General features: G+C 41.6%; 2 protein-coding genes, 1 long non-coding RNA gene, 1 other non-coding gene and 3 pseudogenes across 9 annotated transcripts; 1 reads left to right on the plus strand and 6 right to left on the minus strand.

The window, feature by feature from the left end:
• Window positions 1-369: 369 nt before the first annotated feature.
• Window positions 370-30,500, minus strand: LOC125091413 (uncharacterized). Of its 2 annotated transcripts, XR_007124674.1 has the most exons (5): window positions 30,429-30,483; window positions 27,192-27,343; window positions 26,730-26,884; window positions 5,820-5,896; window positions 370-1,251 (listed from the first exon to the last, which is right to left on the minus strand). It is a non-coding gene; the product is annotated as an uncharacterized LOC125091413 (long non-coding RNA). The 2 variants fall into 2 exon arrangements; XR_007124675.1 differs by lacking the exon at window positions 27,192-27,343 and having other exon boundaries at window positions 30,429-30,500.
• Window positions 30,501-58,027: 27,527 nt separating this feature from the next.
• Window positions 58,028-164,050, minus strand: ZNF81 (zinc finger protein 81). 5 transcript variants are annotated; one of them, XM_047715003.1, is made up of 7 exons: window positions 163,572-163,645; window positions 163,416-163,469; window positions 161,941-161,968; window positions 157,502-157,740; window positions 83,529-83,655; window positions 75,124-75,219; window positions 58,028-63,275 (listed from the first exon to the last, which is right to left on the minus strand). In XM_047715003.1, exons 4-7 carry the CDS (start codon window positions 157,571-157,573, stop codon window positions 61,567-61,569), a joined length of 2,004 nt encoding a protein of 667 aa, XP_047570959.1. In that variant the 5' UTR covers window positions 157,574-157,740; window positions 161,941-161,968; window positions 163,416-163,469; window positions 163,572-163,645; the 3' UTR covers window positions 58,028-61,566. The 5 variants fall into 5 exon arrangements, with proteins under 5 accessions (XP_047570959.1, XP_047570956.1, XP_047570958.1 ...); XM_047715000.1 differs by lacking the exons at window positions 163,416-163,469; window positions 163,572-163,645 and adding an exon at window positions 163,923-164,050; XM_047715002.1 differs by lacking the exon at window positions 163,416-163,469 and having other exon boundaries at window positions 163,552-163,635.
• LOC125092574 (small nucleolar RNA U3) lies at window positions 65,518-65,732 on the minus strand. Its single transcript, XR_007125016.1, has one exon. It is a non-coding gene; the product is annotated as a small nucleolar RNA U3 (small nucleolar RNA).
• Window positions 84,406-85,507, minus strand: LOC125092175 (calponin-1-like; annotated as a pseudogene).
• A 7,469-nt stretch (window positions 164,051-171,519) lies between the features above and the next one.
• Window positions 171,520-172,097, minus strand: LOC125091409 (adenosine 5'-monophosphoramidase HINT1-like; annotated as a pseudogene).
• A 23,209-nt stretch (window positions 172,098-195,306) lies between these two features.
• LOC125091501 (CXXC-type zinc finger protein 1-like) lies at window positions 195,307-199,771 on the minus strand. Its single transcript, XM_047715127.1, has 9 exons — window positions 199,724-199,771; window positions 199,512-199,631; window positions 199,211-199,395; window positions 198,644-198,865; window positions 198,447-198,543; window positions 198,076-198,125; window positions 197,793-197,889; window positions 196,721-196,873; window positions 195,307-196,644 (listed from the first exon to the last, which is right to left on the minus strand). The coding sequence occupies exons 1-9, from the start codon at window positions 199,769-199,771 to the stop codon at window positions 196,498-196,500; spliced, it is 1,119 nt and encodes a 372-aa protein (XP_047571083.1). The 3' UTR covers window positions 195,307-196,497.
• Window positions 199,772-223,449: 23,678 nt separating this feature from the next.
• Window positions 223,450-224,416, plus strand: LOC125091502 (40S ribosomal protein SA-like; annotated as a pseudogene).
• Window positions 224,417-237,098: the final 12,682 nt, after the last annotated feature.

Genomic DNA, 237,098 nt, shown 5'->3' on the forward strand with positions numbered 1-237,098 from the left:
AAGATTTTATTTATTTATTTGACAGACAGAGATCACAAGTAGGCAGAGAGGCAGGCAGAGAGAGGGGGGAAACAGGCTCCCTGCTGAGCAGAGAGCCCAATGGGGGACTCAATCCCAGGACCCTGAGACCATGACCCGAGCTGAAGGCAGAGGCTTAACCCACTGAGCCATCCAGGTGCCCCATACACAACTGTATTTCTACATATCAGCAATAATTAGAAAATAAGTTTAAAATTATGCAATTCACAATTATATCAAGAAATGTAAAAAAAAAAAAAAAACCACAAAACACCCCAAGGAATAAATTTAACAAAATAGGTATGAGATCTCTGTAGAGAAAATTACAAACATTACTGAAAGAATGTCAAGAGCTAAATAAATATATAGCCGTTATTGGAACACTAAACATTGTAAAGGTATCAATTTTCCCCCAACTGATGTTTAGTTTCAATGTACTCCCAGCACACTTTCTGGACAAATTGATAGATTCTAAAATACACGTGGAGATACAAAGGACCTAGAATATCCCCAGATCATTGTGAAAAACCAGATTGGAGGACTCACACTGTCTGGTTTCAGGACTTACTATAAAGCTACAATGATCAAGACCTGAAGAACAGGGACAGACCTGTAAAGAAACAGAACAGATGGAACAACCTAGAAATAGAGGTACAAATCAGTTGAACTGCAACAAATTTGATGAACAACAAACAATGCAACCTAGTAGAGGAATTACAGTCTTTTCAAAGCAAGTGATGCTGGAACAACCTCATCTCTATTTGAAAAAGAACCAATCTTATCATTACCTCACATAAAAGTTCAAGATTGTTACATAAATGAGGCAAGTGTGGCCTGTATCTATGGGCCTTCTCTTTGTTACTTCTTCATAGCGAACCGGGACCATTACTTCAAAGCTCGCCAGTGCCAAACTCAAATCTTAAAAATCCACTTGCTTTTAATATAGCCCAAATCATATTTTCAGCCAGGTAGAGTCTGCCCGCTTCACATACCCTGCAAAACTGGACCCCAAATCCACCAGCCATAGATACGACAAACTGTGGGATCATAAGGGACACCAGGTAGCCATTGCCGCCTTGCTGCTGAGTGATGTTACCCAGCTGTAGTTAGTTTCCCATTCTCCAATTCCCCTCCCCACCGGGAGTTGCACTGTCTTCTCGCCTTTCTGGGAAGGGGCACTGTGCCATTGCCTCTGGAGTTTTCCTGTCATGAGGGACTTCAGTCACATGCCACCTGTCCAAGCACCACCAAAAAAAAAAAAAAAATCCTGCTGAGAAATACTGACATCCTCTTGTGACCCCCATCTCTTCTTTGATTAGCCCCAAATCCTCAAACTCACTACATGGGGTCGTAAGGATGGGGCTTTGGTGACAATCAAGGAATTGGCACATCTGTCTAGTCGCTAGGACACTCAAATGGCGACGTGATTCTGGATGGCTTCAGGTGTTCGGGGCTCAAATCTGGACTGCCTCCATGTCACGGTACTGTTCTTCTCAGTGGCTCCATCTTCTGTGGGCTTCTCTTGGGCCTTGTTAGCCTAGTCAAGCGGTACCCCAGTATGTGCATGAAGCCACATTGTTAGAATGGACTTTTGCCATCAGGGGTGCTGAGCTGCCCAGGGAAGGAGAACAGCTCACCTGCTTGGGTCTTTGATATGAGGCAGGGGCTGGATACCCTAAGGCCCATAGGCCTGATAGAAAAAGAAGAGGACTGCAGGGCCCTGGACTGAGGGAGGGCTACTCCTGACCCCATGTCGGGCCATAGAAGGAGGAGTTCCCCTGTGGCCAGGCCAGGGATTTGGGGAACATGGAAATGAGAGGATGCCTTCTTCCCTGGAGACCACTGTGACAGGCCAAGGCCAGCTGATGAAGCGCAGCTGTGGTTGTGAGGGGACACATGCCTTAGCTGTTGTGACGTTGACCTATCCTGTTGCAGATGTCATCATTCTAGCTTGTCCCTGGAGGGATATCAAGATCCTAACCCTTGGGCTTAGTTGGGTGAAGCATTACTTAAAGTGACCAAGGCAAGAAAGTTTTTATTCTTGACCCTCAACGGGACTCCAAAGGGGGTTGCTGTCTTCCTGGAAAGGGGCCCCCCAAGTCACCGAGAGGCGTGCTGGGCCTTGCTTCCAGGCAGCGTCTCACCAGGACACAGCCTGGAGGGGAGTAAAAGCCCACATTCTGGGGGAAGACAAGATGGAGATGGGGGAAGGGGTGGCAGTACCCTGGGAGGTAAAATGCTAAAGATCTTTTTGTCCTGATTGTTCCCTTGGAGATGATCCCTGTTCTCCTTATTGGAAGGGGCAGTCTCAGTCATCAGTGAGTAACAGCCTAAGGCTTGTGCGATGTTGGTGGGCACCGGTAACCAGTGAATGTTCCCATACTGGTGTGGGTGGTAAACACACCCCAGTAACCATCATGGCAAGGCACCGAAGGGTGACATCCTGTCACAGCAGACGCGAAGTGCCGTCCTGTCATTCCATTCCCTGATAGCCTGTGCTCACAGCCACTACCAGTGAGTGATGGCTACTTACAGATTATAGACGATTAAACAAGGCTTTCCCTACATTAGAGCTCCTCTACCAGATAATCAATCACCCCTTTAGCGAACAACACTCAAAAGAATATGGGCAGGGCGCCTGGGTGGCTCAGTGGGTTAAAGCCTCTGCCTTTGGCTCAGGTCATGATCTCAGGGTCCTGGGATCAAGCCCCACATCGGGCTCTCTGCTCAGCAGGGAGCCTGCTTCTCCATCTCTCTCTGCCTGACTCTCTGCCTACTTGTGATCTCTGTCAAATAAATAAATAAAATTCTTAAAAAAAAAAAAGAATATGGGCAAATGGTCTGGAGTTACAGACTTGGCTAACATGTTCCGTTCAGTGAAAAGTCTCACAGGAGAGTTGACCATAATCTGCCTTCACCGCTGAGTGTCAAAAACAGATCTTTTCCTGGTTGCCTGGGGGCAGGGGGAGGGTGGACTTCAATAGTCTCACCACTGTGCATGGGTTTTTGCTGACAGGACCTAGATGCCTGCCCCTCACTCCCACCAAAATGCCTTTGGCATTATATTAAGGACATCCTTTTCCCTGCACCTGCCAACTCTCCATCTTACAGACCCACAACAATGAGTGAGCACCTTTCTGAGAGGGCACAGGCCACTGCGTCACTTCAGAATGTATAAGGTATAAGGTACCCTAGAAGGTCCTTTTACTCTGTTAAATTTGGGGGCTACATTTGGAACTGAAAAGCGTAAACTATGAGGTGCCTGGGTGGCTCAGTTTGTTAAGCATCTGCCTTCGGCTCAGGTCATAATCCCAGAGTCATGAGATCGAGTCTCAAGTCAAGCTCCCTGCTCAGCGGGGAGCCTGCTTCTCCCTCTCCCTGCCACTCCCTCTGCTTGTGCTCTCTGTAAGATATGTAAATAAAATCTTTTTATTTATTTGATTTATTTATTTGATTATTGATTATTTATTTTTGATTTATTTATTATTATTGATTATTTATTTGATAGAAGACACAGCAAGAGAGGGAACAGAAGTAGGAGGAGTGGGAAAGGGAGAAGCAGACTCCCTGCTGAGCAGGGAGACCGATGCGGGGCTCCATCCCAGGACCCTGGGATCATGACCTGAGCCAAAGGCAGACGCTTAATGACTGAGCCACCCAGGCGCCCAACAAAATCTTAAAAAAAAAAAAAAAGGGTAATCTATTCCCAATCTGGTAAAGGAAAATCTCCTAGCATTCCAACCTTCCACATCCATAAGGAGGCTCGACATTTGCTAGAAGTTCGGATTTTGACACCAACACATTCTTCAGCCATACTATTTGCTAGGCCCTATCTACCGGGTAGTCAGTCCAGAAGTCTTCCATATTCAGTGGGGACCTGAGTGACAAGAGGCTCTAGATAAACTAAGGGAGGTTATTCATTTCAGCTTTCCCCCTACGTGCCCTGAGGGCAGAAGATACAATTAGAAGTCTCTGCCACCAGAATTTGCTTCCTGAGGCCTCTGGACCAAAGGAACAGGCAAACTCCTACCCATGGACTTTTATTGTAATCAGCTTCCGGTCTCAACCCAAATGTGTTTGCCACTGGAGAGGCAACTCCCAGCAGCCTACAGGGCACTTTTGGAAACTGAGGCCCTTTCTGGGGCAGAGCGAGTTACCCCACGGACCAGGATTTCTAGTATGTCCTGCACAATGGAAAAGGCCTGTGAAGTCAGATCAGCAACAGAGACCTCATTATTAAAATGGAAAGGATATGTACAGGGGCAGGTCATACCCAGCCCTCCTGGAGATTTACAAAGTCCATGAGGAAACAGCCTCATATACTGCAACTGAGGTTGACTTGCCCCAAGCCCAGAAATGCCCCTGCCTCCCACTCCCCGCTCACTCAATGGGGACAATGGGGAGGATGGTCAGGACTCTCAAAGCAAGAAAAGCAATGGTCTTCTTTTACCAATGGAGTGAGCATGGAGTATAAGAGGCCAGATAATGGACAGCTGTAGACTGTTACCCCTATTCAAATAGTCCAAAGTCCGTATGGGGTGGAGGAGTCAACCTAGCCCTTCCATGAGAGGTTGGGGCACTGGGGCATCACGGGCTCATGAAAATGGACTATTAACAGAGGAGGTGTCATGGCGGAGAACAAAGCCATTAGGGACTATACCAAATGCCAGCTGTCTCTTCAATAAATGGTCTTGAGGGAACTGTCCAGGTACAGGCAAAATAAGGAGATTAGACTATCTTACATTATGCATAAAAATTAACTCAAAATGGATTAAAGACCTGAATGTAAGACCTGAAACCATAACCTTTCTAGAAGAAAACATAGGCGGGAAGCCTTGTGACATGTCTTGGTGATGATTTTTTTGGATTGGATTCCAAAAACAAAGGCAACCAAAGCAAAAATAAATAAGTGAGACTACATAAAGCTAAAAGCTTCTGGAAAAAAAAAGAGGAAATCATCAACAAAATGAAAAGGCAACTCTTTTCCACATTGTATATTCTTGCTTCCTTTGTCATATAAGTGTGGGTTTATTTCCGGGCTCTCTACTGATCTTTTTTTTTTTTTTTTGCCAAGACCCTACTGTTTTGATTAATATAGGTTTGCCATATACTTTAAAATCTGGAACTGTGATGCCTCCAGCCTTGTTCTTTGTTTCAAGACTGCTTTGGCTGCCTTTCAGAGTCTTTGTGGTTCTACACAAATTTTAGGATTATTTGTTCTCGTTTGGTGAAAAATGCTATTGGTATTTTCATAGGGATTGCATCAAATCTATAGATTGCTTTGGGTAGTATGGACATTTTAACGATATCAGTTCTGCCAATCCATGAGCAAGGTATGTCTTTCCATTTGTATCATTTTCAATTTCTTTCTAAGTACAGGTCTTTTGCCTCTAAATTTATTCCTAGGTATTTTATTCTTTTTGACGCAGAAGCAAAATACAATTGTTTTCTTACTTTTTTAAAAATGCAATTGTTTTCTTCATTTCTCTTTCTGCTGCTTCACTGCCAGTGTACAGGAACAGTATTAATTTCTTGGTATCAATTCTGTATTCTGAAACTTTACCAAATTTCTTACTTCTAGTAATGTTTTGGTGGAGTCTTTGGGTTTTTCTACATGTATGTCATCTGACAATAGTGATAACTTCGTTTCTTCCTAACCAACATGAATGCCTCATTTCTTTTTCTTATCTGACTGACTGCTGTGGCTAGGATTTCCAGTACCATGCTGAATAAAAGTGATGAGAGCAGACATCCTTGTCTTGTTTCTGGTCTTAGAGGAAAAGATCTCAGTTTTTTTTTACCCTTGAGTAGGACGTTAGCTGTGTTGGGAGAACTGGCCAGTAACATGCAAAAGAACTGGACCACTTCCTTACACCCTCTGCAAAAATAAATTCAAAATGGATTAAAGATCTAAATGTGAGACTTGAAACCAGAAAAATACTACAAGAGAACACAGATAGCAGTTTCTCTGACACTGGCTATAGCAACATTTTTTCTAGATATATCTCCTAAGGCAAGGAAAACAAAAGCAAAAGTAAACTATCCAAACTAGACTAAAATGAAAAGATTTAGTACAGTGAATATAAATAAAAAATAAATAAGTAAAACAAAACAAAAAACAAACCATCCACAAAGCGAAAAGGCAACCCGCTGAATGAGAGATGTTTGCAAATGACAGATCTGATAAAGGGTTGGTATGCAAAACATATAAAGAACTCATACAACACAACACCAAAAAAACCCCCATCCTATTAAAACTGAGCAGAGGACAGGAACTGACATTTTCCTAAAGAAGATATACAAGATGGCGAACAGACACATGAAAAGATGCTCAACATCACTGATCATCAGGGAGATGCAAATCAAAACCACAAAGAAATATCAAGTGTTGGTGAGGATGTGGAGAAAAGATAACCCTTGTGCCCTGTTGGTAGGAATGTAGTAAATTGGGGCAGCTACCATGAAAAAGAGTATGGAGGTTTCTCAAAAGAAGTAAAAATAGAGCTACCATATAATCCAGGAATTCCACTTCTTAGTAATTATCCAAAGAAAAACATAAATGTAAAAAGATGTATGCAAATAAATAAAACACACAAACAAAAGGCAGAATCAGATCTATAAATACAGAGAACAAAGTGATGGGTACCAGAGTGATGGGCGGGGGGGGGGGGGGGGCGGGGACGGGCAAAATGGGTGAAGGGGAAGGGGAGATCCAGGCTTCCAGTTATGGCATAAGTCCCAAGAATAAAGGGTACGACATAGGGAATATAGGCGATGGTATCGTAATAGCGCTGTATGGTGAAAGATGGGAGCTACCCTTGTGGGGAGCACAGCATAACGCAAACACTTGTTGACTCACTATGTTGTACACCTGAAAGTAATGTAACTTTGTGTGTCAACTATGCTGAAGTAAAAAAATAAAAATAAAAAGAGTAAAACAAAAATATTAAAGTAGTTTAACCATTAAAAATTTAAAAAAAATATATGCATCCCCATGTTCATTGCAGCACTATTTTTTAAAAGATTTTATTCATTTATTTGAGAGAGAGATAGAATGAGAGAGGGAGAGAGAGAGCATAAGCTGGGGGAGTGGGCAGAGGCAGTGGGAGAAGCAGGCTTCCCGCTGAGCCGGGAACCTGACGCGGGACTCAATCCCAGGACCCTGGGACCATGACCCAAGCCAAAGGCTGACGCTTAACTGACTGAGCCACCCAGGTGCCCCTGTAGCACTATTTTTAATAGATAACATACAGAAACAACCTAAGTGTCTACTGATAAATGAATGGATAAAATAAATATGAAATAAATATAAAATATGGTATATAAAAAAATCCCATTGACATCAAAAGGAATGAAATTTTGCCATTTGCAACAACATGGATGGACCTTCAGAGCATTATCCTGATGTATGTATGTACATATGTATGTGTGTATGTATATGTGTGTGTGTCTGTGTGCATGTACATAAGCAAGCTCTACGCCTAATGTGGGGCTTGAACTCATGACACTGAGATCAAAAGTCGCATGCTCGACTGACTGAGCCAGCCAGGTGCCCACAGAGCATCATTCTAAATGAGATAACTCAGACAGGGAAAGACAGATGCCATATGATCTCACTTATACGTACAATCTAAAAAAAACCCTAAAAACTAAAACCAGACTCACAGACTCAGAGAACAGACCGACGGCTGCCCACGGCAGGGGCTGCATGGTAGGCAAATGGGCGAAAGGAGTCAAAAGGCACAAACTTGCAGTTATAAACTGAGTAGGTTCTAGGGAGGCAGGGTCCGCCACGGTTTCTATAGTTAATAATACTATACTGCATATTTGAAAGTTTCTAGGAGAGTATATCTTGAAAGTCCTTTAGCACAAGGAAAAAAATGGTTTTGTAACAATATATGGTGATGGACATTTGCTAGCCTTCTGTGTTGATCATGCCACAATATATACAAATATTGAATTGTTACATTATATACCTACAGTTAATGTCAATTATACCTCAATAAAAAACTAGCACAGCTTAGATTTTCCACCTATCCTGTCATCCTACAGCAAGAACTATCATAGAAAGAAATAGAGGCATTTTAAAACAAGAACTCCTGAAAGAACAATGGTCCCTCGGGTTCAAAAGTACAGGGGCGCCTGGGTGGTTCAGTCGGTTAGCCATCTGCCTTTGGCTTGGGTCATGATCTCAGGGTCCTGGGATCGAGCCCCACATTGGGCTCCCTGTTCTGCAGGAAACCTGCTTCTCCCTCTGCCTCTATCCCCACTTGTTCTCTGTTGCTCTCGCAAATAAATAAATAAAATCTTTTTTAAAAAGATCAAAAGTACTGCCCACAATCCTGATTCCATTAAATTCGCACCCCCGTGGCATAACTTCATCATACGAAAATTCACAACAAAGAGACCACCAGTAGAGATGCTCTGACTTTGGCTAGCATACGTATCCACACCGGCCACAACTCAGCAGCAGATCTCACGGACTGATTGCTCTCTCCCCGCCCTGACTGCTGCACACAGATGACCCACGACTTTCACCTCTAAACTTTTGCTGTGTCCTCTCCTTACTGGAGAACTTCCTACCTATGCCAGCATCAGCTCCACAGCCCCCAGTGGACCCCCCCCACACACCCTACTGGTGACGAGGTTTGTCTGAAAGCAACAGGCCACACACATGCTACAGGGTGACATGCGACGTGGGTCAGCACGGAGACCCCAAGAACTGTGCCGTTGCCTATTCAGATCGGTCTGTCCTGCTACCACGATCACAGACACCAACACAGAGGCTGGTGCTCCTCGCCCTCCTGTCTCTAAACTAACCAGCAGCTCCCACTCTGGCTAAGCCAGGCTCTACCATGTGGCTGTGACTCACCCAGATCTTCCAACTCTGGGGGCCAATTTTCCTCCAAATCAGATGAAATTGACTATTACCATCCAGTGCTAGCAAATGAACGGAGCAAAGGGCCACCAACCATGAATCTAATTTAAGGCAGGCCCAGAGATGGCATGCACTGGTATTACCACTGGGATGCTCGTGATTGGGGGATTCAAATTAGAAATGCCATAGTCCACAGCCAACACCAATAAACCCTACGAGATCACACTGAGAAAATGAGAGCTCTCACTAGTCCCCCCGACGATGATAAATCAAATCTGGCCAACAACGTATGCCCTTAAAACTACTGGGCTCTTTTCCCATTCATTGTAATGCTCTCTTTTGTCCTTCAAGTACAAGCCACTCTCACTGAGGCAGAAGGAAAACTGTTCTCACCAAGTGACCCAGGGAAACTTACCAAGAAACCTCCTTCCCGGCTGCTAATCTAGTTTACTACATTTCACCCAGGGCAAAGCAAGCCCAAGATATCAGTGTCTACAATCAGCTTGGGAATTCCTCTCTACCATTCCCTCACAAGGCCAAGGGCAAGCTGACACTACACGTGGGGGAAGTGCGCTTTGCAAACATTGCTGCATTCCTTAGCCACCACAGTGAACCAGCAGAGCTCCAAGGTGTCACAGCAAGGACAAGCCCCATGAAAAGCAGATCAGATCCTATGGAGAAATCTATCTGCCCACCTGCATGGGAGTCTTTCCACTCAAACCCACATCTACTTGCTTACAGCTACTGTAACGTCTGCTGAGTCCACCGAAACCATCAAATGCCTTCAGAAATATTTGAGTGAGACGGTCACCGTTCTGGGGGAATTCTTGAAAAAAATGTCCAGGACCCCACAAGGGAGGAAATTGACTGGCGTGGTCACATCACCCCCTCCCAAGGGGCACCCTCTGAGTCTGTCCTAGAAAAATGGCCCCTGGGACAGAAGTGGTAGAGTCAGGATCCCAGCTCCGTGGGGCGTCTGCTTCTCCCTCTACCTCCTCGTGCTCTTTCTCTCAAATAAATAAATAAAATCTTCCAAAAAAGAGACAGAAAATGGCCAAATGTATAAAACAATTAATGTCTCTTTTGGAAATAATTCAGTCCCTCCCTATAAGGATCCCACGAGTACCTCACAGTTCATGACATCATTTGGTGCGTGGCTAAATAACAACTTTTTTTTTCCAAACTGCTTAGAGTGCCTGCACAGTTTATTCCCCACACTGGAATCACACCGATGCTGCTTACTACACGCAGCCAGCAGGAAACCCAGGCACCAGAGCACACTTAACAGAAAAAGGAGGAGGATACAGATTTAGCGACCAAACCACAGCCGTGTCTAGCCACCGCCATCCACAAGATGGCGCACGCTGGCCTTGCTTCTGCCAACCTGATTTTCAGGGGCATAGCGTAAGAACTACGCTCCTCCTAGGCCGAGCTCCTCCATCAACTTCTTTCATCAAGATAAGCCCATTCCTGTACCCCTCAACACCCAGCAACAATAACCAGAGGCTAAGAGTACAGAAATATGTGGCCAATCGTGGGCTGTGCCCATGACCAATTGCAAAGCTATTTGACTGCAACACACTTTTTTTTAAGATTTTATTTTTATTATTTACTATTTCTTTCTTTCTTTATTTGAGAGAGAGAAAATGACAGAGAGGGGGGAGAGAGGATGAGAGAGGTGGGAGGGTCAGAGGGAGAAGGAGACTTCCCACTGAGCAGGGAGCCAGATGCGGGACTCCATCCTGGGACTCCAGGATCATGACCTGAGCTGAAGGCAGTCGCTTAACCAACTGAGCCACCCAGGCACCCTAACACTGTATCTTTCTATTAACACTCCCTGGAACTTCAGTAAAGCCATACAAACTTAACCTTCACAGGAACACGGAGAATGTAGGCAGCAGGAGGAACCTGGGAGTTTGGAAGGGAATCAGATGGTTTCCTCCATCATAAGCTTTCCCTCATCCAACACAGGACAATATTTCACGTACCTGGACATGGCTAAAAATTACAGCAGCTTTAACCCCCCCGCCCAAGGACTTGCTCCCACAACTCATGCTAGCCACCACTCTCCATCACTGCAAATGAGCTTTTCAAACAGCCCCTCTTGTTCTAACCACCCTGCAATCACTAATTTTGGGGGCAAACTGTATACATTTGGGGCTTGGGACACTAAACGAAAAGTAACACAGGTAGCTATGTTCACACAAATTAAACAAATGGCCCAAGGACTGAAACTCTTGGCCAAATCTTACCACAGTTTAGGAGCCACGGCGTTGGATACCCACCTAGCCCTCAATTGCTTATTGGTTGCTTGGTGTGGTGGGGCGAGGGGTTCTGCGTACTTACCAATTCGTCTCTCTGCACGCAGGTAGATAACACTCATCCAGTTTCACTAACACTCGGGGATATGCATTGTAGAGGCCATAAAATCACTCTGTTGACTAAACAGATCGAACAATAAAATCTTTTTCCATTCTCCTGATTTCCCCCCACTAAATCCACTGGCTGTCAAGGAGCTTTGCATTTTCAGTTTGTGCCTTCTTGGAATTCTGGGTCTTAAGAATGCTTTACACGGCCCCCGAAATCCTGTGTTAAGAAATAAATTACAGGGGTACCTGGGTGGCTCAGTCAGTTGAGCGTCTGTCTGCCTTCAGCTCAGGTCATGATCTTGGGGTCCTGGGATTGAGTCTCGCATTGGGCTCCCTGCTCAGCAGGGAGTCTGTTTCTCCCTCTCCCTCTGCCTGCCACTGCCCCTGCTTATGTGCTCTCTCTCTCTCTTTCTCTGTCAAATAAATAAAAATCTTTTTAAAAAAGAGAAATAAGGGGCACCTGGGTGGCTCAGTGCTTAAGCCTCTGCCTTCAGCTCAGGTCATGATCTCAGGGTCCTGGGATCGAGTCCCACATGGGGCTCTCTGCTCTGCAGGGAGCCTGCTTCCTCCTCTCTCTCTCTCTCTGCCTGCCTCTCTGCCCACTTGTGATCTCTCTCTGTCAAATAAATAAAAAAAAAAATCTTTAAAAAAAAAGAGAAATAAATTACAACTTTTGTTATAAGACAATACAGGGGCAGGGGATAGATTGCTATATAAATGAGCCAAAGAGAGGCCTTATATATTGGTCCTATATTGTTTACTTTTTCACAACAGGTCAGTACCATTAGCTCCTTGTGCTAAAGTTTTACATATCCCTGTGTTTTAAATATAGCCCCGAGAAGCAGATTTTTAACCATTTAGAGCCCGTCTGCTTTGTATACCCACAAAACTGCAGGCAAAATTTGCTAGCCATAGAGAAGAAAAATCCTAGATCTATAAGACCGCAGATCACTGCTGCTCTTCAGAACTCTTTAACAAAGAGACTCCCCATCAAGATACGGAAGTCCCCTCTCAGGTACCCCTTGCCTGGGATTTGCCCTGCCCTCCACCCCTTCAGAATGGTGTGGCCCTTTGGAAGGTCTCCCCCTGTGAGCGATGGTCCCCATGTGCGCATCCTTTTAAAGCTGGTTGTCTATTCCTGCCAATCTGTGGCCACATCTTTTTCCTTGATTGGCCCTGAAATCCCTTGGACTCATTATAAACATCCAATAAATCCATCAATGAGAACCACTATACTAATAGAAGACAAAAACCACATGACCATCATCCCCACAGACACAGGAAAAATACTTATTAAATTCCAACACCCTTTCATCTATAAAAGCCTCAATAAACTAGGAATAGAGGAAAATGTCCTCAATCTTATTAAGTGTGACTTTCCAAAAAACTACAGCTGATATTATACTTGCTGGTGAAAGACAGAATGTTTTTGACCTAAGTTTAGAAAAAAGGCAAGAATATCTTCTCTCCCCACTTCTACTCAACATTGCATTGGAGATTTCAACCGATATAATAAGGAAAAGATACTAGAAGGAATATATACTGGAAAAGAAGAAATAAAATTGTTTTTATTCACAGACAACATGATCTTTTTATAGAAAATTCAGAGTTATCTACAATAAGAAAAAATCTACTAGAACTAGTAAGTGAGTCTAGTGGGGTCATAGGATAACAGATCACTATACAAAATCAGTTGCATTCTATATATTAGAAACAGTGTAAGAAGAAAATTAAGAAAGTCATTCCATTTATAATAGAATGACAAAGAAAAAATACTTAGGAATAAAGTTGACACCAGGAATGCAAGACGCATGCACTGAAAAAATACAACACATTACTAATAGAAATGAAATAAGAGCTTTTTTTTTTTTTTTTAAATGGAGAGATATACTATCCTCATGGATTGGAAGACTCAGTATTTTTTTTTTAGAGGGGGGTTGGAAGTGGCGGGGGGAGGGAAAGAGAGACAGAATCCTAAGCAGGCTCCACACCCAGCACAGAGCCTGATGCAGGGATCAGTCTCACAGCCCTGAGATCAAGACCTGAGCTGAAATCAGGAGTTGGACACTTAACCCACTGATCCACCCAGGTACCCTAGAAAGATTCAATATCTTTAAGATGTCAAGTCTTCCCAAATTGATTTATAGGCTCAGTGTAATCCCTATGAAAATCCCTGCAGGGTTTTTGTTTTGTTTCATTTTTAGAAATTGACAAACTGATTCTGAAATTTATATGGAAATGGAAAGAGCATAGAATAGCCAAAATAATTTTGAAAGAGAACAATGTTGGAGGACTCACACTACCTAATTGCAAAGCTTAATATAAAGTTACAATAACCAAGACTTATATTTTTAGAATAAGGATAGATATATAGCTCAACAGAACAGAATAGAGTCCAGAAATAAATCCTCACATTTTTGTCATCTGACTTTTGGCAAAGGTGCCAAGGCAATTCAACAGTAAAAAGATAATCTTTCCAACAAATAATCCTGAAAAACAAAAAGTCCTGAAACAACTTCATATCCATATGCAAAACAAAACACAAAAAATGAAATTAGACTCATATCTCACCATATGTGACTCAAAATGAATGATAATCCTAAGTGTAAAGGCAAAGATGAAAAAAATCTTACAAAGAAAACATAGGAGAAAATCTTTGTGACTGTGGCTTACACAAAGATTTTTTAGATATGACTTTAAGAGTGCAATCCATACAAAATGATGCATTGGACTCCACTGAGATTTTAAAAATATTTCCTGCAAAGACATCATTAAGAAAATGAAAGGACCAGCCACAGACTATGTGGAAATATTTGCAAATCATATATTGCATAAGGAATTATATCCTGAATATACAAAAAAAAAAAAAAACCCTTTTAATGCAGTAAGATGACAAACCGCCCAATAAAAATGGAGGAAATGGGGAAGAGTTAAGATGGTGGAGGAGTAGGGGGGCCCTAGGCTTGCCTCATCCCTCAAACACAGCTAGATAAATATCAAATCAATCTGAACACCCAAGAACGATCTGAGGACTGAGAAAGCAAACTGCATTATCTAGAGGTAGAAAAACAGCCACGTCATGGAAGGTAGGAGCTGCAGAGAGTTGATTTGGAGGAGCAAAGAATTGTGGGTGATGGGGAAGGGAAGAAGCCCTGATCATGGAGAGAGGAGGGAGGGGGAGAGAGAAAGCAGAGAGAGAGAGAGAAAGCAAGAGCAGAGAGAGAGAGAGAAAGCAGCATGCAGGCGATTGCACAAGAAAAACTCTTCCCCCAAACCACTGACTGGGAAAAGGAGAAGGGCTGATTACTGCAAGTTTTTATAAGCAGTGGAGCTCTAAGTCTCAAGTTTTAGAAGTCCGTGCCATCACTGGGGTCATGCTTGGTGGGCTAAGCAGTGCTCTGGTGGGGAAGGAGGGTGGAGGCCCGGAAGGGTGCAGCATGGCCTGAGGATCCCCTGGGTCGCATGGAGAGAAAGGTTTCCCCTTCTTGGAATGCATCGGGGAGAGATGGCACAGCCTTTCTGGGGACCAAAGAGGTGGCGGGCACCAACGTGATATCCTGTTCACTAGCATAGGAACAGAGATTACCTGCTGAGGGCAGCAAATCTCAGTGGTGACTTTCTGCTACACTTTACCATTAACTCTGAATTGCTGTGCAGTCGTGGGACTGCTTTTCGGGGACAAACTGGCACTGGCCACAGTGTGGCAGGACCCTGCCCCAGGACAATCAGTGTGGGTCTGTGCCATGCAGGTCCCTAAAATTTGGAGGTTTTTTTTTAAGATTTTATTTATTTGTCAGAGAGAGAGAGAGAGAGAGAGAGAGAGAGAGAGCACATAAGCAGGGGGAGCAGCAGGCAGAGGGAGAAGCAGGCTGCCTGCTGAGTAAGGAGCCTGATGCAGGGCTTGATCGCAGGACCATGGGATCATGACCTGAGTGGAAGGCAGACACTTAACTGACTGAGCCACCCAGACATCCCTAAAATTTGTTGTTCTGAAACCCAGCGGTTCGCCTGAGACCAAACACAGGCAGGCAGCTTGGACACAGGGTGAAGGCAGGGATCTGATGGAAGCCAGGGACACAACAGGGGAGAGTTTTCCCTTCTGTGATGGCTTCCTGAAGAGTGGTGGGCACGAACTCCCCACTCTGGGGCAAGACAGCAAGGTGATGCCCTTATCCCCCCCACCCCACCCCCTCCATCAGCACTGACCAACTTCAGTGAGCAACACAGTGCCCCCCAGTGGACGCTGGAGCCATCAACACCAAGCCCGGTGCCCTGCAGGTGGAAGTCAGTGGGAGAATGAGCAAGTCCACTGATCACAGAGCGCCGCACAGCTTCCATTCTGGGGGATATAGAATCTAGCTTCTTTTTGCAAGCAGACCCAAACACACCTAGTTAAAACCTGCCAAACAATGAACAAGGTCCAAACACCCCCCACCACAGGCAAGGAGAAACTCCTTGGAGGACTGACCTGAGGGAAAGGGCAGCCAAAACACGACAGCAGGTTGCAGACTCTGAAACATTTCCTGAAGCATCAGGCCCAAGACAGTATAGCACCACTTTCTAATAGAGCCAATACCCTCAGGAGCAGAATTATAACAGGCTTTCCCAACAATCACAGACACACAAAGGGACCCAGACAAAATGACAAGGTGCAGGAATTCACCCCAAAAGAAAGAACAGTAAGAAGTCATGGCCAGGGATTTAATCAATACAGACACAAGGAAGGCGTCTGAACTAGGATTTACAACAATAATCATAAGGAAACTAGGTGAGCTTGAGAAAAGCATGGAAAAAACTAGAGATTCTCTTACTACAGAGATAAAAGAACTAAAAATGAGACTGAAATAAAAAAATGCTATAACCGAGATACAAAACTGATTGGATGTAATGACAACAAGGACGGACAAGGCAGAGGAACAAATCAGTGATAGAGAAGATAAAATTATGGAAAATAATGAAGCTGGAAAGAAAGAGGGAAAGAAAGGTATCAGATCATGAATGTAGATGTAGGAACAAAGTGATTCCCTAAAGCATAATAACATTCATATCATACAAGAGAAAAGAACTGGAGAAGGTTTATTTGAGCAAATTATAGCTGAAAACTTCCCTAATCTGGGGAAGGAAATAGACATTGAAATTTGAGAAGCTCAGAGAACTCCCATTAAATACAACAAAACCCAGCCATCACCAAGACATAGCATAGTCAAATTCATAAAATACACAGACAAGGAACAAATCCTGAAAGGAGCAAGGGGAAAAAAGTCCTTAGCCTACAAGGGAAGACATATCACGTTATGGCAGATCTCACACAGAAATTTGACAAGCCAGCAGAGACTGGCAGGATAGATTCAAAATGCTGAATGGGAAAAATCTACAGACAAGAACATTCAATCCTGGGCAACTGGGTGGCTCAGATGGTTAAGCATCTGCCTTTGGTTCGGGTCATGATCCTGGGATCCTGGGATCGAGTCCCACATCAGTTTCCCTCTCCTTGGGGAGCCTGCTTCTCCCTCTGCCTCTGCTTCTCTCTCTCTCTCTGTCTGTCATGAATAAATAAATAAAATCTTTTAAAAAAGAACACTCAATCCAGCAAGGCTGTCATTCAGAATAGAAGGAGAGAGACTTTCCCAGATAAAGACTAAAGGAGTTCATGACCACTAAACCAGCCTTGCAAGAAATATAAAAGGGGACTCTTTGAATAGGGGAAAAAAGACCAAAAGCAACAAAGATTAGAAAGGAACAGAGAACATCACCAGAAACACCAATTTTACACATAACACAATGGCACTAAATCTACACCTACAATAATTACTCTGAATGTAAACAGACTAAATGCTTGAATCAAAATACATAGAGTATCAGAATGAATAACAATAAAAAAATACAAGACCCATCTATATGCTGGCTACGTTTTAGACCTCAAGACACCTGCAGATCAAAAATGAAGGGATAGAGAACCATCTGTCACTCTAATGGACATCAAAAGAAAACCAAGTAGCCAAACTTACATCTCACAAACTAAATTTTAAAACAAAGATGTAACAAGAGATGAAGAAGGGCACCATATCATAATCAAGGGGTCTATCCACCAAGAAGATCCAATAATTATAAATATTTATGCTCCCAACTTGGGAGCACCCAAATATATAAATCAATTAATAACAAACATAAAGAAACTCATGGATAATAATACAATGATAGTGGGGGACTTTAACACCCCACTCACAGCAATGGACAGATCATTTAAGCAGAAGATCAACAAGGAAACAAGGGCTTTGAATGACACACTGGACCAGATGGACTTAACAGGGATATTCAGGACATTTTATCCTAAAGCAGCAGATAACATTCTTTTTGAATGCACATGGAACATTCTTCAGAACAGATCACATACTGGGTCACAAATCAGCCACTGACAAGTACAAAAAGATGAAAATCTCACCATGCATATTTTCAGACCACACTATGAAACTTGAAGTCAACCACAAGAAAAAATTTGGAAAGAACACAAATACACAGAGGTTAAAGAACATCCTACTAAAGAATAATAAATGGGTTAACCAGGAATTTAAGAAATTTAAAAATACATGGAGGCAAATGAAAATGAAAACATGATAGTCCAAAGCTTTGGAATGCAAAAAAGGTGATCCTAAGAGGGAAGTATATTGCAATCCAGGCCTACCACACAAAGCAAGAAAAAAATAATCTCAAATACACAACCTAACCTTACACCTAAACAAGCTAGAAAATGAACAGCAATAAAGCCTAAATGAGAAGGGAAATAATAAAGATTAGAGCAGAAATAAATGATATAGAAACAAACAAACAAAAACCAGTAAAAAAGATCAACGAAACTAGGAGTGGATTCTTTGAAAGCATTAATAAAATTGATAAACCTGAGCCAGACTTATCAAAAAGAAAAGAGAAAGGACTCAAAATCAAATGAAAGATCCCCATGAAAAAGGAGAATTACAGCTCAATATCCCTGATGAACATGGATACAAAAATTCTCACTAACATACTAGCAAATTGAATCCAACAGTGCATTAAAAGAATCATTCACCACAATCAAGTGGAATTTATTCCTGGGCTGCAGGAATAAATTTATATTCATAAATCAATCAACATGATGTACATTAAAAAAAGAACCAACCAGAATTTCAATAAAGATTTGAGGGAAAAAAAGGAAGAAGAAATGGGGAAAAGACTTGAAGAGACATTTCACCAAGGAAGACATACAAATGATTAAGAAGCATATGAGAAGATGTTTATCATCAAGGAAATGTAAATTAAATGCACAACTGAGATACCATTTTATAACCTACAGTTAAAATGACTGACCATACTGAACATCAGCAAGGATACAGAATGACTGGAACTCTCATAATTGACACTGGGGAAAGTAAAACAGTGTAGCCACTTTGGGAAACAATTTGCTAGTTTCTCAAAAAATTAAACATACACTTTCCATCCAACCAACCAGTTTACTACTAGATATTTACCCTGGAGAAATGGAACATGTGTTCACATAAGCACCTGTATGCAGAAGTTCATAGCGGCATTATTCATAATTTGGAAGCATTCCAAATGTTCACCTCCCGGTCAATGTATAATATGGTACATTCATATAACCAAACACTATTCAAAAATAAAAAGGAAAGAACTACTTATACAGGGGTGTCTCGGTGGCTCAGTGATTAAGTGTCTGCCTTCAGCTCGGGTCATGATCCCAGGGTCCTGGGATCAAGCCCCACATAGGGCTCCCTGCTAGGCAGGAAACCTGATTCTCACTCTCCTTCTGCCACTACCCCTGCTTGTGATCTCTCTCTCTGTGTCAAATAAATAAATATATTTTTTAAAAAGTACTTATACACGTAACAACAGGAACGCATCTCAAAAACACTTTGTTAAGTAAAAGAAGCCAGACTCAAAAGAGTGTGCAAGTGTGTGTGTAGTATGATTCAATTCATGTACAATTCCTAGAAATGGTAGATCTGTGGAGACAGAAAGCAGATTGATCAGCAGGGGGAGGGGGTTGGTTTAGGGGTGGGGACGGACTGCAACCTGGCGTGATGGAAACTCTTGGTGTGAATCGAAGTGTTCTAACTGGCTTGTGTGACAACCATGCAAATTTGCTCAACATCACAAAACTGTCCATTTACAATGTGAGTTGTATGGGGGTATAAATTATAATTTCGAGAAAGCTTTCAACATTTTGAAAAAAATTTTTTTTCAAAATTGCCCTGTGGTCATGCAAGTGATGTCCTCATTCCAAAGAGATTCACAAATAAGTTTTTAAGGGTAAAGAGTCAGAATGTCGGGATGCCTGGGTGGCTCAGTCAGTTAAGCATCTGCCTTCAGCTCGGATCATGACCCCAGGGTCCCAGGATCAAGTCCCGCATTGGGCTCCCTTCTCTCTCTGCCTGCCTGCCATTCTCCCTGCTTGTGCTGTCTCTCTAACAAATAAATAAATAAAAATCTAAAAAAGAGTCAGAATGTCTGCAACTTAACTATCAAATGGTTAAAAAAAAACCAATAATCTGGAGATTGAGAAAAATGAAGGATATGGGGCAAAAGGTAAAAAAATGGATGAATGTGGATAAAGTGATATTGGATTTTTCTGAGCTATTCCTGTAATTTTTCTGTAGGTCTGAAATACTTCTCTTAGAAAGTTAAAGAGATTAATTGAAAAATCATGTATTTTGCATGGAAGGTTTTTATAGGACACAATGTCTCCACCAGTCTGTGCTAAGTCTCCAACTCACCTTATGTTATTCACTGGGACCTGAAAAGCTAGAACAGGCAAGGGGAAATTTTTAGAAAGCTGCTTTGATTAAAAAGCAAGCAAACAAACAAACAAAAAATGTTCTATGAAAGCTCTTGCACATTCCCAGATGGGGTATCAAACCTGGGCAGCTTAGGTGAAAAACGGGACTCCTACCTGCTAGACCAGGGTGGGAACCTGTGGTCTTTGAGCTAAGCAGAGCCTGCCACCTGTTTTTGCATGGCCTAGGAGCTAAGAAAGCTTTCCCATTTTAAAGTGATTGGAGGGCACCTGGGTGGCTCAGTCAGTTAAGTGTCTGCCTTCAGCTCAGGTCAGGATCCCAGGGTCCTGGGATCAAGTCCCACCCCCAGCTCTCTGCTCAGGAGGGAGCCTGCTTCTCCCTCTCCTACTCTCCCTACTTGTTCTCTCTCTCTGTCAAATAAATAAAATCTTTTTTGAAAAGTGGTTGAAAATAGTCACAAGATCTTGGGACATGTGAAAATGTTGTGAAATTCAAATTTTAGTGCCCGTAACTAAAGTTTGAGTATGACACAACCATCCCTGTTTGTTTTCAAATTGTCCAAAACTGCTTTGCCATTACCATGGCAGAGCCGAGTAGTTGTGACAGACACCACACACGGCCCAGAAAGCCCAAAGTAGTTACTACCTAGCCCTTCATAGAAAAAGTTTGCCGACTCCTATGGTAGAGGACATGAAACGTCGTTTCTTCAGATCAGTGGTTCTCGGCTGGGGTCAGTTTTGTCCTCCAGGAGCCATTTGGCAATGCCTAATGGCTTTTTTTCATTGTCACAACTGGAAGGGATGCTACTTCATCCAGTGAGAGGCTAGGGATGCCGGCAAACATCCTTCGATGCACAGGTCAGCCCCCACAACAAAGAATGATCCAGACCCAAATGTCAGTAGTACTAAGGTTGAAGACCCTGGTCCAGAGAACAGAGATGATGACATGTTTAAGACTGGATACCACGGCCTCACCCTGAATAAACTAAGTACTTTATGCCTACCCTTGACTCCACCTCTATGTCTAGCCTCTCCATCCCTACACTACACTCACTACAGCCCGACTCTCCCCAAGGTATGTTCCCAGCAGATCCTGCACACGGCCCTCACAATTCCTCGTCAGCCTCATTAACCTTCCATCCTTGCTGCCATGCTTTGCTGTCCTCTGGGATCTCATCTAATTCCATACAGCATCACCCTTCCAGTCTCAACTGGTCAGGCTGTGTCAGTTCGGGCCCACCCCCCTTCCCTGGCTACCTACCCAGCTGGCTCTCCTGCTTCTCCATCATTCCCCAGGCCTAGGCTGGGAAGGTCTCAATGGCAAGCCCATTTCCAGGGCTGGGAGGGGCAGAAACTACACCTCACACCATCTTGATGGACCCACTCCCAATTTTTGCCCTGGGGAATCTTGTTTGGGGCAGAGCAGAGTCAGAGCTAAGTATTCAGGGATCTGTCCTCTTCCGTTATCGCCCTCCACCCAAAACAATGGTGCTGAAAGTGCAGTGGGAGATTATGTCATCAAGAGAGCGAGCATGCTGCATAGTGGCCTAGCTATTAGGTCCAGCTTTAGGGCTCCAGTCACCCACAGGAATCTCTGAATCCTACTTCAGATGCTTGTGACAAGGGAACACCTCAACACCTTATTGCTAGGCCTTTTTGAGACTCCATTTTCTAATTTTTGAGTAGACAAGGGTGATCACACACACATGATGTGGGATGGCTGTGAGGTTTATAAATACCAAGGATTATCAGGGCACTGATAGTATCACTGGGGTGCCAATAATATTAGTCAGTTGAACGTCTGACTCTTGATCTCAGCTCAGGTCTTGATCTCGTGCCTGTGAGTTAAAGCCCCACAGGGGGCTCCATGCTTTACTTAAAATTAAATAAATACCAGGGATTATGATTATTACTGAAATATGGTAGTAAGCAGAGCATTCAGAATGAGGCTGTAAGCATCCTGAGGAGCCTATGGGGGTTTCCAGGGCAAGAATGGGGCATTCTGATTGGGGGGGGGGCGGATAGGGCTAGGCATGTGGTAATAGAAATAATAATAGCCAAGGCCCACACAGCCTCTACTATGTTTCATGATGTCCTGTGCTAGGGGCTTTCTACCAAGAAGTTTGTTGAATCCTCCGCAAAGTCCTATGAGGTAAATATCCCAACTTCACATGTCAAATGTTTTAGTCACCAGTGCCATCTCCCAGCTCTCAGAACCCAAGAAGCAAAAGCTCTGAATGGAAAACACCAACCTGCACTACCCAGGTGCACAGGGAAGCCAGCCTCACCCATGGACACCAGCATAGGGCTCCTGAGAAACAGCAAGGCTCCTCTAGTCGGAGGGACAGCCACATCCTCAGAGGGCACAATTTGTAACCACACATTCCTGTCCACTCTGGTGATCAACACTGACAGGTGGGGATTTCTCATTGCTTTCCTAGACACACTGCTCTGGGGTGGGGGCGTGGGGGAGTTAGGTAGGGTTCCTACCCTAGAACAAGTCTGTGTTACACCTTGGGGAGAAACAGAAATCAAGAGAGGAAACAATGCCTCTAGATTGGAGGCCCGGAGAAGGACAGGGCCTCACTTCTGTGACATTCCTACCAAAGGTACAGAATCTGAAACCAATCAGGAGAAAACACCACACGGATCCAAACAGAGGGCTGTTCTAAAAGCAGGTAGAACCTTCAAGAGGGTTGAGGTCACGCAAATCAGGGATATTGCTTTGCTTGGGACACCATAATGAAGTACCACGGGCTGAGTGGCTCCAGCAGAGATTGATTTCCTCACAGTTCTGGAGGCCAAGAAGACCAAGAGGTCTGGTTTCATTCTGAGGCCTCGCTCCTTGGCTTATAGATGGCTGCTGTCTCCCGGTGTCTTCCCATGGTCTTCCCTCTGTGTACATCTGTGTCCTAATTTCCTCTCCAAACTCTCAAATGGTTTGAAAAAAATATGTACAAAATACATATGAACGTGTATAGAGAGGGAAGGAGAGAGGGAAGAATCTTAAAGCAAATGTGTCAAAACACTAACAACCATGGAGCATAAAGGAGTTCTCTGTATTGTTTATGGAAATCATCTCAAAGTTTGAAATTACTTGTAAATAAAAGGAAAATTAACTGGTTAGTTCCTTTGGGGTACGGGATCATTAGGAATTAGAGCTGTATTTTCGAGCAATATTTATGGTATCTTTCCAATTCGGCTAGGTTCTCTTTATTGAAGATGATCCCCTTACTTGCCCACAATCTCGGTACCTTGTTCCTACACTTTTAGTGACCCTATCTTACTTCACGCTCTCTGCAGTTCTGTGTCTATAAGATAAGCAGCTTAGCATTATTCTAAAGATGAAGGTGTTGCAGCTGAGTGGGTCACCCAGGTCATCTTCATGAATGACCCCAGCCTGCTAGGACGGCTACTGCCCTGAAATTCACCTAGGCACTACAAAGCATTTCCCTTTTCCCTGCAGGCACTTCGAGACATCTGTGTGTGTGAGACAGCACATGGGTCCCTGACTATGCCCGTCTAGAATATGACAAGGACTCAGGACACTTCCTCTTACCACCTCCCCTCTCCATCTCACCCAAACCAAAAGGCCCTAGAACCCAGTGATGCCACTTTGTGTCTCCTGTCCACAGGAAGGCAGAGCCCAAAGTCTTCCACACCCTGGCCCTGGCCGGGAAGATGGGACATGCTCAGAACCCTTCTGGAAGAACCCAGCTAGCTTCCACCTGGCCTCCAGGTCATGGTCAAGGCTCTCTCTGCTGCTGAGGGTGGAGGAGCACCCTTGTCAGCTCCCTTCACCCAGAGGGCCTCTTGGGGCCCATTCCCTAAGGGTCATCCAGCCCTGCCCTCCCCCCAAGTCTGGGAAACCTCTGCCCACACCCTCTTGGAGGAGTGACCCCTCAGCCCTTCCTGTGTGCAGTGTCTGTCTGTCCGCAACCGTTGCTGCAGCTACTCTGCCCAGCACAGAAAAGACTTAAATTGAGGGGGAAGACTCTTCTGGGCCCCCCTGACCTCCGGCTGGGTGATCCCCCTCACTCCCCCCCTCCCCGCATAGAGAACAGCCATCTCTTTTCAGGGAAAGCTTCAGAGACTTTGACTTGGTGTAAGCCTCAGGCAGAAATTTCCATTTTCCAGCTAAGAAGCAGATGGGCCTAGGTGAGGAAGAGCAGAACGGAGCAAGAAATGCTATTGCTCTGGCCTGGCCTGCGTCAAGATGCCTGGGGCGGGTGAGGAAGAGGAGGCGATGAAAGACCCTGACCCAGCGCAAGGGAATGCGGAACTCACTGTTCAGGACGTGGGTCTATACTTAGCACGAGGCAAAACAGGTGCTGAACAGATGAAAGGCTTCTACTAGTGTACTTTGAACAGTTCTGATGTGTAGTTAATAAAAAAAATCTTGCTCTTGGGGCACCTGCGTGGCTCAGTCGCTTAAGTGTCTGCCTTAAGCTCAGGTCCTGTCCTGGGATGGAGTCCTGCACTGGGCTCCTTTCTCAGCAGGGAATCTGCTTCTCTCTTTTTCTCTCCCTCTGCCTCTCCCCCCACTCATTCTCTCTCTCTCTCATTTGCTCGCTCTCTCAAATAAATAAATAAATAAATAAATAAATAAAACCTTTTTAGAAAAATCTGCCTCTTTTTCTTTTGCTTTTTTTTTTTTGTATGAGTGGGATAGACATTGTTGGGGTCCTTTAGGGGTTCTGACACTGTCCCCTCCAGCCTAATGTTGGCTGCAGAGGGTATATCTGGTACTGATGGCATGCCCTTGGTTTCTGTCTCTGTCAAGCCTATATCATACGAGAAGCATTTTCTGGGGGTATAAACATTTTAAATAAAATAAATTCCATACAGTCCACCCAAGTAACCGTTGCCCTCTAGAACAAACAGAGTAAAATTTGAGCTAGCCATTTGTGAAGAGCAGTTGGTTTCTTTTTTGCAGGCCCTCTGTGACAGGATTTGTGTCCTCACACCCTAGGACCTTCAGGGTTTCACTTTGGAAGAATTCCTTGGTGCGGAGGGGCAGATGAACCCGGGTCCTGACTCTCCTGAACTGTACCTTCCCCCACTGGGGTTTTCCCACTTTGATAATCTCTGGCCCAAACAAAAAAAAAAGTGTTTTTTTTTTTTTTTTTTGCGGGGGGATAAATGAGGGCAGAAGAATCTGATTAACTTTGAACCTGACCCCATTTCCATATCACCAAATGGACTGGAAATCAGTAGGTCTCACAGGTATGCATAGCTCACAAGCAAACAGAACTCAGTGTGACCACTCCCATGCCTGATACCAAAAGACCAGACAACAAAAGCAAAACCAAACAAGCGGGACATCACACTAAAATGCTTCCGCACAGCAAAGGAAACCATCAACAAAATGAAAAGGCAACCTACTGAAGGGGAGAAAATATTTGCAAAGCATGGGTTCATTAAAGGGCTCGTATCCAAAAAACATCAGGAATTCATATTTGAAAGTTGCCAGAAGAGTAGATCTGTAAAGTTTTCATCACGAGAATTTTTTGCAACTATGGATGGAAACAGATGGTAACTAGACTTACTGTGATCATTTTGCAACGTAGGCCAGAGTCAAATCATTACGCCGTACACCTGAGACTGACATAATGTGATGTCAATTACACCTCAAGTAAGAGAAAAGGTCAATCCGCAGCAGAATGGATGAGGTCCTGTGGTATGTCTATAGAATGGCATATTTGAAAGTAATGGATATAAACTACAGGCAGATGCAACAATGTGGGTGAATCTTAGAAAGATAATGCTGGCTGGAAGGCTGAGGGCAAAGAGAATATACCATGTGATACCATTACACAGACACAACTAATCTAACCTAAGAGAACTCAGGGTAATGGTTACCTTTGGGGGTTGCGGTTACTGGCGGTAGACAGGAGGAAAATTCTGGGATGCTGGTGAGAACAGGGCAGCCCCTGAGGCCAGGAAGCTGGCCGGACACAGCTGGGCCTTGGTGTTCACCTGCTGAACCAGAACAATTTCGCAGACAGACCAAGTCCCTCTAGGACTGTGATGGATCAAGACAAAATCTCTCATCATGGCTGACAACAAAGACCTGAATCTTGCCCAAACCCCCAAAATGACCCCCCCCACCTTTGTTACTTCATATGAGTGACTCGTGCTTCTCTACCAATTAGTTGCAGTTTCTCTTCATTCCCTACACCATATAGGTTTCCGATAGCCCTGCTTCCTGCCAGCACCCAATCTAGATCTACATCTGGCTTCTCCAATCCTCCCCCCAAATCACCCCTCAGAGATTTCCCTTCCTGGAGGGGTTTATAGCCAGAGAGTAAGGGAGAGGTGAGGCTAGGTAGGGAGAGACAGGGAGGGGGTTCACAGAAATCCCAGATGTGGAGAAATGTTACAGACAAGATATTAACCAGAGAGAAAGGAGCATAACAAATCCACCAGGTTTGTCTTAAATGTTATAGACAAGGTATGTTACCAAGTTTTCTATAAACTGCCCTCCATAAAAGCCCTCAGTAGCAACCCATTCCGGACCCCTCTCACTCTAGAGAGCTTTTTTTCCTTTCCTTCCTGTTCTCACCTTCACTTAATAAGCTTTCACTTCACTTTACCCTTTTGTCTGCAAGATTCATTCTTGGACTCCATGAGACAAGCACCCCGCAGCCTTGCAATACCAGGAAACCTCGACACTTACATACTGTGCAGCCATGGAAAAGCGGTTTTGAAAGGTGCATCGTGTCCCCCAGGCTGCTTGGGAAAAGGCATTTCCAGGTGGTCACATCAGGAGGGACAGGGTACAGATGCTGGATGAATGTGGTAGGTAACTGCGAACACCTGGGAATGAAGAATCTGGAACAGAGGGTATAAGATAATAGGTGTTTAGTTTCCAGTCTCAAAACCAAAACACCACGAAAAGGAAAAAAGAGTCTACAGACGCCTCAAATTAGATTAAGATAAAATTAAGATGAAAACAAACAGAAGCAGGAACGAGAACAGAAACATAATTAAGATAACTAGAGACTTCTAAAGTATGAGAACACAATATGACTTTTCCAATTAAATATGGCGGACTGACCACAAGCATTTAAACCCGTTTTTTCCGAAGACACAAAAATAACAACTGTAAATGAATGCTCTTTTTAATGTATAAACTCACCATATGGGCAAAAGGAATAGAAGTCTTCAAAGCACAACAGATTTCTGGAAAGCAGCAGGGTGGGCACAGACCCGTTGAGGAGACCAGTGAAAATCTAGCCCAGATGGCTAGCGGAATCCAGGAGGGGCACAGGACATGGCAGACACCAGGTCCTAGGAAGGCAAGGGTAGGGGATGGCTGGCAGCAGGGAACTGACTTTGTTTTTTAGAGGGGAATTGACTTGACTGGACCCCAGATCCCACCCCAAGTTTGGACTTTGGGGCAAGCCCAAAATCAAGTAAAACAAAGTTAGTGAAAAAATTGATTCAATTTTAGGGGGAGTGCTCAGTGGATCCAGTTAGTGGATCCAGTTTCTGGATCCAGGACAGGTCAGAAAAATGAAATAACATGGGTAAATGTTAGAGGTCCACAGAGCACTGTATGGTGTGTGGTGGGTGTGAGTTGGGTCTGGGAGGGGCCGATGTATTGTGGCCTTACTGTATCATGGGAGTACCACCAGGTCCGGTTGACCTTGTAATTCAGGTGGATCTTGTTCTTGTGCGGTCCCCACAGCCCGGCCACTGCCTTCACAGCTGTAGGAACCACCACAGTGTCAAGGCAAGTCCATCCCTTGGGAGAGCATTCCGCCATCCCAAGAGTGCCGGGAGAGCAGAGGATTCACAAGCAAGAGGATGTGACATAGGAGGCTTAAGAGCTCAGCAGAGAGGCCCAGCACCTGGAAGAATGTGTCATGCACTGTCCTCCTTGGACTGATAAAATGGGGATGGATAATGATAGTACTCGGCACCTTCCTGATGAGGGAGCAGGAGGCTGGCTGAGGACAAAGCAAAAGCTGGCACCTTGCACCCCCTCTCCACCCACTCCCCTCGGTAATATGTGTGACATTCTTCAGGCACCTCTGACTGCCCTAAAAGAAAAACAAATAGTTAACTTGCAGAGATCACAATCCTGCAAGGCAGGAGTCTCCCTTGGTTTACAAATGTCCTTGAGATTTACAACAAAGAAGTTACCTTATCAATAGCCCAATTTCCAGAGGCACATAACTCAGTTCCTCAAGCCCTAATGTCACACTCCCCTCCATAAACAAAACTGAAGGAGGCTGAGGTAGAAGGAAAAGCAAATAAAGTTAAATTTCTTCTAAACCTAAATCTCACTAACAAGGACGCTTGATAGCAGGAATGTGACATTCCACCAGGAGACTCCCAATTGTCTTTATGTTAGTGCCTCATTAGAGGGAAAATGGCCTTGGCTTGATAGTAACCAGGCCTTCAATATCCTGACAGTCATCTTTACCCCATAGCCCTTCTGAACACCCCTTTGTCCTCACCTACCCAACTCCTGTGTATATAATCAGCCACTCTTCAAATTCCCGGGGCAGCATCTCTGTCTGCCCACGGGACCTGACCCCGTGCTCTAATAAACCACCTTTTTGCACCAAAGACGTCTTAAGAATTCTTTCTTAGCCGTCAACTCCGAACCTCACCTAGGTTCAAGAACTTCATCATTGGGGCGGCTGGATGGCTCAGTTGGTTGAGCCCCTGCCTTCAGCTCCGGTCATGATCCTAGAGTCCTGGGATCGAGTTCCACATCCAGCTCCCTGTCCTGCGGGGAGCCTGCTTCTCCCTCTGCCTCTCCCCCCGCTTGTGCTCTCTCTGTCAAATAAATAAAAAATCTTAAAAAAAAAAAAACAAACTTCATCATTCCTAGCAGATTAAAAAAGCTGAAGAAAGTAAAGCACTTAGCACAGTGCTAGCACCTAAGGGCTGAATGTTAACTGTATATATTATTTCTGTTAGTACTTGAATATATCCCCCTAATCAGGATGCCCCTTTCTTGCTCTAGAAAACCCATCACGGCCTAGGCTGGAACGCTCTGCACCAGTCAGGAGGTAGCTACAGCTACCATCTTCATTTTAATGTTGTAATTGAAGAAACTGAGGCACGGATAGGAAAAGAAAAAGTGGCCAAGTTTACGCAAACCATGAACTTCAGAGATTCAGTGTGTCCGCAGTTCAAGCTCAAAGGCTAGGTAACGCCGCAGCCACCCCGCAAGTGGGCGCAGCTCTCGCCCCGAAAGAGACCCTCACAATGGCGCCCAAGACCATCCCTTGCTCTGGAAGGCTCCCTCACCCGTCTGGTGGGTTGTGAGAAACCCTAGTGGTAGGGGCATGTGGGGTGCCTCTGAAGGCCCCACCCCCGTTAGAATGCCCCTGGACTCCCCGCCCCTTATGTAGGACTCTCTGAACCAACCTTCTTCCAAATACACCTCCCCTACACGCCCCGCCCTCCACGTAAACGCCAGCCCCTCACGTCCCTCTCACCAAGCAGTGTGCCCATGCCCCGCCTACCCCGTTGGACCGCCCCACTCATCCCGCCCTCACGTAGAGCGCCCCACACTCCAACCTCAACGTAAACGCACAGACCCTGCCCACCACGTAGACCGTGCCACTCGTCCCGCCCACACGTACAACGCCTTCACATGCCCTGCCCACTACGTTAGACCGACCCTCACGCCCCGCCTTCCAGGTAAAATAACGCCCCTCTTGCCCCGCCCTCCATGTAACTCCCGCCCCCTCACCCCGCCCTCCATTTAGAACCACCCACATGCCCCGCCCACCACGTTAGACCGGGGCGCTCGCCCCGCCCTCCACGTAGAACGTCCCTCTGGCCCCGCCCCCGCGTAGAACTCCACGCTCGCTCCGCCCACACGCAGAGGATTTTCCCCCAAACCCCGCCCCCTACGTAGAACCACCCACATGTCCCGCCCACCACGTAGAGCGCGCTACTCGCCCCGCCCACACGTAGAACGACCTCTGCAGCCCTGCCCACTACGTTAGACCGCCCCCACGCCCCCTCCCTGCACGTAGACCGCCACGCTCGCTTCGCCCGCACGTAGACGCCCCCCCACACCCCGCCCTCTACGTAGAACAGCCCACGTGTCCCTCCCACCACGTAGAGCGGTCCACATGCCCCGCCCACACGTGGAACGCCTTCACACGTCCCTCCCACCACGCTGACTGTCCCTCCCTTCACGTAGAACGTCATGTTCGCTCCGCCCCCAACGCGGACCACCCCACACACCCCACCCCTCACGTAACACGTCCCGCTGACCCCGCCCCTCCCGTGTAGAATGACCCACGGGTTTCGCCCACCTTATAGATCGCTTGGAATGCCTCGCTCTGCAAGTAGAAAGATCGCCCAAGTTGTAACCTTACTAGTCCCGAGAATAGACTCGTACCTGAGACTCCCGCTGCTCCAGTACCCCGGAGCACTGCCTTTACCACCCCTCCGTGGAGGGGGCCAACCTGAGTGGAACCAAACTGGCCAATGAGAAGAGAAGGGCTGTGCTCTATAGAATTGGATGGATGAGCGGGATTTAGTGGATTTCAAACGACGGTGGAGAGGCGGGACGCACAGGTGAATTCAAGGCAGGAGTGAAGCTGGAGTATGTGAAGGATGGGGACGTGGGTGCACCCCTATGTATGTAATAGCAGGGGCATCTTAGCAGTTGAAGTAATAGATGAATTAGATGTAACAGATGAAAATAGTAATAGATGTAAATAGTAAAGTGGGTCTAGGGTCACTGGCAAGAAAGCAGTAGTAACGAGAAGATGGTCTCTTTTTGGTATTTTACAGCTGCTGTATGACTTTGGGAGAAACAGTATTTCCTGTTAATTTCACACTTGTCTTTATCTGTGCCCGTCACCTCAGCCCAATTAATAGCAAAGCTGCTTTTTTCTTTCTCACTCTGAGCTGATTTTCACTCTTTTACTCTTCCTTCTAGCCGAGGGCAGGTGAGGTCAACCATAGAACATTATTCTGTGAAATTCAGATCTTAACCATTGTCTGGCTTCCACTCATCTAATGATGGTTTGGAGAACACAGTTCGTGGTTGGATAAATGTACATTCTTCACATTGCTTCAACAGCAGCTTAGTGCTGGGTCCTCAGACAGGATAGTGCTGCATACCAGTATTCAAGACACTGGAGGGCCCACACTTGAACCCTGTAATATAGACAAATACTGTCAGAATGATGATAGAATGTGTAGTCCACTTGTAAGTCAGCAGCCAAGTTTAGCCAAGTTAAACGAAAAGAGCGGATCCTGGGGCACCTGGGTGGCTCAGTGGGTTAAAGCCTCTGCCTTTGGCTCAGGTCATGATCCCAGTCCTGGGATCGAGCCCCACATCGGGCTCTCTGCTCAGCAAGAAGCCTGCTTCCCCCCTCTCTCTGCCTGTCTCTCTGCCTACTTGTGATCTCTGTCTGTCAAATAAATAAATAAAATTTAAAAAAAAAAAAGCGGATCCCATTTTTAATCTGAAGAGCATGCAGAATCAGATGTTGGGGCACTAGCAAAAATACCAAATATATTGATTTGCTTGTTTGTTTCTCTGATTTTTTTTAGTAATGTTAAACATCTCAGAGAATCTGTTGCCTGGGTATTGCCTGGGTAGCTCTCAGTTGGTTAAGCAACTGTCTTCGGCTCAGGTCATTATCCTTGAGTCCCGGGATCTAGTTCTGCATTGGGCTCCCAGGTCCAGGGGCAGTCTGCTTCTCCCTCTGACCTTCTCCCCTCTCATGTTCTCTCTCTCAAATAAATAAAAAATTTTTTAAAAAGATCTCAGAGAGTCTATTGGAACATAGGTACAACATTCCTCCACCCTGATGGTGTGGTTTGGAGTTGTGGGGTCCGGACCCGATGGCCAAGAAAGAATTCTTGAGGCACCTTTGGTGCAAAAAGGTGGTTATATTAAAGCATGGGGACAGGAGCCATGGGCAGAATGGGCTGCACTGGGGTTGTGAGGATCAGCTGATTATATAAGATTTTCTATCCTATGGAGAGGAGGGTGATGATAGGGCTCTGAGAAATTGAGTCTACAGGTTTCTGGAGATTGCTTTTTTTTTCCTTGTAAATCATTAAGACAGTTGCAAACTGATAGAAACTCTTGTCCTCCATGACTGTGCTCTCCATCAGTTAACCATTTGGTTTTCTCTTTCCTTTGTTCTCAGGCAGCCAGGAGTGCCTGAGGAATGTGACACACATCCCACCTGGGGCGGGGCGGGGGAGGGGATTGTTAGCTTAAGCTTTGCCCTCAGCTTGCCTTCTGTTCCTCATAACACAAATAAATGGACCGATGTTCCATGTTCATGGATTGGAAGAATAAATATTGTTAAAATGTCTATACTACCGAAAGCAATCTGCAGATTTAATGTAATCTCTATGAAAATACCAACAGCATTTTCCACAGAATTGTAACAAATAATACTAAAATTTGTAGGATATTTATATTGGATGTAATTATTAATATTTGGATTTATGTCATAACTTATTATTACTTTGCTTTTTTATTAAAGATTTCATTTATTTGAGAGAGAGAGAGTGCACAGAGTGAGAGTGAAAGAGCACAAGCAGGGCCTGGGGCAGAAGCAGACTCCCCGCTGAGCGGGGAGCCCCTTGATCCCAGGACACCGAGATCATGACCTGAGCAGAAGGCAGATGCTTAACCACTGAGCCACCCAGGCACCCCTATTATTACTTTTCTGATTGTTTCTTCTGTTTTTTCTCTCTTTCTCCTGCCTTCTTTTATTTAGATATTTAAATTTTTTCAGCATTATTTAAATATTTAATTTATTTAATTTATTTAAATATTTTCAGCATTAATTTGGTTTAATACATTTTTTGCTATATCCCTTTTAATATATATATTTTAGGGGCATATCTATGATTTAAATATATATTAACTTTTCAGGAACTCATTAGAATTCATATTTTAAAACTGCATTTGAGAGACACCTGGATGGCTCAGTTGGTTAAGTGTCCACCTTCGGCTCAAGTCATGATCCAAGGGTCCTGGGATTGAGCCTTGAATCTGGCTCCCTGCCCAGCGGGGAGTCTGCTTCTCCCTCTGCCTGCTGCTCCCCTGCTTGTGCGCTCTCTCTTTTCTCTCTGGCATATAAATAAATAAAATCTTAAAAAAACAATAAAACTTCATGTGGAATGTAGAAAGCTTTCCCCTTTGTATTATTATCCCTATATGTTTTACATCTGTGTGTCACTTATCAATTTGTTGCATCCCAGCTGTGAACACACTCTTCAATATAGACTTTATGATCAACAGCCAATTTCCTTCAAGCATTACTCCTTTGAAGTGAGCATGTTAAGCTTTCTCCTTGGAGGGCACTCACTCACCGGAGGGACAGGCCAGGAGGAAGCACCTTCCTACAATTTCTGGTGTAGGGGAACCAAGGAATCTTCCCTGTGGGTTTTGAAGACATCCAGTGGACCCTACCTAAGTCACAGGCCCAGAACATCACCTCTCTGTGACCTTGCAGCCTCAGCCTGGCAAAAACCTGCCCACTGCCCTCTCAGCACAGATCTCCTACTCTGCAACCCCCCACCCCCACCACATTCCTTGACCCTGCAAAACCCATATGCTGTACAAGGGACCAGGAAGAGTAGTTCAGTCATATGCAGGTTACTCTTCTGCACATTGCACCTGGGCTCTGAAGGCCGTTTGCCCGGCGTGACTGTTGAGAAAGAATCCTTGAGACATTTTCAGGGCAGAAAGGTGTTTTTATTAAAGCATGGGGGTTGGGGGAGACAGGACGGTGGGCAGGAAGAGCTGCACTGGGATTGTGAGGAGCAATTCATTAAATACTTTTAAGTTGGGGGGAGGGGTGTAGAGCTCAAGGAAGTTTCCAGAAGGATTTTTGGATGTTAAAGAAGACCTACTGGATCCTGGAGGACTGGCTCTTGTCATTCTAAGGTGGCTTTTTGCCTGTAGCAAAGCATTGATGTGAAGGTATTTGGGACCTCCTTGACCATTGTCATACTCTGCCTGTCTCTGGTATTTATCAATGGGATGCAAATTGTAAGGAAAATTTATCTCCATTTCTTTTGCCTTTGTTCTCCTCAGCATCAAGACTCCCACTGCGTGCCCACACAGTAAGCTGCTGATCACTGTACCACCACCTCCGCTCCTATTTGTCTAGGAATCTCAGACCAGCTCAAGTCTGGCTAAACCAGCCAACTCTTCTGCTCTCTGGTGGTAGAAACACACCTTCTCCAACAAGGTCTGAACTCCTTCCAGGTTTGTCCTGGATTGGTGTTTTAGTCAGTTAGATTTTTAAAAAAATTTATGTAATCTTTTCACCCCATGTGGGGCTCAAACTCACAACCCTGAGAACAAGAGTTGCATGCTTTTCCCCCCAGTTCAAGCTTGTTCAACACAAAAACCCAGCACTTGGGCCAGGCCAAGTCAACAAACCAGGGCTTAGTATCTAATCTAATTGCAGTTTAAACTTCCCCCAGAACTGTTAAGTCTTAATCTGTCAACCAGGAATTTTCTGATCAGTACCAATAAGGTAAAGTGACACATGAACCCTCTCCATCCCCCAAAGGAAGATGAGGTAATCCACCTAAAGACCCCTTGTCCTTCCACCTAAGAGAAGGTGAACTTGCTTGGAACAATCCTGTCTTTTCTTTTGCTAATAACTTTCTTGACTCTCCTTCCAAAAACACTTCCATTTTGTACAACTCCTTAGAGCTCCCCTCTACTTGCTAGATGGGATGTTTCCCCATGCATGAATCACTTAATAAAGCTAGTTAGATCTTCAAACTTGGTTAGTTGAATTTTTGTTTTTTAACAGTCTGCTATAACAGAATATCATAGGCTAGATGGCTTATAAAAAAATAAATTTGGGGGTGCCTGGGTGGCAGAGTTGGTTAAGCGACTGCCTTTGGCTCAGGTCATGATCCTGGAGTCCTGGGATCAAGTCCCGCATCCGGCTCCCTGCTTGGCAGGGAGTCAGCTTCTCCCTCTGACCCTCCCCCTTCTCATGCTCTCTCTCTCTCTCTCTCTCATTCTCTCTCTCAAATAAATAAATAAAATCTTTTTTAAAATCCCAGAAATTTATTTCTCATGGTTCTGGTGGCTGCGAAGTCCAAGGTCAAGGTATTCAAGAGATTCTTCGTCAGATGAGAGATTTATTTCCTCATTCATAGAAGGCAGTCTTCTCATGGTGTCCTCACATGGCAGAAGGGGCAAGGGAGCCCTCTGAGGTCACCTTTGTAAGGGAACTAATTCCATTCATGACAGGTTCACCCTTGTGACCTAATTACCTTCCAAAGGCTCCACCACCAAATGAATCATGTTGGGGACTGGTTTCAACATATGCATTTTGAGGGGATACAAACATTTAGTCTGTAGCATTCTGCCCATGGTCCTCTAAAGTTCATATCCTTCTCACATGCAAAGTACATGCATTCCATCCTAATAACCCTTAAAGTCTTAACTCATTCCAGCATCACTCTAACGTCTAAGTTCAAAGTCTCATGTAAATATCATCTAAATCAGATATGGGTGAGACTCAAACTATGATATTTCCCGAGGCAAATTCCTCTCCAGCTGTGAACCTGTGAAACAGAACAAGTTAGGTGCTTCCAAAACACAATGGTGGGGCAGACATACAGTAGACATTCCCATTCCAAAAGGGTGAAATAGGAAAGAAGAAAGGGGTAGTGGTTCCAAGTAGGTCTCAAACGCAACAGGGCAAACAACAGGAAACTCTAAAGCTGGAGAATAATCCTCTGTGGCTCAATGTTCCACCCTGTGGGTCCTTTGAGGGGTAATGTCACCCCTACCGGGTGCTACCCACAATGAAACTCTCTGAGGTGGCCCCACTCATGCAGTCCCATCCTTTGAAACTGCTCTGGGCCACAGGGCACAGCACTCTGGGCCACAGGGCACAGCACTCTGGGCCAATGGTGGCAGTGACAGCCCTGAGGATCTCTGAATCACCTGCAGGGTCATTCTTCCATAGTCTTGAAGAAGAGTGCTTGGCTTCTGTTTAGATGGCTAGTCCATACTAATTTCCTTATCCTTGGCCACACTGTTGGTGTCCTGATAGGATCCAAAATGCAACAACTACATACATAAAAAACCTACCAGACAACGCTTTGATTTTTACTTTCAACCACAATGCACATCTTAAAGAGCTCAAGAGAATAGAATCTGTACCTAGCTATTTCACTAAGTTGTTCTTCCTTCATTCCTGATGTTCCAAGTATCCCTCTGTTACCATTTCCCTTCTATTTGAAATACTTTCCTTTAACTATGTTGGAGGGTGGGAGAATGGGAGAGAAGAGGTAGAGCATAAGCACTCTGGTCTTTTTTTTTTTTTTAATAAAAGCACCAATCCCATTGGGGGACTCCACCTTCATGATCTCATCTAAGCCTAAGCACATCCCAAAGACTCCACCTCTTAATGGTTTCAACATATAAACATTGGAGGGACAGAGTCAGCCCATAGTAGCAACTAGTCTGATTGGGTTCAGGCTGCTCGTTTCCAGCAGCCTTCTGTATAGATTGCAGTTATATATATTTTTAAAGATTATTTATTTATTTATTTATTTATTTATTTATTTATTTATTTGAGAGAGAGAAAGAGAGAGATAGCACAGAAGGAGAATGAGAGGGAGAAGCAGACTCCCGCAGAGCAGGGAGCCTGATGCAGAGCTCTATCCCAGAACACTGGGATCGTGACCTGAGCCGAAGGCAGACGCTTAACCAACTGAGCCACCCAGGTGCCCCAACTGCAGTTCTGTTTTCAAAGCCTTTTCAGAACTGTTTGGATGCGTCCCATGTGTGTATTGGTCTATCTCTTGGCTCACAGAAAGTCTTTCGTATTAATTAGGAACAGATCCATGCATGAGGAAAGCAAAACATCAGTTTTCAAATTTACTGGCTTCACTTGAAAGAGTGTCAAGGAGGGGACTAAAGAGCACATTTATCATCATGAGCACTGGGGAATGTATAGACTTGTGGAATCACTATGTTGTATACCTGAAATGAACAGAAAACTGTGTGTTAACAATACTGGAATTGAAATTTAAAAAAATAATTAAAAAAAAAGAAAAAAGTTTCAGGAAATTGTATTTTTTTGTTTATTTGTTTTTGTGTTTTGCTGTTACCTGTGGTAACTCACAGTACAAAGTCTCAGATGGGAACAGAAAATATGAAGGCCTTTAACAACTTCCAGAAATCCCCGGAAAACCACTGGTAATTGTCCCCCTTTGAATGGGTGTTGATGCATTTAGTCTCACCTTCCCACCCTCACAGACTCTGTAGAAGCTCCCAGCAGAGATTTCCCCATGTCACTATCTTGGACACTGTTGTTAAAATACCACTGAATCTGGGGCGCCTGGGTGACTCAGTTGTTAAGAGTCTGCCTTCGGCTCAGTTCTTGATCCCAGGGTCTGGGTTCGAGCCCCACTTCAGACTCCTTGCTTGGCGGGAAGCCTGCTTCTCCCTCTCTCACTCTCCCTGCTTGTGTTCCCTCTCTTGATTGTGTCTCTGTCAAATAAATAAATAAAAATCTTAAAAAGAATACCACTGAATCTGACTTCAGTTATATGTGGAATCTAAAAAACAACACAAATGAACAAACAACAACAACAACAGAAAAATACTCATAAATATAGAAAACTAGTGGTTGCCAGAGGGGAGAAAGGTAGGGGAGATGGGTGAAATAGGTGAAGGGGATTAGGACGTACAAACTTTCAGTTATAAAATAAGTCAGTCACAGGAATGAAAAGTACAACATAGAATATATAGTCAATTATATTGTAATCACTTTGTGTGGTGATGGACATTTTGTAACCTATATAATTGTCAAAGAACCATGTGGTACACCTGAAAATAATATAATTAGTAAAATAATATGTCAACTATACTTCAATTAAAAACAAAATTTTATATATATATATATATATATATATATATATATAAAGTTGTATATATATTATAAAAATATATAAAATTTCTTTCCCCCTAATATTAAGCCATTCTTACATTTCTTTAAGATTGTATTTATTTGACAGAGAGAGAGGGACAGAGAGAGAAGGAACACAAGGAGGGGGAGTGGGAGAGGGAGAAATGGACTTCCCGCGAGCAAGGAGCCCGATCAATCCCAGGACCCTGGGATCATGACCTGAGCCTAAGGCAGATGCTTAATGACTGAGCCATCCAGGTGCCCCAATTCTTACATTTCTGATAAAAACACTATTTGGTTTTAGTTTATTATTCTTTTGGTATATTACTTTAGTATATTTAGTATATTCTCTATCACTTTTGTATTTATATTGAAAATGAGATTGATACTGGTTTTCCATTTGGAGGTTCTCTGTTAGTTTTTGCTATCATGATTATGTTACCTTTGTAGAGTGAATTTGGAAGAATCCCATCTTTTTCAATGATTTAAAACAATTTAGGGGCACCTGGGTGGCTCAGTGGGTTAAGTCTCAGCCTTTGGCTCAGGTCCTGATCTTGGGGTCCTGGGATCGAGCCCCGCATCAGGCTCTCTGCTCAGCGGGGAGCCTGCTTCCCCTTCTCTCTGCCTGCCTCTCTGTCTACTTGTGATCTCAATCTGTCAAAAAAAGTTTAGAATGGGAATAATCTATTCCTTGAGAATTCGAGAATGTGACCATACAACTATTTAGACATCCTTTGAGGGAATACCTCTTCAAGAATTTTTTGTCTCTCATGACTTAGTGATTTAAATTATTTTTCTTCTTGAGTAGATTTTGGTCCACTGGTATTTACCTTGAAAATTGTCCATTTCAGAGAATTTTCACAAAATTTAAAAATGTACTAGTATATAGCTATCCACATAATATTGTCTTGTAATAAAAAAGTCACAAGCTCAAGAAGTAAAACTGTCACTTTGCAGATGACATGATACTATATATAGAAAGTACTAAAGACTTCATCAGAAAACTATTAGAATGAATAAACAAATTCAGTAAAGTTGCAGGATACAAAATTCATGTACAGGAATCTGTTGCATTTCTATATGCTAATAACAAAGCAGCAGAAAGAGAAAATAGGAAAACAATCCCATTTATAATTGCATCAAAAAGAAGATACTTAAGAATAAATTTAACCAAGGAGGTGAAAGATCTGTACTCTGAAAACTATAAAACACTGATGAAAGAAATTGAAAATGACATGAACAGGGGTGCCTGGGTGGCCCAGTCAGTTATGTGGCCAGGTCTTGATTTCTTCTCAGACCATGATCTCAGGGTCCTGGGATAGAGCCCCGCATCAGGCTCTGTGCTCAGCGGGGAGTCTACTTGAGGATTCTCTCTCTCCCTCTCCCTCTGTCCCTCCCCCTCCTCACTCTCTCTCTTTCTAAAACAAATAAAGAAATCTTAAAAAAAAGAAAATGACATAAATAAATGGAAGGATATACCATGCTCATGTATTGGAAGAAATAATATTGCCAAAATGTTCATACTACCCAAAGCAATCTGCAGATTCAATGCAATCTTGGTCAAAAAGTAATAGTATTTTTTCACAGAATTAGACCAAAGAATCCTAAAACTTGTATGGAACCACAAAATACTCCAAATAGCCAAAGCGTTCTTGAGAAAGAAGAACAAAGCTGGAGGTATTCCAATCCAAGACTTCAAGACATACCACAAAGCTGTAGTAACCAAAACAGTATGATATTGGCACAAAAAGAGGCACACAGATCGATAGAACAGAATAGGGAGCCCAGAAATACACCTGCACTTATATGGTCAATTAATCTACAACAAAGGGGGCAAAAATATACGAGTAAAAGATAATCTTTTCAATATATGGTGTTGGGAAACCTGGACAGCTACATGCAAAATAATGAAACCAGGCTACTTTCTTCCATCATATGCAAAAATAAACTCAAAATGGATTAAAGACCCAAATGTGAGACGTGAAACCACAACATGCCTTTAAAAAACATAGGCAGTATTCTCATGGGCATCAGCCTTAAAAATAATTTTCTAGATTTGTCTCCTTAAGCAAGGAAAACAAAAGCAAAATTAAACTATTGGGACTACACCAAAATAAAAGCTTTTGCATGGGGAAGAACACCATCAAAAAAGGGCAATCACTGAATGGGAAATGATATTTGTAAATAATATATCCAGTAAGGGGTTAATGGCCAAAATATACAAAGAGCATATATAACAACACAAAAAACCCCCCCAAAAACAAAAACAAAAACAAAAACCCACAAAGAATCCAATTGAAAATGGGCAGAGGACCCAAATAGACATTTTCCCAAAGACATACAGGTGGCTAATAGACACATGAAAAGATGCTCAACATCATTAATCATCAGGAAAATGCAAACAAAACCACCATGATAACTTCTCTTAGACTGTCAGAATGGCTAATATCATAGAGAAGAAATAAGAGGATGTGGTTGTGGAGAAAAGGAAAAGCTAGTGCACTGTTGATGAGAATGTAAATTGGTATAACTGCTGTGGAAAACAGTATGGAGAATCCTCAAGAAATACCATATGATCCTGGGTATTTACCCAAAGAAAACAAAAACACTACCTCAAAGAAAAAGATATATGCACACTTCTGTTTATTGCAGCATTTTTTTTTTACAATAGTCAGGATATGGAAGCTACCCAAGGGTCCATCAATAGATGAATGGATAAAAAATATGTGATATATTACTCAGCCATTAAAAAGAATGAAATCTTGGCATTTGGGGCAACATGGGTAAACCTAGAGGGTATTATGCTAAGTGAAAAAAGTCAGACAGGGAAAGACAAATACCATACAATTTTATTTATATGTGGAATCTAAAAAACAAAACAAATGAATAAACATACAAACAAAAACCAGAAACAGACCCATAAATAAAGAGAACAAACTGGTGGTTTCCAGAGGAAGGTGGGAGAATGGGCAAAAGAGGTGAAGGGGATTGGGAGGCACAAAGTTCCAGTTATGAAATAAATGTCATGGGGATGAAAAGCATAGCATAGGGAATACAGTCCATAATATTGTAATAATATTTTATGGTGATTGACGGTAACTACACTTGTCGTGGTGAGCATAACTTAATGTGTAGAATTCTTTTAAAGATTTTATTTATTTGAAAGAAAAGAGAGAAAGCATGAGCAGGGGGAGGGCTAGGGGCAGGGGGAGAGGGAGAACCTGAGCAGGGAACTGATATGGGGCTTGATCCCAGGACCCTGATATCATGATCAGGGAACCTGATATGGGGCTTGATCCCAGGACCCTGATATCATGATCCGAGCTGAAGGCAGACGCTTGACTGACTGAGCCACCCAGGTGCCTCTATTCTACAATTTTAAAAGAAGTGATAACTTCTTCCTTGGAAAAAGAAAACACTTCCTGATCTCTCACCACAACTGTGGGCTATGGTGGAGGGCATGGCCATGACAAGGAGCTACTGGAGCCCCATTCCTCCTCCAGAGTACATAGGATATTGTCCCTTGAAACAATGGGGACCATGGATATAATGGGGCTGGAATGGGGCTTGGGGCATACTGGACACTGTCTCCTGTAGCTTCTTCAGATGTGCAAAGGAAACTGCCCACTTACCCTTACATCAATTTTAAGTATCCAACAACAATTCTCTAACACCACTTCCCCACCTCCACCCCCTGCTGTCAACAGAGGCCAGGTGGAGAACTTGGGACTTCCAACCCTACCTGGAAATAAGGCAATCCTCTTCACTAACCAGAGCACTGTCAGGGATTCCTACTAGAACATAAGATTTAAATAAGATCCAGGGTCTCATAAGATAATACCTCAGATGTCCAGGGTACAGCAAAAATCACTTGTCCTAGCAAGAACCAGAAAAATTTCCACTTGAGGGAGAAAAGACAATTGACAGATGCCAACACTGAAATGACACAGATGCTGGAATTATCTGACAAGACCTTGAAAGCAGCCATCATAAAAAGACATCAGTGGACAAATATAACACATTGGAAACAAATGATTCAGTTGGTCTGGGGCGGGCCTGAGCTTCTGCATTTCTAAGTATATTCCAGGTGATACCCTAGCTGCTGGTCTATAGACCACCACGATGTAGCAAATCCAGTTGTAGGAGGCCTGGTTGACACAGTTCTGAAAGGGGAGAATCTCTGACTCTCTTTGCTAGGTAGGACACTGCTTTTAGATAACTGGGCTCCCAGAAGTGCAGTGGAAATATGTAGACCAGGAAGACCTGACCTTCAGTTTAAGAACTTTCATCAATGTTTATAGTTTCAGGGTATACATCTTTTACCTCTTTGGTTAGGCTTATTCCTAGATATCTTAGTATTTTTGGTGCAATTGTAAATGGGTTTGTCTTCTTAATTTCTCTTTCTGCTGCTTCATTATTGGTGTACAGAAACCCAACAGATGTCTGCACATTGATTTTGTATAACTTTGCTGAATTCATTGATCCATTCTAGCAATTTTTTTGGTGTAGCCTTTGGTTTCTGTAGTATCATGTCATCTGCAAATCATGATAGTTTTACTTCTTCCTTACTGACTTGGAGTCCGTTCATTTCTGTTTTCTGATTGTTGTGCCTAGGACTTCCAGGACTATGTTAAATAAAAGTGGTGAGAATGGATATCTTGGTCTTGTTCCTGACGTTAGGAGAAAAGCTTTCAATTTTTCTCCATTAAAGATGTGAGCTGTTTTTCATATATGGCCTTTATTGAGGTTACACATTTTTTATTGAGTTATAGTCACCATACAGTACAGCATTAGTTTTTGATGTAGTGTTCCATGATTGTTTGTATATAACACCCATTTTTGATAAAACATTACCCTTTGCTACAGAAGTGTAGCAAAAATACTATAGAAGTGCCCTTCTCAGTGCTGTATATTCAGAGACACATAACATCTATGTCATTTTCCTGGTGATATTAACTTTGATCAGCTGGTTAACCCAGGGCTGTCTGCCAGGTTGCTCAACCGTAAAGTTCCTATTTTTCCCTTTGCAGTTAATAAATATCTTGGGAAAGATCTGTTGAGACTATGCAAATACACTGTTTCTCAGAACTCTTTCACCTACTAATTTTAGCACCTATGGATGGATCTTGTCTGCAACAATGATCTCAGTGGTGTTCTAATACTGCTTTTCTAACGTCCTCATTCCTGTCGCATTTATTAATTAGAGTTATTCTGTAAGTAAAAGTCCCTCTCCCCTTATTTATTTATTGTTAGTTATTTATATTAATTTGGACTCATTTATTTTATTCTATGGGTTATAATCTAATAGCGTCATTATTTTCTGTTTCAAATTGTTGGCTATTGCAAGCTCTTTCAGGTCGCTATGGTGCCTGTTTGATATGCTCACATCCTTTTTTTTTTTTTTTTTTTTTTGTACTTCCTTAATTTCTGGGACTACAAGACACTCCAACTCATCTTCTATCTTCCTTGCCCCAGTTCAACTACTTTTTCAAGGAACTCTATTTCCCTATTATTAGAAAATATTTAGAAACTCAGTTCTGGTTACTACAAATGCTCTTTGGTATCCATTGGGCTATTATTGCTTCTAGGCCCTCTTAGGTAACTCGGAGACTTGGAAATATATGAATGTATTATTAACTCATGCCATACACATTTTGCCTGCCTGCCTGCCTTCCCTCCTTCCATCCTCCTTCCCTTCCTTTCTTCCCTCCTTCCTTCCTTTCCTCCCTCCCTCCATTCCTTCCTTCCTTCCTTTCTCTGTCTTCCATCTACCTACCGACCTACCTACTTACCTTTGTACTTACCTACCTATCAGCCTCTGATTCCAACCCAACACCACAGAGCTCATTTCAGCCTTACCACCCTTTCCCTTAATTATAACTTCTTTCACTCGCAGGGAGAAATCTGGCTCTCATTAACTACAGTATATATACTTATTTGTTCCAATACAGTATTTCCATGACGAAGTTTCAAAATTGCCAACCCATACCCCTGGGAGAAACAAATTTATTAATTACCATATAGTATTTATGTTCAGTTCTTTTCACCAATATCCAATGAAAATGCTGTTTTCCAGGTTATGCAGGTTATGTCTTTTCTTCCCCACCCTCTTCAGTGTGCTGTTATTAATTTGTCAAGTGATTAGGTTCATATTTGAAAGTTTGTGTTCCATTTTGGCCCCCCCATCCATTAAAAAAATTTACATATTATACAATTCACACTTTGGGGTAGACAAATTAAGAGTCCTGTAACTACTACCACAGTCATGATACACCAGTTGAAGAACACGAGTTGTTTCCAGCTTTTGGCAGTTATGAATGAAGCTGCTTAAACATGTATATATAGGTTTTAGTGTGAACATAAGTTTATCTTGGGTGAATACCTAAGAGTTAGACTGCTGTTTAATTTTATATGAAGCTAATTTTATATGGGAATATATGTTTAGGGGCGCCTGGGTGGCTCAGTCAGTTAAGCATCTGCCTTCGGCTCAGGTCATGATCTTGGGGTCCTGGGATCAAGCCCCGAGTCGGGCTCTCTGCTCAGCAGGGAGCCTGCTTCTCCCTCTCCCTCTGCCTGCCACTCTGCCTACTTGTGCTATCACTCTGTCAAATTAATAAATAAGATCTTTAAAAAGTATATGTTTAATTTTATATGAAACTGTATAATGTATGAAAGCTCTAGTTGGCCCATATTTTTCGAAGCAGTTGTTATTGTCACCCTCTTGTGTTTCAGTTATTTTAATAGGTGTGTAGGGGTATTTCACTGTGCTTTTAGTTTTCAATTTCCCAATGACAAATAAGGTTGAACATATTTTCATGTGCTTATTTGCCCTTTTATTTGGTGAAGAGTCTGTTCAAGTCTTTTGCCCATTTTTATGTGTTATAAAGTCTTATTATACATTATAAACTTTTGAGAGATTTTTTTTTAACATATTCTGGATACAAGTTAGATATGTGTTTTGAAATTATTTTCTCCTAGTCTTTGGCTTGTTATCTTCTCAAGAAGAACAGTTTCTTTGATGAAGTCTAATTTATCTTTCTTTTTTTAACTGGACTGTGGGTTTCATGTCATATCTAAGAAATCTTTGCTAACCCAAGATCACAAGCTCTTCTTCCATGTTTAGTTCTAGAGGTTTTTTTTTTTTAATTTTTTTTTAAAGATTTTATTTATTTATTTGACAGAGAGAAATCACAAGTAAGCAGAGAGGCAGGCAGAGAGAGAGGAGGAAGCAGGCTCCCTGCTGAGCAGAAAGCCCGATGTGGGGCTCGAACCCAGGACCTGGGATCATGACCTGAGCCGAAGGCAGCGGCTTAACCCACTGAGCCACCCAGGCGCCCCTAGTTCTAGAGGTTTTATATCTTTATGTTTCACATTTAGGTCTATGACCCACTTTTTTGCGTTAAAATATATGTAACATAGGGGCGCCTGAGTGGCTCAGTTGTTAGGCATCTGCCTTCAGCTCGGGTCATGATCCCAGGGTCCTGAGCCCCACATGGGGCTTCTCCCTCTCCCACTCCCTCTGCTTGTGTTCCCTCTCTCGCTGTGTCTCTGTCAAGTAAACAAATAAAATCTTTAAAAAATATACATGTAACATAAAATTAATCATTTTATCCATTTAGAAATGTACCATATGGTGGCATTTAGTGTATTTGGAATGTTGAACAACCATCACCACTATCTAGTTCCAGAATATTTTTATCACCTCACAAGGAAACCCCCTATCCATTAAGCTGTCATCCCTCATCCCCCCAGCCCCTGGCAACAACTACTAATTCCTGTGTCTACAGATTTGCTTATTCTGGATACTTCCTTCAAATGGAACCATATGATACATGGCCTTTTGTAGCTGGCTTCTTTCGTGTAGCATAAAGTTTTCAAAGTGGACATAGTGGCATGTGTCCATGCTTCATTCCTTTTTATGGCTGAATAATATTGCATTGTGTGAATATACCACATTTTGTTTATCCACTCATCAGCTGATAGACACTTGGATTATTTCCACCTCTATGACTATCTATGTATAAGTTTTTATTCGAACACATGTTTTCAACTATTTGGGGTATACATCTATAAGTAGAATTGCTGGATCATATGGTAATTCTGTGTTTAACTGATTAAGGAACTGCCAAACTATTTTCCACAGAGGTTGTTCAATTTTACATTCCCATAAGCAAGGCCTGTAAGTTCCCATTTCCCCATATCCTTACCAACATTTCAGAATACAGAATGTCTTTCAGAAGAAAAGGAGGGAACACTTTCCAACTCATTTTATTAGTCCAGCATTACCAAATACTAAAATCAAAAAAAGCTATGACACAAAAAGAAATCTGAAGACGAGTATCTCTCACAAACATGACACAAAAGTCATTCAAGTATTAGTTATATAGGGGCACGTGGGTGGTGCAGAAGGTTAAGTTTCTGACTCTTGGTCTTGGCTCAGGTCATGATCTCAGGGTCAAGGGATTGAGCCCTGCACTGGGCTCTGTGTTCAGTGCAGAGTCTGCTTTAAGACTCACTCTCCCAATGCCCCTTCCCCCTGCTCTCTCTCACAAATGAATAGATCTTTTTAAAAAAGATTTTTATTTATTTATTTGACAGAGAGAGAGAGAGACAGCAAGAGAGGGAACAGAAGAAGGAGGAGCCGGAGAGGGAGAAGCAGGCTTCCCGCCAAGCAGGGAATCCGACACAGGGCTTGATCCCAGGACCCTGGGATCATGACCTGAGCAGAAGGCAGATGCTTAATGACTGAGCTACCCAGGCACTGCTTAAACAAATAAATCTTTAAAAAATATTAGTTACAGACTTGGTGGCTCAGTTGGTTAAGCTACTGCCTTTGGCTCAGATCATGATTCATTCTGGAGTGTCAGGATCAAGTCCCGCTTTGGGTTCCCAGCTCAGCAGAATGTCTGCTTCTCCCTCTGACCCTCTCCCCTCTCATGTTGTCTCTCTCACACACACTCTCTCTCAAACAAATAAATAAAACCTTAAAAAATATATTAGTTATATATATGTAAATATATCTTATATATTTACATTTATTAAAAGATATAGAAAACATACAGGAGACTTATAAAAGAGATTACACACACAGACACACACACACATATGTATATATCACACATCATAACAATGAGTGTTCATGCCAGGAGTGTAAGGCTGTTTCAACATATGAAAATCATTTTAATTTACCACAGTAACAGACTAAGCCAAGCCATATAATCATCTCAGTACATGCAGAGAAAGCATTTTATGAAGTTAAATATCCACTTATTATAAAAGCTCAAAGCAAACTAGGAATATAATGGAAATTCCTTAACCTAACAAATGGCATCTATATAAAACCTACAAGTTACAGCACACTGAATGGTGAGAAATTGCACACTTTCTTCCTAAGATCAGATAAAAGGCAAGGATGTCCTCTCTGACTACTCCTAGTCAACATTCTTTCTTTTTTAAAAAAGACCTTGTTTATTTATTTGACAGACAGAGATCACAAGTAGGCAGAGAAGCAGGCAGAGAGGGAGGAAGGGAAGCAGGCTCCCTGCTGAGCAGAGAGCCCAATGGGGGGCTTGATCCCAGAACTCAGGGATCATGACCTGAGCTGAAGGCAGAGGCTGTAACCCACTGAGCCACCCAGGCGCCCCCTTGGTCAACATTCTGATGGAAGTCCTAGATAGTGCTGTTAGATAAGAAAAAGAAATAAGAGGCATTCAGATTAGAAAGAAAGAAATGACTTTATTTCCAGATAATCCTTTTCCATGTGTAGGGATAATTTTAAAATCTACAACTAGCACTAGTGAGTTTAGAAAAGTTTCAGGATATACTGTCAATATGTGAAAGTCAATTATAGCCTATATACCAGTTATGAACAATAGGAATTTGAAATTTAAAAATATAACACATACAATATCACCACAAAGATGAACTACTGAGGTAGATACCTAACAAAATATGTATGGGATCTATATACTGAAAAGTAAAAGACATCAATGAAAGAAATCAATCATCATCTAAAAAAATAAATGGTGCAGGGGGGCAGTGCCTGGGTGGCTCAGTTGGTTAAGCCTCTGACTCTTGACTTTGGCTCAGGTCATGATCTGAGATTTGTGAGATCGAGCCCCGTGTCAGACTCTGCACTGGGTGTGGAGCCTGCTTAAGATTCTCTCTCTCCCTCTGCACCCCGCCCCCCTTTCCCTCTCTAAAACATAAATAAATAAATGGGAAGACAGACCACACTCAAGGATTGTAAGACTCAAAAAATTAAGATGCCAATTCTCTCCAATTTGATCTATAGATACAACATAATTCCAGTCTAATTCCCAGAAAAACTTTTTTTTAGATACCAACAAAATAATTCTAAAATTAATATGGTAAAATAAAGGAGCAAGAATAGCCAAAACAATTGTGAAAAATAAAACAAAGTTGGAGTATTTGCATTACTTAATTTCAAGACTCACTGTAGAGCCCCAGTTATCAAGACAGTGTGGTATTGACAAAGTACAAGAAATGCAGATTGATGGAACAGAATAGAGAATGGAGAACAATACAAAGAACTCTAAATTTGGCCCACACAAATGGAGTTAGCTGGTTTTCTTTCCTGTTAGAGAAAGAAGTACAAATAAGCAAGGACAGGGAGAAGGCTAAAGGAACCCTGTGGTACTGGGTTACTTAATACTGAGTATAAACTCATGCTTATTTAAAAATAGATACAGCTAAAGAAGTAAAAATAAATATGTATGTATCCATGGGTTAGAATATATATAGGTATTTCCTCACTCTTTGACACCAGTAGCAACAAACACACCTCATATCGAGAGTTATAATGCCACTTTCCAGCAAAGGAACCAGATCTCATTGGAGAAATTAATAGCTGATTCTAGATGTGGAATAGGGAAAAATGCAAGATGAGCCTGGGCCAGCCTATAGTTGTAGTAAATAAGGAAGTGCCCTCCTTTACAGTAAAAAATGGGGCCATGTCAGAGGGATGCAGGAGCCAACCTCAAAGACCTAACAATGGCCAAACCTATAACAATTTGTGCCACATAATAAAAAATGCAGTACTGGAGTGTAAACAAAGAATAAAATAAATGTCCATTCATTCATACTGATATAAACAAATAATTGATTAAATAAATGGAGGATATGAAGGGCAAATCTTTCTTGCAGAAGAATCCCAATTAATAAATGTAGAAGCAGGGTGCCTGGGTGGCTCAGTCAGTTAGGTGTCTGCCTTCGGCTCAGGTCATGATTCTGGGGTCCTGGAATCGAGCCCCATGTCGGGCTCTCTGGGAAGCGAGGAGTCTGCTTCTCCCTCTCCCTCTGCCCTTCCCCCCACCCCACTTGTGCTCTCTCTCATTGTCAAATAAACAAATAAAATCTTTTTAAAAAGGTAAATGTAGAAGCAATAAGGGAAACAGAAGATCACTATTAGAATAAGACAGCCATATTGCTAATGGGAAGATCCACTGATGAATGCTAAAATTACTGAGTAAAACTTTAAGGAAAAACAGGATGTTTGCATAACCTCAAAGTAATTCGCTTGTGGTGGTTTTAAGATAGGACCATGAACTCTTTGATACCCCCCCATCCAAAATAGTGGAGCTTAATCCCCCTTCTCCTTTAGTACTGAGGACCTTGACTCATTTCTACTGAAGAGTGTGAAAACAGGAAAAATAGTAACTTTATAACAGAGAAACTTGGGAGATAGCAAAGTAACCAAGGTTAATATCACCAGTAATCAGTCATGTTGATATCAGCTGTCCTGGAATAACACAACAAGAAGGGCACATGATCTCATAACCTCATTCTTTGTTTATGATAAAACATTAGACAAACATAAGATAAATGACTACTCTTCAAAAGTGTCAAGCTCATGAAAGACCAAGAAGCTGTCACAGACTGGAGAAGACTAAAGAGACATGACATCTAAAAAGAAAGTGATATCCTGGATTGGATCCTGGAATAGAAATAGCTGAGTAAAGGATTCACCTCGCCCAAAGAAAGGTTTGTCCCTTTGCCCTGGCTCCAAGGGGGTAGCTTCAGCCTTTTGAGTGTCTTGTTTGATAAGAGAATCTGTTTACCTGAAGGCTTAAGCCATGCTGGACAGTTCATGCTAAAAATGTAATTTATGGTATGGGCTTTGAGGGCTGTGTGGTATCAGCTCAGCCTCTGGAGGGCTAGGGACTATATAGATATATATCATGGGAAAATATATACTTGCTAAAATTAATCAAAAGAAAAAATGGGGCACCTATTTTGGCTCAGTCAGTTAAGCGGCTGCCTTCGGCTCAGGTCATGATCCCAGAGTCCTGGGATCGAGTCCCGCCTTGGGCTCCCTACTCAGTGGGGAGCCTGCTTCTCCCTCTCCTCCCTGCTCATGTTCTCTCTCACTATCTGTCACTATCTATGTCTCTCTCTCAAATAATACAATACAAAAAAAAAAAGAAAAAAATGGAGGGGCTATTATAATTTTTTTAACCAGGATAGAGTCATTTCATAATGGAATAAATGGGAAGATATACCCTGTTCATGAATCTGAAAGCCCAATATTGTTAAAATGTCAATTATTTCCAAATAGATCTACAGATTCAATTCAATCCCAATCAAAACCCAAGCAGGCTCTTTTACTACTAGTAACCAACAAAATGATTCTAAAATTCACATGGAATTTCAAAAGACCGGGAATAGCCAAAACAACTGTGGACAAGAAGAGTCAAGTTGGAGGACTTACACTCTCTGAGATCTGACTTACTACGAAGCTATAGTAAGCAGCAAAATGCCATAGTAATATAGAAGCTACCACAATACCAGGAGTGGTACTGGCAGAAAGACAGAAAAACAGAACTGAAATACTTCAAGAAATACTGCCAACTGATTTTTTACAGAGATGGCGATGCAATTCAGTGGAGAAAGAATAATCTTTTTCAACAAATGGCTCTAGAACAATTGAACAGCCATATGGAAAACAAAATGAACTTAAATCTTTTCATAAGACAATATAGAAAGTTTAATCAAAATGGATCATAGAATCAAGAGGCAATAGTATAACATGTCTAGATGAATGCATAAGCTAAAATATTAGTGACCTGGAGTTTTATAAAAATTTCTTGACCATTAGTCAAAAAGCATGACCTATGAAAGAAAGTATAAATGAACTGGAATTATTAAAATTAAAAACTTTTGCTCTTCTGTTATTCAAATGAAAGGGCAAACCCGGGAGAAAATGTTTGCAAAATAAGTATCTAATGGAGGATTTATGTCTAGGATATATAAAGGACTCTTACAACTCAATAACAAGGCAAACAGCCCAATTTAAAAATGGGCAAAATATTTTTTTTAAAAGATTTTATTTATTTCTTTGAAAGACAGACAGTGAGAGAGAGCATGAGAGGGGAGAGGTCAGAGGGAGACACAGACTCCCCTTGGAGCTGGGAGCCTGATGTGGGACTTGATCCCGGGACTCCAGGATCATGACCTGAGCTGAAGGCAGTTGCCCAACCAACTGAGCCACCCACGCACCCAAAATGGGCAAAATATTTTAAGGGAAACATCATCCAAGATGATATAAAGATGGCAAAAAAGTGGAAGATTCTCAGCAGCATTAGTTATTAGGAGAGAGTACATTAAAACTACAGTGTGGGGCACTGGGGAGGCTCAGTCAGTTTAAGCATCTGCCTTTGGCTCAGGTCACGATTCTGGGGTCCTGGGATCGAGCCCCGTGTCAGGCTCTCAGCTCAGCGGGGAGTCGTCTTCTCCTTCCCTGCCTCTCCCCCTGCTTGTGCTCTCTCACTCTCTCTCAAATTAATAAATAAAATATTTAAAAAAATTAAAATAAAACACAGTGAGATACCACTTTACTCCCACTAAAATGGCTAGAATTAATAGGAATAATCATACCCAGTGAGGGCAAAGCTATGAAGCAAATGGAACAATTATAATACCGCCCGTGGGAATATAAAATTGGTATATGACTTCAGAAAACAGTTTAGCATTATTTTTTTCCTTCTATTTTTCATTAACATATAGTGTATTATTAGCCCCAGGGGTACAGGTCTGTGAATCACCAGGATTACACACTTCACAGCACTCACCATATCACATACCCTCCCCAATGTCCATAACCCAACAGCCCTTTCCCTACCCCCTCCTCCCAGCAACCCTCAGTTTGTTTCCTGAGATTAAGAGTCTCTTATGGTTTGTCTCCCTCCCTGATCCCATCTTGTTTCATTTTTTCCTTCCCTACCCCCCAAATTCCCCACTTTCCCTCTCAAATTCCTCATCAGGGAGATCATATGATAACTGTCTTTCTCTGATTGACTTATTTCAGTTTAGCAGTTTCTTAAAAAGTTAAAATATACACTCACCATATGACTAAGCCATTCATTCCTAGATATTTGTACAAGATAAATGAAAGCTATATCCACACAAAGACTTATATATAAACGTTCATATCAGTTTTATTTGTAATATAAACAACACATTTTAATCAACACATGAATGGATAAACAAATTTGGTATATATGTATATATATATACATATATATATATGTTTGTATATAATGAAATTCCACTTAGTAATAAAAAGGAATGAATATAGATGCCTATAGCAACACAAATATATCACAAAAGAATTATGCTAAATGAAAGAAGCCAAACAAAAGTGCCTATTGTATGATTCCATTTATACAAAATTGTAGAAAATGCAACTAATCTATCATGACTGAAAACAGATCAGTGGTTGCCTGTGGATGGGGGAATGGTATAGGGAGGGACAGTTGGATGACAAGGGGGATAAGGAAACTTCTGAGAGTGATGAATCTGTTCATTATTTCTATTGTCATGAAGCTTTTAAAGGTACACATATATGTCAAAACTCATCAAATTCTATTTATTGTGTACTAATTATACCTCAATAAAGCTGTAAAATATACTCTGAGGACAATGGGAGAAATTGGAAAATAGACTGGCTATGAGATATCATAGAATTAGGTTGATAATGATAATCCAGTTATGTGGGAGAATGTCCTCATTTTTAGGAAACGGGTGCTCAAGTATTTATGAGTGTAACGCTATGTCTATAACTTACCATCAAGTTTTCAGGAAAAAATTTACATATACGTTGTTGAATCTAGATGAAACTTAGACACGTGTGTTCATGGTACTGTTTTTTCAATATTTCTACACGGTTAGAAATTTGCATAATTAAAATGTGGGAAAAGTAATATTGCTGTATCATTTTATTGCCCCTCCTCCTCTTTGGAGAGAGAAACATCTTTATCCTACTGGAATGCAGGCAGAACTTTTCTGGGAATTTCTCCAGGGAGAAAAACATTCTCTATGTTTATTGCCCAGGAATATAAATAAATCTGAGCACATTGGCTGTTAATGTCCAGACAATAAGAACCATGAGAGATTCATGGAGAACTATCTTTGAATAGGAGGTGGGGGACAATCACTCACAAGCAAAAATAATATTGATATGAAATGAATGTAGACTGGTATGAAATGGGTGGAGGAGATGACAAAGACATATTATACAGGCAATAACTGACATCCTTGGAGAAGAAATGGATCAGAAAAAAATTCCATAAGGAAAAAATTTTATAAAATACTTCACTGAAATGAAAGGCTTGAATTATGATGGAAACAGCTCATTTTAACTAAAATTACTTCACAAACATCAAGACCTAGGCATATGCTTCTAAAGATTCTTAACTTCGTGCATAAAAAGGATTATGGCAGAGAGGTACCAGAAAAAAAAGGAAGGGGATTAGTCTAAGACTTCTCAATGGCATCACTCAATTTTAAAAGAGCAACATTTACCAGATTCTCAGGAAAAAGAAGTAACTTACCAATCAGGGTTCAATCAGGGAAGTGGATTCTATAATTATTATGGAATAAGGAATTTTTTATATGAATTTGACCAGGCACAACTGTGGGGTTAGCTGGGGAAGTAAAGGTATGGAAAGGGGAGTTGGAGGGTGAGAAGTCACTAAACCACCCTTTAGAAATGCTGGCATGGGTGGTGGGTAAGTCCCAGCTTGTAGGAAAATCTGAGAAGCCAGGCACATCCAACTGCTGAACTGAGAAGGGCAAGGTAGAGCTTCTAGACAAGACTATGAAAAGCTGCCGCCATCATGGGCCTCAGCCAAGCATCTGATGGTGGACCTGGGACCATTGGTGGTCAGCAGTGCTGAGAGACACAAAGAAGGGCTGAATACAGAATGGAAGAGAGTGCGGAAAAATTAAAACGTCCTGGGTACCACTGCATCTGTCCTTCACTGTATCTAATCTTAAACTTGTAGAGTAATGGTTGCTCCTTCACTGTGATCTCCCAAATCTCACACAATCTCTACTTCTGGCCAACTCCAGCCTGGAGTCAAATAGGATTCTTGAAAATGCATTTCTCAGTATAACCCAGACAACAATAGAGTAATACAGCCCAGTGATCTAATATTTTTCTATCGAAAAAGTTTTGTGGTGAAGTAACATTACTTGAGTTCAGAAATTCCTTCAGGTTTGCTCAGTTTTTTTCTTTAGTTAAATTCACTTCTAAAATAACACTCATCAAAGTTAACAGTGACATCCTTATCACAAATTCCTAGAACCAATTTTCTGTTTTCATATGAACTGACCTCCAGTCCGGACAATTCGCCCACTGAAACACTGCTTCCACGGTGTTTCCAACACAGTCTTCTGGGAGCCTCTTGCTCACCTGTTATGTTTTTACCTCTCTGGCTGCTCCTTCCCATTATCCTCTGTAGATGAATCCCTCTTGGCCTGGTCCTCAAATATTGGTAGCACAAACCTTGGTCCTAGGCCTGCTTTTCCAGTTACCCAATACATTTTCTTTAGGTACCTAGATGAGACTAAGATGCCCACAGACAAGCTCTCATATCCTGGCCAAGCATAGAGAATTATAGGGGGACCTGAGCAAGTACAGGAAGTGGGGTACATCTAATACTCACTGAGAACTTCTCTTCATGCATAGTTCTAAGTGCTTTATAAAAACAAGTACATTATCTCCTTGTTATGGGTAATTGTCCCCCCCCCCAAAAAAAGCATGTCTAAGTTCTAACCCACAGTATCTCAGAACATAAAGTTATTTGGGAATTGTTTTTACAGAAGTATTCAAGTTAAAACGAGGCCATTAGGGTGGGCTTAATTTGATATGACTTGTGACCTTACAAGAAGGGGAAAATCAGACACAGAGACAGACATGCAAAGGGAACACAATGTGAAGATACACAGGGAGAAAATGGGCATCTAAAGTCAAGGAATGCCTGAGGCTACCAGAAACTAGGAGAGAGGCACCGAACAGCTCCTTTCTTAGAGCTTTCAGACGGAATATGGCCAGGCTGACTCCTTAATTTCAGAGTTTTGGCCTCCATAACTGTCAGACCAAGCAATTTCTGTTGTTTTGGGCCACTCAAGCTATGTTGCTTAGTTACGGTGGCCCTGAGCAGCCAATACACTTCTCATATCAAATCAAGGAGATGCGTACTAGTGTGAACATCCTTTACAGCTGAAGAAACTAGGACAAAAGGATAGCTAACCCGCTTAAGGTAACATAGCTAGTAACTAGTAGAGCTAGGACTAAAACCTTAGCAGACTGGTTCCTGAGCCCATCTACCCAACCACTGTGCAAACTACCTCTTAATATTTTGTTATTAACATATAATGTATTATTTGCTTCAGGGGTACAGGTCTGTGAATCATCAGTCTTACACAATTCACAGCACTCACCATAGCACATACCCTTCCCAAAGTCCATAACCCAGCCACCTTATCCCTACCCCCACCCAGCAATCCTCAATTTATTTCCTGAGATTAAGAGTCTCTCATGGTTTGTCTCCCTCCCCGATCCCATCTTGTTTCATATTTTCCCTCCCTACCCCGCATGACCCCCTGCCCTCAAATTCCTCATATCAGAGAGATCATATAATAATTATCTTTCTCTGATTGACTTACTTTGCCTAGCATAAAAATATTAAGAGGTTAAAAGGTGAGATACCTCTTAATATTTTTAACAGCATTGCTCCTAGTGACAAAAAAAGTTAAAAAAAAAAGGTGTGTGGATAAATCTTAATAAGAAAAAGATTGAATAAATTATTGCATATCCATTCAAAATAATTGTTGAGTAATAAAGCAAGATGCAGAGATAGTTGTATGACATGATCCCATTATTTGAAAATCAAGGAAGAAAACTATCTTCATATAGCTTCTATCTGATTAAAAGCATGGGAATGTATGTCTACATATAATTAAAAGCACAGATTAAAACACGAAAGTGTTCATAGTAGTTGATTAGTATTGGTTATCTGTTGGAGATGAATAGTGGAGGAGGAAATCTGATAAATAATAAATGTATTAGTTAGCTTTCTTTTGGGTAACAAGCCCCCCAAAACTTAGCACTTAAAACAATCAATACTTAATCCATGACTCTGAGTTGTCTGGGGTGGGTGGGATGAATGGCAGAGCTTTTCTAGTCTGTGCCAGTGTATTACTGATCTATTACTACATAACCAGTTACCCTAAAATTTAGCAGCTTAAAACAACAAGTATTTATTATCTCACGGTTTCCATGGGTCAGGAATTCAGGTGAGGCTCAGAAGGGTATCTCTGGCTGAAGGTCTTCATAAGGTTGCAGCCAAGCTGTCATTTAGGGCTATGGTCTCATCTGAAGGCTAGCCTGGGAAGATATGCTCCCAAACTCACTCCCATGGGTCTCTCCATAGATCTGCCTCATGAGATGGCAGCTGGCTTCCCCTAGGGTGAGCCATCTGAGACAGTACCTGAAAACAGAAGCCACAATTTCTCTGTAACCTAATCTTGGAAGTGACATCCCATTACCTCAGCGTCATTCTGTTTACTAGAACCAAGTCACTAAATCCAGCCCCAGCTCGAGGAGGGGATTCTACAAAGGTGTGGCTACCAGGAAATGGGGATCATGCAGGGTCATCTCAGATGCTACTGACCACAGTGGGCTTGACCAGGGCTGGATGGCTAGTATAGCTTCATTTGTATGTCTGGCAGATGAAAATCTGGTTGGTGTAGGGAACCACAACAGGGATGGTTCACCTCTATGCCATCATGGCTCCATGAAGTCTCTCAGCATCTAACAGCATAACCCAGGCCTTCTCATACTTGTCCTTAGGACAAAGAGGAGCAACAGTAGGCAAACCTCAGTGTGTCGGCACTTCTCAAACATCTACTTGTGTCGTATTTGCTAATGTCCCATTGGCCAAAGAAATGGCTAAGCCCGGTTTTAAGGGTTGGAGAAGTGGACTCTATCTCTTGATGGGTGAAGTGGAAGAGTCACATTGAAAGGGGGGCATACATTCTGATGTTAATGGCCAAAGGAGACCATCCAGACTTCTGTCTTCTGCCTAGGATGTAGACATCTGTAAATAGCATAGCTCCCATTCTTAGAAGAAGAAAAAATATGGGCAATCTACAAAATCATAACTTTTCTTAACTCATCAAAGAACTAAGACTGCAGAGAACCAATTATCTTGATGTATAAGACAAGTGTCTCAGAGGAGATAGGAAGTTGTCACTGGGTCACCTGTGGCAAAGCAAGAAGGAAGATGGGTCCACAGTACCAGCAGTAAGATTTCAGTAAGAAGTTTTAATGAAGTTCTAAAGGCTGAGTGTGGAATAGCACGAGGATATAGAACCTCTGAGAACTGGAGACCTAAGGGTAGTTGGCTTTCACATGCAGGCTCTTTGCTACAGACCTCCACTGGATGCTCACAAGAAATGATGGGGGTAGGGAAGGAGACCAGAGAAGGCCTCTCTCTGTGGTGTAGGCATGCAAGGGGACAGCTGCTGATACAGAAATGGCAAAAACCCCAGTGGGACCTTACTTCCTTACAGAACAAAAGCCTTAAACCACTGGGGAAGTGATGCAAACCCAGTCACCCCCAGGACACAGGTACAGATCCACTGTGGCTAGAGAAAAAGGAAAAGGAAAAAAATCTTCCATTCATGGGGGAAGGGCAGATAATCATCCTGAGCCAAAACACTAAAGGCCGTTTACCAACAGGGAGGAATGGGATCACTGAAAAAAAAAAAAAACAAAACAAACCCACCCTCAAGACCTAGGGATACAAGTCCTGCAAGACCTAGGGATATAAGTCCTGCCTAAAACTGAGGTTGGCCCAGGACAACTCCTGACCCCTACTCATCAGGTTACCAAGACCCAAGTAATAACAGCAGTCTACTACTACGGGAGGGACACGGGCATGGAGAGAGATCTTCCCTGAGATGCAGGCACACAGGAAGGGCCTAAAGGCAAGGGTGGTACAAGAATACTGAGAAAAATTATCTGGAAAACCAGTACCTACCCTAAGCCCAAGGTAATCCTTGAGAAATTTGAAGTCTATAGTTCAATGCAGGTACCACAGCAACAACAAAACCTAAACCCAGTCCAAATTCTGGCTAGATGGACTCCCCCTTCCCCGCCTTAATGATTTATCAGAAGAGCAGTCATGACTATTTCCAGGAATAAATATTATTTACCTCGGTTTCTACTCTCCTACATACAACATCTGACATTCAGCCAATTTTCATCTAATTTTTATTAGATGCAAAACAGCAAGAATAAACAGTCCACTGTCAAGAGACAAAGCAATAAAAAAAATCCAGACTCGGCTGACCCAGTCGTTAGTACTATCAAATAGGGAATTAAAATTAACAATGACTAATGTGTTACAGAGGATGGTGGGAAGTATGAACAACAGGTATGAACAGATGGGGAATTTCAGCAGAAAAGATGAAAACTCTTAAGAATCAAATGGAAATACTAGAAATTAAAAAAAAAAACATCTAACTGAGATGAAGAATGCCTTTAATGAGTTCATCAGCAGACCTAACAGAAGTAGGGGTTAAACAGACCTAACAGGGTAAGGGGTTAAAATCCATGAACCTGAAGATAGGGTAATAGAAATTAGCCCAACTGAAACACAAAGCAAAATGAAGATTGAAAAGGGACACACATATAGGGAGGGTAGAAATTTGTTAACATTTTTCTATCTAACACTATCTTCTGGTCATTAATTATTTATATTACCACACCATGCAAAATATGTTCACCCTCATTCCAAGGCCTCCAAATGTCTCATTCCAAATTAGGGCATCAGGCTCAAATACAGGACTTCAGGTCTTCTGTATCAGGTTCAGATGTGGCTGAAACTCCTTGGGTACAATTTCTCAGTTTCTTGATCCAGAGACCTGTGAGCTAGATGACAAGTTATTTGACTATCACCCCCGCCCATACACACACACACACACAGTGGTGAGCTAGGGACTACTGAACTGCAGTAGATACTCTCATTTAAAAGAAGGGAGGAACATGAGGCACATCTTAGTCACTGTTCCTTAACAACTCTGAAGTCCCACAGAGCAAATGTTGACAAGTCTCCCCGCTCCAGAAGCACATGATTCTTGACTGGGTCACAGTTCTACCTGGGAATGGCTTCCCAGTCCATTTTAATATATTGTTGTCAGGTCTTCTCTCTGAGACATCCTTCTTTTTACCATAAGAAATGGCAGCTGAGTAACTTTCTCTGCTTGCTTCCCATTCATAGAAGTTAGAGAAGGTAGTCCAAGGCTGCTTTTCATTTTGGACTGTTTCAATTCCTTTAAGTCTAACCTGAAGGTAGTAAAACTCTATTAGAAACCTTATAGGTGTTCCACAAATCTCATTTGTATTTACTCCATGCCCCAAATGTCACATTGACAATTCTTTTTAAGACAGGCCCCTCTCTACTTTAGCCATGTGTCGGGCTATTGGATAGATGATGTAATGAAGTTCTTAGAAGCCATTTGGTTTAGCTGAGAGAGTCCCCAAAACACCAACTTAAACATTTCACACATTTTAACAGAGGGTCTTAATAGCCGTTTCCATGATTTGATCTCTACCCTGAGACCATTTTTCATCTTGAGATTATTTTGATGACTGGAGAAACTTGGAGATGTGAGAAATAGTTATTTTCCAACCCAGCAAGTCCTGGATTTTTTTTTTGTTTGTTTCTTCTGAATTCTGCTTATAAATGGAACAGTTATTTCCTTATTCATCTCTCTTTTGCAGCTGAAAAGTAGCAAATTGATATTTCCAACATTCTGATGGAAATCTCCTTAGCCAGATCCACAAGTTCATTTGGTAGATTCTCTATCTTCTCACAGAGCATGGTGACTGTTTTGCTATTCTTTTCCTTAGTAAATTATACGAGCTGCTGTCTTTTCCAGTCTTTCTTAACAGTTTTCCTCATTGTTTCCAGTATCCACCTGCCACCCAGGCCCAGAGCTAATGCTACATGTCTTATGTTTTGTATAATCCCCCCAACGAGTATACACTTTAAGGTATCGCTTAGCGTTTTCCGTGCAACAAACTACCCAAAACTTAGTAGCTTAAAACAAGAAGCATTTTATGTATCTCATAATTCTTTTGGTCGGCTGCAGCAACTGGTATGGCTCTTCTGGCATGGGCCAGTTTGGCTGGGGCTGGAGGTTGAGGAAGGTCTCACTTTCATGACTGGAAGCTGGTCTAAGAGGCCTCCTATCTGTGCTCGCTCATCTCTGTTCCACATGGTTTCTCATACCCCCAGCAGAGTACTCTTGAGTTTCTTCACGTGAAGGTCTCAGAATTCCAGAAAGCAGCAAGAGAAGACTCAAGGCAGACTTTTCTCCAGCCTCTTGAATCTCTTTGCTAATGTACGTTGGCCAAAGCAAATCACATGGCCAAGCTCAGAGTCAAGGAGTAGAGAGCTCTCTACCTCTTAATAAAAGAAAGAAAAAAAAGAGAGAAAGAGTAACATTGCAAAGGGGTAGGCATAAAGGATGGGAGAGGTCTCTGGCTATTTTGCCACTGTACCACAATGAAAGAAGAGAAACAAACGATGTCGTGGAAACCAGTATGAATGCTAAGATTGTATTTATGTGTTCAAGTGAGATTATGTCTGCTGATGTGTATATATATAAAACCATAATGACTTTAAAACTGTGGATTCACATGAGGATTCAATAGGAAAGATATTTGATGGACACAGTTATATTAAATTCTAAAAAGAATTTCAATTCAATAACTCCTCCTGTTGTGTAATGGGTTTTGCCACAAACACCCTATGGAACTGAGAGTAGGTCTACATACCAGATATATGATTTTGTTTTCTTCCTTTCATTTTGTTGCCACTTCACATGGCTTAATAAAACACAGCAAACGTGACTGTCCTTCACATACGTTTGTATGTACACAATACATACAAATGGAGCTCCATCTATAAAGAATTTGGTAACAATTTGCTTTATAATACTTTCTATAGGGAGGCTTTTCTGAACGCATCAAACCGACAGCATTTTTCCCAGTATGAATTCTATTATAGTGTGTGAGGCCCTGCAAACATGGAAAGTCCCCTTTATTCGACACATTCGTAGAGGGTCTCTTTTGAATAATTTTTCTCATCTCAGGTGGGAGAGGCTACATGGATGCTTTGGATCACGCAGCGTATTCATACAGGATCTGTCTTGGATGGATTTTATAACACACACTTGGACCTGACTTCAGTGATAAGGCTTGCTCATTTGAAAGAAAAAGGGTTCCTTTCATGTATGAATATTGCGATGCATGCTCAGGACCGATTTCTGAGTGAAGCCCTTTCCACAGTCACTGCATTTATAGGGTTTATCTCCAGTGTGAATTGTCTGGTGTTTATTGAAATTGGACCGGTCAGTGAATGCCTTCCCACATTCTGCACACATGTACGGTTTCTCTCCTGTGTGAATTCGCTGATGTACTTTGAGATGTGGTTTCTTGGAGAAGGACTTCTCACACTCAGGACATTTATAAGGCTTCTCTGTGGTATGAATTCTCTGATGTGTAATTAACTCTGATTTCTGGATGAAGGCCCTCCCACAATCAGCACAAACATAGGGTTTCTCTCCGGTATGAATGGTCTGGTGCTTATTGAAATTTGACCTGTCCGTGAAGGCTTTTCCACACTCGGCACATATATAAGACTTCTCTCCAGTATGAGATTTCTGGTGAGTATTGAGATTGGACCTGTTGGTAAAGGCCTTCCCACATTCAGTGCATATATACGGTTTCTCTCCTGTGTGAATTCGCTTATGCATCTGGAGTTGTGACTTAGAAGGGAAAGATTTCCCACAGTCACTGCATTCATAGGGCTTCTCTCCAGTGTGGATTCTCTGATGGGCAATCAAGTGTGCCTTCTGGATGAAGGCCTGCCCACATTCAGTACATATGTAAGATCTCTCTCCTGTATGAATTCTCTGATGCATCCTGAGTGTGGATTTTTGGGTAAAGGCTTTCCCACACTCCCCACACTTGTGGTGTCTCTCTCCAGTATGAATTTTCTGATGTACATTGAGGGCTGAGTTCAGGGAGAAGCCTTTCCCACATTCGCTGCATTCATAGAGTTTTTCTCCAGTGTGAGTTGTCTGATGTCTAAGTAGAGAGGACACCTGGAAAAATGATTTTCCACACTCATTGCATTTATAGGGTTTTTCTCTAGTGTGGGTTTTCTTATGCAAAATTAATTCTGAATTCTGGATGAAAGCCTTCCCACACTCAGTACATATATAGAGTTTTTCATCTCTGTGAACTCTCAGATATATACTGAGTAGTGGCTTCTGTGTAAACACATCTACACACTTGCTAAGTTCATGAGGTTTTTCCATAGTGTGGATTCTCTGAGGTGGAAAGAGGTGTGACTTCTGGGTGAAGATCTTCCCAAATTCAGAACACATGTCTGCTTTCTCCCCAGCAGGAAATTTCAGATTGTGACTGAATGCTTGTTTGAGACTGAGGACCTTTCCACACTGATCACTTTCACAGAACTGCACTCCTGTATGAGTGTTTTCATGGTTAGTATAAGAAGAGCTCTGTGTGAAAACCTGACCATGTCCGGTATTTTTATCAAAGTTCTTCGTTGCATTATTTTTACTAGGAATATGTATGTCTAAATTATGCCTAAAACTCTTTCCAAATGAGTCACATTTATGGGGTCTTTTCGGTGAAGGAATATGATTTGGGCTTGGATGAACAAATTTTCCACTGTCTTTATATTCAAAATCCCACTCTGTATTCAGTACTTTCTTATTGATGAAAGCAGCATGACTCAGAGGTTTGCTCTGTTTTTCCTGGTATCTTTTTATCTGCTCAGAATCTTGCCACAGTTCTTCTAAAATGGAATACAGTGAGTCATCTCTTGTATCTTCACCCTCTATTTCACCATGAAAGGAAGCTTTTCCAGAAATTCTTTTTTGTGAGGTCTTAATCCCAAACTTCCCATCTAAAAAGAGAAAGAGAGTAAGATTGACAAAATGAATAGGTAACAGAGGATTAAAAGGTACTCATAAGCTAATATAAATTGAACACGTGGGAAACCAGCAAATATGATGATCATGGCCACAATGATAACAAGAGAGACACATATAGCATTTATGTGCCAAATTCCTGCATAACATTTATGATGTTCCAAGCATTGCTCTAAGAAATACATATACATATATGTATGTGTGTGTGTGTGTGTGTGTGTGTGCGTGTGCACACACAACCCTACTCACTCAATCCTTTCAAAAGCCACTTGAGGTATTTTCGATTATCATCTCCCTATTGTAGATAAGGAAAGTGAAGCTCAGAATGGTTATATAATTTGCCTTAAAACATATAGTTATGGGGCGCCTGGGTGGCTCAGTGGGTTAAGGCCTCTGCCTTCGGCTCAGGTATGATCCCGGGGTCCAGGGATTGAGCCCCACATCAGGCTCTCTGCTCAGCAGGGAGCCTGCTTCCTCCTCTCTTTCTGCCTGCTTCTCTGCCTGCTTGTGATCTCTGTCAAATAAATAAATAAAATCTTAAAAAAAAACAACATATAGTTATTAAGTGTTGAAGACTGGAGTTCAACAGAAGCATTCTAGCTCTATTTTGGTAGGATATAAAGTAGGTGGATAGAGAGATATAAAGTAGGATGGACTGAAGATTAAAAAGACAAAGTTTTTAAGGGAAAATATCTGAGCAGAGACTAGGTCTGGAGGCGGTAATTCGGAGTCCAAGTTCACATTAGCTTTTGATTCTAAATCCTCACGACTCTTGCTCCTTTTTGCTTGTTAGCAATAGTACCAAATCAGTGTGCTCAAAAATCAACTTAATTTGCTAACATAGTAGATTCTAAGAGTTCTCATTACAAGGAAAAAACACTTTTTTCTTTTTTTGGCATCTTTATGAGATGGATTTTAACTAGGCTTATTGTGGTAATCATTTCACAACGGATTTAAGTCAAGTCATTACGCAGTACACCTTAAACATATACAGTGATGTGTGTCGATATCTCAATAGAACCAAGAAAAAACTAATTTATTCATACCTATAGGAGACATACTGTAGCCATAGCCATCCTGTCCTATACAAACAATAATCAGATATCTATACTCCAACTCTCCACCCAGGTCAAATTGTTTCCTTGGCCCTAAAAACATATACATCTAACAAGAAGCTTAGAATCAGAGAGAAGACAAGCTATCTGGGTAGGCTGAAAACTGTCCACTAGAATCTGTTTCATCGTTCTTTTTCAGTAACAGAGTAGAAGCTAGGCATATGACTGCCTAGTCATATAACATTTCTCAGCCTCCTTTGAAACTGGGTATGGCCACGTGACAATGTTCTCATCCGCAGAATGTGAGAGAAAATGATGGGTGCCACTTTCAAGCCAGAGCACTGAAACAGTAGGCATGTTTTCTCTATACCCTCTTCTACCTTCTTGCTTACTAAAATCTGGAGTTGGCAATAACACAGATACAAATGTGCAGGTGCCCCCCAAAAGCCCCAAGAGATGGTGGGGTTATGTGATGGAAGGAACCTGGATTCCGTAATAAACATGAGCAATGAGGTGTTCCAAAGGCCTGTGATATTAGAAAGAGAAGTACAATTCTTTAGCATTTAAGTCACTGTACCTTATAATATCTTTATTGCTACAAAAAAGCTTTAACATAATTCATAAACTAGTTTTACCCAGAGTGGGAATCACAGATGTTTCCATTACCAGAATAATGCATGAGACATATCAGAGTCTCGAAAATCTGCTCCTGCAATAATAAGCTTCTCTATACCTTTCCTGAGCCCACAGATTCAATGAACAGCACATAAATGGAGAGTCAGCAGTCTAGATAGCAGCCGCGTGTGCAAGCCTGCATTCTACTTGCCACTCACAAAACTGCCTCCAAAAGTCCCGTTTACTCGCGAATCAAAAGACACATTCATGCCTTCTCCTTCATTTAGCCTGCTTAGCATTTTCTTTTCTGCCATTTGAACATGTACTTATGCTTCATTAAGCAGTTTAAGCCTTTTGCTTTGAAAAATTAATCTGATCATAGTGCTAGGGAGACTTTTTTTTTCCCTAAAGCTCAATAGCAGACACTTTCTGTGCAATTCATTTTAATGGATTTCTATCATAATAGAAATACAATGCCTAAGCAGGAAACTCTTATTATCTGGTACTGCTGCTTTTACTTTCCAATTACAGTCTGTGTTCTACGGAAACCTCTCAGTAGAGTTTTTAAAAGTCCCTCCAGAAGGGAGAGAAGAACGATCATCATCAACGGCAAATGGCAGTTACAAAAAAGCAACACCAAAAGCCAGCTTCACGCTCAGGAGAGAACACTGTGCCTCCTCCTCGTGGTTTCGGGTACTCTACACATTCAGAGAAACTTCTCTAGTAACAAACTATAGAAATGAGCCCTGAAAGTATAGTCTTTTAAAAGTCCCTCCGAAATATAGCAAAATCCTCTTATATTCTTATCCCCCACAAATTCAATGAGTTAATACTGTTAAGTGTTCCCTTCATGCTTAGTGTTCAAACACTGAAAATAACATACTCTTATTGTTTTCAGGGACTTCCAAAAATTACTAGGAGCAGAAGCATCTGAGGGGCAGGGGAATAGAAACAGAGAGGGCAATAAATTTGCCATTTCATGGAATAGATGATAACCTGAAATGAAACAATAGGAAAGTGTCTATTACCTGGATAGGCAGAACACAAGATAATAAAGATCCTGGATGCAGAGGCGAACTTCATCTATGGTAGGCATTAAAGACCAGGTGAAAATTTGAGGAATGCATGAATTAAGGAACTGTATGGATACAACTTGACCTGGAACTACATGGGCCACACTGGTCATGTGTTATATAATAGGGAATAATTGTAAGTTTACTTCATAAAGCCAGTGACAAAGATAAATGCAATGTTTTAGGTAATGAAATCTATCAGGAGCATTTAGGATGGACTAGATAGAAGAAGCGAATCTGCAAATCTCATTAGGAATAAAAGAAGCCAAGCATAAGAAAATACAGATCTGCTTTTAGGTGATGCCACTAGGAATTAAGATGAGAGTGCATCTGGATAGTATTCTTAAAAAAAAAAAAGGAATTGCAAAGTAATTAGTAAGAGAAGATAACAAAGAGGGAAGAAATAAGAAACAGAATCTGACAAAATTTGTAACGTGAGGATTCCTGATGTGAGCAATGATGATGCCAATTCTTCACATACTAAGGAAGGATAAATAAAGTAAAATAGTCTATGGTAATTGGCTAATATGCACGTAAACGTGGTACTAGAATCCAGTTATAATACAGCAACTAGTGGTGTCAGCATAGAAATCATCAGAATATAAATCAAAAGCTTAAGTGTTCAGAAAGGAAGACTCTTTTGAGTTAATTCCTATAGGAACAAATATTCAGAAGATAGTAAATAACACCCATAACCAGGGGCATCTCAGTGGGGTGAAAGCCTCTGTGGAAAAGAAAATGAGCAGATTAGCTGTAAATCAAGGAGAAAACAACTGTATCATTAGAAAAGATGAAATAATAGGAATAAGCTAATTCACAGAAGGGGAAACCCAAATGGATAACTGATATCAGAAAGAGCAAAAAACAGGGTGCCTGGTTGGCTCAGTCAGTTAAGGGTCTGCCTTCAGGGCAGGCCATGATCTCAGGGGCCGGCTCAAGTCCCACAGTGGGATCCCTGCTTGGTGGGGAGTCTGCTTCTCCCTCTGCCTTCTGCCCCCCACTCGTGTTCTCTCTCTTATGTTCTCTCTCACACTCTCAAATAAATAAATAAAATCTTAAAAAAAAAAGAAAGCGCAAGAAACAATACCACTTTATACTCATTAGATGGGCCACAAAATAAGAAATGCACATAATTCCAAGTGTTGACATAGATGTAATGAAATGGGCATACTTAGCGCACTGCATGTATATCCCAATGATCAAGTAATACCATTTCTTTTCTTTTTTTTTTTTAAAGATTTTATTTATTTATTTGACAGAGAGAAATCACAAGTAGGCAGAGAGGCAGGCAGAAAGAGAGAGGAGGAAGCAGGCTTCCTGCTGAGCAGAAAGCCCGATGTGGGGCTCGAACCCAGGACCTGGGATCATGACCTGAGCCGAAGGCAGCGGCTTAACCCACTGAGCCACCCAGGTGCCCCCAAGTAATACCATTTCTATATAAATATCCCCAAGGCATAATCTCATAGGCTCATAAGATGATGTGTTTAAGAAATTCTTTGTTTTAAAAAATTGAGGTATAATTTCTACATAGTACAATTCAGATCTTAACTGCAGAGCTCAGTGAATTTTTTAAACATATATACCCATGTAACCACCATCTAGATGAAAATATAAAACATACCTCACTTAAACACAGAGCTAAAAATCCTTACCAATTATTGCAAACTGATTCAAGAAATACATAAAAAAGTTAATAATCATGATCAAGTAGGGTTTATCCCAGTAAGGCAATGTCAGTTTAACATCTGAAAATCTGTGAAATTTACCATACCAGCAGAATAAACTGTTCATCCCAAATGCAAAAAAAAGCACCCAGGAAATCTAATATCCATTCATGTTAAAGACCTTCATCAAACTAGGAATAGAAAGAAATTGCCACAAGTTAATAAAGGACATCTAAGGAAAACCACAGCTAATATACTCAATGCTGAAAGACTGAAAACTTTTGCTGTTAAGATAAAATAAAAATAAAGGGCATGCAGACTAAAAAGGGCATGCAGACTAAAAAGTAAATGATAAAAAGACATAGTAATTGATGCAAAAAAATTTTAAGGAATTTACAGAAATACTCACTAGAATTAATACATGAATTTATTAGCAAGGTCTCAGAATATAGGTTCAATGCACAAGAATCAATTGTAAGAGTTCCACCTCTAGTTCCACCTCTAGTATGGGGAAGCAAGCTCCTAAAAAAAATCCTTCTACAGACAATAACTATATTCTCTAGAAAAACAAAACAAAACATGTACTAGTAGAGTAAACAAAAGCAGGCAGATTTTGAAGAGGAGTTAGAAGTTAGAACAAGTCTAAACAGAGATCTAAGCTGCTACCCACCATAGGTGAGACAGCATCTCCAGTTTGAGTCTAACCTAGTTAACAGCCTACTATGATAAAAACTGCCTACTGTAACAGAAAATGGTGTTACTATAACATAACCCTGATAATATTTGGTGTAAAAATCCAAAATTACTCAATATAAGATGACCCAGAAAAATTCCCCTTGGTTACTATCCAGTTCCTTCAGTAGTTTTTCTCCCCCCAGTTTTTATTTAAATTCTAGTTAGTTAAAGTATAGTGTAATATTGGTTTCAGGAGCAGAATTTAGTGATAAATCACTTACATACAATACCCAGTGCTCATCATAACAAGTGCCCTCCTTGATACCTATTACCTATTTACCCACTCCCACCCACCTCCCCCAACAACCCTCAGTTTGTTTTCTAGTCTCTTATGGTTTGCTTCACTCTCTTTCTTCCCCTCTCCATATGTTCATCTGTTTTGTTTCTTAAATTCCACATATTAGTGAAATCATACGGTATTTGTCTTTCAGTAGTTTTTAAAGTGTATTTATCATAGTTAACAGTTTATATCTATTAGATGAGTTGGTCTAACAGAAACAATTTAATCATATTAAACTCAAGTTATTTTTATATATGGTGTGAGGTATGGGTCAAGGGTATTTTTCTTCCAGTACTGATATCCATTTGTCCCAGCACAATTTGTTCAAAAACAAAATTCCCTTCCCCCACTGAATTGTACCTTTGTCAAAACTCAGTTGTCCATATATGTGTGGGTCTATTTTCGGACTCTCTCTTCTATTCCATTTATATGTGTTTGTCCTTACATCAAAACCACACTATCTGGATTATTGTAGCTTTACAATAAATCTTAATTAATACTTTTCCTTCTTTTTCAAGACTGCTATTGGCTATTCTAAGGCCTTTCGATATCCACATAAACTTTAAAATCTGAGTTTTTATCCCCTAAAATGACAAATAATTGATTGAACAAGTAGAATACAGTTCAGTAAAGCAACAGATTTCAACAACATGCAACCACCTTGATTTATACCCTTTAGAACACAATACCCATCAACAGCTGAATATACATTCTTTTCAGACACATGGAAAAAAAGACAGACCAAACACAGAAATCATACAGATTATATTCTCAGACTACAACAGAATTAAATCAGACAACATAAATAGACAAGTTTCTTGAAAAATACAACTTACTATGTCTGACAAAAGATGAAAGAGAAAAATCTGAAAAACCCTGTCTATTACAGAAATCGAATTTGTTATTCAAACTTTCCCGGGGTGCCTGGGTGGCTCAGTCAGTTAAGCATCTGCCTTTGGCTCAGGTCATGATCCCAGAGTCCTGGGATCGAGCCCTGCATCGTCGCATTATCAGGTTCCCTACTCAGCAGGGAGTCTGCTTCTCCGTCTGCCCCTTACCCTGCTTGTGCTCTCTCTGTCTTATTCTCTCTGCCAAACAAAACAAAACAAAAAAACTTTCCCATCAAGAAAATTCCAGGTCCAGATGGTTTCCATTAGTGAATTCCATGAAACAGTAAAAGAAGAAATAATAATTTTACACAAACTATTTCAGAAAAGGGAACACTTCACAACTCATTTATGTGGCCAGCAGAAACCTAATACCAAAGTCTGACAAAAACGTTGCAGAGAAAGAAAACTACAACCAATATCACTCATAAAAAATGCAAATACTTTAAAACAAAACATCAGCAAATATAATCCAATAATATATAGTAAGGGTTATATATCATAATCAACTAATATTTTATCTCAGAAATACAAAGTTAACTTAACATTTGTAAAATCAACAGCGAAGCCTGGGTGGCTCAGTGGGTTGGGCCTCTGCCTTCGGCTCAGGTCATGATCTCAGGGTCCTGGGATCAAGCCCCGCATCAGGCTCTCTGCTCAGCAGGAAGCCTGCTTCCTCCTCTTTCTCTGTCTGCATCTCTGCCTGCTTGTGTTCTCTATGTGTGTGTGTGTGTGTGTGTGTGTGTGTGTCAAATAAATAAATAAATAAAATCTTTAAGAAAAATCAACAAATAAACTCACATATTAACAAAATAAAAGCAACAACTCATATGATTACTTTAATTAGATGAAGAAAAAGGAGTTGACAAAGTTCAACATATAACCATGATTAAAAAAAAAAAAAACTCTTCAACAAGCTAAGATTAAAAAAGAACTTCTATAACCTGATAAAGGGCAGCTTCAAAAAACATCAGACATAATGGTACGCATTTTTTAATCCCTGATATCGGGAACACAGGAGGCATGCCCACACGCAACACTTCTATTTAACATCAAACTGAAGGTGTTAGTGCAATAAGGAAAGGAAAAGAAACAAAAAGCATGAAATTGGAGACGAAAAAGTGTCTCTAAAGTGATAATGACTACTTAAATGAAAAACCTCAAAGAACCTACAAGAAAACTAGTAGGTGGATGTAGGAATGCCTCAGGATACAAAGTCAATGTACAAAAATAAATCATGAGCAATTTTTACTAACAATGAACAATCTGAAATAAATTGGGAAAAAATGTCATTTACAAAACTGTCAAGGTGCATCAAGTATTTAGGGATAAATTCAATGAAGGATGCAGAAAACTTCTACACTGAAAACTATAAAACATTGCTGAAGGAATTCAAACATCTAAATAAATATAGAAAATATGCCATGCTCGTGGATTAGAAGGCCCAATATTGTGAAGATATCAATTCTCCTAACATCGATCTATAGAGTGAACTCTACTCCAAACAAAACCCCGGCAGGGTTTAAAAAATAAAAGTGCAAACTACTTATGAAATTTATATAGAAATGCAAATGATCTAGAAGAGCCAAAGTAATTAAGAAAAAGGCAAAGTTGGAGAACTTATCCTACCTGATTCAAGACTCATTATAAAAGCTACAGTAATAAAGAAAATGTGGGTTTGCCAAAAAGACAGTATATTGGGGCGCCTGGGTGGCTCAGTGGGTTAAAGCCTCTGCCTTCGGCTCGGATCATGATCCCAGGGTCCTGGGATCAAGCCCTGCATTGGGCTCTCTGCTCAGCAGGGAGCCTGCCCTCCTCTCTCTCTGCCTGTCTCTCTGCCTACTTGTGATCTCTCTCTCTCTCTGTCAAATAAGTAAATAAAGTCTTAAAAAAAGTATATTAACTATATTTTCTGTGTTTTTAAAAAGTTTTAAATTTTAATTCTAGTATAATTAACATACAGTGTTATATTAGTTTCAGGTGTACAATATTGTGATTTAACAATTCTATACATCACCCAGTGCTCATCAGGGTAAGCATGCTCTTAATTCCCATCACCTATTTCACCCATCCCCACCCCCCACAACCATCAGTTTGTTCTCTATAGTTAAAAGTCTATTTCTTGGGGCACCTGGGTGGCTCAGTGGGTTAAAGCCTCTGCCTTGGGCTCAGGTCATGATCCCAGGGTCCTGGGATTGAGTCCCGCATCGGGCTCTCTGCTCAGCGGGGAGCCTGCTTCCCCCCCCCCCCCCCCCCCGCCGCCTGCCTCTCTGCCTACTTGTGATCTCTCTCTCTCTGTGTCAAATAAGTAAATAAAATCTTTTTTTAAAAAAGGCTATTTCTTGTTTTGTCTCTCTCTCTCTCTCTCTCTCTCTTTTCCCTTTGTTCATTTGTTATGTTTCTTAAATTCTACATACGAGTGAAATCATGAGGTATCTCTGTCTTTCTCTGACTGACTTATTTCCCTTAGTATGATACTCTCTGGCTCCATCCACGTTGTTGCCAATGGCAAGATTTTGTTCTTTTTTATGGCTGAATAATATGCCATTGTATGTATATCACATGTTTTTGTTTTTAAGATTTTACTTATTTATTTGAGAGAGAGATAGAAAGAATGAGAGAGAGAGAGCATCAGAGGAGAGAAGAGAGGTCAGGGGGAGAAGCAGACTCCCTGCTGAGCTGGGAGCCTGATGTGGGACTGGATCCCAGGACTCCAGGATCATGACCTGAGCTGAAGACAGTTGCTTAACCAACTGAGCCACCCAGGCACCCACATCTTCTTTATCTTATTTTCTGTATTGTTGATGCTTGGGCCATCTGGTGCCTTCCTCCTCCTGGAAAGACCTGCCTCTCTCAGTGCTAGTTAATTCCTAGAGATAACAAATGAATTCCCTGGAAGCACACCTTTTATATGCAAACCAACCAATCCAGAGTCCACTTCCACCAACTCTCCTCCTTTGTTACACTCTCCCAGGTTGAGCCACTATCCTCCTGCTCTAATCCCTCAGTGCCAAGTACCAAGTTACTAGATGCAGTCCCTACAGCCCTGGAGCCCCACTGAAATTACTCAAACTATCCAATCCGAAGCCTCCCCAGCCTGCTTACTCTGTTTCACCCATGCTTCCCCATGCAAATAACAATTAAGGCTCTTATCCATGCTTTCCCCTAAAACTTTGGCCTCCTGACTGATGCTGGTGCTTCCTGATGTGGCCCTGCATGGTATGGCATGTCTCTTCCTCTTGGGAACTGTGAATTACAAACTATCTTTTTAATGGCAGTCATCTCTGGATCTGCTGGTCTCACCTTGCCTGAACGATATTAAAGCCTACTATTATAAAACAGAAAGACATATATAGATCAACTGAGCAGAATAAAGAGTCCAGAAATAGGCTCACATATAAAAAGTCAATTGATTTTGATAAACACGACTAGGAAATGCAATAGGAAAAAAAAAAGCCTCTTCAGCAAATGTTTCTGGAACAAGTGGGTATTGTACTGATAAAAACAAACATTGTGGGCACCTGGGTGGCTCAGTGGGTTAAGCCTCTGCTTTTGGCTCAGTCATGATCTCAGGGTCCTGGGATGGAGTCCTGCATCGGGCTCTCTGCTCAGCAGGGAGCTTGTGTCCTTCTCTCTCTCTCTCTCTGCCTGCCTCTCTGTCTACTTGTGATCTCTCTCTGTGTGTCAAACAAATAAATAAAATCTTTAAAAACAAAAACAAAAATGAACATCGGTCCTTATATCAAACATACAAAGTGAATTGTAGGTCTAAACTGAGAAAGCAAAAGTGCTATAACTTAGGGAACGAAATAGGAAAAAATCTTTGTAGCAGGCTACGATTTCTTAAACAGATCACAGAAAGCACTAGAAAATTTTAAAAGACGATAAATTAGACTCCATCAAAATCAAAACATTTGCTCCTCTGATAGGCACCAGTAAGAAGAGAAAAGTGAAAGCCACGAATTGGAACAAAATACTGGCGATGTATATATCTGGTGTAGGAGTTATATCTAGCAAATATCGACAACTCTGAAAACTCATTAAGCAAGCAAGCAACCCAATTAAAAAACAGGGAAGATATCTGAATAGACACCTGAAACAAAAATGTACAAATGGTCAATAAGCACATGAAATGATACTTATCATTACTTGTCAGAAGAATACACCTTAAAATCATGAGATACCATTACATCCACTATGACAGCAAAAATTAAAGTGATTGATGGTAACAGGTGTTGGCAAGGATGCAGAACAACAGAAATTCTCGTGTACTGCTGCTGGAAGGGTAGACTCACACAGCCACTTTGGAAGATAGCTTGCCAATTTCTTATAAAGGCACGCATACACTTACTTATACAATTATATGACCCACCAACTCCACTCCTAGGTGTTCACCCAAGAGAAATGTAAACGTATGGTCACACAACGACATGCCAGAATGTTCACTACACTGTACTCATAATAACCAAATAACAACCACCTGTCATTAACAGGTATATGGATAAACAAATTACAGTCTGTTCATATCATGGAATAGTCTTTAGCATTTCAAAGCAATAAACCAGCAATATACTCAGTAACATGGATGAATTGCAGAATCATGATGCTGAACAAATGGAGCCAGACCTAAAAGGGTATAGACAGTAGGATTCCACTCACATAAAACCCTAATAAAGACAGATTTAATCTACAGTGACAGAAAGCCTGTCAATGGTTTGCCTGGGGGCCTACTGACTACAAGGGGCATGGAGGCTCATTTTCACAAAACAGAATGTTCTCCATATCATGACTGGGGTGGTGGTTAACAGCAGCGTGGACCTTCATCAAACTGGGCACTTCAAATGGAGACATTTTATTGTATGTAAATTATACCTTAATACAGTTGATTGATTTAAGACAAAAATGCTAAGTGGCAGTGATCCCAAGGTCAGAAGATGGGAGAGAGGCATGGCAGCAGGGGAGACGGGAGAGGATTGAGGAATCTGGAAAGAGAAGAGGAGGGGAGGCTGGTTGTCGATGTGTTTATTGGTATCTTAGAGTTCAGAAGAAGAAAATGAGGAGGATGAAAGTGAAAAGGTACTCAGAAGAAGAGGAGTGTGGCAACCAAGTAGTTTTCAAAGAGGGTAAATCCATTAAAACCTGACCATATGTATTGTTAAGAATCTCAGATCCTGGGGGATGGGACTTAAGGAATGAAGGATAAAAATGTGATGGAAGGAGAAAACATTCAAAGAAGCAAGATCTGTAGGGAGGAAGCCTGGCATATGATTCTGCCTGTAGGAAATGCAGCAATTCTCCTTGGAGGAAAGCCAGGCAAAAAAGACAGCTGCTCACACTAAGGGAAATAAAGGGAGAGAACAGTCTGGTACCTAAAAGGCCAATGTTATCTCTTCTCAAGCAGTTTCCAAAGTTGAGATCCTTCAAGAAGGCAGCAAGAAATAGCATTTTAAAGGCATAGGCTTCTGAGGAAAAGCGTTTCCATGTCCCCCATCTGCCTGGGTCACACTCACTCACCCGTATGGCTCTGATGTGGGGTTTTTCTCTCCAAAATCCATGGCTCCTCTCCTTGTTCCAACTTGAAGATGACCTCTGGTTTGGGAACTTCATACCCTGTTAATAGGACATGACAGAATTGGGTCCAGCTAATTGCTTTCCACTTGGTGGTTTTTTTTTTTTTTTTTGAAAAAGTAACCACTTTTCATTGGGAAAAGAGTAATAATCACAGAGGTCAACGCACTGAAGGATCTCAGGCCCACCGGGGACGCCACCAGCACACACTTCAGGTGGCTCAGGGTACTCAGCAGCTGAGAATGGAAATACTTTCATGGAGGCTCTGTGCTCGGTTCCTCGGGCTGCCGTAACAAAATACTAAAACCTGGGTGGCTCAAAGCAGCAGAAAGTCATTGTCTCATGCTTCTGGGGCCTCAAGTCTGAAATCAGTGTTAGCAGGGTCAGGCTCTCTCTGGCAGATGTGAGGGAGCATCCTTCCTTGTGTCTTCTAGCTTGTTTGCTGGCAATCTTTGATGTTTCTTTAGCTTGTAAATGCATCACTCCAGTCGCATGCCCTTCTCCCCATGTATCTTCACACTGACTTCCCTCTATATGTATCTATTTCTTTTCTTTTTTTAAAAAAGATTTTATTTATTTATTTGAGAGAGAGAGAGAGAGCGAGCGAGCCAGCACAAGCTGGGGAGAGAGGCGGAGGGAGAGGGAGAAGCAGAGCCCCTGCTGAGCAGGAGCCCGACGTGGGGCTTGATCCCAGGACCCTGGGATCAGGACCTGAGCCAAAGGCAGACGCTTAACTGACTGAGCCACCCAGGTGCCCACATATGTGTCTATTTCTTTTTTTTTTAAGATTTTATTTATTTTATTTGACAGATAGAGATCACAAGTAGGCAGAGAGGCAGGCAGAGAGAGAGGGAGGAGAAAGCAGACTCCCCGCCGAGCAGAGAGCCCAATGTGGGGCTCGATCCCAGGACCCTGGGATCATGACCTGAGCCGAAGGCAGGGGTTTAACCCACTGAGCCACCCAGGCACCCCATGTGTCTATTTCTTTGACCAGATTTCCCTTTTTTTTATAAGCACATCAATCATATTAAATTAGGGCCCACTCCCATGAACTCCTTTTAATTTGATTACCTCTATAAAGACACTATGTTCAAATAAGGTCACATTCTGGAGTACTGGAGGTTCAGATTTCCACTTTTTTTTTCAGGGGGACACATGATTCAACCCATTAAAAATCTGCCCTTGGACACTCCCACCACCAAATTCATGTCCTTCCCAGGTGCAAAATATACTAACTCCATGCCAATATCCCCAAAAGTCTTGATCATTCCAGCATCAAGTCTTAAATTCAAAATCTATCTAAACATCAACTCCAAGTGTCAAATCTTATCATCCAGATCACCTAAGTCAGTTATGGGTGTGATATGAGTATGAGTCATCTCAGGGCAGTTTCTCTCCACACAAACCTGTGAAATCAGACAAGTCATCTGCTTCCAAAATGTAACGGTAGGACAGGCATTCCCATTTCAAAAGGGAGGGACTGGAACGAAAAAAAGGGATCACAGATCCCAAGAAAGTCCAAAACCTAGCAAGACAAAGCCCATGAGATTTTAAGGCTTGAGGGTAATTCTTATTGGCTCCCTTTTCTATCCTCCAAGCCTACCAAGGGGGGGATGGCCCCACCCTGTGGGCCCAGGGCCAGGAGTGGCACCATTCACTACTACCTCTACTGGTCCACCAGCAAAATATTTCCTGCCTGTTCCTGTGCCCCTTCCACTCTGCTGTTCTCTGTCTTAGTTCCAAAGGGAGGAATGCGTCTGCCAGGAGACACAGTAGTGATTCCACTGAACTGGAAGTTAAGTCCTTCACGTGGACACTTTGGGCTCCTCAAGTCTCTGAATCAAAAGGCAAAGAAAGGAGTTACTGTGCTGGCTGGAGTGACTGATCCTGACTACTCAGGGGAAATTGGACTGCTACCCCACAGTGGAAATAAGGAAGAGAGTGTCTGGAATACACATAATCCCTTAGGGCATTTCTTGGTACTACTGTGTGCCCTGTGATGAAAGTCAATAGGAACTACAACAATCCAATTCAGGCAGGACTACTAATGGCCCAGATCCTTTAAGAATGAAGTTTTCTTTTTGGTGGGGAGGGCTGGGTGGCTCAGTCATTTAAGCACCTGCCTTTGGGTCAGGTCGAGATCCCAGTGTCCTGGGATCGAGTCCTGGGTCAGGCTCCCTGGTCAGTGGGGAACCTGCTTCTCCCTCTCCCTCTGCTCCGCCCACCCTCTTGCGCACACATGCGCGTGCACACACATGCTCGCTCCCTCTTTCAAATACATAAATCAAATCTTAAAAAAAAAAGAATGAAGTTTTGGGTCACACCACCAGGTAAAGAACCACAATCTGTTGTGTTGGCTGCGGGCAAAGAGAACAAGGAATCATTAGTGCAAGAAGGAATTCTACCTTAAGACTGCAACACAGATATCTTGTCTTGGTTTGCGGTCTACTGGCCTGTCCTGCAGATTTTGAATTTAAGGTTACAGCATCACCTCACTCGAATTTCCAGCTTGTAGGCCTGGCCTTTAAATTTCAAACTTGTCGGTTCCTGTAATCAGGCAAGCCAGTTCCTTAAAACAAATCTCTTCTCTGGAATCTGTGACTGTATTCATTCTGTCTATCTTTCTCTAGGTATGTCTGTATGTATTTATAGTGTGTGTGTGTGTGTGTGTGTACTCTGTATATGTATATACCCATATCATATTGGTTCCATTTCTCTGGAGAACCATAATGCAGATTTTGAGAGTGGTGCTAGAGGAAGAGAATCCTAAGAATGAATTTTCTGAATGGGTTATGGGTTTTCTAGAATTGGTTCCCTACTCTGATCACATTTGAAGGCACTAATGACTCTCTTTCCAGTACTACAGAGCACACTGACAGTCCATGGGATGATGTGGCAAAAGAGATATGCAAAATATCCCCAGTGGATACCTAGATGCTCCTTATCAAATAAATGCTTGTGAGAGGTATGGTTCTTGTGATCTTGTATTTGACACCTTAGAAATTTTTGTCAGACTCACAAGTATAATAAGATTGCCAGATTGCTCCTAATTGTGCTGGACAAAGTAGAGGGGGAAAAGGATGAACTCAGGGATTTGAGTTCCCAGCTCAAGCACTGCATAGATGACCTGAAAATTTCTACGTCTGTCCTGAAAGACACCCCTAACTTCTGTAGCTACAGAACTGATGCTGCTGAAAACGAAACCCAGAGTCTCATCCTGGCAGTGGCCACATTACAACACAAATTGAATTCCCAACCTTATAGGGTGTGGGCTACTAAGGTAAGGGAACTGACTGAAAAGAAATGGGATCCAGAAATTTAGAATGGACATAGATGAGGACACTGAACTTATAAGCTCTGATGCGTATTCTTTTGAGTAGAAGCAGCCCTTCTGCCCTCATCTGAGAAGATTAACCCTACTTTGCCTGAGGACCCTACAACGACCTCCCTTGAGGTACTTGCCTTGAAAGGTACTGCTGATTTCTCTCAAGACCTAGCCCTACCACCCTGATTTGCTTTTAGACCTAGAACTAGACTCAAGTCTCGTCAGGGCCCAAGAGGGGAGGTATAGCATAATCCACGAGGCATAAAAGAACTGCATTATTGGTCCAATTTATACAGACAGAAAACTGGGAAACCTGGGTGCAAATGGATATTTAAGAGTGTGGGATAATGGAAAGGACATAAAGTTGGATCGATCAGGCCAAATGTTTTGGTATGTGCACACTAAGCAGATTGTGAATTTAATGTTGCTGCTTGAGGGGTTAGAGAGGGCTTGAACATTTTGTTTGGTTGGCTGAAACACGGATCAAAATGTGGTTCGTACAAACTGCAACTGAAATGGAGAAGTGTTTTGGAAGAACTCTCTATACTACAGAGAAAGGCATCCAAGGGCTTCGGAGCTTGGCACATTAGACTCCATTTAGCATGTAAGGCATGCTCTCACACACTGGGAGGGTCCAGAGGACATGCCTGGGACACGCAAATTTGTGAGGTTGGGGGGGGGGCAGTATTCTTGAAGAACTCTGTGACTGCCTTTCTCTGCAGGACACAAATTGGGAAACCCCGATGCAATGAGACTAACTGGATTCTGGGGTGACAGGGGCCAAATGGGGGCACTGAATTGCTAAATGCAAGATGGACATGGTTATTACAGTGCACAGCAGGGTTAAAGCAGTAATCAGAACGGTCTGACCTGCAGAGACCCATGGTGTTGGCCAGTTGCTTATGCTGTCCCTAGAAACGAAACAGACGAGCTACTGCATTCTTACTTGATCTGCTTAGAAGAGTTCTAGGGCATCTTACTTGATCTGATTAGAAGAGTTCTAGGGCATCTTACTTGATCTGATTAGAAGAGTTCTAGGGCAAGTGAATGAAGTCTAATGTGAAATGTAAAAAGAATCTCAGCTCCTCAGTCAATTTTCAGGCTTGAGCCAGTTTACAGACCCAGAGCGCTTTGAATGAAGGGGAGCCCGGGTCCCTTGAGGAAGGACCCCGCTACACTGTCAAAATGTATACTGCTAATCTCTCTCTTCCCTAAACAGATTTGCAGCCCTTTGTCAGGGTGACTGTGCAGGGAGGGAAAGGACATAATGAGGCTTTTCCGAGATTACTGGAGACCAGTTCTGAATTGACACAAGTTCCAGGAGACCAAGGATGTCACCGTGGCCCACCAGACGGCATAGGGGCTTATGAGAGTGAAGTCATCAATGGAGTTTCAACTCAGCTCCATCTCACGGGAGGCCCAGCAGGCACCCCAGTCCATCCCGTGGTTATTTCCCAGGTTCAGAATGCAAAATTAGAATACAGATACTCAGCAACCAGCAGAATACCCATACTGGCTCCCTGACCTGTGCAGTGAGGACTATTATGGTGAGAAGGGCCAAGTGAAAGCCACTAGAACTGCCTCTACTAGAAAAAGAGTAAACCCAAAGAAACACTGCATTCCTGTAGGAACTGCAGAGATCAATGCTACCATCAAGAACCTAAAGGATGCAGGGGGAGTGAGTCCCGCCACGTGCCCATTCAACTCGCCTCTCTGGCCTGTGCAGAGGACAAACAGATCTTAGAGAATGACTGTGGACCATCAGGAGCTTAACCAGGTGCTAACTCCAATAGCAGCTGCTGTACCAGATGTGGGTTCATTGCTGAAACCAATTAACACATCCCTTGGTGTCCGGTGAATAGTTATTGATCTGGCAAATGTGTGGGGGTTTTTTGTTTGTTTATTTTTGTTGTTGCATGTTTTTTTTTGCAATACCTGTTATTAAAGGTTACTAGAAGCAGTTTGCTTTCAGTTGGCAAGGCCAACTATATATATATATATATATACACACACACACACACACAGATATAGATAGATACATAGATAGATAGATAGATATAGATATCTATATATATCTTCACCGTCCTACCTCAGAGATATATCAGCCCTCCAGTCCTAATGTCATAATTTATTTATTTATTTATTTATTTATTAAGATTTTATTTATTTATTTGACAGAGAGAGATCACAGTAGACAGAGGCAGGCAGAGAGAGGGAAGCAGGCTCCCTGCTGAGCAGAGAGCCCGATGCGGGACTCGATCCCAGGACCCTGAGATCATGACCTGAGCCGAAGGCAGTGGCTCAACCCACTGAGCCACCCATGCGCCCCCTAATGTCATAATTTAGTCTGTAGGGATTCTGATTGACTTTCCCTCCCACAAGATACCATGTTGGTCCATTACACTGATGACATTATGCTGACTGCACCAGATGAATGAGAAGTAAGAACCACTCTTAACTTACTGGTAAGATAATTTGTATGGCAGAGGGTAGGAAATAAATCTGACCACAATTTAGGGGCCTTCCACCTCAGGGAAATTTCTATGGGTAGAGCAGTATGGACCCAGGGGACCCCTAGAAATTTCTTTTTTTTTAAGATTTTGTCAGAGAGAGAGAGAGGGAGGGAGGGAGGGAGGGAGGGAGCACAAGCTGGGGGGAGCAGCAGGCAGAGGGAGAAGCAGGCTCCCTGCTGAGCAAGGAGCCCAATGTGGGGCTCAATCCCAGGACCCCAGGATCATGATCTGAGCTGAAGGCAGCCGTCTAACCTACTGAGCCACCCAGGCGTCCCCCTACCCTTAGAAATTTCCAAGTGAAGAGTAAGTTTTTGCCTCTGGCTCTTCCTATAAGTAAAAAGAGGGACAATGGCTACTGGGCCTCTGTGGACTTCAGAGGCAATATATTCCACTATCTGCGTGTGTTACTCTGCTCCATTTACCATGTGATCCAAAAAACTGCTAGTTTTGAGCAGCGCCCGGAACAAAAGAAGGCTATGCAACAGGTCCAGAGCGCCATACAAGCTGCTCTCTCACTGGGGCCATAGGATCTGGTGGATCCAGTGGTGCTTGAAATGTCAGTGGCAGTTGGGGATGGAGCCTTGGGTAGGCCCCTAGAGGTGAACCACAGAGCCAACCTTGGGATTTTGGAGCAAAGCCCTATCATCCTCTGAGGATAACTGCTCTCCTGTTGACAAAGAGCTTTTGGCTCGCTACTGGGTCTCAGTTTACTTGCTCGCTGAATTTAAGCTTATTAGTCAGTGGAAGAAAGGAAACTCAGCAAGGACTCCTTCGGTAATGGTCAGCAAACACAGAAGAGCCTGGTGCTGAATCCTCACACCGTGGGGGGACATGAGAACTACAGCAAGCGGTAGAGACCCACTCAGAGGGTGCCCAAGTCCTTCTGATCAGGCCCCAGCTGGTGGATGGTGTGAGGTCAGTAGCAGCTCCTGGAGCACTGAGCCTGAGTCTTTCCAGAGTTGTGCTGCTCTGGCATGCAGGCTGAGATGGGTGACAAGCTTCTTCTAAGGCTAAATAATGGCACAAACTCAATTGTCAACAAATACTGGAAGGGAAGGAACGCTAAAGAGAGCATGATGCTGTTAGCAGGTAAGACTTCAGGTGGGATGTGGCAACTCCACACCCTTGACCTTGACCTTGACCTTGAAGCGGCTCTGCCCCTTCAGGCCTGGAACCAAGTAGGTGGCTTGCCCTGTGGAACTGAGGAGGTGAGGGTCTTTCACATTCCATTTTCCCAGCCTGGGCTCTCTGGGCCTGTGGTGCCAGTAGCAGCCATCCTGGCCTCACAACCATCCTTGGAGTCATTCATTCCTCTTCCAGAAGGCTAACACATGGGCACAGTTGAACAGTTTTATCAGCTTCTCTCCTACCAGCAGAATCCCAGCTACCCCACAGCCTTCCCTCATTGTTTCCTGTCTCTGTCCTCTTCAGTTGAAGCTGATTGACGTAGTTGAAGAAATCCACAAGTCATACAACTGATCTCTTTCACAACTGGTTGTCCACATCTTTGGTTCTTTCCAGAGTCTCATCCCATTTTTTGCATATGGACAGGCTGAGTATTTTCCAAATCTTCAAGCTCTGCTTCTTCTCTTACTAATGATTCCTTTCTAATATCTTTCTTTTCTCCTACATTTTATGGTAAGCAGCAAGGAAAACACAGGCTATGCCTTTAACACTTTTGTTTAGAAACTTCCACAGCTAACTACCCAAGTTTATCACTTACACTTTCTGCTTTTCACCCAACAGAACACAATTCAGTCAGGTTCTCTGCCACTTTGTAACAAGGATCTCCTTTCTTCCAGTTTCTAGTAACACGCTCCTCACTCTAAGACCAAAGCCCCGTTAGCGTCCCTATTTCTACCAGTGAATCTCTTCAAGACAATCTAGGCTTTCTCTGTCAAGCACCTTTCCAGCCTCTACCCACTGTCTGATTCCAAAACCACTTCTGTGTCTTTTTCAGTATTTGCTACGGCAGCATCCCCGCTGCCAAGGACAAAAATCTGTCTTAGTTTCCTAGGGCTGCTTTAACAAAGTGCCACAAGCTGGACAGCTCAAAACAACAGACATGCACTGTATCACAGTTCTGGAGACCAGAAGTCCAAAATCAAGGTGTCAGTAAGGCCAATGCTCTTTTTGAAGGAGAACCTTCGAAACAGGAAGGAACTCTTCCATGCTTCTCTCTCTGACCTCTTGGTGGCCTCGGGCATGTCTCGGCTTACAGATTCATCACTTCAGTGACCTGGCCATCTTCTTTTCCTTCACACTGTCTTTCCTCTGCGTGTGTCTGTCTCTATGTCTAGATTTCCCTTATTTTAAGCATATCAGTCATACTGGATTAGGACCCACCGAAAAGACCCAGTTTGAGCTTGGCTACTTCTGTAAAGACCCCCAATTCTAAAAAAAGATCATATCCCAAGGTGCTTAGTCCTAACAGGCTTTCAACAGTTTCCTTGGAGGAATACAATTTTATGCATAACACGCTCCTTGTAGTTTCTCTGAAGGGCTGTGCTTACCCACTGAGCGCAGGTGGCTGTAATTCTCCAGCGTCACATCCCGGTACAAGCGTCTCTGAGCAGGGTCCAGTTGCTGCCACTCTTCCTTGCTGAAGTCCACAGTCACGTCCTCGAATGACACAGAGACCTGTAACAACACAGTCCCGTTCAGGGCGACAGGGTCAGCAGTGGGTGATAGGATGAGAGGATCATTAAGGAATTATTTTTTAAGGATTTGTTTTTCACCAGAATATGCTATACAGTATGACTATTAAATACCTAGTTATATGTAGTGTTGTGTAGCATACAAATATCTAATCATAAATTTTTGCAATTCATTGTATTCAACATTTAGTCAGTTTGTTTAAAGATCTGATTTATTTATTCATGAGAGAGAGAGGCAGAGGTGGAGGGAGAAGCAGGCTCCCCCGTGGAGCAGGGCTTGATCCCAGGACCCTGGGGTCATGACCTGAACTGAAGGCAGAGGCTTCACTGACCGAGCCACCCAGGCACCCCCAGTCTTTCATTTTTAAAAATAACAATTTTGTACAGGATTTGTCCTTGATCCCATTTTGTTGTTCGTTTTAATGGGAAGTTTGTGTTCTATAATTTTTTTTAATTTTGTTTTACTTTACAGTTATTTATTGTGCTCCAGTGAAAGAGAAAAAGAAAGTGCTTGCATTACAAACACCACGGTCAAGTCCGCATATGCCAGTCGCTGCAAACCAAACCACGTGTGTCTGCCCGGTCTCTGGGCATGCAGTTTGCTTCCACTGTAGGAATGGGGAGGGGGTAGGCCAAGCCTAGGCTCCGGGGGTTTTGCTTGGGGGAGAGAAATTTTTGTCCTGGGGGGCACCCACCTGTAAGGGAGTCAGGAGACAGCTAGGGATAGCTTTGCTCAGCGTGTCCTTTGGATGCTGTTGGGAACACCCAGCTCAATGCTGGATCCTGCAGCACTGAGGAGGAGGGCCCCTTCCCCCACCACAGGCACCTCAGACTGCCCCCCCAATGCTAACCCTGTAAGCAGGTCCAAGGGGGCTAGAGGACACCATGCAGGGTGAGGGGGTTGGTGGGGCCAGCACAACCCTGCCAAGAGCACCAGCCAGCCTCCCTGGAGGGAAGGCAGGGTGAGGGCCCCAGGGCCCCAGGCTGAGTTGTAGCAGTTGTGTGGGTGGTGGTTGTGGGCAGGCTGGCCCAGCTCTGAGTGTTCAAGCGTCAGGCAGTTTTGGGGGTCACAGACCTGGCACAGCGGCCCATACATGGTCATGCCCTGCCGCGAGGCCCCCTTGTTGCCGTCCATCTGCAGGCTGACGTTGAACATGTCACAGTGCTCCATGCCCGGCCCAGGCTTGAGGATCTGTTGCTTGGTCCCTGGTGCAGTTAGCCTGGCTTGGCTGTCTCCCTTGTTGGTGGCCTGGTCTAGGGGCGGGTCCTTGCTCAGCTTGGGGTCATAGAGGTGGTGCCGGGTGCCATAGGCTGTCATACCCTGCTGGCTAGCAAATCTGTTGGTGCCCATCTGTAGCCTGATGATGTTCTCTTAGCTTCTCTGGCTCAAATTTCTGTTCCTGCTTCTCTGCATGCTTCACCCCTAAATTCACCTTATTCCTTTTCGTCTTGGCCATGGCTGGGAGGGTGGACTGCACCTGGGTGTGGTTGGTTTTCTCAAACAAGTCATTGCCTCAAAAATGTCACGGGACTTCACCCCATACTCAGTGATGGCCTTGATGCAGTTGCCAATGTTTTCTAGCTGGTGCCAATTTTGGGTCGACTCATCGAACTTCTTCACGGAGCCTGGCTGGAACTTACTGATGAACTTCCAAAGAATGATGCTATCTTTGAGGCTGTCTGTGAAACTGTTGCTGATGTGGTGCCCTGTCAACCCCTCGATCCATTCTCAAAGTTCCTGCTCCTGCTTGTGGTCGTACTTTTGGGCCAGCTTGTTCTTGACCTCAACAGACAAGCCACAGGAGGGCCCCTGGTTGAAGTGAGCAGAGGACATGCTGGCTGGTGGTGGGCAGTGGTGGTAGTGGTGCTGAGGACCGAGGCAGCAGCTAAGGCTCCATCTGCCTGTGTTCTATAACTTGTAGAAGGAAGCATGCACACTTTTTTTTTAAACTTTACATAGCTCCCTCTACTGTTGTTTTAATTAATTCTTCACAAATAAGGCCATTTTCTCTTCATGCCTTTTTAAAAAAGATTTTATTTATTTATTAGAGTGAGAATAAGAGAGAGAGAGAGAGAATGAGGGGGGAGGGTCAGAGGGAGAAGCAGACGCCCTGCTGAGCAGGGAGCCTATGTGGGACTTGATCCGGGGACTCCAGGATCATGACCTGAGCCAAAGGCAGTTGCTTAACCAACTGAGCCACCCAGGCGCCCTCTCTTCATGCCTTTTTATTGCTCATTTCTAATTTAATTCTGTAATGGTGAGAAAATATACTCTGTATGATTTCAACTTATGGTCTATCTAGGAGAATGGTTCGTGTGTCCCTGGAAAAGAATGTGTATTCAGATGTTGATGGCTGTAGTATTCTATAATATATTAATCAAGTTGGCTGAGTGTTGTTGAAATTTTCTATCACCGTAGTCATTTGTCTTCTACTTGTTCAACCAATTATTTGTCAACTTTCTAGTAAAAATTGGCATGGAAATTTTAAAGTTTATGTGGCTATGCAAAGGACCTAGAATAGCCAAAGCAAGGACTACATAATGATAAGTCTTATTATAAAGCTATGATACTTCACACAATGTGGTACTGATGTAAGTACAGACAGATTTATCAATGGAGCAGAACAGAGAGTCCAGAAATAGGACACACCTATGGACAACTGTTTTTTCACAAAGGTACCAAAGTACTTCAATAGGGAAAAGGAAAGTCTTTTCAAAAAATTGTGCTGGAACAATGGATAAAAGTTTTAGAGAAAAAAAAAAAAACCTTGACCCACTCCTTACACCACATACAAAAATTAACAATAATTAAGTTCCAGGACGACTGAATTAAATTTTATCAGACCAACTTTCACATAGGTAACAACTATACTCTGAGCAAAATATTAAAAAAAACAATCTGGAGGTACTGAAAAGTAACAAAAATCAGGTATTTACTGGAAGAGAACTGACAATTAGAAGAAGGGATGGCACTGGTTGGGTTTACCACGTTTACAGCCTTTAGCTTGTCAACAGGCCTAGTCAATGCCATGCAGAGTAACTACAATTCCACTGGAAAAACTTCAGTCTTATTGAACTTGAAGAATCAAAGGAGAGTTTTGCAGTCATCATGACCACCAGAAAGACAAGGGAGAATTCAGACAGAAAAGGGTGCCTGAGATCTATGTGTTAACTCTTCTTAATTTCTGGTCGAGTAAATAAATTTAACTAAAATTTGAGTTACCATACACCACAGAGGAGACCATTGCCAACTGGAGTCCAGCCAAATTAAGTGCTTACTAAACCAAATGAAACAAACAAACAAAAAAATCAGCAATCTTCAGGGGAACTAAACAGAATTCAAAAGGTCTACAGTATGATTCAAAACACACAAGATACAGTTGAAAATAATCAACATAGAAACAGAAAGGTCCCAAGAGAAATAAAAGAGGTTCAAGAGGAAATGCAATCAGAGACTGACCCTGAACTGATTCAAATGCTGGAATTAGTGGTAAAGGATTTTAAACCAGGTATCTATAAGTATGCTTATGAGCATAAAGAAAAATACATTCACAGTGAAAGAATAATAGGATAGTTCAACTGAGAAGCACTATAAAAATAACCAACTAGACTACTATGAACAATTATATGCAAACAAACTGGACAACCTAGAAGAAATGGATAAATTCCTAGAAACACACAACCTATCAAGATTGAATCATGAAAAAATAGAAAATCTAAACAGACTGAATACTAACAAGGAGACTGAATCAGTAATCAAAAACCTCCTAACAAAGAAAAGTCCAGAATCAAATAGCTTCACTAAGAATCCCACTGAACATTCAAAAAAGAATACCAATCTTTCTCAAACTCTTCCAAAAAAACAGAAGAGAAATTCATCTAAGGAGGCCAAACTTACCCTGAAACCAAAGCCAAACAAGGGCACAAGACAAGAAAATTACAGCTTAATATCCCTGAAGAATACAGATGCAAAAATCCTCAAAAAATGTTACCAAAATGAATTCAACAACACATTAAAAGAATCATACAAAATGGCCAAATGGGACTTATTCCAGTGATAAGGATGGCTCAACATCTACAAATCAATCAATGTGACATACCACATTAATAAAATAAGGATAAAATCATACAATCATCTCAACAGATGCAGAAAAAACAATTAACAAAGTTCAATATCCATTTATGATAAAAAAAAAACTCTCAACAAAACAGGTACAGAGAGAAGGTATCTCAACACAATAAAAACCACATATGACAAGCCCACAACTAACATCATAATCAACAGTGGAAAGTTGAAAGCTTTGCTAAGATCAGAAACAAGACAAAGATGCCCACTCTTGCCACTTTAATTCAAGAGTACTGGAAGTCCTAGCCAAAGCAATTAGAAAAGAAAAAGGAATAAAAGGCATCCAAATCAAAAAGGAAGATGGAAAACTGTCACTATTTGTAGATGACATCTTATTATACATAGAAAACACTAAAGACTCCACCAAAAAATCTGTTAGAACTAAAAAATGAATCAATAAAGTGGCAGGACACAAAAATCAATATACGAAAATCTGTTGTGTTTCTGTACACTAATAATGAATTACCAGAAAAAGAAATTAAGAAAATGACCCCATTTATAACTGCATCAAGAAAAATACCTATGTTAAAAAAAGAAAAAGAAAAAAAAAAGAAAAAAAAAGAAAAATACCTAGGAATAAATTACCCAAGGAGGTTAAATGACTATACACTGAAAATTTTAACACACTGATGAAAGAAACTAAATAAGACAAGTAAATAGAAAGATATTCTGTGCTTATGGATAGGAAGAATTAATATTATTAAAATATTACCAATTTACCAAATATATTTACCAAATATATTGCAGATTCACTGCAATCCCTGTCAAAATTCCAATGGCATTTTTCAGAGAAATTAGAACAAACCTAAAGTATTTATGGAACCAGAGATGACCCTAAAACAGCCAAAGCAATCTTCAGAAAGAACAAAGCTGGAGGTACACAACCCAGATTTCAAACTATATTACAAAGTTATAACAATCAAAACAGTATGTTATAGCATAAAAACAGATACTTTAGAGCAGAGCCCAGAAATTAACCCACCATAGATGGTCAGTTAATTTACAACAAAAGGGACAAAAAATACAGTGGAGAAAGGATAGTCTCTTCAATAAATGGTGTTGGAAAAACTGGACAACTACATGCAAAACAATGAAACTGGACCACCTTCTGACACCATACACAAAAATAAATCCAAAATGGACTAAAGACTTAAATGTGAGACCTGCCACCATAAAGCTCTTAGAAGAAAACATAGCCAGTAATCTCACTGACATCAGTCTTAGCAACATTTTTTGTAGATACATTACCTCAGGCAAGGGAAACAAAAGCAAACATAAACTACTGGGACCACACCAAAATAAAAAGCCTTTGCACAGCAAAGAAAACCATCAACAAAACAAAAAGGCAACCTAGTGAATAGTAGAAGATATTTGCAAATGATATATCTAATAAGAGGTTAATATCCAAAATACAAAAAGAATGTATAAAACTCAGTTTTAACGCCCCCCCAAATAATCTGATTTAACAACAGGCAGAAGACCTGAACAGAAATTTTTCCATAAAAGACATACATAAAAAGATGCTCCATTGTCAGGTTACCTTGCATTTTTGTATATTTTATAACATAAGTAAATTTTCATGAAGTAATATGTAATAGATGAATAAAATAATAAATTATATATATTGGGGAAAAAAAGATGCTCAACATCAGTGATCATCAGGGAAATGCAAAGCAAAACCACAATGAGATATTACCTTAATACCTATCAGAATGGCTAGAATCTAAAAGAAATAACAACTGTTGGAGAGGATGTGGAGAAACAAGAACCCTTGTGTACTGTTGGTGGGAATGGAAATTAGTGCAGCCACTGGGGAAAACAGTGTGGAGGTTCCTCAAAAAATTAAAAATAAAATATCATATGATGCAGAAATGCCACTATTGGATATTTACCCAAAGAAAAGGAAATCACTAATTCAAAAAGATACATGCACCCCTATGTTAACTGCAGCGTTATTTACAATAGCCAAGATATGGAAGCAACCTAAGTGTCCACTGATAGGTGAATGGGTAAAGAAAATGTGGTATATGGGCACCTGGCTGGCTCAGTTGTTAAGCGTCTGCCTTCAGCTCAGGTCATGATCCCAAGGTCCTGGGACTGAGTTCTGTATTGGGCTTCTTGCTCAGCGGGGAGCCTGCTTCTCCCTCTAACTTTCCTCCTTGTGTGTGATCTCTCTCTCTCTCTCTCAAATAAATAAAAATAAAATCTTAAAAAAAGAAGATGTGGTATATAAAATGAAATATTACTCAGCCACAAGAAAGAATGAGATCTTGCCATTTGTGACAACATGGGTGGGCCTAGAAGGTACTATCCTAAGTAAAATAAGTCAGACAGAGAAAACAAATGCCTTGACTTCACTTATATGTGGAATCTATAAAACAAAAGAAATGAACAAACAAATGAAAAAACAGATTCTTAAATACAGAGAACAAACTGGTGGTTGCCAGAAGGGAGATGACAGGGGAGATGGGTGAAATAAAGGGGATTAAGAGGTACAAACTTACAGTTATAAAATAAGTAAGTCATGAGATGAAAAGTACAGCAAAGGAAATAGTCAATGATACTGTAATAACGTACGGTGACTACACTTACTATAGTGAGCACTGACTAATGTATAGAATTGTTGAATTAAGATGCTGTATACCCAAAACTAACACGACATTTTTTAAAAAGATTTTTTACTTATTTATTTGACAGAGAGAGAGATCACAAGTAAGCAGAGAGTCAGGCAGAGGGAGAGGGGGAAGCAGGCTCCCTGCTGAGCAGAGAGCCCGATGTGGGGCTCGATCCCAGGACCCTGGGATCATGACCTGAGCCAAAGGCAGAGGCTTAACCCACTGAGCCATCCAGGCACCCCCTAACATGACATTTTATGTTAGTTATATTTCAATTTTATTTTCTTTCCTTCTTTATTTTAAATATTTTATTTATTTATTTATTTGAGAAAGAGAAAGTAGAGTGAGAAAGGGAGAATGAGTTGGAGGTGAGGGGTAGAGGAAGAGGGACAAGCAGACTCCCTGCTGAGCCGGGAGCTTGACGTGGAGCTTGATCGCAGGACCCTGGGATCATGACCTAAGCCAAAGGCAGAAGCTTTAACCCACTGGGCCACCCAGGTGCCCGGCAGTTATATTTCAATTAAAAAAAAAAAAAAAAAAACCCTAAAACTCAAAGTGCCCTAGAAGAAAACATAAGAGAATATCTTTGCAACACTGGGTCCAACAAGGATTTCTTGACATAGCACAAAAAAAACCCATAAAGATAAAAGAACATTTTGATAAATGAGACCTCATCAAAATTAAAACTTCTGCGCATAAAAAGATGCCATTAAGAAAATGAAAAATCAAGACATAGCCTGGGAAAAAATATCTGCAATACATATACAAAACACCTGTAGTGAGAATGTAGAAAGAACGCCTACAAAATAATAACTAAGAGACACATTATGCAACTTTTTTAAATGGGCAAATTCCTTGAACAGACACCAAAAAAGATCTCCAAATGGCCAATAAAGCACATGAAAAGATGTTCAACAGCTTTATCCATGAAAACCAAACACTAGAAACATTCAAAATGTTCATCAGCAGGTGTATAGAGATTGTGCTATATTCATACAACAGAATACCCAGCCATAGCAAGGAAAGATCTGGACAGACACAACCTGAATGACTCTCCAAAATATTTTGTTCATTTAGAAACAGAAGCCAAGGGGCGCCTGGGTGGCTCAGTGGGTTAAGCCGCTGCCTTCGGCTCAGGTCATGATCTCAGGGTCCTGGGATCGAGCCCCGCATCGGGCTCTCTGCTCAGCAGGGAGCCTGCTTCCTCCTCTCTCTCTGCCTGCCTCTCTGCCTGCTTGTGATCTCTCTCTGTCAAATAAATAAATAAAATCTTAAAAAAAAAAAAAAAGAAAGAAAGAAACAGAAGCCAAACACAGACCAAATGATTCTGTTTATATGAGACTCAAGAACAAGCCTGGGACGCCTGGGTGGCTCAGTGGGTTAAGCGACTGCCTTCAGCTCAGGTCATGATCCCAGAGTCCTGGGATCGAGCCCCGAATCAGGCTCCGCTCAGTAGAGAGCCTGCTTCTCCCTCTCTCTCTGCCTGCCTGTCTGCCTACTTGTGATTTCTCTCTCTGTCAAATAAATAAATAAAATCTTAAAAAAAAAAAAAGAACAAACAGAGCTAATATATAGGGATTAGAAATCTTAAAAAATGGTTGCCTCAGGGGTGGGATACTGACTGGTCAGAAGGGTGATGGACCTGCTCTGTACTTTGGTTTGAGTGGTGGTTACTTGGATATATTTGTCAAAACTCATCAAACTATACATAATTCAATGTCTTTCAAATATAGCTCAGTTTCAAAAGACACAGAAAACAAAAGCGTATGTTAGAAATATACTTAAGGTACACTGTGGGCCCCAAAGGGAAAGTAGTTCTACTGGGTGTGTAGGGTTAGGGTCTTTAGAGTTGGTACAGTTTAAATAGGATCTTGGAGGGGAAAAGTAAGTATAACGGAGATAAACAGGGGAAAATACTTTCTAGAAAAGATAAAGAGAAAGGTATGGAGAAAGGAAAATACATGATAATTAAGGAAAGAATGAACAGCTCTGTAAAAAGGAGAGAAGACAATCAAGTATGTTAGGCAGGTGATTATAAGAAAAAAAAAATCCAAGGAAGTATGCTAGAGTCTGATCATGAAAATAGTGTAAATCCTTCCATGATACAGTTGTACCTTGTTTTATCGGGGTTCACTTTATTGCATTTTGCTGATATTGCGTTTTTTACAAATGGAAGGTTTGTTGCAACCCTGCCTTGAGCAAATCAGACCCATTAATAACCCCACAGCAGCCTCCAAGTGTTTAAGTGAAAGGAAAAGTCACATGTCTCTCACTTTAGACTGAAAGCTAGAAATGATTAACCTTAGTGACGAAACCCTATCAAAAATGGGATAAACCAAAAAGCTAGGCCTCTTGCCCCAGGTAGCCAAATTGTGAACACCAAGAAAAGTTCTTGAAAGAAACTGAAAGTGCTCCTTCGATGAACACAGGAATGATAAGCAAATAAAACAACCTTCTTGCTGATCTGGACAAAGCTGTAGTGGTCTGGGAAGGAAGACCAAATCGGTAGACACGTTCCCCTAAGCCAAAGCCTCATCCAGAGCAAGGCCCTAACTCTCTTCAATTCCGTGAAAGCTGACAGAGGTGAGGAAGCTACAGAAGAAAAGTTGGAAGCGAGGAGAGGTTGGTTCATGAAGTGTAAGAAAAGAAGCTGTCTCCTTAACATAAAAGTGCCCGGGGAATCAGCCAAGTCCTGATGGAGAAACTGCAGCAAGGTATCCCGAAGATCTAGCTAAGATCCTTCATGAAAATGGCTACATTAGCAAACATATTTTAACGTCAATGAAAGAGCATTCTGTTGAAAGAAGATGCCAGCTGGGACTTTCAGAGCAAGAGGGAAGTCCATGCCTGGCTTCAAAGCTTGAGACTAGATTCACTCTCTTGTTAGGGGCTAATGCGGCTGGTAACTTTAGGTGGAAGCTGGTGCTCATTTACCATTCTGAAAATCCTAGGATTCTTTTTTTTTTTTTTTTTTAAAGATTTTATTTATTTATTTGACAGAGAGAGATCACAAGTAGACAGAGAGGCAGGCAGAGAGAGGGAGAGAGAGAGAGAGAGGGAAGCAGGCTCCCTGCTGAGCAGAGAGCCCGATGCGGGACTCGATCCCAGGACCCTGAGACCATGACCTGAGCCGAAGGCAGCGGCTCAACCCACTGAGCCACCCAGGCGCCCAAATCCTAGGATTCTTAAGAATGATGCTAAATTGGGGCATCTGGGTGGCTCAGCTGGTTAAGTGTCTGCCTTGGGCTCAGGTCATGATCCCAGGGTCCTGGGATCCAGCCCTGAGGTGGACTCCCTGCTCAGCAGGAAGCCTGCTTCTCCCTCTGCCTTTCCCCCTGCCTGTGTTCTCTCTCTCTCTGTCTCTCTCTCTGTCAAATAAATAAATAAGATCTTTAAAAATACAAGAATGATGCTGAATCAACTCCGCCAGTGCTCTGTAAATGGAACAACAAAGCCCGGATGACAGCGTCTCTGTTTACAACATGGTTTACTGAATATCCTAAGCCCACTGTTGAGACCCGCTGTTCAGAAACAAAGATTCCTTTCAAAATACTCACTGACAATGCACCTGGTCACCCAAGAGCTCTGCTGGAGATGGACACGGAGAATAATGCTGGTCTCATGCCCGCTAACACAACATGCATTCTGCAGCCCATGGGTCAAGGAGTAATTTTAACTTTCAAGCCCGACTATTTAAGAAACCCACTTTGTAAAACTATCGCTGCCGTAGATGGTGATTCCTCTGATGGATCTGGGCAAAGAACACTGAAAACCTTCTGGAAAGGATTCACTGTTCTAGATGCCACTAAGAACATTCGGGATTCATGGGAAGAGGTCAAAATATCAACATGAACAGGAGTTTAGAAAACACTGATTCCAACCTACCCTCATGGATGCATTGGAGGGGCTCAAGACTTCAGTGGAGGAAGTAACTGCAGATGTGGTGGAAACAGCAAGAGAACCAGAACGAGAAGTGGAGCCTGAAGATGTCAGAGAATTGCAGTCTAATGATGAAACTTTAATGGATGAGGAGTTGCTTCTTATGCATAAGCAAAGAAAATGGCTTTCTCTTTTTTTTTTTTTTAAAGTAAGCTCTACACCCAACGTTGGGCTAGAACTCATGACCTCAAGATAAAGAGTCACATGCTTTACTGATTGAGCCAGCCAGGTGCCCAGCAAGTGGCTTCTTGAGATAGAATCTATTCCTGATGAAGATGCTATGAGGATCATTGAAATGACCACAAAGAGTTCAAAATAGGACATAAATTTGGTGGCTAGAGCAGTGGCAAGGTTTGAGAGGATGGACTCCAGTTTTAAAAGAAATTCTACTCTGGGTAAAATGCTATCAAACAACATCACATGCTACAGAGAAATCATTTGTGAAAGGAAGAGTCAATCGATGTAGCAAGCTTCACTGTTGTATTTTTTTTAAAGATTTTTATTTATTTATTTGACAGACAGAGATTACAAATAGGCAGAGAGGCAGGCAGAGAGAGAGAGAGGAGGAAGCAGGCTCCCTGCTGAGCAGAGAGCCCGATGCGGGGCTCAATCCCAGGACCCTGGGATCATGACCTGAGCTGAAGGCAGAGGCTTAATCCACTGAGCCACCCAGGCGCCCTGTGTCTTTTCTTTTCTTTTTTTAAAGATTTCACTTATTTATTTGAGAGAGAGAGAGAGCGAGAGTGAGCCACATGAGCTGGGGGGAGGGGCAGAGGAAGAAGCAGGCTCCCTGCTAAGCAAGAAGCCCGATGTGGGACTTGATCCCAGAACCCTGGGATCATGATCTGAGCTGAAGGCAGACGTTTAACCAACTGAGCCACCCAGGCAGCCCCCCACCCCCCAAACTGTCTTTTCAAGCATGCTTGAAAACAGCCTTAAAGATAGAGTAGTAAGGCAGTAAGGCAGCAAACAGCGTTAAAAGATAGAGTTCCCCAACTCCAGAGCAAGGGATAGGTTATATAAATTATACTCAAGGTAATTTTGGGCACCTGGGTGGCTCAACAGGCAGGCTCAGCCTCTCCCTCTGCCACCCCCCACTTGGGCTCTCTCTCCCTCTCTCTGTCAAATAACTCAATAAAGTCTTTTTTTAAAAAAAAGACAATTTCTCCCTCCAGGCAAAGATCAGGCAGGCTTACTGCTCATGATGAAAGATTTGGGGTCCACAGGCTTGGGGGTTCCTCCCCTACAATGGAATCCACAGCATGTGCAAGTATCATCCAGCTGTCCTTGTGGCACCCTGTGAGAACTGGGGCCTAGAGAAGGGGTAGTGGCACTTAGAGAAGGGCACACCAGCGCCCACGACTGACCTGAGTATTCAAGTCCTTTGTCTCTGACTCAGCAGGCTCATGTCTTCTGCCAGCCGCCACGAAACTGTGGCAGGCTGTTAGCTTGCAAATGGGATAAAATTTCAGGCCCTTCATAGTTCTTGGAAGTTTGTGTGATTAGGAATGGTCGCACGCAGAGATGTGGCTTTTTGGAAAAGGAAGAATGAGGGCCTCACAGGCCTCTCCAGTAGGCAGAATGGATGACCCTACCACTACCACCACCACAAAGATGTTCCCATCCTAATCCCTGGGACCTGCAATGAATATATTGACCTTATGAAGGCTCCCCTGTCACATTAAACTTATATTAAGTAAATATGTATGCTATTGTCTTATTAATCTGTCTTTGTCAGTTTTCATTTTCAGAACCAGCTGGGGAACCTAAGAAAGTCAAGGAAAACTTTCTCCTCCCTTATGCGACCATGAAAATGGGCCGTGAGCGCCCCCCCAATTAAAGTGAATATCCTAAAAAGAAAAAGGTGACACTGTCCTCGGAAAGCCCGAGTTAGCCAATGGGCTCAGCTAGAAAGCCACGTGGCTGTGGGATTGAGACAGCCCCGAAGTTGAAACACAAGGACCCAGCCACCTGACACAGAGCTCTGTGCATCCTGGAAACATGAGATGTTCATTGGGTAGGCCCTGAGTAGCCGCTCCATGATTCAAATCCAAAAGTAAATGTAAAGACTTCCTGGCTGGCATGGATCCGCCCCTCCCACCCCATGCCTCATCCCTTCCTCTCTTTCTACCCTGAGATCAGTTGCTTTGAAGAAATGATTAGGGGTGGGACAGAGGCTCCCTGTTCCCAAGAGGGGCGGACCAAGGGCCATACACACCCTCCTGAGTACTCTGGAGAACTTCAGGGATGGGAGCGCTCAGATTTTTAAGGCTTTGTTGGAGACAGGTACCGGGACCATCCTATCTGATCTCGAGGGGCCAAGGGAACACCCAGATTAACAGATGGAGTTTTGGCATGGGTTGGCGAGGAAAGGAAGGGAAAGTGACGGGGGTGAGGGGGGGCTTTGGGCCAATTCAATGCAGTTATTGTGGCTTCCATGGCTAAATGCATCACCAGTACAATGTTTCATGGGCTTGTTCTGTGAATGTTCATAAAGTCCAAACGGGGTCCTCCCATTCAGGGACTGCCCTAGGCAAAGATATGGTGGTGAGACATGCAAATTGCTCCCCAATTTGCTCCCCAAATCCTCTCCCAGCTGGGCCAAGAGAAATAGCAGAGAATTGCTGGAGGACAAAGGGGAGTCACTGCCTTACGTTTTTCTGTCCCATTGGCATTGGAAGATGCTCTTCCATGGGTCTCTTGTGCTCTGCTGGGTAGGACAAGAAAGCAAGGCTCTAAACGCTTGTTCCCTGGCATTTCTCAGGTTCATGTGTGAGGCAAGCAACTTTGAGGCTAGCTTCCAGGTTGCTAGTAAGCAGATTGCCCAGGCTCTGTCATGCAGGCACAGGCAGCTGTCAAGGACACCCTGAGCTGCCCCTGGGAGAACTGTGGCTTGGGTAAGGTTAAACACAAGGAAACACAAGGAAAAATGCCCCACATCACTTGCCATCAGGAAAATATGAATCAAAACCACAATGAGATACCACCTTACACCAGTTAGAATGGTTAAAATTAACAACACAAGAAACAACAGATTTTGGTGAGGATGCAGAGGAAGGGGAACCCTCCTCTGCATTGTGTGAATGCAAGCTGGTGCAGCCACTTTGGAAAACAGCATGGAGGTTCCTCAAGATGTTAAAAATAGAGCTAACCTACAACCCAGCAATCGCACTACTGGGTATTTACCCCTAAGATACAGAAGTAGTGAGAATAAGGGGCATGTGCACCCAAATGTTAATAGCATCAATGTCCACAATAGCCAAACTATGGAAAGAGCCTAGATGTTCATCAACAGATGAATGGATAAAGAAAATGTGGTACACACACACACACACACATACATACACACAATGGAATACTATGCAGCCATCAAAAATGAAATCTTGACATTTGCAACAACGTGGAGGCTATTATGCTAAGCGAAATAAGTCAATCAGAGAAAGACAATCATCATATGATCCCACTGATATGAGGAATTTGAGAAATAAAACAGAGGATCATAGGGGAAGGGAGGGAAAAACAAAACAACATGAAACCAGAGAGGGAGACATATAATAAGAGACTCAATCTCAGGAAACAAACTGAGGGTTACTGGAGTGGAGAGGAGAAGAAGGGATGGGGTCGCTGGGTGATGGACACTGGGGAGGGTATGTGCTATGGTGAGTGCTGTGAACTGTTAAGACTGATGAATCACAGGGGCACCTGGGTAGCTCAGTGGGTTAAAGCCTCTGCCTTCGGCTCAGGTCATGATCCCAGGGTCCTGGGATCGAGCCCCACATCGGGCTCTCTGCTCAGCAGATAGCCCGCTTCCTCCTCTCTCTCTGCCTCTTTGCCTACTTGTGACCTTTGTCTGTTGAATAAATAAATAAAATCTTTAAAAAAAAAGACTCATGAATCACTGACCTGTACCCCTGAAACAAATAATACACATACGTTAATAAAAAATAAAAATAATAAAGTATACAAAAAAATAAAATAAAATCAGAGAATAACAACAACAAAAAATGTGGCCCAGATACACAATGGAATGTTACGCTGCCCTCAGAAATGATGAATACCTACTAGTCACATCCACATGCATGTAACTGGAGGGAATTATGCTGAGCGAAATAAGTCCAGCAGAGAAAGACAATTATCATATGGTTTCACTTATATGTGGAACATAAGGAATACCGAAAAGGACCACAGGGGAAGGGAGAGAAAATTGGACGGGAAGGAATTAGAGAGGGAGACAAACAATGAGGGACTCTTGACTCCGGGGAAACACACTGAGGGTCACAGAAAGGGAAGCGGGTGGGGGGATGGGGTAATCGGGTGACGAGCATTAAGGAGGGCATGTGATGTGATGGGCACTGGGTGTTATATGCAACTGATGAATCATCAAACACTACATCTGAAACTAATGATGTAGTCTATGTTGGCTAACTGAATTTAAATTAAAAAATAAAAAATAAAAACAAGAAATTTCCCTGTAGCCAAAATGGAGACCCTTCTCCTTTCCCTTAGAGCATTTCCTTAAGAAAAGGGATACTTGTAAATCCTTCCTCTGCCCCTTGGATATATATGTAAATCTTTAAAAAGGTTAAATAAGACTTTTGTTAGTATTACAACCCAGGAATGTTTTGTTTAGGGGCCTGGAAGCCATTTGAAATGGAAACCTCAAGGAAGATAGCCTTCCTAACCGCCCCCCACCCAAGCTGTACTATCATCGGCTTATCACTGAGCCAGGGAAATCTGATTTTGCCTTTTATTTTTATTTTATTTTTTGAGAGAGAGAGAGAGAGAATGAGAAAGAGAGAGCATGAGAGGGGGAGGGTCAGAGGGAGAAGCAGACTCCCCACTGAGCAGGGATCGAACCCGGGACTCCAGGATCATGACCTGAGCTGAAGGTAGTCACTTAACCAACTGAGGCAGCCAGGTGCCCTGATTTTGCCTTTAAGCCATTAACTTAGCAATTAACTAGCACAAATGGCTCCTCCAGTTACCAGGTGAATTTAGGATGAACTATGCAAGAATGTATAGTAAATGGTGCTGTCAGGTCCTCTCTCCCAGACTAGTTACCATGCAGATAATGGACTATATCTGCTCAGCACAAAAGAGGGTGAGAGTTCTGTCTACCTTTGCGATCTCTTTAGCGGATTACCCATAATGCAAATCACAGTCTGGTTTAATACTCAGAAACAAAATTCTTTTCCTTCTTTCTTTTTTTTTTACATTTGTAGAAATAATTTCTTAGATTGCCAGGAGGTTTTATTTTTAATTTTCCCCAACAATCTGCTGATAAGGATGGGATAGCCTCAAAGTTCCTAAACCGAAGGGCGCCTGGGTGGCTGAGTCAGTTAAGCGTCTGACTCTTGGTTTCAGCTCTCAGGTCATGATCTCGGGGGTCTTGAGATCAAACCCCGTGTCAGGTTCCGTGCTCAGCACGGAATTTGCTTGAGATTTTTCCCCCTCCCTCCCCTTCTTCCTCTGTTTCTACCTGTACCACCCCAGCCTCCCCTCTCTCTCTCTCAAAAAAAAGAAAAAAATTCCTGAACTTAACAGAGCTGAAGGTGAATTATAAAATACCTCCCTTCTAGCTCTGTGTAATTTTCAAATACCAGCTGGACAAGTCATGCTCTTCAATTTAGATTTTATCCTTGAGTATGTATAATACAGGACCTAAAATCCATCAGTATCACCACTAGTTTTGATGGTAGAAAAATATGGTTAGCCGGGAATGTTGCCTGCAGGTCTTTCTCTTAAAGAGCTAACATATCTCTATATAACATTTGGAATGGAATCTATTTGGAATGAGAAGCCAGTATTACAGTGGCCGGAGGACAAGGACTTTGGTTTGAGTGAATTGACTTATCAGTGGTGGTTTTTAGAAGAACCTCATCTTCAGCCACTGAATTACTTGTGTTCCTGGGATGAATCTCACTCCAGGGAAAAAGGTAAAAATTATTTGAAAAGACTGAGCAAAACTGAAGAAGAAATGAAAGAATTAAAGCCACGTTTTCTTTACCAAACTCTCCTCCTTTCTCTGCCTTCCCCTAGATATCTTTATCCCTTCCTGTCTCAAACTAAGTCCTTGTAAGAGGGAAGCTATGATCTTTGAGATGGGCAGTTCTGTTAATTAGCAGATTGCCCTACAAAGAAGGACAAGGGCACAACTTTTCGAGCCAGTAATGAATTAAGTGCTCTGTTGTAGTGATGAGGTCTGTGCACCTCACACCCTAGCTTGGATTCGATTTCAGGCTTCAGCTAGCCTCCACCTCAAGAGTCCTTCTTATCCACATACCCTGTGGCTAGGAAAACAGAGATGGTAAAACAACACCGGTCAGGGAATAATTGGGAACTTCGATAAAAGGCTGTGTCCTCCTAAGACGGCAACAGGATAGAGAGTAGCAAGGGCAGTCGCTTGCAAAAGACAAACCAAGAAGGGACTAGGCTGAAAATACCAACACAGGGATACCAAATCCCCTATACGTGATACCAGATTGTCATGTAAGTCTATGTTTTTCCTGATTCGCTGAGAAGACAGACAGCCCTTCCTAACCACATCATGTCGATGTCATGAAGAAGCTCCCTGGGCTCCCCAGAAGGGACTTGGAAGAGGAAGAATGCCCTTTTACTCTGCCAACGTTAATCATCAAAGGCCTTCTTTTCCTGTGCCCAGGGAAGACCCACCGAAGTTCACACAAGTGCTTGCCAGGGTTTTTGGAGCTTACAACCCCGCACGTGGGGATGTTCACCGGCTGCTGCACAGAATTCTGCAGCCAGAGGGCTTTTGACTGTTTGGCGGAACAAGCCCGTCAGGACTTGAAGATGACCCACTGCATCAGGGGTTATCATGGCCAAAAGACTCCAACCATCTACTGTACCCCCCCCCAACAATCCCGGAAAAACAAAGGGCTTGGGGCGCCTGGGTGGCTCAGTTGGTTAAGCGTCTGCCTTCAGCTCAGGTCACGATCTCAGGGTCCTGGGATCGAGCTCCGCATTGGGTTCCCTGCTCAGCAGAGAGTCTGCTTCTCCCTTTGCCCCTTCCCGCCTGCTCGTGCTTTCTGTGTCTCTCAAATAAATAAAATCTAAAACAAAAACAAAAACAAAAAAAAACCTAAGGGCTTTGGGGACCCACTGAAAGAGGCTGCAAATGGCCATGACTGAATCCTTCCTAGCTATAAGCGAGTTGAGAGAAATGACAGCAGTGTACCCAGAATAGGAGTGAGTTTCCTGTTGCTCTCCATCCACAGTTTGTTGAGGTTTTCTCACAAGATACTGTGAGGGATCCAGGGGCAGACCAAAGTCACCTGCTGGTATGACCCACTTCAGTCCCTGCCTAGGATGGCTACTGCTCAAGTCCTAGCAGTAGCTGCTAAGTCTGGAGATGATCTAGAGAAAGACCATGAAGAAGAGGAACAACTAAAAACCACTGTTAACTGCTTGGTCACAAGTATTTTCTAAGGGAATATCCCTACTCTGGACAATAGGAAGGGAGCCAAGGCAGGTGAAAACTGTATGTCATTGTTGCAAGAAGCCAAGCCATTAGAAGAATGTTTATAGAAAGAGGCTCCAAGAGGACAGACATAAGAACAAGGAACAAGGGAATCAGGAGCCCTGGTGAAAACCCTCAGTCAGGGAATAATAGGCAAATGGCTCAAAACTGACTAGTCAAGGAAGCCTTGGAGGTGGGAACCTGTGAACCATAAGTTCAATAACTTTCCCTCAGGCTAAACGATGCATGCCTTTTCTGGTAAATACTGATGCTACTTATTCTGCAATTCCTTCAGAAATGTGTCGCTTGCATCTAGTGGTAGGTCTACCCCAGTTGTTGACATTTCAGGGCAGCCTTCTACGTGTTCCTTTTTTTCCATGATCTCTTTACAGATGGGTCATCTGATGAAGAACATGCCTTCTTTCTCCTGTAAACCCACCAGCAAGATACCTGCTTGCGAATGAGCTACGCAAAAGAAAAGCCACCATATTTTGTGCTCTGGACGGAGTGTTATGGTGCTCCCTGCTGAAAAGACACCCGATTTGGTGGTTCAGAAAGAAAATGAGCATGAGAGAGAGTAGCAGGCTCAGGCTGTGCTGGAAAAATAGCCCAGACTGGAACAAATCAATGCATTGCTTTGGGACCTAGAAAATAATGATACTGATTCAACTAAAGAGCTAGAATTGATCAAAGAAATGTATCAATAAGATAAGCTCTGGCCATGTGTAAAACAATATCCTTTGTTGAGAGACTCATTAGGGAGAATAAAATCAGTTATAAGAGAGTTAGGAAAACCAGGGATAATTTAAAAAGGGAATTCACCCTATAATACTCCCATACTTCCAGTAAAGAAGGAAGGTAAATTGGACAAAGATGGACAATCACTACATAGATTTGTACAAGATTTGGGGTGCCTAGGTGGCTCAGTTGGGTAAGCATCTGCCTTTGGCTCAGGTCATGATCCCAGGGTCCTGGGATCGAGTCCCACATTGGGCTCCGTGCTCGGCCAGGGAGCCTGGTTCTCCCTCTGCCTTTGTCCCTCCACTGCTCATGGTCTCTCTCATTCACTCTCTCTGTCTCAAATAAAAATTTTAAAAAAAGATTTGTACAAGGTTTTAGAGAAGTTAATAAATCTATTGTTCCATTAATCCCTAGAGTTCCTAACCCAGTAACTATTCTGACTTCGGTACCAGAGTCTGCAAAGTTTTCTGTAATTAATGGGTGTTCTGGGTTTTTTTTTTCTTTCTGTTCCTCTAGCTTATGAGTCAAATTCCTAAGGATTTTACTTCTTAAGGACTCCAGTATTTACAGCAAGGGACTCTCCTACTACTCACTCTAGCCACTCGCAGGAAAGCTTAGTGAAATCTGTTCCACTAGAGGAATCGATAATTATTCAATATGTAGATTATTTGCTCTGCAACTAAAGAACAATGCAAAATGGGTACTGTGGCTTTGTTACAATTCCCTGCTTCACTGGGGCATAAGGCCTCTCTGGACAAATTCTAGTATCGCCATGCTGGAGTGAAATATTGAAGGGATCTGTTGTCATGTAAAGGTCGTAATTTAGCTGATGAAAGGCTATATTCCAATAAGACATTCAGACCATAGCAGGGACTAGTGCACAGCAGATCCCAGTTTCCCAGCTTCTGCAGGGGAAGGGGCGTGGTTCGCAGAAGCTCTAGTGAGAAACACTCACAAAGTGGAATCTACAGAGTCTCTGGTTTGGTCCCTAGAACCTGAAGAGGCTTGTAAGCAGCTGAAATTCGCTGTAGGCTCTCCTCCACCTTTGGAGAGTCCAAATCTTGTAAAACCTTCTCGCTTGTCTTATGCAATGTTAACTCCAGAGGTGGGGCTCAACTACAGACCATTGGCACATTTCTCAGTTGCAGATGCTTTGGGCTAGTGGAAACAGCCACCACGCTTAATGAGAAGACTCAAGCCTTTCCGTGGAATTGCTGGACTGATCTGCACATCCCACATGCTAGGACAGCTAACCTACAAGTACATAAGACCCAGCATTTATTGGTGCCCCCATCGGACTATGAATAAACATTATTATCCAGTCTTAATCTTGGGCTTGGAAAATGCAACCTCCTAAGCCCTGCTGCTCTTTTGCCAGATCTTGGCCAAATAGATGAGCATGAGTGTGTAACAGTAACGGAAGGCAATAGGAAGCAATCTGATGTTTCGGATTTTCCTGTTCAAAATGTGTATTTGGTAAGGTTTACTGATGGGTCACTGGCCCAGGAGGAAAAGGGCCATCTTGAGGCTTCATGCATTGTGGCCACTCCTCAGGAAATCTTGGAAGCTTATGTTTTGCCTGGAATTAAATCAGCAGGAGAGGGCGCCTGGGTGGCTCAGTTGGTTAAGCCACTGCCTTCAGCTCAGGTCATGATCCTGGAGTCCCGGGATCGAGTCCCGCATCAGGCTCCCAGCTCCACGGAGAGTCTGCTTCTCCCTCTGACCTTCTCCTCGCTCATGCTCTCTCTCACTGCCTCTCTCTCTCTCTCAAATAAATAAATAAAATGTTTAAAAAAAAATCAGCAGGAGAAGCTGAGTTCATAGCAGCTCTAGGATGCAATTCTTGGTTTAGGACTTAAAAGTGAATCTATATACTGATCGTAAATACGTGTTTGGTGTGTGTTATGTAATAGGGAAAAATGTGAAAAAACAGGGGAGTCTTGACTTCAGTGGGGACTAAAATATCTCATAGGAAGTGAATATCCCAGAGGGTAGTGGATTCCCAACTGCCTTCTCAGATTCCAGTAATCCGTTGCAGAGTGCTCACGGGGAAGAATGACTAAACTTTGAAAGGCAAGGATTTTGCTGGCAGAGCTACAAAAGTCTTACTCATAAAATGTGGTGGACTCAACTTAAACACCCACTTCTGATACACGAAGAAACTTTCATCCTTTTTTAAACAGATGCCTTCCAAAAGGAAATGGACAAACAGATTACAAATGGGGATAAAAAGAAATTCAGCTGTACCGTGGTTATTACCCAACAATGTAATTCCTGGTCCACAGTCTTCACAAATTTGGTAAGTACTGTTAGGTCATCAACAAAATCAGCCAAGTTGGAGAGGGATTTTAAAGGCCTTAGCCTCTTACAATGCTCACCGAAAAGATGAACTTATTCAAAACATATTAAAGAGATGTGCTATTTGTCAGCAGAATTCTTTCTAGGCTGTTCCCAAGATAAGCGCCAGAAATTTCCCCCCAACTAACTTTACCAGGAACGGGTGGCTGTTGGATTTCACAAAATCAATGCTTGCAGAAAAGGTAAGAGGTTTTGTCTAGGTATGGTATACATGATGTCAGAAGAGCCTGAAGTTTTCCTTTCTTCAAAAGCTAATGCTCAGGCAATGGTAAACATTCTTTTAATAAACAGAATTCCCACTTTGGTGATACCAGAGCATACTGAATCAGACAGAGGAGGTCAATTTATTTCCAATCTTGGTTAGGAACAACACAAATGATTTCTATAAGCTATCACATAGCTTATCATTCTTTGTTCCATGGACATACAGAGTGAATGAGTCAAACTCTAAGAAAAAAAAAGTCACTGGCCACAATTCAGTGACCAACTGGGGTAAAAACGGCCTATAGCTTTATCACTAGCTTTGTTAAAAATCAGAACCTCTGTCAGCAAGCACAAAATCTCTCTTTTTGAACTTATGGTTGGCAGGCCTATGAATTTTGGTCTGAGACCATGTCCTGTACCTAACTGAATGCTCTCATAATCATATTCAATACTTAAAAGGGTTTCTCCCTTCCCTAGAAGCTCAAGGACATAAAGTAATAAGATCCTGGAAGGATCCCCTGAAGAAAGTCTGCCACCTCTATCAACCAGAAGATGGAGAGCCATCTATCATGCTAATGGACATCAAAAGAAAGCCTGGTAGCCATACTTCTATCAGGCAAACTAGATTTTAAAACAAAGACTGTAACAGAGATGAAAAAGGGCACTGTATCATAATTAAGGGGTCTATCCATCAAGAAGATCTGGGGCGCCTGGGTGGCTCAGTGGGTTAAGCTGCTGCCTTCGGCTCAGGTCATGATCCCAGGTCCTGGGTTCGAGCCCCACATCGGGCTTTCTGCTCAGCAGGGAGCCTGCTTCCTCCTCTCTCTCTGCCTGCCTCTCTGCCTACTTGTGATTTCTCTCTGTCAAATAAATAAATAAAATCTTTTAAAAAAAAGAAAGAAGAAAGAAGATCTAACAATTGTAGATATTTATGCCCCCAAACTGGGAGCACCCAAATACATAAATCAATTAATAACAAGTGTAAAGAACTTCACTGCTAATGACACAAAAATAGTAGGGAACTTTAACACCCCACTTACAACAATGGACAGATCATCTAAGCAGAAGATCAACAAGGAAACAAGGGCTTTGAAATACATACTGGACCAGATGGACTTAACAGATATATTCAAAACATTTCATCCTAAAGCAGCAGAAGACACTTTTTTTTCCAAGCACATATGGAACATTCTCCAGAATAAATCACCTACTGGGTCACAAATCAGCCTTCAACAAGTACAAAGAAACTGAGATCATACCATGTATGTTTTCAGACCACAACGCTATGAAACTTGAAGTCAAACACAAGAAAAAAATGTGGAAAGAACACAAATATATGGAGGTTAAAGAACATCCTACAAAAGAAAGAAGGTTTAAGCAGGAAATAAAAGAAGAAATTTAGTAGGGACGCCTGGGTAGCTCAGTTTGTTAAGTAGCTGCCTTCGGCTCAGGTTGTGATCCCAGGGTCCTGGAATCGTGTCCCACATCTGGCTCCTGACTCAGCAGAGAGCCTGCTTCTCCCTCCCACTCTGCCTGCTGCTCTCCCTGCTTGCACTCTCCCTCTCTGTTAAATGAATAAATAAAACCTTAAAAATTTTTCTTTAAAAAAATATGGAAGCAAATGAAAATGAAAACACAACAGTCCAAAACATGATTCTGGATTTCAAGCTATATCACAAAGCTGTAGTCATCAAGATAGTATGGTACTGGCACAAAAACAGACACACAGATCAATGTGTCCAGAAATGGACCCACAACTATATGGTCAACTAACCTTGGACAAAGGAGGAAAGAATGTCCAATGGAAAAAAGGCAGTCTCTTCAACAAATGGTGTTGGGGAAACTGGACAGCAACATGCAAAAGAATGAAACTGGACCCCTTTCTTATACCATACACAAAATAAATTCAAAAGGAATGAAAGACCTAAATGTGAGACAAGAAACCATCAAAATCCTAGAGAAGAACATAGAAGAACTTCTTTGATATCAGACATAGCACCCTCTTACTAGACACATCACTGATGGCAAGGGAAACAAAAGCAAAAATGAACTATTGGGACTTCATTAAGAGAAAAGCTTTTGCACAGCAAAGGAAACAATCGACAAAACTAAAAGGCAGCCTATGGAACATGAGAATATATTTGCAAATGACACGTCTAACAAAGGGATAGTATCCAAACTCTATAAAGAACTTATCAAACTCAACACCCAAAAAACAAATAATCCAATTATGAAATGGGCAGAAGACATGAATAGGCACTTTTCCAAAGATATCCAGATGGCTAACAGACACATGAAAAGATGCTTAACATCACTCATCATCAGGGAAATACAAATCAAAGCTACAATGAGATACCACCTCGCACCTATCAGAATGGCTAAAATTAATAATACAAGAAACAGCAGGTTTGGTGAGGATGTGGAGAAAGGGGAACCCTCTTACACTGTTGGTGGGAATGCAAACTGGCGCAGCTACTCTGGAAAACAATATAGAGATTCCTGAAAAGTTTTTAAGTAGATCTATCCTATGACCCAATAATTGTACTACTAGGTATTTACCCAAAGAATAAAAAAATACTGAATCAAAGGGGGCACATTCACCTCAAAGTTTATAGCAGCATCAACAGCCAAACTATGGAGAGAGCCCAAATGTGCATCAGCTGATGAGTGGATAAAGAAGATGTGGTATATGTGTGTATATGTGTATACACACACATTAAAAAATGAATATATTCATTCAAAAAGAATGAATCTTGCCATTTGCAACTATGTGGATGGAGCCAGAGTTTATTATGCTAAGCAAAATAATCAAAGACAAATACCACATGCTTTCGCTCATATATAGAATTTAATAAAGAAAACAGATGAGCATATGGGAAAAGAGAAAGCAAGAGGAAAGGGGGAGAAACAAGCCATAGGAGACTTCCAGTGATAGAGAACAAAGTGAGGGCTGATGGAGGGAGGTGGGTGGGGGATGAGCTAGATGAGTGATGGGGATTAAAGAGGGCACTTGCTGTGATGAGCAGTGGGTGTTGTATGCAAGTGATCAATCACTGAATTCTTCTCCAATAACCAATATTGCACTGTATGTTAACTAAAATTTAAGTAACAAAAACAATAAAGTGAAGACACCTGAAAAAAAAAGTTAATCAATGAAAACAACTTTAGATCCTATCAATCTGGAGATGGCATCTCCGTTAACAGTTTACTAACTAGCCTTTATCTACATTAGTTTCCTCCCATATATTTACCTTCCCACAGTCTGGTGTCACTGGAAGCCTAAAACTGTTTTGTTTTTGTTTTGTTTTTGTCCTATCATTTCTCCATTAATGTATTGTTCTTTGTTGCAGAGTTCTAAGCTACCACTTTGTGTTCCTCATTCTCCCTTGGGTAGCTCCCATGAATACAAGATATATACATGTTTGCTTGTTTTTTTAAAGATCTTATTTATTCATTTGACAGAGAGAGAGAGAGAGTGAGAGAGAGAACGCAAGCAGGGGGAGTGGTAGAGGGAGAGGCAGGCTTCCCGTGGAACAGGGAGCACGGGTGCAGGGCTCGATTTCAGGACCCTGGGCTCATGACCTGAGCCAAAGGCAGATGCCCAACAACTGAGCCACCCAGTGCCCCGAGATATACGTATTAATAAACTTCTTTTTGTTTTTCTCTCGTGTTAATCTGTATTTTAGTAAAGGGCTCAGCCAAGAACTTAGAAAGGATGGGACAAAAATTATTTTTTCCTCCCCTATAAGGCATTCTAGTGAACTTACTACTATTTCCATATACTGCCTTGCTGTCCTAGTAACAGTAGGGTTATTTCAATTACTTAAGAATCACATTTCACTAGAAAACAAACATGTTATTTGTTACACTACTTTTTCTGTACTTCCAGTAACTATCTCCACAATTACATATTTCCAATCGATTCCATATTGTATTCCCAGAATAGACATGACACAGACTTGTAATTCCAACAACCCAATTATTGGCAGACTAAAGGTGGAACCATTTTCATTAGTAATTTTGTTATAATACCAAAGTAAAGTAACTAATAGGCATCAAGATACTCAAGCCCTAATTTGATCCACAATGTTCTGTTAACTGCTTTGATCAAAAAGATCATTATAAAACAAAGAAATTATAGAACAAAACAAAGAAAAAACTACACTACAGTCAAGAGAACTGTAGGAGTAAACCCACTAGCAAATTATTCTCTTACCTTTACTATGGTAGGGTTTTGGTTCAATAAAACTACTAATAGATGTAAAGAGAGTGATAGTAAGTTATATCCAAACTGGTGGAAATCCTTTCAACAGACCCCTCAAGATTCATACTTTTATATACCGCATATATATAATATAGAGGTCTTCCTTCTATATTTGGAACATGGCAACACCCTGAGCCTATTTTAATACCCCCCCCCCAACAGAATTATAGGTGGATGTTTTCTCTTACTATATCTGAGGCCAGGGGTGCCTGGGTGGCTCAGTGGGTTAAAGCCTCTGCTTTCGGCTCAGGTCATGATCCCAGGGTCCTGGGATGGAGCCCCGCATCGGGCTCTCTGCTCATTCGGGAGCCTGCTTCCTCCTCTCTCTCTCTCTCTCTGCCTGCTTCTCTGCCTACGTGTGATCTCTCTCTGTCAAATAAATAAATAAAATCTTTAAAAAAAATATCTGAGGCCAATATCAGTTTTCACAACCAGACATGTAATCCTTGAGCCCTCCCATTATGGAATCTGTTTAAGAGGCCTGTTTGAAGCCAGACAAGGGCAAAAGAAGACTTATTAGAATACAATCCTGGGAGGAACAAGAACAGGCACAGGTACAGTGATCCCTTATGATACTGAGACTTTGAATAATAAACTTAGAGCTTTGAGAGAATTACAAAAACACACAATACAACTGCAAACCGCATTGAATCATATCATGCAAGATGGTTAAAAGCCATGGGAGTTCAAGTAGGATGGAAATGGAGAACATTTTGGAATTGGGACTGTTTGGAATAATTTAACGACAGAACAAAAGATCACCATAAAGGTCTCAGAGCTACCCATCTGCACAGCCAAGAAGCAATTAGCTATCAAATAGCTCCGTGACAGCATCACAGTTCAGAGTTACAGGACCTTTCATATTTAAGGGAACAAACAGATATCAGACTATGACTACATCAGAAGGGATAGAGAAGAATAGTATAAAAAAGCATCTAATTAACAGACAAATCTGGCATTTATATAAGTGAAATAAGTCAGTCGGGAGAAAGATGATATCGTATGATTTCGCTCATATGTAGAATTTCAGGAACAAAAACAAATAAGCAAAGGGGAAAAGAGAGTGGGCAAACCAAGAAACAGACTCTTAACTATAGAGAACAAACTGATGGTTACCAGAGGGGAGTGGGGGGTAATGGGTGAAATAGGTGATGGGGATCAAGGAATACACTTGTGACCAGAATACATGATACTGGGTCATGTATGGAAGTGGTGAGTCACCATATTCTACACCTGAAACTAATAACTCATATTACACTGTACCTCAACGAACTGGAGTTGAAATAACTTGAAAACAAGAAGAAGAAAATCTATTTTAAATCTCCGCATTTATAGAGACTGCGGAAGATAGGTCTAACGTTACTGGGTTAGTTTTAGGATGTAAATTCTCTCCACTCCCAGTATGGATCGATAAACAAAAGTGGATGCCTGTTATTGATGGAGGTTTGTGTTATAATAATACAATTATTGATTAGGACCAATGCGAAAAAATGGCCCAGAGGCTGGTATAAGGGCCTATTTAGCCAGAGAAGCTCCATCCTGACCCTGCTCCCCCACTCAGGGAACTTACTTAAAAACAAGTCCTGGAAACCAGTCCCAGATAACAAAGCCCAAATACAAGGGCGGGTCAGGCCAGGTGGAGGTATCCAATCGGTGGGGGCACATACTGTCTCCCTAGCTACCAAGGAGTATGGGCCCCGCCCTTTGGGCACCAATTCTGACCAAGGTGATAGGCTAGTTCAAATGTCTACTAGGGTAAATTGTAATTCAACTGGTCACTTATGTGTGACCTAGCATGACTGTGCAGCTTTCTCTGTGTGTTACAATCTCATTGGTCACCTGTGCGTGGCCAGGCCCAACCACGTGGCCTTTGCCCTTAAAAGCTAGTCTGTAAGGCAGAGGGTCATCGCCTCTTTGCAAGAGACGGCCCTGGCCGGTCAGTTTGATTCTCCATGCTTGGTGCAAAATAAAGCTTTGCTTGACCTTTGCTTTGTATCAGTCTCGCTCCTTTGACCATGGACCCAACAGCTGGTTTTTTCCCTCAAGACTTAAAACAATTAGGGTCCAATACATGAATCACTGGAAATTCAGTCTACACCCTTCAAAACGTGTCTTGTCATAATACACTACATAATGACCATGGGTGTCTTTGTGCTTTGCATCTGGGAAATCTTACTTGGGCAGACAGAACAACTAATGCAGAAGTAAATTATGTAAACATGATGTTACTTGAATTATAGGAACTCAGGAGAAATTTATCAACCTTAAAAGAAAAAACTCTGATTAAAAATTAGATTATCAGACTTCTAGAGAGCTACTCTTTAGATGTGGATTGGGTAAGACTTCCTAAGGAATTACAAAACAATACTAATCATTTGAAAAAGCAAGTCACAGACAACAGTTTGTAAAAGTAATCTGTGAGAATGGGCAAATTTTGCACACACCTAATTAAGAATATGCTTTAACTACTGGTAAAACATACTGAAAGGTTTATTCCCTAAGGCAAATACTACACTGAGTTTTCCACGTGTGCTATGGAAATTTTCATAATTGCTCTGCTTTGTTATTGTGTGGACTTGTTGGACATTTAGGTGACTGTAAATTGCCCAGAGAAAGGTAGAAACTTCAATGGATATAATTAGAAAATTGTGGTATTATTGTTTAAATATTTAATTAATTTATTTATTTGAGAGAGAGAAAGAGAGCATGAGCAATGGGCAGGGGCAGAGTGAGAGGGAGAAACAGACTCCCCACTAAGCAGAGAGCCTGACGTGGGGCCAGGACCCTGAGATCTTGACCTGAGCAGAAGGCACCTGTTTAACCAACTGAGCCACCCAGGAGCCCAAAAATTGTGGCCTTATTATAAAAGAAGGGGAAATTGCAGGGTTTAGAAAATTGAATTTTCCCTGTTGTCAAAAGGGAGAAAGACCTTTTCTTCCCTCTCTTTTCTTAGAGCATTTCTTTGAGACAACTGGTATTTGGAAATCCTTCCTCTGACCCTTGGCTCTGTATATAAATCTTTAAAAAGACTAAATAAGCCTTTTGTAGGCATCACAGCCCAGGAATGTTTTTCTTAAGGGCCTGGGAGCTATCTCCCTGAAATGTAAACAGCAAGGAAAATAGCATCCTTATCTCCCTATCATGCTGAGAGCTAGGCCTGGGCACCTGGCTTGAAGCTCTAACTACCTGCTTGTCACAGAAACAGAAGCTTGATTTTGCCTTTGAATAGAGACAGTTAACGAGCACAGATGGCCACTCCACCTGCCAGGTGAATTTAGGATGAAAGAGAGTGAAACGAGCTTTCAAGTCCTCTTTCATGAGGACAAGTAATCATTTACCTTGAGAACATGCACGTAAGGGACTCTCTCTGCTCCGCAACACAAAAGGGCTGATATTTCTTTCTGTCTCTGCAATCTCTTTAGTTAATTGCTTGTGATGTGCATTTCAATCTGATTTAATGCTCATTCAGTAAAATGGTTTTCTTTCTATTCTCCGTTTGTAGAGATTTCCTGGGCTGCCAGATTTTACTTTTTTTTTCCCCCTAACGTGCAACCAAGCTGATTCTGGCCACTGTGTTTTCTGTAACAGTCTTTCACTGGGGCGCCTGGGTGGCTCAGTCTGTTAAGCATCTGCCTTTGGCTCAGGTCGTGATCCCAGGGTCCTGGGATTGAGCCCCCATCAGGCTTCCTGCTCTGGGGGAAGCGTGCTTCTCCCTCTCCCTCTGCCCCTGCTTGTGTTCCCTCTCTTGCTATCTCTCTTTCTCTCTCTGTCAAATATATAAATAAAATCTTTTAAAAAATCGTTGTTGCTTAAAAAAAGAAACACACACTGAGATACCACCTTACACCAGTTAGAATGGCAAAAATCAATGAGGCAAGAAACAACAAGTGTTGGAAAAGTTGTGGAGAAAGGGGAACCCTCTTACAGTGTTGGTGGGAATGCAAACTGGTGCAGCCACTTTGGAAAACAGAATGGAGGTTCCTCAAAAAATTAAAAATAGAGCTACCCTATGACCCAGCAATTGCACTCACTACTGGGTATTTACCCTAAAGATACAGATGTAGTGAAAAGAAGGGCCATATGCACCCCAATGTTCATAGCAGAAATGTCCACAACAGCCAGACTGTGGAAAGAGCCAAGATGCTCTTCAAGGATGAATGGATAAAGATGATGTGGTCCACGTACACCATGGAACATTATTCAGCCATCAGAAAGGATGAATATCCAACTTTTGCAACAAAATGGATGAATCTAGAGGAGATCATGCTGAGTGAAATAAGTCAAACAGAGAAAGTCAAGTATCATATGGTTTCACTAACTTGTGGAACATAAGGAATACCATGGAGGACATTAGGAGAAGGAAGGGAAAAATGAAGGGGGATAAATCAGAGGGGGAGATGACCCATGAGAGACTATGGACTCCGGGAAACAAACTGAGGGTTTTAGAGGGGAGGGGAGTGGGGGGGGATGGGTGAGCCCGGTGGTGGGTATTAAGAAGGGACAGATCACATGGAGCACTGGGTGCTATACGCAAGCAATGAATCATGGAACATTACATCAAAAACGAATGATGGACTATATATATGGTGACTAATGTAACACAATTAAAAAAAAAGTCTTTCATCACTGACTCATGACTTTCCTAAGTTCTGCCCATACTCGAAACTGTGGCAAGCCAACTTGTTAGCTTACAGGTAGGGGGCAAATCTCAGACCCTTCACAGTTCTTGACAGCAAGGACCAAGACCACTTTGTGTTCACGTGGCAAGGCCTCTTGAGTACTTCTGCAGTGTACTCACGGGGTTAACAGGAATACCTTGGTATTTCACACCAGTGAGTGGGTTAGTTTAGCAAGACTGTGTCTACTCTCTGCTGTTCAAACTTTTCACTATACAGATGAAGTCCCCTTGGTTGGCCAGTTAGAAGCCTTAGTCTCAATGGCTCTGCTGTTGGTATCATCATGCCTTTGCCATCAGAGGTGGCTGGTAAACCCTGTCAAAATTCAGGGGTCTGCTCACCAAGTAAAGTGTCTGGGACCTCTGGGTGGATTCACGATACTCTACCCTTCTTGCAATCAAGGAAAAACTTCCACTTCTTTGAACCCAACCCCCAAAAGGGAAGCCCAGCATTGTACTGGACCCTTTGGATATGGGAGATGGTAAGTGCCTTACCTTGACATTCTGCTTGATCCTTTATATTGGCAAAACGCCAAACCAGTGGTTTTTGAACGGGGCCCAGACCAACAGGCAGTGTAGGATGCTGTCTAGCAAAGCTGTGGCATATTCTCTGTTCTCTGTCTTCAGGGTCTTAAAAGCTCAATGAGCCTATTGAGCTAACAGTTGCTATAACTGATGATTTCACCTATTGGGGTCACTAGTAAAGGGAGGTAACCTCTACTTGGAAAAGCCCCCTGGGGTTTTGGCCTTGTCATCTTTCTGCTACAGCTGCTAGCCACGCACCTTATGAAAGGGTAGTAACACGCTTGTTACTGGACCCTTGTCAAAACTGAACACCCGGGGCACCTGGGTGGCTCAGTGGGTTAAAGCCTCTGCCTTCGGCTCAGGTCATGATCCTGGGGTCCTGGGATCGAGCCCCACATCGGGCTCTCTGCTCAGCAGGGAGCCTACTTCCTCCTCTCTCTCTCTGCCTGCTTCTCTGCCTACTTGTGATCTCTGTCAAATAAATAAATAAAAATCTTTAAAAAAAATAAATAAAAAACAAAAACAAAAAAAACTGAACACCCAACCCATTGAGGCCATAAAACTCTCTAGCCTGACACTCCCACTTTGGGGTAGGTGAATTCAGACTTGATGACTCACAAGATGGGAAGGACCCCCCCTGCCCAACCCATCCCCAAATTCTCACTTGTCTAAAGGAAAGAGTATATTCAAGAGCACGGTGGGCCTGGCTCCAACAGTATCTTAGCTTTATAGGAAAATGGGACAGCTCTCCCTCTGGAGGAAATTTATTTCCCGCTTTGCCAAGCAGAGCAGTGCTACTGGACCTAATGGGGCCCTTGATTCACAAAGGTTTCCCCCAAAATGCCTGGACCTATTCCACTGATGGTTTGGCCAAGCTGGACTCTAATGGCTTCCACTGGGCCCTGTCACTGGTCTACCTCAGCAGAACCAAGAACGGATGCAGGCGCTCTACTCAGCAGGCCGAACTCAAGGCCATTCTCAGTAACACTGGTGAATATTCCCTTTGATAGTTATTGATCCTCGGCATATTGCCAATGTCCAGCTGTTCATTCTCCCACTTGGAAGACTACAGACTGAGAGACGGGACAGCCCTCTTTGGTAGCGTGGACTGTGGAAATAAACCGCAGCTATTAACTGGAACCATCTGGGTCACTCAAACAGATGCCTATGAGAAGGGTCCATTCTCTGATGACACTGACCGGACTCAAGCTGCTGGTTGAGCCTTCTCTGCCCAGGTTACTGCCACTGCTTTGTGCACCCATCAGCACACTGGCCATGGCAACACCTCCATCAGACTAGGCACACGTTACAGGACTCTACCTTTCTGAGGCCGGAGCTATCATTGTGCACCAAACGTGTTACTTCTGCCAGAAGATGACCAGTTGTGATGAGGAAGGGCACATGCCATGAAGTACCACCCGCCTGCTCATGACAAACCGACTCTATGGCACCTCAAGCCTCTTCCCTCAGAGCTCTCACTGGTGTTGCAGCATTGCTGCACCATTTTTTTTTTTTTCAGGTTAAAGTGTTAACATTTCGATCTGCTTATCTGGCTCCAGCCACACAACTGTGGCTCTTAGAATTAGACAGGTGTCAAGTTTTTAGCTTTCTGCACTATTTGCAGCCTGAAAATAGTTCACCTTTTATTGCAAAGGCCATGTAACAATGGGCCGATAGTCAAGATAGTTCACGGACTTCCACGCCGGCATCTGATACTGGTGTTTTTTTTTTTTTTTTTTTTTTTTTGGCAGACAGAGATCACAAGTAGGCAGAGAGGCAGGCAGAGAGAGAGAGAGAGAGGAGGAAGCAGGCTCCCTGCCAAGCAGAGAGCCCAATGCGGGGCTCGATCCCAGGACCCTGGGATCACGACCTGAGCCAAAGGCAGAGGCTTTAACCCGCTGAGCCACCCAGGCACCCCAGCATCTGGTACTGTTGAGCACTGGAATGGTCTCCTCAAAAAATGGGCTCAAAAGAATTTCAGACTCTCTTTCCCCCACCACTTCCTGGTCTATATACCCTAGCGAGGCAGTTTGGTCAATGAATATGGCTGTCCCCAGAATAATCTTTCAGCCATTCCCTGAGTACTGATCCAAACGAAAGGTATTAGGGGTTATATGGACCTATTTTGACAATTTGGGATCCTGTCTTAAACGTTCCTGGGTGTAATATTCTTTTTTCACCTAACGGTAACCCCAGACTGGTAACCCTCTGGGTGGCAGCCAGAAGGCAGGGAGCCTAAGAGATTGAAACTGAATTCTGGTTCAGTCACTTGAATTCTCCAGTTGGATTGACAGCGTCCTAGATCATGAGGATAATTACCACTCGTTTTTAGCACATTATGCACTGTGTCCCCCTGCAGTGACTTACACGGGCCAAAGTACAGAATGTAACAGACCTCCATAAATTTATAAAAATGCCCTTGTTCCTCCTGTACCTGACCCCGTCAGATGAAAAGACTGGGAACTAAGAGCAGACAGCTAATCGGGAGACTTGAATTTATAGTAACCAGAATAGGCCCGAATGATTTTTTTGTCAGTAAAGGGTGAGCAACAACACAGAACCTGAAGAGGAAACACATAAAGACCCTTAGAGGTCCAGAAAAAGGAGGGATAATCTTTGTCTTTCAGAACCACCCCATGGAGACTTCCTCACAAAGGAAAGTGCCTCAGTACCCTTCCCCCAAAATGCTGTAAGGGCCTTGAAATTTAACTGTCAAGGTCTGCCAATACATGCAACCAGGACATTATCACCTTCTCCTTAACCTTGCAGAGCACTCTGTCAGAAACCGCAGGGAGGGGCCCCGGCTCCTGCAGCCTACCAGCGAAACAGCGGTCAACACCTCTAAATGTCTTCTCGAACTACTTCCCTTAGCCATCACTAAGTCATTCTGTGAGGCAGAATCATGCCACGTGGACACACGGGACTGGTCTCAAGTTTCCAAACAGTACCGAGAACCCTTGACAAGGCTGAACTACTGCACCTGAGCCCTGAAAATAGCCACAGTTAAGAATTACCCCCACCTGGGGATGCCTGGGTGGTTGTCCTTAAGTTAAGCGTCCGTCTTCGGCTCAGGTCAGGATCCCAGTGTCCTGGGATCGAGCCCCATGTTAGGCTCCCTGCTCCCTCTCCCTCTGTCTGCCACAGCCCCTGCTTGTGCTCTCTCTCTCTCACAAAAAAATAAATGTTTTAAAACCTTAAAAAAAGGGAAAGAAAGAAGAGAAATATCCCTACCTGTTTGTGTTCTTCCTCGAGAAGTGACTTGCCACAAAAAAATTCATTCTTCCCAGAGATCTTAGATAAGGCTGGCTGTCCACTCCTTCTCATGACTCCCAGAAGATTCTCAAATGACTCCCTTGTTTACCCATGACAAGGCCAAATGCAGACCTTTCCCCTTTTGCCTGAACCTGTGGACAAGGCCAGCACAGACCCTCCAACTCCCTGTTCTTTGTCTCATAAATGATTAAGATGAGAAATCTGTCCCTCTTAAACTAGGCAGGCACGATAAACATTTCTTTTTCAGCTAACTGATTTGACTTTCCCTGCTTGAAAACAATGCCACCCATAAACCTCCCCACTATAACTTGTGCACCCCTCCCTGTGAAAGTAAAAGACAAAACCACTGTGCCCAGACACCCCAATGTTCAGATCTTAAGTACTCTCTCAATTGCAATAGCCTGAATAAAATCAATTTTCTTGCTCGTTCAGTTTTTGCCTTGGACAGTTTGGTGCCATGACTTGAAGAGGACTGGAAACCTGTCTCTGGAACCCCATCTTCCCCAGCCAGGTAGTGAGACCACGGCGAGCACACTGTGTTCCTTCCCTGACTGGTGATCCATGGGTCCTATGATGAGTTCAACTCCTGATCCCTGTGCCCTGGCACCACCTGTGGTTGTACACTAAGGACGTGATTTTCATTTTTCTTTTGGCTTTATCTTGTTGCTGGATTTTGTTTAACCTTGGTACTCGTTGGAAACTCTCAATCTGATTCTCTACCCCTTCATAAAACTCCTGTAAATTATATGCCTCATCGCTATGGCAATAATTCACCACCTCCAAAAATAGGCTAATTTGTAACTAAGGACAACTGAGAACTCCAATGTCCCCCTTGGGGATTTTGAGATCTCCCTTAACATGTTCATTTTTGAAGCACTCTCAAATCTTGGGGCTCTAAGATCTTCCTTCACCAATGTAAGCTTATATTGTTTGGCACAAAGAGGTTGAAAAATGAGAAATTACCTCCAATCTACCCCAAACTAGACAGTCCCATAGGGACTATCTCTCACTACCAATATACCCCTCCTGCTCCTCCTTTACCCCCAACTAACCCTCACAACCTTTGCCTCACCAGCACCCTCATGGGTGCCACCCCAGTTCTTTCCCCTAGTCACTATTCCTCCTTATTCTGTAGATTCCTTTTATCTCCACTTCAGCCCCTACTCCCCCTCTTCTACCCTCTGTGGCTCCATTAAACTCTCCAGCTCCCAAATATCCACCCTAACCTAGATTGCTACCTTCTCCAACTGTGCTGGAAGGTCAACAACCTGAGTGCCTAGCTGAACAAGGCCTGCTCTTGTTCAGGTCTACATGCTATTGTTAAAGACTTCCCAGACCTCTGTAAGAACAGAGAAGAATTTAGTAATCAATTCAGACTGGTCTGTGAGGGATAGTCTCCTGGGTTCCCTGATTATATCAACTAATGAAACTGCCAGTGGGCCCCAAAGATGGACCTTCAAAAAATCAGAATACCTCCAAGGCTAATATGCAAGTTAAAACCACAGGAGAGAGCAAAGCACTCTACAGATTCAATGCAATCCTTATTAAAATAACAACAGCATTTTTCACGGAACTAGAACAAATAATCCTAAAACTCATACAGAATCACAAAAGACCCCAAATGGCCAAAGCAATCTTGAGAAAGAACAACACTGGGGGTTATCACAATCCTACATTTCAAGATTTACTACAAAGTTGTAGAATTCAAAACAGTATAGCATTAGCACAAAAACAGACACACAAGGGGCATCTGTGTGGCTCAGTGGGTTAAAGCCTCCGCTTTTGGCTCAGGTCATGATCCCAGGGTCCTGGGATCGAGCCCCGCATCGGGCTCTCTGCTCAGCAGGGAGCCTACTTTCCTTCCTCTCGCTCTCCGCCTGCCTCTCTGCCTACTTGTGATCTCTGTCTGTCAAATAAATTTAAAAAAAAAGACACACAGATCAATGGAACAGAATAGAGAGCCCAGAAATAAACCCACAATTATAGGTCAATTAATTTCTAGCAAAGGAAGCAAGACTATACAGTGGACTAAAGACTGTCTCTTCAAAAAATGGTGCTGGGAAAAATGGACAGCTACATGGAGAAAAATGAAACTGGATTACTTTCTAACATCATTCACAAAAATAAACTCAAAATGGATTAAAGACCTAAATGTAAGACCTGAAACCATAAAAATCCGAGGAGAGAACATAGTAATTTCTCTAACATCAGCTGTAGCAACAGTTTTCTAGATAGGTCTTGTCTCTTCAGGCAGGGGAGACAAAAACAAAAATTCCTGGGACTACACCAAAATAAAAGGTTTTGCACAGCAAAGGAAACCATCAGCAAAACAAAAAGATAACCTACTATATGGGAGAAGATATTTGCAAATGATATATCCAATAAGGGGTTAATATTCAGAATACATAAAAAATCATATACAACTCAACACCAAAAACACAAACAGCCCAATTAAAAAATGGGCACGGAACCTGAATAGGAGACAGATGGCCAACAGTCACATGTAAAGATACTCAGCATCACTAATCATTGGAGAAATGCAAATCAAAATCACACTGAGATATCACCTTGTACCTGCCAGAACGTTCAGAATCAAAAGGCCAGAAATAACAGCTGTTGGCCAGGATATGGAGAAAAACAAACCCCCATGCACTGTTGGTGGGAATCCAAGCTGGTGCAGCCACTGTGGAAAACCATATGGAGGCTTCTCAAAAAATTAAAAACAGAAATACCATAAAGATCCAGTAATTCCACTCCTGGGTATTTACCCCAAGAAAACAAAAACACTAATTTGAAAAGATATATGCACCCCTATGTTTATTGCAGCATTATTTATAATACCCAAGATACAAAAGCAACCTAAATGTCTGTTGATAAATAAATGGATAAGGAAGTTTATATATATATATATATATATATATATATATATATACATATACATACACACACACACACACACACACGTACACACACATATACACACACACTGGAATATTATGCATCTATAAAAAGGGATGAGATTATGCCATTTGCAACAACATGGGTAGACCCAGAAGGTATTATGCTAAGCGAAAGAAGTCCAACACAGAAAGACAAATACTAGGTGTTTTCACTCATATGTGGAATCTAAAAAAAATTAATAAGCAAACAAAAGGCAGAATTGGATCTATAAATAAAAGAGAACAAACCAGTGGTTGCCAGAGGGGAGGGGAGTGAGAGGATGGACAAAATGGGTGAAGGGGAGGGGCAGATACAGGTTTCCAGTTATGGAATGAATCATTTAGGGGAATAAAAGGCACAGCATAGGGAATACAGTTAATGGAATTATAATAGTGTCACCTGGTGCCAGATGGTGGCTACACTGGTGGTGAGCACAGCATAGAGAAGTTGAATCACCATGTTGGGGAGAGACTTTTAGAATCCATTCCCACTCTCTTCCCTCAAAAATGCATTAGTCAAAGATACAAGACTGCAGACAACAAAGAGATGAACTGATCTCTCACTAGAGACACAGATTAGAAAATATTTGAAAAGATTACTCCGGTCTTGCTTTCAACAATCAACCCATAGCCACCTTGGTCACTAACTCTTCATGGTCCACAACCAGAAATTACAGACATTATCCAAAAACATAATGTAAACTGGTAAACCACTCTTCTCTCCGAAATACACTAGATCTACACCTTAAGGACTCCACAAGTCAACACACCGTGAACCCATGACTTTTCAACTTAAATAGTTAGAAGGACACAAGTCAGGGCAATCTGTTCCCCACAAAACCTCCCCAGATAGGGACACTTGCAGATACCATCATTAAAGAAAAGGAAAGGGGCATGAGACTTGGGATTTCTTGCCCTTAAAATACAAAAGGGAGGGGGGCCTGGGTGACTCAGTGGGTTAAGCCTCTGCCTTCGGCTCAGGTCATGGTCTCAGGGTCCTGGGATCGAGCCCTGCATCAGGCTCTCTGCTCGGTGGTGAGCCTGCTTCCCCCCCTCCACCTGCCTCTCTGCCTACTTGTGATCTCTCTCTCTCTCTGTCAAATAAATAAATAAAATCTTTTAAAAAAATACAAAAGGGAACAAGAGTCTCCAAATCCCTCTTACCAGTGGCTTTCCTCAAAGGGACCCTCCCACTGGTGCCCATAACCGACTCAGTGTGTGAGGGGAAATAATCATCCCCAAGCCAGGACATTCTACCACCTTCCACTACCAACACCTCTTCTCCTATTGTACTCCCTCAGAATATACAAACCATACCCATGGTGAAACTGGATAATGTGCAATGCAACTTCCTTCCATCTAAACCTCCTTCTGTCTTACCAGGTTCTCTTAGTACCCAGCACAGGGTTCCATCTAACTCCACTACCTCAGGAAGCCCGCTAGGGAAAAAACAGCTCTTTTACATGAACCAGGGACCTATAAGCCCTCTATTTGTGTCTGTATGTGTGCTTACGTGTCTGTGAGTAAGTAATATTTTCCTACCTCTAAGGAAAAAATGAATACTCCTGAACCCCGCTCCCCCCCCACAAATTAGATAACTTGGAACTTCTAATACTTTCAATGTGCTCAGAACAAAGTATTCTTACAGAAACTGACTCAAATATTTTAAGAATTCAAGTACAAGCAACTGAGGTAAATCTTTGACAAATGAGAACAGTTCAACACTGTTGGTTTAAGGTTACGAAAAATGTAAATCCATACTTAACCAAATTGAACCATCATTCTAACAAACTTTACTTCAAAAGTAATTACATTTTGTAGTGTGTTAGTTTGGAGATAGTTTCCAGTATGTTTAGGTAACTAATAACCTTGGACTTAAGTTAAATTACGTGAATGGATATCCATTAGATGCCTATGTCATTTAAAGGTAAGACAGAGGACGCTTGGGTGGCTCAGTGGGTTAAAGCCTCTGCCTTCAGCTCAGGTCATGATCTCAGGGTCCTGGGATCAAGTCCTGCATCGGGCTCTCTGCTCAGCAGGGAGCATGTTTCCTTCTCTCTCTCTCTCTCTCTGCCTGCCTCTCTGCCTACTTGTGATCTCTCTCTCTCTGTCAAATAAATAAATAAATTCTTTAAAAAAATATAAAGGTAAGACAGAAAACTGAAGCATTAAGAATAATTTTAAGTTTACATACCTTTTGCATCTTATTTTTATAAAGTACAGGGAGGCTACATATATTGATTCTGTTAATGAACATGTTCAGTTTTGCCAGTGTGAGAAGTTGTACTACAAAGGCTATTAATGGCTATGAAAAACCGTGAGATGTATATTCATAAGACCTGCTAGTCAGCTATAAAATGCTGATGCAGGGCAGACAATTCAGTTATTTACAGCTCTTAGTTTTCTCTGTGAAATAGAAGTTATTGTAGTTAAAAAGCTGTAATCAATAGGGGTATCTGGCTGGCTTAGTTGGTGGAGCATGCAACTCTTGATCGTGGGGTTGTGAGTTTGAGACCCATATTGGTTGTAGAGATTACTTAATAATAAAATCTTAAGATGGTAATCACTTCGTTTACAAGGAGTCTAGTAGCCCTCCCACTACTATAATCATCAGTGAAACTTCCTTGAGTTTGAGCAAGGCAGTACATTAAGCAGGAGACAAAGAGGCTTATTTTAACAAAAAATCAAAGCACATCTAGTTAAAGGTCCAAACACTCCCCATTGTAAGCAAGGAAGAACTCTGCAGAGGACTGACCTGTGGGGAAGAAGAGTCAAAACACAGCAGCAGAGTACACACAGCATACACCAGAAACACTTTCTGAAGCACCAGGCCCTGAACAGTGTATGACACCTTCTTAATATAGCATTACTCTCAGAAACAGGAAACATAACAAGCTTTCAGAACATGCAAAAGGCAGAAACCTAGACATAATGACAAGATGGAGGAATTCTCCCCAAAGAAAGATCAAGAAGAAATCACAGCCAGGGATTTACTCAAAACAGATATATGCAATATGTTTGAACAAGAATTTAGAAGAACAGTCATAATAATACTAGTTGGGTTTGAAAAAAGCATAGAAGACACCAGAGAAACCCTTGCTACAGAGATAAAAAACCCAAAAACTAGTCAGGCCAAAATAAAAAAATACTATAATTGAGATACAAAACTGACTGGATGTAATCACGAGGATGGAAGAAGAAGACAAGAGGATAGGTGATACAGAAGATAAAATTATGGAAAATAATGAAGTTGGAAAGAATAGGAAAAGAAAAATATAACACGGATATAGACTTAGGGAACTCAGCAATTCCACAAAGTGCAATAATATCCATATCATAGGTATCCCAATAGAAGTATAGAGGGAAAGGTGGGCAGAAGATTTATTTGAACAAACTATAGCTGAGAACTTCCCTAGTCTGGGGAAGGAAATAGGCATTCAAGTCAAAGAGACACAGAGAACTCCCCTCAAAATCAACAAAAACAGGACAACACCAAGACATAGCAAGTGAAACTTGTAAAACACAAAGATAAAGAGAGAATTCTGAAAGTGACTAGGAACAAACAGTCAATAACCTACAAGGGAAGACATATAAGGTTAGCAGCAGAGCTGTCCACAGAAACATGGCAGGCCAGAAAAGAGTGGCATGATGTACTCAAAGTGATAAATGGGAAAAATATGCAACCAAGAATACTTTATCCAGCAAGGCTGTCATTCAGAATAGAAGGAGTGATAAAGAGTTTCTAAGACAAGCAAAAACTAGAGGAGTTTGTGAACACTAAACCAGTTCTGCAAGAAATATGAAAGGGGACGCTTTGAGTGGGAAAGAGACAACAAAGCAACAAAGACTAGAAAGGACAGAGACAACCTATAGGAACAGTGACTTTACACATAATACAATGGCACAAAATTCATATCTATCAATAATTACTCTGAATGTAAATGGACTAAATGCTCCAATCAAAAGACACAGGGTATCAGAATGGATAAAAAAACAAGACACACATTTTAGATGCAAAGACACCTCCAGATTAAAAGTGAGCAACTGGAGAACCATTTATCATGCTAATGAACATCAAAAAAACTGGAGTAGCCATACTTACATCAGACAAACCAGATTTTAAACCAAAGACTGTAATAAAAGGAGAAGGAGGACACTAATTCATAATAAGGGAGTCTATCTCATCAAGAAGATCTAACAATTATAAATAAATATTTATGCCTCCAACTTGGGAGCAGCCAAATATATAAACAATTAATAACAAACTTAAAGAAACTCATTGATAATAATACAATAATAGTAAGGGACTTTAACAGCCCACTCACAGTAATACAGATCATCTAAGCAGAAGATCAACAACAAAATAATGGCTTTGAATGATACACTGGACCATACGGACTTAACAGAGATATTCAAAACATTTCAGTCTAAAGCAGGAGAATACACATTCTTTTTGAGTGCACATGGAACATTCTCCAGAACAGATCACATACTGGGTCATAAATCAGGACTCAACAAGTACAAAGAGACTGAGATCGTACCACACATATTTTCAGACCACAACATTGTGAAACTTGAAGTCAACCACGAGAAAAAATGTGGAAAGACCACAAATACATGGAGGTTAAAGAACATCTTAACTAGAGAATGAGTGGGTTAGCTAGGAAATTAAAGAAGAAATGAAAAAGACTTGGAAGCAAATGAAAATGAAAACACAACAGTCCAAAACCTTTGGGACACATCAAAGGCAGTCCTAAGAGGTAAGTATATACCAATACAGCCCTTCCTCAGGAAACAAGAAAAGTCTAAAGTACACCACTTCACCTTACACCTAAAGGAGCTGGAAAAAGAACAGTAAATAAAGCTTAAAACTAGGAGAAGGGAAATAATAAAGATAAGAGCAAAAACAAATGATAATGAAACAAGAAAATCCAGTAGAACAGATTAATGAAACTAAGAGTTGGTTCTTCAAACAAATTAATAAAATTGATAAACCCTGAGCCAGACTTATCAAAAAGAAAATAGATTCAGATACATAAAATCCTCAAAAAAATGAGGAGCAATCACAACCAATACCACTGAAATACAATTTTGAGAATACTATGAAAGATTATATGCCAAAAAAATTGGACAATCTGGAAGAAATAGTTCCCTAGAAATTTACAAACTACAAAAACTGAAACAGGAATAAAAAATTTGAACAGATACATAACCAGCAAAGAAATAGAATCAATAATCAAAAATCTCCCAACCAACAAAAGTCCTGGGTCAGGGGGCGCCTGGGTGGCTCAGTGGGTTGAGCCGCTGCCTTCGGCTCAGGTCATGATCTCAGGGTCCTGGGATCGAGTCCTGCATCGGGCTCTCTGCTCAGCAGGGAGCCTGCTTCCTCCTCTCTCTCTCTGCCTGCCTCTCTGTCTACTTGTGATCTCTCTCTGTCAAATAAATAAATAAAAAATCTTAAAAAAAAAAAAAGTCCTGGGTCAGATGGCTTCCCAGAGGAATTCCACCAGACATTTAAAGAAGGGTTAATACCCAGTTTTCTCAAACCGTTCCAATAAATAGAAATGGAAGGAAAACTTCCAAACTCATTCTATGAGGCCAGTATTACCTTGATCCCAAAATCACACAAAGACCTCACTAAAAAGGAGAATTACAGGTCAATATCCCTGATAAACACAGATGTAAAAATTCTCAACAAAATACTAGTAAATTGAATCTACCAGTACATTAAAAGAATTATTCACCATGGTCAAGTGGGATTTATTCCTGGGCTGCAGGGGTGGGTCAATATCCATAAACCAATCAACGTGATATACTGCATTAATAAAAGAAGTGGTAAGTTTCATATGATTCTCTCAATAGATGCAGAAAGAGCATTTGATAAAATACAGCACACTTTCTTGATGAAATAAAAAAAAAAGTATGGATAGAAAGAACATACCTCAACATCACAAAGGCCATATATGAAAGACCCACAGCTAACATCATCCTCAATGGGGAAAAACTTAGAGCTTCTCCCCTAAAGTCAGGAACACAACAGGGATGTCTACTCTCCCCACTGCTGTTCAACATAGTACTAGAAGTCCTAGGCTCAGCAATCACACAACAGAAAGAAATAAAAGGTGTCCAAATTGGCAAGGAAGTGTCAAACATTCACTCTTCACAGATGACACGATACTCTATGAAGAAAACATGAAAGACCCCACCAAAAAAAATTGCTAGAACTAAAAAATGAATCAGCAAAGTCGCAGGATATAAAATCAATGTACAGAAATCTGTTGCATTTCTATACACCCATAATGAAGCAGCAGAAAGAGAAATCAAACAATCAATCCCACTCACAATTGCACCCAAAACCATAAGATACCTAGGGAAAAAAACTAACCAAAGAGGTAAAAGACCTGTACTATGAAAATTATTTTATGAAAGAAATTAAAGATGACACACACACAAAAAAATGGGAAAACATTCCATGCTCATGGATTGGAAGAACAAATATTGTTAAAATGTCTATATGACCCAAAGAAATCTACACATTCAGTGCAATCCCTATCAAAATACCAATACCATTTTTCACAGAGCTAGAACAAACATCCCTAAAGTTTGTATGGAAACCACAAAAGGCCCCAAATAGCCAAAGAAGTCCTGAAAAAGAAAAGCAAAACTGGAGGCATCACAATTCCAGACTTCAAGCTCTATTACAAAGCTGTAGTGATCAAGAAAAGTATGGTACTGGCACAAAACCAGAAACATAGACCAATGGAACAGAATAGAGAGCCCAGAAATTGATCCACACTATATGGTCAACTAATCTTCAACAATGCAGGAAAGCACAGCCAATGGAAAAAGGAGTCTCTTCAACAGTCTCTGCAACATGCAGAAGAATGAAACTGGACCCGTTTCTTACACCATCCACAAAAATAAATTTGAAATGGATGAAAGACCTAAATGTGAGACCTGAAACCACAAAAATCCTAAAGGAGAAGACAGGCAGCAACCTCTTTGACCTTGGCTGCAGCAACTTCTTACTAGACACGTCTCTGGAGCCAAGGGAAACAAAAACAAAAATGAACAACTGGGACTTCCTTAAGAGAAAAACTTCTGCACAGTGAAGGAAACAGTAAAAAAACAAACAAACAAACAAACAAAAAAAACCCAAAAACTAAAAGGCAACCTACAGAATGGGAGAAGACATTTGCAAATGACATATCTGATAAAGGGCTAGTATCCAAAATCTATAAAGAACTTATGAAACTCCACACCCCCAAAATAAATAATCCAGTTAAGAAATGGGCAGAAGACTTGAGGAGACATTTCTCCAAAGAAGACATCCAGATGGCCAACAGACACATGAGAAGATGTTCAACATCACTCACCATCAGGGAAATACAAATCGAAACCACAGTGAGATACCACCTCACACCTGTCAGAATGGCCAAAATTAATAACACAGGAAACGACAGATGTTGAGGATGTGGAGAAAGGATGTGCATTGTTGGTGGGAACGCAAGCTGGTGCAGCCACTCTGGAAAACAGTACAGAGGTTCCTCAAAAAGTTAAAAATAGAACTACCCTAAGACCCAGCAATTGTACTACTGGGTATTTATCCACAGGATACAAAAATACTGATTCAAAGGGGCACATTCACCCCAGTGTTTAGAGCAGCATTATCAATAATAGCCAATTATGGAAAGAGCCCAAATGCCCACTGACAGATGAATGGCCAAAGTAGATGTGGTATATATTTACAATGGAATATTACTAAGCCATATAAAACATATATATCTGAGCACTGTTCATCCCTGATAACCACGATTTTCTCCCCTACCACTTTCCAATTGGCCTTACGGACTTTGCTTAGTTCTACCCAAAGCCTCTTCCCTCCTGAGGGGCCATGGCCAAGGTTAACCACAACCATTTATTCATAAGGGTTCCCACAATGCCAACACTATCTGTAACCCCTATGGATACTACTTTTAATAATGTATTTTTTTTTAAAGATTTTATTTATTTGACAGAGAGAAATCACAAGTAAGCAGAGAGGCAGGCAGAGAGAGAGGAGGAAGCAGGCTCCCTGCTGAGCAGAAAGCCCGATTCGGGGCTCGAACCCAGGACCTGGGATCATGACCTGAGCCAAAGGCAGCAGCTTAACCCACTGAGCCACCCAGATGCCCCTGGATACTACTTTTTATGTGGCTGTCAGCCTACCTCTGCCTTCCTCACACCAATCTTTCCTGAGTTTGCAATCCTTGGCTGTGACCTTCGAATGTTGAAAACCACCCCCCCCCCAACCTGCTGACCACGTGACCCTTTGGAGACTTGTACAGTCACTCCAAAATGAGGGAACTACAGGGTGCTCTTGAACTTCCCTGGGAAATGAGCAATTCCCTCTTTTACACACCACCTCTTTCTGAGGGCCATTTCACCCACCAAGAGAATTCTCCAACTAGAATTCTTTTTTTTTTAAAGATTTTATTTATTCATTTGACAGAGAGAGATCACAAGTAGGCAGAGAGGCAGGCAGAGAGAGAGGAAGAAGCAGGCTCCCCACTGAGCAGAGAGCCTGATGCGGGGCTCGATCCCAGGACCCTGAGATCATGACCTGAGCCAAAGGCAGCAGCTTAACCCGCTGAGCCACCCAGGCGCCCCGTCCAACTAGAATTCTTAAACTAGAATTCTCTAGTTCAAAATCTCTCCTTCACCCTTGCAGAAGTAATAAATGATACCACTTCTATCTTAGGAGCACAGTAAATACATTTAACCTCACTGGCCCAAGTCAGAATGGACGCTCGTGTAACTCTTGACTTCCTTCCTAGTCAGGGAGGCATCTGTGCCAGAGCCAACAACACATCTCGTTGCACTTGGACAGACACCACAGGCCAAACAGGACAGGTCATCACTAAATTCAAGAAAGTGACTTGCATTTCTAAGGTTGATATGAATGGCTTATGAAACATGTTCTCCTGGCCAGCATATGGGATCCTGGCTGTGAGGTATATTGCAAGGATCATCAATCCTTCTGTTTCTCATCTTCTGCCTTGTGGTTGGGGACGCATCCTTCCCATAGTCTTGGATGCTACTATTCAGCCAGTCTTGACAAATGATTCAGCAACATATAATCCAGCAGACCTGAAAACAACTTCACCTTCAACTGACTTTGCATACAGAGGCGAAAACTGAGCTGACAGTTTTACATGCAGAGACCAAATGTGGACTGACAACTGTACAGACCAGGGTATTCCCATACTGCTTTGTTTCCAGACATAATTGTTCAAGGACAACCTTGTGGTTATCTTGACCAAGAGGGGGCCTGACAATGGGGAATACCACTTGAGGCCTGCACAGAGCGATAGCTAAGAAACCACCTCACCCTTGTGTGCTCTTGGAAATGATTTATGGCAAAGAACACCTTTCCCCATATGCTTTAGATAAGACTTGCTGTCCTCTTGTTCTCACGACCCCCCCTAGGACTCCTGGATTTACCTGTGATGAGGACAAACACAGACCTCTCCCCTTTTGTTGAACCTGCTGAAAGGCCAAACACAGACCCTCCGACTTCCCCATTCTTTGTCTCATGAATGATTAACTGACCTTGGCCGTCTGTCCCACATAAAGGAGCTAGACACAGAGATAAATATTTTCCTTTAAGCTGAGACTTCCCCCGACTACAGAAACAATCACACCTGCCAATCACCCTACTATAACTCGTCTGCTCCTCCCTATGAGTGTAGAAGACAAAACCACCCTACTGAGACAATCTGATCTTCAGATCTGGGGTGCTCTCCTCACTGCAACAGCCTGAACATAATCCACGTCCTTTCTAGTTCAGTTTTGTCTAAAGTTAAATTTAAAGACTATCAGCTGGCTGACAGGTGACACTGGAGGCAATCCCAACCTGTGTCCCCTCACCCCTAGGGATCCTATTTAGAGGGCACCACTCATTGTAAACACCACTTTCATCTGGGTGGGGGGACACCCTGAAATTGTACTTTATGCGTGGAAGCCAGACATTAACTTGCCTTCTCTCCTCTCCAAATCATAGTGATTGGCATCTCAGGAGTGGTCATAAGTGACCTCCAAATGTTTAAGGTAGAGACTGGGGGTTGAGGTAGCCCTTAAATGACTCTGGAGATCTCTCCAGAAGAAAGCTACCTTTGGCTTGCTACGAGGAGCTTCCTAGAAGGATAAATGGCTTGTAAATTGATGTGCACCCTGAGGGCATTTAGTCCTATAACGGGGATCATCCAATTAGAAAAGGTGGTAAGAAATGTGGCCCTGACTTTAGCTGAGGTGATCAATCATCCCACCTTGGCCTCGGAAGGCATTCAGTCAGCCTCAGCTTACTTGTCCAGGGTTGATACAAGGATGAGATCGTCCCATGGGGCCCAGGAAGAATCTGTGCAATTGCTAATATGGGCCACTGCCCCTTCATACCTCGGGCCAGGCGGAAAGGTCAGTATAGCAACCTAAGGAGAAAAGCCCCTGGCTTTGGACCGCAGACCTTAATGACTTCCAGGATCTGTATAGCTGATTGAGTCTAGGATCCTGGAGGTCCTGCTTGAGCAAAATACTGCAGCATGGCCTCATTCTGCCACTTGGAGTCCTGGATAACAGCTTTAATCAAATGCTGCAGGAGACAGACAACAGATTAGGCCCTCGCCTCTGGCCAACAGAGTAGCGTACCCATGAGACGATCCGCAGAGGGCAAGACAATACAGAAATGACACCAGATACTGCGGATGTGCGATGGCTAGCCAGTGGATACTGCTGGGAGGCAATCCTCTGTGGGACTCTCCCGCTTCTGTGTGTCTAGTGAGCACAGGCACGGGCTGCCCTCTGTTCCGGACTATCTTTTCGAGGATGTTCGCAAGGCCAACAGCCTTGGAACACACTGGTGCCATCCCCCAGGGCAGAGGACAGGTCTGCTTACTACTCATTATCAAAGATTCAGGTAATCCAAGGAACCTGCAGCGTGTGCAGATGCCATGTGGGCATCTTTGGGTCACCTTGAAGGGAACTGGCACACGGGCTAAGACAACGGCTAGTATTGCCACGGGCCTTAAGTCCTCTTTCTCTGACCTAGGCGCCTCGAGTCTTCTGCCAGCACCCAGACCACTGTGGCAGGCTCACCGGTTAGCTTGGAAGTAAGAAAAAATCTCAGACCCTTCCCAGTTCTTTTTTTTTTTTTTTAAGATTTTACTTATTTATTTGACAGGGAGAGACATAGCAAGAGAAAGAACACAAACAAGGGGAGTGGGAAGGCGTGGAAGCAGGCTTCCCACTGAGCAGGGAGCCCTAGGCAGGACTTGTTCCCAGGACCCTGGGATCATGACTTGAGCTGAAGGCAGACGCTTAACCCACTGAGCCACCCAGGCGCCCACCTACCCCCGGTTCTGGACAGAGACACAGGAACAAAATATAATGCCATGCATGGAGCTAGAGAGTATAATGCTAAGTGAAATAAGTCAGAGAAATAGAAATACCCTATGATTTCATGTATATGTGGAATATAAGAAACAGACAAATGGGGGTACCTGGGTGGCTCAGTCGGTTAAGCATCTGCCTTCAGCTCAGGTTGTGATCCCAGGGTCCTGAGATCGAGCCCCACATCGGGCTCCTTGCTCAGCAGAGAGCCTGCTTCTCCCTCTCCCTCTGCCTTCCACTTGTGCTTGCTCTCTCTCTCTCTCTCTCTCACAAATAAATAAATAAATAAAGACTTTTTTAAAAGAAAGAAACAAGACAAATGAGCAAAGGGGAAAAAAGAGAGACAATAAAAAAAACAGACTCTTAATTACAGAGAACAATCTGATGGTTAAGGGGCGGTGGGTGGGGAATGGGTGAAATGGGATGGGGATTGGGGAGGGCCCTTGTGATGCACGCTGGGTGATGTATGGAACTGCTGAGTCACTGTATCATACACCTGAAACTAGTATTACACTGTATTTTAACTAACTGGAATTAAAATAAAAACTTTGGAAAAATGCCAGGTGTGAACTTCATTTGGATTCTGATTCGAAGTAACTTCGAAAAGACATTTGCTTGAGCTGCCTTCAAAATTTGTGTTAATACGCTGGCAGACCTCAATAAAAAAGTGAAAAACAAACAAACAAGATACACAAATGAAGTCTTTAACAGTTCCTGCTCAGATGGCAGGGGACTAAGAATTACGCCTAGTAAACAAAGTGAAGTGGAAATGAATCACGACTTTAAAATATAATAGAGAAAAAATGACAAAAATATGGAAGAGAGGAAATTCAATATATGTATCATTTGTGCCCATAGATTGACCCAAACAAATTGAACAGACAAGCTCTCAGAGTTCAAGGAAAGCTTACAACAAATAAAATAACTCCTGAAAGAGCAGTATATACATCTTGTCAATACTCATATTGGACAGTTAACAGACACTGTTTCAACAATTGCAATATTAATCATCTTTTATAAGATTAATGCTGTAAAGGTAACCATGGAAAGAACCAAAAAAGAATTCAAGCCTTTCAAATTACTAGAAGGAACCCAAAACAAAGCAAAATAGACCATATAGTGAAGGATATTTTTAAAAAGCAGCATGAAAACTAGAAGGCATAATATAAAGCATGCCTTTTCAAGCGTTGTATAGGAAAAATGCAAAAAGATGATGGTAAAAAGAATGAGCAAAGGTGTATCAGGAAAAGCCAGCGAAAGGCAGCAAGGTCTTCATTTTAATATCAATCAGAGTAGAATTCTGGGACCAAAAAAAATGAGACAGAGTAAGTCACTTCCTAAAGATAAAAGACTCAATCCAAAATAAAGAATTCTGGACATCATCAACATATAAGGAAGTCCCCACAGAAAGGAAGCAAGGTCTCCATTTTAATATCAATCCGAGGAGAATTCTGGAAAAGTATTAAATGAGACGAAGGAAGACAATTCGTAAAGGTAAAGGACTCAATTCAAAATGAAGAATTCTGGATTTTTTTTTTAAGAAGTTCTATTTTTTTAAAAAATATTTTATTTATTTATTTGACAGACAGAGATCACAAGTAAGCAGAGAGACAGGCAGAGAGAGAGGAAGGGAAGCAGACTCCTGCTGAGCAGAGAGCCCAATGTGGGCCTCGATCCCAGGACCCTGGGATCATGACCTGAGCTGAAAGTAGATGCTTAACTGACTGAGCCACCCAGGTGCCTCGGAGCTCATTTCTTTTTAACAGGAAGGAAAGTCCGTGGAAAAAGAGAAGGAATAAGTAAAGGCCTTCAAATCTGTTATTTTCCCTCTACCTACAAGTTTTGCTTTAGTGCATAAACTTTAATATGTGTGGCTTGAAATTCACCTCTGTAATGGCCTGGAAGCTTGTGTCCCCCTAAAATTCGTATGTGGAAGCCCTAACCCCCTAAAATTCGTATGTGGAAGATGGTATGCAGAAATGGTTCCTTTTGGAGGCAATCAGGATTATATGAGGTCATGAGGATGGGGCCCTCACGTTGGGCTTTAGACTGGGGCGTTCCTATAAGCAGCCTTGTAAGAAATACCAGAGAGCCTGCTTACCCTCTGCAATCCCCGTCCATGTGCACCGAGATCATATGAAGACAGTGAGATAGATGGTGGCCACCTACAAGCCAGGAGGAGGGTCCTGCTGGCACCTGGATCTCTGGATCTCAGACTTCCAGCCTCCAGAATTGTGAGAAAAAGAAAATTTCCTGTTGCTTAAGCCGCTGAATCTAAGGTATTTTCTTGTGGCAGCTCGGGTCAAGACGACCTCTATGTATTCTGTGAGATTACTTGTTTTCTATTTAACACATGTAAAATATTTTATTGTTTGTAAGACATGATTTATTTTTGCTAGTTTTTTATTTTTTATTTTGAATTTAATTCCCAGTGGTTATAGAATATGATAATCTACATTAGAGCAAGCTTTAGATTACTTTTCTTTGTGTGATCAAGGGTAGGTTAAAACCGTTAACGGTAGAATGAACTATTTCTGCTAGTTTTAATTTTACATGGTTTAGCTATATGTGTGCTGATAATTTTTATATTTCTTAGTATTTCACAGTTTGAACCATTTACCTTCATCCCTTGTGATGTTTTTCCATTCCCTCTGGTCTGATTAAAAATGCAACCCCAGGGTTGCCTGGGTGCCTCAGTGGGTTGAGCCTCTGCCTTCGGCTTGGGTCATGATCTTGGGGTCCCAGAATTGAGCCCCACATTGGGCTTTCTGCTCGGCGGGGAGCCTGCTTCCCCCGACCCCCCGCCTGCCTCTCTGCCTGCTTGTGCTCTCTGTGTGTGTCAAATAAATAAATAAAATCTTTTTAAAAAATGTAACCCCAGATTTCCATTGGTTCTTGTTTGCCAAGTGTATCATTTTTTGTGTCCCTTTGTTTTCACATTTCCTGGCTCTTTTCATTTTAAGTGTACTTAAAAGTTTATAAGGTAATGCTTGACGTTGGACAGTTTTTGCTTTTTTCCCCCCATCCAGTCTGAGAATCCCTTTTAAGGAATGATTTTAACTGAATCATCCTATGTGATTACTATAACACTAAGACTGATTTCTGCTATTTATGTAGTTCATTTCATTTCTTTTAATCTCCTTGAAAAATCAAACTTTGGGTGTTTCCCCACTTAACGCTCATCTGAAAATTACCCATTCTACTTTATTCTTCTGCTTACTTATTCCAACCTAAGACCATAATTACATAAATGTTTCTTTAACAAGCTCTATCAATATCCATATCCTTCTCCTAAACAAGACTAAGAGAACCATACTACTCTGTTTTTCCTTTCACTCACTCTCCAATGACCTCTTGTGCATATAATTGTAATTTTTTTTTAAGATTTTATTTATTTATTTGACAGAGAGAGATCACAAGTAGAGAGGCAGGCAGAGAGAGAGGGGGAAGCAGGCTTCCCACTGAGCAGAGAGAACCCGATGCGGGGCTCGATCCCAGGACCCTGAGACCATGACCTGAGCCGAAGGCAGAGGCTTTAACCCACTGAGCCACGCAGGTGCCCCTGAATTGTAATTTTAATTCCAATTTGTAATATACGCTCATATATATTTGCATTGTATTTTTTCCTTTAGATAACAGAAACAAAAACTGATGTCAAAAATATAGCTAAAGAGTTGCACCTGGGTGGCTTAGGTGGTTAAGCATCTGCCTTTAGCTCAGGTCATGATCTCAGGGTCCTCACCCTCCCTCATTTTTCCCTCGCCCTGCTCATGCTCTCTCTCTTTCCCTCACTTGTGCTCCTCCTCTCTAATAAATAAAATATTTAAAATATATAAATACATATATTTGAAGAAAATATTAACACACTAATGGATTGAAATGCAAAGATTACTTGAAGAAGTACAGACACCATACCTTATTCTTTAGCAGGAATTCTGAATTGACATAAAGGGACAAATGATTCTTAAAATATAAATGTAATACAAGCTCACTGACAACAGCAAGGACATTCGTTTTTAAATTTGGTAAGCTGATTACAAATTGTGAACAGAAATTAAAGCAATCAAGAAAATGGTAAATTTTTGAAAAAGGGCAATTAGAGACTTAGCCCTACAATTTTTTAAGTAGGTCGACTTTTTTTTTTTAAGACTTTATTTATTGACAGAGAGAGGAACAACAAGAGAGGGAACACACGCAGGGGGAATGGGAGAGAGAGAAGCAGGCTTCTTGCTGAGCAGGGAGCCTGATGTGGGGCTCAATCCCAGGACCCCAGGATCATGACCTGAGCTGAAGGCAGGCACTTAATGACTGAGCCACCCAGGTGCCCTATCCCTACAATCTACTAGAATAAATAATGAACACAGAGGAATTAGAATCAAAGATTAGGACTATTATTATTATTTTTTGGTTTCTGTTTCAAGTTTTTATTTAAATTCTAATTAGTTAACATATAGTGTAATATTGGCTTCAGGAGTAGAATTTAGTGATTCATCAGCATTTTGACTATTATTAGGTCAATGGCACAGAATAAGGTCCATAAATACAACCAGAGTTATATACTGGAATGTATACACATACTACTGTAGTAGTGTATGTTAGTGGGGAAATACAGATTATTCAATAAACGGTGTTGAGACAGATGAGTAGGCATCTTGAAGAAAATGAAAATGGAGGAGTGCCTGGGTGGCTCAGTTGGCTAAGTGTCCAACTCATGATTTCGGCTCAGGTCATGATTTCATGGGTGGTGAGACTGAGCCCCCTGAGTTGGGAGTCTGCCTAAGATTCTCTCCTCCCTCTGCCCCTCCCCTATGCACACACACATGATCTCTCTCTCAAATAAATAAACAAGTCTTTTTTAAAAAAGAATTAAAATGGATTCCTAGCTAAGGCTTTTACAACAACCACCAAAAATCTAGATAGTGAGAGAAGTAAAGGTTAAAACTAAAGATATGAAAGTACTAAACACACACACACACAGAGGGTTTTTTTTTTTTTAAGCATAGTTGAGCATTGGGGAAGGCCCTTCTAGTTCTGACACAAAACTTGGAGAACATAAAGTATTCATAAATACAATTATGTGAAATGCATGGAGAAAACACTAAAAAATTAAATTAAAAAAAGTAAAAGACAAATGAGAAGTTGAGGAAAAATATTCTGGTCCCCTACAAAAGAGCTATTCTCCTTAATATATAAATAGCAACAACCTGATAGAAAAATGAACAAAGGAAATTTATATCAGCTCAGGAAGAACATCATAAATGGATCTTTAAACACAGTCAAATATATTTAACCTCGGCCATACTAAAAGAAATGCAAATTAAATCTGTACTGAGATACTATATTTTAACCTATCTGAGGTGCCAAAAAGAAAAAACGAATATGACAAGACACTGCTCCAAAGTAAAAACAGGCAGTCTTTTACAACTGATACAACCCACAAGGAAAGCCACTTGGCTATATCTATCAAAAAATGAAAATGCATGTATCATTTGTCCTGAGAATTCCATTTGCAGAATTTCTCTTCAAACATACTCCCTTTTGTGTTAAGTGAAATCTGTATAAGGACTTTCACTGCAGCACTGTAATAGCAAAAGATTGGAAATACCTTAAAATGTTCATATATTAGAGTAAGATTCCAATTCACCCTTTAAAAAGAATAAGGGGGGGGGGCGCCTGGGTGGCTCAGTGGGTTAAAGCCTCTGCCTTCAGCTCGGGTCGTGATCTCAGGGTCCTGGGATCGAGCCCCGCATCAGGCTCTCTGCTCAGCGGGGAGCCTGCTTCCCCCTTCTCTCTGCCTGCATCTCTGACTACTTGTGATCTCTGTCTGTCAAATAAATAAATAAAATCTTGGGCACCTGGGTGGCTCAGTGGGTCAAGCCTCTGCCTTCGGCCCAGGTCATGATCCCAGAGTCCTGGGATTGAGCCCCGAATCAGGCTCTCTGCTCAGCAGGGAGCCTGCTTCCTCCTCTCTCTCTGCCTGCCTCTCTTCCTACTTCTGCCTACTTGTGATCTCTGTCAAATAAATAAATAAATAAATAAATAATCTTTAAAAATAAATAAATAAATAAAATCTTTATTAAAAAAAAAAAGAAGGGGCGCCTGGGTGGCTCAGTGGGTTAAGCCGCTGCCTTCGGCTCAGGTCATGATATCAGAGTCCTGGGATCGAGCCCCGCATCGGGCTATCTGCTCAGCAGGGAGCCTGCTTCCTCCTCTCTCTCTGCCTGCCTCTCTGCCTGCTTGTGATCTCTCTGTCAAATAAATAAATAAAATCTTTAAAAAAAAAAAAAAAGAATAAGGAACTAGGGGCACCTGGGTGGCTCAGCTGGTTAAGCATCCAACTCTTGGTTTTTTTTAGCTCAGGTCACAATTTCAGGGTGGTGAGATCGAGACCCCTCTCAGGCTCCATGCTCAGCATGGAGTCTGCTTGAGATTCCTTCCCTCTGCCCTTCCCCCTGCTCATGCTCAGGTTCTTTCTCAAATAAGGAAGTCTTAAAAAAAAAAAAAGAAAAAGTCAACTCATCACACTGAATGATCACCAAGATTTGTTATTAAGTAAGAAAAGCAAGTGTTGGAAGTGTAAAAACGGCTACAGGAGTATAGGGTGCGCTGCCTTTGCAAGAAAGTGTATATGGGAGGAGACTGAGGTCAAAATCAGAGGGTACAGTCGTGTACTGTTGGTGGGAATGCAAACTGTGTACCCCTGTGGAAAACAGTATGGGGGGGGCTCCACAAAAAGTTAAAAATAGAACTACCCTATGATCCAGTAATCACACTACTGGGTATTTACCCCCGAAATACGAAAACACTAATTCAAAGAGATACATGCACCCCTATGTTTATTCATTATTTACAATACCCAAATTATGAAAGCAACCCGAGTGTCCATCCATAGATGAATCGATAAAGATGGGGTGTGTGTGTGTGTATAATGGAATATCATTCTGCCATAAAGAATGAAATCTTGCCATTTGCAACAACATGGTTAGATCCAGAAAGTACAGTAGTAAGCGATATAAGCCAATCAGAGAAAGACAAATACCTTGGGACTATGACCTCACTCATATGTAGAGTTTAAGAAATGAAACAAATGAGCAAAGGAGAAAAAAAAAGAGGCAAGAGACAAACCAAGAAATAGACTCTCAACTATAGAGAACAAACTGATGGTTACCAGAGGGGAGATGGGTGGCAGATGGGTCAAACAGGTGAAGGGGATTAAGAGCACATGTACTGTGATGAGCATTATATAATTATATAAGTCATATAATTATATAAATTACCATGATGAGCATTATGAGCATTATATAATGTATAGAATTATTAAATCATTATATTGCATACTTGAAACTTATATAACACTATGTTAATACTGGAATTAAAAATTTAAAACTTAGGGGGCACCTGGGTGGCTCAGTGGATTGAGCCTCTGCCTTCGGCTCAGGTCATGATCTCAGGGTCCTGGGATCGAGCCCTGCATCGGGCTCTCTGCTCAGCAGTGAGCCTGCTTCCTCCTCTCTCTGCCTGCCTCTCTGCCTACTTGTGATCTCTCTCTCTCTGTCAAATAAATAAAAAAAAATTTTTTTAAAAATTTAAAACTTAGTAAAATAATTAGAGGGTACATATATTTTTCCTTTTCAAGAGATTTTTATTATGAAAAACAGTATTCACGTAAAGATACAGGAAACAAATATTTGGCTTACTAATTATTCAAGGCAAATACCTACTAATTCTCACCCTGGTGTGGGAACAGAACATGGCCAGCTCCTTGCCCAGAAGCCTTCCTCATGCCTCTTTCCCTCCTCCAACCCCCAACCCCCACCAATCAAGGAAACCACTGTACTGCCTCTAACAGTAAACACTTCCCTGTTTGCTTTCTAGTTTTATCCCTCACTATACACCCCTGTACAATACAGATTCGTTTGGCCTGTCTTAAAACTTTCTGCGAATGGTAATCGTACAAATTCTTTTGTGTCTGCCTTCTTTCACACGATATTGTGTTCAAGTTCTTTATCCGGTCTGCTATTAATGGACATTAAAGTTATTTCTAGGTTCTGGCTGTTACAAGGAATGCTACGGTGAGCGTTTATACATGTGTCCTGGTGTATCAGCCAAGGATTTCTGTTGCATTTTTTCTTAGGAGAACTGTTTCCACATATGGTCTACACGTGCCTGGATGAAGAAGGCTAAAATGTTTTTCAAAGAGGTTGTGCCAATTTACGGTCCCACTGGCAGTACAGACGTCCAGATATGAGCTAATATATCAACAGCTGTATGTGCTGACATGAGCACGAGCTGCTGATATGGCTCTATAGCCTCCCAATGCTTGTCATTGTCAGTCTTATTTTAAGATTTTTCTTTATTCATTTGAGAGAGAGAAAGAGAGAGAGCACGAGCCGGGGGGAGAGGCAGAGGGAGAGGGACAAGCAGACTCCTGGCTGAGCCAGAAATGCAATGTGGGGCTCGATTCCAGGACCCAGAGATCATGGCCTGAGTTGAAGGCAGACGCTTAACTGACTGAGCCACCCAGGTGCCCCTCGATCTTCTAAATTTTAGCCATTCTGGTGAAAGTGTAGTGGTATTACACTGTACTTTAAATTGTGTATTTCCCTGATGACTAATGAGATCGAGCACTGTCTCAGGTGTTAACTATTTGGGTATCTTCTTTTGTTTCGTATCTGTTCAAATAAAGCCTGACTACTGGGTAGTCGGCTTTTTTTTTTTTTTAAACAGACAGAGATCACAAGTAGGCAGACAGGCAGGCAGAGAGAGAGGAGGAAGCAGGCTCCCTGCTGAGCAAAGAGCCCCGACGTGGGGCTCGATCCCAGGACCCTGGGATCATGACCTGAACCGAAGGCAGAGGCTTTAAACCACTGAGCCATCCAGGCGCCCCAGTCGGCTTTTTCTTATTGTTTGGTTGTTCTTTATAAATGCTTGGTATATGTCCGGTCTTGTCTATCTCTTCTCCCACTCTGTGGCTTATAATCTTCTTCTTAATGGAAGTGATAGTAGTTATCACTTATCAGGATAGCAGTTATCTTTGGGAGTAGGAGGACTCTGGAATGTCAACTCTGGATACTTTCTAGATCTACACAGTGAAAAAAATCACTGAGCTAGATATGTCTGTCTTGCACACTTTTCTGTACATATGCTGTATTTTACAATAAATATCTTTTAAAGATAGTCTGAATCTACGACCCATTAACTCCACCACCATGTACATAGTTAAGAGATAGGGGTACACATGTATATTAGGGGACATGATAAAAATGTTCACAGCAGCATTGTTTGTAGTTCATATTATATTTCACCAAAATTAACAAAACTGATAAAAATTTATTTAGTAGGTCACTGTTTTGTGAAATAAAAAGGATAAAATAAGAATGTGTTTTCAACTGCTTTTATTTGCATAAAAAATCCCTAATCACACAGAGAAAACTAACTAACCTGGTTAAATGTATTAGAACTGAGCTGAGGAGAAAGATAATTTAGACTATGTACTTTTATATTTTTAAATTTTATATAGTTGTATATTTTTAAATTTTTGAGCCTTGTGTTGATATCATTAAACTAAAAAAAAAACTCATTAATATCCTTATAGTGATAAGATGCCACATCCATAAAACAAAAACAGCATGTGGATTGCGGGGGTGGCTAAGTCAGTTAAGTGTCTGACTCGATTTTGGCTCAGGTCATGATCTCAGGGTTGTGGAATCGAGCCCCACATTGGGCTTCCTGCTGAACAGGGAGCCTGCTTCTCCCTCTCCAACTCCCCCATGCCTGTGGTCTTTCTCTCTGTATCAAATAAATAAATAAAATCTTTTTAAAAAAATTCCAGGGATGGAGGAGTCAAGATGGCGGAGAAGTAGCAGGCTGAGACTATTTCAGGTAGCAGGACATCAGCTAGATACCTTATCTAAAGATTGCAAACACCTACAAATCCAACGGGAGATTGAAGAGAAGAAGAACAGCAATTCTAGAAACAGAAAATCAACCACTTTCTGAAAGGTAGGACTGGCGGAGAAGTGAATCCAAAATGACGGGAAGATAGACCGCGGGGGGAGGGGCCGGCTCCCGGCAAGTGGCGGAGCAACGGAGCACAAAATCAGGACTTTTAAAAGTCTGTTCCGCTGAGGGATATCGCTCCAGAGGCTTAAATGGGGTGAAGCCCACACAGGGTCAGCGTGGCCTCAGGTCCCACAGGGTCACAGAAAGATCGGGGTTGTCTGAGTGTCGCAGAGCTTGCAGGTATTAGAAGGGGGAAGCTGGCTACAGAGACAGAGCCGAGGAGTGAGCTCACAGCTCGGGGTTACCTTGAACCGGTCGCAGGCTCGGTCAGCTCGGAGCACGGCTGGAGGCCAGGGTGACGGGAGTAATTGGGCGCTGTTCTCTGAGGGCGCACTGAGGAGTGGGGCCCCGAGCTCTCGGCACCTCCGGGCCGGAGACTGGGAGGCCGCCATCTTCATTCCCGTCCTCCGGACTCTACGGAAAGCGCTCAGGGAACAAAAGCTCCCGAAAGCGAACCCGAGCTGATTACTCAGCCCGGCCTCTGGTAAGGGCGGTGCAATTCCGCCTGGGGAAAAGACACTTGAGAATCACTACAACAGGCCCCTCCCCCAGAAGATCAACAAGAAACCCAGCCAGGACCAAGTTCACCTACCGAGGAGTGCAGTTTCAATACCAAGGAGAGCAGCGGAATTCCAGAGGAGGAGAAAGCAAAGCACGGAACTCATGGCTTTCTCCCCATGATTCTTTAGCCTTGCAGTTAATTTAATTTTTTTTCTTTTTCAATTTTTTTTCTCTTCTTCTGCTAAATTTTTTTAACTTTTACCCTTTTCTTTTTTAATGTTTTTTAACTAGTTTATCTAATATAAATATATTTTTTTCCTTTTTATATTTTTTCTTTATTTGTTTTCTTTTTTTAATTGTTTCTTTTTTTTTCTGAACCTCTTTTTATCCCCTTTCTCCCCCCTCATGATTTGGGATCTCTTCTGATTTGGTTAAAGCATATTTTCCTGGGGTTGTTGCAACCGTTTTAGTATTTTACTTGCTCCTTCATATACTCTTATCTGGACAAAATGACAAGGCGGAAAAATTCACCACAAAAAAAAACAACAAGAGGCAGTACCAAAGGCTAGGGACCTAATCAATACAGACATTGGTAATATGTCAGATCTAGAGTTCAGAATGACGATTCTCAAGGTTCTAGCCGGGCTCGAAAAAGGCATGGAAGATATTAGAGAAACCCCTTCGGGAGATATAAAAGCCCTTTCTGGAGAAATAAAAGAACTAAAATCTAACCAAGTTGAAATCAAAAAAGCTATTAATGAGGTACAATCAAAAATGGAGGCTCTCACTGCTAGGATAAATGAGGCAGAAGAAAGAATTAGCAATATAGAAGACCAAATGACAGAGAATAAAGAAGCTGAGCAAAAGAGGGACAAACAGCTACTGGACCACAAGGGGAGAATTCGAGAGATAAGTGACACCATAAGACGAAACAACATTAGAATAATTGGGATTCCAGAAGAAGAAGAAAGAGAGAGGGGAGCAGAAGGTATATTGGAGAGAATTTCCCCAATATGGCAAAGGGAACAAACATCAAAATCCAGGAGGTTCAGAGAACCCCCCTCAAAATCAATAAGAATAGGTCCACACCCCGTCACCTAATAGTAAAATTTACAAGTCTTAGTGACAAAGAGAAAATCCTGAAAGCAGCCCAGGAAAAGAAGTCTGTAACATACAATGGTAAAAATATTAGATTGGCAGCAGACTTATCCACAGAGACCTGGCAGGCCAGAAAGAGCAGGCATGATATATTCAGAACACTAAACGAGAAAAACATGCAGCCAAGAATACTATATCCAGCTAGGTTATCATTGAAAATAGAAGGAGAGATAAAAAGCTTCCAGGACAAACAAAAACTGAAAGATTTGCAAACACCAAACCAGCTTTACAGGAAATATTGAAAGGGGTCCTCTAAGCAAAGAGAGAGCCTAAAAGTAGTAGATCAGAAAGGAATAGAGACAATATACAGTAACAGTCACCTTACAGGCAATACAATGGCACTAAATTCATATCTCTCAATAGTTACCCTGAATGTAAATGGGCTAAATGCCCCAATCAAAAGACACAGGGTATCAGAATGGATAAAAAAACAAAAACCATCTATATGTTGCCTACAAGAAACTCATCTTACACCCAAAGACACCTCCAGGTTTAAACTGAGGGGGTGGAAAAGAATTTACCATGCTAATGGACATCAGAAGAAAGCAGGAGTGGCAATCCTTATATCAGATCAATTAGATTTTAAGCCAAAGATTATAATAAGAGATGAGGAAGGACACTATATCATACTCAAAGGAACTGTCCAACAAGAAGATCTAACAATTTTAAATATCTATGCCCCTAACGTGGGAGCAGCCAACTATATAAACCAATTAATAACAAAATCAAAGAAACACATCGACAAGAATACAATAATAGTAGGGGATTTTAACACTCCCCTCACTGAAATGGACAGATCATCCAAGCAAAAGATCAACAAGGAAATCAAGGCCTTAAATGACACACTGGACCAGATGGACATCACAGATATATTCAGAACATTTCATCCCAAAGCAACAGAATACACATTCTTCTCTAGTGCACATGGAACATTCTCCAGAATAGATCACATTCTTGGTCCTAAATCAAGTCTCAACCGGTATCAAAAGATTGGGATCATTCTACACATTTAATGCAATTCCTATCAAAGTACCATCCATTTTTTTCAAAGAAATGGAACAAATAATCCTAAAATTTATATGGAACCAGAAAAGACCTCGAATAGCCAAAGGAATATTGAAAAAGAAAGCCAAAGTTGGTGGCATCACAATTCCGGACTTCAAGCTCTATTACAAAGCTGTCATCATCAAGACAGCATGGTACTGGCACAAAAACAGACACATAGATCAATGGAACAGAATAGAGAGCCCAGAAATGGACCCTCAACTCTATGGTCAACTCATCTTCGACAAAGCAGGAAAGAATGTCCAATGGAACAAAGACAGCCTCTTCAATAAATGGTGTTGGGAAAATTGGACAGCCACATGCAGAAAAATGAAATTGGATCATTTCCTTACACCACACACGAAAATAGACTCAAAATGGATGAAGGATCTCAATGTGAGAAAGGAATCCATCAAAATCCTCGAGGAGAACACAGGCAGCAACCTCTTCGACCTCAGCCGCAGCAACATCTTCCTAGGAACATCACCAAAGGCAAGGGAAGCAAGGGCAAAAATGAACTTTTGGGATTTTATCAAGATCAAAAGCTTTTGCACAGCAAAGGAAACAGTTAAAAAAACCAAAAGACAACTGACAGAATGGGAGAAGATATTTGCAAATGACATATCAGATAAAGGGCTAGTGTCCAAAATCTATAAAGAACTTAGCAAACTCAACACCCAAAGAACAAATAATCCAATCAAGAAATGGGCAGAGGACATGAACAGACATTTCTGCAAAGAAGACATCCAGATGGCCAACAGACACATAAAAAAGTGCTCCATATCACTCGGCATCAGGGAAATACAAATCAAAACCACCATGAGATATCACCTCACACCAGTCAGAATGGCTAAAATTAACAAGTCAGGAAATGACAGATGCTGGCGAGGATGCGGAGAAAGGGGAACCCTCCTACACTGTTGGTGGGAATGCAAGCTGGTGCAACCACTCTGGAAAACAGCATGGAGGTTCCTCAAAATGTTGAAAATAGAACTACCCTATGACCCTGCAATTGCACTGCTGGGTATTTACCCTAAAGATACAAACATAGTGATCCGAAGGGGCACATGCACCCGAATGTTTATAGCAGCAATGTCTACAATAGCCAAACTATGGAAAGAACCTAGATGTCCATCTACAGACGAATGGATAAAGAAGATGTGGTATATATACACAATGGAATACTATGCAGCCATCAAAAGAAATGAAATCTTGCCATTTGCGACGACGTGGATGGAACTAGAGGGTATCATGCTTAGCGAAATAAGTCAATCGGAGAAAGACAACTATCATATGATCTCCCTGATATGAGGGAGAGGAGATGCAACATGGGGGGTCGAGGGGGTAGGAGAAGAGTAAATGAAACAAGATGGGATTGGGAGGGAGACAAACCATAAGTGACTCTTAATCTCACAAAACAAACTGAGGGTTGATGGGGGGAGGGGGTTGGGAGAGGGGGTGGGGTTATGGATATTGGGGAGGGTATGTGCTATGGTGAGTGTTGTGAAGTGTGTAAACCTGTCGATTCGCAGACCTGTACCCCTGGGGATAAAAATATATGTTTATAAAGCTGTAAAAAAAAAAAAAAAAAGAAAGAAAGGATGAATCCCCAAGTTTTGTAGCAACATGGACGGGACTGGAAGAGATTATGCTGAGTGAAATAAGTCAAGCAGAGAGAGTCAATTATCATATGGTTTCACTTATTTGTGGAGCATAACAAATAGCATGGAGGACAAGGGGAGATGGAGAGGAGAAGGGAGTTGAGGGAAATTGGAAGGGGAGGTGAACCATGAGAGACTATGGACTCTGAAAAACGATCTGAGAATTTTGAAGGGGTGGGGGGTGGGAGGTTGGGGGCACCAGGTGGTGGGTATTGTAGAGGGCACGGATTGCATGGAGCACTGGGTGTGGTGCAAAAGTAATGAATACTGTTATGCTGAAAAAAATAAAAAAATTAAAAAAAAAAAAAAGAAAACATAAAAATCATGCAAAAAAAAAAAAACCTGACAAAGCCTAAAGCAGGTTATTTGAAAAGATTAATAAAATTGATAAGACTCTAAAAAAAAAAACCAAAAAAAAAAACCAAAAAAAAACCAATACTATTCATAGGCAAATGTGTATGTTATTGGGGGTGTATGGAAAAGCTAAATTTCTGTCTTCCATTTTAATGGGAAGTCAAACGTTAAGGGCCAAAATTTTTTTTTTTAAATATCAAATCCATTAAGCAGAGTAAGAGCGCTTGCCTCCAGGGAGCCAAAATCTGGCAAAAAACAAAGCAGGAAAGAGCCATTTTTAAAAGACAACTTCAAAAGCTATTTGCCACCCTTTACCACTTGTAAATAAAACTAAAAACTAATGTCAAATCACAAAGTGGCAAAAAATATTCACAAAAACATACAAGAACCATAATGGGTCATGAACCCTAACATTAAAAAAAAAAAAAAAAACCTTTAAAAATTCTTAAGCTATGAAACCAGAAATCAAGTAGAAGAAAACCTCTGGAAAGAATACAAACACATGGAGGCTAACAACATGCTAGTGAACCACAAATGGGTCAATCAAGAGGTCAAAGAGGAAATGAAAAATGAAGGAAAGGAAAAATGAAAACACAATGGTCCCAAATCTTTGGGACTCGGCAAAAACAGTTCTAAGAGGGAAGTGTACTGAGATCAGGCCTATTTCAAAAGGCTAGAACAATCTGAAATAACCTAACCTTACAGCTGAAGGAGCCAGAGAAAGAAGAACAAACAAAGACCAAATCTAGAGAAGGAAGGAAATAATAAATATTAGAGCAGAAATAAATGAGACAAAGACCAAAAAAAAAAAACAAAACAGAAAAGGGGGCAATGAAACTAAGAGCTGCTTCTGCAGATCAACAAAATTGATAAACCCTGATCTCATCAAGAAAAAAAAGAGAATACTCAAAATAAATAAAATCAGAAATGACAAAGGACACAGGACAAGTGACCTCACAGAAATACAGAGGATCATAAGGGAATATCATGAAACATAATATGCCAACAAATTGGACAGCCTAGAAGAAACAGATACATTCCTAGAAATATCATCTCCCAAAACTGATTGGAGGAAGAAACAGAAAATTTGAACAGACTGATTAACAGCAATGAAATTGAGTCAGTAGTCAAAAAACTCCCAATGAACTGAAGTCCAGAACCAGATGGTTTCACAGGTGAATTCTAAAGAATTACTACTGGGGTGCCTGGGTGTGCAGTTGGTTGAGTGCCCAACTCTTGGTTTCAGCTCAGGTTGTGATCTCCGGGTCGTGGGATAGAGACCTTCATCAGGCTCCACACTCAGCTTGGAGTCTGCTTAAGATTCTCTCTCTCCTCCCTTCTCTCCCTCTGCCCCTACATACATACACACTCTCTCAAATAAATAAACAAATCTTTTTAAAAAATAAAAAACAGTTACTATCTATTCTTTTCAAATTATTCTAAAAAGTAGAAGAGGAAGGAAAACTTCCAAATTCATTCTACAAGGCCAGCATTTCCCTGATACCAAAAACAGACAAGGATACTACAAAGAAAGAGAACTACAGGCCAGTATCTCTGATGAACATAGATGCAAAAATCCTCAACAAAATATTAGCAAACTGAATCCAACAATATATTTTTAAAAATCCTAACCCTAACCCTAATCCACAGTCAAGTGAAATTTATTCCAGGGATGTAACGGGGGTTTAACACTCATAAACCAGTGAGTGTCATACAACACATTAACAAGAGAAAGCATAAAAACCATATGATCATCTCAACAGATGCAGAGAAAGCATTTGACAAAGTACAACATCCATTCATAATAAAAACTCTCAATAAAGTGGGTTTAGAGGGAACATGCTTCAACATAATAAAGGCCATTTATAAAAAACTCACAGCTAACATCATAGTCAATGGTGAAAACCTGAAAGCTTTTCCTCTAAGATCAGGAACAAGACAGCTACATGCAAAAGAATGAAAATGGGGTACTTTTTTACAACATATATAAAAATAAACTCAAAATGGATTAAAGATCTAAATGTGAGACCTGAAGCTACAGTAATCCTAAAAGAAAATACAGGTAGTAATCTCTTGGACATTGCCCTTAGCAACATATTTATGGATATGTTTCCTGAGGCAAGAGAAACAAAAGCAAAAATAAACTATTGGGACTGTACCAAAATTAAAAGGTTTGCACGGCAAAGGAAACCATCAACAAAATAAGAAGGCAAGGAGTGCCTGGGTGGCTCAGTGGGTTAAAGTCTCTCCCTTCAGCTCAGGTCATGATCCCAGGGTCCTGAGATCGAGCCCCACATCAGGCTCTCTGCTCAGCAGTAAGCCTGCTTCCTCCTCTCTCTCTGCGTGCCTCTCTGCCTACTTGTGATCTCTCTCTCTGTGTCAAATAAATAAATAAAATCTTTTTTAAAAATAAAAAAATAATAAGGCAAACTAATGAAAAGGAAAGGATATGTGCAAATATATGTCCAATAAGGGGTTAATATCCAAAATATACAAAGAACCCTAAAATCATCTGATTAAAAACCAAGCAGAGGACCTGAATACTTTTCCAAAAAAGACATACAGATGGCCAACTGGCTCATGAAAAGATGCTCAACATCACTAATTATCAGGAAAGTGCCAATCAAAACCACATGAAATGTCACCTCACAACAGCCAAAATGCCTAGAATCAAACAGGGAAGAAATAACAGGTGTGGGGGAGGATGTGGAGAAGAGGGAAGCCTCGTGCACTGCGGGTGGGAATGGAATCGGGTACAATCACCTTGGTAGACAGTGGGGAGGTTACTCAAAACATTAAAAATAGAATTACTCCACGATCCACTGATACAACTGGGTACTTACCCAAGGAAAATGAAAATACATATTCAAAAAGGTATGTGTACCCCTATGTTTATTGAAACATTATTCACAATAGTTAAGATTAAGGAAGGAACCCAGGTGTCCATCAATAGATGAAAGCATAGAGAAGATGTGGTACACACACACACACACACACACACACACACACACTCACTCTCTCTCTCTCTCTCACACTGGAATGTTACTCAGCCATAAAATAAAATGAAACCCTGGGACTCCTGGCTGGCTCAGTTGGTGAGGCCTGTGACTCGATCTTGGGGTTGTGGGTTCAAGCCCCATGTTAGGTAAAAAGATTACTTAAAAATAGAATATTTTTAAAAAAAAGAATGGACAGGAGATCACACAAGGAAAACACTTCCCCAGAGGCACTGACTGGGAAAATGAGAGGGGCTGATCATTGTGAGTTCTTATAAGAGGCGGAGCTCAAAGACTGGAGTTTTAGAGGTCCGTGCCATGGCTGGTGTGAGCCCAGCAGGTGCCATGGCTTTCCTGCAGAGAAGGAGGGCGGAGGCCTCAGGGCCAACGGCATGCTCTGAGGATTCCCTGGGACACACTGGGAGAGACAGTTTCCCTTCTTGGAGGACATTGGGGAGAAGTGGCCTTGCCTCTCAGGGGCCAAAAGAGCCAGCAGGCACCACTGTGCTCCCCTGCCACTTAGTATAGGAGCAGAGACACCTGCTGAGGGCGGCTAACCTGGACACTGGCATTTTGTTGCGTTTTACTCTAAACTCCAAGCCCCTGTGCTTTGGTGTGACTGCCTTTTTGGGACAAATTGGCACCAGCCCCAGTGCGTCAAGACCCACCCCCAGAGGACCACTGAAGGACCACACCATGCTAGGTCCCTAAAGTTTAGAGTTTTGAAATGCAGCTGGCCTGCCTGGAGTAAAAGACAGGTGCCCTGCACTGCAAGGCAGGCAGGTGGCCTGGACATGAACAGGGTGAAGGCAGGGATCTAAGGGACACCTGGGACATAAGAGGGGAGAGGGTCTACTCTTCTGTGAGGGCTTCCTGGACACCAATGGGCACAGACTCCCCTCACCAGGGATGAGAGAGGGGGCTGGTGTGATTTTTCTCCCCTGCCCAGTAGGATGCACTGAAGTCAGGGAGCAGCACAGCACCCACAGTGGGGGCTGGAGCCACTTACACCAAGACCCACCTCTCTGTACTCAGCAGGTGTTTCTCTACTAGGGCCGGTGTACCTGAGACCCAGGGCAGCAGGCTCCTCCCCGAGAAGACCAGCACAACCCCCTCCACCCCCGCATATACCACATCTCCTGACCACAGAGTGCTGCAAAGCTTCAGCTCGACTGGAAATAGCATCAGGTCTCTTTTCAGCAAGAAGACCAGAGCACACCTGGTTAAAACTCGCCACACTCTGGCCAAGGTCCAAATGTCCCCACCGCAGGCAAGGAGATACTCTGCAGGGGACTGACCGGATGGAAAGAGCAGTGAAAACACAGCAGCAGAAGGCACACAGCATACACCAGAGACACTTCCTGAAGCATCAGGTGCTGGACAGTATAAGACTACTTCTTCATTAGGCCATTACTCTCAGAAGCAAGATACATTATAGACTTTCCTAACACAGAGGAGAAAACAGAGACCTAGGGGCGCCTGGGGGGGCTCAGTCAGTTAAGTGTCTGCCTTCGGCTCAGATCAGATCTCAGGGTCCTGGGATAGAGCCCCATGTCAGGGTCTATATCACCAGTAAGTCTGCTTCTCCCTCTCCCTCTGCCCCTTCCCACTGCTTGTGCTCTCTCTCTGTCTCAAAAAAATAAATAAAATCTTAAAAAAAAAAAACCAGCCCAGAGACCAAGACAAAATGCCAGGATAGGGGATTCATCCCAAAAGAAAGAACAACACAAGTTCAGGCCAGGGATCTAACTGAAATGGATATAAGTAATATGCCTGACCCAAAGCAACAACCATTAGGATACTAGCTGGGCTTGAGAAGAGCATAGAAGACGTCAGAGAAACCCTGGCTGTAGAGATAAAAGACCTAACTCAAACTATCAGGCCGAAATTAAAAAAGCTATAACTGAGATGTGAAATGGACTGGATGTAATGACCACAAGGATGGAAGAAGCAGAGGAATGAATAAATGATACAGAGGACAAAATTATGGAAAATAATGATAGAATTGGGAACTCAGGAACTCCATAAAGCATAATAACATTCATATTATAGGAGTCCCAAAAGAAGAAAAGAGATGGAAAATGGAGCTGAGGTTTATTTGAAGAAATTATAGGTGAAAACTTCTTTAATCTGGGGAAGGAAACAGACATCCAAATACAGGAGGCACAGAAAACTACATCAAAATCAACAAAAGCAGGCCAACACCAAGACACATTATAGTAAAATTTGCAAAATACAGAGATAAGGGGAAAAATCCTTAAAGCAGCAAGGGAAAAGAAGTCCCTAATTTATAAGAGAAGACAAGTAAGGTTAGCAGCAGATTTTGCCATGGAAACCTGGCAGGCCAGAAGAGAGGGGCAGGACATATTCAATGTGCTGAATGGGAAAAATATGCAGCCAAGAACATTGTATCCAGCGAGGCTGTCATTCAGAATAGAAGGAGAGATGAAGAGTTTCCCAGACAAACAAAAATTAAAGGAGTTTGAGACCACCAAACCAGCCCTGCAAGAAATATTAAAGGGGACTCTTTGCGTGGGAAAGAAAGACCGAAAGCAACAAAGACTAGAAAGGAAAAGAGAAAAGCTCCAGAAACAACCACTTAACAAATAATACAATGGCAACAAATTTGTATCTTTCAGTAATCACTCTGAATGTAAATGGGCTACATGCCCGTCAACAGTTATGGGGTATCAGAATGGATATAAAAAACAAGACACACATTTTAGACCCAAAGACACCTCCAGATTAAAAGGGAGGGAGTGGAGAACCATTTGTCATGTTATGGACATCAAAAAAAGCTGGAGTAGCCATACTAACATCAGACAAGATTTTAAAACAAAGCCTGTAACAAGAGATGTAGAAGAGCATTAAATCATAATTAAGGGGTCTATCCATCAAGAAGATCTAACAATTATAAATATTTATGCCCTCAACTTGGGAGCAGCCAAATATATAAATCAATTAATAACAAATATAAAGAACTTACTGATAATAATATAATGATAGTAGGGGACTTTAACACCTCACAGCAATGGACAGATCATCTAAGCAGAAGATCAACAAGGAAACAAGGGCTTTGAATGACACACTGGATCAGATGGACTTAACAGATATACTCAAAACATTTTCTCCTAAGGCAGCCAAATATACATTCTTTTCGAGTACACATGGGACATTCTCCAGAATAGATAACATCCTGGGTCACAAATCAGGCCTCAACCAGTACAAAGAGACTGAGATCGTACTATGCATATTTTCAGACCACAACATTGTGAAACTTGAAGTCAACCACAAGAAAATATTTGGAAAGGCCACAAATACATGGAGGTTAAAGAATGTCCTACTAAAGAATGAGTGGGTTAACCAAGAAATTAAAGAAGAAATTTAAAAATACATGGAAGCAAATGAAAATGAAAACAGGATAGTCCAGAACCTTTGGGATGCAGCAAAGGCAGTCCTAAGAGGGAATTATATAGCAATACAGGCCTACCTCCAGAAGCAAGAAAAATCTCAAATATACAACCTAACCTTACACCTAAAGGAGCTAGAAAAAGAACATCAAATGAGTTTAAGCCAGCCAAAGAAGGGAAGTAATAAAGATCAGAACAGAAATAAATGACACAGAAACAAAAAAAAAATAGGCTAGATCAATGAAACTAGGAGCTGGTTCTTTCAAAGAATTAACAAAATCGATAAACCCCTAGCCAGGCTTATCAAAAAGAAGAGAACAGACCCAAAAAGTAAAATCACAAACGAGAGAGGAGAGATCATAACAAATACCACAGAAATACGAACAATTATAAGAGAATATTATGAAAAATCATATGCCAACAAATTGGGCAATCTGGAAGAAATGGATAGATTCCTAGAAACTTACAAACTACCAAAACTGAAACAGAAAGAAAGAGAAAATTCGAACAGACCGATAACCAGCAAACAAATTGAATCAGGAATCAAAAATCTCCCAATAAACAAAATCAGGGCCAGATGGCTTCCCAGGTGAATTCTACCAGGCATTTAAAGAAGAGTTAATATCTAGTCTTTAAAAACTGTTCCAAAAAATAAAAATGGAAGGAAAACTTCCAAACTTATTCTACAAGGCCAGTATTACCTTGATCCCAAAACCAAAGACCCTACTAAAAAGGAGAATTACACACCAATATCCTTGATGAACATGGATGCAAAAATTCTCAACAACATACTAGCAAATCAAATCTAACAGTACTTTAAAGGAATCATTCACCATGATCAAGTGGGATTTATTCCTGGGCTGCAAGGTGAGTTAACAACCGCAAAGCAATCAACATGATACGCCACATTAATAAAAGAAAGGATAAGAACCATATGATCCTGTCAACAGATGCAGAAAAATCATTTGACAAAATATAGCACCCTATCTTAATAAGTTTACTCAAGAAAGTAGGATAGAAGGAACATACCTCAACATCATAAAGGGCATATACAAAAGACCTAGAGCTGATGTCATCTTCAATGGTGAAAAACAGAGCTTTACTCCTAATGTCAGAAACAAGACAAGGACACCCACTCTCATGTGATTTAATACAGTACTAGAAATTCTAGTTTCAGCAGTCAGACAACAGAAAGAAATACAAGCATCCAAATCGGCAAGGAAGAAATCAAACTTTCACTCTTTGCAGAAAACATGATGCTGTATGTAGAAAATCCAAAAGACTTCACCAAAAAACTGCTAGAACTGACAAATTCAGTAAAGTCACAGGATACAAAACCAATATACAGAAATCTCTTGCATTTCTATACACCAATAACGAAGCAGCAGAAAGAGATATCAAGAAATCAATCCCTTTTACAATAGCACAAAAAACACAAGATACCTAGGAATAAACCTAACCAAAGAGGTAAAAGATCTGTACTCTGGAAACTACAGAACACTCCTGAAGGAAACTGAAGAGGACACAAAGAGATGGAAATGCATTCCACGCTCATGGATTGGAAGAACAAACATTAGTAAAATGTCTTTACTTCCCAGAGCAATCTACACATTTAATGCAGTCCCTATCAAACACCACCAGCAGTTTTCACAGAACAAGAACAAACAATCCTAAAATTTGTATGGAGCCACAACAGACTCTGAATAGCCAAAGAAATCTTGAAAAAGAAAGGCAAGGCTGGAGGCATCACAATTCCAGACTTCAAGCTCTATCAAAAAGCTGTAGTCATCGAGACAGTATGGGACTGGCACAAAAACAAAACAGAAATCAATGGAACAGAATAGAGAACCCAGAAATGGACCCACAACTGTATGGTCAACTAATCTTTTTTTTTTTTATTTGACAGACAGATCACAAGTAGGCAGAGAGGCAGGCAGAGAGAAACAGGAGGAGGAGGCAAGCTCCCTGCTGAGCAGAGAGCCCAACACGGGACTCAATCCCAGGACCCTGAGATCATGACCTGAGCCGAAGGCAGAGGCTTTAACCACTGAGCCACCCAGGCGCCCCATCAACTAATCTTTTTTTTTAAAGATTTTATTTATTTGACAGAGAGACCACAAGTAGGCAGAGAGGCAGGCGGTGGGGGCAGAGGGAAAGCAGACTCCCTGCTGAGCAGAGAGCCCAATTCAGTGCTCGATCCCAGGACCCTGAGATCATGACCTGAGCCAAAGGCAGAGGCTTAACCCACTGAGCCACCCAGGCGCCTCATGGTCAACTAATCTTTGACAAAGCAGGAAAGAATATCCAATGGGAAGAAGTCTTTTCAACAAATGGTGTTGGGAAAACTGGACAGCAACATGCAAAATAATGAAACTGGACCCCTTTCTTATACCATCCATAAAAATAAATTCAAAATGGATGAAAGACTTAAATGTGAGACAGAAAACCATCAAAATCCTACAGGAGAACACAGGCAGCAACCTCTTTGACCTTGGTCACAGCAACTTCTTACTAGGTAGGTCTCTGGAGGCAAGGGAAACAAAAGCAAACTACTGGGACTACTGGGACTTCATTGAGACAAAAAGCTTTTCATAGCAAAAAAAAAAAATCAAAACTAAAAGACAACCTACAGAATGGGAGAAGATATTTGCAAATGACATATCAGATAAAGGGCTAGTATCCAAAATCTATAAAGAACATATCAAACTGAACACCCATAAGACAAATATCAAGTTGAGAAACGGGTAGAAATATGAACAGACATTTCTCTAAAGAAGACATCCAGATGGCCAACAGCACATGAAAAGGTGCTCAGCATCACTCATCATCAGCGAAATACAAATCAAAACCATAGTAAGATATCACCTCACACCTGTCAAAATGGCTAAGATTAACAACACAGGAAACGACAGATGCTGGTTGGGGATGCGGAGAAAGGGGAACCCTCCTATGCTGCTGGTGGGAATGTAAATGGGTGCGGTCACTCTGAAAAACAGTATGGAGGTTCCTCAAAGAGTTAAAAAATGGAGCTACCCTATGACCCAGCAATTGCACTACTGGGTATTTACCCCAAAGATACAAAAATACTGATTCAAAGGGACACATGCACCCCAATGTTTATAGCAGCACTGTCAACAATAGCCAAATTATGGCAAGAGTCCAAGATGTCCATTGACTAATGCATGGATAAATAAGAAGTGATATATATATATATACATATATATATATAGCCATAAAAAAGAATGAAACCTTGCCATGTATGATGGTGTGGATGGCACTAGCAAGTATTATGTTAAGCGAAATAAGTCAGATAGAGAAAGTCAAATATCATATGATTTCACGTATATGTGGAATCTGAAAAATAAAACAAATAAAAAAACCAGAAACAAACAGATTCTTAAATACAGAGAACAAACTGATGGTTGCCAGAAGAGAGATCCATGGGTTAATGGCAAAATAGATAAGGGGGATTAAGAGTACGAACTTCCAGGTATAAAATAAGTAAGTCATAGGAATGAAAGGTACAGCACAGGGAATAGAATCAATAATACCGTAGTAACATTTGTATGGTGACAGGCGGTGATTACCCTTACTGTGGTATTTAGCAATGTATATGACTTTCCAATCAATATGTTATACATCTGAGGTGCGCCTGGGTGGCTCAGTTGGTTAAGCATCTGACTCTGGATTTCGGCTCCGGTCATGACCTCAGGGTTTTAAGACTGAGCCCTGAGTCGGGCTCCGTACGGGGCAGGGAACCTGCTTAAGATTCTCTCTCTCCCCCTGCCCTTCTCTGCATCCCCCCTCTAAAAAATATGTTGTCCATCTATAAGTATGTTAATTATTATTATGTTAATTATGTTAATTATATGTTAATTATCCTTCCACAGAAAAATCCATAAGCTAAGATAAATAAAGCAGCCACGGACAAGAGAAAGAACTTCACACAAGGGACATGAATGACCCATAAAAATTCCCTGATTATGCTGCTTGCTTAAGGAAAAAGTCATACAAATAAAAATCATGAGACACTATCTTTCATTCTGGATGAATTCCTGGCCCTGGGCCCCTCTTCCTCCTCACCTCACAGGAGTCGTCACAGGTCCCCATGCCCAGAGCCAGGGATGGCCCAGGAGAGCTGGGGTTGGCTGCCATGTTCCCACTGGACCTCAGCCCTCCAGCTCTCTTGCTGATGCTCCTCCCACAAGCCTGAAGCCAAGTGGGGTCCGTGGACTCCGTGAGAGCTGTTGGGGCCAGGAAGGAGCTCCTGCAGCCTCCACTACGGGGTCTGGCCCACAGGCTCCACGAAGACTCCAAGAAACCTGGAAAGACAGTGTCCACACAGTCAGTCATTCAGCATTCACCCCACAAATGCTTCCGGGGGGTACCAAAGTACAGTCCCTGGCCTTGCATACTGTGGGGTAGACACAGTCCAGTCAAATAAAAGGCATGACCTATTCTAGTCATCCATCAAAATGGAAAATGAGCAAGACCATGAGATATAGACGACCATCACTAAAGCCTTAAATTCTCGCTTTGGCAACTTGTAGTGACGAGAATATAAAAACGTTTCTCAAGTTTTCTTTTCAAAATGAGTCAAAACTCTTCACCTCAAGGGGTTGTGAAAATTCAATGAGATGATGTTTATAAGACACCTGGCAGCAGGCTGACCCAGGGAACATTTTTTTTCTTTAAAGTTTTTATTTATTTGAGTAACCTCTACACCCAACGTGGGGCTTGAACCCATGACCCCAAGATCAAGAGTCACATGCTCCTCTGATTGAGCCAGCCAGACACCTCTAAGCTTTTTTTTCTTCTTCACAGTTTTACAGTATATCATTGTCACCCAGGGAACATTTAATTCACATTAGCAAGTACTGTCATTACTTTAACGGATCAGGTAATATGCGGAAGGGGGTACCTCACTTAATTTGCACAATGATCCTCTCACCCGTGTGTTGCCACAATTACTATTATTTCATTTTATGCACACAGAGACAGAGGCTTAAGCGATATTAAGTCAAAGCCAGTCTACCTGGCTTCAAAATTCACCTTCTCAACACTAATGCACAGTACTTTTTGTGTGGTAGGCTTAAACGTGGTTCTGTTTAACAGATGTTAAGAACCTGACTGTGATTTGGAACACAAAGAAAAAGTAGATTTTCTTAAAACAGAAGAGATAGGCCATAAGGAAAATGCTAATAGCCTGGGATTCCAATGTCTGAACTACCTCAGAATAGTCAGAGGTAAATGTGTCTCTCTTCTCACAGGATCTAGGGAGGAGAGGATGTCTCTGTGTCTATGCTGAGGAACAATTTTATTCTGATCAACCAATAAAAGCAGTACAGATTTAGTCATTCTTTCTGGGAAAGGGAAAGTATCCTTTATAAGATGAAGAGGAACTTAGTTAAGAAAAGCAGAAGTAAGAAATGGGATAAAGAGGAAACAAGAAAGTAAATAAGGAATAAAATAAAAGGCATGAACAAGTTGAATTTTAAACCCATAAACATGATGTTATATCAGAGAAGGACTATGCTTTCTTTCCTGACGCCCATGGAACTTGTATACAATTCCATTAAATAACTTGGCCACGAAGAAAATCTAGTAGGGGCACCTGGGTGGCTCAGTTGGTTAAATCAAGCAACTGACTCTGGGTTCCAGCTCAAGTCATGATGTTATGGGTCTTGGGATCCAGTCCCATGTAGGGCTCTGGACTCAGCAGGGAGTCTGCTTGAAAGAGTCTCTCCCTCCCACCTTCCCCTCACTCACTCACTCACTTTCTCTCTAATAAATAAATCTTAAAAAAAAAAAGAAAATCTGGTAGATGTTTTAATGTTGGGAATTGATAGGCTACATGGTCTGATCATAACATAAGACGTTCAATATCATTAGTCATTAGGGAAATGCAAAGCAAAACCAAAATATTCCATTCATTAGCAGACCGCTTCACATCCATGAGGATGGCTAAAAAAAGACTGTAGCAGGTATTGGTGTGATGGGAATAAACTGGAGTTATCATATGTTGCTGGTAGAAATATAAAATGGTATAGAGCCACTCTGACAAACAGTTTGGCAGTTCCTCAAAATGTTACCCATAGAGTCATTATATGATCTGGCAACTCCACTCCTAGTTCCCTCGCCAGGAGAAATGGAAACACATGTCCGCTCCAAAGCTTATATATACAACTGTTCACAGCGGTATTATTCATAGTAGCCAAAAAGTGGAAACCACCTCAATGGCCATCAAATGAAAATGAATAAACAAAATTTAGTATAGCCATACAATGGAATATTATTTGGCAATTAAAAAGAAGTACTGATATGTGGTACTTCAGCATGAATAAACCTTGAAGTCAATATCTTATGGGAAAGAAGCCAGTTGTGAAAGACCCCATATTTTATGATTCCATTGATGTGAAATATTCAGAATAGGCAAATACATAGACACAGAAAATTGGTTAGTAGTTGCCTAGTCTGGGGGTGTGGGGTGGCTTGAATAGTCAATGTCGGCTAATGTGTATAAGGTTTCTTTTCAGAGGTATTGAAAATGTTCTAAAATCAGATTGTGGTGATGACTGTACACTCTGTGAATGTAACAATAACCTCTGAACCATATGCTCTAAATAGATGAATTTTATGGTACTGGAATAGATCTAATCTATTTTGTATATCTAAATAAGTCTGTTTAAAAAAAAAAAGGAAGACTTGCCTAAATAACCCAAGGGTCAAAGTGGGAAGTCAATACAGAAGCTACACGAGTCTTACAAAAAATCATGGAACACACTGAAGTCATACAGAGTGAAATTTACAGCTTTAAGTGACTTGATTATAATTAAAAATAAATATAACAAAAAAGAGCTACGTATTCAGCCTAAAACATTAGAATTAAAAAAACAAAACTAGGTAAATAAACTAGTCATTAATAAAAATAAATTAATTAAAAATAAATTAAATATAAAAATAAATTTAAGGGGCACCTGTGTGGCTCAGTGGGTTAAAACCGCTGCCTTTGGCTCAGGTCATGATCAAAGGGTCCTGGGATCAAGCCCCACATCAGGCTCTCTGCTTAGTAGGGAGCCTGCTTCTCTCTCTCTCTCTCTCTCTCTCTTTGCCTGCCCCTCTGCCTACTTGTGATCTATGTCAAATAAATACTATAAAAAATTTTAAAAATAAAAAAATTAAATAATTCAAATAAATATACTATGGGGTTTAAAGAAAATAAAGAGCTGGTCCTTTGAAATGACCAATGTCATAGATAACCCCCTAGCAAACTAGATAAAGGAGATGAGTTGTTGGGGTTTTTTTTTAGATTTTATTTATTTATTTGAGAGAGAGTATGTGAGAGAGAAAGTGTGCATTTGTGCGCACACACAAGTGGGGGGAGGGGCAGAGGGAGAGAGGACGCAGACTCCCTGCTAAGCAGGAAGCCCCATGCAGGGCTTGATCCCAGGACCCCAAGACCATGACCTGAGCCAAGGCAGATGCCCAACCAACTGAGTCACCCAGGCACCCCAAGGAGAAGAGTTTAAAAAGTATATATATATATATATGCATATACATAAATATATATAAGTATATATATATATTTTTCCAAATATGTGGAAAATCTTTCTCAGGGCAGTGTTTCAAAGTAGTTATTGTGGAATATTATGCATAACTGTATAGCAACATATTTTAATCCTGATGTGAAACAGGTGCTTCCCTAGCAAGGTGTAAATTAACAAAGTTAATACAGGAAAAAACAGAAGAGAAAAAAAAATGTAGAAGAGACCAGGAAAAAATGACATAAGACAACAAATACAAATAGTAAGACTCTGACACATAGAAAGGAAAGGCAAACAGTCCATGGATCTGAGGGCCTGAGGAACAACACACTCGTGAGTTCCCCACGTTTCCTTTTCCTCCCATATATCAGAAACAGGATACTGGAGAAGTTTATAACTCAGAACTGTCAACAGCCATAAACAAAAATGCTCTGAGAAATGCCTACTTACCTTAATCACAGGACCAAGAAAAGGGTTACCTAACTAAATGCCACCCCACTCCAGCCAAATACTAACAGAAAACACATTCTCTTAAAGCACCCAAGCAACATTCTCCAAGACATACCACACCCAGGGTCATTAAAAAAACCTCCATCAATTGCAATCTATATCCTCTAATATCATCAAACTAGAAATCAACAACAGAAAGATAACAGGAGAGTCTCCAAACACTTAAAAATTAAACAATACATTTCTATATCACCCATGGATCAAAGAGGTGGTCTCAAGGCAAATTAAAAAGTCACGAATGAAAATAAAAATACAACATATCAAAAGTTGGGGGATGCAGATAAAGCAGTGTCAAGAGGGAAATTTATAGCACTAAGATTTTATATGAGAAAAGAATTAAGGTCTTAAACCAATAATTTAAGCTCCCATCTCAAGAAACTAGAAAAAGAACAAAGTAAACCCAAAGCAAGCAGAAGGGAGAAAGCAATAAATCTAAGAGCATAAAGCAATGAAACTGAAAACACTTACCAAATTGTTGAATCACTCTACTGTACACCTGAAAACAAACAAAAATAGTTGAGATAAAATATATATGTAAATACAGAAAAAAAGAAAGAAATTGAAAACAGAAAAACAATACAGAACAATCACTGAAACCAAAAGCTGGTTCTTTGAAAAGAGTGATAAAATTGGTAATCCACTACCAAGACTGATAAAGAGAAAAAGAAACAAGATACAAATTACCAATATTAGAACTGAAACATAAGATATAATTACAGATGCTGCAGCCATTAAACAAAAGTAAGGGAATACCACAAATAACTTAAATGCACATAAATTGAACAACTTGGATGAAATAGTCCAATTCTCCACAAAACACAAACTTCCACAACTCACCCACTATTAAATATATCTCTGAAAAGATTCAAATAGACAACCTGAAGCCATATAACTATTACAGAAATTGAAGCCATCATCAAAAAGCTTCCAAAAGGAAATGTCCAGGCCCAGAGGGTTTCACTGGAGGATTTTATCAAACGGTTAAAGGAAAAATTAGCATAATTCTACATAATCTCTTCCAGAAAATAATTCCTACCTCATTCTATGAAACCAGTACTACTCTAACACTAACACCGAACAAAAACAGTACAAAAAACTAAAACTGTAGAACAATATCTTTCATAAACCGAGTGGCAGAAAATCCTTAAAAAAAAAAAAAAGCAGTAGCTAATCCATTCCTGCAACACATGAAAAGAATTATACACTACAACCAAGTGAGGTTTATTCCAGGAATGTAAGGCTGGTTCAACATTCAGAAATCAATCAGTGCACTCTCCCATATCAACAAGCTAAAGAAGAAAAATCACAAGACCACATAAATTCATACAGTACTGACGAATTTCAACACACATTCATGACAAAACCAGACAGACACACAGATCAATGGAACAGAATAAAGAACCTAAAAATAGCCCCACACAAGTATGTGTGATTTATTTTTCACAAAGGTGCAAAATAAGTCAAGGAAGGAAGCATAGTCTTCAACAGATGGTGCCTGAGTAATTGGACGTCCAAACAGATGAGCTTCAATCTAAGTCTCACAATTTATACAACACTGAACTCAAAATGCATCGTGAACAGCAGCAGGAAGGAGAAACAGACCAATCACCAACACGCTGGAGAATTTCTCTCCCCTCGGGAACAGAAGAAAAGGACAACAAAGAATGTAAATTTTGTATGACACGGGTGACAACCAAACAACTAAATATAATTTTTGATTAAAATATGGAACATTTATAAAAATTCACTATGGCCTAGGCCACGAGTCTCCTCCTGTTTCAAGGAATGAGCTGCACGTAGACATTTTTCTGACCATAGAAATCTAAGGCTAGAAATCTATTAAAAAAAATAAACTTCTGGAAACTAAAAACGCACTTCTCAATAACTCGCGGGCAGAAGAAAAATCAACTTTTAGGGAACATTTAGAACGTAATGTACCGAACCTTGGGGGTTTTAGAGTGAACTTCAGGACCTTAACGTTGAGAGAAGAGAAAAGCCTGCAAAATAATGATCGAATCATCCAGCTACGGTTAAACAACCGATTCCACCACTGACCACACAGAATTCCCCAACACTCACGCTCCCCGGGGCCCCATCACCTCCACATCCCTCCGACACAGAGCACTGAGATCCTCCTGACAACTATTAAACCACTGCTGAGAACCGGAGCCGCTTCCGGTCACCACCCCTAGCACCGCCCCTTCTCAGAGTTTGGGGCGACGAACGAAGTGGGCGTGGTCCTGCACACGCGCAAAACCACATTCGAAGCCGCTGTCAGCCCAGAGTCAACATGGAGATGTTACGGAATCGATGCTTTGGCGCGTTCAGCGCCCCTCGGCCGCGTTGTCAGGCGGGGAACATGGCCGCGCCCGGGCTGCGCATCCGGCGGGGTGCGCCATGTTGGGGGAGTGACCATTCCGTAACGAGGGTAAGGAACCCTCTAAACTCACAGAACAGAGCCGTGGACCTGTCTCAGTGGCGGGAAGCATGGGAGGCGACGTTCTTTTGGGCGGTCTTTCTGGAGGAGGGGGTTTTTGGACCTGTACTCTGGATCTGTGTAATAATGTTCAGAGAAGCTGTAGGGCCTCTGGAAAGATGCAGAGTTGCCAGTGGCTATTCTCTCTCGGCAGATACCACACGATGTGAACGGAAGGGGAAGTCAGACTGGTTTACAGTCCTCTCCTGGAACATACCACGAGCAAAGAAGGGGAAGAAATTGGGGGTGGGCAAGCCTCCTAGGATATAGCATGGAGGGAAAAAGGGAAGTCAGTGTCAGATTCCCCTGTGTTGTGCTTGTAGGGGTTGGCTGCGGGGTCTGACGCTCCCATAGTCTACATTATCTCCCACTCCAGCAGCCCCAGATGAAATAAAATATGTACCAATAATACTTTCTGACTTTTCCTTAATCTGAAGCAATATGTCAATAAAAACATGTTTAGGAAACTATTATTTTTATTTCCACATAGAATAAAATCTGCATTGTGATAGTGCCCTTTGAAAAATGTGGCTTTAAGACAAGACTGATTCTACCCTTGAATTGGTTTGCCATCCCTAATATTACTTCTAATATAGAAATTCTGGAGATGCCCATAACCCTTCTAGGACATGTCACTGGGGTAGAAAAGGAAGACGTCCTGTTGGTCTTTACCTGGGAATGCCTACTTTTCCTTCAAAACCAAGTTCAAATATCTCCTCCAGGTAGAAGGCTCTGTACCCCGCTGAAGGCTTTTCCCAATTCTCAGGTGAGGAAGGTACTTTGAGGCGACCTGACACAGGCTCAAGTATGGACTTACTAGATGCTCTCTGTCCAGTCACATCCCCTCTGGGGCCCAGTTTTGCAATCTGGAATGTGAGGGTGCTGCACTCAGCCTGAGACCATCTGGGACTAATTTGTAGTCTGACAGATCCATCAGTCAATGAGGGAGACCATGTTATGCCCGAGTTTTTGCATCCGAGAGACCACCAAGGAGCCATGCACCGATGCAATCACACGAGGGTTTATTTGACAAGCTTAAGCCTGGGCCCAAGTATACCCGACACAGCGGAGTAGGGAATTGGACCCCGAGCCAGATTATACTCAGAGTTTTTAAAGGCAGAGTAGGGGTGGACTCGGCCGTGGGTGAGGACAAAGGGGGTGTTCAGAAGGGCTATCAGTGTAAAGAAGACTGTCAGGATATTGAAGGCCTGGTTACTATCAAGCCAAGGCCGTTTTTTCACCAGCATGAAGACAATTGGGAGTTTCCTGGTGGAATGTCACATTCTTGCTATCAAGTGTCCTTGTATTTTGGGCTCTGTTATTAGGAACTGGCCGACCTGGCCTTGTATTCTGGGCTCTGTTATTAGGAACTAGCTGACCACATTTCACTGGTTTCCCAGACTTGCTTCTAAGTAAGTTTCTCAGGGCAGGGGCGGGCGGGGGGGGGGGGGCAGGGTCAATTTAAGTTTTACTGCACAAACAACAAAATGACTTTTAACCAAGATGGAGTTGCTCTGGCTAAATAGGTCCTTACAGACCACACACCAGTGGAACCAAGGAACCACTAAACAAAGAAAAGATAGAGTTATAGGATTCTGAGGAATGATGAAGATCAGATGAAATAGAAATGAAGCCGTGTTTGGGTGACCTTAAGGCAAAATGGGGCTACGTGTGAACTGCAAAGGTAACTGAGTCCTGTTTTCCTGAAAACAAAGTTTAGGTGTAGAACATTGTGTCTAGATACCCCTTATGTCTGGTCAGGGTTGGAAATCCCAGCTGCTTCTTTGTGTCTAAGTGACTAAGTGCAGGGAGAAAATGGCTATCCCTTCCTTGAATAGGGCAAGAAGATGGTTGGGCCCAGCCCAGAAATGCTGTCCGATGGTGGGATGAGCAGAGAGGCAGGAGCCCCTTGACCTTGACACTTACTGAAGCCCCTGCTCTGGTCCTAGGGCTCACTCCATCACGCCTGCTCCAATGTCTTTTCTTTAGTTATCTTCCTTCCCTGACCTACCCCCACTACTCTCTAGCTCCTCACTATGCCTTAGTTTTCTTTTCTTTTTTTTTTTTAAGATTTTATTTATTTATTTGACAGACAGAGATCACAAGTAGGTAGAGAGGCAGGCAGAGAGAGAGGAGTAAGCAGGCCCCCTGCTGAGCAGAGAGCCCAATGTGGGGCTCGATCCCAGGACCCTGGGATCATGACCTGAGCCGAAGGCAGAGGCTTTAACCCACTGGGCCACCCAGGCACCCCATATGCCTTAGTTTTCTTCATAGCCTTTTGTTTTATCAGAATGATCTTATGCATTTACTGTTCACTCATTTACTTGTTCATGCCGATACTGAAGTGATTTCTGCTTCTCCTATATGTGGAGTGATTGCTTTATTTTTGGTAGCTTTACCATACATGCAGAGAGCAGTAAATCACACTCAACCAGGGTCATTGTCTTAAGAGATAAATTATTCCCTCCAAAAGACTTGCAGGCTTCTCTGGGTGACACAACTAATTATAAAATTGATTCGGTAGCAGTAATGCAGGAAATGCTATAGAGATGGAGAACTTGTAAGTATTTAAGACCCTATTTGTTCATCCATCAAATATTTATTGATGACCAGTCACTGCTCTTGGTACTTGGTAGTCGGTAAAAAAGACAGACCCCAAACTCCTGGCTTCATGAGCCCAATATCCTAGTGGGGAAGAGGGCAATAAACACTGTCGGGGCACCTGGGTGGCTCAGTGGGTTAAGCCTCTGCCTTTGGCTCAGGTCATGATCTCAGGGTCCTGGAATTGAGTCCCGAGTGGGGCTCTCTGCTCAGCGGGAAGCCTGCTTCCTCCTCTCTCTCTGCCTGCCTCTCCGCCTACTTGTGATCTCTGTCTGTCAAATAAATAAATCAAATCTTTAAAAAAAAAAAAAACACTGTCAAAAGTTGATAACTGCTGGGGCGCCTGGGTGGCTCAGCGGGTTAAGCCTCTGCCTTCAGCTCCCGTCATGATCTCAGGGTCCTGGAATCGAGCCCCGAATCGGGCTCTCTGCTCAGCTGGGAGCCTGCTTCTCCCTCTCCCTCTGCTTGCCTCTCTGCCTACTTGTGATCTCTCTCTCTCTCTCTCTCTCTGTGTCAAATAAAAAAAAAGTTGATAACTGCTAACGGGGGTAGATAGGACAGTAATGGGAGTTAGAAATGTTGGGGGAGAGGAGCTGCCACTTCAAATAGAGAGATCAGAGTCTCCTTTTAAACTCTACAACTGGGCATGCCTGGGTGGCTCAGTCAGTTAAGCGTCTGCCTTTGGCTCAGATCATGGTCCCGGGATCCTGGGATCAAGTCCTGTATCAGTCTCCTTGCTCAGCGGGGAGACTTCTACTCCCTCTGCCTGCTGCTCCCCCTGCTTGTGCTCCAACGCTCTCTCTCTGACAAATAAATAAAATCTTTAAAGAAAAAAATAAAGTAAAATAAAATTAAAAAAATAATTCTACAACTGACTGTGCAGAATCCTGGAGCAGGCCAGCTGTGAATCTTCATATTTACCCTGGCAACCAGTTGAAAACAAGGAAGACTGCAAGGTCAGAATATTTGCCCATCTGCAGCTAAGGACAGAATGATGAACACCTCTTCGTCCTACGGTAAATGCAGAGAATGGTATCCACAGTCTTCTGATCAGCCTTGTTTTGCATGCCATCTTCTTTTAGTAGATGAGAAATATCTTACAATATGGTAAAAATATTATCTATCTTCCACTGACAGAGGTAAAGTAAAACCTCATAAAAGCATCAGGTTCAGTGGCTAAGCAGGGACGTTTGGACCAACAGCCACAACCCTTTACACATGTCAGGAGGCAGAAGACAACGATAGCTTATTTATTTTGCACCCAATGGGGTTTTTTGTTGTTGTTTTTTGTTTGTTTTTAAAGATTTTATTTATTTATTTATTTATTTATTTATTTGACGAAGAGATAGAGAGAGCCAGGAGCACAAGCAGAGGGAATGGCAGAGGGAGAAGAAGAAGCAGGTACCCTGCTGAGCAGAGAGCCCGATGCAGGACTGGATTCGAGGACCCTGGGATCATGACCTGAGCTGAAGGCAAACGCTTCACCGACTGAGCCACCCAGGTCCAAATTTTTAATGGAAAATTTTTACACTACACAAAAGCTAAAAGAATTGTACTACGAACATCCAAATGCCCTCCCCCTGGGTGTAACAACTGTTAACTTTTGTCACATTTGCATAATCTCTTCTGTACATACATCCAGGCCCCATCATTTTAAAAATAATGTCATACAAACCATAAGTGACTCGTAGTCTCACAAAACAAACTGAGGGTTGCTGGGGGGAGGGGGTTGGGAGAGGGGGTGGGGTTATGAACATTGGGGAGGGTATGTGCTGGGGTGAGTGCTGTGAAGTGTGTAAACCTGGCGATTCCCAGACTTGTACCCCTGAGGATAAAAATATATTATATGTTTATAATAAAAATAAAAATAAATTTTTATTTAAAATAAAATAAAATAAAAAATAAAATAAAAAATAAATTTTAAAAACATATCATAAATAAATAAATAAATAAGTGTCCAAAGAAAATTATTTAAGTAACTGAAGTAGAGGTTAAAGGCTGTATTCAGCTAATGGGCATCAGGTAACCCCACGGCCGACCCCGGACTGAAACGGGCTTAGGGTTTTTATAGGAGAAAGTTGGATATGTGTCTTTGCAGTCTGGGCTTAGGTGACAGTTTTTTGTGTTTTTTTTAACCTTAAGAGAAACTCACCCTTAAAGGTTTGTTCTAGTTTTTGAGTCCCTTTCTTGATCAGAGCCCCAGACCATCAGAACAGTACCTTCTGAGAATTGTTTTGTAAGCCTTGTGGTTTATCCAACTAGTCCAAGTTCATGCGGGAGGGGGAAGGATAGATAGCAAAAGAAAGAAAAAGAGGATTCCAGTATGTTTGTTTTATAATACCTTTCTACAGTAAACTATAGACATCATGCTCTCTGAAAACCAAATACTCAGCATGTAGCTCCTGAGTGACCGGACATACAAATGGACAATGGCCAGACTGTATACAGAGGACGCTTGAACAAAGGAGTTTTTACCACACAGGTCTACTTACCGGCAGAATTTTTTTTATAAATACAGTACAGTATTGCAAATGTATTTTCTCTTATGATTTTAATACATTCTTTTCTCTAGCTTACTTTATTTTAAGAATACAGTACATAATAGAACACAAAATATGTGTTCATCAGTTATTTACTTTATCAGTAAAGCTTCAAGTCAACAGTAGGCTATTAGTAGTTACATTTGGGGGAAATCAAAAGTTATTCCACTGCGTGTGTTGGGGGGCGGGCAGTGACCCCAAACCCAACATTGTTGAAGGGTCAACTGTATTATGACAATAGAACTCTGACCTACAACCTCTAGCAACAATCCCGATAAACCAAACCATTGCCTCTACAGCAATGTGTCTAGATGGCCAGGATTTGCTCAAGGATGACCAGCCTCCTCATTTTTTGCCCCCACTCTCCACTTCCAACTCATGTCCAACCAGAGAAAACCAAATCTGCTCCCCAAACCAATCACCTAGGATGTCCTGCTTCTATTAGAAAGCCAACAGCTTTTCAATTAGGGGATACCTGAAGCCTTCCCCCCTCTTTTTTTTTTTACTGTAAAGCGTGTCCACTCCTCTGTCTCTGCCAAAAGGCAAGTGATAGTGTCTGATGTCCTTGTTAAAGGAAGCTCAGAATGAATGGCCTTTGCTTTTTCTCATTTTGTTTGTCTTCATTCATTTCCACAGGGCATACCTGAAGTCTTTCTTATTTTCACTATAAAGCTTTCCTAGGTGATGCTGACCAGCTCCCTTGCTGTAGAAATCTCTGTAGTCTCTGTCCCCATTTGGGTCATCTTTGGATATTTCCACACGCCTAAGAACAGGATGTGGTTTTTCTGTTTTTTTTTTTGTTTGTTTTTTGTTTTTTTTTTTTGCATAGCCACAAGCCCATTCCCACATCTAAGAAATCTGAGATACGACTTTCAATTTTTTAAAAAGATTTTATTTATTTATCTGAGAGAGAAAGAGCGTGAGTGCATGCGTGCGTGCACACATGTGAGTGAGGGGAGGGGCAGAGGAAGAGGGAGAGGGAGAAGCAGACTTCCCGCTGAGCAGGGAACCCGATGTGAGGCTCAATCCAGGCCCCTGAGATCATGAGCTGAGCCAAAGTCAAATGTTTAACTGACTGAGCCACCCAGGCACTCTGACTTTCAATTTTATTTAAAAATTATCATATAGTAAAATAACTTCTTGGTGTACAGTTCACTAATTTGAATACATGTACAGATTTGTATGACCACCACCACGATTAAGTTTCAGGCATTTCCATCACCTCCCCTAACTCCTTCTGAAAACCTTACCACACTTAAGAAATTTAACAGTGGGGGTGCCTGGGTGGCTCGGTTGTTAAGGGTCCTGGGATCAAGCCCCACATCGGGCTCCCTGCTCAGCGGGGAGTCTGCTTCTCTGTTCCTCCCCTGGCTCATGTGCATTCTTCTCTCTTTCTCAAATAAATAAATAAAATCTTAAAAAAGAGAAATTTAACAATGATAAAATAATAGTGTTCATTCTAAATTCAAATGTTTCTAATTATCCTCAAATTTCTTTACAACTTTTAAATCCCAAATTCAAATAGGGTTCATGCCTGGCATTTGGGATCATTCATGGCATCACACCTCTTTAGTCTCTCATCTCTCTCTAATCTAAGAGCATTTTCCCAGCCTGTTTCATCTGTCACGACCTTGATAATTTTGAAGAGAGTTTACCAATTGTGGTGTAGGTGGTTCTGCATTTCTAATTGTTTCTTCATGAATAGATTCAGGTCGAACAGCCTGGGAAAGAAATCTGCCTGGGTGATTTGTCCCTCTCAGTGAGTCATGTCTGGAAACATGTTTCTATGTATCCTCTGTGTGGTAATGGCTAAGTTTAATTTCCTCATTGTAAAGAAATATTTTTTCTTTTCTGTAAAAATTTGACATTGTTCCTTTTTCTTGCATGTTCATTTGTTTGTTGAGAATTATTATATTCATGTGCCGGCATCATAATGTATGTGCAGATATATTACATAATGCACAATTAACGTAATCACAGTACCATTGTCACACCTAACAAAATTGACATTAATGCGGGGAACGTCTTTAGACTTGTGAGACTTGAACTCACAGCCCTGACATCAAGAGCCAGGCACTTAACGGACTGAACCACCTAAGCACCCTGGCCCAGGCCCTTTCAAAAAGCTCTCCCCAGCTGCTAGATCAGCACGGCCTTCAGCGGGCATGGACTCTCCTACTGCGGTCAGGAAGGGCTTCCCATAAGGGGTATGTGAGCAGGGTTTTGAAGAATGAGTAGCGGTTCAACCATTGAAGAGTTATGATGGATTCCCTGAAGGGGCAATGGTATCTCCCTAATTTCCATATTTGAGGTGCTACCGGGCAGCAGACTCATTGTGAGGCAATGTTGAAAATTTGTGGTGATGCTGCACCAGCGTAGTTATTACTTAGATTTAGTTTTGTTTGTTTGTTTGTTTGTTTGTTTTTTGTAAACCATGCAACATTGCCTTTTATTATGTATGGATTTTAAAAATTATTTCCTCAATCTCTCCATACATAGGCAAAAGGAAGTACATTGTTTAACCTGCAGAACTGGGAAATATTGATCACTGCCTCGAGGAGGGAAAATCATCCCTAAAACAAGCTTAATCAGGAGGCCAATTCATCTGCCGACCTCCAAGAACATGGAGATGAACATGATAGACAGACTGTCCCCCATCTGAACCTTCATTCACCACCATTCGATAACCCTTCTTCAGGCCCAAATCCGCAGCACATTTCTTGCCAACAATCATTAAATGTCCAAGAAGACTTTCATCATCATCTTATGCTACAGAAATCTGGGATATATGTTTCTTGGGTATCACCAGAAAATGAGTTGGTGCTTGAGGGGAAATGTCATGGAAAGCAAGACACTGGTCATCCTCAAAAATGATTTTGGCTGGGATTTCCTTGCGAATGATCTTCCCGAAGATTGTGTCGCCACCAGGCCGCGCGGCCTGAGCCTTGGCGATCTCATCTGCCATCTCAGCCTCCCTCCCGTGCGGCCGCCCTGGGCAGAAGCTTGAGGGGAGGGCTAGATTTAGTTTTATAAGGAGCTATGAATAATAGAGTGATCTAGAAAACGCTTTTATTAACACATTACATTAGACAGAGAAAACCACCCTTGACATATCAATGTAAAACTTATTTTTATTGATACCTATTTTTATTTTAGTTGAGGTGGCTTGGCTAGCGTGGGGGCTGATTGAGATTATGGGCAGGTTTAGGGCCTCTCCCCCGCTGTGCTGGCCTCCACAGCACATATACTAAAACAGGCCCGCATGCCCCTGCCCAAGGTGGTGGGACTGGATGCTACCACTCAGCCTTTTCTTCCTCTGGCGGGTGGGGGACTATACTGCTCCTACTGCGTCCTTTCTAGCACATTCTATAGTATCACCCAGGGGAAGGTACTGTTGTGGCATTTCTCCCCTCTCTTCCAAAGACAGCTCTCAGATTCATTTAGGGTTCTCATTCTTTCTCTTGTCATTAGTAATGACTCCCCTTTCCTATTGTTGCAGGGTTCTTGTCTCACATTGTCTAAGAATGCATCTCATGAGCAACAGGGTGAAGTGATGTGGTAGGGTGAAGTGAAGTGAAAAGTTTATTAACGGGAGGTGAGAACAAAAAGGAAAGCCCTCAAGAGTGAGAGGGGTCCCCAATGGTTTGCCACTGAGGGCTTTTATGGTCTGTCTTTTATAGGAAACTGACCAGGAAACTTGGTAAATTTCTTGTCAATATCATGGTGGATTTGTGACTATCATGTCTATATTTAGAACACACCTGGTGGACTTAAAACTATCATGAGAACAAACAAGGTGTTCATGTAAAATATCTCCACATCTGGGATTTCTGGGAGCCTGGTTACATAACCCCCTGCCTGACCCTGATTTCCTTTCCTCCTACCTGTCTCTCCCTACCTAGCCTTGCCTGCCCACTACTCACTACGTCCCTTGGAGCCCCTTAGCATCTCCAGAAGTTGAACTCCAGACCCGAACTCCAGAGTCTCCTGTCTACCAAGAGGTCTACTCAAACAAAGATGGGCAACTCCTTCCCAGGGCAGCCCCGCTGTTTTTCTCATTGACACAGGAGGCAAGTTTTTTCCACCTTATGGCATGGACTGTCTTCCAAGATGGCAGCCATTCATTCTACTGCACCCTTATTCTGAGCCAAACAGAACTGGGGATGGTAAGGAAACTTTCACAGCCAGTAAGTAACTGCACCTTGCTGACTGTGGAATGCAGTTTCACAAGTGCTTTTGAGCTTGGACATGAGACACCGCCCCCCACCCATTTCTCCCATAGACCCCACGGTGTTAGAGGCCAGAATTCAGAATGGAAGGGGTTCTCTGGGGCGTGCGCTGATGGTTTTGCAGTAGCTGTCTATCTGGGTACTGTAGCCTGAGTGATGGGGGGCATTAGTGTCAGTGATGGGGTTTCTGTGGATTCAGTGTTGGGATCTTTTAGATCAGATGCCCAGCTAATTATTAGTCAGCCTTACTTTTTCTAATTTTAAGCATTAAGGCCATACATTTCCATCTAAAACCCATAGGATTCGCTATAGGGTATTATTATTCATTTCCAAATATTTTTTTAATTTCGATGATGGTTCCTTTCATTTCACATGTGCCATTTTGAAGCTCGTTTCTAATTGCAATAAACAGTTAATCTTTTACTGATTTCTTTTTTTTTTAAGATTTTTATTTATTTATTTGACAGACAGAGATCACAAGTAGGCAGAGAGGCAGGCAGAGAGAAAGAGAGAGGGAAGCAGGCTCTCTGCCAAGCAGAGAGCCCAATGCAGGACTTGATCCCAGGACCCCGAGATCGTGACCTGAGCAGAAGGCAGCGGTCCAACCCACTGAGCCACCCAGGTGCCCCCTTCTACTGATTTCTAATCTAATCTCTCAGTGGTCAGATAATGTGAATTGTGTCATGAATGTTCCTTGAAACAAGTGGAGACTTGTCTTATGGTGAACTCCTTTGCATCTTTCCATAAATGTTCCATCTATTGCTTTAAAAGACTAGGTGTTCTCCAGTTGTTAGATCCACTGTCCAAAACTTGTATACCCTCTCTGATTTTTTTCACCTGTTTGCTCTCTAGAGGGCAGTGTGATGGTGATTTTGTGTATTTCTCTTTGCTCGTGTCAGTTTTTCTGTATGTGCATCTTATTAGATACAGGTGTGTGTACTTTTTTTTTTTTTTAAGTGGGCTTCAAACCCAACCGAGGCTGGAACTCAGGACCCTGAAATCAAGACCTGAGCTGAGATCAAGATCCAGACCCTTAACCGACTGAGCCACCCAGGAGCCCTTAGGTGTGTGTATTTTTAAATTAGATATTGCCAAATGACTCTCAAAAATGTTATACGCATTATATTAGATACATATATGTATATAATATATATTACATACTCAATATATATATAAAGTATATGAAATATTCACACCAGCAGTGTATAGATACCCCATTTTCCCAAATGCTCTCCAGCACTGAATGCTGTTCTTTTTCATTTTTTTTATCATTCTGAGGGATGAATAATTATATCTAGTTCTGTTTGACTTTTTTCACCTATTAATGAGTTGAGCATCTTTTCTAGATAAATGGGCCTTAGATTCCTTCTGTGCATTCCCATGTCCTTTGTTTATTCCTCTTCTCTTCCCCTGATTTTTACATAATGAACTTCCTTGTACTCCCTCATTTGAACCTCACTGATGTCGTATCTGTTCCCAAATGCATTAAGATCGATGTCTGGACAATTTCTTTACATAATTTTCCTGGGTTTTTAAAATATATTTTATTTATTTATTGAAAATAGAGAGAGAACACAAGCAGGGGGAGCGGCGGAGGGAGAAGCAGGGTCCTCGCTGATCAGGGAGCCTGATCCAGGGCCCAATCCCAGGACCCCAAGATCATGACCCGAGCCAAAGGCAGATGATTAACCACCTGAGCCACCCAGGTGCTCTATTTCCTTGGCTTTTTATATTTCCATGCAGAGTTTGAAATTGTTTTACCAAGCTGGAAAAGAATTGGAATTTTTCTTGTCATTTCATTACCTCAACAGGGTTAACACTGAAGCAGTAATGTTTTTATTTTACTATATTTCTGTCCAGGAATATTCTCTCCATGTGCTTAAGTTTTGTATTATATCTCTGAATTATAAATATTAGCTTTCTTATTCCTAGTCCAGTGCCATTCTTGTACTTTGTGGGATTTTTAGAGGAGTTTTGTGTTTGTTGTCATTATTAGACCCAGATTTTTTTCCTTTCCGTATGTTTCAATCTGCTGTCATTTTCTTGTACCCCATCACCTTAACCGAAATTCCTTATGCTAATTTTCCAAATATACAATGCTATGACCTATGACTAAAAATTATTTGCTCTCCCTTCTCAATATTTAACGAGTTTATTTCATCTTCTTATTTAATTAAATCGGCTAGAGCTTTCAAAACACTGTTGTGATAGAAACAACCCCCATCCTGTCACTAGTTTTAATAGAAACATCTTCAGCATTTTAGCTTTTAGTATTGTGCTTCCTGGTGATTTCAAGACTATGATCTTTGCTGAATTTTCATAGTTTCTTTCTAGTCTTGTTTTAGTTTGAGAATTACTGCTGAATGGTGTCATATGTCTTTTTATAGCCACTGATACGATTGTGATTTTTTCCTTTGAATTTGTTGATATAATTTTTAAAAACCTGGTAACTGTACTAACATTAACTGTCTTTGTCTCACCTGAGAATCCAATTCAGTCATGTGGTTAATTTGGTTTTGGTACTTGCTGGATTCAAATTGCTAATATTTTATTTAAGATCTTAGCATCTGGAGGATAAAATAATCTGCAGGTAACTGCTTGTTTGTATGAAGACTATATTTTTGTAAGGTGAGGTTATAATGCTTCATAAAATGAATTTGGAATATTCCCAGTTCTTCCTATTGTTTGAAACAGGGATTGGCAAACTTGTAACAAAGGCAGCCATGGACAATATGTAAATGAATGGACATGATTGTTTTCCAATAAAATTTAATTTACAAATACAAGCTATGGACCAGATTTGACCTGCAGCCCATAATTTGCCAACCCCTAGTCTGGAACTATTTAGAAAGTATAGAAATACTCTTAAAAAAAAAGTTAAATTGCACTCCATATGAAGTCAATTTCATCCTGATGTCTTTTTTTGTACTTTAGTTTTTACTTTGAAATAATTATAGGTTCACGGGGCATTGCAAAAAATAGCACAGAGAGCTAGAGTCTTTTAAAATAATGCACACACAAACTTCTCAATTTCTGCTCACTGATCACTTAGGATTTCTTTTGTTGTTTCTTTTTTTCACATTAATTTTGTTAGTTTATATTTTGCTGTGGAAGCACCTGTTTCACCTCTTTATTTATTTATTTATTTATTTATTTATTTTTAAAGACTTTATTTATTGGAGAGAGAGTGGGAGAGAACACTAGCAGGGGGAGGGGTAGAAAGAGACAGACAAGCAAACTCCCTGATGAGCGGGGAGTCCAACTCCAACTCCATTCCAAGACGGTTAGGTCCTGACCAGAGCTAAAGTCAGATGTTTAACTGATCGAGCCATACAGGAGCCCCTCACCTCCATATTTAAATGTTGCTACGGAGTTGCACATAGTATTCTACTAGAAATAATATTTAATGGAATATCCCCTCTACTGATAGTATCTCCTCATTCCTAATACTGCATTTCTTTCTTTCTATCTCCTTGATCAGATTTGCTAGTTCATTATGTAACTGATCATTTCAAAGGATCAGCCATTCACTTTATTTATACTCTCCTTGTACATATCACAAACACACACACACACACCACGCACACACGTATAATGCATTTGTTTTATTTGTATTGATTACTACTCCCTGAGGGTTTTATTAATGTATTTTTGTGTTTTTTTTCTAAGTGCTTACGTTGAGTACTCTCAGCTTATTTATTTTGAGGTTTTCTCACATCTTAATAGCAAGACCATGTAGGACTGGAAATTTTCTTATAAATATAGCTTTTGCTCTGTCCAATAACTTTTTAAAAAAATTTTTATTTATTTGACAGAGAGAGATCACAAGTAGGCAGAGAGGCAGGCAGAGAGAGGGGGGGAAGCAGGCCCCCCGCTGAGCAGAGAGCCCGATGTGGGGCTCGATCCCAGGACCCCGAGATCATGACCTGAGCTGAAGGTAGAGGCTTAACCCACTGAGCCACCCAGGCGCCCCTGTCCAATAACTTAAAAAAAAAAAAATTTTATTTGCTTATTTGACAGAGAGAGAAGGGACACAAGCAGGGGGAGTGGAAGAGGGAGAAACAGGCTTCTGGTGTGGGGCTCAACCCCAGGACCGTGGGATCATGACCTAAGCCAAAGGCAGACGCTTAACCACGGAGCCAGCCAGGCACCCTGTCCAATAACTTTTCAAATGAAGTATACAGGAGTCCTGTGTGTGCACCTGGGTCCAGTTTTTAGTTTTTAGTTATTTATCTGTTTTTAGTTAACTTTATTGTACTAAAATCACATACCATAAACTTTGTCATCTTAACCATATTACGTGCAACGTTCAGTAGCGTTAAGTAAATTCATATTGTTGGGGCACCTGGGTGACTCACTCAGTTAAGGTTAAGCGTCTGCCTTCGGCTCAGGTCATGATCCCAGGATCCTGGGATCTAGCCCAGAATCAGGCTCCCTGCTCAGCGGGGAGTCTGCTTCTCCTTCTCCAACTCCCCCTGCTTGTGCTCTCTCTCTCTCACTGTATCTCTCTGTCAAATAAATAAATAAAATCTTTAAAAAAGAAAAAAGTATATTCACACTGTTCGGCAACTACTCTCCAGAACTTTTTCGTCTTGCGAAACTGAAACAGAACTAATCCATGTGTAGTGTATAATATTCAAGCTACTCAGAAATATAAAAATAGTATAATGAACCCCTTTATACCTGTCACCCATGTATAATAATTTTCAACAGTTATGAGCGTATGACCAATCTTGTTTTATTAACTACTGCTGGATTTTTATTTAAAGCAAATCACTGAAATGATATATCATTCTTACTTCCTTCAGTATCTGTCTCTGTTTTACAATACCATTATCACACTTAATTAGGGAAACATATTTAATAGTATTGATCAGGTGTCATATCTTTACTCATTTTCTATCCATTCTTCTATCAGTTATAGAGAATATTGTTGAAATCTCCATTTATATGTGTTGGCTTCCCTAATTCTTCTTGCAAATTCTATCAGGTTTTGATTCATGTATTTTGCCTTTTTTTTTTTTAAGTTTTAATTTTAGGGCACCTGGGTGGCTCAGTCAGTCAAGCGTCTGCCTTCGGCTCGGGTCATGATTCCTGGGTCCTGAGATCGAGTCCCTGGTTGGGCTCCCTGCTCAGCAGGGAGCATGCTTCTCCCTCTCTCTCTGCCCCTCCCCCCTGCTCATGCTCTCTGTCTCTCTCACATAAATAAATAAAATCTTTAAAAAAATAAAAGTTTTAATTTAAATTCCACTTAGTTAACAGTGTTATATTAGTTTCAGGTGTACAAAATATTATTTCCACAGTTCCATACATCTCCCTGTTTTGATTTTTATTTCCCTGATGCCGAGTGATGTTGAGCATTTTTTCATGTGTCTGTTGGCCATTTGTGTGTCTTCTTTGCAGAAATGTTTGTTCATGTCTTCTGCCCATTTTTTTACTGGATTATTTGTTTTTTGGATGTTGAGTTTGATAAGTTCTTTATGGATCTTGAATACTAGCCCTTTATCTGATCTGTCATTTGCAAATATCTTCTCCCATTCCATGGGTTGCCTTTTAGTTTTGTTAACTGTTTCCTTTGCTGTGCAGAAGATTTTTATCTTCGTGGTTCAACATTTGCAAATCAATCAACATGATACATCTCATTAATAAAAGAAAGGACAAAAACCAACCAAGAAGAGGTTGCCGCCTGTGTTCTCCTCTAGGATTTTGTTTGACTCCTGTCTCACATTTAGGTCTTCCATTCGTTTTGAATTTATTTTGTGGATGGTGTAAGAAAGGGGTTCTTTCTTTTGCATGTTGCTGTCTGGTTTTCTCAACACTATTTGTTGAAGAGACTGTCTTTTTTCCATTGGCTATGCTTTCCTGCTTTGTTGGAGTTAAACATATAGTCGTGGATCAATTTTTGGGCTCTCTATTCTGTTCCATTGGTCTATGTGTCTGGTTTTGTGCCATTACCACTCTGTCTTGATGATAACAACTTTGTAATAGAGCTTGAAGTACAGACTTGTGATGCTTCCTGTTTTGGTTTTCTTTTTCAACACTACTTTGGCTATTTGGGATCTTTTCTGGTTCCATACAAGTTTTAGGATTGTTTGTTCTAGCTCTGTGAAAAATGCTATTGGTATTTTGATAGGGATCACATTAAATGTGTAATAATGTTTGTTCTTCCAATCCACAAACATGCAATATCTTTACATTTCTTTGTGTCTCATTTGATTTCTCTCATAAGTGTTTTATTGCTTTCAAAGTACAGATTTTTTAACTCTTTGATTAGGTTTATTCCTAGGTATCTTATGATTTTTGGTGCAAGTGTAAATGGGATCGATTCCTTGATTTCACTTTCTTCTGCTTCATCGTTGGTGTATAGAAATGTAACGTATTTCTGTATGTTGACTTTGTATACCATAACCTTACTGAATTTGTGTATCAATTCTAGCAGTTTTTTGGTGGAGTCTTATGTGTTTTCCACAGAGTATCATGTCATCTGCGAAGAGTCTGACTTCTTCCTTGCTGTTTTGGATGCCTTTTATTTCTTTTTGTTATCTGATTGCTGAGGCTAGGACTTCCAGTACTATGTTAAATAACAGTGGAGAGAGTGGACGTCTCTGTCATGTTCCTGACTGTAGAGGAAAAGCTCTCAGTTTTCCCCCATTGAAGATTATATCAGCTGTGGGTCTTTCATAGATAGCCTTTATGATGTTGAGGTATATTCCCTCTACCCTGACTTTGTTGAGGGTTTTATCAAGAATGGATGCTTATACTTTGTCAAATGCTTTTTCTGTATCTATTGAGAGGATCACATGGTTCTCTTTCTTTAAGATTTTATTTATTTATTTGACAGAGAGAGAGGGAGAGAGAGAGTACAAGCAGAGGGAGTGGCAGGCAGCGGGGGAGGGAGAAGTAGGTTCCCCACTGAGCAGAGAGCCAGAGATGGGGCTCAATTCCATGATGCTGGGATCATGACCTGAGCCCAAGGGAGACCCTTAACCAGCTGAGCCACCCAGGTGCCCAGATCATATGGTTCTGATCCATTCCTTTATTAAAGTGATGTATCATGTTCATTGATTTGCAAATATTGAACCACCCTTGCAAACCAGGAATAAATCCGACTTGATTATGGTAGGTGATTTTTTAAAATGTTTTGTTGGAATCAGTTTGCTAGTATTTTGTTGAGGATTTTTGCATGTATGTTTATCAGAAGTACTGACCTGTAGTTCTCCTTTTTTGGTAATGTCTTTATCAGGTTTTGGTATCAGGGTAATGCTGGCCTCATAGAATGAATTTGGAAGTTTTCTGTCCTTTTCTATTTTTTGGAATAGTTTGAGAAGAATATGTATTAGCTCTTTTCATGTGTTTGGTAGAACTCACCTGTGAAATCATCTGGACCTAAACTGTTGTTTTGGGGAAGTATTTTGATTACTGATTCAATTTCATTGCTAGTTATTGGTCTGTTCAAATTTTCTATTTCTTCCTGATTCAGTTTTGGGAGGTTATGGGTTTCTAGGAATTTATCCATTTATGCTAGGTTGTCCAATTTGTTGGCACATAATTTTTCATATTTTCTTATAATCCTTTGTATAGCTGTGGTGTTGGTTGTTATTTCTCCTCTTTCATTTATGATTTTGTTTATTTGAGACTCCCCCTCCTTTTATGAGTCTGGCTAAAAGTTTATCAATTTTGTTAATCTTTTCAAGGAAGCAGCTCATGGTTTCATTGACCTGTTCTATTGCTTTTTTAGTTTCTATTTTGTTTATTTGTGCTCTAATCTTTATTATTTCCTTCCTTCCACTGGTCTTAGGTTTTATTTTTTCTTCTTTTTCTAATTTACTTCTTGGTTGATCCATTCATTGTTATTAGCATGTCACTGAGTTCTCTTAACCTATTTTTATTTTTGTTATTCTTTTTACTCTCTCCCGTTCAGCTTGATTGCTTTCCATTACTCTGTCCTCCAGGTTGCTGATCTGTTTTCTGCTTCCTCGAGTCTACTATTTATTCCCTCTAGTGTATTTTTAATTTTGGTTATTAAGTTCTTCATCTCTGATTGGTTCTTTTTTATGTTTTACATCTCTTTGTTGAAAGTCTCACCAAGTCTCTCCACTCTTTTCTCCAATCCAGTGAGTATCTTTATGCCCACTACTTCAAATTCCCTATCAGGCATATTATTTATCTCTGTTTTGTTTAGCTCTCTTACTGTGATTTTGTCCTGTTCTTTAATTTGGGATATATTCCTCTGTCTCCTCATTTTGTATAATTATCAGGGTCTATTTTTATGTGTTAGGAAAATCTGCTACAGCTCTGCTCTTGAAAATAGTGGCCTTATGAAGAAGAGGTCCTGGAGTGTCCTGCAGCAAAGTGTCTCCTGTTCACCAGAACCTGGCACTTCAGGGGTATTTCCTATGTGTGTTGTGTGTGCCCTGCTCTTGTGGCTGAGCCATATTTACCTTCAGTCCAGTTACGGGCAGTAGCTCTCTTTATCTGTCATGCAAAGAGTTTGGTCTCTGTGTTGTCCATGGGCCAGTCTGGGGCTGTGTCGGGATTCAGCTGAATCAGACCAGGCATTTCCCAAAGCTGTAGTCACACTGAACTGCAAGGCACTTGCCCTGGGTTACCCTCTGAAAGGCTGTCATTTGTTAACAGGGCCTGCAATCAGACCAGATGTCTGCCCAACACACTGCTGATGCTGCCATTCAACTGGTGTTTATGATTACTTTCCTCTCTCCCTGGGGCAGGAGTCACTTTGGAGGTCTGCTGGCCCCTCTCAGGGATGCTTGCCAGGCTTGCAGCACAACCTGGGATGGACTCTTACCACTGGCATATTGGAGGTCTTGTGCACAGGAGAATGTGGGGGTAGGGCACACAGTGCCAACAAGGTCCCCACTGGTCTGCCACCTGAGGGGATCTGCAGCCACTTGAGTGCAAGGGGGCTGGAAGGGGTAGATTCCCAGAAATGTGTGGGTGCAGGACTTGCAGTTAGCAAGCTAGGTGGAGAGTGTTCACACTGGGCTGGTTCCTGCAGGTGTCTGTGTTTCTAGGCTGGGCGTTGGGAGAGGAAAATGGTGCTCGCCAGCTCCTTTGCTCTTGGAATAAATATCTTAAAGATCCCTGCCCCTCCAGCACATGTTCTGACATTATTAAGTAAATTGTCCTCCTGTATACCCAGGCATTTTTCAAGCTGCTTCTTCTGTGCTGTATCTCGGTGGGGCTGGTGTTGTGCTGTCTCTTCAAGTGTGGGGACCCCATTTCCTCTTGCTCTCTGGCTCTCCCGGAGCCTAGCCGCTGACTTTTAAAGTTCCAGGTGTTAAGTCCTGCTGATTGTAAAAATTCACAAAACCAGGCCTGTCTGGTCTTCAAAGCCAAATGTAATGGGGGATTGGTCTTCCCAGTGTGGGTCTCCCATGCCTGGTGTGCCTGGTGTGGAGTTTACTCCTCCCCCTCTCTGAACCCATGGTGTCCCTCCCTCCAGGGACAGTCCCGCAGGTCCATTTGTCTCCCAGCTGTTTCTCCACACAGTTCCTACCCTCTTTGTTGTGTCCTTTCTATTTTTTTAGCCATGGAGAGTCTGTTCTGCCAGTCTTTGGGAGCGTTTTCTAGGATATTTACAGTAATGAGGGTATATCTAGGTGTATCTGGGATCCTTCTACTCCATGGCTGACTTTTGAAAAGTCTAGTTCCCTATTCTATTGACTCATACAGTAATATCTTTTCTCCTTGCATTACAGCCATCCTGTATTACCATATTCACCTATGTAAAGGGACATTTCTCACAACTATTCAATTCCCTCATTCTCAGTATAGTAACTGGACTCATCATTGTCCAAATCAGAAAATTTTCTCCCCTTCTAAATTCTGCACTCTGAAATTCCTACCTTTTTTTCTCTTTCTGAAAGCACTATTTAAATGTCCTTTCTCTTCAAGTCCCATCTATGTCACCTTAAACCACATTTATATTTTATCACGTTTGGATTATTCTGTCCTTAATGGAATTATCTAATTCTAGTTTTTAACAAATTCATTTTAGGTACTATTGACAGATTTCATTACCTGAGCCATAACATTTATCTTATACTTGCTTTACGAAATAAAATTGCAGTTACTCCCTATTGTGCAGCACATAATTATATTCTCCTCGCTATGGTAACAGGCCACATACTGCCCATTTAACCTTATATCTATATATCTTCCATAACGTATGCTTGACTTCAGTTTTTTTAATGTTTCCTACATGGGAAATTCCGTTCTGCCTCTAGGCTATTGACTGTTTAGGGCTCTGACTCTTTAGATGCAGTTTCTCCTGTTCCGTAAAACTAGTTCTTAATTAATCCAGCATCTAATATTCTTTTCCTTTCTTCATCCCCATCCCCTAGAAACTCAGAACAAAGAGAAACTTCCCCCCTTTATTTTATTTTTTAATTTAAAATTTTTGCAGCGGTAATACACTCACAAACTTTGAAATTTAAAGTGTGGAAAAGCGCACAGTGAAAAATCTCACTCCCAACTTTGTCCCCAGTTCTCTTCCCCAGGGCTACCAGTGCTAATCATTTCTTAGGTATCCTTCTGGAAATACCCATAGACAAAGAACATGTTTTTAAATTGTGTGGTATATGATCCTTTCTTTCCTAGATCCCTTTTTTTAATCATTAAAGGAATGCAAACTTATTTATTATTTTTTTATTTTAAAAACTATTGAAATTTTTATTGGGATTGATTTTTTTAATGTTATTTTAGTCACCATACAGTACATCATTAGTTTTTTTTCTAAGGAATATTTTTAAAGATTTTATTTATTTATTTGAGAGAGAGAAAGCATGAGAAGGGGAGGGTCAGAGGGAGAAGCAGACTCCTGTGGAGCAGGGAGCCTGAGGCAGGACTCGATCCTACGACTCCTGGATCATGACCTGAGCCAAAGGCAGTTGCTTAACCAACTGAGCCACCCAGGCACCCACGTCATTAGTTTTTGATGTAGCGTTTCAGATTTATTGTTTGCACACAACACCCAGTGCTCCGTGCAATACGTGCCCTCCTTAATACCCATCACTAGGCTCACCCATCCCCCACCCCCTTCCCCTCTAAAACCCTCACTTTGTTTCCCGGAGTCCACGGTCTTTCATGGTTCATTGTCTTCCCCTCTGATTCTTAAATCTTTTTTAAAATCCTTAGTAAGGGGTGCCTGCGTGGCTCAGTCGGTTGAGCGGGTGACCATCTGCCTTCAGCTCAAGTCATGGCAGGATAGAGTCCTGAATTTGGCTCCCTGCTCAGCAGGGAGCCTGCTTCTCCCTCTCCCTCTGCTTCTTCCTCCTTCTTATGCTTTCTTGTGCTCTCTGTCAAACAAAGAAATAAACAAAATCTTTTAAAAAAATAAATTCTTAAGAATAAGCAATATTTTATTCTTAAATTTTCTAACAGAAAAACGGAGAAACCAGTTCAAGTACTGAAATTATTGATTTTTGCGGAGATAGGCAAACCAGAGTGTTTTCTTTCAGTGGATGTTTTTTAAGTGTGTCAAAAAGAATTAAAAGAAACAGATTAAGAGTGGTAAGGGAAACTATAGGTTGAAAACAAAAAAGAATTTAGCCTTTGTTCACTAATTATTTCAGTAAAGTGAACAACTCTTACTAAAAAGGCATTAAGGTGGCTAGCATAGATAGTGTCTGCTTTTAAAATTCAGAGAAAATAATGCCTTCATAGAGGTGTGGTGAGGTCACGAGTTAATTTTCAGAGTATAGGACTCTTAAATGATCTAGGAATCAAACATACACTTTGAATTGGCACAAAGGAGCAGAGAAAGGCAAGATTAATGGAAGAAGAGTATGAATAATTATTGGATTTGGGAATAAACTGGATTTTTTAAAAAAGATTTTATTTATTTATTTACTTGTCAGAGAGAGAGAGCGAGAGAGAGAAGTTGAGCGCACAAGCAGGCAGAGCGGCAGGCAGAGGTGGAAAGAGAAGCAGGCTCCTTGCTGAGCAAGGAGCCAGATGCAGGACTTGATCTGAGGACCCTGGGATCATGACCTGAGCCGAAGGCAGCGGCTTAACCAACTGAGCCATCCAGGCGTCCCTAAACTGGATTTTTAAAAAAAGATTTTATTTATTTGACAAAGAGATCACAAGTAGGCAGAGGCAGGCAGAGAGAGAGTGGGGGAAGCAGACTCCCCACTAAGCAGAGAGCCCGATGTGGGGCTCGATTCCAGCACCCTGAGATCATGACTTGGGCCGAAGGCAGAGGCTTAACCCACTGAGCCACCCAGGTGCCCCCCCTAAAGTGGATTTTTAAAAAGATTTTGTTTATTTATTTGAGATAGAAATAGAGAGAGAGGGAGAGAGAGGTGGGCAGAGGGAGAGGGAGAAGCAGGCTCTCTGCTGAGCAGGGAGCCCAAGGCAGGGCTGGATCCCAAGACCCTGGGATCAAGACCAGAGCTGAAGGCAGACGCTTAACTGACTGAGCCACCCAGGTGTCCCATAAATTGGACTATTTGAAGAAATGTTTGTTACTAGTAGAATGCAAACTCACATTCATAGCTATTTTTTTTTCCAGACTGATGACTCCATTTATGTGCTGCTTTTAGTCTGTGGGCTCAGAGTGTTAAATATAATTATTTTCAGTGTAGGCATGAACTTTTTACATTGAAGGTTGGTAGTTGTAACTAAATATTGTCCACTCTAGTAAGTTTTTAAATGTAGCAAAAAGTTGGAAAAAGTTCCCGATCCATGCATATGAATTGGTAGGCTTAAGATCCAAAGAATAAAGGAAAAGAGGCTTGGGGATATAAAAAGTACCACACAAGAGCGAAGCAACAGTGAAGTCTGGGGGACAAGACAAAGTTCTGGATTCCTATATTTTAGCCTGACTTTTTTTTTTTTTTTAAGATTTTATTTATTTATTTGACAGAGAGAGATCACAAGTAGATGGAGAGGCAGGCAGAGAGAGAGAGAGAGGGAAGCAGGCTCCCCGCCGAGCAGAGAGCCCGATGCGGGCCTCGATCCCAGGACCCTGAGATCATGACCTGAGCCCAAGGCAGTGGCTTAACCCACTGAGCCACCCAGGCGCCCTTAGCCTGACTTTTTAAAAGAAGAGAACAAAAGTGGATTTTGTGATTCAACAATGATCAGATTCTTATAATTTGGCAGAACTGGATAAAAGAATAATTTATTAATTCTCTTAATTTTAAAGACCTACTATAGTTCCTCTTTTATACAAATCATTGAATTATTAAGTTATTTCCCCTTCTAGGTAACTTGATGTATTACTTAGGGTAAAGCTAAGCCTTAGTTTAAATCTAACCTCTCCTATATATTACCCATGTTATCTCGGGAGAATTATTTACTCATTTTGAGCTTTAGTTTCTTCTAAAGATGTGTATAACAGGGTCTAACATAGATGACTTCTGTGAGGATTAAATGAGTTTCAAGGTATGTATGTATGTGCGTATGTACATATGCATCACCTAGAACAGTACCTGGCATGTGCTAAGTGCTGTATAAGTACACACGATATGGCAAGAACCATACGAGTGTTTCCTATGACCATCATCATCATCATCTGATGTCCTTCTGTCCAACCTGGATCAGTTCCACTTAGCTCATCTGTATTTGGTGAATTATTCTATGTTTCAATCTCATGTTCTTTTTCTTTTTTTAGGAGGGACACGTCGGATTAAAACCCTATAACAGAGAATTTTCATAAAAGCTTATTTCACAATGAGATAGTGGACGAATTCCAGAGGAACCATCCATTGTTTCCATGATTAATAAAAACTGTAGTAAGATGATAACCAGACAGAGAAATATAAAGAAAACTAAAATAGACTTTGAGTCATGTGTCTTTCATCAATAAGAACATATTGAATAAGAAGAGAGACTATGAATCTAAGTCCTTGGAAAAATAAGTCATATGAGCCCACACTTGATTCATAAAATTTTACTCAGTTTTTCCTGTACTAACTGTGCTAATTCTCATACAGTTACAAAATTCTGTGAACCTAATCAATGTGGTAAAGTACTCAGCCATAAGCAAGAACATGTTCCTCTTCCAAACTTTTTTATTGGGAAGATGGCCTATGTATGCACTAAATGTGGGACATCTTCACTCAGAAGTCACACTTCTTTGTACAACAGATTATTCACTCTTGGAAAAAACCCTGTGAATGCAATGAATGTGAGAGAGCTTTCACCCATCAGTCAAAACTCAGGTGGCCTTGGCGAACTCATGCAGGCGAGAAGACCTATATATACACTGAAGGTAGGCAGGCTCTTATCCTAAAGACACACTTGATTGCACATCAAAGAACTCATAGTGGGGAGAAACCTTATGAATGTAGTGACTGTGTGAAATCTTTCACTTCCAAATCACAACTCCATGAACATAGGAAAACTCACACAGGAGGAAAACCCTATGGAAGCACAAAATGTGGGAAGTTCTTCTCCAAAAGATCAAATCTCCTTGCACACCAGAATACTCATACTGGAGAGAGAGGTTATGTTTGTCCTGAGTGCCAAAAGGCCTTCACTTACAAGTAAGTCTTGATTACACATCAGAGAATCCATACTGGTAGAAAAACCTTCAGAAGGCAGTCACTGCGGAAAAAATCTTTACCCAGAATTCTCTCCTCAATGTACCTCGGAATTTTCTTACTGGAGAGAAACCCTGTGGATGTACTGAACGCGGAAAGGCCTTCGGCCAAAGGTCAAAGTTAATTATACATCAGAAAGGTCAAATTAGAAACTCTCTGAGTGCCATGGTTGTGGGAATCCTTTCACTTTCAAGTCACAGCTCCATGAGCATCAACAAAGTCATACACAAGAGAGACCCTACATACACAATAAATGTGGGAAGGCTTTCACCAAAAAAATCGAATCTCCTTGCACACCAGAAAATTCATACTGGAGAGAAATCCCATACATGTCATGAATGTGGGAAGACTTTCACATAGAAGTCAGTTTTGATTACACATCAGAGAATTCATACCGGGGTGAAACCTTATGAATGTGGTGACTGTGGGAAATCTTTCATAAGTAAATTCCAGCTCCAACAACACCAGCTAATTCACACAGGAGAAAAACCCTGTGTATGTACTGGGTGTGATAAGGCCTTCACCAAGACCTCAAGTTCGAATAAGTACCAGAGTACTCATCCTCAAACTAACCGTTAAAAATGCAACAACTGTAAAAAATAAAAAAATTTTTAAAAATGCAACAACTGTGGGAAAGGCTGCATCCAGAAATCAGCCTTTGGGATGCCTCAAAGTATTCCCATAGAAAGGCAAATCTGTTTCTTCAGTCTGAGAAAACCTTCTCAGGGAGGTCAGATCTAAATGTGTGTTACAAAATTCCTGAAGCAGAAAAACCACATGAGGCTGTTCATGAGAGAAGCTGAGGAGAAAATTTCTAAGAATGCACCAGAGCAGCAATTTGCCTCTTTGCCCATCCTCGTTAAATGGAGTAGACACTGTTGGGGCCTCACCCAGACCTTCTTTACTAGCTGGAGCACACATCCCCATCTGTTGCGAGCACTGCAACGAACAGCTTACACCTGTGACTTTCTCCAGAGAATTGCTCTTGGCTGACCATAGTGCCAACGCGCCTTGAGATGCCTAGAAAGTTACACCCTCTTAGGGAGTAGCCAACGATTGACTTACTCAGGAATATGAGAGCCCTGTTCCTGCTTCCAAGTAGGGCAACTTTGTGGTGCGGTTCATGGGGCAGACACTCCTCTCCTTCCCCATCCACCTTTCCCATGTGCCAAGACAAGGCTAGACTTTTCACAAAACTACACCCTTGCATGGACTCCTCCTTCCCCATCCTTCTTCTATTCCTGTTCACATTTCACCTAAGGATGACACGGAACAAATAATGACCACCCAGATGCCATTCTTTGTGTGTACGTATATAAGGAAACCTAACCTAAGATAGTATCGTAGAATTCATGGAAATAGACAGAAAAAAAAAAAAACTGTTTAAGTTGGATGCTTTAGGAAAAGACTTCCCATTAAAAAAGCATGGTAATATAAGTTGATACCAACTGATCCAACTATCCTTTTAAAAATAATCCTTTTTTCACAGATCTGTACCCCTGGGGCTAAAAATACATTATATGTTTATTAAAAAATTATTTTAAAAATTAAAATATTCCTTTTTTTAAAAAAAATCTGGCCCTTCCACTGCAAGAGCTGAGTAGATTCCTAGAGGCTCTCTGGTTTGGTGGAGAGGATCTGTGAGACATACTCTCAGTCTCTTAAGGGAGCCCTTTGTGCGACTGGATATTCCGACATTTCATCTTTCTAAGGTTTTAGTAAAAGTGTGTTCAGTTACAACCTCAGCCTTTTTTACTGACCATCCTTCTTGGACAGTGACTCTCTTAATTTTAGTGTCTGTTGCCATCCAGATAGGCTGAGAATTTTTTTCTCTTCTAAGATTAGATCTTAATTTTGCTTCAAATTACAACAACAGTATTAGGTGACATTTTCCAAGGAGAATTTACTCAGAGATGAAAGATTTCTTTTTTTTTAAAGATTTTATTTATTTATTTGACAGACAGAGATCACAAGCTGGCAGAGAGGCAGACAGAGAGAGAGGAGGAAGCAGGTTCCCTGCTGAGCAGAGAGCCCGACGTGGGACTCGATCCCAGGACCCTGAGATCATGACCTGAGCCAAGGGCAGCGGCTTAACCCACTGAGCCACCCAGGCGCCCCGAAAGATTTCTTTATCAAAAGTTTCCCTTGTCTTTGTCATATACATACATATTTCAATATTCAAATAACACTTAACACATTATTTTTTTGTCTTACAATGTTCAATTTTATTCAACATTATTTTCTGATTGACCCAAGCTTTTGTAATTATTATAGTTGCATAAAATGTAGAAGTCGATTGAATGATCAACAGTGATATATTATTAATGGGACAGTGGCCTATTTTTATCCAATACAGTGTTTCCTGATTTGTCAAGGTGAATACAAATGTACTTCAGTTGCTCAAGAGAAATTCTTACTGCATGTATATATGCAAGTACAAATTTGTTTTTTTTAAAGATTTATTTATCTGAAAAGAGAGAGTGGGGCAGGGGCAGAGAGAGAAGGAGAAAGAGAATCTCGAGGAGGCTCCCCGCTCAGCAGAGAGCCTGATGCCCAACGCAGGATTCAATCTAATGACCCCAAGATCATGACCTGAGCCAAAATCAAGAGTCAGACACTTAACAGACTGAGGCACCCACATGCCCCATAAGTTAAATGAATATACTAAACATTCTTGCACATAAACACCAGAGCACATACCTAGAAGAAATATCAGGAAGCAAATAAATCAAAATGTTAATAGAATTTATATTTAGAGGATAGAGGTTAGAGGTCATTTTAACTTTTCTTCTTTCTGCTGATTTATAGTATATAAACTTCTGTCATGAATATAATCATTTGTGTAATAAACATAACTAAAATAACGGCAGTTTTAGAATATATATAGTCTTACTGACCACGTCACCACGTGCCTGTCCCAGAGGTGACAGCATCCACAGGAAGTCCTGAAGCAGGGAGCTGTCGGGCAGCGTCTGACTCTTTCATCTCCTTCTCGTTTACAGATTCTCAAGGGGAAATTCAGTGTGAGATTTGGTCTTGGCTGTGGTGTGGTGAGGGTGGAGGACACATTCAGGAGACCTGGTTCCAGTCCAGTGTTGTCACTCACCATCGGGGAGGCCCGGGAAAGTCAGGTTTTTTTCTCAGGACATTTCATTATCTTTGAAAGGAGGACAAACCAGAAGGGCCCTAGAGACTCTTATCACCCTATTCCCCTGCTACCCTTTCAGTTCCAAAGAAAAAGGATTTTTTTCTGCCCTAGATCAGGATAGAGGAGAAATCAGCAAATTCCCAGAGATGGCAGAGTGGGGGCCAGAGGAGGCTCTGGTGGGGATTGGGTGAGCACCTGCAGGGAGTCAATGGACAGTTCAGGGCCTGTGGTGGGGGTTGGGAGTAAAGTCGTATCTCCCCACCTAGGGCTGCCATCCACATGGAACTATCCAGCAGATACCCTGCAGGGAGCCATCCCCTTACTCCAGCAGGCATGGAGCTGACCCTCCCAACCCACCTATCTTCCATCAGTTGCATCACGTTTTCCACTGAAACACACAAGGCTTTGGATGTGGGATATCAGCCACACGGGGCTCACTCTCAGCAGGAGGATGGTGAGCTGTCCCAGGGACAGCAAGTCCAGAATCTGCCACTTCTGCAACTCACCTGCCACTGCCCTATGGGCCCAGTGACCGATACGAAGTATTTCATTCCATTTTCACTGCAGCCTTGTCTGCTAGAGGACAATGATTATCATTAGGCCCATTAGGCCCATTGGGCAGTAGAAGCAGCTCAAGTGCAGTAGTGCTAGGTCATCTGCCCCAAGGTCACACTGCTAGCAAATGGAAGGATGGGGAAATATTTAAGCCAAGGCCTGTTGACTCCAATGTGCCCACACCCTGTGATACTGAATCCTATACAGGGTCAGTTTTCGATCTACAATACTTGTTTTCTATTGCCCTCAAAGCACTCAGGCTGCAGAGTGACCACATCTCATATGCATAAACTGAGCTTTTGCATTTTCCGGTGCACATCCAGGGCAATCTACATGGCCCTTCCTCATCTGACAGAGATGAACACTCAAACTCACTCCCCCACCATCCCCTTCTTGGACACTGGAGACCAGGCATGGATCCGGTCCCCCAGGGACTGACCATCTCAGGACCATTGACCTTTGGTCACCTCGGGTCCCAATCCCTGGGACCATGCCCTTGATTCCTCTTGCTGCCAATCATTTACAGACCAGCAGAAGCCACCCGTGGCTGGACTACAGGGACTGCCGGAGGACACTTTCCAAATTCCCTGTTACTGGCATGTCCCAGGATCCTCATATCATTAACCCAGGGATGGCAAATTACTACATCCAAGAGACGACCCTTATCTGCTTTCCACAGGAACTTTGAATAATGCCCAACACAGGCACACCTGTGCCACACCCCCATCAGGTTTCCAATCATTGGTCTTCCCATTATGTGTCCCATAAGCCACATTTAGAGGAAAGTGTATAGCCTCAAATCCATATATATATATATATATATATATATATATACACACACACACACAGCCAATCACTGACCTACACAGTTTCTAAAACTGACTTAACGGAGAGGTCAAACACTGACCATTCCTGAAGGATGGTATGGTTCCCACTCCAGAAATCAACTTGGTGTCGTTCACAAAATCCCTGACCCTCTGGGCCTGATAATATGGCTCCACATCCCCACAGACATAGTGACCTAAGACAACACGCGCTTAATATTTCATAGCTTTGGTGGGTTAGGAATCTGAGCACAGCTTAGCTTGGTCCTGTTTCAGGTTCTTTCGTGTGGCTACAAATGAGGTGTAAGCCAGGCTTAGGGACTCAGCTAAAGGCTCAAATGGGGAAGGATCAGCTTCCAAGCTCATTTATGTGGTTCATTTGGGATGTTGGACTAAGAGCCTCAGTTTCTTACTGATGGTTGGAGGCCACCTTCAGTTCTGTGCTACACAGCACTTTCCAACATGTCAAGTTGCTTCAAAGCAGCCAACAAGGAAGAACACCTGTTAGCAAGACAAAAGCCACCATTTCTTGTAATCTCATCACAAAGTTGGTATGTTCTCGTATCTTCTAACTTGTTGGTTAGAAGCAAGTTACTTAAATGAAGGGGATTACACAGGTCATGAATCTCAGGAAGCATGAATCATTGGAGGCCACCTTGGAAGCTACTTCCCATAGACCATGAAGAAATAAGGACCCCAATACAGAGATCCTATACACCTTCCCAAAATACCATTCCTTAATGCAAAAGAATGACAGTTTTAGACATGAATATTTAAGAGTACTCCACAGACTTATTTTATTTGAGGAAAACACTAAAGGAAGTATTCTAAATAAATGAATATTAAATCAAGAGATAGATCTCAAAATAGGAGAACGAAAAATTGGTTAGCGATGACATTTGTAAAGTACACACCCTTGGGTATACATTCATATAGCTATAGTTAAATTATGATAATATGGCTGGGGATTTTGAATTAAAGTACATAAACAATGAATTCTGGAACACTAAAAATAAAGAAAGAAAATAAAATTTAAAAAATAAAATAAAATGTTAAGTAAGTTTTCTTGAAGCAGAATTGACTTAGCTTCAGAAAAATATGGTTTTTCGATCTGAGAATTTTGAAGGGGTGGGGGGTGGGAGGTTGGGGGCACCAGGTGGTGGGTATTGTAGAGGGCACGGATTGCATGGAGCACTGGGTGTGGTGCAAAAATAATGAATACTGTTATGCTGAAAAAATAAAAAAATTTAAAAAAAAAGAAAAGAAAAATATGGTTTTCAAATAAGCAACTTAAATTTCTGTAGAAAAATCCAGAAGCGATATTCTTCATCTTGCTGAGACAAACATGGAGGATAGAACAATTTCCTTTACAAAGAAAGGTTTAATTATATTCTGATCATTTAACAGAGAAAACAAATTAAGTCATGTCTGTTAGAAGTAAAAATGTATATAATGAACAATTAGTAAGAAAAAAATTTCCAAACTAATGAGGTAAGGGGGAGGGACAAAAATGAACTGAAACTTCATTGAGCTATTAGGAAGAAGAAAAGGATAAAAGTTGTATTTAGGAAATAGTAAAATCAATAAAAAGCATAATACAAAAAAGATAAAATTATCATAATTATATAAATTTAAATGGACTGAATCTCAAGACACAAATGTAGGATTAGGGCAAAAAACATATACAGTTAGAAGAAGCTTATCTTAAAGATAAAAACACAAAATAAAGATTTAGGCAAAGATACACAAGGTGAGTGGCAACAAAGAAAAGCATCAGTGGTGATGTACTTACCAAAATAAACTCAAAGTCAAAAACACTCAAACAAGGAAACAAACCAAAGAGGAAACAGACAAACAAAAAAGACAAACAGGGAAAATACATAATGTCTTTGTGCAAAATGCCCCAAGATAGACACTTTAGGATGCCCCGCTCCCACCCCCCCCAAAAAAAACCAAACCCACAGAACCACAAGGAGAAAGTTATTTAAAAATATGATTGCATTTATCCTATCTTTTTTGTTTTTATTTTTTATTATGTTCAATTAGCCGACATACAATACTTCACTATTTTTTTAATTTACTTCACTAGTTTTTGATGTTGTGTTCAACAATTCATTAGCTGCGTGTATTCTATATTTTTTGTAATGTAGTGAGTAATGGTTACCATTTCAGATTCTGATCATAGTAAAATCCTAATTACAAAAAAAGGAAGAAGAAAATAATCAAACCAGTTAGAAACTAAGAAACTCTCCTCTATGACTAGGATGAAAGTGAGAAATCAATTCCGAAATCGCACCTTTCATACCAGAGTTTAGAGGAAACCACATTTAGAGGAAAGTGTATAGCCTCAAATCCATACACACACACACACACACATAAAGACTGGAAAAAAAACTGAGTTAAGAATTTGGCTCAAGAGATCAGAAAAAGAACAGAAAAATTCAGTCAATATGTGAAAATGAAACACCAAACACGAAATCAAGAAGTAGCAATTAATTAAAATGAAAGTTGAAATAAACAAGATAAATATAAAGTTAAGCAATATAAGTAAATTAAAAAGCTAGTCCCTTCAAAGGATTAATTATATGGATTAGTCCTGGAAAATCTGATCAAATTAAAAGAAGTACAATATTATTAATAAAAAAAAAAGACATCAGGGCGCCTGGGTGGCTCAGTGGGTTAAAACCTCTGCCTTCGGCTCAGGTCATGATCCCAGGGTCCTGGGATCGAGCCCCACATCGGGCTCTCTGCTCAGCAGGGAGCCTGCTTCCTCCTCTCTCTCTGCCTGCCTCTCTGCCTACTTGTGATCTCTGTCAAATAAATAAATAAAATCTTAAAAAAAAAAAGACATCGTATCAGGTAGGAGGCAGTATCACCTAAGTATGGTGGAATAGGAGACGTAAGCCTAGATCAGCATACCTAACCATTTAGGTAAAATGTGTGAGTCCCTGGGAAAAAAGTAATTACGAAAATTCATGGAAAAATCTTCAAGGGACCAGGGAGTAGAGAAAAAATAGAAGTGTTCAAGTCTCTTGTTTCAAACATACCAGTCGTCACAAGCAGCATTACCAGACACACTTCCACTGACACAGGAGGGCTGGCTGGGACTGCCAAAAAGCAGGTATGGCAGAGGTGCTTCTGGCAACCCTATAGGTGTGAAATGTTCATGACCCCATGAGGCTTCAACGCACAGAGCGGGCTGGAAAGGACAGACCCAGAGCAGTGTGGTAGGGGGCGGGGGGAGGAGAAGATGGGCGTGGGTGGGGGTGGGAGATGGACAGAACGGGACTGGACTGGCAGGGACCAAGGCTGACAGAAAGAACTGGGACTTCATGGGATGGCAAGGGGTGGAACAAGATGAGCAGGGGCAGGGATGTGACTCAGTGTCCCACAGTGGAATTATCAGAGAGGACTATCCCAAACTTGTCCATCTCCCATCCTAGTTTTCTAACACCTCTGGCCCAGGGAATGGAAAAAATGGGACAGGAGTCGATGAATTGACTGTGCACTAATCAGGTGCCAACGACATATCAGACGGCCTGGGAAGAGGGACTGCAGGGAACAAGGATCGCTGGCCTCTCCTCTGTAAGGTCATGGCTCCCCTGACAGAAGGCGGCTCACCAAGTCCCAAGTGGCCATCACTTCATAGCCTCTTCTGCATATGCCCAGGAGCCACCCCCCCAGTACAGTTACACTATTACCCACCACCATCAGAGGTTTGAAATTGGGTCTGTGGCCAGACGGGTGTGGGGGGATATTAATAGTCCTTGTTCTTACAAAGTTTGTTAATGAAACTCTGGAAGGTGGGGGATGCGGGCAGGGCAGATCTCCTGAGTCTGCCAAGGTTCAGGTAAGAAAGAGACAGGCGGTTGGAGGAATGGATGGAAACAAGGGAATTCTGAGGCCCCCTTCCCATGGAGGAGTAAACAGATGCAGGAGACCGAATGGTGAAGCGAGAAGCACAGGGAAGCTCGAAGATGACCTAAGAAAAAAAAGGGGTGATAGGAACAAGGATGGGAAGAATTCATTGAATGTCTCCCTTTGCAGAGGATGTTGGGTACAGGATCTCAGTCAAGCAGGGCTCAGCTGTCTACTTTGGAGCGCAGGTCAGTGGTGAGTGGGTCATGCTGGATTGTCTGGTGAAGCATCAGAGCCAGCAGCCCTGCCCGGTTCGTCATAGCTGTGCGCACCTTGTGCTCCTGTTCAACTAGCTCTTCCAGCTTGTGCAACTGTGGGAGGTGAGCATGTGAGGGGGACTCCAGTATACGATCCCACCCTTCAGCCCCGGTCAGCACTGCAGCCTACCGCACGAATGCGCTCTAGGTCCACCTCGGCGCGCCGCAGCTTCTCCCAGCAGTAGTGGAGGTTGCACAAGCGTTTGGGGAGGCAACAGAAATTACCAGTGACCTCAAAGACATTGTGCACTAGCGGGCAACCGCACACCTCATCATCAGATATCTGCGAGGAAGAATGAAGGATGACGTGGTATGGAGGAGTGTAGAAATCCGGAGTGCTCTGGCAGGCACTGTGAGAGGAACGGAGGAGGGAGGGCAGTCTGGCAGGAAGAAGAAAAATGAGGAGTGACCTGACAGTGGCGGGGTGGTCGGGTGGAGAAGTTCTGGAATCAGGTAGAGAAGAGGAGGTAAAAGGGGAATGACCTTGCATGGAGGATGAAGGAAGAAGTTAAACAAGCAGAAATGGAGGCATGGAGGTGATCGGGCAGGAAAGACAGAAGAACAGGAAGAGATCAGACAGGAAAGGAAGGACGGAGGGGAAGTCTGACAGCAGGAGGTGAAAGAGGGTTGGTAAAGCATGGAAGAAATGAGGCATGAGACAGGGAAGGTGGGAAGAATGGAGGCTAGGGAAACAGGGAGGAAGAAAGGATTTAGGAGATAACAAGCAGGGAGAAGATGACTGTGAGGCGGGCAGAACAAGAATGGAGGCAAGTCTGAAAGTAAGGAAGAGAGGGAAGTCATGCGGGGAGGGAGGGAGTAATGTGGGGCAGTCGGGCAAGGGGTGGGAAAGGAATGTATGATGGGCAAGCAAGTGGAAGAGAGGAAGGGGGAATGCTTATGCAGCGAGGAGCAGAGGAAAGGGAGATGGTCAGGCAGGGAGGGAGAGGGAAATGGAGGGGGTTAAGTCAGGCAGAGAGGAAGCAGGAATGGAAGGTAGTCAGCCAGTAAGGAGGGGGAATGTGGGGTGGTCAGGAAGGGAGAAGGGGACACATGAGGGTCTGTCAGAAGTTATGAAGGCAGTCAGGCAGAGGGAAGAAAGAAAAAGGAGGCTGTCAAGCAGAGAGGAAGAGAAGAACATGGTGGTCGGGCTGGCAGCAGGGGACGGGTGAAGAAGGATGGTGAGGTAAGGAAGAAAGAGTCACCTTGTTATCTCTTGAGTGCTCAGGGCACAGCACCTGGAGCCTTTTACAGTACCTCTTACTCTTTGGGTTGTAAACATCACAGAAGAGCCTTGTGGCCCTGAGGGAGGTTGAAAGTGAAGTGCTAAGGGTCAGAAAAGGGGGTCCCACTCTGAACCCCTGTCCATGCTTTGGCCCTAAACCCCCCATATCCTGCCCCTAATCCACCCACCTCTGCCTCTGAGCCCACTCTGCTCCTGACCCTGTCCACATCATGCCTTTCACCTTGACTAACACCCACACTCACCCTTCAATGCAAGTGGGATACATGGACCCGAAGGACGTCTTGCACTCATACTGGGAAGAAAAGGGTACAAATGGAAGGAACTGTGCATGCACACAGCATGCCCTCCCATGACAAAGCCCCAAATAACACATTTGTCCCTGTGGCTTCTATGCGCCTGCCTGCCCAGGCGATGTCACCCCTCACCATTGGCTGCTGCTCCAATCTTGGCCCTCCTACTAAGGATGAAGAGAAGCACAAACGGGTAGAACCATGGGTGTGTGTTGCCTTCCTTTCTACAACAGACACCCAGGCACCAAACCTACCCTCCTTCCCACGGATTCCACCCAGCCAAAAACACCTTTGCCCCATCTGCCCCCAGCCAATCCCCCAACCTTGGCAAAACAGCGTTCCATGTGGCGCAGGGCAACATGCATGCTGACTGACTCCCCGCAGGAGACACAGAAGATCTGCAGGTTTACGCTGTTCCTGCTACTTTTGTCGGTCTGCACAGGACAGTGGAAGGGCCAGTGAAGCAGTACAGTGGGGAGGGGTAGGGCAAGATTTCAAATACCTTTCTGCTGCATTCTACTCATTCCCATTCACCTCCTCATCGCTGCACACAGCCTGCTGCTTGCCACGCAGAATTATGGCCTCAAGTTCATGGAAATGGCACTCTATGTCCTTCAGGCGGGTGTGAATGTCCTGCTGCTCACGGTGGATGCGCTCCAGCATTTTTTTGCCTTGCTCCTCAGCAATGCAGGGACTCTTCTGCCACTGCTGGATGCGCTGGGGCAGAATCCTATAGATGCGGCTGGAAAGGGAGACAGCAAGAAATGGAATGGGCCATCACAAGAAGAGACAGATAGATGGGTGCCTGAATGGTGAGCGTATAGAATAATGAACAGTAGACAAATGAATGCTGGGGAATGGGGGATTGAATGGGGGATGGATAGACGGGTGAATGACCACAAGGATGGATGAATGGGTTGCTGGATAGAATGTGTATAGGGGTGTTTGGTGGGTGGCTGGCTGTAAGGTGGATGGATGGGTGGGTGAGTGGCTCAGTGATGGGAGGACACATGGGTAGAGGAATCAATAGACTTTCGGATGGCATAGATTATGCCCTATTTACATGCTGCTGCTTAACTTCACTCACTCAGCTGCTAGTTTCATGCCACAGTCGTCCGAGCAGTACTTGGAGCCTGGCCGGGTGGGGTACACACAGCCAGGTCCCAGGCACTGTCGCAGCAAGCCTAGCTCCTTGGCATCTGTCTTCTCTGTGTGTTTCCACTTTTCCGTGAGCTTTTGCTTCTGCTTCTGCTTCTGCTTCTGCTTCTCTTTCTGTGGGACAAGAGCAGTCAAGGCAGGGAGAGGAGAGTTGATGTCAGCTTCCTAACCTTGTACCCCTGCCCTGTATTCTATTCCTGACCCCTGTCTTCCTGCACCCCCCATTCCACCATTTCTGTCACCTTCCACTCCACCTTTATCTTCAAATTCTCCATTTTCTTCACATTCACTGCTGGTTTCTGCAGCGCACACTCCAGGAATGGGAACTCCTCAGTGTCACTCATCCAGGGCTGTAAGCCAGGAAAATGCCGGCAGGTCTTCCCAAACTGTTTTTTAAATGATGTTGGGGACACTCCCTGCCTTTGTTCTCCTCATTGCTCACCCTCTCTGCCTTTGCTGTCCACTTCTTTCCACCCAGGGTCCCTGACATACTGTCATCAGGTTTTGTCAAAATTCCCCTATGCAAAAGCCCCGGCATAGTTTTCAGTCCTGAGGCAGGTCCTTTTCAGACAACATCTGGGGTGTGTCTATTAGCTGAGAGGCTCCCTTCACTGCCAATGGCACTGCCAGCATCTGGGATGGCCTGGACTTCGGCAGTCCACAGTAGACAGCTATGACTGAATGGGCAGTGGCCAGTGTGACCATGGCAAGTTCTCTGAGGGTATGACGGGCAAGAGCTGAAGGGAAAACCCTTGCACCAGCTCCACTCCCCCATCCTCCCTGTGTCCTGGACTTACCAGACACCAGGGGTTACAAGCAGGGCACATGTGATGGTGGGAGGAGGGCTCTGGTTTGGCGCTAAATGAGTGGGAACAGACTTAACCTGTTCTAACACTCTTAGTCCCACCTTCTGACTAACATGGCCAGGTCCCACTGCACCTGCCTGGGACTGACTGGCACCACTTGGCCCTGCTTGCCCACTTTATCCAGACACACTTGGGTGGTCCATCTCAACACACTTGGGCCACCTGAATGCATAAGACCCTGCCTATCTGCTCAAAAAAGCTAGCCTACACTCCCTTACACTTGGTCAGCTCAGCCTGCCCCACCCTTCGGGACACACTTGCTACGTGGCTCACCTTGCACCACGGACCCAAACAAACCAACTCTGCCACCCAAACATGCATGACCCCACCCCCTCAGAATGCTCTGCCCACCCGTCTGCCCCCCCCTTGTCCACCTAGTCTCTCTAGGAAGTGGCTGCCAGACTTCTGCCTTGGACACGTTCTGCTTCACCTTACACTCCCAGTGTGGTGGGTCCCATATACTGCACCAAGGCATACCTAGCCCTGCCCCGTGCAAGGCCCTGTCCTCTTCCCAGACTCTCTCAGCCTTGTACGCTTCTCTCCACTTCCGGTACATATCCAGTTCTGCTTTAGCTCCCATGTGCTAAGCCATGCCAAGCCCTACCCCCCACTCCCCACATGCACATGCTAGGTCATGCCCTGTCTGCCCTGATTCATCTAGAATAATTTGATGAGAGTTATTCTGAAAAGTACTCCTGCCTGTACCCAGTTACACCAAGCAAAATATATAGATATACAAAATTTTTAAAAATGTTTGTGTATGTATATACTCACACACAAACAAATCACTCCCAGTGATTAAAAGAGCAAGTACACACACTGAAAGAATATACACTTTTGATTAAGACAATTACCAGTTAGAGAACTCACACTATTTTTGAGCTAGAGATGCAATATTAATTTAAAAAAAAAACTGACCCTGGAATTAGCCTTAAAGGAAATCTAAACACATTCCAATAAATAAGTATCACATAAGGCACAGATAAGTTGCATTTAGATATTAATAAAAGGCTTAACTTTTAAAAACTGAAAACGCACTTCTAAGTAACTCTTGCTAAAAAGAAAAATAACTAAAAATAGAAAAACTCACAACCAAAAACAATACATACCCAGCTGTGGAATTTTAAGATGCAAATATGAGAAAAGAAAGACAGAAATTAGTGATCTAAGTATTCAATTCAGATTAGCGCAAGTCACTATCCCGACTCCAAAGACCCCCTTTAGTAACCCCCCAAATTGTTCCGATGACCCCACTCATTCCTCCAGTCACTGAACCTACAGTACCTCGTCAAAGTTCTTCAAACTACCTCAGTGCCAAGGAGGCGCTAAACTGTGAGGGACCTCGTGGCAGGTGCAGAGGAAATGTCCCGTAGAGCTACTTCCGGCTCCGGTATCGACCTTAACCCCGCCCCCGCCCCTCTCGTGCGCTTGCTCAAGACCGCGGCAGAACTGCTATACTGCCCAAAGATGGAAGAGCATGGTTTCAGAGAAACCACCTCTGTATGTGTGTCATTCTGCAGAACGTCACCACAGGCCTACAGGGATACACTTATGTCTTCTGACGTCAGCACCCAGTTTCCTATATTGGAGTGATTGATCATTGCCTTATTGTATATGGCAGGGAAATGGATCTCCTTATCATTTCCAATTATTTCAATAATTTCACATTATTACTATTTTATTATCTTCTATTATTTTAATCATGTGGTAAGCAATGAGGAAAACAAACAAAAACACATAAATAAATAGTCAAGAGAGTAGAAAAAGATTTATAGAAAATCCAGGAAATAAAGAAAGCAAAATGTATGAAGTTAGGAATAAATTCACATTTGAAGTTCATATTTTATTTCATAATCAGTAATAGAAAATTATTAATCAGATAAATTCTCCAGTTAAGGTCAGAGATTGCCATTTTGGATGAAAAATAACAAATTTAGTTATATGCTGTTTATGCCAAACTTAGCAAATCATTAGGATACAGAAACATTTGAGATAAAGGGATGGAAGAAAATTTTCCAGGTGCATGTTAATGAAAATAAAGCAAGGTCAGCTATTTTAATATCAGACTAAAGAGACTAAGACAAAAAGTTATTAATTAGGATTGAAAAGGTCATTAATGACATAATTCACAGTGAATATGTAAAAAATTTCAATCTTATACACAATTAAATGGTATAAAATAAATATGCAGAAAAATATATTAGAACAAAAGGTAAAATCAAATAATATTCCCACTGTAGAGTATAACCCTGCTGATCTTTTAATTCCCACTCACTCTTCAAGACTTAGCTTTGGCATCACTGGGAAGATTCTGCTTCCTTTTCACCTGGATGATCAGCCTCTCTTCTGAATGAACTTTTGGACATAATTCTAATAGCAAGGCTGTTCCTTTTATTTTAATCTTGAAATTGAGGAGGAAATGGGGGCATTGCCTGAACCCTTCACGCCTGTTTTGTGTCTGTCTTCCTCACTAGAAATGAAGGTAGGAACAAAGTTGGTCTTGGTCAATGCTGGTTGCCTGGTGCCCTGTATACTGCCTGACACACAGGGATATCCAGGAGCCATCAATGATCAAAAGAATGTATCAGGGCCCCTTCCCCTCAAGTGTTGTTGCAAAATGGCAATTTACTGTAATTTATCTGGCTCCATATTATTCCTTGAAGATAAAAGCAAAAGTATGCCAGAATTTACATTAGAGTTACATTTAACAAATCATTGACAAGAAAAGCAGTATTCAAAAAATGTTTAAGATCTTTCTGTTAAGAAGCTGGTTTTCCCTGATTCAAGCCTGGTATCTAATGACAGTGTCCCCAGCTAAATCTTCACAGCTTTTATCAAAACCAGTTTAGGGGGTGGGGCAGGAGATAAGAAATCCAGGTTAAACTCAGGAGTCCTGTGTGAACTCTAAAGAAAGTATTATCTCGCTATGGTCTTGAAAGTTTATAAGCACTACTTGTGGGGTCCAAGCTAATGTTTTAACTTCTCTCTGAGTTATTTTTCACCACTGTGGCCCATTCAGTGAGTCTTGGGCAGCTTTTCCTCTCCTTCACCTCTGACTTCATGACTACTTCTCCAGTGTCTTGTGTCTCTTTACTGCTGTTTTCTTTCATTCCCAAATCTATAGCACTAGTTCAGGCTTCTCATATTTTACATCATAATGAACTTCTACCTCTGAAATGTGACTGGTTGATCCACTTTGCCTTCAGGATTGTCTTCCCAAGAGACCACAGATGAAAAAATATGTCACCATCCTCCTTGGGAATCTTCCTTGGATCCCCAGAATTGGAATCAGTTCTCCACTCTCCGATGCACCCCTCAAAATTCTCAAAGGTCCCCACTTTCCTGTGGCAGACAAGTCCTCTTCCCAGGCCCTCCAGGTGTCAAACACTCATGGCATCCTGGACATTCACTCTCTTGCCAATCCAGCATTGGCTTCCACATATCAGGCCTTTCTTCAGGCCTGCCCTTCTTTTTTGCTAATTCCTACTCACCTTTCAAGACTCAGCTTTGGCACCACCATCTATGAAGTTCCCTCTACTTCTTTTCCAACTGGCTGGCCTGCTTCTCTTTTGAATGTACTTGTGGGCATACTTAGAATGGTGAGGGGTGTTCCTTTTACTTTAGTCTTGGAATTATAAAAGATAAGGGAATGTTTGCCTGTACCTCTCACATCTGTTCCATGTTTATCTGTTTTTGCCTGCCAGCATTCTGCTTGTCTTTCAAGGCTAAGCTCAGTTGCTTGCCCTCCAAGATGTCTTCTTCAAACCCCTTGTTCCTCCTTCTTCAGTTTTTCCACAGAAATTCCGTCATTCTACTTTGTGTCATTGTGTGCATGGCAGGGTTCTCTCCTCCACTAGACAGTTAAGGCAAAGTTGAATGTGAATGCCCTGACTCCTAGCCAAGTGATCCACCACAGTTTCTAGTGATTCTTGACTTATGCTTTGGTCTCTTCTGACATCCCAGATACAGTAGATGCTAAGTGCCTTGTGAGCAAAAGAGTACCTCCTTAGATACAAACACCAGAATGGCCATCCAGATAGGATGGAGCAAAAGCATGAACCAGCCCAAGAGTAGATACTCTAAATTTGACTCTTCCTCTGCAGAATGCTTCTGTACTTATAATTTTGGTTTTTATCACATCTAATATATCAAATTTTCTTTTATAGATCATGCGTTGGGTATCATATCCAAAACTCTTTGCCTAACCCAAGATTGTAAGGATTTTCTCTGATATTTTCTTTCAGAAGTTTTATAATTATATATTCAGCCTATAGGTGTATGGTTTGTTTGATCTAATTTTTGTATAAGGTATGAGATGTAAGCTGAAGTTCATCTTGTTTTGGGGGGTTTTTTTGGAGTTTTTTACATAGCTATTTGATTCCTCCAGAATTATTTATTGAAAGACAACCCCTTCTCAGTCAAAAAGTCTTTGCACTTCATTAAAAAATCAGTTGGCAAGAAGAAGATTCTGAGAAAATGGAAGAGAAGGAAACACCAGAAATTTGTCTCCCATCTAGACAACATTATGCTGGTATAATCTTCCTGGTGTAACCACTGAATTTTATATATATATTTTTTTATTTTTAATTGTTTTATTATGTTGTGTGAGTCATCATACAGTACATCACCCGGTGTAACTATTTCAGGCTCTGGAGAAGAGAGAATACTTAAATAATGGCACAAAACTTCATAATTTGATGAAAGATATGAATATAAATGTCCAAGAAGCTCAATGAACTCTAGGTAAGATTTACTTGAAGAGAGCTACATCAGGACACATTGTAAATGAACTCTCAAGAGACAAAGAATTTTGAAAGTAGCAAGAGAGAAGTGACTCATCACATATAAGGCATACAAGGGATTCTCAAAAAAGTTAAAAGCAGATTTCTCCTCAGAAACTTTTTGAGGCCAGAAGACAGTGCACTGATGTATTCAAAATGCTATGAAAAAAGACCTGTTAACCAAGAATTCTATATCCAACAAAATTGTTCTTCAAATGTGAGAAAGAAATTATGACAATCCCAGCTGAACAAAAGCTGTCAGAGTTCATTACCACTAGAAGTGCCCTGAAAGAAATGCTAAAGGGAGTCCTTCAGGTTGAAACGAAAGGACAATAGACACTGACTTGAAATGATATAAACAAATAAAGATCTCAGTAAAGGTTAATACATGGGCTATTATAAAAGGTAGTATTATTTGTAACAATGGTACACAACTACACTTATTTTCTACATGATTTAAGAGACTGATACATTAAAAATGCAATTATTGAGGAGATTTTTCAAGATGGCAGTGGAGTAGGAGGACCCTAGGCTTGTTTCATCCCATAAACACAACTAGATAACTATCAAATCATTCTAAATACCCCAGAAATCAACCTGAAGACTGAAAGAACAAACTCCATAATTAAAGGGAGAGAAGAAGAAGACATCCAAAAATGTAGGAAGTGCAAAGACATAGCTTAGGGAAGAAATGGATTGCAGGTGCTGCAGTGGGGAGGAAGCCATGGTTGCAGAAAAGGGCTAGAGAGAAAGGAGCACACAGGGAAACACACAAGGAGAATGTTTCTCCAAAGCCACTGGCTTGGAAAATGAGAGGGGCTGGATTTGATGGGTTCTTGTAACCAGCAGGGTTTTAAACCATGGAGTTTTAAAGGTCAGAGGGCTTTGCTGGGATAGAGCCTGGAGGGCACTGCCCTGCTCCTGGAAAGAAGACAGGCAAACAACCTGGGGGCAGACAACATGGAAACAGCAATCTGGAAAATGCCTGGGACACACAGTAGGGACATTATTCACTCTTCTCAGAGCTTGTCCCCAGAGGCAGCATTCACAGAGATGCCTCTCTGGGAACAAAGGAGCTGGATGGTGTCATTTCCTTCTCCCACCCCTCAGCATAAACACAGAGCCACCGGAGGGAAGGATCTCAGTACAGACACTGGCTATCTATCTTGCTTACACCAAGCCCCCAGGCCCCTGTGATCTGGCAGGAGTTCTTTTCTTAGTCAAGCTAGCCTCTGTCCCAGCACAGCAGGCTCCACCCCCAAAAGACCAGCACAAACCCCCACTCACACCATATCTCCTGACCAGAGAGTTCTACAGGGCCTCAGTTCTGGTGGAGTTGGTGTCAAGTCTCATTTCACAACCAGACCAGAACACACCTAGATAAACTAGCCACACTCAGGCCAGGGACCAAACACTGCACAGAGCAGGCAAGGAGAGACTTGCAGAAAGATACAGAAGCCAAACACAACAGCAAAGGACATGCAGCACACATTGGAGACATTCCCTGAAACAAAAGAAGTCCTTAACTTATAAGGGAAGACCCATAAGGCTACCTAGAGATTTCTCAACAGAAACTTGTCAAGCCAGAAGGAAGTAGAAGTGCTGAATGAGAAAAATCTGCAGCTAAGAATACTCTATCCAGCAAGGCTATCATTCGGAATATAAAGAGAGATAAAGAGTTTTCCAGACAGACAAAAACTAAAGGAGTTTGTGACCACTAAACCGCCCCATGTGGGGATCGAGCCCCACATCAGGCTTCTTGCTCAGCAGGGAGCCTGTTTCTCCCTCTCCTTCTCCCCCTGCTTGTGTTCCCTCTCTCACTGTGTCTTTATCTGTCAAATAAATAAATACAATCTTTAAAAAAAGAAAAACTGGACATCAAAGCAAAGACTGTAAAAATAGACAAAGAAGGGCATTATATAATAATAAAAGGAAAAATCCAACAAAAGTATCAACAATTGGGAATATGTATGCACTCAACTTGGGAGCACCCAAATATATAAAACAATTAATAACAAATATAAAGGAATTAATTGTTACTAACAAGAACAAGAACAAGAACAATAACCCACTTACACCAATAGACAGATCATCTAAACAGAAAACAAATACAGAAACAATGGCTTTGAATGACACACTGGACCAAATGGTCTTAACAGATACATTCAGAATATTCCATCCTAAAACATCAGAATACACTTTCTTTTCAAGTGCAAATGGAACATTCTCCAGAATAGATCACAAATTAGGTCACAAAACAGGCCTCAACAAATACAAAAGATTGAAATTATACCATGCACCTTTTCTGACCACAACACCATGAAACCAGAAATCAAACACAAGAAAAAAATTGGGAAGACCACAAATACATAGAGGGTAAAGAACATGCCACTAAACAATAATGGGCAAACCAGGAAATTAAAGAACAAATAAAAGAATACATGGAAACAAATGACAATGAAAACACAATAGAGTCCAAAATCTTTGAGATGTAACAAAAGTGGTCACAAGAGGGAAGTATATAGCTATACAGGCCTGCTTCAAGAAGCAAGAAAAATCTCAAATAAACAACCTAACCTTGTACCTAAAGGAGCTAAAAAAAAAAAAAAAGAAAAAAGAACAAAACCCAAAACCAGCAGAAAGAAGGAAATAATAAAGAAGATAAAGAAGAGAGCAAAAATAAATGATATGGCAACTAAAACAAAACAAAGCAAAACACAGTAGAACAGATCAATGAAACCAGGAGCTGGTTCTCTGAAAAAATTACTAAAATTGATAAACCTCTAGCCAGACTTATCAGAAAGAAAAAAGAAAGGAACCAAATAAATAAAGCCACAAATGAGAAGGAGAAATAACAACTAACACCACAGAAATACAAGCAATTATAAGAGAATATTATGGAAAACTATATGGCAACAAATTGGACAACGTGGGAAAATGGACAGATTTCTGGAAACATATAAACTACCAAAACTGAAACAGAAAGAAAAAGAAAATTTGAACAGACTGATAACCAGCAAAGAAATTGAATCAGTAATCAGTAAACTCCCAACAGACCAAAGTCCAGGGCCAGATAGCTTCAGAGGGGAACTCTACCAAACATTTAAAGAAGAGTTAATACCTATTCTTTTCAAACTATTCTGAAAAATAGAAAAGGACAGAAAACTTCCAAGTTCATTCTATGAGGCCAGCATTACCCTGATACCAAAATCAGATGAAGACTTCACTAAAAAAGAGAACTACAGACCAATATCACTAATGAACATGGATGCAAAAATTCTCAATAAAATACTAGCAAACTGAATCCAACAATACCTTTAAAAAATCATTCACCGTGATTGAGTGGGATTTATTCCTAGGTTGCCAGGGTGGCTCAATATCTGCAAATACATCAGTGTGATACACCACATTAAGAAAAGAAAGGATAGGGACGCCTGGGTGGCTCAGTGGGTTAAGCCGCTGCCTTCGGCTCAGGTCATGATCCCGGCGTCCTGGGATCGAGTCCCACATCGGGCTCCTCGTTCTGTGGGGAGCCTGCTTCTCCCTCTGCCTCTGCCTGCCACTCTGTCTGCCTGTGCTCGCTCTCTCTCTCTCTCTGACAAATAAATAAATAAAATCTTTAAAAAAAAAAAAAAAGAAAAGAAAGGATAAAAACCATATGATCATTTTAATAGCTGCAGAAAAAAAATTTGACAAAGTACAACATCTATTCATGATAAAAACCTCCAACAAAGTAGATTAAGAGGGAACATACCTCAACATAATAAAGGCCATCTATGAAAAACCCATAGCTCTTATCATCTCAATGGGGAAAAACTGAGAACTTCTCCTCTATAGTCAGGAACAAAACAGGGATGTTCACTCTCACCACTGTTACTTAAGATAGTACCAGAAGTCCTAGCCACAGCAATCAGTCAACAAAAAGAAATAAAAGGCATCCAAATCAGCAAGGAATAAATCAGACTTTCACTATTTGCAGGTGACATGACATTCTATATAGAAAACCCAAAAGACTCCACCAAAAAACTGGTAGAACTGATACATGAATTCAGTAAAGTTGCAGGATACAAAATCAATGTACAGAAATCTGTTGCACTTGTATACACCAATAATGAAGCAGTAGAGAAATCAAGGAATCAATCCCATTCACAATTGTGCCAAAAACGATAAGAATCTAGGAATAAACCTAACCAAAGAGGTGAAAGACCTGTACTCTGAAAACTATAAACACTGATGAAAGAAACTGAAGATGACACAAAGAAATCAGGAAACATTCCATGCTCATGGATTGGAAGAATAAACATTATTAAAATGTCTTTACTACCCGAAGCAATCTACATATTCAAAGCAATCCCTATCAAAACACCAAAAACATTTTGCACAGAGCTAGAATAAACATTCCTAAAATGTGTATGGAGCTACAAAAGACCCCAAATAATCTTAGGTAAGAAAAGCAAAGCTGGAGGCATCACAGTTCCGGGCTTCAAGTTGTATTACAAAGCTGTAATGATCAGGATAGTATGGTACTGTCACAAAAATAGACACACCAATCAATGAGTGGAACAGAAGAGAAAACTCAGAAATGAACTCACTACTGTATAGTCAATTAATCTTTGACAAAGCAGGAGAGAATACCCAGTGGGAAAAAGACAGTCTCTTCAACAAATGGTGCTGGGAAAACTGGACAGCCACAAGCTGAAGAATGAAACTGACAACTTCCTTACACCATCCACGAAAGTAAATTCAAAATGGATTGAAGACCTAAATGCGAAACGTGAAACCACGAAAATCCTAGGGGAGAACACAGGTAGTAACCTCTTTGACATTAGCCATAGCAACTTCTTTCTGGGTATGTCTCCTGAGGCAAGGGAAACAAAAGCAAAAATAAACTATTGGGGGGGGGGTGCCTGGGTGGTTCAGGCAGTTAAACATCCCATTCTTGATTTTGGCTCAGGTCATGATCTGAAAGTTGTGAGATTGAGCCCCACATCAGGCCACATGCTGGGCATAAAGACTGCTTAAGATTCTCTCTCTCCCTCCCCCTCTCTTAAAATAAATAAATAAATAAATAAATAAATAAATAAATAAATAATTTTATCTCTCATCTTTTTTTATTATTTAAGATTTTATTTATTTATTTGAGAGAGAGAGTACATGCGAGCAAGAGAGTGAGATAGAGAGCAAGAAAGAGAGCACAAGCAGTGGGGAGGGGCAGAGGGAGAGGGAGAAGCAAACTCCTCAGTGAACAGGGAGCCTGACAAGGGGCTGGATCCCAGGACCCTGAAATCATGACTTGAGTTGAAGGCAGGTGTTTAACTGACTGAACCACTCAGGCGCTGAACTATCTCTCATCTTTTACAAAAAATTAGAAAACTACTGGGATTTCATCAAAATATAAAGCTTCTGCACAGTGAGGGAAACAATCAACAAAACTAAAAGGCAATCTATAGAGTGAGAGAAGTTATTTGCAAGTGACATATCTGATAAAGGGTTAATATCCAAAATCTATCAAGAATTTGTAGAACTCAACACCCAAAAAAACCCAAATAATCCAATTTAAAAATGGACAGAAGACATGAATAGACATTTATCCAAAGAGGACATCCAGGTGGCCAACAGACACATGAAAAGATGCTCAACATCACTTATCATCAGGGAAATGCAAATTAAAATTACAATGAGATATCACCTTGCACCTGTGAGAATGGCTAAAATAAAAAAAACACAAGACACAATAGGTGTTGGTGAGGATGTGGAGAAAAAGGAACCCTCGTGCACTGTTGGTGGGAGTGTAAACTGGTGCAGTCACTCTGGAGAACAGTATGGAGTTTCCTCAAAAAGTTAAAAAAAAACTACCCTCTGATCCAGCAATTTCACTACAGGTATTTACCCAAAGAATACAAAAATACTAAGTCAAAGGAATACATACACTTCTATGTTTATAGCAATATTGTTTACATTAGCCAAATTATGGAAACAGCCCAAATGTCTATCGACTGATGAATGGATAAAGAAGGAGTGTATATATCTACAATGGAATATTACTCAGCCATCAAAAAGACTTGTCATTTGCACGGGACATGAATGGAGCTAGGGTGTATTATGCTAAGTGAAATAAGTCAGAGAATGACAAGTACCATATGATCTCACTCATATGTGCAACTTAAAAAACAAATGAACAATGGGAAAAAGGCAAACCAAGAAACAGACTCTTAACTATAGAGAACAAACTGATGGTTACCAGAGGGGAGGTGGGTGGGGGGATGGGTGAAACAGGTGATAGGGATTAAAGAGGGCACTTGCTGTGATGAGTACCAGGTGTGGTATGGAAGTATCAAAATCATTATATCATATGCCTGAAGCTAATATTACACTGTATGTTAACTAGCTGGAATGTAAATAAAAACTTTAAAATGCAATTATTAATCTAGGAGGAAGTATTATTGTAAAAATTATGTATCTCTGTTTCATTAGGGTTTTTTTCTGGAGTATTATCTTGTTCTTTCATTAGGAACATATTCATTATTCTCTCATTTTGTTTGATTTTCTATGTTTGTTTCTATGAATTATATAGAACAATTACTTCTCCTGGTCTTGAAATAAGGGTCTTCCATGGGACAGTCCTCTGTATAAACTGCCATCCCAGCTGTTTTGTCTGGCTGGCTGGAGTTGGAGTGAGCATGGATTATAGATGTCCTGGGATGTGCTGTGTTGGGGCAGCCGGAGCTGGAGCAGATGCGGGCCAGGAGGTCCTAAGGAGCTCTGGGTGGCAGCTGACCAGGTGGGATGGCTGGAGCTGGAGTAAGTGTGGGCCAGGTATTCCCAGGATGCTCCATGCTGGGGTTCCTATAGAGGGGGCAGTTGGAGCTGGAACAAGCAAGGGTCAGGGATTCCTGGGTGCTCTACCCAAGGGACATCCTGGTGGGGCAGCTGGAGCTGGATTAGGCATGGGCCAGGAGTATCCCAATGTGTACTATATCAGAGTAACCCGAGTGGGAGAGTTGGGTCAGGGGCAGGCCTGGGGGGGGTGTCTTAGAGTACATTGCACCAGGGGGCCTTGATGGGATGGCTGGACCTGGGGCAGATGTGGGCAGGGAGAGCTGCCTTGGGGGGTATGGCTGGAGCTGATGTGGGCTAAGGGCCTGAAGCTCACTGGAGGAACCCTGAAAGCTGGCTAAAGTACCTCTACCCTCCTATCAACCCACTTAAAAATTTATCAGATGACCACCAAACACATTTTTTTCAGTTTAAATTCACTTATAGTTAGAGAAATGCTCTTCACGTTTTCCACTGAAACACACATGGCTCTGGATGTGGGATATCAGCCACATGGGGCTCACTCTCAGCAGGAGGATGGTGAGCTGTCCCAGGTACAGCAAGTCCAGAATCTGCCGCTTCTGCAACTCACCTGCCACTGCCCTATGGGCCCAGTGACTGATACGAAGTATTTCATTCCATTTTCACTACAACCCTGTCTGCTAGAGGACAATGATTATCATTACGCCCTTCGGGTCCTTTGAGCAGTAGAAGCAGCTCAAGTGCGGTAGTGCTAGGTCATCTGCCCCAAGGTCACCCTGCTAGCAAATGGTAGGATGGGGAAATATTTAAGCCAAGGACTGTTGACTCCAATGTGCCCACACCCTGTGATACCGAATCCCATACAGGGTCAGTTCCTGATCTACAATATTCCTGTTTTCTATTGCCCTCAAAGCACTCAGGCTGCAGAGTGACCACATCTCATATGCATAAACTGAGCTTTTGCATTTTCCGGTGCACATCCAGGGCAATCTACATGGCCCTTCCTCATCTGACAGAGATGAACACTCAAACTCACTCCCCCACCATCCCCTTCTTGGACACTGGAGACCAGGCGTGGATCCGGTCCCCCAGGGACTGACCATCTCAGGACCATTGACCTTTGGTCACCTCGGGTCCCAATCCCTGGGACCATGCCCTTGATTCCTCTTGCTGCCAATCATTTACAGACCAGCAGAAGCCACCCGTGGCTGGACTACAGGGACTGCCGGAGGACACTTTCCAAATTCCCTGTTACTGGCATGTCCCAGGATCCTCATATCATTAACCCAGGGATGGCAAATTACTACATCCAAGAGACGACCCTTATCTGCTTTCCACAGGAACTTTGAATAATGCCCAACACAGGCACACCTGTGCCACACCCCCATCAGGTTTCCAATCATTGGTCTTCCCAGACTGCCAATCACTGACCTACACAGTTTCTAAAACTGACTTAATGGAGAGGTCAAACACTGACTATTCCTGAAGGATGTTATGGTTCCCACTCCAGAAACCAAACCAGTGTCCTTCATGAATGTTCATAGCAACTTTATTCTTATTAACCCCAAACTATCCAAACAACAGGTGACTACATAAACAACCTGTGGTACATCCATACAATGAAATACTATACTGCAATAAAAGGGAACAAAAAACCTGGTACATGCAACTTCATAGAAGAATCTCAAAATCAGTATGCTGAGTGAAAGAAGCCTGAAAGAAAGGAGTACACACTGTATGATTCCATTTAAATGAGGTTCTAGAACAAAGCCAACCCATAGCTATAGAAGTCAGAATAATGGTTGCCACTGGGTGGGGAAGACTGACTGGGAAGAGACCATAATGGAACATCCTAGAATGGTAGAAATGCCTTGGTCATTGGAGGTACAGGGGTCTATACATTTGTGAAAACTCAAAACATGATATACCTAATATGGGAGCATTTTAATGTACATAAATTATACCCCAATTTTAAAAATCTGAAATACAATTTGTTACAGCAAAATAGTTTCTTGTATGCATGTCTATGTAAAATCTGTAGGATACTGACTCTTGGAAAATATCCGCTGGTGACCCATTGGAGATGGAAATCATGGGAAGAGATTGACAAATAGTCCTTACTTCTCCATCCTATTACATCCCTCACTCCCTAAGCAAAAAAAGACTTTTCTTGCATACTAACCAAATAAGTCATGGGGAACTGTGCATTTTAAAGAGTCTGTGAAGTGAAATGACCTCTTGCTAACTGTGGGAGACTTTCTAATATCATTCATTCAGCACATATATGTGGCACTAATCCTGGTCCAAGCATTGTTGTAGTCCTGGGTAGTCCTGTTGTAGTCCTCTCTCCCCAGCAAGCATCAAACAAAACTGATCCATCCTCTCTACTCTGGCAACTGCCACGCTGGTCCCAGTGGCCTCGGTGAAAACTTCAGGGAGAGGACAACAGGAAGATCCCTGTGAGTGTGAAGTTCTGTGAAACTGTGAAAAGCATCTGTGAAAGCCGAATCTGTGAAAGCATCAATATGCTCCAGAGAAACAGACCTGTTTCTTCAAAAAGGTGTATGAGCTGGTATTGTCCTGAGATAAATCTTGTGTTCTAAGTTTTGTCAACTTTTCTTTTATTGAGGGGTAATAAACACAGTAAAGTGTATAATATGCTCAAATATTAAGTATAAGGTTTGATGGGTTTTTGACAACTCACTGAAATCAAGACATAAAATATTTCCCAGAGATCTCCCTCATGACACTTCTGGTCTATACAATGCCTCCCATTCAAGGTAACCACTATCCTGTTTCTTGTCACCATAGACTAGATTGACCTGTTCTAGAGGTAATCACACAGTACAGAATCTTGCATATGGAGTCATTGAGTCATATGGAATCCATGTATCTGGAGTCAAATAATATGGAAGCTTTTGTGTCTGGTTTCTTTCACTCAGCAGAAGGCTTCTGAAATGTTGTATCAGTCAGTACTTTTGTTTCTTTTCTTTGATGAATAATATTCCATTGTATGGCTAAACCAAAATTTATCTATCCATCCACAAGTTGATGGAAATTGGGACCGTTTTTCCCTATTATGAACGAATTCTCAGATTTACTAGATTCACTATGACTCCATCCTCGACTTCTTTCTTGTAGCCAAGGAGAGAAAACAGGAAGTCTGAAGTCATTGAAAGAGAAAGAAAGTGCAGCTTGAGAAGGAATGTGGCTGTGAAACTACCTTGGTCTTTGTGACCAATACAGGGGACCTAGCAAAATAAACAAATAAGCAAGGTTTAACAAGTTGTTTTTTTTTTAAACCAACTTCAGGAAAGCAGAGCAGAGGCTTTCTAGAATAGGCTTCCCACATAAGGTGCCGAAGTGAAGGAATTTCTTCACCCCACAGCGCAGGGCTTCTCTAATTTGTTATTGCATATGTTGGACAGGAAGAGATCTTGGGCCCAGTTTCTTGTTCAGCTTATGAGAATAGAAAACATTAGAAAATGGCAAAGAGTCCAAGTTTGTAGGTGCGAGTACTCCAATACCCAATTAGGGCATGATCCTGTCCAGTCTTTCCCAGGGCTTATATGACATCGCTCATGGGGGAGGCAATGAGGAGGAGGGAAAGCACTTGGAGTGCCTCACCCTACATAAATGGCCACAAGTGAGCATCCCTTCCACATCCTGCTATGATAAATATGTAATCCCTGTTGTACATATTGTGAGAACTTCATGAGACAACCCTGTTTTCCATGGTCCGGGACACTCATAAGTCCCCCATAGAAGAAGAGCACCTAGAAGGGTAATGGAACAGAGATATCCCTGAACATTGGCATTTCACGTAAGTAGGACAAGCTACAGGAATGAAAATGATAGGCAGAGAGAACTTTCCAACACGTGCACTATTTAATTTATTCCCCCAGTAAATCCTCAAAAAATAGGGATTATTATTGCTATTTTACTGATCCAAAAGGTATAGCTTAGAGAATTTAGGTTATATGCCTGACTCTGTATAAATTCTGTGGTGGAGACATGATTACAACCCAAATGTTTTGACCCTAATGCCTTGTCTGCAGTGATACTCAAAGGGGCTTGCTAGAGGCAGCAAATCTGAGTTATTCTCCAACATCCTAGCAAGTGAGAGCTGTGATCAAGTGATACCAAGTGACAGCTGAGACAGGTAAATTGTGGTATCACATATTTCCCATTTTTTCCCTAGCATTTGCATCAAGTTTTGTCTTATATATTTTGAGACCATAGTGCATATGGTTTTAAAATTACGACTTTTTAGTGATTAGAGCTTTTTTAAAAAACCATTATCCAGTTATTCTCTTTTAGTATTTTTATCATAATGTCTATATTGTCTGCTATTAATATAACTACACCATCCTTCGACTTTCAACTTTTCTGTCCTTATGTTTCAGATGTCTCCAGATTGTAACTTGTACTTTTCTTTTTTTATCCCAGTGCCAATATTTATCTTTTAGCTGGTGAGTTTAGTCTATTACACTTACTGGGATTATTGACCTATTTGAATTTATTTCTACCATCTTATCGTATGCGCTCTATTTGTCCTATTTTTCTACTTGTATTTGCTTTTTTTCCTTTATTTCTAGCCCTTTTTGGGCCAAACTTTTTTTTTCTTAATTTTCTCTCATTCCATTTTCTCTGTTCTGATTTGTAAGTTGTTTGTGTTTATTCTTGTAAAGGCTATTTGAGCTTTCAAGAATTTATAACCACGGGCGCCTGGGTGGCTCAGTGGGTTAAAGCCTCTGCCTTTGGCTCCTGGGATCGAGCCCTGCATCGGGCTCTCTGCTCAGCGGGGAGCCTGCTTCCTCCTCTCTCTCTGCCTGCCTCTCTGCCTACTTGTCATCTCTGTCTGTCAAATAAAAAATAAAATTTAAAAAAAAAGAATTTGTAACCACATAAACGTTTGTGAATATTTTACCCATATCAAAATAGTACAAAAAACTAGAAAATTTTAAATCCTGTCATGTTCATCTATCTACAAAATACGCCACAAAAACCTCAGTTCCCAGATAGTAAAATAATGGAAAAAGAATGGTTAAAATGGTACATTTTATGTTATGTATATTTTGCCACAATAAAAAAGAATTAAAAAGATATAGAAAATAAACAATAACAAAAAAAGTTTGTACAGTTATACTTGATATTAGTTGAAATACCAGTAAGGGCAAAAAAGAATTGCCATTTATGCTCATTGTCTCCAATTCCTATCCTTCCATTTTCTCTCTAACCCACTCCAATAAAGATTTTGCCCCTATAATTACTGAGTCAGGTTTTGGCAAAGACACCAATGATCTTCATAAGGCTAAATTCAAAGGAAACTCCTCATTTTACCTGAGCTATCAACATTTGATAAAGTTGATCCCTCTCTTCTTGAAACACATTAATCACTTGCCTTCTTAGATATGATTTTCTTATGTCTCCTCTATTTCTCTTATTCCTCATGGGCTACTCTCTCAATCTCCTTTGCTGGTTACTCTTCATCTCTCCTACTTGCCAAAGTTAAAGTACCCTGGGCTCAGTCCCCAGGCCTCTTCTCTTTCCCATCTATACACACTTTCTAGGTAATAGTATTTTTAAAAATGTTTTTTATTTAAATTCAATTTAGTTAACATACACTGTATTGTTAGTTTCAGGGGTAGAATTTAGTGATTCATCAGTTGCATATCACACCCCGTGCTCATTCCATCACTTGCCCTCCTTAATGCCCATCCCCCAGTTACCCCATCCCCCCTCCACCTTCCCTCCAGCAACCCTCTGTTTGTTCCCTATAGTTAAGAGTCTTTTATGGTGGGACAACTGTGTGGCTCAATTGTCAAGCATCTTCTTTCAGCTCAGGTCATGGTCCCAGGGTCCTGGGATTGAGTCCCAAATCAGGCTCCCTGCTCAATGGGGAGCCTGCTTCTCCCTCTGCCCCTCCCCCTGCTTGTGCTTGCTGCTCTCTCTCTGTCAGATAAACAATCATTCTTTAAAAAGTCTCTTATGGTTTGCTTCCCTGTTTTAATCTTATTTTATTTTTCCTCCCCTTCCCCTACATTCTTCTGATTTTTTTCTTAAATTCCACATATGAATGAAATCATATGGTATTTGTCTTTCTCTAACTGACTTATTTCACTTAGCATAGTGACCTCTAGTTCCATCCACATCATTATAAAGGGCAAGAGTTCATTCTTTTTGATGGCTGGGTAATATTCCAATATATTGGAATATATATATATATATATATATATATATATATATATATATATATCACATCTTCTTTATATATCCACCACATCCATCTTCTTTATATAGATACATACCACATCTTCTTTATCCATTCATCGGTTGATGGACATCTGGGTTCTTTCTGTATTTTGGCTATTGTGGACACTGCTGCTATAAACATTGGGGAGCATGTGTCCTTTCAAATCACTATTTTTGTGTCCTTTGGATAAATATCTAGTAGTGCAGTTGCTGGGTCATAGGATGGATCTATTTTTAACTTTTTGAGGACCCTCCATACTGTTTTCCAGAGTGGCTGCTCTAGGTAATATCATTTAATCTTATGGCTTGAAGTACTATTTTTAGACCAAGACCTTTGAATTTATATCTACAGGTTTACATTCAGACTCCTGGAAAACTACACCCAGACATCTTTCACTTAGGTTCCATGTAAGCTTGTCTAACTTAACATGTTAACAACCAAGCTCCTTTCTCCCCACCAACACCATCCAAGACTGGTGTTCCCATAATTTCTTCCCTTAAGGAACTGAAAACTCTAATATTTTTATTTGCTCATGAGAGAAATACTTGGTCCCTTCTTCTGTGTCGTTCTTGACTTCTTTTTTTTTCCTTTAACATGCCACATCCAACCCATCAGAAAAACTGTCATGTCTGTCTTCAAAATTTATACAGAATCCTACAACTTATTGCCCCCATCCACTGCTGCCGCCATCATACAAACCACCATTATCTCTCACATGGATTTCATAAGGTCATAAAGGTGGAGTGCTCATGAGTAGGATCAGTGCCTTTATAAGAGTCATGAGAAATCTTGCTTCCTCTGTTCTGCTTTCAGCCATGTGGGGATACAATGAGAAGTCTGTCGTCTGTGACTCAGAAGGGTGCTCTCACTAGAACCTAAGTATGCTGCCTCCCTGATCTTGGACTTACCACCTCCAGAACCATGAGAAATAAATTTCTGTTGTTTATAAGCCACTAGCTTATGGTATTTTGTTATAGCAACCCAAGCAGACTAAGATTATCCTTGTGAGTATAAGATAGCTCCTCCAACCATGGCATTTTGCCCACTTTCCTGACAGAAAAAAAACATGGGAAAGGGCAAAGAAAAAAATGTGACGAGAATAAGCCTGATGATACACTTCTATTTTTAGGACTTTCCTTGAAGTACCAAGTGATCTGTGCCAATTTTTCATTGGCCAGAATTGTGGTTCTTATGCTGCAAAAAATGACTGGGAGTTTATTCATAATAACGCGCAGTACTAGGCTGAGAAAAATCAGTGTTCTCTAAGCATGGAAAAAGAGGAGAATGGTTAGTAGGTAAGTAGCTAGAAGTATTTGCCGTACTAGAACAGACATCAAGTCCTAAAAAATAACAAAGAGTCAATTTAATGAAGATAATGCTCTTTATACAGTTTGATATTACAAAACAAAAATGTAATTGAAATATACATATATTAAAGAGCACATAAAATTTGAGATAACTTAAGTCGTCATTATGGAAATTTGACATTTGGAATGAAATCCTTTTTTTAAAAAAGATTTTATTTACTTACTTGAGAGAGAGAGAGAGAGAGAATGAGAGAGAGCATGAGAAAGGGGAGGGTCAGAGGGAGAAGCAGCCTCTGGGTCGAGCAGGTAGCCCAATGTGGAACCTGATCTGGGAACTCCAGGATCATGACCCGAGCTGAAGGCAGTCGCCCAACCAACTGAGCCACACAGTCGCCCTGGTATGAAATCCTAATGAAAATGATACATAATAAGCCTTGTGTGTTGTAGCTGAAGAGTTAGTTAAAGGGCTGTTTATAGTCTTAAATGTTTACATTGCAAAAGAAGAAAAATTAATGACCTAGTGGTCCATTCTGAAGGTGAGATGCTGAGAAAAACAATTACATTCATATAAAACAATTACATTTATTTATATAAAAACATTTATTACATTTATTTATATAAACATATATTTATATATAATATATATATAAACTATATATATAATATATATAAATATATTTTATATATTGTTTATTTATGTAAATATAAGTTATTTATAAATCTATATTTATAATTTATAAATTTGCATATAAATTTATATATTTTATGTTTTATATATTTATTTTATTTTTATATTTTATATATTAATATATTAGATATTAATTCATATAATTTTATATATTTATACATTAAATATTATATAATATAATGTTATGATATAATAATATAAAATATATAATATTGTTATATATTATATATAAATATATATAATATATATTTATATGTGAATATAGTAGGTATTTTTATATGAATATATAAAATAAATATAACATAAATATATATTTATATCTGAATATCTATATTTTACATTTATTACATTTATTTATTTAAAAAAATTACATTATAACATTTACAAGGTCTCTCTCCCATTTTAAATTCTCATGTGCAACAGGAATTGAAAGCATCCATAGTTTCCTTCCCTTATGAGTTCTCCTGTGTTTCCTAAGGGAAGAGGAATTACCAAAGTTTTTCTCAAAAATTTTGCATTCATAAGGTTTCTCCCCAGTGTGTATTAATCCTGAGCCCTCAAACTGAAATCTGTTCCATGTCAGTTACACTCATAAGGTTTTTATCTAGTGTATATCTTCGTGCTTTCCCAAATTCATGGCATTTTCATAGGCCTTCACCCTGGTATTTATTCTCTTGTACTGAGTGAAGTTAGATCTCATGTGGAAAACTTCAAAAAGCATTATATTCATTGGGTTTCTCTTCAGAACAGTCTCTCCTATTGATGAAGAGATGAGTGATAACTGGAGACATTCTTCTATTCATTACCTTCATTGGAGTTCTGTCCTTCTGTTATGTCTATGATGGACATTATATTTTTTAATGATTTTCTCTGCATGTATATGGCTCCTGCCTTAAATTTTTTTCCAAGTTGAAAGGGTAATTCTTCTGCAATAAAGCTCTATCATGCCCATTATGTTCATACAGAGATTTTATAATTGTTTATGGCTGAATTGTTTTATAAACACTCAATATCTGTGTCAAATTAATGGAACTACATATGTGAATTTTCAGTAAAAATGTGTTTTAAGCTAAGTTTATAAGACTCATAGTATATTTCCTGGTTTCTCCTGAGTGAATTCCACTTGCTTAAATGACTTCCCCAGTTCTTAGAGGGTGTATTAGTTTCCTATTGCCTCTTTCACAAATTACCACAAACGTAGTGGCTTAAAACAACACAAATTGATTACCTTACAGTTGTGGAGGTCAGTAGTCTGAAGCTGGTTTGACTGGGGCTAAAATCAAGGTTTTGGCACGGCTCATTCTTTCTGGAGGTTCTGAGGGGAGAACCTGTTGTTCTTACCTTTTCCAGCTTGTAGTGGCTGCCTGTATACCTTGGCTTACAGACCCATCCTCCATCTTCAATGCCTGCTTCTGTCATCACTTCACCTTCACCTCTTCTGTAGGTAAATCTCCCTCACCTTCCCTCATATAAAGGCATTGGTCATTACATTTAGGGTGCGTGGGGATAATCCAGTATATTCTCTCCATCCCAAGATTCTTAATTTAATCACATCTCTGAAGTCTTTTCTTTCTTTTTTCTTTCTTTCTTTCTTTCTTTCTTTCTTTCTTTCTTTCTTTCTTTCTTTCTTTCACCATCTAAGGTAACATTCACAGGCTCCAGGAATTAGCACCTGGATTTTGATGGGGGTTGGGGGGGGAGCAGCCAAACATGAATTTTTCTAATTCAGGGCCTTTCCAGTATTCTCTTAATGCAAAGGACCAAGAATCACTGCATGTGATTCTTACCATGTTCAGGTCGTTGCATGGCTGGTTCCTAAATAAGTCCTGCTGAGAGGTTGACCCTGGGTGCTTAAGTAGAGCCTCAATCTGAAACAAACCTGACAAACATTTAAAACACGGAAAAAGAAATGCCAGAATGAAAACTCAAAAGTCAGTGCAGGGGTCAAAAGGTATAAACTTCCAGTTATAAAATAAGTAAGTCGGGCGCCTGGGTGGCTCAGTGGGTTAAGCCGCTGCCTTCGGCTCAGGTCATGATCTCAGGGTCCTGGGATCAAGTCCTGCGTCGGGCTCTCTGCTCAGCGGGGAGCCTGCTTCCCTTCCTCTCTCTCTGCCTGCCTCTCTGCCTACTTGTGATCTCTCTCTCTCAAATAAATAAATAAAAATAAAATAAAATAAAATAAGTAAGTCATGGGGATGTCATGCACAAAAAAAAAAAAAAGTCAGTGTGGCCAATATAGATTTCTTCCAAATTCAGAATACAGAACCTATATTGGGGGAAAAAATACAATCATGAGCAAAGACCGACTTGGAGAACCTAGGCTGTATGGGCATACTGACAATGACAGGGATAAGGTGGAGACATTTTAGGTAATTTACTAACAATGACTCTATGACAATTGAGACTGAGGTTAACAAAAAGAAATTTTTCTCAGAAATCGCCAGTAGGGAGAAATCGATTGAGAGCCCATACGAAATTTAAAGAACATAAATAGGTCTCTCTCTGAGATTAAGCTGAGCTTGCGTGGTTGATGTCCTGCTCTTTCAGGAGAAAGAATGGGAGCATTTCTTTGTAGTCCCTCCCTACCCGCAAGGAGCCCAGAGACCTGGCAAAACATGATCAGGAATTCAGGCAGCGATTGCTTTAGTCTGTTTCAGGAAACTTCCAGCCAGGCAAAAGAGAAATGTCTACCTGATGTCTACCTTTCGGAGAGAAATCAAATTCTTATTCACTTGCCACAGATTTGTCATCAACCCAGACATCATTATTTCCTCCCCTGTGTCTTTTTCAGGAGATGGGCTGCTGAGACAGTGGAGCCAAGAGAATTCAGGCTTCCCGCATTTCACAGTCATAAGCCTGGATGCTGCCACACACTAATTTTGAGCTCTTCCTCTCTCCCTACACAGTCACACACTGCTGTCATAAGAATTCAGGACAGTGGAGGGATGCCTGGGTGGCTCAGTCAGATAAGCATCCAGCTCCTGATTTTGGCTCAGGTCATGATCTCAGGTTGGTAGGCTTCTCTCTCTCTTCCTCTCCCTCCTCCCCACCCTAAAAAATTAACATGGACCTCTGGGTGGCTCAGTCGGCTAAGGGATCGATCCCCACATTGGGCTCCTTGCACAGTGGGGAGCCTGCTTCTCCCTCTGCTGCTGCTCTCCCTGCTTGTGCACTTTCTCTCTCTCTCTGACAAATAAATAAAATCTTTTTAAAAATTAAAAATTAACTTAAGCTTTTTTTAATTAAAAAAAAAAAAAAGAATTCAGGGTACTCATGTCTCACCCAGTGTCAGAAAAGAGGACTCTGAGTCTTGCTGTCCATGAGGAAGAGATTAACAGTTCCAGATTAAGAATATATAGCTGTCGGGTCAACCTCATGCCCCGCGCCCCACCACCCCCCACCTTGATCAGGTGGTAATATCTGTCCTCTTGTTTTGCTACCAATCATCAGCCAGTAGTAATGCAACCTCTTGGCTACACACCGGAAAGCCTTTTAAAATGTAAAATACTGCTTTTTCCACACTACCCAGGGAAGGGTCCATACAGAGTGGTTTTGGGTTCCCATCCTAACTTAAAGGGAAACTTTCACAATGTCCAGAGCCCTTGATGTCCTGCAAATGAAGAAGGAGAATGTCCTCAAATTCCTTGCAGCTGGAACCCATTTAGGTGGCACCAACCTTGACTTCCAGATGGAAGAGTACATCTACGAAAGGAAGAGCAATGGTATCTACATCATAAATCTGAAGAGAACCTGGGAGAAGCTTCTGCTGGCAGCCCGTGCCATTGTTGCCATTGAAAAACCCAGCTGATGTTAGTGTCATATCGTCCAGGAATACTGGCGGGCAAGCTGTGCTGAAATTTGCTGCTGCTACTGGAGCTGCTCCTATTGCCGGCCGCTTCACTCCTGGAACATTCACTAACCAGATCCATGCAGCCTTCCGAGAGCCCAGACTTCTGGTGGTCACTGATCCCAGGGCTGACCACCAGCCTCTCACAGAGGCGTCTTATGTTAACCTGCCGAGCATTGCTCTGTGTAACACAGACTCTCCTCTGTGCTATGTGGACATTGTCGTCCCTTGCAACAACAAGGGAGCTCACTTAGTGGGTCTGACGTGGTGGGTGCTGGCCAGGGAAGTTCTGCGCCTGCGTGGCACCATTTCCGTTGAACACCCGCGGGAGGTCATGCCTGATCTCTACTGCTACAGAGATCCTGAAGAGACTGAAAAGGAAGAGCAGGCCGATGCTGAAAAGGCTGTGACTAAGGAAGAACTCCAGGGTGAATGGACCGCTCCAGCTCCTGAGTTCACAGCTATTCAGCTTGAAGTTGCAGACTGGTCTGAAGTCGCACAGGTGCCCTCTGTGCCTGTTCAGCAGTGCCCTCTGAAGACTGGAGCGCCCACTGCTTGGGCCACTGAATGGGTAGAAACAACCACTGAGTGATCTTAAGCTGCTCTTCCACAAATGCAAACAAAATGGAAATAAGGTTGATGGAAAATAAACAGTTTGTAAAAGTCGAAAAAAAAAGTCAAGTACTCTACTATATTCATATTATTTTAAAGTGTCATTACCTGAGGACTTGCTATATGCTAGAGATCCCTCTGAAAACTTAACCTGCATTTGTCCATTTAACTCTTATAATTCTGCCAACTGCATATTATTTCTCCCACGTAATAGCTGGGGAAACTTGGGCACAGATATGATATTAACCTAAGACAGGGTTATTAACATGACTTGTGGGAAAGTGGCTGAGTCGGGATTTGAATGCAGATCGATTGGGCTCCAAAGCCTAAACTCTCCCAAGCACTACGCTTCTCTGGAAAAAAAAAAAAAAAAAACACAAAAGCTAAGTTTTGGGATTATTGGGGATGATGTTATTCCTTAATGCACCTGGGAGATAGTGGTACAGTGTTGCTAATCCACGTGTGCTGTGCGAACCAACAGCGTGACCTGGGAACATGCTAGAAATGAAGAATCTTGAGTCCCAACCCAGACCTCCTGAATAAAGACGAGTAATATCCTAAACAAAGATCCTCGGGGGTTTCAGGTGCACGGGTTGGAGAAGCGTTGGCTAGAACTCCGCTGTGCACGGCAAAGGGCTAGCAAATGAAATGTTCCATTCCACTCAAATATCCTGGAGCTCCTCCTGCTGGCAAAACACCTGTGTTTCAGCGCCCAGCGCCCCGCCCTGGCCGGACTGCATTTAGGCCTCTATCTCTGGCTCACTCATTTATTAAATCTATTCAGCTATCTATTCAGCTATCTCGATACATAGAGCACTGAGGATTCATCAGGGAATGATCACAAGCCAGAGCAAAAGTGGAGAAGTTACATTCTATTGGTGGACGGCAGAAATTGGACTGATTGCAAATTATATGCTGGGTGGTGTTAAACTGTTGGAAAAACAAAGCAGGCTGAGGGAGTGAGGTGTCCAAGAGTATCGGTATAGAGAGGCAGGACTGATTCTGAGCCAGATAAGATAAGGAAATATCTTTCAGGGCAGAAAGACAAATAACCATCTCACAGAGCACTATAAATTGAGACCTGATTTGCTAAAAAAAAAAAAAAAAAATTACTAAATCCCCAAAGCATTAGAAAGAACTAGAATGTAATGGTTTTACAAAATATCAGGAGAGATTTTTTTGATGTTGGTCTACTTCGACTTGCCCTAACTGAGAGGTGCTGGAGCCAGATAGTTCTTGACCCTTCCCATCTGCACAGGACAGAACTTGAGTCTCCTTTAAAGATGGAGGGGAGCAGGACACTAACTGTCTAAAGAGTCACTGTGCCAAAAATATCCTCTACTGGGACTCCTGGGTGGCTCAGTTGGTTAAACGACTGCCTTCTGCTCCAGGCGTGATCCCCGGGTACTGGGATCGAGTCCCACATGGGGCTCCCTGCTCTGCGGTGGGTGGCCTGCATCTCCTTCTCCCTCTGCTGCTCCAACTGCTGGCACTCTCCTGCTCTTTTGTTCTATCAAATAAATAAATAAAATTTCTAAAAACAAACCAAAAAAAACCATAAAACCCCCAAAATACCTTCTTACTGTTATCCCTTCCCTCATACTCATAATCTAATCTAATCAAGAGAAAAACGTCAGACATACCCAGATCGGGGAACATTCTACAGGACATCTGGCCAGTACTTCACAAGGCTGTCAAGGTCATAAAAGACAAGGAGGGAGTGAGAAACTGTCACAGACACAGGAGACTGAGGAGACATGACAACTAAATCCTGTATGGTACCTGGACTGGATTCTAGAACAGAAAAAGAACATCAGTGGAAAAAACTGGTGAAATCCAAATAAAGTTTTGAGTTTTGTTACTAGCAGTGTAACAGTTTTGGTTTATTTGCTTTTGTTTTGTTTTGTTTTAAATTCAATTAGCCAACTTACATTACATCATTAGTTTCAGATATCGTGTTCAATAATTTATCAGTTGCATATAACACCCAGTGCTCATCCCATCATGTGCTCTCCTTAATAACCATCACCCAGTTCTCCCATCCCCCTACCCCCCTCCCCTCCAACAACCCTCAGTTTGTTTCCTAGAGTTAAGAGTCTCTCAATGTTTGAGTCCCTCTCTGATGACTTCCCATTTAGTTCTCCCTCCCTTCCCCTACAGTCCTCTGCCCTGTTTTGTATACTCCACATATGAATAAAACCATAGGATAATTGTCTTTCTCTGACTGACTTATTTCACTTACAGCATAATACCCTCTAATTCCATCCACATCAGTGTAAATGGTAAGTATTCATCCTTTCTGATGGCTGAGTAATATTCCATTGTGTGTACGGGTGTATCACATCTTCTTTATCCATTCACCTGTTGAATAATTATTTCATTTTTGGAAAAATACCATGGAAATGCAAGATCTTAATAATGAGGGAAATTGGGTAAGGGATACACAGAAACACTTCCTACTATCTTTGCACCTTTTTTGTAAATCTAAAATGATTCCAAATTAAAGAATTTTTATCTTTTTTAAAAAAGTATTTTATTTACTTACTTGACACAGAGAGAGACTGTGAGAGAGAGAGAGCACAAACAGGAGGAGTGGCAGGCAGAGAGAGAGGGAGAAACAGGCTCCCCACCAAGGAAGGAGCCTGGCGTGAGGCTCAGTCCCAGGACCCTGGCATCACGACCCAAGCCAAAGGTAGACGCCCAACCGAATGAGCCACCCAGGTACCCCCTCCTTTTCTTTCTTTCTTTCTTTTTTAAGATTTTATTTATTTATTTGACAGAGAGAGACAGAGGGAGAGAAGGATTAAAAAAAAAAAAACAATTCAGTTCAAAGATTGGAAAAAGGTTGAAACTTGTTGAAGCTGGATGGTAAGTGCAAGACAGAGTTATTGTACTATTTTCTCCACTTTGATGTATGTTTGAGATTATCCCTTATTAAAAAAAAAATTTAAAGAAAAATGAGCTCGTTCTGAACAAAGGGAGAGAAAAATCAACCTGAAAATAAAATGAAAAGGGAGAAATAACTACATGTAACATTTACTTTAAAAGATGTATAGAGAGGTGCGTGGGTGGCTCAGTGGGTTAAAGCCTCTGCCTTCGGCTCAGGTCATGATCTCAGGGTCCTGGGATCGACCTCCGCATTGGGCTCTCTGCTCAGTGGGGAGTCTGCTTCCCCCTCTCTTTCTCTGCCTGCCTCTCTGCCTACTTGTGATCTCTCTCTCTCTGTGTCGAATAAATCAATAAATAAATCTTTTTTTTAAAAAGATGTATGGGGGCGCCTGGGTGGCTCAGAGTGTTAAGCCTCTGCCTTCAGCTCAGGTCATGATCCCAGAGTCCTAGGATCGAGCCCCGCGTCGGGCTCTTTGTTCAGCAGGGAGCCTGCTCCCCACCCTCTCTCTGCCTGCCTCTCTGCCTACTTGCGATCTCTCTCTCTCTGTCAAATAAATAAATAAACTCTTTTAAAAAAAGATGTATAGAATATTGTAAACAATTTCACATTAATTCAAGACCTAACTGATATCATTGAATCTACATTAACGTCATAGCATCACTAAAGATGGGATAACAGACATTGTGTCTGTCAACAAGAATACAAGACAATAGGAAGCCCACGATACCACACATGAAGCATAATTTAAAAAAATTAACCTAAATTTAATCCAGCATCCAGATCTAGGTCACATTTACAAGAAATACCGAGAATGGAAAAACAAATTCAAAGACTCCATGACGAAAAAAATCAGTTGAATCCAGGTTATGGGACATTCTACTAGACCTAATAACCAGAATTCTCTACAAAATCAATTTCATTTAAAAAGAGAGGAAACTGTTATGACTGGAAACATAACAGCTGAATACAAGGTACGAACTTTTTTTTTCTATATCCCTGCCTTCTTTCCCCTGGATTATTTCAAAGCAAATTCCAGACACCCTATACTTTCTTCTTAGTTATGTTTTATGTTACTCCCCCAAATAAGGACACCTTTGAAAATAATATAGTTACCACACCTAAAAAATTTACAATCCCAGATTATCAGCAAGTATCTAGTGTTCAAATGTCCTCATTTGTATCATACATTTTTAAATGAATGGTTTGAATCATGATGCAAATAAGTCCACACGTTATAGTTGGTTGATATCTTTCTTAAATTTCTATTTTTTTAAAAGATTTTATTTATTTATTTGACAGACAGAGATCACAAGTAGGCAGAGAGGCAGGCAGATAGAGAGGGGAGGGGTAAGCAGGCTCCCCGCTGAGCAGAGAGCCCGATGCGGGGCTCGATCCCAGGACCCTGGGATCATGACCTGAGCTGAAGGCAGAGGCTTTAACACACTGAGCCACCCAGGCGCCCCTTTCTTAAATTTCTTAATTTATGTACTCCTTATCTACCTCTTTTATCCCTCCTTGTATGTATTTGTTGATGAAAAGAGATAGTTTTGAAGACCTTCAATGAATGTATTTGGAATGAATTTCCAAATGCACCCCACAGTATTAGTTTATATGTTCCTCTGTTTTCTACATTTCTGGTCAATTGGTGGGTAGATCTATTGATAAGATTCTGATTCAATATTTTTGTCATTTATGTCATTTATGCTTCAGAGGTGGTGTGACCAACGTCCTTTCTTCAGGTTGGGATGTTAGGTTGTCTGTCATTTTTTTTGTGATTTTATTAGTAATTGGTAGTTATTGCCTAATAACACTAACTCACAATGGTTTACAAAATAATGATATTCTATCACTCTTCTTCATTTGTTAGAAAAGTACTTTTATGAAGAAAGTCTTTCTCTCATCAACTGTTAGCTCTGATCAAAAATGGTACAAAAAAGCAGAATAAATGTTTGATTCTTTCCCTGTATTTAAGCAAATTTTAAATTAATGAAATGGTTTATGAGCATTTCCAAATGTGACATAGGAGTTGTTTTCATATCAATATGAACTCCTGAATTTAAACATATTTAATGTGCTTTGAACCATTGCAGTTATCCCTAATGATGCCCAAATTGTCCCATCTTTCACCAGTGGAAGCTTCTTCAGTTGGTTTCTGAGTTATTTTGACATGACAATAGTAGTCTTTGAAAGCTTCCTAGCCAGCTGGAATAACATGATGGTCCGATATCATTTTATACACTTCCTTTTACAGTCATAAAATCACTCCCTGATTGCTTTTAGTGAGTAATGGTATATATAGGCTCCCATCCAAATACTGGGAATGCTCAATGCCACTGCATTGACCATTGCTTCTAAGTCTTTTCCATAAACAGAGCTAGGAAATAAGTACTTTTTTAACCATAAAAAACATCATGATTCACATTGATACTTATTTATATTTTTTACCTTAATTTAAGTGTAGTAAACATACAGTGTTATATTAGTTTTAGGTGTACAATATGGTGATTCAACAGTTCCATATTTACTCAATGCATATCAGTTTAAGTGTACTCTTAATCTCCTTCACCTATGTCACCCATTCCCCCACCTACCTCCCCTCTGGTAACCATCAGTTTGTTCTCTATAATTAAGAGTCTGGTTCTTGGTTTGTCTTTTGTTTCTTTCCTTTGTTCATTTGTTTTGTTTCCTAAATTCCACATGGGAGTGAAATCATATGGTATTTGTCTTTCTTTGACTGACTTATTTCCCTTATCACTATACTCTCTAGCTCCATCCACATAATTGCAAATGGCAAGATTCCGTTCTTTTTATGGCTGAATACTATTCCATTGTGTGTGTGTGTGTGTGTGTGCATGTATGCACATGAGTGTGTGTGTGTGTGTGTGTGTGTGTGTGTGTACCACTTTATCCATTCCTCTATCTGTGGACACTTGGGCTGCTTCCATAGTTTGGTTATTATAAATAATGCCGCAATAAATTCAGGAATGCATACATCCCTTTGAATTAGTGGTTTTGTATCTTTTAGGTAAATACCCAGTAGGCTGATTACTGGATCATACAGTAGTTCTATTTTTAATTTTTGAGGAACCTCCATACTGTTTGCCACAGTGGCTGCATCAGAATTGCATTCCCACCTACAGTGTGCGTTCATTTTCCTCCACATCCCTGCCAACACTTGTTTCTTGTGTTGATTTGAGTCATTCTGATAGGGGCGCAATGATATTGTAGTTTTGATTTGCATTTCCCTACTAGTAAGTGATGTTGAGCATCTTTTCACATGTCTGTTGGCCATTTATATGTCTTCTTTGGAGAAATGTCTGTTCATGTCTTCTGCTCATTTTTTAATTGGATTATTTGGTGGGGGGTTTTTTGGTGTGGAGTTTTATAATTCATTATATATTTTAGATACTAACCCATTATCGAATATGTCATTTGCAAGTATCTCTTCCCATCCAGTGGGTTGTCTTTTAGTTTTATTGGTTATTTCCTTTGCTGTATGGATGTTTTTTGTTTGACATAGTCCTAATAGTTTATTCTTGCTTTTATTTCCCTTGTTTTAGGAGACATACCTAGAAAAATGTTAAGACTGGTTTTATGGGCTGATATGTGATCTTCTGGAAAATGTTCCATGTACATTTGAAAAGAATGTGTATTCTGCTGTTTTAGAATGGAATGTTGTGAATGTACCTGTTATATCCACCCGGTAGAGTGTGTCACTCAAAGCCATTGTTTCCTTTTTTATTTTCTGTTTGGATGACCTGTCCATTGATATAAGTGGGATGTTAAAGTCCTCTACTATTATTGTATTACGGTTGATTAGTTCCTTTACTTTTGTTACTAACTGTTTTATGTATTTGGGTGCTCCCAGGTTGGGTGCATAAATATTTGTAATTGTTATATCTTCTTGTTGGATTGTCCCCTTATTAAGTATAAAGTGTCCTTCTTTGTCTCTTGTTGAGTCTTTTTTAAAAAGTCTATTTTGTCAAAAGTAAGGATTACAACCCCAGCTTTCTTTTGGAACTTGTTTTCATTTGTGGAATATAAGGAATAGCATGGAGGACATTAGGAGAAGGAAAGGGAAAATGAAGGGGGAGGGAATCAGAGGGACAGATGAACCATGAGAGACTATGGACTCTGAGAAACAAACTGAGGGTTTTAGAGGGGAGGGGGCTGGAGGAAGTGGTTACCCCAGTGATGGGTATTAAAGTGAGCATGTATTGCATGGAGCACTGGGTGTTATATGCAAACAATGAATCATGGAACACCACATCAAAAACTAATGATGTACCTCAATGTGGGAAAGGAATCCATCAAAATCCTTGAGGAGAACACAGGCAGCAACCTCTTTGACCTCAGCCACAGCAACTTCTTCCTAGGAACATCGCCAAAGGAAGAGGAAGCAAGGGCAAAAATGAACTATTGGGACTTCATCAAGATCAAAAGCTTTTGCACAGCAAAGGAAACAGTTAACAAAACCAAAAGACAACTGACAGAATGGCAGAAGATATTTGCAAACGACATATCAGATAAAGGGCTAGTATCCAAAATCTATAAAGAGCTTAGCAAACTCAACACCCAAAGAACAAATAATCCAATCAAGAAATGGACAGAGGACATGAACAGACATTTCTGCAAAGAAGACATCCAGATGGCCAACAGACACATGAAAAAGTGCTCCACATTACCTGGCATCAGGGAAATACAAATCAAAACCACAATAAGATACCACCTCACACCAGTCAGAATGGCTAAAATTAACAAGTCAGGAAATGACAGATGCTGGCGAGGATGCAGAGAAAGGGGAACCCACAACCCACACTATTGGTGGGAATGCAAGCTGGTGCAACCACTCTGGAAAACAGCATGGAGATTCCTCAAAATGCTGAAAATAGAGCTACTGCTGAAAATAGAGCAATTGCATTACTGGGTATTTACCCTAAAGATACAAACGTAGTGATCTGAAGGGGCACGCGCAGCAATGTCCACAATAGCCAAACTATGGAAAGAACCTAGATGTCCATCAACAGATGAATGGATAAAGAAGATGTGGCATATATATACAACGGAATACTATGCAGCCATCAAAAGAAGTGAAATCTTGCTATTTGCGACGATGTGGGTGGAACTAGAGGGTATTTATGCTTAGCGAAAGGCAATCAGAGAAAGACAACTATCATATGATCTCCCTGATATGAGGAAGTGGAGATGCAACGTGGGGGGTTTGGGGGGGTCGGAAAAGAATAAATGAAACAAGATGGGATCGGGAGGGAGACAAACCGTAAGAGACTCTTAATGTCACAAAACAAACTGAGGGTGGCTGGGGGGAGGTGGGTAGGGAGAGGGTGGTGGGGTTATGGACATTGGGGAGAGTATGTGCTATGGTGAGTGCTGTGAAGTGTGTAAACCTGGCAATTCACAGACCTGTACCCCTGGGGCTAATAATACATTATATGTTTATAAAAAATTTAATAAAAAAATCTTTAAAAAAACTAATGATGTACTCTATTGTGACTAATATAATGTAATAAAAACAAATTAAAAATAATAAAAAATAAAGATTTTATTTATTTACTTGAGAGGGGAGGGAGGGAGAGAGAGAGAGAAAGAGAGAGAGAACATGAGCATGGGGAGAAACAGAGCAGGAAGAAGGGAGCCCAGTGTGGGGCTCAATCCCAGGATCCTGAGCTGAAGGCAGATGCTTAACTGAGCCACCCAGATGCATCCCCTGCTTTTTTTTTTTAAGATTTTATTTATTTATTTGACAGAGATCACAAGTAGACGGAGAGGCAGGCAGAGAGAGAGAGAGAGGGAAGCAGGCTCCCTGCAGAGCAGAGAGCCCGATGCGGGTCTCGACCCCAGGACCCCGAGATCATGACCCGAGCCGAAGGCAGCGGCTTAACCCACTGAGCCACCCAGGCGCCCCCCCTGCTTTTTTTTGACATCCATTTGCATGAGCGATGTTTCTCCATCCCCTCACTTCCAATGTGCAGATGTCTTTGGTCTGAAATGATGGGTCTTGCTTTTTTTATCCATTCCATTACCCGATGTCTTTTAATGGTTTGCAAAGCCTAAAATATTTATTCTCTCATCCTTTTACAGAAAAAAGACCACAGAGGATTGTTTAGAATATTTAAATCCATACATTAAATATATGGCTTCATTACTAACATTCTATATAGTACCTGACTAAATTATGCCCATTATCTATTAGAGCCAAGTTATACAGATACAGTCATAATTTAGTCTGATTAGCATGAATTCAGCAGACTAATTAATAATAGTTCAGAAAGCATATATTTCTACTATATATTATACACAATCATCATTGCACTATATGCCTGTGATTCTAAATAATCCTTTCATATCATCCATAAACAAATTTGTTTTCAAAGGTGGTTTGGCAGTAATCCGAAATATTTTACTTTATAAAATCAAACAATCGTTATTTTTAGGGGCACCTGGGTAGCTCAGTTGGCTAAGCATCCTACTCTTGATTTCAGCCCAGGTCTTGATCTCAGGGTCGTGAGTTCAAGTCCCGCAATGGGCTCCAAGCTGAGCGTGGAGCCTACTTAAAATAATAAATACATAAAAATTAAAAACTACAATTAAAAAAGATACTTCCATATTTTCTCCCCAATACTGGCTTCCCCTCATACCTGTCAACTCCAGCCCAAAGGAGATGAGCCTCTCATATTCCTCTTCTAGAAAGGATTCATTGCCCAGCTGCGAGAAGGGTGGTTACTTGAGAGTCTCCAGTTAGCTCTGCTGGGCTTCATCTCAGCTTTAGCGCTAAGGGCCTGCTATTCTCAGGGCTGTCTCCAGCCTATGACTGAGCAATGAGGGGGTTCAAAGGGCCAGGTGGGACTCCTCTAACAGTGAATCTTTGCTCTGGAGCTCTATGTTGGGCTAGCGGCAAGTCTGTCAGGTTGACATCATGGTCTGAAGCTCCCACTGCTCAATCCTGCTTCCCCCCTTTGCTTTCACAGGTGCCCAATACACCTGCACTTCTAATTCCATGTCAGTATCTTCTTCCTGGAAACTTAAGCTGTGACACCAACAGTGTATTGCATATCCTTCTGGTCTTTTCCAACTTGATACATGAAAAACAGCATTTCACAGGTTTTCTTTGGCATTTTACTATGACCGAGGATGAACATATTGTCACATATTTAGAAGTGATTTGCGTATCTATGAATTGTCTCTGTCCAGTTTCTTTTAAACTGGTGGGCTTTTATATTGATTTGCAGGAGTACGTTATTGATTGCATCTGTTGCAAATTTTTCTTTGCAACTTGCCACTTGGCTTTAAGGTTTTTAAGGTTAATTGAGCATCCAGTAATTTTATGAACACAGTGTATCAATACTTTCATGACTTCAGAATTTTATGGCATCACTAGAAAGGATTTCAGTCTAAGATAATAATAAATATTCTCCCATTTTTTCCTTCTCGCACACTGATGGTTCCATTTTTATATTTAAATCTTTAATCCACCTGGCATTTATTTTAGTGTAGGAAGTAAGGGAGAGTTCTAATTTTATTGTTTCCTGGAGAATGGCATGAAATATTTCCTTCTGCTGATGAACTGGTATGTTTTCCTTGTGGACGATACAAATCATGTAACTGACTCCATTTCCCCTTTTGCTATTGTTGTAGAAAGATCAGAGACAAATTCTCAAGCACCCAAGTGAATTTCATACCAACATCCCAATTTTCCTTGATGTCAATTTTCTATCTGTTTGTGTTTTTTTGTGATCCTACCTTTATTTTTCAATTTTATGAGATGTATTCTTACCAGGTTCCAAGTATCCAGTGGAAAATAAAATAGGGAGTAAATGAATACATAAGCTCTAATTCATCTGGGCCTCAGTAATTTCTTGCTCTTCCTTCCCTGTAGGTAGGAAGCTGGCCGGGAGGGAGAGAAAATACAAATGGAGATGAGAGACACGGTCTGCCTCACCTCTCCCAGAAGCACCAGGCTGGAAACGCCCACCCATGAGCCAGGTGAGAGGTCACCAGTGGAAGCTTGGGAGGCCCACATGCTTAGAGCACCAACGTATGTATTGGTGACTTACAGAGTTGTATAGATCTGACATGACTGGGGCTGGCAAACTTCTCCTATTAAAGCCCAGATAGTAAATACTTCAGGATTTTCAGTCTATCTGGTCTCTTTGGCAACTACTCTGCCAGTAACAAGCACGAAAGCATCCACAGACAATAAAAAAGCAAATGAGTATAGCTGTGTTCCAATAAAACTTCACTATTTGACACTAAAGTCTGAACTTTATGTTCTCTTCAAACATCACAAAATATTCTTCTTTTTACTTTTTTCAAGCATTTAAAATAGGGAAAACCATGTTCTTAGATTGCAGGCTGTAAAAAAGGGGTCAGAAACCCTTGATGCAGAGCTTAGACGAGGAAGTTTGTTACTGGGAATATGTGTATCATTGTTAATGCTTGATTGTCAATGCAGTGACCTCCTTCAGATCAATAATTGTACGTCTAGAAATTTATTACAAGGAAATAATCACGGTGGTACACAAAAATCTGAAAGCAAAGACTGTTATCCCATCCCAGATTATAACAATGAAAAAAATTGGGACACATCCAAACATCCAATAACAGAGGAGTGGCTGAAAACTCTGAGGCCATCCAAAACATGGAATGTGATGCAGCCATGTCAATCATCGTGTGGCTCACAAAGAGAGAAAGCAAATGCGGTCAAATATTAACATTTGTTGAGTCTAAATGCAGGCTCTATGCACTGCCAACTTCTCTGTAGTTTTAAAATGTAAAAATAAAGGTGGGTACATGGTTTTAAAAGGTAAAAAATGAGGGCACCTAGGTGGTTCGGCATCTGCCTTGAGCTCAGGTCATGATCCCAGGGTCATGACTCCCAGGTCATGAGCCCAAGTTAGGCTCCCTGCTCAGCTGAGAGTCTGCTTCTCCCTCTGCACCTCCCCCTGCTGGTGCTCTCTCTCTCTCTCTCTCTCCCTCCCTCTCTCTCTTAAATAGAATCTTTTTATTTTTAAGTTAAAAATGTTTTTGTGAAATGTAAGTTAATAGGCTTGCACGGACTCATCTCCAGCTCATCAGAACTCTGTGTTCTTTTGTGTTAAATAAAGATAATAAACATAACACTCTTTTTTCCCCACAGGAAAATGGTATAGATTAACTCAATAATAATTGTCTACCTACCTGGTGTCTGTTTCAGTCATAACAAATGTAATTTTAACTATATGAAACATGAGAAGATTTTTTAAAAGATTTTATTTATTTATTTATTTATTTGACACAGAGAGAGAGAAATCACAAGTAGGCAGAGAGGCAGGCAGAGAGGGTTGTGGGGCGGGGGGGGGGGGGGGGGGGCGGGGCAGGCTCCCTACTGAGCAGAGAGCCCGACGCAGGGCTCAATCCCAGGACCTTGAGCTCATGACCTGAGCCCAAGGCAGAGGCTTAACCCACTGAGCCCCGCAGGTGCCCCTGAAACATGAGATTTTTTTTATTTTTTTTTATTTTTTTTTAAAGATTTTATTTATTTATCTGATAGAGATTACAAGTAGGCAGAGAGGCAGGCAGAGAGAGAGAGGGAAGCAGGCTTCTTGCTGAGCAGAGAGCCGGATGCGGGACTCGATCCCAGGACCCTGAGATCATGACCTGAGCCGAAGGCAGCGGCTTAACCCACTGAGCCACCCAGGCGCCCCTGAGATTTTTTTTAAAAAAACATATTTTTAAAAATCACATTTCCTTTACAAACATCTTGTTCTAAGAGCAA

This window comes from Lutra lutra, chromosome X (assembly GCF_902655055.1).
Source record: "Lutra lutra chromosome X, mLutLut1.2, whole genome shotgun sequence".
NCBI lineage: Eukaryota > Metazoa > Chordata > Mammalia > Carnivora > Mustelidae > Lutra > Lutra lutra.

What these genes read in the sequence shown, in the direction of transcription:
- ZNF81 (XM_047715000.1), bottom strand. Translation starts at nt 163,961, where the DNA reads ATGCTTCCCGCCACTGAGACAGGTCCACGGCTCTGTTCT. An exon ending in CAGCCACCTGCGCTCAGTGG is followed by an intron (nt 75,220 to 83,528) that starts GTAAGCACAGCC and finishes TCCTATTAACAG; the next exon opens with GGTATGAAGTTCCCAAACCA. An exon ending in CCCACATCAGAGCCATACGG is followed by an intron (nt 63,276 to 75,123) that starts GTGAGTGAGTGT and finishes TTCTCTTTTTAG; the next exon opens with ATGGGAAGTTTGGGATTAAG.
- LOC125091501 (XM_047715127.1), bottom strand. Translation starts at nt 199,771, where the DNA reads ATGTCAGGGACCCTGGGTGGAAAGAAGTGGACAGCAAAGGCAGAGAGG. An exon ending in TATCCCACTTGCATTGAAGG is followed by an intron (nt 197,890 to 198,075) that starts GTGAGTGTGGGT and finishes AACCTCCCTCAG; the next exon opens with GGCCACAAGGCTCTTCTGTG. An exon ending in ACCTAGAGCGCATTCGTGCG is followed by an intron (nt 196,645 to 196,720) that starts GTAGGCTGCAGT and finishes CACCTCCCACAG; the next exon opens with TTGCACAAGCTGGAAGAGCT.